The sequence below is a fragment of the Electrona antarctica genome (assembly GCF_951216825.1).
Source record: "Electrona antarctica genome assembly, chromosome: 6".
NCBI classification, from domain to species: domain Eukaryota; kingdom Metazoa; phylum Chordata; class Actinopteri; order Myctophiformes; family Myctophidae; genus Electrona; species Electrona antarctica.
The window spans coordinates 16,749,486-17,037,843 of NC_136811.1; the positions used below are offsets into that span (position 1 = coordinate 16,749,486).

At 43.1% G+C, this 288,358-nt stretch overlaps 18 protein-coding genes across 34 annotated transcripts in view; 11 read left to right on the plus strand and 7 right to left on the minus strand.

Annotated features, from left to right (window-relative positions):
• ccdc12 (coiled-coil domain containing 12) overlaps nt 1-9,263 on the plus strand; it is a 13,102-nt gene extending 3,839 nt beyond the window's left edge. The window contains exons 2-7 of the mRNA XM_079504681.1: nt 997-1,079; nt 6,798-6,877; nt 7,037-7,098; nt 7,397-7,431; nt 7,577-7,653; nt 8,523-9,263. Coding sequence (XP_079360807.1) covers nt 997-1,079; nt 6,798-6,877; nt 7,037-7,098; nt 7,397-7,431; nt 7,577-7,653; nt 8,523-8,602 — 417 coding nt within the window. The 3' untranslated portion in view covers nt 8,603-9,263. The remainder of the gene's footprint in view (nt 1-996; nt 1,080-6,797; nt 6,878-7,036; nt 7,099-7,396; nt 7,432-7,576; nt 7,654-8,522) is intronic.
• A 2,378-nt stretch (nt 9,264-11,641) lies between these two features.
• Nucleotides 11,642-43,874, minus strand: LOC306925405 (kinesin-like protein KIFC3; the record flags this gene model as incomplete). The annotated part of the gene is made up of 19 exons (XM_079504209.1): nt 11,642-12,321; nt 12,560-12,789; nt 13,855-13,984; nt 14,424-14,544; nt 14,748-14,878; nt 16,032-16,136; nt 17,976-18,157; nt 18,931-19,042; nt 19,898-20,028; nt 21,912-22,059; nt 26,514-26,687; nt 27,084-27,281; nt 29,065-29,202; nt 29,288-29,353; nt 30,793-30,965; nt 39,727-39,997; nt 42,380-42,537; nt 43,157-43,256; nt 43,779-43,874. The coding sequence occupies 19 exons, from the start codon at nt 43,872-43,874 to the stop codon at nt 12,196-12,198; spliced, it is 2,790 nt and encodes a 929-aa protein (XP_079360335.1). The 3' UTR covers nt 11,642-12,195.
• A 14,101-nt stretch (nt 43,875-57,975) lies between these two features.
• LOC306924597 (uncharacterized protein) lies at nt 57,976-64,442 on the minus strand. Its single transcript, XM_079503172.1, has 5 exons — nt 64,328-64,442; nt 62,186-62,452; nt 61,561-61,740; nt 61,178-61,298; nt 57,976-58,115 (listed from the first exon to the last, which is right to left on the minus strand). The coding sequence occupies exons 1-4, from the start codon at nt 64,352-64,354 to the stop codon at nt 61,197-61,199; spliced, it is 576 nt and encodes a 191-aa protein (XP_079359298.1). The 5' UTR covers nt 64,355-64,442; the 3' UTR covers nt 57,976-58,115; nt 61,178-61,196.
• Nucleotides 64,443-66,214: 1,772 nt separating this feature from the next.
• LOC306924596 (uncharacterized protein) lies at nt 66,215-72,901 on the plus strand. Its single transcript, XM_079503171.1, has 5 exons — nt 66,215-66,329; nt 68,425-68,691; nt 69,137-69,316; nt 69,579-69,699; nt 72,762-72,901. Exons 1-4 carry the CDS (start codon nt 66,303-66,305, stop codon nt 69,678-69,680), a joined length of 576 nt encoding a protein of 191 aa, XP_079359297.1. The 5' UTR covers nt 66,215-66,302; the 3' UTR covers nt 69,681-69,699; nt 72,762-72,901.
• A 7,093-nt stretch (nt 72,902-79,994) lies between these two features.
• On the minus strand, nt 79,995-82,848 carry LOC306924975 (kelch domain-containing protein 3-like; the record flags this gene model as incomplete). Its single annotated transcript, XM_079503654.1, has 2 exons — nt 79,995-80,003; nt 81,763-82,848. The coding sequence occupies 2 exons, from the start codon at nt 82,846-82,848 to the stop codon at nt 79,995-79,997; spliced, it is 1,095 nt and encodes a 364-aa protein (XP_079359780.1).
• Nucleotides 82,849-85,367: 2,519 nt separating this feature from the next.
• Nucleotides 85,368-86,528, minus strand: LOC306924976 (NADH dehydrogenase [ubiquinone] 1 alpha subcomplex subunit 9, mitochondrial-like; the record flags this gene model as incomplete). Its single annotated transcript, XM_079503655.1, has 1 exon — nt 85,368-86,528. Exon 1 carries the CDS (start codon nt 86,517-86,519, stop codon nt 85,368-85,370), a length of 1,152 nt encoding a protein of 383 aa, XP_079359781.1. The 5' UTR covers nt 86,520-86,528.
• Nucleotides 86,529-97,116: 10,588 nt separating this feature from the next.
• Nucleotides 97,117-110,560, minus strand: LOC306925560 (fasciculation and elongation protein zeta-2-like). Of its 2 annotated transcripts, XM_079504465.1 has the most exons (9): nt 109,916-110,560; nt 108,268-108,379; nt 107,282-107,398; nt 106,413-106,545; nt 105,149-105,411; nt 103,483-103,563; nt 102,506-102,581; nt 100,772-100,837; nt 97,117-99,778 (listed from the first exon to the last, which is right to left on the minus strand). In XM_079504465.1, exons 1-9 carry the CDS (start codon nt 110,326-110,328, stop codon nt 99,762-99,764), a joined length of 1,278 nt encoding a protein of 425 aa, XP_079360591.1. In that variant the 5' UTR covers nt 110,329-110,560; the 3' UTR covers nt 97,117-99,761. The 2 variants fall into 2 exon arrangements, with proteins under 2 accessions (XP_079360591.1, XP_079360592.1); XM_079504466.1 differs by lacking the exon at nt 103,483-103,563.
• Nucleotides 110,561-111,918: 1,358 nt separating this feature from the next.
• ubxn11 (UBX domain protein 11) lies at nt 111,919-120,465 on the plus strand (the record flags this gene model as incomplete). The annotated part of the gene is made up of 14 exons (XM_079503657.1): nt 111,919-112,011; nt 112,126-112,166; nt 112,755-112,862; nt 113,281-113,381; nt 114,430-114,481; nt 114,563-114,642; nt 115,026-115,155; nt 116,381-116,598; nt 117,030-117,107; nt 117,547-117,673; nt 118,198-118,301; nt 118,466-118,533; nt 119,124-119,273; nt 120,234-120,465. Exons 1-14 carry the CDS (start codon nt 111,938-111,940, stop codon nt 120,463-120,465), a joined length of 1,563 nt encoding a protein of 520 aa, XP_079359783.1. The 5' UTR covers nt 111,919-111,937.
• A 624-nt stretch (nt 120,466-121,089) lies between these two features.
• Nucleotides 121,090-137,807, minus strand: cep85 (centrosomal protein 85). Of its 2 annotated transcripts, XM_079503072.1 has the most exons (15): nt 137,655-137,807; nt 136,583-136,641; nt 136,299-136,430; nt 132,318-132,504; nt 131,098-131,710; nt 129,931-130,061; nt 129,212-129,329; nt 128,036-128,221; nt 126,984-127,136; nt 126,567-126,721; nt 126,021-126,138; nt 125,566-125,616; nt 125,369-125,476; nt 124,527-124,779; nt 121,090-123,431 (listed from the first exon to the last, which is right to left on the minus strand). In XM_079503072.1, exons 2-15 carry the CDS (start codon nt 136,620-136,622, stop codon nt 123,268-123,270), a joined length of 2,409 nt encoding a protein of 802 aa, XP_079359198.1. In that variant the 5' UTR covers nt 136,623-136,641; nt 137,655-137,807; the 3' UTR covers nt 121,090-123,267. The 2 variants fall into 2 exon arrangements, with proteins under 2 accessions (XP_079359198.1, XP_079359199.1); XM_079503073.1 differs by lacking the exons at nt 136,299-136,430; nt 136,583-136,641; nt 137,655-137,807 and adding an exon at nt 133,889-134,089.
• Nucleotides 137,808-139,046: 1,239 nt separating this feature from the next.
• On the plus strand, nt 139,047-160,121 carry wdtc1 (WD and tetratricopeptide repeats 1). 2 transcript variants are annotated; one of them, XM_079502808.1, is made up of 16 exons: nt 139,047-139,179; nt 142,427-142,580; nt 143,056-143,139; nt 143,294-143,340; nt 144,971-145,082; nt 146,441-146,628; nt 147,922-148,104; nt 149,016-149,110; nt 149,594-149,709; nt 150,396-150,486; nt 151,370-151,463; nt 151,663-151,833; nt 152,303-152,538; nt 154,563-154,731; nt 156,184-156,376; nt 157,098-160,121. In XM_079502808.1, the coding sequence occupies exons 2-16, from the start codon at nt 142,533-142,535 to the stop codon at nt 157,293-157,295; spliced, it is 2,025 nt and encodes a 674-aa protein (XP_079358934.1). In that variant the 5' UTR covers nt 139,047-139,179; nt 142,427-142,532; the 3' UTR covers nt 157,296-160,121. The 2 variants fall into 2 exon arrangements, with proteins under 2 accessions (XP_079358934.1, XP_079358935.1); XM_079502809.1 differs by having other exon boundaries at nt 154,566-154,731.
• A 1,522-nt stretch (nt 160,122-161,643) lies between these two features.
• tmem222a (transmembrane protein 222a) lies at nt 161,644-169,040 on the plus strand. The gene is made up of 6 exons (XM_079503535.1): nt 161,644-161,820; nt 163,246-163,330; nt 163,686-163,717; nt 163,810-163,906; nt 164,551-164,681; nt 167,649-169,040. Exons 1-6 carry the CDS (start codon nt 161,699-161,701, stop codon nt 167,734-167,736), a joined length of 555 nt encoding a protein of 184 aa, XP_079359661.1. The 5' UTR covers nt 161,644-161,698; the 3' UTR covers nt 167,737-169,040.
• A 438-nt stretch (nt 169,041-169,478) lies between these two features.
• Nucleotides 169,479-172,766, plus strand: LOC306924979 (trophoblast glycoprotein-like; the record flags this gene model as incomplete). Its single annotated transcript, XM_079503658.1, has 3 exons — nt 169,479-169,483; nt 170,679-170,894; nt 171,773-172,766. 3 exons carry the CDS (start codon nt 169,479-169,481, stop codon nt 172,764-172,766), a joined length of 1,215 nt encoding a protein of 404 aa, XP_079359784.1.
• Nucleotides 172,767-176,743: 3,977 nt separating this feature from the next.
• kdf1a (keratinocyte differentiation factor 1a) lies at nt 176,744-187,672 on the plus strand. 2 transcript variants are annotated; one of them, XM_079503980.1, is made up of 4 exons: nt 176,744-176,848; nt 178,073-179,182; nt 183,666-183,740; nt 186,643-187,672. In XM_079503980.1, exons 2-4 carry the CDS (start codon nt 178,162-178,164, stop codon nt 186,717-186,719), a joined length of 1,173 nt encoding a protein of 390 aa, XP_079360106.1. In that variant the 5' UTR covers nt 176,744-176,848; nt 178,073-178,161; the 3' UTR covers nt 186,720-187,672. The 2 variants fall into 2 exon arrangements, with proteins under 2 accessions (XP_079360106.1, XP_079360105.1); XM_079503979.1 differs by having other exon boundaries at nt 176,763-177,248.
• A 2,798-nt stretch (nt 187,673-190,470) lies between these two features.
• Nucleotides 190,471-192,114, minus strand: nr0b2a (nuclear receptor subfamily 0, group B, member 2a). Its single transcript, XM_079502953.1, has 2 exons — nt 191,516-192,114; nt 190,471-191,222 (listed from the first exon to the last, which is right to left on the minus strand). The coding sequence occupies exons 1-2, from the start codon at nt 192,048-192,050 to the stop codon at nt 190,981-190,983; spliced, it is 777 nt and encodes a 258-aa protein (XP_079359079.1). The 5' UTR covers nt 192,051-192,114; the 3' UTR covers nt 190,471-190,980.
• Nucleotides 192,115-208,325: 16,211 nt separating this feature from the next.
• Nucleotides 208,326-214,185, plus strand: gpatch3 (G patch domain containing 3). Of its 2 annotated transcripts, none has more exons than XM_079502942.1 (8): nt 208,326-208,603; nt 209,652-209,804; nt 210,379-210,842; nt 211,671-211,845; nt 212,191-212,250; nt 213,245-213,366; nt 213,640-213,767; nt 213,900-214,185. In XM_079502942.1, exons 1-8 carry the CDS (start codon nt 208,354-208,356, stop codon nt 214,081-214,083), a joined length of 1,536 nt encoding a protein of 511 aa, XP_079359068.1. In that variant the 5' UTR covers nt 208,326-208,353; the 3' UTR covers nt 214,084-214,185. The 2 variants fall into 2 exon arrangements, with proteins under 2 accessions (XP_079359068.1, XP_079359069.1); XM_079502943.1 differs by having other exon boundaries at nt 209,655-209,804.
• A 205-nt stretch (nt 214,186-214,390) lies between these two features.
• Nucleotides 214,391-223,601, plus strand: gpn2 (GPN-loop GTPase 2). 2 transcript variants are annotated; one of them, XM_079502725.1, is made up of 6 exons: nt 214,391-214,474; nt 215,421-215,957; nt 217,019-217,175; nt 217,876-218,036; nt 222,202-222,332; nt 223,225-223,601. In XM_079502725.1, exons 2-6 carry the CDS (start codon nt 215,538-215,540, stop codon nt 223,295-223,297), a joined length of 942 nt encoding a protein of 313 aa, XP_079358851.1. In that variant the 5' UTR covers nt 214,391-214,474; nt 215,421-215,537; the 3' UTR covers nt 223,298-223,601. The 2 variants fall into 2 exon arrangements, with proteins under 2 accessions (XP_079358851.1, XP_079358852.1); XM_079502726.1 differs by having other exon boundaries at nt 214,444-214,546.
• Nucleotides 223,602-227,626: 4,025 nt separating this feature from the next.
• arid1aa (AT-rich interaction domain 1Aa) lies at nt 227,627-266,454 on the plus strand. Of its 11 annotated transcripts, none has more exons than XM_079502748.1 (23): nt 227,627-228,897; nt 231,835-232,065; nt 232,341-233,000; nt 234,684-234,779; nt 236,768-237,008; nt 239,082-239,171; nt 240,935-241,210; nt 242,368-242,686; nt 243,298-243,443; nt 243,887-243,969; nt 246,177-246,386; nt 247,006-247,210; nt 247,626-247,758; nt 249,009-249,181; nt 250,731-250,932; nt 253,151-253,282; nt 255,124-255,223; nt 255,776-256,084; nt 256,716-257,075; nt 257,429-257,654; nt 258,755-258,885; nt 260,861-262,671; nt 263,288-266,454. In XM_079502748.1, exons 1-23 carry the CDS (start codon nt 227,917-227,919, stop codon nt 264,081-264,083), a joined length of 7,911 nt encoding a protein of 2,636 aa, XP_079358874.1. In that variant the 5' UTR covers nt 227,627-227,916; the 3' UTR covers nt 264,084-266,454. The 11 variants fall into 11 exon arrangements, with proteins under 11 accessions (XP_079358874.1, XP_079358873.1, XP_079358877.1 ...); XM_079502747.1 differs by having other exon boundaries at nt 227,628-228,897; nt 236,720-237,008; nt 246,174-246,386; nt 247,608-247,758; nt 263,288-265,912; XM_079502751.1 differs by having other exon boundaries at nt 227,628-228,897; nt 236,720-237,008; nt 246,174-246,386; ... (1 more) ...; nt 249,015-249,181; nt 263,288-265,912.
• Nucleotides 266,455-275,367: 8,913 nt separating this feature from the next.
• pigv (phosphatidylinositol glycan anchor biosynthesis, class V) lies at nt 275,368-287,320 on the plus strand. The gene is made up of 5 exons (XM_079504052.1): nt 275,368-275,804; nt 280,378-280,666; nt 281,192-281,399; nt 282,497-283,169; nt 283,710-287,320. Exons 1-5 carry the CDS (start codon nt 275,736-275,738, stop codon nt 283,965-283,967), a joined length of 1,497 nt encoding a protein of 498 aa, XP_079360178.1. The 5' UTR covers nt 275,368-275,735; the 3' UTR covers nt 283,968-287,320.
• The last annotated feature ends 1,038 nt before the right edge of the window (nt 287,321-288,358 follow it).

The window sequence follows — 288,358 nt, forward strand, 5'->3', positions numbered from 1 at the left end:
GAAAAAAAACATTTTAGCTTTTTTTTTAAGCTTTATTTTTTATTTTTTATAATAATAATGAAAAGGAAATTAAAAATTAAAAACTAAAGGGACCCATAAAAATGTGACTGCGGTTTTGGAACCAGTGAAATAAGCTGCTGTAGATGAGAGAGTGTGTTGGTTTGGGCCTAGCTGTGTTGTGTAGCTGTGTCTGTGTGAATGACGTTGACGTTGCTGTTTTCCTGCTGCACTGTACTTCTTGAAGAATGACTCGGTCAACTGAATTGTTCTTGCAGGTGGACAGGAAGGCTCTTCAGGAAAACGGGGAGTTGGGTGGGGTTCGTTGTCCTTTGTTTTACTTTCTCACTATAGCCCGATATCATTTGTATTTTATTCACATTTGTTTTTACCAGTGCACAGAGTACTGTGTAGCCTGAGGTCTCAGCTCAGGGGCTTTGGCTGCAATGGGAACGTCTTATTTCTTGAAATGAGCATGAGATTTGAATTGTGACAACAGATGGAAACTGAGCATGCGTTTCTGTGATTGAGAAGTCCCCTGACATTCAGATTGTTTTATTTTATTGAATAGGTTTGGGGGTGAGTGCTAAAACATCTTCACCAGCTTGCTGTAGCCAGTACATTTTGGGTAAAACCGCTGAGCATGACCTACTTTGTGGTTACACTGAGACATAATTCCTGCCACACATTTTCCCTGCAGAACCTCAGAACCAATCCTAGTGGGGCCTGGTTTGACCTGATTGGGTCTAATAATCCCTGAAGCTAAAATACTGCTTTGAACAACCCAATGTCAGAAATGTAAAAGTTCAAAAATGCAAATTAATAATTTGCCTCTAATTTGCCTCTCAAATCAGACCATCCATAGAGGTTGTGCTTCTCTGTTTACTTACGGTATGCAAATACTTAACATACCTGGTTCTAATCTATGAGATATACTGCAATGAACACGATGTGTTGTAGCAATGCTAACCCCCCCATGTTGTATTGACTTCCAAACAGGGGAGAGAGTTGGAGGATGGAGAGCCTGACCGGAAGAGAGCCTTAGAAGAAGAGGAGGTTGTGGAGGAAGAACAGAGGCATAGGTAGGTTTGTCAGACATTCTCTCATTATCTAAACGCACGCAGCATGGCTTTTAAGTATGTAAATTACACACCAGGCCATGGGCAGTTTTTGTGTGATTAATTTGACAGACATTATGCTGCTTCTTTCAAACTGTTGTAGAACGAGCACATTACGTGGTGATAAATCAACTTCAAGCTATTTCTAATTTGGATCAAGGTTGATTTTTCTGAGTTTCCGTACTGTGAATAAAGCCATCAATCTGTATGAATCAGCCATCATCTACACACACACTACAGTATACTTTTGATGCAAACTATTTGCATTGGGGTCTCTCTCTCTCTTTCTCTCTCACACACATTACTGTGTTTACTCTGTCCTGGATCACAGCACTGTGTTAATAGCTGCTCAAATATCCTGCAGCCCACTGGGCTTTGTTTCTAAGCCAGCCGCTAGGAAAAAGGGCAGTCGTCTCCCTCATCCTACTACAGGAGCCCTTTTCCATTGTTTATGTTTAATGACTGTGTGCGCCAACTGCCCTCAGAGACACTCCCTCTAGTCTAACGGGATGGGACTGTGTCATTGTGGACAGAGAATCTCTTGCGCGCGGCCTAATTCACTGAGTTTGTGTGTGTGGAGTCTGGACAGAATGGATTGGTAGTGGTCTGGATGTGTACAGGACGGGCGTGTTGTGCGTTGTGTTAGCAATGAGTAATTCAAGGTGGCAGCCTTGCACCGACAGCAAAGTGTGAGTGTAAGATAGACAGGCGGTGTCGTGTGCTGCAGAGTATTAACATTTCATGAGAGCTCTGTGTTCTGGTGGCTGAGCCACATAGTGTTTTCACAAACCATGGACACAGACCTAATCGCAAGGTCATAGGTTCCAGTCCAGGTCAGGTCATCTCTCTTTTTACCACCCGTCTGTCTCTACTGTCTCTACAAAGATGGGTCTACTAACGGCGTGGCTAACATGGATCTCGGGTATCATGTGGCCAGTTGATGTCGGCATGTTCCAATTGACTTGAATGACTTCCAGGATACATTTTAAGTTTTAAATGTTAAATAGTATAAAACATACAGTATAATTAGTATACAGTGAACATAAAGGAATGTATTTCCATGGCCTAATGGCTGCATGCTGATCGGTTTGTGAGATTAGCTCTGGACACGCACGCACGCGCACACACACACACACACACACACACACACACACACACACACACACACACACACTCACACACACTCACAGAGACCCTCTTCTAGACTGCTTGGCTCTGATTTCCATTAATACGGTGAAGTGCTTAACATATTTTGAAAAACGACATGAGAGAACACGGGGAGGGAATCAATGGGCTTTTTATTCATAAAGTATTTCAGGCCCACAGGCTGATGCCACATGAATAATCATGTTTTATGTTTTCAAACCTGTAAAAAAAAAAAAAAAGGCAAAGAAGTTTAGGGATAAGGGCAAAACCCTATGTGTGGTGTTCAGTGAAGCCACACTATAAAGCCTGGCTGGCTGCGTGTGTTCATTTCCTAACGTGGTGACTCTGGTGACGTCTATGTCTCATTTGGCTAAATGGAAATGGTGCTCTTCATAAATGGCCTACTTAATCTGCAAGTACAAAAGTGCTTCACATGTTCATGTACTGTATGTTATAATGAAGAGAATTTCAGATTTTCAACTGTCCCAATATCCACACTCTTCACCAGTTACTAAAGTGTTTTGCGCACACACCGTGCTGCTTCTGTTTCATGACATCATACATGTAGCTGCATGTATGGTCTACTTTATGAGGGGGCAGACACACATGCTGTACATACAGACAAACCCTATTGTAGAGAGGATTAAAGGGATATTCCACCGCGCCTCAAGTCGAAATTGGGTTGATCCGGTGCGTCTTAGGAGTGGTCATACAGTATATAACTGAATAAATAAGGCACTGGACTGCATGATTGGAGCCATCGGAGCCTTTCATTTTAATAACTAAAAATAAAAAAAGACAACGTTCAGATCTTTGTCAGGTCATCCTGACCCTGCTATTAAAATAAGAAATGTGAGCCCTTTTCATCTGAGTCGCTCCAGCGCCGCCTTTATTCGCCTATTCTAGAGAGCCTGGCCTCACCATAAAAATGGACAATAATAATAATGATATAATATCTAGACGGCAGATTTCAACCTTAACCCATTTTGACCTGAGATCAGATTCTAAAAATGTCTTCTACATCCTGACAGTTTTCTGAAAAAGCTATGTTTCTATGTCAGTGGTTCTTCGATCTTTCAAAAATAGCAGACCTACAAGCTCGTAGCGCGCCACTCGGTGGCGCGCTATGAGCTTGTAGATCTGCTATTTTTCAATAGCTAAAGCATAACATAATGCTAACACCAAAAGGGGTTCCCGGCTGGAGGTTAGGAGTGATGGAATACCTAGGCAGGCTGGCAGAGAAAACCTGGGTGGGAGGAAAAAAAACTCCTCCGCTCCCTGGACAACCACAATTAGCATGCCCTTGAGCAAATCCTTCCTGAAGAGATTAGGTTGGCAACATCTGTCATCTCTTTTTAATACTTAGGAAAACACATTGTGTCGATGGATTTTTCATGATATTTATTATATTATTTATTATACATGATATACTGTGTGTCATTTGTTAATTTATCATTCTTGTTTTATTCTTTTAAGTATCATGACATTTTCGATTATCATGTTTATTTTCCTCATTTTATTCCAGATACTGTTTCTAAAATGGGTTCTATTTTCGTGTTCAAATAGGAGCTTAATTAACATCATAATAATAATAATAAAACTTTATTTGTATAGCACCTTTCATGACATGAAATGCAGCTCAAAGTGCTTTACAGAGCAATGGAGAGAAAAAAGAAAAGCAAGGCATAAACAAAGAGCAGTAATGCAATACAGTGAGGACATGAATAACAAATTCATTCAGATACGTTCAGAAAAGCTTTTCTGAACGTATCTGAAGTGGTATAAGAAGAGGTGGTGTTTGTCCCTAGTATCACGTACACTGCTGTCTTTGAGACTTCAGAGGTGCTATGAGATGTGTAGAGTTGAGACATGGCCGCGTTCTGCCAAGAGAGGAACATGACTAGCATTTTTACTCGTACCCATACAAGGCACCACTCTGTCTGTGTGGCCTTTATAGTTGTGTCCAGAGTATTGCCCTCCTCGCTGTAGCCACACTACCATTTAATCACTGCTCAGGGCCAACCTTGGGAGTTAGTGCTGTCCACAACATAGTTGCAATATCCCCTGTTTGAAGGTCATAGCCTCTCTCTCTGTCTCTACCCTCTCCTTCCTGTTTCCCTCCTCTGTAATATAAATATAAAACGGAAATGCACGAAAATATCTTTGACCAAAAACATGACAAAAAAGCCATGACAAAGAAGCCACTGAGTAATACCCCCCCAAAAAATAAATAAAAATAAATCGTAGTTATGAATAGCCTTAAATGCACGCCCTATATACAATTATACAGTGACAGACCACTTACCAACACATTGCAAGTGTCAATGCTTCCCCGAGGCAGAAATCAAAATAAATAAATGCATAAATAATAAACATACTAATAATAAACCCTACACAAATCATATAGAGCATATAACAGTTGCTCTTCACAGAACCGCCACGCTGGATGTTCCCTTGACAAATGTGACCTTGTTGTAACTCTGTCTGTCTCTGCTGGGCTCGAGGAACAATCTACACAGCCATCACCACCCAGACTCGGCAGGAATTCCACCGTGTAAAAAAGAAAAAAAGACGGGCGATGAAAGATTACATAATAGAAGCACAAAGCGAAAGACATTCCTCAGCTGTTTGCCGATCTCGACTCAAACCCCACAGAGCAGGTGGATCGTGTTAATGAGATGTGTTCTAAACACGGATAAAAGGGAGCCTTATTCCCTGGGTCCAAACTAAAGACCTAACAGCCCCCTCCTAGATGCAAGAGGTGCAGCTGTAAAGGGTCCTTCTGTCTCCTGATCTCTGGAGAACGTTTGACTACACTGCCACCTCCTGGTGCTCAGTGTATATATACCGGCCAAAAACCTCTCCATAGTTCAATTTATTTCGTTTCATTTTTTGGGGGTTTTCTTTTTTCAAATCAATGCCCTACTTGCTCATACTAACTACAGTACAGCGTCACACACAAGCATCAAAAGTAGCAGATCCACAAGCTCAAAATGCGGCGCAAATGATTTGAATCCTGGAAAGAAATAATGTTTTCTTTGCATAAATCGGTGCTATTGAACACCATTTACATCTTTGTATTGGTTAAAAAAATATTGAACCAATGAAAAGTATTAAAGCGCTTCGGACAAAACCTTAACCTTTAACTCCATTGGATCCTCAAACTGTCTGCTAAAGCAACTAACTCCAACCACCTCTCCCACTCCCATGCAAGTAATTGACAATATATAAAGTCACAATACCAACTTTGATGAGGCAGTATTGCTTTTTTTTTTTTTTTAAATCACACCCGTGTGAACTGAGTGGTGTAATATAGCCTGTATGACGTAATTAAATCATGTCTGACGTAATGAAATCACACCCGGGTGAACAGTGTGAACATAGCAACCATGCTCATTTCTTCTGCACAGACTAACAAAGCCAGTTGTAGGAGTGGTTTACACCACTCAAAAATATAAGGTTTCTTCATTTCCTGAAAAATGTATACCGGTATTTTTCATTTCCTAAAAATGTTACATTTTGCAGTTAGTAACAGGTACAGCAGAGGTTGTACTTTGTTATCAGCATTGTCCAAAGATGTATTCAATCATGTACGCCTGTGCTTTTGTTCTGATGAGTGAGGACAGGACGGTGAAGAGGGGCACAAAAGTGAGGCCAGACAGGAGGAATGCTTTTCTGAGGTGGAACACTGGGGTGTGCTGAAATATCGATATGGCGATATATATCGATACGTCCTCCCGCGATAAATAATCGATATTGATTATTAAAATATCGATATTAAACACTATTAATTTAGTGTTTGAGTGGTGCAACCACTATAGACAGCTGTGTGTGTCCCTTGTGTCCGAGCACAGTTCCAAGTTCCAAGTATTTTGTAGTTGCAGATATCGTGATATATCGTTGATGACATTTCATACAATATATTGATATATCGCAAATATCGCAATATATTGAATATCGTGATATTATCGTTATCGAGGGCCTAATATCGCGATATATATCGTATCGTGAGGTACCCATATCGTCCCACCCCTATGGAACACCATCCTGGAATGTTGTTAGTTATTTGGTTGAGCCATTAAATTAATTCTCCACAGTCAAAAGTTGTGGATTTAATTTTGTCAAGTTGTGACAGTAACTGTGTCACTAAACACTGAATTGTTTTGATCACGATGCAGTACTCAAATGTTTCTGTCACATTCTTAACATGGATGGAGCTTTGCTGCCTACAATGGCTGTATTTTGTTTTTGTCAAATATGTTTAATTAAGAACAGATTATAAAATGTTTTATACAATTTGTTATACAAAAAAAGGAAGGAACATAAATACTGTTGAGTGAGTGAGTGAGAGACATTAACATAAAATAAAGTTTTAAGATGAAATGCTGCCATGGAAAACAATCTCTGTTGCTCTTAATGTCCTGCCTACAGCGAGTATCGATGGATTTATTGTATGGATGGACTCCTACCGACAAAGACATGGAAATAAGACTGAAGAACAGTGGTGTATTATATAACTGCCTTCTATGTTCTCAGAGAGCTGAAACTACGGAACTACACCCCAGAGGATGAAGAGCTGAAGGAGTGCCAAGTACCCAAAGCCAAGCCTGCATCAGGTGAGAACGTCAGCTTAGTTTATGGTGACAGGATCTCAGAGCCTTATTGTGTGTTTTATTTGTCTTTGGTGGTGAACTTAAAGCGTATGAAGAACCCATGTGTCATCTGATTGACTCTATTCATGTGTTGTGCGTCTATTTGCTCATTCTTGTTTTCAGTTGAAGAAAAAGTTAAGGATCAGCTTGAGGCAGCAAATCCAGAGCCCATCATTGAAGAAGTGGTAAGCAGTCTTTTAGCCTAGTCCGATTGTCCTTCATGTTGGACTATATAACATGTTGACAGTCATTTATTTACTTTAATTTTTGCTGTGCTCTTCATTTGGAGTACAGGACAGGCAACGGGAGGCTAATGTTTAGAATTAGTTTGAATTAAAAAAATCCTCTGTGCTTCACCAGAATACTGTGCAATTTAGGAAGCTGTCTGTCTTTTCTATATATTTCAGCATTATACTGTATATTATGCAGCCCACACTGAGTTTGTTTCCCACTCACAACTGTGTGTCCTCCTTCATCTTGTAGGATTTGGCTAACCTTGCTCCTAGAAAGCCAGATTGGTAAGCTGTTTTCATTTGTTTTTCTTTGCACATGATTGATCAAAATCATACATTTTCCTAATCCCTGCTATTTTATGGCATGGGTCTCCATCGTACAACCAAGTATAAATCAAGCTTTGTGTTGACATTGTGATCATGGACGTAGGGATCTAAAGCGAGACGTGGCGAAAAAACTGGAGAAGCTTGAGAGACGAACGCAGAGAGCCATCGCAGAACTAATACGTGAGTAATGGCCTGCCCCACTGACCATTCTGCTGCTTTGGCATGTTATCAGTGGGTGTGTCTACTCTATGCATGCATTATTTATTAGGTTAATTGCTTGGTGGTTTCCAGACTCAGCGGAGGCTCCAAACCAAGGACTGTCTAAGAAGGACGAGACGCGAAGACCGTACGGGCGACGCCATGTTGCTTATGGTGCTCCATGGAAGGAAAGAAACATGCGCAATGGGCTATATGCAGCCAACACTTCCGCGTTCAGCTTCCTTGGTCTCAACTGCGCATGTTTCTTTCTTTCCATGGAGCACCATAAGCAACATGGCGTCGCCCGTACGGTCTTCGCGTCTCGTCCTTCTTAGACAGTCCTTGCTCCAAACCACCTGATAACATCACTGTTGTATGATCTAAATGGACGTTCTAAAAATAGGCCTCTGACATATGGCAACAAACCAGCCGAACATAAGCAGGTTCAACTGTATGATCAGGTCGTGTTTTTGTTAGATGTCTATGATGGGAGGTGCCTTTTATGAAGACCCATTTAATATACATGTTCCCAATACAATAGCATGATGAATCTGAGCATTGCACTGGATAGGGGCGACTGTGGCTCAGGAGGTAGAGCAGGTCGTCCAATGATCCATGGGTCGGCGGTTCGAATCCCGGCTCCTCCTGTCTACATGTCGAAGTGTCCTTGGGACACTGAACCCCAAATTGCTCCCGATGTGCTGGTTGGTACCTTGCATGGCTTCCGCTGCAATCGGTGTATGAATGGGTGAATGTAATGCACAATCTATGTAAAGCACCTTGGATAAAGGCGCTATATAAATGCACCATTTACCATTTATATTCACCCACTCCTGTGTGTGTGTCTGCAGGGGACCGTCTGCAAGGCTGTGAGTTGGAGCTGGCTGACGCAGTGGGAGCAGTAGGAGCGGTGGATGGCGACTCAGACTAGGTTCACGGTGGTGACCATGGAGGCCACAAAATCCTGCATATGCCAGCCATCCATGGCAAATGATTGGATGCCACCACAACAGAGACTTTGATTTGGTAGAACTTCACTGGGAAGTGATTCAATCAACATTTTTAAAGTCGTCACTTTGTTGTCAACTTTGTATTCATTCTACGAACCTTTAAAGGACCATACCAGTGTTGCAACATGCCATTGCTAATATTGAACACAGTTTACATAAACCTTTACAATTTGTCCCAAAAGTGTTTTACTACTGTGTGTGTTTGTCAATAAGCATTACAGAATGTACCTAGACACTCACTATTGTTAAATAAAAGTTGTCTCAGTGGCTGTAGTAATACAGTAGATCAAATAAACAGCTTAGTTATTTTCAAAAGAGTGAATTTACCTAATAGCTACTGTTTTCGCAGTGTGTATGGCAGTGAATGACGTTTTAAAATGTTAGTTGAGATCTATATTCTGCTAATGGCTGAAAGTCCACATTAGACTGGTGTGGTCCTTTAACAAGAGATGTCAGTGTCACACCACATACCGTTTGACTGCAACAGCACACATACAGTACAAATTGCTTCCCATGAGTTGTAAACTACTACTGTCTTATTGTGTCTTTTTATATTGTCAAGTAAAATTTCGATTTTCTTAAGCCCTTGTTGATCTGTGGTGTCTGTGGTGTTCATCAAGAGAAAGACGAGGCAAAACTCATACATAAGATTTATTCAGAAAAGTCTGACTCATGAAACTGTGTGTGTGTGTGTGTGTGTGTATAGTAATAATTAGGTAATGCAACATGACTTTCTTGCTAGTTGCTACATTATTGAATCAAGTTCTAGCTTTGATCCAATAAGCTGACTGGGTTAATACGTTGATTAGAGAAACAACATGATGGAACAAATCACTCTTTTTTTAAAAATGATATTCATTGCCGAAAGCTACTGTAATACCAAGATAGCTCTAAAAGAAACACGCTACTCTTTCACTATAAAGTGCATCCCCTGTCCTTCTAGACTAGTGTCCAGTCATATGCCAAACACTCGACCAGGTTGACTGGAGTCCAACACTAGTAGTGTCCAGTCATATGCCATGGAGGCCTGAGTGTACACGTTTTCATTCTCCTAGTAGTGTCCAGTCATATGCCATGGAGGTCTGAGTGTACACGTTTTCATTCTATCCAAACACTCGACCAGGTTGACTGGAGTCCAACACGGTTCTAGGCCCCCTCCTGTCTGTCAGTTTTCCACTAAATATCTTAACCGAAAACAGCCGATCTACAAGATCACAATGTGTAGAGATTAAGGATTCTAGGGTACTTCATATGGTTAACAACACTTTCAACGAATGGGTGAAACACTGCATGCACCTGACCTCCATGATACATAACTGGATACACTGACACAGACTAACATGGCCCTACATTAAAGGGCAATATTGCACAGTTTATTATACTGTCATTTAGATAATAACCATACTCTGTTTCACACAGGGTTACCACTTCCTCTCAATAACGTTCCTGTTCTCTTAGTGAGTAATGAAGGCCCATCATAGAGAAAGAGAAAAACTTCACAAAACTACACAGCGCTGTGCGATTATTTTGTTTACATGTAAGCATAATGATGAAGAGCCTGTCCTCTTGCTACTTGACAATCAAATGCCCTACACAAAATATTCCATATTGGATTTGAAGCACACAAATCACACACAGTTATAGCAAATATGATTTGATTAATACTGCGAAAGCACAAAACGTAAAGGTGGTTGCACACTGGACGCGTTTTTCGGAAAACCGACGGAAAGAACGCACCCAGTGTGCAACCACCTTAACTGTTGATTCTGTGGCCCTGGGCTGAACCAACCTGAACATGAAGCAATTATCAGCAATTTGTGAGAAATGGCTTAAGAAAGTAGTTTTAAACTGGATTGGCTTAGAACAAAAAGTTTACCTTCTCCATGAAATCATAACCTGGTAATCTGGAACAGCTAAGCCATGTGTTTATTCCTTGCTCTAATAAACCCAAGTATTTTAAGGTCGGGAAATAAATATGAATGACGGGCGATTGGCGATTTGAGACATTGATGTCATTCCTGTGCGAACCTGGTGTCCGACAATGTGCTCAGCTGAGCTCATTGGCTCATGCTAGTGGCTTGTCTAGTGACTAGATCATGGCAGTGATGCCACAAAAGCGAGGGTGAGGTCATTTTAGTTGAAATTGCGGACAAATTGTCCCATGTTACCAGATTTGACCTGTCTAGTTTGTTCTGTAGTCTGTGGTGATGTATGAATATGTCGTATGTCCCATGACACACTTTTGGCTCATGATGCATGGTTTGAGAAACACTGCCTTAAGAGATGTGATGAGAACTCCTGGCTTTTGTCCATTTGATAGGAAATAGGAAAACAGCACTCGTGACTCTAGGAAGTATCAAACATGTTTGCGGTGGGTGCGGCTGAGGTCATCTTGGCTCTCAAGTGTGAAAGGACATTAATGTCAGTGCATGCAGATCAGCCAATGATAAAGAGTTATTAGCGGGAAGGAGCATGAAAGTCCCATTCTGTGATCCTCTTAAAGGACCACTTCACCACTTTTCAACTTCTCTTCCTATAATTGGTCCTAACTAATGTTCATGATAAAATACCACCATTTTTTTCTGGTGGTTTCTACTCAGTTTGTGTCTCATAGGAAGGCTGTGGGCAGTTCAGAAACCCGTCCACCAGTGACATCATCGATGGTGAATCCAAGCTAATAGAAACGGCAGGCTTTCTTTTCCTGAAAAGTTGCAATGCAAAAGTTGAAGCCATCGTTCTCACGATAATACAAATCTAAATATATTTTAAAACAAACAAATCTTGTTTAAAAAAAAATCTGCCTAATGATGATGTCACTGGTGGACGGGTGTCCGAACTGCCCAAAGCCCTCCTATGAGACACAGACTGAGTAGGAAAAAATGGTGGTGTTTTATCATGAACATTAGTGAGGACCAATTATATGAAGAGATGTTGAAAAGTGGTGAAGTGGTCCTTTAAATACCTAATCCCAAATGTGTCCATTTGGAAATGGAAATCTTGATGTTGTGGAGACCTCCATGGTTGTAGCCCTTGAGCAGCAGTTTATCCGATTCCGCTGATAGCTTTACGAGGTTCCCTCTTAGCGGCAGGGGCACGCATAAGACCGCAGAAAGCTACTAACAGCTGTGTACAAACTGTTTATCATAAAGACCGCTGTCAACAAAATACAATCCAGCTTGTGTGTCCGTCAGATGTTCCCAAAAAGCTACTGTATATTATGAAGTATTCTGGGGCATCTATTGTATCCACGGCAATCTTTGTTATGGCCACAGCACTCAAGGTGTAGGCCAGCGCCGGGTTATGCCTGAATTAAAATACTTTGTTGCACACGCTGGTGTTGAATGTAGTAAAAAGCAGATATACAAGCTCACAACGTGTCACATTCGTGACGCATTGTGAGCTTGTAGTTCTGCTATTTACTGATCAGGACAGCGGCACGCAACTATACTAAAAGTATAAATGAGGCTTTAGAGGAGAAACACTGGTTGGTTGTGTGTGTGAGTCATGGGTGGTTTTAGTCACATTGACCTCTGCCGGCTTCGATCTTCCTGGCTGCAGGACCCAGCTCCACCTTGCACACTCTCTGGGCAAAGTTCAATGAGCATAAGGTTTCTCCCACGTTACTCTCCAAGGCAGATACCTGGGATACAAAAGACCACATAGAAATGAGGGCCAAAAGATGGAATTAACACATGCCTTAACCACATGAAGCCTAGCATCCCTATCCTGGGAACATTCAGCGAAAAACACTGAGATTAATGAGATTGTATCCATTCCACATCTCCTCTTATGCATCTTAGAACAACTTCATTTACCCTCAGGAAATAACAAATCTTATCTCATCCATATTTGATCTGTGCGTGCACAGTTGCACACACCTGCACCACCATGGCTGTCTTGTTGCCTCTGCCCAGAGAGTCTTGCAGCAGGTAGGTGAGCCGGGAGTTCCTGAAGGGGATGTGTGTCTGCCGGCCCCTCAGGGCCTGGATGACGTCTCCCAGGGCCAGCAGGGAGCGGTTGATGTTCTGAGCCTCCTTCAGCCGCTCTCCCTCAGCGCCGGACTTCCAGACCCGCTCGGAGCCAGCCAGGTCCACCAGGTTCAACTTACCTAAAATATGAAAAAATTAAATAAAACAACAAGAAATGACTCAAGTCATTGTATACAGTATATCAGTTTGCATTCCATTCTCTTGCATATTGTACCTTAGTGGGGCTTTCTGTAGTCACGTTTGCAGTGTCTAGTCATGGTGCGGTGGGGGAAACACTCTGAATGGGTTCAATATTAGGCGGTGGAAAAAGGAACTGAACCGGTTCAACCCCGGTGGAAAAGGGGCCTGTCTGAGTACTTAGTGCAGCAGTCACTACCCGTTCATTGTCAGAGTACTTGGGGGATAGTCTATGACGGCAGTCAAATATGACGACGTAACTTAGGAGGAGAGTTCAGACAAAGGGACAATACACACACGGCAGGCGGCAGTGGCTCAGGGGTAGAGTGACCGGATGGTAGCCGCAAGGTTGCCAGTTCGAACCCGGGCTCCCCCAGAGTTAGTGTCGAAGTGTCCTTGAGCAAGACACTGAACCCCAAATTGCTCCTGATGTGCTGGTTGGTGCCTTGCATGGTTTCTGCCGCCATCGGTGTGTGAATGTGTGTGTGAATGGGTGAATGAAATGCACAATCTATGTAAAGCGCCTTGGATAAAGGCGCTATATAAATGCACCATTTACCATTTACACATTTACCACACGCGTATAGACAAAAGGGTGGAGTCGATGCCGAGACACACACAAACACACAGTTCTGGATTTATATACCGGTAGTTAGAAAAGTCTTGAAAACCATTGCAAATGTATCCATTGAGACCTGGAACGCATCCATGTCACGTTAGCGTTTAACCACATTAACCATTAACCCATTTTGGGCGGGAACCCCTTTTGGTGTTTTAAACATTGTTATAATTTAGCTATTGAAAAATAGCAGATCTACAAGCTCATAGCGCGCCACCGAGTGGCGCGCTATGAACTTGTAGGTCTGCTATTTTTGAAAAATCGTTAAAATGTGCCTCAAATCTTTCCGAAAATTGTCATGATTTAGAAAACTTTTTTTTTTTAAATTTTGACGTCAGGCCTGAATGGGTTAAAATATCCAAGTGGCCATGCCCAGAGTGAGACTGACCAGTGGTTTTGACTCCGCTGGCCAGGTCCGTGCCCAGTACACTGATGCAGAGCAGAGCGTGGGAACGGGAGCTGTGCTGGTTCATCTGAGTACCGAAGGTGATGCGGTTCCTGCGCGCTGTTTTTAAGAGCTTGGCAAACACAAAAACACAAGAATGAGTCTTCACTGTTCTTTTACAATAAACAATAACTGAAAACATCAGACTTTTCTATGCCTGCAAAAATGACTTTGCTTTAAATCTTATCCTGATTTAAACTTAGTTGAACGAGTGTCCAGCACAGAAAATAGCCAAGCTACAAGCTCACAACGCGAGCGACACATTGTGAGCTTGTAGACTGGCTATTTGTCCGCCACTGTCGTATGGCGGAGTACAAATTAGGCACCAGTTGCCCTTGAGAAAGGAAATTTCCCCCAAATAACTCAAGCTGAGCTGCTCAGTGGCCACCAGCAAAAACTGGTTGTAATGGGCAACTCCCATAAGTGAATTACAATAATAAACAGTGTTGAGTGACGAGTGTAAAGAAGGGTATTGCTGTGTTAAGAATTAGGCCTACAAACTTCTGTGTTACCTTCTTGATGTGCTGAAAGCTCTTGACCTCCACCACCCTGAGGCCTGGAACATGCAGCTGGCCGGTTCCATCTGGGTTGATCTTTATGTCCAGCTTCTCTCCGTCTTTACTGAGCAGGTCTCTGGAAGCCAACAACCAAAAATATAAAAGATGTACAACAAAATACTTACTGCTATCACTTTATTATTATCTCTTGGTAAATAAATCACTTTATTGGCCAATTGGGTTTGCATTTACACCTTCACAAGTTGTCATATGGCCTGGGTAAATTTAAATATGTTATTTATGCTCTTTATCAGGTAAGACATTGATTGTATACCATACCTGAGCACCTCATTGTAGATCTCCACAGAGCTGACACTGACCGTGTATGACCACATGTCCTTCCTGTCCTCCATCTCATTGAACAGATGTTTGAGGGCCCTCTGGTTGATGCCAGGGTTTTCCACACTGCCCTGGTAACCACAGAGGGAAGAGTTCATCGATTTGACTTGCGGGCTGCGTTACTCGACACCAGTGACGCAGCGTGCCAAAAATAGCCGCTCTACAAGTTCACAAGGCATCGCACTGCGACACTTGTAGTAGCTTGTAGTAGATCTTTTCTCTTCAGCCTTAGAAATGGGCCTTCAGAGAGGTGGGGTGACTGACTATAGGGACTGTACTGCCAGTGGGAGGTCTCTGCTGTCTGTGTCCTTGTGTAAGTTCTCTTGAGTTAAACGTCCAGACAGGGCCTCCTCTCAGCTCAACCATTATAAGTCTGTCTTTTACAAAATACAGGATGTGATGTGACTAGGTCAATTTTTTTCATTATTATTATTCAAAAGATTTTTAAAAAAGTTACAACTTTTCATCAATTAAATATGAAGTGCCGTGATCTTTTTCCACCCTAAAAGATCACCAGGTATTATTATTATTATATAAGGAGGAAGGATTTTTTCAAAAAAGTGTACAGTATTTGTTAAAATGCTGTTTTTATGTGGACATGCCCACCAGTTCATTAAGGGGTTAGGGGAGGGGAGGATATTGTGATGTCACTATATCACTGTTTATTTCATTGAAATGTTTGGCTGTCAAGGTGTCAGCCTCCACGAAGAAACCCTAAATACAAAGGGAAGACATCATTGCACATAACCACACAAAGGGGTCTAAATGAAGTATTGCCACCTCATAAACACATGAAAAACTAAAAAATAAATAAAATAAATCATGGCACAAGTAAAATGAGAACACCCCCCCCCCCCCCCCAAAAAAAATCTAATAATTTCCATAAATAATACAAATTTAAAAAAGATTTTGCACTGCGTTGTGAGCTTGTAGATCTGCTATTTTCACTAGTTTGGATCCTAGGAAAACATCTAATTTCTCTTTTGAGTCTTGGGCTAAAACATTTTGGGAACCACAGGTGTAAATGAGACGGGGGGATTAGGTATTCAATGAAGTTTCATTGAATTTCTATGTTGTTGTATTGGCTCAAACAGTGTTGCACAGCAATGTACTATGACTCTCTGTTATTCTGCAGCTGCTAACAAACTTTTCATTGTCTTACTGTAGGATCATAATGACATGTGCTTGCTGCTATAATATGATATATATATAATAGTAAAGCACCTCCATGGTGTGGGTCTTTCCAGAGCCAGTTTGTCCATAAGCAAATATGCAGACATGGTAGCCGTCAATGCAGGAAGTCACCAAAGGCTCAATCTCCTGAAATACCTGAAATACCAGAAATAAACAATATATTTTTTTTAGACTTGTAGCTCACAGGGATGAGCAGCATTGGGACCGATACAAATCTAAGACGAGACAAAGGAAAATATTAACTATTATATAAATTATGGATTTATTCATTTGTATGGGTTGTATGCCTAACAAAATGCACCTGGGGTGTAAACCTGCATGTACCAACATCTCTTGTATTATATATTTTGATTGTGAGCTTGTACTAATCATTTCCCACCAAGTTTCAAGAAAAAAAAACACCAACCCATTCTCAATTCTGACCTTTCATTTATATGGTGACCTTGTGGCCTGGCATGGCCAGACTAATATCACTGTGTAGATACAGTTGGGTGCCACCGATATTGTCCCTTATCATTTGACCCATTTAGGCCTGACCTCAAAATTTAAAAAAATCCTTCTAAATCCTCCAGTTTTCTGAAATAAATATTTTCACGATTTTTCAAAAATAGCAGACCTACAAAGCTCGTAGCGCGCCACTCGGTGGCGCGCTATGAGCTTGTAGATCTGCTATTTTTCAATAGCTAAATTATAATGTTTAAAACACCAAAAGGGGTTCCCGCCCAAAATGGGTTAACTGTCCTTTTGCGCAGATCACGCAAACCTCAGCAAAAAGAAAAGGACAATATCGATGGCCTCCAACTGTATTAGTCTGGAATCTCTGTGGAACCTGCATTTTCAAGGGGCGGATAAAATAATGCCTCTGGTGATAAACTCGCCCCATATTTGCATACCAGGCCTTGCATGGCTTCCGCCGCAAATCGGTGTATGAATGTGTGTGTGAATGGGTGAATGTAATGCACAATATATATAAAGTGCCTTGGATAAAGGCGCTATATAAATGCACCATTTACCATTTATAATGCATACAAACAAACAAACAAGACTGATTACAATACCCTGGCACCAATTGCTACAGGCAGTCATTAGGAACAATGAAAGTCAAGGGAGACGATAAACAATGGAGGTCATTACAAGAGTTGACAGATTAATAAGTAGAAGCTGCTGCTTTAAAGATGGAGTGCCGTGATTTTTGTACCTTTTCTGTTTTGTATGTGTCTATGGAGTTAACATTACTCTAATAGACCCCCAGGTGAGGTTATACTATTCAATTGTCTTCCCTGTGTATTTTTGGTTTCTTCCTGAAAGCTGAAAGCCTTCGAGTCAAAAGGCCCATTCGAAATACACCACATACAACAACAGCTGTGGGGGTATGGGGGGGTGGTGCTAAAGTGAAAACCAGGTATACTTAATGATAAAACATAAAAACATAATTTTAACACATGTACACTTTTTTGAAAAATAAATCTTCCTCCTAGTATAATCATAGTACCTGATGATCATGTTTTAGGGAGGGCAAAAATCACGGCACTATCTTTAAGGTCGATACACTCGATACAACTCAAATATCAGCACATAAGAACAGATTCCAGCTACTAACAAACAGAATGACATTTGTTATGTATGTACAGTTGGAGGCCATCGATATTGTCCTTTTCTTTTTGCTGAGGTTTGCGTGATCTGCGCAAAAGGACAGTTAACCCATTTTGGGCGGGAACCCCTTTTGGTGTTATAACATTGTTATAATTTAGCTATTGAAAAATAGCAGATCTACAAGCTCATAGCGCGCCACCGAGTGGCGCGCTACGAGCTTGTAGGTCTGCTATTTTTGAAAAATCGTGAAAATATTTATTTCAGAAAACTGGAGGATTTAGAAGGATTTTTTTAAATGTTGAGGTCAGGCCTAAATGGGTCAAATGATAAGGGACAATATCGGTGGCACCCAACTGTATGTAGATTGTATTTCTCCAGTACCTCTTCTTGGGTGGCCTGTGGGTGGAAGACCTTGTCCAGTTCAAACACACGTCCCTTCCCTTTATTCATGACGGTGAGAGCAGACTCGTTGTGGGGGTCCGTGGTCACCACCACCGACTGTCCTTCCTCATGCTGGTCCTCCTTAAGCACAGGCTTCACACGACACAGCACGCGGATGTTGCCTAAATGGTAAATGGCAAAACAGTACATTTCTATAGCGCCTTTCTGCAAAGCACTTTATATTACACCTATTCGCATGCACGCACACACACGATATTACAGCTTTGATCGCTTTATATCAATATGAAACGGTTTACCTAAAAATCTACTTTTAGCTGAGGCCCGGTTGCTAGGGGCGCCCGCCCGTACGAAACCTGCGCGCGCATTGCATACGCTGCTGTTTTAATGGCGATCTCTGAAACTACGGCCCAGTCCATGGTGATGATCAAAGTCAAAGTCATACGATTTGTCACAGACGTTACCGCAGTGAAATTTGTTCTCCGCATTTGACCCATCTCTTGGAGCGGTGAGCTGCAGCCGTGCCGCGCTCGGGAATCATTTGATTAGTAGATTTGACCCCCCAATCCACCCCATTGATGCTGAGTGCCAAGCAGGGAGGCATTGGGTCCCATTTTTACAGTCTTTGGTATGACCCGGCCGGGGATCGAACCCCCGACCTCCCAGTTTCAGGGCGGACACTCTAACCACAAGGCCACTGTCTGGTCTAGAAAGATAGACATTGTATGCTAATGCATTGTGTGATAAAAACGGAAGTGCATAAGTAGTAATCTCCGCATCCAGCTGCAGCCAAGCAATCATTAAGGGCCACACGGTGGCAGTGAAAGACATTTTTCTCACTGATTGTGAATTAATACAAGATCAGATCATTTGGCCAGTGTTGTTGAGAAGCACAGCTCTACAGGACAACATGTTTTCATCTCTTCTTCCTCCGTACCTTTGAGTTCTACCAGCTGCTCGTGGTACTTCCTGCGCAGTGCCACTTCCTTCCTGTACTTCTCCAGTAGATCTTTATTTGCCTCAGACATCTCACTGATGGCTGCCGAAATCTGCAGTCAACAAAACAAAGAAACTGATCTGTCATTGTCATTGTCCCTAACTTTATTAGCAATATAACTTTAATAATAGTCAATAATAATAGTATAACCATAGTCAATTCCAATAATACTATAATACTATATTCACAATACTTCTTATGTAAGTAAGCTTTGAGAACCAACGGTTCACCGTTAACGAGCCATGTGGCCCATAGGTCAGGTATTGCGGTTCCTTAGTGTGAGGGAGCTTGAGGAACATCCCCTGGACATGACGCTAGAATGTCACAGGGACTAACCCCAAATCCAACCCTTGATGTTGAGTGCCATCCATGGGTACAATCTCAGAGCGAACACTCTAACCACAAGGCCATTAAGCAGGTCCTCCCTTGAGTGAATGCTTGTTAATATGAAATTGTACATTACAACAATATATAAGATATTGTTGTATAAGATAATATATTGGAGTTAATTTTCCTGTTCTTGGTCTTGTGCAGCGGATATGTCTCTATTGCTGGCATTCAGTTATTGTGAAAATTTAGAAAATGTTGAAATGTTTAACTTTGTTTTTTTTAATCTTTGCTTTTTTCTGCCTACAATGACAAAAATAATTACCCCCCCCCCCCCCCCCCCCCCTCTCTCTCTCTCTCTCTCTCATTAGCAGGCAACAGTGCAGCACTATCTCTCTCTCTCTGTTTCTGGCACAACAGCGCCACTTTTGCCCCTACTGGTACTCTAAACATAGTAACATAGTAACATAGTCCCATAGTAACATAGTCACATAGTCCCATAGTGACATTGCTGTTCCTTGGAGTGGTTGCACCACTCAAAAATAGGTATGCTAGGTTGATACTGTGCGCAGCAGCGGACCTGTTTCTTGGCATCGGTGATGGCTGCTCCATAGAAGTCGGAGAAGTTTCGGACCTGGCTCCTCAGGCTGGCGTAGTCTGTCTTCATGGAGCGAAGGGTGGGCGGCAGTTCTGTCAGACGCTTCTGCAAGCCTGTCGTCCAACACACAAACACTTACAGTTACAGTACGCCTCGTTTATGTTTTGTCGTGCAACAGTGTCGCGCACCCAACATAGATCTAGGAAGCAGCAAAAATTGACCCTTACGGTATAAGGGCTCAGTAGGCTATATTTTTACACTCAAAGAGTTAAATTAAGACAGAGGATTTGATTTTACTGTGTACTGAAATAATATACCTACCAAACCATGATATACAGTAGTCCAAGTCCAATGGGCTCTATGCACAGTTTCACACATGCTATTTTTGAAAGAACTTGGGCCCCTTCCCTACTACTACCTCCTGTTACCACTGATACTAATGAAGGCTCTGTTCCATTCTGGTCAAACAGAGTCAGAGGGTGCTGCTATTGTGCGTGTTGGCTCACTGGAAACACTCTGCTACACCTGTGGGTCTCAAAGTGTCCTTGAGTGGGTTCCAAATGGCCCCGTACATGTGTGCGGGTCCATTTGCTTCCATTTGAGTTATGGGGGTCCTTAAAATTAAAAAGTTTGAGAACCACCGATCGGGCTGGATCAGAAGTGGTCGTGGTAGTCATGGTGGTCATATTCTATAACTTATAATTGGCTGATGATGGTGACGTAATTAAGATATGTTTCTATGTAGGGTGAGCAAAAGGTAATGTATGTGTGTGTATCTGAGACCTATTTTAATTACGTCATCAACAACAGCCAATTATAAGTTATAGAATATGACCGCCATAACGACTACGACCACCATACATACATACCACTTTTGGTCCAGCCGACCACAGTATACTACTTTCAAGTTACATACATGTATACATACATACATACATACAATAAAATAGCTCAAAGCTCTATATTACTGGTAGATAGGAACTCACCTATGCTTTTTATGGCATAGGCAGCTCCCGGCAGGATCCACCGGGAGAAACTAGGCACAGCTGCTGGACATGAGACTAATTAATTAGAGCGACAGAGAGAGAGAGAGGTGTGTGTGTGTGTGTGTGTGTGTGTGTGTGTGTGTGTGTGTGTGTGTGTGTGTGTGTGTGTGTACGTGTGTGCGTCAATTTAACAAAGGTGCAGACGATCGGAAATCAGCAGAGAGTGAGCGACGTGTGCGCTACTGTATGCTGAAGTGAAGTGGACTAGGTCCACTAGGTCAACCCGGACCAAATATAGGGATTGTCATACTAGACATGTCATATGTCATATAACCCAATAACCTCAGCAACACACTCCCAGGCGGTGGCGTAACCGTCTGGGCACCCGACTGGTAATCCAGTCGCAGTGTGCCGCGGGTTCGACTCCCGAGCCCGACACGGCCTTTACTGCATGTCTTCCCCCAACTCTCTCCCGTTTCCTGTCAGCCTACTGTCTGTCCCTTCAAAAACCAATAAAAGGCGTAAGCCGCAAAAAATATCTTTAAAAAAAAAAAAAAAACGTGCTAGTCGGATATGTCATATAGCCCGACGTCCTAGTCGAATATCCCCATGTATGGAGACTAAATATCCAATGACCAACTCTCCCAGATCTGATATGAATAGAAGTGAGTCTTCGTTACACACATACGTTACCTGTTACCCAACCAATATTGAAACATATCTTAATTACCTCACCATCTGAAACCCGTAACCGTCAGCAGAAGTTGCGCGCTCGCTCTGCTTGCGCACAAGTAGGCCATTTATGGTGTGCATACAGTATAGCCCAGTGTGATAGTGATATCATAATATTAAAGTAAAATGATCTACGGTATTATGCAATAGGACAACAATTGTGCTGTTTGGCTGAAATGTAACTACAGTACAGAGGGCCTTTACTCACAAGAACTGGTCCCGCAGGTCCTGGAAGGGTTCATTTGGCTGAAATGTCACTACAGAGGGCCTTTACTCACAGAAGAACTGCTCCTGCAGGTCCTGGAAGTGTTCGGCAGAGCAGCCGGCCGCCGCCTTCACAGCCTCCTCCTTCCTCTCCTCCAGGTGACTGATTTCCTTCAGCAGCTCCTCTCGCAGTTTACAGATCTCTCGTTCGTACGCTGCAATCTGGAAAAAAAATCACTTTATTGATCACATGAGGAAATGTAACACTGTGAGTTGATAGTGTGCCGTAAAAGAGTGGTTTTCAAAGTGGGGGGCACCAGGGAGGCCCATTGGAAAGCAGAGGAAATAATTCCAATTAAAATCATAAGATCATTGACGACCATATTTTGGGAATGGCATTATCCCTTTTTCAAAAGTAGCTATTTTGGGGGGTTCCTAAAAGCCATAAGGTCCAGCAGCCAAAATTCCCAGAAAATAACTGGACCGTAACTGTGCTGTCCATCGATTGGCTAACAACAGCCATCGGCTTCGTTGATTGGCCAGTGGTTTCAGTTAACTAAAATGTTTTTTTAATTCTAATTTTGTTTTTTTAGTTCGTTTTAGTTAACTATTATAACCTTGGTGTTGACGTTCTGTTGACATCCTACAGACGGAAGTCAGTTGGACTAACCTCATTGGTTGTCCTACGTTATGACATCATCACTCAGTCAGTTGGACTAACCTCATTGGTTATCCTACGTTATGACATCATCACTCAACGACATCACAATGCCGTCGTCACAACCATGTCCTTTAAAATAAAATGTTGACTAAACCAAAACATCATTCAGAAACTTTTAAACGACAAATCATCTACTTGAAGTAACTTGTGAAGATTAGTTGTCCACGCTGCTTAACTGGACTGTCTGCTGTGTAGAACAGAGGTTTCCCAGAAGATACCTGGACTGTGACTGTGCTGTCCATCGATTGGCTAACAACAGCAATCGGCTACGTTGATTGGCCGAATCCAACTCATTAAATTTGGCTTTGTGGATTTGTCAAACTTTGTGAGTCATTTGTGCCACTTAACCAATATAAGCAGTAGAACACACATTAGGACTCTACTTTTACAGAGCAGGACTTAAACTAAGGTGTTAGAAATGTTCTGCTGGACGCTGCATCAGACTGGAGAACGATCACAGATATACGAAGGTGCAGTTGTTACAGTTGGAGACAAGGTGTACTGCTTTGGAAACCTCTATGGTGGTGACGAAATCGACCCGGGTCAGTTTGTTGTGCAAGTTTTCAACACAGTGTCTTTACGCTGGAGGAAGTTGCCCCCGGTGACACCAGAAATGCAAAAAAGCATAGGCCACTCAGCTGTTCTGGTTGAAGATGTCATCTACCTCTTGGGAGGGTTGAGCGACTCAGGTGACATGCACAACATGCTTTGTGCATTTGATGTGGACACCCACAGATGGTTTAAACCCAGGGTTTCTGGGTTCTTTCCAGAGAGGTACTACCACTCGGTCTGTGTCTTGGGGAAGGTCTTGTTTATCCATGGAGGAGAAACTCTGATGGAAGCCTGGACTAATGACACCTACAAGTTGGACACCAGCACAATGGTCTGGTCTGTAATTAACACCAGAGGAACTCCACCCCCTGCTTCACGAGGTCACTCTGCCACCATCATCGGGTCAAATATGTTTGTTTTTGGAGGTGAAGGGCACCAGGATGAGTACTACAACATCATCAGAGTGTTTGACACAGAGACCAATCACTGGCTTAACATACCTTCTGCACAGCTTCTTCCAAAAGGGCGCATTGATCATTCAGCCTTTGCCTACAATGCGGAACTGTACATATTTGGTGGCCGAAACAATCAGGACGAGTACACAACTGATTATGTGTGGTTCGACCCAGAGTTATTAACTGATGTGTGGAAATTCAACCCAGAGACCTTCTCCTGGAAGAGGGTTGAGCCCAAAGGGAAATACCTTTGTCACATACAACGGATGTGCTGTTGTGTGGGAGATCGTGTCACTCTCTTTTTAGGCTGTCACATGAACATCTTGGACTTAAATCCTAGTCTGAAGACGTTGTGCAAACTAGCAGTTATTCAGCATGGTCTGGAGCAGGCGGGACTCACACATGATGTCAGGTGGGAACTGGCAGCCATGACTAGGAAGCAACAGAAAATAAATGGTAAACTATCTAATGGTCTCTGGGTTGTAACGCCAGACACCTTGGTTCGTATGTGTTGAGGTGTTCTTGATCTTGTGTCTTGAGCGTGGTGTCTTGAGTCTTGTCCTATGTGCTGTATCCTATATCCTGGGTCTTGCTTGGGTCTTGGTGTTCTTGGATCTTGTGTCTTGAGTGTGGTGTCTTGAGTCTTGTCCTATGTGCTGTATCCTGTGTCTTTGGTCCTGTAGATTCTGAGGATTTGAGATCAGTGGAGATACGTGTGCGTTTACTGTCTGTCCCTCGATAAAAAATATAAAATAAAGGCGAAAGCCACAAAAATCATTAAAAGAAGATCTGACAAATCCTGAACAAACATGATGAAAACGAGAGAAGCAGCAACTCTCCTGAGTCAAGATGGCGGAGCCCGCTCCGAGGATAATACAGACTTCTAGGCTACAGTCCTCAGAGAGCTAAGGGACTTCAGACGAGATAACAGAAGGCAACTTGAATACATAAAAGAGGAAATAAAGAAAACAAACACAAGAATGGACGAAACAGAGGACCGAATTACAAAGGCAGAAGAAAATCGACTATTCTATTAAAAAAAAGCGTCCCCTTTTGGTCCGCGAGCCATGCTTGCGCCTCGCAACGCCTCCTCCGTTAACGAGGAAGTCAACAAGTGCAGCTACAGTCATGCCGTTCACGCAGAAAAAGAAGTCAAAAGTGACATGGTTCGGTGGTTGCATTTTAAAATATGCAAAGATGACCCAGAAAGAATTGCGACAATACAATGGCGTATGACAAGTCCACGACCACTGTCGTGGGGGAAAAAATAATGTGCCACGTTATCCAAAGTTGGCACCTGTAGCGAAGAGGATTCTATCCATCCCTGCCAGACTGCCACTACAACCCTGTCGGAGCGCATCTTCTCCAAAGCGGGATTTATTGTCAACAAAAATAGAAGTTCCCTGTTGCCAATGAAAGTCGGGTTCTTCAAATCAACAGCAGTGAGTAGAGTCGTCTCTGTTAATATTTTCTGCACTAATATAACTAAGTAACTATAATATTGCACTCGGAGCCGCTTTTTAGGTTGTGCGAACGGTGTGGCCGCACAGGGCCTCGCGGAGTCGCGCCTGCGAGGCCTCGCGCTAGACGGCATTTTTTTATTATTTGAAATGGCAACGGCTTTTAGGGCCTTGCAAACGTGAAGCGAGGAATGCAGGCATTGTTGCCTGGAACAACACAGGTCTCCTCCAGGTCTGTTGAAGAGGGGTGCAACAACGCAAGCGTAAAAATAAAGCTAAACAGAATCCAGGTCTGGCGAGTCGCGGGCCACACGCCCGCGACTCACCAGACCTGTAACGAGCACACGCACAACAAATTCACGGGACCGCACTCACTTCTCCTAACAAAAACGCAGGTCTCATTGAAAATGAACTATAGGCGCGTTTTATCGCACCCCGTTTGCAAGGCCCTTTACGTGTCTGTCTGTGTCTGTCTGTGACTCTCTCTCTCTCTCTGTGTCTCTACCCCCCCCCCCTCTCTCTCTCCCCCCCTTTTAATTGAGATATTAACTATTTAATTACATATTACCATTTTGCACAAATTTGATTATGCGATATCTGTGCAAAGTTGATATTTTGGCCTTGAAGGTTGGAGCTAGAGAAAAAGTCATGGGATCATGCAAAGAGTTAGGGTTCTTCCTCCAGGGAGCATGAATGCATGTGCCTTTTTTCTGATGAGAACTCACCTCTTCAGACTCCATCTTAGCCTGTAGCACTTGCACTAGCCTCAATTACCTTACAGGTGTATGCAAAGGCCCAATTTATGTAATTTAGATAGCATTTAATGTAGACATAGCACTAGTGTATACTCATAGTTTCATTGTGCAAGATATTCTACTGTTAGACGGATGTTAGGTTCTTTTTTTTTTTTTTAATACATTTTATTCAAAGAGTATATCATATTATGCAAGTTTCACAGAAAGAAACTCTTTGTTTTTATATTTTCTCCAACAACTCCTTTCCCAATCCTCCCCACCCACCCACCATCTTTCCCCACGAGGCCAGACATACAAACAACATAAATTATATACAGGTATAAAACCAATAAGTTGAGTACATAACTAAGATACACACAACATATATACAGGTATAAAACCAATAGGTTGAGTACATAACTAAGATACAAAGAAAGGGATCACATGGTTATGTTCACAGAAATAATTAATAAACGAATGTTAGGTTCTTAGCTTGCTTATGATCCTTGATAACTATTTATGTATTTGATGTATTATTGTATGTATTATTAATGTGTTGTTCTTGCTTACTGTAAATCGCTCTGGATTAAGAGCGTATGCTAAATGCCTAAATTGTAAATTGGTATTCCGGTCCTACAAATTGGTGAAAACGTTACCTGAATAATTGTATACTGTTTTATGCTACTTTCATACGACTTATCATTAAGGGACGAATACAAACAACCCAACGCTACATTCTTCAGTCATTCATTACCTTGTGCTGCAGATTACAGCTGTGTTCATCCGACTTCCTGATTTGCTCCTCCAGCTGTTTACATCGCTCATTCTGATTGGTCAGCTTCTCTGACAGGTGCTCGTTCCGCTGCCTGGCCTTGGCCAGCTGCTTCAGAGTGGCAGGTGCATCCACCTCCACCGTCTGAGTCACATACTGCAGTGTTAGAGAACCAAAGTTGTTTTTGACAGCAAATTTTGATTTAGTTTAGTCACAATTTAGTGAGTCACCTGAAATCTTTTACTGTTAAGTCTAGTTTTAGTCGATTAAATACCATACGATTTTAGTCTGCTAAAATGTATTCTGGCGGGCCTTGATGGCGTCGTAATGGCTGATTTTAGACTTGGTTGCATGCTGAAAATAGCTATTTTCAGCATGCAATTCTCTCTCTACACAGCCTTCACCACTTGACCCGGCCTACATTTCTACCTTTCTTTATTAAGGAAGATTAATTAATATGTCAACATGTTCTGGTATCATTCTAGAGTGTGCCACTGATATATATGATCATCTTTATTGACAGATATAAAGTTAGTATAAAGTTATAATAACCTTGACAAGCGGCTCCTTGCCTCTCTCTCTGTCCAGCTCCAGCTGTAGCTCCCTCACGCGTTCCTCGCGTTTCCTCAGCTCCTCGGCTCTCCTCCACTCACTCTGCTGGCTTTGGCGCTCCAGGCGGGAGAGCTCCTCTGCTCTCTGCTGCAGAGACGACTCCAGCTGCTGCACCCGGCAGCGCAGGTTGTCGTTCTCCTGTCCGACGACAAACAAGAGTCTCTAACAACCCATTGAGACCTGGAGCTAAACGCGTCTGTGTCACGTTTAGCGTTTAACCGCCTGAAAACGTGTGCAAATCTTTTAATATATATTCTTTCACGGCAATCGTTTTTAACTCATATCTTTGCTTCTGGAACAACATATTTTCAGATGGGGGTAGGCGGCCAATTACATATAATTGTCCTTGACATGAAATACTCTAATCTGTTTTTCAAAAACAATTGTTATGATTTAGAAGACCTTTGTAGAATCTGCTCTCAGGTCTCAATGGGTTTAAATAAAAAATGTGAGGAGTACTATTTTTGAGTGGTGCAAGTAACCACTCCAAGGAACAGCAATGTCCGTCTTCACCTATGTGACTATGAGTACCAGTTCGTCTTCACCTATGTGACTATGAGTACCAGTAGGGGCAAAAGGGCGCTGTTGTGCCAGAAACAGAGAGAGAGAGATAGTGTTGCACTGTTGCCTGCTAATTACAGAGAGAGAGAGAGAGAGAGAGAGAGAGAGAGGCAGAGGGGAGAGGGGAGTTGCACCACTCAGTTCACACGGGTGTGATTTTTCCACCACTGCTCGGCCTCACATTCATGAGCATAGACCTGGTTTAGTGGTAGGGTATTATGGCCTTACCTTCATGAGCATAGACCTGGTTTAGTGGTAGGGTATTATGGCCTTACCTTCATGAGCATAGACCTGGTTTAGTGGTAGGGTATTATGGCCTTACCTTCATGAGCATAGACCTGGTTTAGTGGTAGGGTATTATGGCCTTACCTTCATGAGCATAGACCTGGTTTAGTGGTAGGGTATTATGGCCTTACCTTCATGAGCATAGACCTGGTTTAGTGGTATGGTATTATGGCCTTACCTTCATGAGCATAGACCTGGTTTAGTGGTAGGGTATTATGGCCTTACCTTCATGAGCATAGACCTGGTTTAGTGGTAGGGTATTATGGCCTTACCTTCATGAGCGTAGACCTGGTTTAGTGGTAGGGTATTATGGCCTTACCTTCATGAGCGTAGACCTGGTTTAGTGGTAGGGTATTATGGCCTTACCTTCATGAGCGTAGACCTGGTTTAGTGGTAGGGTATTATGGCCTTACCTTCATGAGCATAGACCTGGTTTAGTGGTAGGGTATTATGGCCTTACCTTCATGAGCATAGACCTGGTTTAGTGGTAGGGTATTATGGCCTTACCTTCATGAGCGTAGACCTGGTTTAGTGGTAGGGTATTATGGCCTTACCTTCATGAGCATAGACCTGGTTTAGTGGTAGGGTATTATGGCCTTACCTTCATGAGCATAGACCTGGTTTAGTGGTAGGGTATTATGGCCTTACCTTCATGAGCATAGACCTGGTTTAGTGGTATGGTATTATGGCCTTACCTTCATGAGCATAGACCTGGTTTAGTGGTAGGGTATTATGGCCTTACCTTCATGAGCATAGACCTGGTTTAGTGGTAGGGTATTATGGCCTTACCTTCATGAGCGTAGACCTGGTTTAGTGGTAGGGTATTATGGCCTTACCTTCATGAGCGTAGACCTGGTTTAGTGGTAGGGTATTATGGCCTTACCTTCATGAGCATAGACCTGGTTTAGTGGTAGGGTATTATGGCCTTATACCTTCATGATCGTAGACCAGGTTTAGTGGTAGGGTATTATGGCCTTACCTTCATGGGCGTAGACCTGGTTTAGTGGTAGGGTATTATGGCCTTATACCTTCATGAGCATAGACCTGGTTTAGTGGTAGGGTATTATGGCCTTACCTTCATGAGCATAGAGCTGGACTGGGAGGGTATGGCTGACAGCTGCTGGAGCAGGCCCTGCGTCACGCTCAGACTCTGCTTCAGGCTGTCGTTCTCTGCCGACAGACAGGCCGCCCGCTTCTCTGAGTCTGTCGCACCCTGACGACATACAGTACAGCACACACTCAACAATGACATCCTCCCATGAGCACCCTGACGACATACTGTACAGAGACATACTTACAGAGACAGTTCTCAGCCGGGACAGCTCCTCTTCGCGCTCCTCAATACCACTCTTCAGCTCGTCGATCTGCAGAGAAAATGACCAGTGGTGGAAAAAGTAATCCAATTTCTTTTTACGTAACCTATTGAGACCCGAGACAGATTCTACGAATGTCTTCTTAAATCCTAGCCTCGGAAACCGACGTTTTATTACTTAAATCCTATCCTATAGAAAACCTATGTTTCTACATCCGTTTCTAAACGGTGTGCAGACATCCTCCTCCTCTTTAGTTTATCTCTTTTGTTCGAGCACCCGTTGCATTTTCTTGGATGTGCGTGCACCTCCTGCCCTATCAGTGGTGCTCAAACATTGTAATGTCAAGAACCCTATAGTAGCTGGGGGCGAACTCGTAAGAAATCACCACAATTTGGCTCTTGACTAGTTTTTGCCCCTAGTGGGCTGTTTGCACAGACTCAAATATTAGATACGTGTAGCTATGGTTGTAAACCAAAATAATTGATAAAAGAGATGTTTCAATGGATTCTGTTACTATTGGGTGTGCAGTGTGCTAAATAACATACTGAAATCTTAGGAAAAACGAACAACCAGTGGCTAAAATACCTATAAACTGGGATTTAATATGTAAAACATCATAACAATTATGCAATTGGACAATAATTGCACGACTGCTTAGTGTGAATGGCTGTGACCCCAATGTGACACCGGGGTCAATAGGTCCTACTCCAAACAGACATACATAGTGGTATACACATAGCTGTTCATTGGAGATGGTGTGCACTGCTCAAAAATGGCAATAAATTCACATTTAGGCATCAATTGGGTCATTACTGTATCACACTGAGTGCTACTGTGGATTGTTGACAAGACCATTTTGTAGTGATGGGAGATTAATCGACACATCTGTATCGGCTGATATTGGCCTTAAACCGATATATTCGTAATCGGTATTGGTAAAATAGTATATCGGTTTTAGCAGATATTTTATTCTATAATAATAATAAAAAAGCCTGAAAAAGCCTTTTGTTATGATGAAGGCTGCAAATTATATCAGTGTTGTCTGGGGAAGCTTTCAAAAAAGTCAACAAGTTGGAACATTCAAATTCAGTTTATAAGCCTTTTTCAGAATGGCATTACCTGCACTGCTTGCCATGCGTTTCAATTAAAATCCTTCCTAACTTTGCAGCCCTGCTGTTTGTGTGTGTGTGTGTTTGTGTGTGTGTGTTTGTGTGTGTGTGTGTGTGTGTGTGTGTGTGTGTGTGTGTGTGGTCTAGGTCCAGCAGACTACATAAGATTACTACATTACTACATTTTGAACACCTCGTTATGTCAAATGGACATGACATGGGCTATATTTGCACAAGATAGGGTCCATATGTGACTCTTTGAGATTGAGATTGTACCTTGTTCTAAATGCACTAATAATCACAGACATGTATGAACTGAACTGAAACACATTCAAGTGATATTTGACTTAGACAATGAGACCGTTAGAAGAACAGGAATACCTGCTGTTGGAATGCCTGGATGCGAGAGAGTCTGTCCTGGTCCTTCTGGTCCAGTTGGGACCGCAGCAGACGCAGCTCTCCCCTCAGTCGACTGCGCTCTCCCTGGAGTCCGGACAGGGACTCTACCAGCCTGTGGACCCCTGCCAGGCCCCCAGCATCACTGCTACACTCGCCTGCAGGGACACAACGAAAGGTAGTAGCATCAGCAACTGGGAATTTGGCTCCTACGTTTTGATACTGTTCTGTAGTGAGGAATTTAGGCTAAGGCAGAATCACTATCTGCCTTAGTTTATTGTATATAAAAACTGTTTTACAGCCTTGCTTTAATCCTATGATTAACTCACTCCTTCTCATTCAACCATTCACTGATCACTGAGGCTGCACTCACACATGTCTTGTGTCTGTCTGATGTCTTGCATGTTCAATTTATTTCCAATGGAAGTCACATGCTAATGATGATCCATGGGGAGGGATTTGTTTCATTAGCTAATGCTTGTATACTTCATTGAGTGACACCAGACACACGTCGCATAAATTAGTCTTAAAGTACTGAAGTCAGTAATTAAACACACCTCACAATAAGCACCAGTCACACAGCACTCTCTCACTGCATGCCTTCACCACTAACATAAAATATGTCTGTTCCACAATCTTTGACGACTTTATTCCATAGCAAAGGAAGGAGAATGTGTCTGCACTGCAGCTTGCACATACATCACAGAATAACATCCCGCTGTATGCCTGGAAAACATCAATAACCCTTAGGTGAATCTGCAACACATCTTAGGTTTAACACCACCTTGATGAATGACCTATCTGTCTTCATTTGACAGATACGCGTGCACGCACGCACGCACGCACGTTGGCCAAATGAAGTCCAAGCTCTACATTGGAGCCACACCATTACCGTGTGGCTCCCAAGGGCCACATAACATTTCATTTTAAATCCACGGCTCTTCCATTTTAATTTAAACTATTTACTCGCACTTTCTTTTTTATGGCATGGCTCCATCAATGAGTGTGTGTGTGTGTGCATTTGTGTGTGCGCACGTACGTGTTGTTCATTTGATTAAATGTATTTGTTTAATACACACACACACACACACACACACACACACACACACACACACACACACACACACACACCACACACACCACACACACACACACACACACACACACACACACACACACACACACACACACACACACACACACACACACACACACACACACACACACATTCCCATTTGGCCAACCAGAAATAGTGTCAGTCATCTTCGTGCCTTAAGCCTCTCTTGACCCCGTTATCTTTATCTAGGTATTTTTTCCATTCAAGACTGTACGTCACGAAGGTCACGTTTGAATAACTCTGTGTGAGTAAATATTGATGAAGGACTGTCCGTAATGCACTTAAAGCTCTTGCACACACAACGTCGTCACAGTGCACTGCAGTGTAGCTAACACTGTTGTTGGCGACGTGTATCCCATTTGTCCAACTCTCCAGAGCAACTACACAAACATGCTGGAGTGTGGGCTGACTTTGTCTCACGTGTAGGGTTACCACACTCACCTATGGCCTATATCAGCAGGGATGGAGCTCGAAAACGTGATACCCAAAAAAACACGACAACAAGCTTATTGAGTACCCGGTATCAATACGATTTGGGCTTATCAAACCTGAGCATAGCGGCCCATGAGTCATGACGTCAAACAATCAAGAATCAAGAATAACATCCCTCTGTATGCCTGGAAAACATCAATAACCCTTAGGTGAATCTGCATCACATCTTAGGTTTAACACCACCTTGATGAATGAAAGTGACCTATCTGTCTTAATTTGACAGATGCACGCACGCACACACGCACGTGCACGCACGCGCACGCACGCACACACGCACGCACGCACGCACACACGCACGCCGTTGGCCAAATGAAGTCCAAGCTCTACATTGGAGCCACGCCATTACCGTGTGGCTCCCAAGGGCCACATAACATTTCATTTTAAATCCACGGCTCTTCCATTTTTATTTAAACTATTTACTCGCACTTTCTTTTTTATGGCGTGGCTCCATCAATGAATGTGTGTGTGTGCGTTTGTGTGTGCGCACGTACGTGTTGTGCATTCATTATTATTATTAAATGTATTTGTTTTCTTTGTTTTCGATGTCTGATGCCTGCTTGTAAATTAAGCTCATTATCATGCAGCAAGCAGAATCATTTATAGACTTGAGTCCTAGTCTGACTTTGTGCAAGCTAGCAGTTATTCAATAAGGTGTGGAGCAGTCTGGACCAGTCTGGGAACTGGCAGCCATGACAACCAATAGCAACACATGACAAGGACACATGTGTGCGTGTGCATTCAGAGAGGGGTTCCTATCAAGGTTTATTTTAGTTAACTAAAAGTAGTGAAATAAAAAAAAAACGCCTGGTGTATTTGCGTGTGCCTTGAGTGGGCGTGGGGCGAAGTATCTGCGGGCCGGTTGTGGAAAGCCGGTACGGTTAAAAAAAGAATCACACCTGTGTGAAATGAGGGGCGCTCTTGTCATCGTACATCAATTTATGTTAGCAGACATTTGACATTGGTACATCAGGTATATCATTTGTTGCACTAATCTTTTTTAGCCCACGATTTTGTAACCCATTTTTCACCCCTGTGTCAATTATCGAATGTGATCCGGGGCTCTACAAACCCTCCACCAACCTGGGGAGAGCAACGGACTTGAACTCATGCTTCCTTCATGCATGAGTGTCTAAGTTGCTCCTTTACACCTGACAGGGGGGAGTTTCCCTGGTTGGACGTAGCGCGTGGAAGGAACACGTTATTCCAACCAGTTCCTTTCCCCTCCATCAGGCGCCCCGGCTGGCCAGGGGGAGGCAGTTTAGAGACCAGGATTACTGCAAGTTTTTTGTGAGGGTACCTACCCTAGGGGACATGGGGAGAACATGCAAACTCCACACAGAAAGGCCCTTTCGCCAACCCCACCTAGGGTACTGATGACGCGGAGGAGAGAACACGCCGCCAGCACCTCTACAGACTGTGCCACCGTGCCCCCTTGACATGCTAAAGTTCAATAGAAAGCCGAAGGGACATGAGCAACGTGCTTGGCCTGTAGCAAGTTTAATCCGCTTCCTCCCTGTCAATGATTTATCAGCCTCAGGTCATATTCATAATGGATTTTCTTCACCAGGTTGTTCGGTAATTACATCCACTTGTGTCATGCTTAATTCATGCTCCACTGTATGACGGTGTGAGCTTGTAGATCCGCCGTTTTTCGAGTAGTTAACGCCTACAAGTGAATGCAGCACGCACATCCTACGTTTAAAAATGCCACGTACTGGGCAGAAACAAACAAAACAAACAAAATAGAATAGGGTCAGTGAAAAGAAAATCAGACCCGTCTGAAGTGAGTGGTGTACTGTACTGTACTGTACTGTACTGTACTGTACTGTACTGTACGTACTGTACTGTACTGTACTGTACTGTACTGTACTGTACTGTACTGTACTGTACTGTACTGTACTGTACTGTGTGTCTGTATCTGTGTGTTCGGCTGTGCATCAATGACACTTGGTGGTGAACAAACGCTACAACGCTATTTCCGTGCTCAGGGACCCACACACACAGCTGTCTATAGGAGTGGTTGCACCACTCATAAATAAATAATCAGATAAATAATATTATATTATATATATTATAATTATAATTATAATTATATAGAATGTAGTCTGCACACTGGATCCAGCTCCAATGGTATTTTCTTTATTGAGATCAACTGACCCAGTTTAGTAGGCTACTGTAGGCCTATACTAGCCTGGATCCAGCCCAAAGACCCCGCCCACTCTCTTAGTGGACTGCTGATTATCAGACTGTAGCTTCAAGAAAGCTACAGTCTGATAATCAGGCTATGCCTATACAGTATGTAGGTGTGTGTCTTGTCTTCCTTGTCTGAAGAAGAGCTGCACCACCAGCCTCGAAAACCTCCAAATGGTGGCTCGATCCAGTCAAGTGTGCGAACTCTATTCTATTTAGACTCAGTGTAAATGGGGCTTCACTGCAGTGTGGTGTGCTGTGCCAGTAGTATATCGCAGGGGAATGGGAGCACTGGGAGCTACATGGATGGGGGGGGGGGGACCGTGCTGTGTGCACACACCGGAGAGGTTCACACACAAACGTGATTCACAGAAACGTGGGAGCATTGGAAATGAGGCACTCCACACGGGATGTGGGCATTGTGCATTTTAAAACAGGTGTCTTAAAATAGCGTATGGGAATTTGTTGTGTCTGTTGTTGTAGAGATGGACAGCGTGATGTTGGCTAATCAAACATGTAGCCTAATAAATGAGTAACAACAACATGTAACATTTAAGGAATGACATGTAGGCTAAGAATAATCATACTACTAGAAACAAATCAGCGATAAGGCAGGACCAAGCAGGAAGGCAATAAGAACTAGAAAAAGTGCCCTTCTGGGCAGGAGGTCTCCACCAGGAGGATGTTTTGTGTGTGTGTGTGTGTGTGTGTGTGTGTGTGTGTGTGTGTGTGTGTGTGACGCGGCTTGGCCTGTTGTAGCGCCACCATGAGGCTGATTTGAAAACTGTCAAGTGGCATTTCTTCCTCAGCCTAGTGGGAATATGCATGCACAGTTTCACCGCAATCGGACGCTGCGTTGAGTAATTGTGGCAATTTGTACAAAACGGGTACAAAGCAGGCTACTCCTGAAAGGTTTAGAAGCCAATCGTAGGCAATGAAGGTGGATTATGAGAAATCAAACAAACGTGTCTTGATCACATGGCTATGGAGAGCATGTGTACAGATTTGCGTGAAATTTGGATAAAATCTGAAGGAGTAATATTAGAAAATGTGTTTTACATATGTCGGCCTCCTGGTGGCGCTATAAAGAGCAGATGTGAAAAATTCCAGGCAAAGGTTTTTCCTTGGCCTCTAGGGAGTTGGCATACAAAGTTATCCACAGATCCGTGCAGTTAGAGGTAAAACACTTTTCGGCAAGTTATAGCGCCACCATGAGGCTGAGTTGAAAATGTTCACGTGGCATTTCTTTCTCGGCCTAGTGGGAATGTGCGTGCACAATTTCACGGAAATCACACGATGTGTCCATGATTTGCAGCATTTTGTTTGAAACTGAGCACTCCTGCAAACTTTGGAAGCCAATCTTAGCCAATCAGGATGGAGTCTGAGAAATCTGAAAGACACGTTTCGTTGAATGGCTCTAGAGAGACTGTGTACCAATTTGCGTGATGTTTGGACAACATCTGTAGGTGTACTGTCCAAAAACGTGTTTTGCACAAAGCGGCCTCCTGGTGGCGCTATAACAGGCCGTTCTGGAAATTCTGGGGCAGAGGTTCATCGTTGGCATCCAGGTGTGTGTGCAAAATGTGACATCGACCGGGTTAACGGTGCCGGAGATTAGCTGTTCACAGACGGACACACACGGACGGACGGACACACGGACGGACGGACGGAGTGCAAAACATACTCTCTCCCCATGCCTTCGGCCTGGTGGAGACAATAATATGCACAAGAAACATGGAAGACTAAACTTGAGAAAAAGACCATGGAATTGTGACGAATACCGGACATCTCACCCCGGTGAGTTGTCTTCACTTTCTGACATGTCGGGGTGAGTTGTCTGTACTTTCCGCTGGGGCGAGTTGGGCGAGAAAGTACGGACAGCTCACCCCGGAAAGTGAAGACATCTCACCCCGGTGAGTTGTCTTCACTTTCTGACATTGCGGGGTGAGTTGTCTGTACTTTCCGTGGCACCCATTACAGTAGGCATAATTCAATTTCGGATCTAACTATCGGTTCCTACAGACGTGCGCAGTCACGGCTAATTATTTCTTTATTTAACAGTAAAATCCGGTGAAACACTTGTAAGGAGTAGAGCGTCTCTCTCTCTCTCTCTCTCTCTCTCTCTATGCAGCATTGAGGGGGGTGGGGGGTCGTTTGTGGATAATGTTTGCGCTTCAAAGGCAGAGTCTCACGGCTGTACAAAGTTGCTAATTAGACGCACAACGGACGCATGATCAATCAATCACAGTTCTAATAGGCCTATACTGACTGAATTACATCTGAATAGCAAAGCAATATCGATGATGATATGGCTACTGCTAGTTTGATTGATTGATTGATTGAAGAATTTATTAACAGTTTGCAGAATTACAGTACATTTCAAGCACAAACTCAATACAAAGGCTGTTAACTGTGAGTGGACGACCCAATTAAGCATTACACTTGTTTCCAATAGGGTCCACCATGTTCAAATCATCAAAACATTTAGAGACGTACAAATAGACACTTCTATAGACAGAACAGGAATTCATCATAAAGGAGGTAAAAAGGGAAAAGAAACATATACAGTGAGGGGAAAAAAGGGGTGGGCGGTGGGGGGGATTCACGTTCAGCTCCGTTAATTTGTTTGTTTTCCTTGGAGGAGCTGCGTTGGGTCCCCAAGTTGGCTTAGCATGTGAGAAAAGTGACCTTACATTCAGCCATCTGGAGTAACCAAATTAAGAGGGGTTCAGTTCACATTTCTTCAGAAGTTTGCAACACACACACACACACACACACACACTGCACACTGCACACTGCACTACTTTTTTCTTCTATCACTGAAACAGTGTTTTTGTAGATATGACAACTTTTTAGTGTTTTTGTAGCAAACTGATGTTTTTAGATATGACAACTTTTTTCTATATTTTTTTGTACAAACTGATGTTTTTCTAAACTTTTGATGTTTACCTTTTTTCTATATTTTTTGTACAAACTGCTGTTTGAACTTTGTTTACAATGTTTCTATATTTAAATAAACTACATTACATTTGACCGTACATTTGACTCTTGTGTTATATTCTTGTGAAATATTCAGTAAAGTATAGCTCAAAGGCTACATATTCAGTCAGACTTTTGGTGAGTTGTCCTGACAACTCACCCCGAACGTGAAGACAACTCACCCCGAAAGTGGCCAAAAGTGAAGACATCTCACCCCGGAAAGTGAAGACATCTCACCCCTGGTGAGTTGTCTTCACGTTTAGGGGTGAGTTGTCAGGACAACTCACCAAAAGTGGCAAAAGGGGTGAGTTGTCTTGTTACCATTGTGACAGGGTCGGTTTTTTATAGTGGGGGGCAGGTACGGGTTCTTGAAGACTCATACACAGTTGGCGGTGCCCAGATTTGAACCCATGACGTTGTGTTGCAAAGGCAAGAGCTCTACCTACCGAGCTAACAAGCAAAATCATTCAGTGTTTTTGTAGCAAGTTGCGCAAGGATAACTAATGATAAGGTGGGTATAAAGATTTATGAATTGACTGCGTATAAACCAGAAAATATACCAGATTCAATGAGTGAAAACCAATGAAATTAGTCTATTAAAAATCACACCTGTGTGAAGTGAGGGGCGCACTCATCATTATACATCATCACACATCATCTCATGAACAACTGAACTTATGTGATTGGTTGGTCAAATTTACGTCATATTTGGCAGACATTTGACCTAATTTCTCCTTTCATTGTCAATGGCAAATATGAGACGTGTGGGTACAAGATTTACGTCATATTTGGCATACATTTGACCTAATTTCTCCTTTCATTGTCAATGGCAAATATGAGACGTCAGACGTGTGGGGACAAGATTTACGTCATATTTGGCGGACATTTGACCTCATTTCTCCTTTCATTGTCAATGGCAAATAAGGGACGTGTGGGGACAAAAGCTGTTTATAGGAAAGGCTAGCGCCCCTCAAAAATCACACCCGTGTGAAGTGAGGGGCGCTCTTATCATCATACGTCATCATACATCTCATTCTGGCCAATCACAATTTGCGTCCTCACTTTTGTCTTCAATATTTGTGTTTACACAGACCCTCAAAGCTGGACATAGGATTGAAGCGGTTGAGAATGACGGGTGAGGACAGCAGTGCGTTGCCGCTCCAGTCAGACCATCTCTATACATCACAGTAAACAACCAGTAAGTCTTTACCTCATAACAGCAGGAAGAAAGCACAAAGCAGGCCTGGGGCTATTTATAACACAACACGGGAGGCGGGAGACTAGCACGTGGACTGGAGACTAGCATGTGCCAGAGCTTGTAAGTAAGTGCACTTTACTGGGGAAAGACAACGGCTCTCTCAGGGATGTTTTATTCATGCCAAAAAGCAACTGAGTCGCTAACCAAGTGCCATGCACACTCATTGCCGATCCATGTATCTTTATATGCTATACATTATAAGACAGCACATGCTTAAGACCCCCCCCCCCCCCCCCCCCCCCCCCCACACACACACACACACACACACACACACACACACACACACACACACACACACACACACACACAGCATGATGTGTGTAATGTGAAGGCCAGCAGATTCACAGCATGATGTCATCTCCAGTGCCAACTTGATTTATACCACGAACCTTGCAAATCGAATCATTCTGCTCATCTGCCTCTGAGTTTGTTTTTTCCTATACAAACCTCCAAACACAAGTGGACCAAAAGTGAAACGTGGCACACGTCCTCAATAGACTACTATTACTGCCACAAAAGGCTCTGGTCAGGCTCTGCCAGTGGACCTAATGAGCCTAAGTCCGAACACCGTTAGAATTCCCAGTCTCTGGGCAAACCCACAACTGCCATTTCATTACTTAACCAGTCCACTTTTCAGTTTGCACTTTTCAGACACAGGCAGACAGACAGATACAGAGATCTCCATATACAGTATGGGCACAAAAGGGACACAGACAGACGGTTAAAACGGGTGCCATTACAACAACGGTTAATGCATACTAGGTTCCCAACTTGTATCGTACCCAAGTAGAACGGTTGGCCGGCGACGGGCACAGGTCCAGTAATATATAATAAAGGTATCTATCTACATTTGTTTAGTAATCCATGTCCCCCGCATCCTCACCTTGGCTCCCAGGGCTGGGGGTGGTGTTGGGGGAGTGTTCTTGCTGGCTGGTGATGGCCTCCTCCAGGCTGGTGATGACACTGCTCTTGTCTTGTAGCCTCTGGCGGTAGGAGGCCCTCAGGGCCTTCATCTGGCGCCGGTGCTGCACGCGGTGCCTCTTGAGCTGGACGCGGTACTGCTCGGCCCGCTGCTGCAGCTGCTGGAAGTGGGAGTACTGCTCCAGGAAGCTCAGCAGGTGGGACATCACCGCCACCAGGGGAGACTCGGTCAGCTGCCAGGGACAGACGTTTTGTTTTGCAAAGGAGTCAAACATAAACTCCCATTTGCAGTGACAAAGCATTACACACACACACACACACACACACACACACACACACACACACACACACACACACACACACACACACACACACACACACACACACACACACACACACACACACACACACACACACACACACACACACACACACACACACACACACACACACACACACACACACACACACACACAAGTGGGAGTACTGCTCCAGGAAGCTCATGAGGTGGGACATCACCGTCACCAGGGGAGACCAAGGGGCCAGTGAGGCTATTCAACGTTGAAGCTCTGGGCCCTAGTGGTAGGAGGAGGGACTACAGGCGGACCCGTGGATTCATGACCGGGAAACCCCGTGCAGCTGGGCTTTAACATTGAGCGCTCGGTTGCACTTCCGCATTTGACCACCAAAATTTGGTGGTCAAATGCGGAAGTAGACGTTCTGAGACGGTACTTCCGGCAGTCTTCCGGGTGCTTCAAAACGCCACTGAGCAACTTCCACTGACATGAATAGCTGGGGGGGGCGGAGCTTCGCGCCAGTTCAGTCTCTATCCTTTTATATACTCTATGGGGGAGACTCGGTCAGCTGCCAGGGACAGACGTTTTGTTTTGCAAAGGAGTCAAACAGAAACTCCCATTTGCAGTGACAAAGCATTACACACACACACACACACACACACACACACACACACACACACACACACACACACACACACACACACACACACACACACACACACACACACACACACACACACACACACACACACACACACACACACACACACACACACACACACAGAAACTTCTTAAAAAGTACAATGTACGTACCACTACCACCTCACTCTCTACACCTAACCTCTGCTGAAAATATCTGATCTACAAGCTCACTTGTTGCAATGCGACACATTATGAGCTTGGAGATCAGCTATTTTCACATAATTTTCACAGAATGTTTGTGTTGTGAATTTTCTCCATGCTGTTTAAATGGCTACAGCTACAATGTTCTACAGCTTCAACCCAGGCAGCCATGCGTACTTGAACTATGTAGGACTTTGTTCTGTCTTGATTGATTGTATTGTGCTTTGATTCTATATGTTTGCCATAATACCGTACAATTGTTTCAGATGTTCTAGTGTCTAAATGCCCAGTGCTCATTTGGGGGTGCATACTTAGTTTAGACTAGTCATTGGTTAGACATGGGTTAAGGTTAGGTTTAGGTGTGCTGCCCCGTGGGAGGTTAGGTTTAGGGTGAGGGTTTGAGAGGGTTTTGTAGTTGTAGGACTAATGACTGGTCTAACCAATGACTAGTCTAAACCAAGTACTGCACCCCTAATTTGGGGTTGTACCCGTTTAGAGTTGTATATTTGACTTGCTTTGTAATGTAGCCTATCATCATTAATATGGTCTATTGACTATATGTCAGATGTTAATGTTATTACATTTCTCATCTTGTTAAAAGTACTTGTGTCACAAAACGGAGGCGAGGAGGACAGCTGGACGCTGTGGAGACCTTCCAGGGGCTCAGAACAGGAATCACTGTCTGCAGAGCAGTTTCAGCAGGGACAATTGTCAACGGGGCGAGCTGTCACTGTTTAAGCCTCTCTGTCTTCCTATCGGCTGGGCTTTGAGCGGCAGGTACACAGTAAAAATTCTTAGCAATTTTGTTTCTAGTATTTAATATGGTCTTTTGAGCTGGAATAGCTGACTACCCAAGTGTGACATCAAGGTCTTTTGGCATGGATCGGGCCGTTGGGCGGTTTGCAGCCAATGGGTCAATTGAGGCAACACAACGCTACGGGCCCCAACTCCAGCATACAGAGTCTCTGTCTAACATAGTAGAATCACTGAGGGAAGCTGAAATGGAGGACAATGATCAATTGGAATTCATTATGAGCAGAAAGGAATTCAATAAGCAGAATGAAAGAGCTTGATAGGAGAGACAGGAAAAGACAAAAGCGGCAGTGGCTGAGGGGTAGAGTGACCGGATAGGAACCGCAAGGTTCCCAGTTCAAACCGGGCTTCCCCAGAGTTGGTGTCCTTGAGCTGAACCCCTAATTGCTCCCGATGTGCTGGTTGGTGCCTTGCAGGATGTTCCAGGGGGTCCCCAGCAAACTTGGTTAACAGTTTAACCCCACTGTCCCACATTTTATTTAGACTATTCAAAAATAGTCCATTTACAAATGGGAGCCGTTGTAAATCTGCTATTTTTGCAACATTTTGAAAAATCTTGGGGTTTTCAACCTCTAGGGGTCCCTGGCACAAATATTTTCAGATGGGGGTCCACCGCAAAACACACAGCCCTAGACAAGCACTGTGTTAAGAGGTTTTCATTACCTTCCCTGATGTTTCCAGCTGCACCTGAGAAGCTCTCTTCTTCTCGGCCTCCTGCTTGAATGACAGAAATGCAGCTAGAGGAGTGCATGCTGGGATATCTGGCAGGCCGTCCTCGTCGTCATCACTGAGAGACGGGCCGTCACTGTCACTGCTGCTACCTGTCAAACAAACTTGTGCAGTCATTCACTCATTTGCATAAATAATCTACATTGTGACCATATCTATAAGATTCAATTCATTATAGCAGAGCATAAAAGAGTACTGAGTGATGCGAGTGCCATATTCGACTACAAATAACAGCTGACAACTGGTGCATCCCTGGGAGGATGGACACTGTTAAACCCATGCATGTTACATTAGATGACATTAGATACAATAATTAAAATTAAGTTTAACATAGGCCTGTCACAATTATTACACAAACACAATTATTTGAGATAATCGCAATTATTATTTTGCATAATCATCATCATTTCCATGTAGAAAAATGTTCATATATTTTCAAATATTTTCAAAAACAGTGGAAATAGCAGATGTACAAACTCAAAACGTAATAATATTGTGACGCATTTTGAGTTTGTAGATCAGCTATTCCCACTATACATGTAATGTGTGCCTAAAAGCCAAACAGAAATGTAATTTTTATTCACAATGCTCATACGTTCAATGACAGAAAAACAATTAAACCGCAATGATTTGAGCGTCAATTAATGGTCAGGGTAAAATATCCTAATGGTGACACAGCCCTAGTTGAACAGTGTGATTGGTTGAACTCACTGGAGTCGTTGAGCCTTGCACAGGGTTTCTTGCCCGTCCTGGGGGTGTGACCATTCCTACTCTTGCTCCCAGTTTCCATGGTAACTCGTCCTCCTGGCTCCTGATGACAGCGCCAGACAGTGGAGGAGGAGGGATATATTTTACATATCACCATCATTATCCACACAGACATAAACCTGATTCATACTTCGTCATGCAACGAAACGAGACTGCCTGAATGGTTATTCCTCTCCTGTGAAGGGATTAGTGAGTGGTGCACGCAAATCCCATTTTAAGCCCTGAGGCCGATTCTACAAAATGGCTAATAAATCAGTAGTTCTCACACTTTCAAGATTTTTACAAAAAATTCTAAAATGTACAAGCTTGCAGCGCGGCACAAAGTGACACGCTGTGAGCTTGTATATCTGCTAAGCCTATTTTTTAATAGCCAACGCTAAAATCTAAAATGACACAGACGCTTTCCCGGTTTTTAATGAGTTAAAGAGAGGTCAGATAGAGGTGAAGTGCTGTTACGAGAACAGGATCTAAAGCCACAAGGGAGGGGTTTCCATTATCAAATCTATTGATGGTGACAGACCCCCTGCAAAGTGAGGGAGCCCCCACCGACTGAGGCTAGACATACCTCTGAGGAAGCTCCACACGCCCCCTCCTCCTCATCCTCCTCCTTCTTGAAGACCGTGTAGAAAATGTAGACTAAAAGGGAGTAGAAGGCGTACATCTCCTTCACCTTGGAGTCACAGCACCGCCATGAAATAACCAAAAGACTGCTTCACACCTCCTTTCTCGCTGCAGACAATAAAACAATGTAACATTTTCATCCTGTTAATTCGGCAGCACCGTAAACGTTCTGCGAATTTGATGAACGACAGAAGAGAGCCACAAGTGCATTTGACAGATGGATTACACTTCCCCACTGATATATCAAGCCGCCTTCATTTTCCCCTTCATTCATTTAACGCTCAGTGCTCTCCAGCATCCACGTAAGCGTCCCGTCCCCACTGCCTTACCTGTCACGAACCTCCCATCCTCAGGTAATGTCAGTCCAGTGCTCCGTCATGCATTTGTCTTTTCTGCTCCGTTGTCAGTGCCAAAACCCCGGCACCATGCAGCAGCAGACCCTCTCCTCTCGCCTGCAGCATCCCTGCTCTGCCTGCCTGCTCCTGTTAATCTCCCCTCCCCTCCTCTTCCTCTCCACTCTACTTCATCCACAGGCTGCTACTACAGCGGGCATGCTCAGTGCAGCAGCTCCCCTTTGAGAGACTGATTGGTGGTGCGGAGGGAGGGCTTCCACTGGCAGTGGAGGAGATGAGGCAGGTGAGGGTCCACATCTCACATGGAAGGTCAGGCAGCTTGGTCCGATAGGTAGCACAACAACAGGACAGTAGATGTGGACCAGGACAATACAGACTTAACATATTTATGCCTTGTGCGATGCGTGCGTGACATTGACACTACTGACTCAAGTTTTGTGGACATGGTAGCTCTGGTCCATAGCCTCGAGGGCTATCGAGGTCCTGCGTCGCCACCGTCGATTCCGTTACCTGGAGGCTGAGCTGGACGAGACCAAGCCAGCTAAGCTGCTCTGTAAGACACGACAGTGTCAACTTGGCTGCTGCCAGTACTAGTACTGTTCTATCTTTATTCTGTATATAAATACATATATAGGCTGTTGATCTATAGGATGATCTTCTGGGGGTTGGGGGGGGATTCCATGCCTCTGATTGTTTCTACTTCAACTCATGCGTTGCCACCACCATGTCCTCACCATGCTATAGGCCTACCCATGTTTCATGGTGACTGGTGAGTGGCAGTGTGAGCTCTCCTTATGAGTCTCCATAAACTGCTGCAGGAGCAGGACAACAGCTTTTATACTGGGAAATACATGTGGTCGAAAATAAATGCATCTAAATGTCATTGTCAACATTTTTCACAGTAGTTGGAATTATCGGAGTAGAAAGTAGACAAACTGGCAAGCAGTGTGTATTTGATAACACTACAGAAATACGTTGTTGCGCCCCTCTTGAGCGCTCCCCTCTGGCGACTGTCCCAGGCAACAACCGTTCCTCTCCTTCCCGTTTGAAAGGCCCATACTGGGGGGACACTGGGACACGGTCACACGCAATATAAAATAAAATAAAATAATCACAAAACTACTAGTGTCATTGTCTCCACCAGGCCGAAGGCATGGGGAGAGAGTATGTTTTGCACTCCGTCCGTCCGTCCGTCCGTCCGTCCGTCCGTCTGTGACCAGCTAATCTCCGGCACCGTTAACCCGGTCGATTCCAAATTTTGCACACACACTCCCTGGATGCCAACGATGAACCTCTGCCCCAATATTTCCAGAACGGTCTGTTATAGCGCCACCAGGAGGCCGCTTTGTGCAAAACAAGTTTTTGGACAGTACACCTACAGATTTTGTCCAAACATCACGCAAATTGGTACACAGTCTCTCTAGAGCCATTCAACTAAACAGGTCTTTCAGATTTCTCAGACTCCATCCTGATTGGCTAAGGTTGGCTTCCAAAGTTCGCAGGAGTGTTCAGTTTCAAACAAAATGCTGCAAATCATGAACACATTGTGTGATTTCCGTGAAATTGTGCACGCACATTCCCACTAGGCTGAGGAAGAAATGCCACATGAACATTTTGGCTGAAAAGTGTTTTTACCTCTAACTGCACGGATCTGTGGATAACTTTGTATTCCAACTCCCTAGAGGCCAAGGAAAAACCTTTTCCTGGAATTTTTCACATCTGCTCTTTATAGCGCCACCAGGAGGCCGACATATGTAAAACACATTTTCTAATATTACTCCTTCAGATTGTATCCAAATTTCACGCAAATCGGTACACATGCTCTCCATAGTCATGTGATCAAGACGGGTTTGTTTGATTTCTCATAATCCACCCTCATTGGCTACGATTGGCTTCTAAACTTTTCAGGAGTAGCCTGCTTTGTACCCGTTTTGTACAAATCGCCACAACTACTCAACGCAGCGTCCGATTGTGGTGAAACTGTGCATGCGTATTCCCACTAGGCTTTGGAAGAAATACCACTTGACAGTTTTCAAATCAGCCTCATGGTGGCGCTACAACAGGCCAAGCCACGTCACACACACACACACACACACACACACACACACACACACACACACACACACACACACACACACACACACACACACACACACACACACACACACACACACACACACACACACACACACACACGTTTATATTGCTCCTAAACATTTTGCCAAACATCACACTCCTATCCTCCTGGTGGAGACCTGTGCCCAGAAGGGCACTTTTTCTAGTTTGTATTGTTGGCCTATTCCTACCATATAGAGCAACTTTCGTTCAACTTTGACGCACCTGTCACGGAACTATACTTTTTGTGGGAGCTGCTTGCGTAGGGACATTGTTAGTTGTTACGTTGTGTAACTGAGTGATATAGTAGTGGACCACAGCTCAGAGCCTTAGATATTACATGGCTCTGCCACAGCTTACCATACAGCCCACTAGAGTGCACACTGTCCTCCCTGGTGGAAAAGTCTGATGAAACACTTTCACTGACGCGAGGTTACTACGAGTCCGTGGTGGGAAATATTGCTCTGCGTTGCTCTTAAGTCTTAATTAAAGAACACAAAGAAACAAGCAAAACGAACTAAACCTATAACCTTAAATCAATAACAAACAAAACATAGGGTCGTACTCGTATGGAAAAAATCACACCCGTGTGAACTGAGTGGTGTAAGGTCTTATATAGACTGATCAGCTGTGGTCTGACGTAATGTCTGACGTAATGAAATCACACCCGTGTGAACTGGGTGACCATAGCAACCATGCTCATTTTTTTGGTACGGACAGACAGACAGACAGACAGACACGTAAACTAACAAAGCCAGTTGTAGGAGTGGTTTACACCACTCAAAAATCGAGGGGCGGTCGTATCTGATGTCGTATGCGTGACTCAAAGGAAAAGAGATTGCTGTTTTTCCTAGATTGCAATGGCATATATGCATGACATTGTTTATCATTTGTTTGAAATGGGCGTGGGCTTTTAACCTGACTTCGTGTCCTTATTATGTCATGGTCCTTGGTGTTCGAGCCAATTTTAAAGGGCCGTAACAACCAGTGGTTCCCAAACTTTTTCATGTCAAGGACCCCCCAAATTGACACTCATTATCCCCGCGGACCCCCATTTGAAAAGATATGCCAGGGACCCCCATGCGAGACGATTTTTACAGCTCTAGCAGTGATACTCAACCATTTTAATGTCAAAGACCCCCATTTTTACATGCATTAGTCTACGGACCCCCATTTAATGGCATATCCATATCTGGTAAACCCAATTTATATTGTAAAATCAATGTTAATGTAACTCTGAAAGTGTACAAATGGTTCCATTTGTACACTCTCAGAGTTACAGGTTCCAAACTATTATTTAGCTGGGTACCCCCTGGAGCTCCCTCAAGGACCCCTGGGGGTCCCCGGACCCCACTTTGGGAACCACTGATCTAGACTATAAGTGCACAGTCAAGTGATCAAGATGGATCTGTTCGGATATGTCACTGATGTCATACTTAGATGTGACTTCACCAGTACGACACGAGTAATCTATCCAGCAGGATAAAAAGTACTGCAGTTTAAGAGAGTCCAGATGAAATCCATAATCTACAAGACTAGCCTCTTGACAGCAGATATCTTCAAGACTTTTTTCGTCAAACCTCTTTCGACTAGATTCTAGAATCTCAAGCTCAATTGGCTCTTGATTCTTCTACAGAGCAACGAGACACCCAACAGGTTTACTTCAATTCAACATTGTTGTGTTCAATGTTTCATTGGACGGTGAAACTGAAGGGTCCACCAGAGAGACAGCACTGTAATGTAGCAGTGGGATACAAGGGACAAGAGCTGTACTTCTTTGGAGACAACACTGTCGAACTTCAGGATGAGATGGAGATTGCCGTCCATGTTTTCAACACTGTGTCTTTGAGATGGAAGAAATTACCTCCAGTGATATCTGGAAAAGGAGAACGTCACCTTGAGATTCCCACTAGGCACCGCGGCTACACAGCTGTGCTGATAGAATACATCGCCTACATCTGGGGAGGGTATCCTTACTGCACTGTGCTTTATGCATTTGATGTCGACACCCACAGATGGTTCAAACCTCAGGTGTCTGGGACTGTTCCCCCTGGGAGGACCCACCACTCAGCCTGTGTTTTGGGGAAGGCCATGTATATACATGGAGGATACAACGGCTATATATACATGAATGATACATACAGGTTGGACACCACCACAATGATTTGGTATTTAATTAACGCGAGAGGCACTCCACTACGTGTTGGCAGTCACTCTGCCACCATCATCGGGACAAAGATGTTTGTATTTGGGGGCCGTGGAGGCTGTAGAGATCTGTGTTTGACACATAGAGAAGTGTTTGACACAGAAAACAACCTCTGGCTGGACACGCCTTCTACACAGCTTCTACCAAAAAGACGAGCCTGTCATGCAGCTTTTACCTACAATGGAGAGCTGTACATATTTGGTGGCTTCACCTACGACCCCAGAAGCCAGACCCTCGATCTGTGGAACGATCTGTGGAAATTCAGCCCAGACAGCTTCTCCTGGAAGAAGGTTGAGCCCAAGGGGAAGGTCCTGTCTCTGAAGCATAGGAAGTGCTGTTGCATGGTGGGAGATCGTATCTTCTTCTATGGAGGATCACCCAATGGATTATACTCAGATGATCTGTATGTCTTGGACTTAAGTCCTAGTTTGAAGACGTTATGCAAGCTAGCAGTTATTCAGTATGGTCTGAAGTGGTCTAAACTCCCACACAGCATCAGGTGGGAACTGACAACCTTACTAACAGTAGAAGAAGTTGAAGAACTAGAAAAAGTGCCCCTCGGGGCACAGGTCTCCACCAGGATAGGAGGGGCACAGGTCTCCACCAGGATAGGAACGTTTTTGAAAAAATGTCAAATGGCATTTCTTCCTTCAAAGTTTCACTGCAATCGGAAGCTGTGTTAATTATTTGCGGCAGTTTGTACAAAACGTGCCACTCCGGAAAACTTTGGAAGCCAATCTTAGCCAATCAGGATGGAATATGAGAAATCAGACAGACCCGTCTTTGTCACATGACATGGGCAGTGACAGGGAGTCACCGACATACGCAGCTCGGGCAAGTAACAAGTTTCATGGCTTTTGCCAATTTGACGTAAATTGTGATTGGCCAGAATGAGATGACGTATGATGATGACGTATGATGATAAGGGCTCCCCTCAATTCACACGGGTGTGATTTTAGTTTTACAAAAAATTCACATACAAACTAATCGTTAATTTGATGCAATTGGTCATAAAACCATACCACAGGTATGTATGCACCGAGTAGCCAACGCTATGCAGAGTTATGTACTTCACGGCTTTTAAGAGCTCCAAAACGGCAGAATGTTGACATATCGTGGTCTAATGGGGGTCGGACTGATGCGTGCTAGTTAAGCTAGCTTGCATCCGAGTTGTTCCACCGGGCACCGGTAAATATGGATAAAGCTGCTAGACAATGCCAAATTAATGGGTAACGTTGTATGAATGCAACGCCGTAGCATATCGTTAGTTAACATTAGGTAACGTTAGGTAACGTTAACCTTTGCTAGAAACTGCGATATTTTGCAGATGCAGATTGATAATACATTGAAGTAACATTGGTTATTATCATATTTTTCCATAATAAAGGGGAAAAAGGCTTCTTACCGCGTCCGCCTTCCGCCATCTGGGAGGGACATACGGAGGTCCCTCCGTTTTAAGTCGGGTCGTGAAACGCCTTGGTTTGGAGGGGATTCTAGCCCTAACCCTAGCTGCAAAGAGAATTGAGGAACCCCTATCCCCTCACGTGAACGTGCATCAGCTAGGGGGAGGGCTAAGGGCGAGGGAGAAGGGGGGAATTGAGAAGGGGCCTTAAACTGGGATTTAAGATTTTGGTCCATAGATTGTGTGTAGAACTTTTCAAAATCAGGTGTAAGCGGGTGGTGCATACTGGTCAAAGTTACAGATGCGTTTCGCGAAAACCGGCAGAAGGACAAGAACAAAACATAGAAATACAATGAGGGACCTATTGGACGTTTGGGCTTGGCCCCTCAAAAAACATTAGAGATATTAGATTAGATATTAGATCTTTTTTTTAATCTGAATAATGTTTATGCCAGTGATGTTTGAAGACGGTTAGATGTGTATTTAATTGGAGGAGCACTTAACACACAGCGTGCTAACGATTCTGATTAACTGCATGCCCCTCAATGCTACGATGATAGCATTGGACGAGCAACCTTTTCCTAGGCTGGCAGCAAATGTTCTCTTATAGCGAGAAGCACACCGCATACCTCAAAAGAAGCTGAATGTAAATGGATTTTTACATGAAGACTTTGCATCCAGAGGGCCTTAATGAAGATTTGTCTCTCTGTCTCTCTTGCTTTTCATACGGTTCTCCATAGCTGATGTACGTGTGCCGATATTTGTATGTATTCACCATGAACTTTTCTATACTTCTGAATTTTTCTAAAGTTGTAAAGTTGTGTAGATGACTTGTAACTAAGATTCTCTATCCTTTAAGAGTGATTTGACAATAATTCCTTGATGTCTTTCTTTGTGTATGTAGTCTTTCATGGTGTTCATTTCCTGTAGGCCCTCTAGGACAAATAAAGAGGATGGTGCACGGAGGTGCGGCCCACTCTCCTGCGGGAGGTTTGCACATGCTCAGTGTAAACAGGAACTGCGATGATGGAGTGTTCCAGCAGAGGTGCTAGAGGTGCATGACAGTTGCTGACCCTGAACTGAAATAATAAAAAGGATATCACAAAAAGAGAATAGTACAAAGTTGATTTTGTTTTTATTTTAAAAAGTATATCAATTTAACATAACTGTGGAAAAAATGTTGTGTATAACAGACTGAAAGATAAAGGACAAGTACATTTAGCCATGTTCTTTAATTAGTACATGTGTCAAACTTTTATTTTTGTGAAATGACAAACAAACATGGATACTGTTCATTCAAGTGCTGTGGATGATATAAAACATTTGAAAAGGGAAGGGTGACTGCTGTTTAATTCTCAACTGTTCTGGATCTCATTATTTACATGAAAGTTATGAGCTTTCTATCTAGCACCTCTGCTGGAACACTCCATCATCGCAGTTCCTGTTTACACTGAGCATGTGCAAACCTCCCGTAGGAGAGTGGGCCGCACCTCCGTGCACCATCCTCATTATTTGTCCTAGTAGGCCCTTGGTCTCCACACAGTGCTAATGGGCTGATTGCTGACACTCTGTGCCTTCAATCAGCCTCTCTACCATTGGTTACCTCAAATAGGCCTCCTACTTATAGCCAACATGTGCAACCTACATTCAGTGTTGATGGTGAGGACCTAAATTCCTCTCCCTCTGTGTCACTTTATTTTCACCATGTCACTTTTTGTACTATAAGTAAAGACTTTTTTTGTTTTTGCATCCAAAGAGGTTAGGTTCCTCCTTCAGGGTTAGAGCCCCTTCTTTTTGCTTATGGACTTTCATGCTGGCCTCTCGCACCGGTTTACAGCCCTAGAGTAAGCCTAGTTGCAATTTGCAGATTTTTTAATAATTGGATGAATCTAGAGTTGCAATCTGCTTGTATTAAACGACTTTAAACTCACCAACATTGCAGCTCTAGGCCAAGCTTGAATTATCCTCTTTCAATCTGCCAAGCTTGTGTTTCATAAAAATCAACCATAGACATGTTATATGAGCTACTTTCTGTCAAGAAATTATCTGCAGGTGATACTTTTTTGAAGTGTTGGAGTTTGGAAGCACTCGTCGAAGTCACTGAACCACCTGTTTCGCATTTGCACATAATGCAGGAGGCAGAGCAGCGCGACCCATTAATAAAAACGAGTGCTTCCAAACTCCAACACTTAAAAGAATCACCTGCAGAGAATTTCTTGAGAGAAACTAGCTCATAACATGTCTACGGTGGATTTTTATGGAACAAAAGCTCATAATTCAAGCTTGCCCTACAGCTGCAATGTTGGTGAGTTTAACGTTGTTTAATACAAGCAGATCACAAAAGCAAATTGGATGAGTGGGGAGTCAAAAAAAAGTCTATAGTTGCAAATTGCGGCTAGAGTAAGCCTTGAGTTTAGAGTGCACTTCCCTACCTCCTTCACCATGTCTGTGGGGGTCTTTTTTTTACCTTGTCGTCCATCCAGCCCCCACAGTACTTTATGATGTATATGAAGTGACTTTCATCCCATCCCAACAACCCAATAACTCCCTCACTAGCTCTCTTATATCTCATCTAGGATCTGGGCGGTGTTCCTTCAAATCACTATCACGATTATATCACGATTGAGCTTGTAGATCGGCTAGAAGAAGAAAAACAAAACATGCTTCTAGATGATTAACCTACACCAGGGGTGCCCAAAAGGTAGATCGTGATCGTAGATCAGAAAGGCTGTGCAGGTAGATCACGTGACATGCCAGAATATTTGATTTAAATCTATAAAAACAATTTTTGGCATCTGCCACTTGAATTAAGGTGACTTGATTGACATCAAAAGGGCCTCTAAGCTCAAACAAAATAATCAATATTTTGTTTTGAAGAGTTGCTGTGCACAAAAACATCTGTAGCAAATGGAGGAAAAAAAACAACCCTAACCTATTCCATTTCTGCCCCTTATTTCCCATTGCAAGTGCGTTTGTCTTATATGTAACACCAGCTCCGCTATACCAAAGCCCCCTCAGGTACATATTTAAACTATTTTCAGCAATGGTAATACTTTTTTCGATCTTGTTGAGCTGGTCATTTTGAAAGTAGCTCTCAAGTCAAAAAAGTGTGGGCACCCCTGACCTACACAAACAAGATTAACTCAGTTGTTGTACTAAACTAATTTTAATTGATATATTTTTGGTTAATTAGTCCCACTATCATCCTCCATGTTCCTGTTGTGTTTGACCTTTGCAGGCCTTTAGTCCAAATGCTACGCTGCACAAACATGGATTCCACCTACACAGGTGACGCCGTGACGGCCATCTAGCTGCCAAGACCTCTACAGAGGGGTGAGACCCCCCCCCCCCCACACACACACACACACACACACACACACACACACACACACACACACACACACACACACACACACACACACACACACACACCCTCTGACTGGATCAGTATTTAAATAGGCTCTATATGCACAGAATAGCTCATCCTACTTCCGGGCGCGCCTCCTTCCCTATGAGGTGTTACTAATTATTAAGGCTCTGTTCCATTCTGGTCAAACGGGACCTTTTTTTGCACAGCCTGGGAGTCAATGGGCACTGATGGGACGCTTGTTTTCAACAAAGATGGCGAAAGCAAACATTCTTTGTTCTGTACTTATACAGAGTAATGGTACTGCTACTGAGCATGTTGTCTCACTGGAAACGCTGCTACACCAGTGGGTAAGTGTCATTGAGGCCCTGTACAGGTGTGTAACTCTGAGAGGGTACACATGGAACCAAGGGTCCATTTGATTTGGTTTCATTTGTACACTCTCAGGGGTACCACTGTACACTGAATGGAACAGAGCCTTAACCCTAGAACACTAAACATAGTTTTTGTTATTTTTTTGCCCAACGTAAAATATTCCATAAAACATATTTCTCATCAAAATATATTGAAGTACAGCAATACATGGCAACTCGAGCTACTCTTCTTCAATATTTCATCATGACTTTTCACAAAAAAATAGATTTCATGGGGGTCCATGATCTTGGAAGCAATATGGGTAATACTGAAAAGTGTGTTTCTGTTGGGCATGGGCAGTATGCTTTTGTTTAATAATAACAAGATAGGGGCAAAAGAGAATGCCACAGACGAAAAACAGTCTAAGTCCACACTATTTATCCATAATGTATAAATGATAGATAAGGGGTCAGGACAACGAGGCCTTTTCGTGGAGGGGTCAGTCTGAAATTTGGACTTAGACTGTTTTTCGTCTGTGGTACTAATGATAATCTTAATTTACGAATTACCGTTACATGAAGTCTTTGCTGAAAATGTGACTGGATATATGTAATGTGTTGATCAAACCTAAGTTTATTGTCCAGGGTGAGTCCAAGATATGTGAAACTGTCAACCTGTTCTACTGTTTTCCCATTAATGAGGAGTGGATTAAGTCCAGTGTCGGTTGTTTCAATGACCAGTTATTTTGTTTTGTCCGCATTCAACTCTAGATAGTTGTCCGTGCACCACTGTGTAAGATGAGAAATGGTGTTCTGATAGACTGTAATAGTTATTGTCATGGAGCAGTCCGAGAATGGCAGTGTCATCAGAGTATTTAAAGTATGTGATGTTGGTGGGAGAAGAGCTAATACAGTCATTTGTGTACAGTATAGTGTGTAGACTAGAGGAACAGGGTTTCAAGTGTACCGGTATGATGGTGGATGTTTTCCAGAGCGTTGGTACAGATGCTGTCCTGTAGAACTCCCAGAATATGGAGTATTAGAATAAGAATGGGGGAGAGCTCCATGGCGCAGAGCTTGCGCGGTGCCATCCGGCCCTGGCGCCTTGCCAGGCTTCCACCTGGCCAGCAGCTGTTGGACATCCTCCTCTGTGAAGGGGGGATGTGGCGGCTCTTGAAAGGGGCTCCTGAGCAGCTGGCTCACCAGTGGTGGGAAAAGGTGCTCACATTTATTTATCTATTTAAGTAAAAGTCTGGAAAACAAAATTTACTTGAGTAAAAGTACAAAGGTATTGGTATCAAACTGTACTTAAAGTACCAAAAGTAAAAGTACTCATTGTGCAGAATGTCCCGTTTCACAAGTTCAAAATGTATACGGTTTTTGGGGGCTTTTCCCTCTACAGTAGGTAGACAGGAAACGGGGAGAGAGATGGGGAGAGACACAAGAAAGTTCATCTGGATCGGGACTCGAACCCGCGACACACTGACATGCTGGATTACTAGCCAAGGTGCCCGGACTGCTAAGCCCAGGCCAAAATAATATCTTTTGATTGTAGATCTGATTTTCAAATGGCCGAAATGTATATAGGGCTGAAGTGGTTAATGTGTTTTGTAATAATAATCAAAATCTACAAAGTAACTAGTAACTAAAGTTTTCATATAGGCCTAATTGTAGTGGAGTTCCACTGATATGTAGTTAAGTGGAGTAGAAGTAAAAGTATTGGAAATTGGAAATACTCAAGTAAAGTACAAATACATAAAAAATCCTCAAACTACAATTATTGTAGCTACTATAGTTACTTGATTACTAGATTTGAAAATAGCAAAATTGAGTACTTTTTACGTTTGGTACCCTAAGTACATTTTGAGGCTAATACATTTGTACTTTTACTCAAGTGCATTTTGAATTCTGGACTTTTACTTGTAACATAGTATATTCCTACATTGCAATATTGATACTTTGTACATTGTGAGTACTTTTTCCATCACTAGGATGGAAAGAGTCACTGACTCAGGTGGTTGAAGAGTCAGTCTATTCAGCCCAAGTTTTGCTGGTGTATAAAGTGGAGCTTTTGTGCCCTCTACTGACAATAACATGTTATTGCTTCACTTCTGCTGTTGTCCTGACCTGTGTCATTGTCTCCACCAGGCCGAAGACAGGCCTTCGGCCTATGTTACAACTTACAGGCCTGTTACTGGTAGGATCACATATAAACCCCTATAAAACAAATTGCTCAATACCGACAGCCGGTCAGCAAGTGGATTCATGAATGTATGTATATAGACAATATTTTAGGCCAATAAAAACGACTATATACCATATTTCTTATCAGAATGTCAATGCCAGTGATGTTTGAAATGAATACATCATGTTCTGGTTCAATTGGTGTTTTTAACTGAAGGAGCACTATAAAAACTATAATTGAAATGTTTATATACTGTGCCAGTACAGTACAGCCTCGCATAGCCAGATCTCCACAGCTCCCCGAGTGGGCAGAGCTGTGAAAGGTCTTGCTATGCGAGACTAGCACCAACCTGAGACAAATTGCCTGGAAAACAGACAGAGCTAAATGATTACTTCATGCCCGGCTTGGGCCGGCTAAGAGGGAAAACTTTTCACGCATTTTGTGCAAACACACCTGCAATAAAAAACAAATCAGATTCTTTAAATGCTCTATGCAAAAATGTGTAAAATAATAATAAATAGAGCAGGTCTGACCTTTTTGTCTTTGTCAGCTGGTGGTCCCAGACTCCCAGGGCAAGCAAACTAGAGCAGGGCTCCCTGTGGTGGAGCACAGCATCTGTAGTCTCATTGACTGGTGGGGCAGCTCAGTGAAGACGACCATGATCTGTGCTGGAGGAGAGAGCAAGTCTGCTTGCCATGTGAGTACCTAACTATCACTTCACACCAAAAACAAAGGACAGCACTTACTGTACTGTATTCACGTGCTGTACACTGTGAAATCAGTATGACGACAGTATACAAGTCCAAACATGAAAGGGAGTAGGGATAACATTTAAACGATGAAGCCCTGGAGAATGTGATGCCCATGTGTTTCTTCTCTTGAGTCTGAGTCTTGATTGCATAACAAGGTTAAACAGTTTGTCCATCTCATCTTACTATTAAATGAACAAAACTCTTGTCAGTCTGTCCTCATCCATTTTACTCCTCAGGTTGACTTGGCAATTGATATGAAATTGCATTGCATAAATGTTTTTTTTCCTATTAAGCAGTATGAAGCCAAGCAGATCTACAAGCTCATAGTGCAGCACCGCACTATGAGCTTGTAGATCTGCTATTTTTCAATAGCTAAAGTGTAACAGAATGCTTAAAACACAAAGGGGTTCCGCAATCCTGAAAATCTAGTCTGTTAGCTTAGATCTACAAGCTCATAGCGCGCCACCGAGTGGCGCGCTGAGCTTGTAGGTCTGCTATTTTTGAAAAATCGTAAAAATGTGGCGCAAATCTTTGAATATATATTCTTTCAAAGTGAATGTTTTTAACTCGGGTCTAAATGGGTTAAACCGTTTCAGTTTGCAGGATTAACCCATCTTAATTGTACCACTCTTGAAATGTGCAGCAGACTATTCAATAAAGATCCATAACGTGATTGAAACCGATTAGCAAACATAAAAAGTTCTAAAAGCACACTTATCTACATAAACTATTCCTAAATTTGATCAGATACAAGATAATCATATTAATCGGAGGTATAGGCCATTTAAATAACTTCTCATTAAATATATTTAACCACAAACTCAATCATCAAAAACAAATTAACCACAACAGAAACCACATTGAACCAATTTATTCATACACGAACAGTTGAGTATTGAGTACATTAGTATCTTTAGCATAGCATTTTGCTTTGACCAACAGCTGCTAAAAAGAAAAAAAGAAAAAAAAGGAGCCAAACAGAATCCTGTTGCATCCTTTCCAAAATAAACAAATTTGAGTTCTCCCGTCTCCCAGCAAAATGTGTAAAGTACCCTGGCTTTCCACTTGGGGGCGACAGCGAGACGCTGCCACTGGACACGATGCCAACCGACATGAACTTAACTGAACGCAACTTATTACAACTAACTCTTCAAAATGCAACCCTCCTCCCTGACTCTTCACAATGCAACCCCCCCCCCCCCCCCGACTCTTCACAATGTAACATAATATATATATAAGATAACCCCCGCCTCCCCACAACCCACCCCATGTACCCCCATCGTTCGTGTGTGTGTGTGTGTGTGTGTGTGTGTGTGTGTGTGTGTGTGTGTGTGTGTGTGTGTGTGTGTGTGTGTGTGTGTGTGTGTGTGTGTGTGTGTGTGTGTGTGTGTGTGTGTGTGTGTGTGTGTGTGTGTGTGTGTGTGTGTGTGTCTCTCTCTCTCTCTCTGTCGGGTTCAGAAGTTGAAATCGAACTCCCATGGCTTCTCAAAATCTTCCTCGGGAATGAACAGATTAGGCCGACTGGTCTCCTGCCTTGGCCTTGGAGTCCTGTTCAGGAAGATGTAACACAGGTTTTCATGTTATACAAGTGGTTTAATTACCCATTGTAGGGATGCAAATGATCAATTCATTCATTAATTGATCACTGATAACTTTATCAGCTAAAATAAACTTTATCAATGATAAAGCTGAGGAAAACAAAAACAATCCTCGGGAGCTCTGGAAGCTACTCAACAACCAGGCTGCGGTCAGAAACTGAAAACCAGGTTTTCAAACATAAACATCAAATCGAACGACACTCTCATCACTGACCAGCTTGATGTGGCCAACTACTTGAACATTTTCTTTACAAACAGCAACAACGCTGGTTGTTGCTGTTTCTACAGAAACCTAGGTGTTTGTAAAGACTATTTTAAACTAGTTATGGTAACAACTGATGAGGTACTTCAGAAATTGAGTGCCCTCCAACCCCACAAGGCCACTGGCCATTTCAGCTTCATGCTCCACACAGTTCAGATTCACCCGAGGAGATTCCTGATTCGGAATCAGAGGCGGTGGTCGCTGATGACTATGGGACAACAACTTGTCTGCAAGTTTGAGTGCCATAATGTTGTGGTGGTGTAATAATAATCGAAATCTACAAAGTAACTAGTCACTAAAATGTTCATATAATTGTGGAGTTCCACTGAGATGTATTGGAGTAGAAGTAAAAGTATTGGAAATACTCAAGTACAAATACCAAAAAAAAAATCCTCAAACTACAATTATTTGAAACCTTTGGCTACTAGTTACTTTGTAGATTTTTATTATTACAAAATATACATTAACTACTTAATTTCTACAAGCTCACAATGCGTTGCGACATTGTGAGCTTGTAGATCATCTATATTCAAAAGATTTGTATACATTTGAAAGCTTGAAACGGGACATTGTGCGTGAGTACTTTTACTTTTGGTAAATTTTGATACTTTTACTTAAGTAAAAATTACGAGTACTGTTTCCACCACTGATACTGTAGGTGGTTGAAGAGTCAGTTTTGTGTGGTGTGTGAAGTGGAGCTTTTGTGCCCTCTACTGACAAGAACAGTCAATAGTTCCTAACTCATGCTACTTGAGTTAAAGGGACAATTTGCCAAAAAAATGAAAAGATTTCCCTTAATCCTAGACCTGCTTTTACAGGAGGTGAACACATCGGTGCATTTCTTTAATTCGCAGGTCTGGTTTGTGTAGAATATGACTGTATGACACCGTATAATGTACAGTACTTCTTTATGCTCTAAGAATAGCCTTAATATCAAAAACAGTCTAATATCATTGAAAGATTCTCTGCACAGGCAATATTCAATTAACTCAAAGTATTTGGGCAGCAGCAAGTGTTAACTGTTGTGATGCGACTACTTTGGCTATTTTTGTTTATATTAAATTGATGCACTTTTCTTTTTAAGCAAAGAGCTAAATAGTTCTGTGAGAGTCTGTCACATATTTACAGGATGTGACACTGTGAGTGCCTTTGCTGGTCATGGAAATCTGAATGCACTGATCTTCCACAACCTGTGCAATCCAAGACATGTGTAGTATTATAGGACATTTTGGATCGAAAATGACCTTGACATTGACCTTTGACACATGACCCTGAACTTGAATTGCTTCAGTCAGCTGCCCTTTTGAAACTGCCATCACACAATTTAGCACTCCTGGATGTCAGATGAACACAATTATACCATATGTCTTGTCCCTTTTTAGGGCAACGATATCTCACCCAGCCTAAGGACTAAAACTCCAAATTGTCTAAGAAGTTAAGAACCTCTAGAGAGAGGGTTTGTTTGTGCACATGTTGTGCACAAACAGAAAAGCTACAGTTTACAACTTTTGTCTCCAAGAGAGAGTCTGTAGAGTGAAATGTTCAGTTGTCTGTGTTCGTGCACTGAACATGTACGGTATGTTATTATTATTATATTTTTGTATTTGATGAGGTTTGTATTTTCTACAAGAAGAAAGCTACAGTTTACTCTCCAAGTTGTCTCTAAGGCCTGATTTACACTGGCAGCCAAATCTTTTACACTGGCAGCTTTGCGTTGAGTTGTTAAAGTCAGTCTGAATGCACAGATCGGATCTGGTCACTTGCAAACGGTAGTGTGAATGACCGGGCCAAAGGATCGGATTTGAGTCGGATCTGACTTGAAGTGACTGCAGTCTAAAGCAGGCCTAAGACAGTGGTTCCCAAACTTTTTCATGTCAAGGACCCCCAAATTGACACGCCAATTGATCACCCCCCCCCCCCCCCCCCATTTGAAAAGATATGCCAGGGACCCCCATAAGAGAAGATTTGTACGGCTGTAGCAGTGATTCTCAAATGTCTCAACCAGTTTAATTTCAAGGACCCCCAGTTTGACTACGGACCCCCATTTAATGTAATTTATATCTGAGACCCCAATTCATATTTTAAAATCAATGGTAAAAATCAATGTTAACCCTAACGGGTCCATTTGGTTCCAAACTATCCTTTTAGCTGGGGACCCCCTGGAACTCCCTCAAGGACCCCTGGGGGTCCCAGGACCCCACTTTGGGAACCACTGCTCTAATGTAACCTCCAAGTTGTCTCTAAGAGAGTCTAGAGTGAAATATTGCACGTTGCCTCAGCCTGCAATAAACTGTTGTCAATTCATGATACTTCCTCATCTCCTAATTTTTTTACTTACAATGTCAATGATGTGTAAGAAGAGTCATTCATTAAATACAGTAAGTATATATAAATGCTACACAATGGAAAGTTTTCACCAAGATTTCACGACGCTGTGATCGGTATCGGCAATATCGGTATCGGCAGATACTGCTTCCAGTGATCGGCCCCAAAACACCTGATCGGAGCATCTCTAGTAAGAATATATACATTTTTTATCCATATGTTAATCCTGCACTACAAATATCAAGTAATACAAGTAGACTGTTATCAACCACTGTTTTGAGAAATTGGAAATACAAAGCTAAATAGTTTCACAGTTAGATTTAGAGACACACTGAAATGTACAAAGGTGCAATGAGATCTTGCAAAGATTGTCTAGACTTTAGCATTTGTGCCCATACATTCCGTAGAGGTTAAGACACACGTACCCTGAACATGCTTGTGTGCTCACTCATTCTTCTTCACTCCACCATTGTCTCCACCAGGCCTGACGTCTTTGGTATTCAGCCAGCTCTGGTACGCCGACAGCATAGGGCTCTCAGTGTAGTCCTGTTCAAGATGATGAAACACAGATTTTAAATCCTGATTTAAACCCCCCCCCGCCCCCCCCCCCCCCCCCCTTTGGGTGCAGACAAAGCCTACGACAGCTCCCGACCAGACGTGAGTTTTGGTGTGTCGTATGTCAAAGTCCAAAGTCACGCTGGAATGATAAATGCCAAATTGTGGCGACCTCGCCGTACGCCTAAAAAAAATTGATAGAATATAAGATTTTGTCGTTTTCATTAAAAAGTGTATAAAAGCTGTGACTTACCAGCGCCTGTTTAAGTGTTATTACATCCTCATCCTGGACGTCTAGACAATCTTGACCCTCGAAAAGGAGCCTGGTTTCCGGACGTATCCGGTCATCGTACAGAATTGTTGCGTCGAAAGAGATGAGATTGTGCAGCTCATGGACAGGGATGTTATACTCTTTTTGTATGTCTTTCAGTGCCTGGAAGATATGAAAATGTCATGTTATCCTGGCAAAAATGGTGCTAAAACTTGTTAAATAAATATTTATCATAAGACATCACTTTTTTGTGATTATTTTTAGTTTTGCTGACACACACAGAGGAGACAACTGATTGAATTTAAGTCCGTCCAACTGGCATCGCTGCAGTCAACTAACCAACAACACTGTTGTCTAACTCTATACAGTGCCAGCCAGTCCATTCATATTGGCTCATTATATAATATCAGTAAATGTGTGGGACTCACATTATACCATAAGGAATCAATGAATCTGTTTAATATCTGTATATACTGTAATCATTGCTATAGTGTTTGTTCTGTAATAGGGCTCTCCCTATCTCTCCAGCTCAGGCTAGGACACCAATTTATTCTAATCGGGAACAAATGGCAAAATACATACAAAACAAAAATAACAAAAATATCACCTTTTCAACGTCAAGCAGGAACGACAAAGTCGTGGTCTTACGCATGTTGATCATGATGTCAAGACGTTTTCCCTCTCTCAGTTCCAGTAGTGCCGAATCATTTCTGGACATGCCTTCCAAGGGTTGCCCGGGGTCGTCAACTTCAACAACAACTATTATTTTTCTTATCTTATCTTTCTCATCTGTGGCAGAGTCGACCCCAGACTTGACAACAGACTGGAGGTCAGGTTCAGCGGCAGGGGCAGTGTCTTCGTTGCAGCAACAACACTGAAACACAGTTTAGATATTATAAAGATCCATTAAATCCACAAACTCTCTGATCAACAATCTTATAAAACTATCATCTCTAGTCAACAAAGAAACGTCCAACTCCAAAAAACATAAGCCTACATTAACCACTTCAGACATATTTAGCCATAACTTAGCCGATCTACGAGCTCACAACGTGTCAGAATCGTCGGGATGTGACATGCTGTGAGCTTGTAGATCTGCCATTTTTTTCAAATATTTTTGAGGGTCGCTAGCCCCTCCTATATACAGGTTTAATGTTTTTAGTTTAACTAAAAACGCCATTGACAATGAAGGGAACATTTACGTCATATTGTCTCTTTATTGTTAATGGCATTTAATGTTTGTTGGCACCAATTAACAATTTGGGCATTTAGCAGACGCTCTTAATCCAGAGCGATTTACAATAAGCAAAAACAAAAATCACACCCGTGTGAACTGAGTGGTGCAAGGTCTTATATAGCCTGATCAGCTGTGGTCTGACATAATGTCCTACGTCAGTGACCATAGTAACCATGCTCATTTTTTTAGTGACCATAGTAACCATGCTCATTTTTTGAGTGGTGTAAACCACTCCTACAACTGGCTTTGTTAGATTACGTGTCTGTCCGTTTACGTGTCTGTCCGTACCAAAAAAATCACACCCGTGTTTTTGAGTGGTGTAAACCACTCCTACAACTGGCTTTGTTAGATTACGTGTCTGTCCGTTTACGTGTCTGTCCGTACCAAAAAACTGAGTGGTGTAAGGTCTTATATAGACTGATCAGCTGTGGTCTGACGTAATGTCAGTGACGCAATGTCTCATTCCGGCCAATCACAATGCACCATGCTCATTTTTTGAGCACAGACAGACAGACTAACAAAGCCAGTTGTAGGAGTGGTTTACACCACTCAAAAATGAGCATGGTTGCTACGGTCACCCAGTTCACATGGGTGTGATTTCATTACGTCAGACATTACGTCAGACCACAGTTGATCAGTCTATATAAGACCTTACACCACTCAGTTCACACGGGTGTGATTTTTTTGAGTGGTGTAAACCACTCCTACAACTGGCTTTTTAGTGGTGTAAACCACTCCTACAACTGGCTTTTTTAGTGGTGTAAATTGAGTGGTGTAAACCACTCCTACAACTGGCTTTGTTAGTTTACGTGTCTGTCCGTACCAAAAAATTAAGCAAGGTTGCTATGGTCACCCAGTTCACCCGGGTGTGATTTCAGCTTTGTTAGTTTACGTGTCTGTTCGTACCAAAAAATGAGCATGGTTGCTATGGTCACCCAGTTCACACGGGTGTGATTTCATTACGTCAGACATTACGTCAGACCACAGTTGATCAGTCTATATAAGACCTTACACCACTCAGTTCACACGGGTGTGATTTTTTTGGTACGAACACACACGGGTACTGTTCTTATTTTCATCATGAGACCCAATTACTGAATGTCAACACTCCAGGTTGGGTTTTCAAACGTTTTATTTGCAAGGACCCCTTAACTCTGAGAATCTACAAATGGAGTTGTTACAGACCTGTTATGGTCAGGGCTAGCTCTTTACGTGTTTCTGGTAATACTCATTGTGTATGTCTTTGGCAAACTCAATTTTGACAAATGTCCACCACAAGCCAACATGGGATGACCCCTGCTAGTGAGTAATTTTAGTCTATACTCTAGACTAGTGGAGCCTACTTTTCTACTGCTGCAGACTAAATAACTTCATATTGGTCCGAATTATTAATGCTTTTGTTAAACAAATAATAGTCATAAAGAAAAGTTACACGACGCCACATATTCTCTTCACAAACGGTTAGCACCGCCGACACTTATTAAAGACTAGTTGCTAAGACAATATACTCACCAGCAGTGTTTTAATTTGCTGCCACATCTTTCTTTCTTGTTGTAAGGTCTTGTTACCGTTGTAAGCAGGCGACTGACGACTGACTCGCTCAGGACTGACTGAGGCCGGCGAGGTGGTGGGGGATGTGGCGCGTGGGCAGGGCGTGATTTTTTTCAACTGCTTCCATCATACAGTCTGTAGGAACGGAAGTGGCATGGTCTTATCCCGAAAATTCATCCTAATATAAACATACGTCATCTAAGAATAAATAATGTATAGCTTGCTGCTTAGCAGAAATGGAACTACAAAAATAAAATGTAAATATATTTTTAAATATATAATCGTAAACGGAAATAACAGCTCTGCTCACGTGATCCTCTCATGCGGACTCGAGAGTGACACGCGGGAGTTTTAAATACTTGAATGGCATGACCACGTCCACTGGCAAATCTAGAGCTTCCTGTTTGAGAGCTAGCAAATTTAAGACATCCGGTTGCTTTCAGAATAAAAGTGTAGTTAATTAAATAATTATTACATTACATTATTAGTATTATTATTACATTACAGTTATTGTAAATACACACATTATGTTTCTGTGTAAAAATAAGTAATTAAATAACGTAAAAAAGTTATCTAAATGGATAAATGCTATTCACTGGAGTGTATGGACTTTATAAAGTGGACGCTGGACAAAAATCCCTGCTATGATTCGACTAGTGTGACATACGCACGCGTCCGGGGAGACGACCTCTACAACACCACACAGTCCGCTAAGCAGCAGAGGTGTAAAAAAAAATTGGCATGAGGTCAGAGGTAAAGAACATCCCATTTCCAGACTACAGTGGACTCAAGTGGACAATGGACAAAAATCCCTGCTATGTTTCGACTAGTGTGGACTGCTTAGCGGACGGTGTGGTGTTGTAGAGGAGGTCTCTAATAATACTAATAATGTAATGTAATAATTATTTAATTAACTACACTTTTATTCTGAAAGCAACCGGATGTCTTAAATTTGCTAGCTCTCAAACAGGAAGCTCTAGATTTGCCAGTGGACGCATAGACATATATACATAGACGCCTCATTTGCCGCTGCAGTTCATTGGAGGGACGTGTATCCCAATGAAGGCGGAAGTGCAGTGCTGAAGGCTTTTTTTTTTTTTTAACAAATCTTTATAACAGTCATGACAATATACATTACAAAACAAGACAAACAAACAAACAAACACAAACAACAAAGTTATTAACAATACAACATCAGAGCCAGGGGGGATTAGATTACTAACAGAAAACATTAAAGAGTGAACACAAAGCAACAGTTCTCCGCAGCTTTCTTATTTAGAAGTGCTGAAGGCATTTGCTGAAGGCGACTGCGTCGCTGCCCGAGTGACGTCACTCACGTGACTCCTCCATGTCTCTCGCTGTCACTCAAGTGACTACTGGCCAATCACAGCGCGTCTTTTCCGGGACTTATGTTACGCACGCGGAAGCTTGTAAGCTTCCGCTTTGCTTCCGCTAATGCTTTGCAAGGAATGTCGGGAAAATTGTGCCTTCAATGGTGACACACGCCTCAGAGCCGGAAGGGGCGTCTATGTATATATGTCTATGGACGTGGTCATGCCATTCAAGTATTTAAAACTCCCGCGTGTCACTCTCGAGTCCGCATGAGAGGATCACGTGAGCAGAGCTGTTATTTCCGTTTACGATTATATATTTAAAAATATATTTACATTTTATTTTTGTAGTTCCATTTCTGCTAAGCAGCAAGCTATACATTATTTATTCTTAGATGACGTATGTTTATATTAGGATGAATTTTCGGGATAAGACCATGCCACTTCCGTTCCTACAGACTGTATGATGGAAGCAGTTGAAAAAAATCACGCCCTGCCCACGCGCCACATCCCCCACCACCTCGCCGGCCTCAGTCAGTCCTGAGCGAGTCAGTCGTCAGTCGCCTGCTTACAACGGTAACAAGACCTTACAACAAGAAAGAAAGATGTGGCAGCAAATTAAAACACTGCTGGTGAGTATATTGTCTTAGCAACTAGTCTTTAATAAGTGTCAGCGGTGGCCGAACGGATAGCGGCGCGGTCTAGATACCGGAAGGTTCCCAGTTCGAATCAGCCGTCCGACACGTTAAAATTACCACCGCTGAAATGCCCTTGAACAAGGCATCAACCACTACGATGAAATGTGTTCTATGAGCAGGGCCTGGCTGGAAACAAGTTCTTGAGCTTAGCCCAGATACCCTGGGTAAATATAGATTTCATTTCATTTCATTTCGGCGGTGCTAACCGTTTGTGAAGAGAATATGTGGCGTCGTGTAACTTTTCTTTATGACTATTATTTGTTTAACAAAAGCATTAATAATTCGGACCAATATGAAGTTATTTAGTCTGCAGCAGTAGAAAAGTAGGCTCCACTAGTCTAGAGTATAGACTAAAATTACTCACTAGCAGGGGTCATCCCATGTTGGCTTGTGGTGGACATTTGTCAAAATTGAGTTTGCCAAAGACATACACAATGAGTATTACCAGAAACACGTAAAGAGCTAGCCCTGACCATAACAGGTCTGTAACAACTCCATTTGTAGATTCTCAGAGTTAAGGGGTCCTTGCAAATAAAACGTTTGAAAACCCAACCTGGAGTGTTGACATTCAGTAATTGGGTCTCATGATGAAAATAAGAACAGTACCCGTGTGTGTTCGTACCAAAAAAATCACACCCGTGTGAACTGAGTGGTGTAAGGTCTTATATAGACTGATCAACTGTGGTCTGACGTAATGTCTGACGTAATGAAATCACACCCGTGTGAACTGGGTGACCATAGCAACCATGCTCATTTTTTGGTACGAACAGACACGTAAACTAACAAAGCTGAAATCACACCCGGGTGAACTGGGTGACCATAGCAACCTTGCTTAATTTTTTGGTACGGACAGACACGTAAACTAACAAAGCCAGTTGTAGGAGTGGTTTACACCACTCAATTTACACCACTAAAAAAGCCAGTTGTAGGAGTGGTTTACACCACTAAAAAGCCAGTTGTAGGAGTGGTTTACACCACTCAAAAAAATCACACCCGTGTGAACTGAGTGGTGTAAGGTCTTATATAGACTGATCAACTGTGGTCTGACGTAATGTCTGACGTAATGAAATCACACCCATGTGAACTGGGTGACCGTAGCAACCATGCTCATTTTTGAGTGGTGTAAACCACTCCTACAACTGGCTTTGTTAGTCTGTCTGTCTGTGCTCAAAAAATGAGCATGGTGCATTGTGATTGGCCGGAATGAGACATTGCGTCACTGACATTACGTCAGACCACAGCTGATCAGTCTATATAAGACCTTACACCACTCAGTTTTTTGGTACGGACAGACACGTAAACGGACAGACACGTAATCTAACAAAGCCAGTTGTAGGAGTGGTTTACACCACTCAAAAACACGGGTGTGATTTTTTTGGTACGGACAGACACGTAAACGGACAGACACGTAATCTAACAAAGCCAGTTGTAGGAGTGGTTTACACCACTCAAAAAATGAGCATGGTTACTATGGTCACTAAAAAAATGAGCATGGTTACTATGGTCACTGACGTAGGACATTATGTCAGACCACAGCTGATCAGGCTATATAAGACCTTGCACCACTCAGTTCACACGGGTGTGATTTTTGTTTTTGCTTATTGTAAATCGCTCTGGATTAAGAGCGTCTGCTAAATGCCCAAATTGTTAATTGGTGCCAACAAACATTAAATGCCATTAACAATAAAGAGACAATATGACGTAAATGTTCCCTTCATTGTCAATGGCGTTTTTAGTTAAACTAAAAACATTAAACCTGTATATAGGAGGGGCTAGCGACCCTCAAAAATATTTGAAAAAAATGGCAGATCTACAAGCTCACAGCATGTCACATCCCGACGATTCTGACACGTTGTGAGCTCGTAGATCGGCTAAGTTATGGCTAAATATGTCTGAAGTGGTTAATGTAGGCTTATGTTTTTTGGAGTTGGACGTTTCTTTGTTGACTAGAGATGATAGTTTTATAAGATTGTTGATCAGAGAGTTTGTGGATTTAATGGATCTTTATAATATCTAAACTGTGTTTCAGTGTTGTTGCTGCAACGAAGACACTGCCCCTGCCGCTGAACCTGACCTCCAGTCTGTTGTCAAGTCTGGGGTCGACTCTGCCACAGATGAGAAAGATAAGATAAGAAAAATAATAGTTGTTGTTGAAGTTGACGACCCCGGGCAACCCTTGGAAGGCATGTCCAGAAATGATTCGGCACTACTGGAACTGAGAGAGGGAAAACGTCTTGACATCATGATCAACATGCGTAAGACCACGACTTTGTCGTTCCTGCTTGACGTTGAAAAGGTGATATTTTTGTTATTTTTGTTTTGTATGTATTTTGCCATTTGTTCCCGATTAGAATAAATTGGTGTCCTAGCCTGAGCTGGAGAGATAGGGAGAGCCCTATTACAGAACAAACACTATAGCAATGATTACAGTATATACAGATATTAAACAGATTCATTGATTCCTTATGGTATAATGTGAGTCCCACACATTTACTGATATTATATAATGAGCCAATATGAATGGACTGGCTGGCACTGTATAGAGTTAGACAACAGTGTTGTTGGTTAGTTGACTGCAGCGATGCCAGTTGGACGGACTTAAATTCAATCAGTTGTCTCCTCTGTGTGTGTCAGCAAAACTAAAAATAATCACAAAAAAGTGATGTCTTATGATAAATATTTATTTAACAAGTTTTAGCACCATTTTTGCCAGGATAACATGACATTTTCATATCTTCCAGGCACTGAAAGACATACAAAAAGAGTATAACATCCCTGTCCATGAGCTGCACAATCTCATCTCTTTCGACGCAACAATTCTGTACGATGACCGGATACGTCCGGAAACCAGGCTCCTTTTCGAGGGTCAAGATTGTCTAGACGTCCAGGATGAGGATGTAATAACACTTAAACAGGCGCTGGTAAGTCACAGCTTTTATACACTTTTTAATGAAAACGACAAAATCTTATATTCTATCAATTTTTTTTAGGCGTACGGCGAGGTCGCCACAATTTGGCATTTATCATTCCAGCGTGACTTTGGACTTTGACATACGACACACCAAAACTCACGTCTGGTCGGGAGCTGTCGTAGGCTTTGTCTGCACCCAAAGGGGGGGGGGGGGGAGGGGGGGGGGGGGTTTAAATCAGGATTTAAAATCTGTGTTTCATCATCTTGAACAGGACTACACTGAGAGCCCTATGCTGTCGGCGTACCAGAGCTGGCTGAATACCAAAGACGTCAGGCCTGGTGGAGACAATGGTGGAGTGAAGAAGAATGAGTGAGCACACAAGCATGTTCAGGGTACGTGTGTCTTAACCTCTACGGAATGTATGGGCACAAATGCTAAAGTCTAGACAATCTTTGCAAGATCTCATTGCACCTTTGTACATTTCAGTGTGTCTCTAAATCTAACTGTGAAACTATTTAGCTTTGTATTTCCAATTTCTCAAAACAGTGGTTGATAACAGTCTACTTGTATTACTTGATATTTGTAGTGCAGGATTAACATATGGATAAAAAATGTATATATTCTTACTAGAGATGCTCCGATCAGGTGTTTTGGGGCCGATCACTGGAAGCAGTATCTGCCGATACCGATATTGCCGATACCGATCACAGCGTCGTGAAATCTTGGTGAAAACTTTCCATTGTGTAGCATTTATATATACTTACTGTATTTAATGAATGACTCTTCTTACACATCATTGACATTGTAAGTAAAAAAATTAGGAGATGAGGAAGTATCATGAATTGACAACAGTTTATTGCAGGCTGAGGCAACGTGCAATATTTCACTCTAGACTCTCTTAGAGACAACTTGGAGGTTACATTAGAGCAGTGGTTCCCAAAGTGGGGTCCTGGGACCCCCAGGGGTCCTTGAGGGAGTTCCAGGGGGTCCCCAGCTAAAAGGATAGTTTGGAACCAAATGGACCCGTTAGGGTTAACATTGATTTTTACCATTGATTTTAAAATATGAATTGGGGTCTCAGATAGAAATTACATTAAATGGGGGTCCGTAGTCAAACTGGGGGTCCTTGAAATTAAACTGGTTGAGACATTTGAGAATCACTGCTACAGCCGTACAAATCTTCTCTTATGGGGGTCCCTGGCATATCTTTTCAAATGGGGGGGGGGGGGGGGTGATCAATTGGCGTGTCAATTTGGGGGTCCTTGACATGAAAAAGTTTGGGAACCACTGTCTTAGGCCTGCTTTAGACTGCAGTCACTTCAAGTCAGATCCGACTCAAATCCGATCCTTTGGCCCGGTCATTCACACTACCGTTTGCAAGTGACCAGATCCGATCTGTGCATTCAGACTGACTTTAACAACTCAACGCAAAGCTGCCAGTGTAAAAGATTTGGCTGCCAGTGTAAATCAGGCCTTAGAGACAACTTGGAGAGTAAACTGTAGCTTTCTTCTTGTAGAAAATACAAACCTCATCAAATACAAAAATATAATAATAATAACATACCGTACATGTTCAGTGCACGAACACAGACAACTGAACATTTCACTCTACAGACTCTCTCTTGGAGACAAAAGTTGTAAACTGTAGCTTTTCTGTTTGTGCACAACATGTGCACAAACAAACCCTCTCTCTAGAGGTTCTTAACTTCTTAGACAATTTGGAGTTTTAGTCCTTAGGCTGGGTGAGATATCGTTGCCCTAAAAAGGGACAAGACATATGGTATAATTGTGTTCATCTGACATCCAGGAGTGCTAAATTGTGTGATGGCAGTTTCAAAAGGGCAGCTGACTGAAGCAATTCAAGTTCAGGGTCATGTGTCAAAGGTCAATGTCAAGGTCATTTTCGATCCAAAATGTCCTATAATACTACACATGTCTTGGATTGCACAGGTTGTGGAAGATCAGTGCATTCAGATTTCCATGACCAGCAAAGGCACTCACAGTGTCACATCCTGTAAATATGTGACAGACTCTCACAGAACTATTTAGCTCTTTGCTTAAAAAGAAAAGTGCATCAATTTAATATAAACAAAAATAGCCAAAGTAGTCGCATCACAACAGTTAACACTTGCTGCTGCCCAAATACTTTGAGTTAATTGAATATTGCCTGTGCAGAGAATCTTTCAATGATATTAGACTGTTTTTGATATTAAGGCTATTCTTAGAGCATAAAGAAGTACTGTACATTATACGGTGTCATACAGTCATATTCTACACAAACCAGACCTGCGAATTAAAGAAATGCACCGATGTGTTCACCTCCTGTAAAAGCAGGTCTAGGATTAAGGGAAATCTTTTCATTTTTTTGGCAAATTGTCCCTTTAACTCAAGTAGCATGAGTTAGGAACTATTGACTGTTCTTGTCAGTAGAGGGCACAAAAGCTCCACTTCACACACCACACAAAACTGACTCTTCAACCACCTACAGTATCAGTGGTGGAAACAGTACTCGTAATTTTTACTTAAGTAAAAGTATCAAAATTTACCAAAAGTAAAAGTACTCACGCACAATGTCCCGTTTCAAGCTTTCAAATGTATACAAATCTTTTGAATATAGATGATCTACAAGCTCACAATGTCGCACCGCATTGTGAGCTTGTAGAAATTAAGTAGTTAATGTATATTTTGTAATAATAAAAATCTACAAAGTAACTAGTAGCCAAAGGTTTCAAATAATTGTAGTTTGAGGATTTTCTTTTGGTATTTGTACTTGAGTATTTCCAATACTTTTACTTCTACTCCAATACATCTCAGTGGAACTCCACCACAATTATATGAACATTTTAGTGACTAGTTACTTTGTAGATTTCGATTATTATTACACCACCACAACATTATGGCACTCAAACTTGCAGACAAGTTGTTGTCCCATAGTCATCAGCGACCACCGCCTCTGATTCCGAATCAGGAATCTCCTCGGGTGAATCTGAACTGTGTGGAGCATGAAGCTGAAATGGCCAGTGGCCTTGTGGGGTTGGAGGGCACTCAATTTCTGAAGTACCTCATCAGTTGTTACCATAACTAGTTTAAAATAGTCTTTACAAACACCTAGGTTTCTGTAGAAACAGCAACAACCAGCGTTGTTGCTGTTTGTAAAGAAAATGTTCAAGTAGTTGGCCACATCAAGCTGGTCAGTGATGAGAGTGTCGTTCGATTTGATGTTTATGTTTGAAAACCTGGTTTTCAGTTTCTGACCGCAGCCTGGTTGTTGAGTAGCTTCCAGAGCTCCCGAGGATTGTTTTTGTTTTCCTCAGCTTTATCATTGATAAAGTTTATTTTAGCTGATAAAGTTATCAGTGATCAATTAATGAATGAATTGATCATTTGCATCCCTACAATGGGTAATTAAACCACTTGTATAACATGAAAACCTGTGTTACATCTTCCTGAACAGGACTCCAAGGCCAAGGCAGGAGACCAGTCGGCCTAATCTGTTCATTCCCGAGGAAGATTTTGAGAAGCCATGGGAGTTCGATTTCAACTTCTGAACCCGACAGAGAGAGAGAGAGAGACACACACACACACACACACACACACACACACACACACACACACACACACACACACACACACACACACACACACACACACACACACACACACACACACACACACACACACACACACACACACACACACACACACACACACACACACACACACGAACGATGGGGGTACATGGGGTGGGTTGTGGGGAGGCGGGGGTTATCTTATATATATATTATGTTACATTGTGAAGAGTCGGGGGGGGGGGGGGGGTTGCATTGTGAAGAGTCAGGGAGGAGGGTTGCATTTTGAAGAGTTAGTTGTAATAAGTTGCGTTCAGTTAAGTTCATGTCGGTTGGCATCGTGTCCAGTGGCAGCGTCTCGCTGTCGCCCCCAAGTGGAAAGCCAGGGTACTTTACACATTTTGCTGGGAGACGGGAGAACTCAAATTTGTTTATTTTGGAAAGGATGCAACAGGATTCTGTTTGGCTCCTTTTTTTTCTTTTTTTCTTTTTAGCAGCTGTTGGTCAAAGCAAAATGCTATGCTAAAGATACTAATGTACTCAATACTCAACTGTTCGTGTATGAATAAATTGGTTCAATGTGGTTTCTGTTGTGGTTAATTTGTTTTTGATGATTGAGTTTGTGGTTAAATATATTTAATGAGAAGTTATTTAAATGGCCTATACCTCCGATTAATATGATTATCTTGTATCTGATCAAATTTAGGAATAGTTTATGTAGATAAGTGTGCTTTTAGAACTTTTTATGTTTGCTAATCGGTTTCAATCACGTTATGGATCTTTATTGAATAGTCTGCTGCACATTTCAAGAGTGCAAACTGAAACGGTTTAACCCATTTAGACCCGAGTTAAAAACATTCACTTTGAAAGAATATATATTCAAAGATTTGCGCCACATTTTTACGATTTTTCAAAAATAGCAGACCTACAAGCTCAGCGCGCCACTCGGTGGCGCGCTATGAGCTTGTAGATCTAAGCTAACAGACTAGATTTTCAGGATTGCGGAACCCCTTTGTGTTTTAAGCATTCTGTTACACTTTAGCTATTGAAAAATAGCAGATCTACAAGCTCATAGTGCGGTGCTGCACTATGAGCTTGTAGATCTGCTTGGCTTCATACTGCTTAATAGGAAAAAAAACATTTATGCAATGCAATTTCATATCAATTGCCAAGTCAACCTGAGGAGTAAAATGGATGAGGACAGACTGACAAGAGTTTTGTTCATTTAATAGTAAGATGAGATGGACAAACTGTTTAACCTTGTTATGCAATCAAGACTCAGACTCAAGAGAAGAAACACATGGGCATCACATTCTCCAGGGCTTCATCGTTTAAATGTTATCCCTACTCCCTTTCATGTTTGGACTTGTATACTGTCGTCATACTGATTTCACAGTGTACAGCACGTGAATACAGTACAGTAAGTGCTGTCCTTTGTTTTTGGTGTGAAGTGATAGTTAGGTACTCACATGGCAAGCAGACTTGCTCTCTCCTCCAGCACAGATCATGGTCGTCTTCACTGAGCTGCCCCACCAGTCAATGAGACTACAGATGCTGTGCTCCACCACAGGGAGCCCTGCTCTAGTTTGCTTGCCCTGGGAGTCTGGGACCACCAGCTGACAAAGACAAAAAGGTCAGACCTGCTCTATTTATTATTATTTTACACATTTTTGCATAGAGCATTTAAAGAATCTGATTTGTTTTTTATTGCAGGTGTGTTTGCACAAAATGCGTGAAAAGTTTTTCCTCTTAGCCGGCCCAAGCCGGGCATGAAGTAATCATTTAGCTCTGTCTGTTTTCCAGGCAATTTGTCTCAGGTTGGTGCTAGTCTCGCATAGCAAGACCTTTCACAGCTCTGCCCACTCGGGGAGCTGTGGAGATCTGGCTATGCGAGGCTGTACTGTACTGGCACAGTATATAAACATTTCAATTATAGTTTTTATAGTGCTCCTTCAGTTAAAAACACCAATTGAACCAGAACATGATGTATTAATTTCAAACATCACTGGCATTGACATTCTGATAAGAAATATGGTATATAGTCGTTTTTATTGGCCTAAAATATTGTCTATATACATACATTCATGAATCCACTTGCTGACCGGCTGTCGGTATTGAGCAATTTGTTTTATAGGGGTTTATATGTGATCCTACCAGTAACAGGCCTGTAAGTTGTAACATAGGCCGAAGGCCTGTCTTCGGCCTGGTGGAGACAATGACACAGGTCAGGACAACAGCAGAAGTGAAGCAATAACATGTTATTGTCAGTAGAGGGCACAAAAGCTCCACTTTATACACCAGCAAAACTTGGGCTGAATAGACTGACTCTTCAACCACCTGAGTCAGTGACTCTTTACATCCTAGTGATGGAAAAAGTACTCACAATGTACAAAGTATCAATATTGCAATGTAGGAATATACTATGTTACAAGTAAAAGTCCAGAATTCAAAATGCACTTGAGTAAAAGTACAAATGTATTAGCCTCAAAATGTACTTAGGGTACCAAACGTAAAAAGTACTCAATTTTGCTATTTTCAAATCTAGTAATCAAGTAACTATAGTAGCTACAATAATTGTAGTTTGAGGATTTTTTATGTATTTGTACTTTACTTGAGTATTTCCAATTTCCAATACTTTTACTTCTACTCCACTTAACTACATATCAGTGGAACTCCACTACAATTAGGCCTATATGAAAACTTTAGTTACTAGTTACTTTGTAGATTTTGATTATTATTACAAAACACATTAACCACTTCAGCCCTATATACATTTCGGCCATTTGAAAATCAGATCTACAATCAAAAGATATTATTTTGGCCTGGGCTTAGCAGTCCGGGCACCTTGGCTAGTAATCCAGCATGTCAGTGTGTCGCGGGTTCGAGTCCCGATCCAGATGAACTTTCTTGTGTCTCTCCCCATCTCTCTCCCCGTTTCCTGTCTACCTACTGTAGAGGGAAAAGCCCCCAAAAACCGTATACATTTTGAACTTGTGAAACGGGACATTCTGCACAATGAGTACTTTTACTTTTGGTACTTTAAGTACAGTTTGATACCAATACCTTTGTACTTTTACTCAAGTAAATTTTGTTTTCCAGACTTTTACTTAAATAGATAAATAAATGTGAGCACCTTTTCCCACCACTGGTGAGCCAGCTGCTCAGGAGCCCCTTTCAAGAGCCGCCACATCCCCCCTTCACAGAGGAGGATGTCCAACAGCTGCTGGCCAGGTGGAAGCCTGGCAAGGCGCCAGGGCCGGATGGCACCGCGCAAGCTCTGCGCCATGGAGCTCTCCCCCATTCTTATTCTAATACTCCATATTCTGGGAGTTCTACAGGACAGCATCTGTACCAACGCTCTGGAAAACATCCACCATCATACCGGTACACTTGAAACCCTGTTCCTCTAGTCTACACACTATACTGTACACAAATGACTGTATTAGCTCTTCTCCCACCAACATCACATACTTTAAATACTCTGATGACACTGCCATTCTCGGACTGCTCCATGACAATAACTATTACAGTCTATCAGAACACCATTTCTCATCTTACACAGTGGTGCACGGACAACTATCTAGAGTTGAATGCGGACAAAACAAAATAACTGGTCATTGAAACAACCGACACTGGACTTAATCCACTCCTCATTAATGGGAAAACAGTAGAACAGGTTGACAGTTTCACATATCTTGGACTCACCCTGGACAATAAACTTAGGTTTGATCAACACATTACATATATCCAGTCACATTTTCAGCAAAGACTTCATGTAACGGTAATTCGTCAATTAAGATTATCATTAGTACCACAGACGAAAAACAGTCTAAGTCCAAATTTCAGACTGACCCCTCCACGAAAAGGCCTCGTTGTCCTGACCCCTTATCTATCATTTATACATTATGGATAAATAGTGTGGACTTAGACTGTTTTTCGTCTGTGGCATTCTCTTTTGCCCCTATCTTGTTATTATTAAACAAAAGCATACTGCCCATGCCCAACAGAAACACACTTTTCAGTATTACCCATATTGCTTCCAAGATCATGGACCCCCATGAAATCTATTTTTTTGTGAAAAGTCATGATGAAATATTGAAGAAGAGTAGCTCGAGTTGCCATGTATTGCTGTACTTCAATATATTTTGATGAGAAATATGTTTTATGGAATATTTTACGTTGGGCAAAAAATAACAAAAAATATGTTTAGTGTTCTAGGGTTAAGGCTCTGTTCCATTCAGTGTACAGTGGTACCCCTGAGAGTGTACAAATGAAACCAAATCAAATGGACCCTTGGTTCCATGTGTACCCTCTCAGAGTTACACACCTGTACAGGGCCTCAATGACACTTACCCACTGGTGTAGCAGCGTTTCCAGTGAGACAACATGCTCAGTAGCAGTACCATTACTCTGTATAAGTACAGAACAAAGAATGTTTGCTTTCGCCATCTTTGTTGAAAACAAGCGTCCCATCAGTGCCCATTGACTCCCAGGCTGTGCAAAAAAAGGTCCCGTTTGACCAGAATGGAACAGAGCCTTAATAATTAGTAACACCTCATAGGGAAGGAGGCGCGCCCGGAAGTAGGATGAGCTATTCTGTGCATATAGAGCCTATTTAAATACTGATCCAGTCAGAGGGTGTGTGTGTGTGTGTGTGTGTGTGTGTGTGTGTGTGTGTGTGTGTGTGTGTGTGTGTGTGTGTGTGTGTGTGGGGGGGGTCTCACCCCTCTGTAGAGGTCTTGGCAGCTAGATGGCCGTCACGGCGTCACCTGTGTAGGTGGAATCCATGTTTGTGCAGCGTAGCATTTGGACTAAAGGCCTGCAAAGGTCAAACACAACAGGAACATGGAGGATGATAGTGGGACTAATTAACCAAAAATATATCAATTAAAATTAGTTTAGTACAACAACTGAGTTAATCTTGTTTGTGTAGGTCAGGGGTGCCCACACTTTTTTGACTTGAGAGCTACTTTCAAAATGACCAGCTCAACAAGATCGAAAAAAGTATTACCATTGCTGAAAATAGTTTAAATATGTACCTGAGGGGGCTTTGGTATAGCGGAGCTGGTGTTACATATAAGACAAACGCACTTGCAATGGGAAATAAGGGGCAGAAATGGAATAGGTTAGGGTTGTTTTTTTTCCTCCATTTGCTACAGATGTTTTTGTGCACAGCAACTCTTCAAAACAAAATATTGATTATTTTGTTTGAGCTTAGAGGCCCTTTTGATGTCAATCAAGTCACCTTAATTCAAGTGGCAGATGCCAAAAATTGTTTTTATAGATTTAAATCAAATATTCTGGCATGTCACGTGATCTACCTGCACAGCCTTTCTGATCTACGATCACGATCTACCTTTTGGGCACCCCTGGTGTAGGTTAATCATCTAGAAGCATGTTTTATTTTTCTTCTTCTAGCCGATCTACAAGCTCAATCGTGATATAATCGTGATAGTGATTTGAAGGAACACCGCCCAGATCCTAGATGAGATATAAGAGAGCTAGTGAGGGAGTTATTGGGTTGTTGGGATGGGATGAAAGTCACTTCATATACATCATAAAGTACTGTGGGGGCTGGATGGACGACAAGGTAAAAAAAAGACCCCCACAGACATGGTGAAGGAGGTAGGGAAGTGCACTCTAAACTCAAGGCTTACTCTAGCCGCAATTTGCAACTATAGACTTTTTTTTGACTCCCCACTCATCCAATTTGCTTTTGTGATCTGCTTGTATTAAACAACGTTAAACTCACCAACATTGCAGCTGTAGGGCAAGCTTGAATTATGAGCTTTTGTTCCATAAAAATCCACCGTAGACATGTTATGAGCTAGTTTCTCTCAAGAAATTCTCTGCAGGTGATTCTTTTAAGTGTTGGAGTTTGGAAGCACTCGTTTGTATTAATGGGTCGCGCTGCTCTGCCTCCTGCATTATGTGCAAATGCGAAAGAGGTGGTTCAGTGACTTCGACGAGTGCTTCCAAACTCCAACACTTCAAAAAAGTATCACCTGCAGATAATTTCTTGACAGAAAGTAGCTCATATAACATGTCTATGGTTGATTTTTATGAAACACAAGCTTGGCAGATTGAAAGAGGATAATTCAAGCTTGGCCTAGAGCTGCAATGTTGGTGAGTTTAAAGTCGTTTAATACAAGCAGATTGCAACTCTAGATTCATCCAATTATTAAAAAATCTGCAAATTGCAACTAGGCTTACTCTAGGGCTGTAAACCGGTGCGAGAGGCCAGCATGAAAGTCCATAAGCAAAAAGAAGGGGCTCTAACCCTGAAGGAGGAACCTAACCTCTTTGGATGCAAAAACAAAAAAAGTCTTTACTTATAGTACAAAAAGTGACATGGTGAAAATAAAGTGACACAGAGGGAGAGGAATTTAGGTCCTCACCATCAACACTGAATGTAGGTTGCACATGTTGGCTATAAGTAGGAGGCCTATTTGAGGTAACCAATGGTAGAGAGGCTGATTGAAGGCACAGAGTGTCAGCAATCAGCCCATTAGCACTGTGTGGAGACCAAGGGCCTACTAGGACAAATAATGAGGATGGTGCACGGAGGTGCGGCCCACTCTCCTACGGGAGGTTTGCACATGCTCAGTGTAAACAGGAACTGCGATGATGGAGTGTTCCAGCAGAGGTGCTAGATAGAAAGCTCATAACTTTCATGTAAATAATGAGATCCAGAACAGTTGAGAATTAAACAGCAGTCACCCTTCCCTTTTCAAATGTTTTATATCATCCACAGCACTTGAATGAACAGTTTCCATGTTTGTTTGTCATTTCACAAAAATAAAAGTTTGACACATGTACTAATTAAAGAACATGGCTAAATGTACTTGTCCTTTATCTTTCAGTCTGTTATACACAACATTTTTTCCACAGTTATGTTAAATTGATATACTTTTTAAAATAAAAACAAAATCAACTTTGTACTATTCTCTTTTTGTGATATCCTTTTTATTATTTCAGTTCAGGGTCAGCAACTGTCATGCACCTCTAGCACCTCTGCTGGAACACTCCATCATCGCAGTTCCTGTTTACACTGAGCATGTGCAAACCTCCCGCAGGAGAGTGGGCCGCACCTCCGTGCACCATCCTCTTTATTTGTCCTAGAGGGCCTACAGGAAATGAACACCATGAAAGACTACATACACAAAGAAAGACATCAAGGAATTATTGTCAAATCACTCTTAAAGGATAGAGAATCTTAGTTACAAGTCATCTACACAACTTTACAACTTTAGAAAAATTCAGAAGTATAGAAAAGTTCATGGTGAATACATACAAATATCGGCACACGTACATCAGCTATGGAGAACCGTATGAAAAGCAAGAGAGACAGAGAGACAAATCTTCATTAAGGCCCTCTGGATGCAAAGTCTTCATGTAAAAATCCATTTACATTCAGCTTCTTTTGAGGTATGCGGTGTGCTTCTCGCTATAAGAGAACATTTGCTGCCGGCCTAGGAAAAGGTTGCTCGTCCAATGCTATCATCGTAGCATTGAGGGGCATGCAGTTAATCAGAATCGTTAGCACGCTGTGTGTTAAGTGCTCCTCCAATTAAATACACATCTAACCGTCTTCAAACATCACTGGCATAAACATTATTCAGATTAAAAAAAAGATCTAATATTTAATCTAATATCTCTAATGTTTTTTGAGGGGCCAAGCCCAAACGTCCAATAGGTCCCTCATTGTATTTCTATGTTTTGTTCTTGTCCTTCTGACGGTTTTCGCGAAACGCATCTGTAACTTTGACCAGTATGCACCACCCGCTTACACCTGATTTTGAAAAGTTCTACACACAATCTATGGACCAAAATCTTAAATCCCAGTTTAAGGCCCCTTCTCAATTCCCCCCTTCTCCCTCGCCCTTAGCCCTCCCCCTAGCTGATGCACGTTCACGTGAGGGGATAGGGGTTCCTCAATTCTCTTTGCAGCTAGGGTTAGGGCTAGAACCCCCTCCAAACCAAGGCGTTTCACGACCCGACTTAAAACGGAGGGACCTCCGTATGTCCCTCCCAGATGGCGGAAGGCGGACGCGGTAAGAAGCCTTTTTCCCCTTTATTATGGAAAAATATGATAATAACCAATGTTACTTCAATGTATTATCAATCTGCATCTGCAAAATATCGCAGTTTCTAGCAAAGGTTAACGTTACCTAACGTTACCTAATGTTAACTAACGATATGCTACGGCGTTGCATTCATACAACGTTACCCATTAATTTGGCATTGTCTAGCAGCTTTATCCATATTTACCGGTGCCCGGTGGAACAACTCGGATGCAAGCTAGCTTAACTAGCACGCATCAGTCCGACCCCCATTAGACCACGATATGTCAACATTCTGCCGTTTTGGAGCTCTTAAAAGCCGTGAAGTACATAACTCTGCATAGCGTTGGCTACTCGGTGCATACATACCTGTGGTATGGTTTTATGACCAATTGCATCAAATTAACGATTAGTTTGTATGTGAATTTTTTGTAAAACTAAAATCACACCCGTGTGAATTGAGGGGAGCCCTTATCATCATACGTCATCATCATACGTCATCTCATTCTGGCCAATCACAATTTACGTCAAATTGGCAAAAGCCATGAAACTTGTTACTTGCGCGAGCAGAGCGCAAGTACTGTTTTCGGCTGCGTATGTCGGTGACTCCCTGTCACTGCCCATGTCATGTGACAAAGACGGGTCTGTCTGATTTCTCATATTCCATCCTGATTGGCTAAGATTGGCTTCCAAAGTTTTCCGGAGTGGCACGTTTTGTACAAACTGCCGCAAATAATTAACACAGCTTCCGTTTGTGGTGAAACTTTGAAGGAAGAAATGCTATTTGACATTTTTTCAAAAACGCTCCTATCCTGGTGGAGACCTGTGCCCCGAGGGGCACTTTTTCTAGTTCTTCTACTGTTAGTAAGGTTGTCAGTTCCCACCTGATGCTGTGTGGGAGTTTAGACCACTTCAGACCATACTGAATAACTGCTAGCTTGCATAACGTCTTCAAACTAGGACTTAAGTCCAAGACATACAGATCATCTGAGTACAGATCATCTGAGTATAATCCTCCTCCATAGAAGAAGATACGATCTCCCACCATGCAACAGCACTTCCTATGCATCAGAGACAGGACCTTCCCCTTGGGCTCAACCTTCTTCCAGGAGAAGCTGTCTGGGCTGAATTTCCACAGATCGTTCCACAGATCGAGGGTCTGGCTTCTGGGGTCGTAGGCGAAGCCACCAAATATGTACAGCTCTCCATTGTAGGTAAAAGCTGCATGACAGGCTCGTCTTTTTGGTAGAAGCTGTGTAGAAGGCGTGTCCAGCCAGAGGTTGTTTTCTGTGTCAAACACTTCTCTATGTGTCAAACACAGATCTCTACAGCCTCCACGGCCCCCAAATACAAACATCTTTGTCCCGATGATGGTGGCAGAGTGACTGCCAACACGTGGTGGAGTGCCTCTCGCGTTAATTAAATACCAAATCATTGTGGTGGTGTCCAACCTGTATGTATCATTCATGTATATATAGCCGTTGTATCCTCCATGTATATACATGGCCTTCCCCAAAACACAGGCTGAGTGGTGGGTCCTCCCAGGGGGAACAGTCCCAGACACCTGAGGTTTGAACCATCTGTGGGTGTCGACATCAAATGCATAAAGCACATTGCAGTAAGGATACCCTCCCCAGATGTAGGCGATGTATTCTATCAGCACAGCTGTGTAGCCGCGGTGCCTAGTGGGAATCTCAAGGTGACGTTCTCCTTTTCCAGATATCACTGGAGGTAATTTCTTCCATCTCAAAGACACAGTGTTGAAAACATGGACGGCAATCTCCATCTCATCCTGAAGTTCGACAGTGTTGTCTCCAAAGAAGTACAGCTCTTGTCCCTTGTATCCCACTGCTACATTACAGTGCTGTTTCTCTGGTGGACCCTTCAGTTTCACCGTCCAATGAAACATTGAACACAACAATGTTGAATTGAAGTAAACCTGTTGGGTGTCTCGTTGCTCTGTAGAAGAATCAAGAGCCAATTGAGCTTGAGATTCTAGAATCTAGTCGAAAGAGGCTTGACGAAAAAAGTCTTGAAGATATCTGCTGTCAAGAGGCTAGTCTTGTAGATTATGGATTTCATCTGGACTCTCTTAAACTGCAGTACTTTTTATCCTGCTGGATAGATTACTCGTGTCGTACTGGTGAAGTCACATCTAAGTATGACATCAGTGACATATCCGAACAGATCCATCTTGATCACTTGACTGTGCACTTATAGTCTAGATCAGTGGTTCCCAAAGTGGGGTCCGGGGACCCCCAGGGGTCCTTGAGGGAGCTCCAGGGGGTACCCAGCTAAATAATAGTTTGGAACCTGTAACTCTGAGAGTGTACAAATGGAACCATTTGTACACTTTCAGAGTTACATTAACATTGATTTTACAATATAAATTGGGTTTACCAGATATGGATATGCCATTAAATGGGGGTCCGTAGACTAATGCATGTAAAAATGGGGGTCTTTGACATTAAAATGGTTGAGTATCACTGCTAGAGCTGTAAAAATCGTCTCGCATGGGGGTCCCTGGCATATCTTTTCAAATGGGGGTCCGCGGGGATAATGAGTGTCAATTTGGGGGGTCCTTGACATGAAAAAGTTTGGGAACCACTGGTTGTTACGGCCCTTTAAAATTGGCTCGAACACCAAGGACCATGACATAATAAGGACACGAAGTCAGGTTAAAAGCCCACGCCCATTTCAAACAAATGATAAACAATGTCATGCATATATGCCATTGCAATCTAGGAAAAAACAGCAAGCTCTTTTCCTTTGAATTTGACGGAGTCACGCATACGACATCAGATACGACCGCCCCTCGATTTTTGAGTGGTGTAAACCACTCCTACAACTGGCTTTGTTAGTTTACGTGTCTGTCTGTCTGTCTGTCCGTACCAAAAAAAATCACACCCGTGTGAACTGAGTGGTGTAAGGTTTTATATAGCATGATCAGCTGTGGTCTGACGTAATGTCTGACGTTAAAGATCTTTGGCTAGGTAGACTCGTCTTCTGATGTGATGATTTGTGACCATGAAGTTGATTCAGCTGGAGTTTTTGTCCGATGTGAGGTATTATATAAGATAAGGTATTATATAGCCTGATCAGCTCTGATCTGACGTAATGAAATCACACCTGGATGTGATTTCACAACTGGCTTTTTTTGTGCAGAGAAAATGACCATGGTTGCTACGGTCATCCAGTTCACCCGGGTGTGATTTAATTACGTCAGAAATTATTTTGAACATAGCAACCATGCTCATTTTTTTCTGCACACAAAAGCCAGTTGTAGGAGTGGTTTACACCACTCAAAAATGAGCATGGTTGCTATGGTCACCCAGTTCACACGGGTGTGATTTCATTACGTCAGACATTAACGTCAGACCACAGCTGATCAGTCTATATCAGACCTTACACCACTCAGTTCACACGGGTGTGATTTTTTCCATACGAGTACGACCCTATGTTTTGTTTGTTATTGATTTAAGGTTATAGGTTTAGTTCGTTTTGCTTGTTTCTTTGTGTTCTTTAATTAAGACTTAAGAGCAACGCAGAGCAATATTTCCCACCATGGACTCGTAGTAACCTTGCGTCAGTGAAAGTGTTTCATCAGACTTTTCCACCAGGGAGGACAGTGTGCACTCTAGTGGGCTGTATGGTAAGCTGTGGCAGAGCCATGTAATATCTAAGGCTCTGAGCTGTGGTCCACTACTATATCACTCAGTTACACAACGTAACAACTAACAATGTCCCTACGCAAGCAGCTCCCACAAAAAGTATAGTTCCGTGACAGGTGCGTCAAAGTTGAACGAAAGTTGCTCTATATGGTAGAAATAGGCCAACAATACAAATGACACTAGTAGTTTTGTGATTATTTTATTTTATATTGCGTGTGACCGTGTCCCAGTGTCCCCCCAGTATGGGCCTTTCAAACGGGAAGGAGAGGAACGGTTGTTGCCTGGGACAGTCGCCCGAGGGGAGCGCTCAAGAGGGGCGCAACAACGTATTTCTTATTATCAAATACACACTGCTTGCAGGTTTGTCTACTTTCTACTCCGATAATTCCAACTACTGTGAAAAATGTTGACAATGCCATTTAGATGCATTTATTTTCGACCACATTTCCCAGTATAAAAGCTGTTGTCCTGCTCCTGCAGCAGTTTATGGAGACTCATAAGGAGAGCTCACACTGCCACTCACCAGTCACCATGAAACATGGGTAGGCCTATAGCATGGTGAGGACATGGTGGTGGCAACGCATGAGTTGAAGTAGAAACAATCAGAAACAATCAGAGGCATGGAATCCCCCCCCAACCCCCAGAAGATCATCCTATAGATCAACAGCCTATATATGTATTTATATACAGAATAAAGATAGAACAGTACTAGTACTGGCAGCAGCCAAGTTGACACTGTCGTGTCTTACAGAGCAGCTTAATCGGCAACAGTCTTAGCTGGCTTGGTCTCGTCCAGCTCAGCCTCCAGGTAACGGAATCGACGGTGGCGACGCAGGACCTCGATAGCCCTCTGCTCTACAGAGGAAGGAACGATGCCGAGGTCTTCCAGACCGGGCAGTCCCGGGTACTTCATGTCTGTTGTGTGGAACCTGTCTACTTTGTCTGGGGTGGTCCAGGGCTCAAATGGACTCATCGCAAAAACATTTGCAAGAAGGTGGTAAAGTGGCCGTGGTAGTGGGTAGGCCACAAAAGGTCTGTGTGCGACGGCATAAATATACTCCACCAGGTCATGAAGCAGATAACGGTTGGGACCAACGAGGGCATAAGTCTTCCCGTTGGCATCTGGGTCTTTGACGGCACTGACGATGGCCTTGGCTACGTCGACCACATGCACAGGCTGCTTCACTGTCTTCTTCCCCATGGCGATGAGAGGCACAGCTCTGCCGAACCAGCGCATGTTGGCAAAATGATTGAAGAATCTGTCCTCCCTTCCAAACATCTCAGAGGGCTTCAGGATGATAGCGCCAGGGAACTCATCTCTCACAGCAGCCTCTCCCACAGCCTTGTTCCTCAGATATTTGGAAGGGCTGCGCATGTCTGCGTTCAGGTGGGACATGTGGATCAACTTTGTGACGCCAGCCTCCCTGGCTGCCTTGGCGATCCGCTGAGGGATGGACACGAATACGTCCTCAAAGCGACAGTTCCTCGTCTCCCACTCTCGGCCCACCAAGTTGATGACGACGTTAGAGTGTTCCAGAGCCCTCCTGATGGAGTCTTTGTTCCTGGCGTCCCACTCCATGAAGAGGATCTGTCCCAGGTCTCCCATGGGCCTGAGGTACATGATATCATACTGATCACACCGGTAAGGGATTACAATCTGAGAGCCCACACGGCCCAGTCGGTTGACCACATATCGACCCAGGAAGCCTGTGGCCCCGAACACCGTGGCGGCAACTCCACTGGAGGAGGAGCGACCTCCTTTCCCTTTGGGTATAACGGTGTGGTCCCTGTGGTGGATCTTCCTCTGTTGGACTGTTGCTGGGATGGCCGACAGAACCACAGGGGAACAGGAGCTTGTTATCTTAGTAAAGACACTCGCAGGACGGCCGACTAGCACAGCGGTCGCCATCGTTACAACTACAGCAAGTGGGGTGGACCTCGGACAAGACAACTTTAGACGAGACAAATTGTGATTATCTCCAGGGGGACAATTTGTGTATATCAAATTGCTCTATATCACAAGAATATGAAAACAATATAGTGTAGAAAATGTCTCAAAGAAAAGGTAAGTGGTTGACTAGGACCAGGAACGTGCCACAGTGTGTCCAAATAGAATTTGGACACACAATCTCCCTGTGATACAAGGGTTAGGATTTTGAGGGACTGTCAACAAGGGTGTGGAGACAGTAATGTGTCTGAATTCCATACGGTGTTGCAAGGTTATTCTGGAAGACCTGTAGAAGGGGGAAGAGACTTGGATAGTCTGGAGGTTCTGCAGGAGCTCTAATGTATGCAATCAGTAGAAAGTGTACTATACAATAGGTCCATCTGACTTTCTTTTGTTGTCGTGATGCGGTCATGATGAGTCATCCATGCCACCTGATCATGGTTAAGTGTCCCAAATATGGAGTTCTAGATGGGTCCTAGACTCCTAGGTCCTAGACTCCTAGGCCCTAAACAAGACATGTCCAATCTCGTGCCGAGGGCAGATATTATTAATGGTCTGTCCTAAAATGTATTATTTATGGCCTGGTGTTTTGAAATGAACCTGGACAGATCGGCTGTTTCTCAACAGAACGTGTTATGGAATCCTAACTGCTTGTTCCTTGTGTTGTTTCAATATGTGAAAGAAAGGTTACTCTTTTGTCTTTTCACACCTGCATGGTTATATTTAGCTACAATGGCATTTGAATGCAGTGAAACATGTTTTTGCCCATACAGTACAATGGAGATTCCTGATGTCGTCAGTATATGACCATGTCCATATATGGGAATATTGGTTGGATCGGTCAGTAACTTTAAACATAGCCTGATTAATCAAGCCTCTCCACTTGATTCTACCGTATAATGTAGCCATAATCTGCATACACATACACACTTACACAGACTGTGACAGGGCTGGACTGGCCACAGGGCATACCGGGCATTTTCCCGGTGGGCCGCGCCCTAGGGGGCCGCCATGATTAAAAAAAAAGACAGGCAGGCAGGCCAATAGGCGGCAGGCCACCAGGAAAGGTCCGGGCGTGCTGCCATTCTGCCAGTACTATCATGATAATTTCACTGTACCTGTATCAGTGAGTGACAAATAAACCCTCTACAAAGGGTTGTGTAGTTGTCTGTTGGTTTGTATCCAGGGCCGGTTCTAGGCATAAGCGGTATAAGCGGTCGCTTAGGGCCACAACCACTGAGGGGGCCACATCACAGGGAGAAGATATATATATATTTTTTTTAATGTATCCCCTATCCCATACATGGGCTACTGGCGGCCTGAGGGCCACATGTGGCCCCCACCTTCACTTAATGCAGCCCGCAGGTTAATATCAACTGTAGGCTGGGGGCCACATGTGGCCCCCAGTCTACAGTTGAGGGATGTTTATACCATCCCGCTACACTGGGGGCGCTGTTTATACCATCCCTCTACACTGGGGGTGCTGTTTATACCAGTCAGTCTGTCATACTATCCCTGCCCACTGGGGACGCTGTTTATACCAGTCAGTCTGTCATACCATCCCTCCCCACTGGGGACGCTGTTTATACCAGTCTCTCTGTCATACCATCCCTCCCCACTGGGGGCACTGTTTATACCAGTCAGTCTGTCATACCATCCCTCCCCACTGGGGGCACTGTTTATACCAGTCAGTCTGTCATACCATCCCTCCACACTGGGCCCCCACATGTGGCCCCCACCTTCACCTAATGCGACCCGCAGGTTAATATCAACTGGCGGCCTGAGGGCCACATGTGGCCCCCACCTTCACCTAATGCGGCCCGCAGGTTAATATCAACTGGCGGCCTGATCTAACCTCTTAATTTTGATCTCAAAGTGCACCAGATTGAAGCATTTTCATGGCAAATTTACAGAATTTTCTGGACCCGGGGGGGGGGGGGGGGGGGGGAGCGCCCCCCCTGACCCCCCCCCGGCGGTGCAGTGCAGGGGGGGGGCCACATAATATTATGTTGCTTAGGGCCACTAAACGCCTAGAACCGGCACTGTTTGTATCATTTATGTTGTTCTGTAAAAGTGGTGGTATTAGGGCTTGTTTGTGTGTGTGTGCCTCGACGGAGTGGGTGGTAGAGTTTCTGCTATCTGCGCGCTGGTTGTGGTGGGCCGGTCTGGGCCAAATTCACGCGAAAATGCCCGGGCCGAATTTTTGTCCCAGTCCAGCCCTGGACTGTGACACGCATACACTTACGCACAAACACACTCTCACGCACGCACGCACGCACCGAATGCACGCACCGAGCACACACACACACACACACACACACACACACACACACACACACACACACACACACACACACACACACACACACACACACATTACTTTGGTTAACTTACTATTTGTTTATTATTTTAGGTGAGAACAATGTATAAGCCTTTTATGGGTTTCCTTTCTCACCTGCACCTATTTTCTCTTTTAATAAAGTTACATTTTTGTACTGATTTTATCGTGCGAATAAATAAACTAAAAAACTTTATGCCAATGTTATGTCTGAGTCATAGTGTTTGAGTGCCATTTGTCAAATGACCTATTCCTATTATTATACCCACCTGTCTGTGTCACTTTTGTCCCCATATATGGAGCTCTAGACGAGAACTCACTCAAGAATCGCTGACCTACTATATTATACTGTTCAAAAATCACACCTGTGTGAAGTGGGGGGAACTCTTATCATCGTACATCATCATGACGTAATATAGATACTATGACGTAAAATTGTCCATTCATTGTCAATGGGAATTTAATGTATGCATAGGACAAAGTTTGTGCACATACACCAAAAGCTGGACATAGCTGGGTCTAGCGCCCCTCAAAAATAGCCCATATACTGTACAAGGACACAAAGCCGGCAATGTTTGACTGTTGTCAAACATTGTGCTCACATAACTAAACCAGTAAGACGCCCTGAGGGCGAAAAGAGACCTCGCCCTAAAGGGCAAAAACAACAAAGACAACAGAGCTTCTTAAAGACCACATGTTAGGGTGCCCAAATCTGAAGGTCAAATTACCTGAAACTACATATCCAATGATGAGGACCCCAGGCCCAAAGATGTCCCCCTGGCAACTGTTTCAACTTTGGGTCAGCCTACATGTAAAAGTGCCCAAAGTTGAAAGAAGGTTGTCAAATGAACTGGAACTGAAACAATGGTGTAATTATGCCCAAATCTGAAGTTAGGTGGTCAAATGAACTGAAACTGAAGCAATTCAGTAAAGGTCAACACTTCCTCATGGGGTCATTTTAGGGCCTAGGACCTCCAGTAAAGGGTAAAATACTCTTCTTGGTTGTGGGAACAACATATCCAACGATGAGGACCCCAGGCCCAAAGATGTCCCCCTTGCAACTGTTTCAACTTTGGTTCATTCTACATGTAAAAGTGCCCAAAGTTGAAGGGCAGAGCTTCAACTTCAGCTACCCAGTACCCAAGGTTGAAGCCCTTCAACTTTGGGCAGATCTACAAGCTCGTAGTGTGGCACCGAGTGCCACGCTACGAGCTTGTAGATCTGCTATTTTTCAGTGGGGTACATTTAATCACTGGTCCTGGGTCAATCCAAGGGCCTACCACTCCACTCTCTTGATATGTTGTTCCCCAACTCTTGGAGAGTATTTAGGCCTTTTACTGGAGGTCCCAGCCCCTAAAATGACCCCAGGAGGAAGTGTTGGCCTTTACTGAATTGCTTCAGTTTGAGTTCATTTGAGCACCTAAATTCAGATTTGGGCACCGTAGCATGTGGTTTTTAAGTGGTGGGCCTCGGGTCATCCTAGGGGCTAGAACAGGGGTGCCCACACATTTATGACGTGAGATCTACTTTCAAAATGACCAGCTCAACAAGATCTACCCACTGAAAAAATAAGTGTACCATTGCTGAAAATAGTTTAAATATATAATGTACCTGGGGGGGCTTTGGAATAGGGAGAAAATATGAGTTTGCTGTCATATTTGCTCCCCGTATTTAACTTAAACGCCCAATGCATTCTCAATGGCAATAGCACAAACTTTGGCATGCTACTAGTTGCGAACGCCAGTGAGCCTTTACTATGAGACCCAGCAGATCATGTCTGTCTGTCTGTGTGTCACGCTGTAACCCCCGCCACCAGAGGGTGCAGCTGTATCACACACAAAAACACACACACACATGCACGCACACACACATGCACACACACACGCGCGCACGCACGTGCATCGCACGCACGCACGCAAGCAAAAAAAACAATAAACTTTAAAAAAAAAAACTCAAAAAAAAGAGGGGAAAAAAGCTCTGTGTATGTGTGTGTGTGTGTGTGTGTGTGTCAGACTGCCACAACAGCTGTGTTCGCTTCCTGCGTTCACGCGTCTTACTTGTCCTACATACTTACATCTAGAAACCCCATTCAAACCTATTTAGGTTCATCTTACGGTGGACATGTTTGCCTGAAAAGAAATCTTTGAAATGTTTCATAGTTTTAGAAATATAGTGCTTTCAAATTTGAGAAATTTATAATGGGGCTCAATGGCAGCTCTATGGCACGTCAAAAAATTACTTTCACCTAGAAACTCTATTCACACATTTTATAATTCAGCTTTCTGTGGAGACACATGCTGGAACTTTTTACTTTGAAATGATTTGTAGTTTCTGAGTTATTTAACTTAAACGCCCAATGCATTCTCAATGGCAATAGCACAAACTTTGGCATGCTACTAGTCCTACATACTTACACGTATAGAAACCCCATTCAAACCTATTTAGGTTCATCTTACAGTGGACATGTTTGCCTGAAATGGAATCTTTGAAATGTTTCATAGTTTTAGAAATATAGTGCTTTCAAATTTGATACATTTATAATGGGGCTCAATGGCACGTAAAAAATCACTTTCACCTAGAAACTCCATTCACACATTTTATAATTCAGCTTACTGTGAAGACAAATGCTGGAACTTTTTACTTTGAAATGATTTGTAGTTTCTGAGTTATTTAACTTAAATGCATTCTCAATGGCAATAGCACAAACTTTGGCACTAAGGCCTAAATACTCTCCAAGAGTTGGGAAAGAACATATCAAGAGAGGCCTAGGGTTCCCAGATTGTAAAATGTTGTTCCTCCATCTTGGGAGAGTATGTAGGCCTTTCACTGGACCTCCTAGCCACTAAGATGACCACAGGCCCACCACTTAAGACCCGGATACATTTCTACTTGCAAAAAAGAGATTTCAACCTTACTACTACTTTGTACTACTAGGACTTATGTTAAAAAAATATGTTAAAAAAAAAAGTTTAATGAAAATGTTATGCACATTAATAATAATTATTAAAATAATAATAATAAATTAATAATTTACATTCGGTGGATATCTTTCACAATAATACATGATACATGTTCTAGACATTCTAATGATCACACAAATATATGTATTACATGCATTTTAGTTATTTTTATCAGAGTTAAAGATTAAAGGTCATAGGTCAATTTTGATTAGAAATTGTCCAGAGATTTTGAAGTTGTGTAAATCTGTGCCTCTGTGGGGGGTATTTATATGCAAATATCATGACCAATGGCATTGCAAGACTAAACAATGAACATCAATGATGATGTTTAGGTGAAAAAAGAATAGAAAAAAATAAATAATAATTAAGTGATTAATTAAAATAAAAATGTTACCGAGAAGCATCGTTGGGTCTTACCGAGAGGTATACGGCACAGTTGAGAAGCAGGAGTTAAACTATTCATCTGGTGTCACCGTGTCAGTGACGTCAGATGTGGAGTTGCTGGCCAGCTCCACATATGCAGGTCAGTGTCGTGATCTTCATATATGGAGATCCAGGTGATGATAGTCAGCTCCACATATGCAGGTCAGTGTCGTGATCTTCATATATGGAGATCCAGGTGATGATAGCCAGCTCCACATATGCATGTCAGTGTCGTGATCTTCATATATGGAGATCCAGGTGATGATAGTCAGCTCCACATATGCAGGTCAGTGTCGTGATCTTCATATATGGAGATCCAGGTGATGATAGTCAGCTCCACATATGCATGTCAGTGTCGTGATCTTCATATATGGAGATCCAGGTGATGGTAGTCAGCTCCACATATGCATGTCAGTGTCGTGATCTTCATATATGGAGATCCAGGTGATGATAGTCAGCTCCACATATGCATGTCAGTGTCGTGATCTTCATATATGGAGATCCAGGTGATGATAGTCAGCTCCACATATGGAGATCCATGTGTTCTACCAACTTGGTTCATTTGCAAGTGTGACTCGCGTCACAGCAACCACACTGGTTATCATGAGACTGTCACAATACGGATTGTATTAGGGCATCGTCTGAGAATGCCCATATATGGCCCTTTTGTTCTCTTTTTTAATTGACGTTTTCAGGCATGAAACAACAGATCTTCTTAATACGGCACAGTTGAGAAGCACGAGTTAAACTATTAATCTGGTGTCAGTGAGGTCAGATTTGCTTGCCGGCTCCAAATATGCAGATGTAGGTGATGATCCAGTCTTCTCCATGTATGGCTATCCAGGGTTTGATGAGGTCAGTGTCGTGATCTTCATATATGGAGATCCAGGTGATGATAGTCAGCTCCACACATGGAAAGAGATCCATGTGTTGTACCAATTTGGTTCATTTGCAAGTCTGAGTCGCGTCAACATGAGACTGTCACAATATGGTTCTCCATATATGGAGCGTGTCACGAGGCGTGACTCACGACGTTCCCATATATGGGCTTAATATTGATAACATCAGGGATCTCCATATATGGGCATAACAGGGATTGTAGGTGTGACGAGGCGTGATGTCACGAGGGGTAATGGACTGCAACCATATATGGAGCTGGAGTTTTCATAGTAATCTGCGACCTTCAGTCGCAATGATGAACAGCTGAGGCCTTCTACCCGTAACAGAGTATTTGTCATATAGTGGTACTAAGTCTATAAACCACAACGGAGATTATCGTACTGAGAGCAGAAAGCCTCCAGGCGCTGAACCCAGTTGGCCAGCTGCTGGTTCTGGGCCTCCAGCATCGAGATACGACTCTTGAGTGAGTCCTCGTACTTCTTCTTCTTCTGCCGAGACAGTTTGGCAGCCTCCTTGTTCCTCTGCAGACGGAGCTGCCTCTTGCGTGGGTCTTCGGTCGTCGTGGCGGAAGGCCGCGGGGGACTGAGCATCACGGTGGACGTCTCAGGAAGACCTGAGCCGCCGGGGTTGCTCACCCCATAGGCAGACGTGTCAGCTGGATACGCCACCTGGTTGGGTGACATCATGTGCAGCATTTGCATGCCACCACCAGCACTGTTTGCGTCAGGAGTGGCGTAAGCAGGAAGGATGGCGGGGTGGTAAACGGTTGTAGGAACAAAGGGTCCTCCTGATGATGACAGAAGAGTCCATGACTCATAAGGTTGTGCCGTCTTCTCTGCTGCTCTTCTTCTCCTCATCTTCCCTGTAGGAGGAAGAGGTGGCATCATGTCACCATTCAAACAATTCTGCTGCTGCTGCTCCATTCAACGTAAAGTATACGTAGTGAAGCTTGGGTGAAGCCTGGTAGAGCAAAATAAAAGCTTTACAAATTAGTAGAACGCTTTCAACTGTATCAGATCAGGCAGATCAGAGGTCCATGGATGAACACAAACTCTAACTAACATCCTGAACCAGTTATCTTGACCTTTATACTGTAGAGAGCGCTGCTCTGACATCATGCATAAACCATAACCACGTATGCAGTACTCCATAAATGGAGATCTCTCTCCTCCTTGTCCCTTTATTACCATATATGGAGATCTCTGATGTCATCACTATGGCCCTCATTCTATCAATGGAGTGTAAATCTGGTAATTAATGTAATTTAATTTGTATGTGTAAACTTGAAACATTATTGTACTGGAAAAAGCTCTCTTTTCTCTTCATCTTTATCCATTTTAGTATAACTAGAGCAGTGCCCGTGTTTTGATGTCAGAACAGGCCAGATCCATATACAGTATGTTGACATAGGGGTGATCAGGTCCAGATCCCGGGCAGAGGCTTTAGGGCTGGTTTTGGACAACCGGAAATGCATGCCCCAGTTATTATACATGTGTCCCTTTTATGCCCAATTGCCCATATATGGAGTTCTTTGTCAAGCAGGCCAAATTATGCTTTTGTGCTGGTTCTGGACAACCGGAAATGCATAGTACCCGTTCCACCTGTGTCTGTGTCCCTTTTATGCCCATAATATGGAGATTTCTGCATGTATGTGTCTCTCTGTGTCCCTTTATTCCTATGGAGTTCTGTCACAGGCATGCCCAAATATGGAGTGTTGTGATGTCAGAACAGGCCATCTTATGGAGTTCTGTGTCAGAAATGCCCAAATGTCCTTCTGCTCCGCGTGGTTCCATGTCACACAGTCAGTCACACTCACATAACAGGCCGCGTTGTCACGGAAACGGTCAGTGGCGTGACGCCAGGCCACGACGTCATGTCACCCTATAAAGTCTGACGCAGATCCGCCAGAGATGCGAGTTCCTCAGAAGTGTTCCAGAGAGATTAACTCAGAAGCGCCAGATCTAAGAGACTAACTAAGTGTGCCAGTGTCAGGGAAAGACCGACGAAGTGTGCCAGTTCAGTAAGAAGAAGATCTGAATATAGGAAATCGTCTCTACAGGTCGCATTAAAGAAAGATGAGCGGAGCGGCTGTGAAGAAGGATTCTTCGCGACCACCTGGTGTGGTAGGATGGATCACGTCTGCTTGCCAATTCGCAGCAGACAGAAAAGATTTTAGAAGGAACCTACTGGTCAACTTGGGTTTATTTGCAGCTGGTGTTTGGGTTGCAAGAAATCTGTCCGATTTTGATCTGATGACTCCACAGCCTGTGGCATAAAACAACCAAGACAACAGCACAAGCAACCTACTGGTTTGACCAGAACAGAAGTTTTGAGAACTGCCTGGCAATGACCCCATTGATGGTGACGAAAGCTTCAGCGACATGGAAGGCGTGCTGTGGAGAACATACATTTCTGCTGTATTCCTTCAACATTCCAGTAGTTCTGCACAAAGACACTCAGTGCATTGTGGACGGCTGGAACCTTCGACTTAAAGAGAGATTTCAGCAGCAAACTGTCTTTAGTGATCTTAATGTTTGCCAATCTGTTGTCACATTGCCCTCTGTCTGTCTGTGATTCCAACGTTTTCTCTGGAATTGTGGTATACAGAGAGTGTTAAGTGTTTACTGCATCACTCAATTAAACTGACTCAAACACAAAAAAAGAAATGCCCAAATGTGGAGTGTTGTGATGTCAGATCCCGGGCAGAGGCCTTTTTGCCGCGGTTCTGGACAGCCGTGGGTCCGACTCAACACCAGGCACTGCACTCCCTTTGGTGGTGTGCCACGCGTGTCGAATTTGAAGTCGGTTGGGCGAACGGTTCTCGATTTACAGATAGTTTACTATAATTAGATTCATAAACGATAATCAACACAAACACAAATCAAATCATGTTACGGCGAACGTGTTCAATCAATTATTCAATCAAAGCAAACGGCATAAACAATATTAGTTTTCCTCTTCTACAAAAATAAGTTAGGGTTATCTGTGTGTCATCTGTCGTGCGTGCCAAGCTGTCATTCTCTGTCCCTTGTATTATACTGTACTTGTATAAGTTGTATTATTTTCCACCACAGAGTAAGCTCGCTCGCGTTAGTGTCACCAGACTAACCACCATCCACCATAGCAATCCCCCTCGGAGGTCTGGTAATTAGACGGGCAGTGTCGGTAGGCCAGATTTAAAAAAATGCTTCAAACCTCTTAACTCCATTGGACCCTCTACTAACACAGCTAACCACCTCAGCCTCTCCCCCTCTCATACAAGTAATTGACAATAAATAAAGTCACACCACAAACTTTGATGAGGGAGTATTGCTTTGTTTTCAAAATATAAGATTTTTTATTCCCTGAAAAATGAACATTTTGGAGTTAGGTGGTTTCTTCCCGACAGCAGAGATATACAGTATGAGCATATCGGTCGGATTGGTTGTTCTTAATCTGGACAACCGTGGATGCGTCTGACTTCACACCACGCCCTCCTCACTCCTCAGTGATATGTGGATGCGTCTGACTTCACACCACGCCCTCCTCACTCCTCAGTGATATGTGGATGCGTCTGACTTCACACCACGCCCTCCTCACTCCTCAGTGATATGTGGAGGCGTCTGACTTCACACCACACCCTCCTCACTCCTCAGTGATATGTGCGTTGAGTTTGACAGCGACCAGTCAGTTGGTTCTTCAGACGAGTGAAGGGCCGATACACACTCACTGACACACTGAGAATTCATGCATCTATATCCGTGGAGCTCCTAGCAGAAGTTCAGGAGCTAGACCAAACCTCCAATGAAGATACTCCCCCCACCCAAGACGGCGGACCCCCGAGCTTCAATAATAATAATAATAAACATTCTTGCACATTTAACAGCACATATTCTCATTATTATTCTCAAAGTCAAATTAGTAAGTAAACAAAGAAGAGTCGAAATGTATCCGATAGTTGTTGTGAATCTATATATTTGATATACTGTATGTACAAAATAAATAATAAATCAAGAAGCAGAGAAATAGCCTGGTCGTATGACTCGTATCACATTCATTGAAAAAAAATGTCAAAAATGTACAAAAGTTCAGGCAGAGACAAAGGCAGCTTGAAATCTGTATGGAAATACGTACGACAATGTCAGCTCATTGTCCATACAGTATAACCTATAGCAGATCAGGCAGGTCTACGCTAGGACCAGGCAATGTGGATAAAATCAAATATCACAATAGCTATATTTGATTATAGCTATATAAGTTTTCAAAAAACAAAAAGAAATAGCAGATCTGAGCTTGTTGATCGGCTATACTTATAACACTTTATGCCATGTCACGATACTACGATAATCCCAAATCTCCAGATCATATCTCGTCTCATATCACGATATGGATATAATATGGATATATTTGTGTCATTTCAGAATATCGATAGAATATATTGCCCAGTCCCAGTCTACGCTAAAGTTACAGATTAATTTCTTTTTTCAGCGAGAATAACAACAGTGTTCAGGTCATATTTAATCAAGTATCAACTCTAAAATGCATAGTTAATAATCAGTGCTACAGTATGTGGTTTTGGTCACGATCCCATGGCCATAATTAACAGTCTCCACCATCTGATAATAAATGCTAAGACCACCGTTTCTCAAAGGTGGGGTCCGGGGGGACCAAATGAATGGACCCTTATGGGTCTGTTACTCTGAGAGTGTACAAATAGAACCAAATGAGGGTCCATTCGGTTCCCCTTACGGGTATGTAACTCTGAGTACACAGATTGAACGAAATAGACCCATATTTGGTTCCATCTGTGCACACTCAGAGTTACAGACCCGCAAGCGTCCATTTGGACCCCAGGTGGTCCCCTGGTAATTTCCTGTTTGAAATGCAGGGTTTGCCATATGAATACCCTTTTGGGGTATTATTAAAGGTATTAATATCATAATTTTATACCTTTGCTATAACTGGTATCCAGTGAGAAAGGCTCACGGTTTCCAAACATAGTTATGGTCTCCTATATGGTTAGTCTAAATATTTCTTAAAGCATTTCCCTTTTTTTCGTCTTGAAGGATAATGAACACTGCAACAATGGGAACATTTAAAAACACAACAGGTCGGCGACTACACTAAGGTCTGCACAATCGCCGCGTTCGACACAAAACCATATCAAACCAAATGAGGTATAGAACAACAACAACAACAACAAAGGAGTATGTTGAGGTAAAACCACACATCCAAAGAAATACATTAAGTGTGCTTAAGTCTGAAGAGAAGACAATACAGTTAGTCCTTTCAGGGGCGTCATGCCTGGAATCCAGACAAGTTCAAGCTTCCTATGTGAAAGGGGCGGTGTCTCGGAAACCCAGGGGCCAAGGATTCTGATTGGTCTGTGGGTGGGGCGGGACCAGAGCCTTCCATTGAAAATTCAAACCACTTCCACTTACTGTGATTTGTTGAGCACTATCCAATCAACAATGACATTAAAACGGACAGTTCTACAAGCGAAGTGAAAAGAATAAAATCACACCCGTGTGAAATGCTCTTGTTATCGTACAATTTATGTTATTATCATTTAACCATGATACAATGTTTAAAAAAGTATATAAAAATGTATATTTAATATAAAAAATATAGACTGTCATATTTTGCGGAAATATCAGCTCTTATCATCATACACCTCATACTGGCCATTGGCCAATCAGAATGCCTGTTGCCTGTGATTGGTTAGCTGATTTGCTCGTTTACATATGACGTAAATTTTCCCTTCAATGTCGCGTTTAATGTTTTGATGTTTAATTTACATCATATTTAGCGGAATTATGACGTAATTTCTCCGTTCATCGTCAATGGCAAATCTTGAGACGTGTGGGGACAAAAGCTGTTTATAGAAGGGACTGGCGCCCCTTAAAAAAAAACCCTGTGTGAAGTGAGGGGCGCTCTTATCGTCATACATAATCATATATCATCAAACATCACATTCCGTGCTCAGCCAATCAAATCATCACTACACACAAACACACAAAGCTGGGCATGGGGGGGCTAGCGACCCTCAAAGATCACACTAGTGTGAAGTGAGGTGCACCCCACTTCTTTAAACAAGCCATTTAATGTTTGTCTAAAGTGCTCCTTTAAGCAAACATTAAATCATTAAAAGTCCATAGATTTGGCTGCCACATGATGTCACGTGGGGTGCTGTTTTTTAAGGGTCACGACTCTCTAGCCCCTCCTATGTCCAGCTTTGTGCGTCTGTGTGTAGTACCCCATAGTGATGATTTGGCTGAGCACGGAATGTGATGTATGATGTTTAATTTCCGAAAGCCAGACTTTGGAGGGGCTACTGCCCCTCAAAAAGTAAAGTCAGCTGAATGGAGCGAATCAGTCTGGATTCCAGGCTATTGGGTCCCAGAGCAAGTGACACCCCCTATAGAGTTGACATTTAACCTCAAATTCTGTTCATGCAGATTTTCTCCATTTTTGAAGTAGGCCTTAAGTGATCACTATATTTCTCTGAAATGACGCCCTTTCTTCTTGGTTGCTGACCTGGAAGACGGTCTCCTCATTCCTGACGTCGCTCTCATCATGGGGAATCGGCATCATCGCTCGCTTTCACCTGGGACAGACCACTGGCAGCAAACACAACAGGACAGTTAGCAGAGCTGAGAGCTGCGACTGATTAGAGCTACGTACTGTAGGAGAATTATAGACGGAAACATCTATCAAAAATCTATTTTAAATTAAATTATTTTGCGACTGCAATCTAAACTGGCCGAGAGCTGCACACAGACCACTTGGGAAGCAGATTGAGGGGAAAATACTGGACTTTAGAGATCACAGGCATAGGAGTCAATGCTAAACAGTGTTAAGGGAAGACCATGAGGAAAATGTCAATGCATCATCACCACTGTACTGCTGCTGTTACAGGTTAACAAGCAATGAACAGGTTCACATCACAAGAGAAGTTAGTGAAGTCAGATTGTTTTATTACAACAACCAGTCTACTTTAACTGTGATGTGGACAAGTGAGTCATCAGTAGTCTTGTGACACACAGACTACCATGCCCTACACAGGTACTGTGAAGGAACCAAGGAAGGAAGTGAAAAAGGGGACAGGCCAGGATCAGCAGACTCAGTGGCCACTGGCCAGGAGAGGGCGCCAGAATCACACTGCAATGTGTCACAAACCTCTGCATCCATCCGCTGCTCTTACAGCAGAGCTAGAGAGCGCAAAGCAGTGAGACATTGGACAAATTAAAAAAGAGAGAAAAAGAGAGAAAGATGTAACCAAAGTACATGAAATGGGTGGGTGGGATGGTAGACTTCCTGCTTGATGTGAAACCATTAAACACTAGAACCCTAGTGTCCATATGGTCATAATAGGAGGAACATCTGTAACACATGTATGTGTTTGCTAGCATAGTTGCGAGCCATTCACTGCCATTCATTTATTTCATTGTGTGTCTTATTGCTATTGCCGGTTGTCATGTCGTTTGAGGAAACAACCCCCCCCCCCCCACACACACACACACAAAAAGTATGGAGATAAGAGGTTTCTGCAATAACAATATACAATATATATACATTCTACTGATACAGTATGCGCCATAAGCTGGATTCACCTTTGAGAATGTAGTCGGTTAAGAGGCTGGGAACCTTGTCACTGTCCTCCAGCATCGCCTGTAGAACTGAAACACAACAAAGGTGTGCTGAGTACGGGTCTTCTCTGTTAAAGGTAGTAGAAGTCGGTGATTCTCAACCTATTTAGGCCACGACCCCCCCATAATAATCATATTTGAACTGTGGACCCCCCGAGCCATTACATTTAGTTTGACTCGGTTCCATGGATAAATATTGTGAAAATAGCAGATCTACAAGCTCCCAACACTAGCTGCTGGGAGGTTGTAAGTATCAAAACAGTCTGAAAAGTCCATAAATTGTCACTTCATTGTCATCTGGGGACCCCCCCCCCCCCCCCCCCCTCCCCAAATCATGTTGGGGTCCTGACCCACAGGTTGAGAACCACTGGTATTCTACCGATTCGCCTGTTCCTCTGCATTGGGCAGACTTGATCCCCTTTTCATGCTGCTTTGAGATTGGTTACCAGCTCCACCTACAGGACACACCGTTGTATTCTGTACTCCTTAGTAGGGTGGTCCTCCTTAGCATCTCGCAGGCTGCTACACTGGTACACTTTTATCTACAAAGCCATTCTTGGTAAATCCCCTTCCTCAGATCAAACGCCTGGATGCGTCGTACCCATTACCAAATCTGAGGCAGGGAAAAAAAACACACACACACACACACTTTTTTTGGGCCCTGGGCGTGGAACGATCTACAGACCAGATTAAAATTGGCTTCTTTGATCCCCCTAGTGACTTTTAAGAAGATTGCCTTGGGCACACTCTCCAGCCATTACTCCTGCTTTGACAAGTAGCAAATGCTGTGATCTTAGTTTTATATTAGGTTATGATGTATTGTTCTTATTAGTCTTTTTATTAGTCTGTATTTGGTTAGCTACTTAGACTCTCTCTGAGCCTCCCTGGTAGTAGGTTCTTGGTATTATGGATGTCATATGTTTGTCTTTGTCATGTCCTGTATTTGTTGTTACTGGCAGAGCTGTGTAACATTTATGTGCCTCTTCTCTTGGCCAGTGCGCACTCGTAAAAGAGACTATGGTCTCAATGTGATTTTACTGTTAAATAAAGGTTAAATAAAAGGAAAAAAGAATCTGATGTCAACCATTGCTATAGTGTGTTTGTTCAATAACAGCGGTCTCCCCCTCCCTCTCTCCAGCTCTTTAAACAGAAAATACATTTTCAGTTTTGTGTTCCAAAGTTGTCTACTTTTTTTACAGTGATGAAATTGGAAGTTTCATCAAAATTGTATCCTGTATGAGTTCTCTCTTCTGATTGGTCCAAAGAGCTGGAGAGGCAATATGTAGAATTATGATTATTGTTCCAATGCATACAGCAAACCAGTTGAAGAAATTGCAGATTGATGCTTTAACTTTGTGCTTTTATGAAATATCCATTCATTCATTCATTAGGGTTTTATGCAAGATGCTTCTGAATCTGAACATGTATTCTATTGCTAGTTTGCTCATTCTGTTCCGGATGACCGGATCCCAAGTAGTGTATATTTGTACGTCTCTAAATGTTATGATGAATTGAACATGGTGGACCCTATTGTAAACAAGTGTAATGCTTTATGGTGTCGTCCACAGTTAACGGTCTTGTATTGAGTTGTGCTTGAAATGTACTGTAATTCTCCAAAACTGTTAATAAATTCCTCAATCAATCAATCAACCCTAGGACTGAGAACTTTATATCGTTAGAGGAGATACCGGTACTCACTCTGGGTGAGAACCTGGAGGTCTTGTACGGATGAAGGTCCTGCTTTCTTCTCGTATGGGATGACCGTTGTCAGATACTGAGACACAACACAGAAGGACGAGGAGTTAAACACTACATACCTTTTTTACACTGGGGTCCCCCAGGGACTAGTCCTAGCTCCTTTTATCCCTCTAGAGCAGGGTACCCCAATAGGCGGCCCGCGGGCCATTTGCGGCCCGCGGAGCGCCCCCTTTTTTGGGGGGGGGGGGGGGGGGTCCCAGATATAAATGCCATTAAATGGGGGTCAGTAGCCTATGCATGTCAATCTGGGCATCCTTTTCAAATGGGGTCCTGCCCTGAAAATGAATCTTCAGGGCAAGACCTCGACCTCACGCGTGCGGACTCGGCCCCCAGCCTGGTACCCTAGTCAAAATATGGCCCTCGAGGAAAATTAATTGGGGAACCCTGCTCTAGAGTCTACACCAAATAGTTGAAAATAGTGAATCTATAACGTTCACAAGGCCCAGGTTGGAGCGTGTTGTGAGCCTGTAGATCGACTTGTATCTGCCACTGTGTTGCCTAACCTCAACGTGGCATCAGGCACAAAAATATCTTTCAGTTCCATATATGGATATATCCATATGCATATATGATATCCTGATGACATCAGGGATCTTCATCTATGGGCATAAAAGGCACACATGTCACCAAACGGACAGCTACAGAGATTTCCATATATGGGCACAAAAGGGACAGAGGTATACTACGGGTAAGCTCACAAAGCCCCCAAACCTCTAGTTTGAGAAATTTGGAATATTTTTTAAACATTTTAACAACACTATTCTTGTCTGGGTGTCCCTGGAAACACATTATTTACAGATGGGGGTCCGCGGGGGAATATATATCACGTGGGGGTATGTACATGGCATGAAAAAGCAAGAGAACCACACCACTGGGTTAGTTAGTTAGACTGACGAAAAAGAGTAAGGAGAAGTAACCTGTCGTTCATTTGCCCCACTCCCAAAAGTTTGCCGGAAGCCATTTTGAATGGCGGCGGAGAGCCCATCCATGCTGAAACGCTGAAGAGACACAGGAAATAAGGAGGAAAGCAAAGCAAGAATAAGGAATGAGATAAGAGCAAAGTGGAAACGTGCAGGCAGTGGTGGAAAGTAGCTAGCGCTTCACACTGAGTGTACCCCTTCCTGCCACCTTCTACTCGACTGATGCTAGCGAGACATATTTTTCTTGACCACAATGTTACGAATTTAGATAGCATGTTATCTAAACAGATGCTACGTTCATTGTTTACCTAGTATTCTATAGTTTTACGTACATATTATTATTTTGATAGTATATTGTTTAGACTGATGCTAGGTTCTTGGTTTACCTGGTATCCTATAGTTTCAATACACATATTATTTTTGATTGTACATTGTATAGACTGATGCTAGGTTCTTGGTTTACCTGTGATGCTAGTTTACTGAGGCTCTTACGCTTATTCTAAGTCGCTCTGGATAAAAACGTCTGCTAAATGCCTAAATTGTATTTTAAATTGTAAGTAATGTACTTAAGTACAATTTCAATGTGTTTTTACTTGTCTTGTCACTTTATACTTCTACTCCACTACATCTCACAGGTACTTTTTAATCCACTACATTTATATGACGGCTTTAGCTACTAGTTACTTTGAAGATTTGGATTACAAAAAATGTATTATTACATTTCCAAATAGCCCAAGTATTCAAATAAGTGGTTAATCATCAGTTATTATGTAGTGTACAAATGGGTATTCTGCATAATGAGTAGTTTAACTTTTGCAACTTTAAGTAGATATTAATGTACTTATGTACTTTGATTAAAGAACATTTTGAATGCAGGACTTTTCCTTACAACAAAGTATTTTACACGGTGGTATTACAAATCTTACTTAAGATTGAAAGATTAGCACCACTGTGTGCAGAAACAGACAGGAATATAAAGAACAAAAGAAGGAACCGAGACAAGGAGATTTTTGGATCAGTCCAAGTGTAGCAGGAAATGTAAAGAAAATAGTGTGTAAGAAGTACTTGAATGTGAACTAGTGTAGCAACTGCGTGTCCCAGATTGCTGGTAGGGTAGCAAGAGGTGAGTTTGTTACTGGGAGGCCTCAAAGTTGAGCTTTACCTGGAGCCCCTTAATCTTCCCCTGTTCATATCATTGGTCCTCACTAATGCTCATTATAAAATGGGACCATTTCTGTTTACTCACTCTGTGTCTTATTGGTGGACTATAGACGGTTCAGAAAATAGATGATTGTATTCTCCTCAATATATCTTTTCTACATCAAATATCTTCGGCAAAAAATTGCCGAAAAATGTAGATCGGCTATGCTACCCCCAGAAAATGTATGCTGGGACTACAGTAATTATGCACCCACAGAGCCAATAGAGCACCGAAGTCTGACGTAATTTACACATTCCTACCGGGGTCCCTGGAACAATATATTTTCAGATGGGGGTCGGCGGCCAATTACATATAGTTTTTGGGGTCCTTGACATGAAATAGTTCGAGAACCACTGATATACCGGTAGAAACATTAGGTTTTTCAGAAAACTGTCATGATTTAGAAGACATTTGTAGAATCTGTTCTCAGGTCTAAATGTTAAAGCAAAGCGGTACACTGACCGATCCGAGCGTGGGCGTGGCTCTCTCCACGCGCTCCGCCCCACTCTTCGTCTTCTTCTGCTTCCTCTGCAGCTCCCTGTGCTCCTTCTGTCTGTTGTGCACGGCGATGAGGACGGAGATGAACGCCTCCTTCACCTCCTTCTCAAAGTCCAGCTCGTCCCGCAGGGCCAGCTGTACTATCAGCTCCTCGGAGAAGCTCCTGATGGTCGCATCCACGTCTTCCAGGTGCTCGTTGAGCTCTGCCAAGCTCATGGCCCTCAGCTCTGGTTAGACACACACACGCACACGCACACGCACACACGCGCGCGCACACACACACACACACACACACACACACACACACACACACACACACACACAGGGCTGTCACAATCATGACATTTTACGTGGCCACGATTAATTATCAATTATCAAACAGATAATTGAAATTGATGATTGAATTTAGTTTTTGGCATTGAGCATTGGAAAATAGTTAATACATTAAAATTGTAAATAATGTAAACGGCGAGGTTCTCGTGTAAGCATGGAAATAACTAGCATATTATGTATACATATTATCAAATACATCATAAATCAACATAATAAATTAATGTTGTATTTCTGTTTGCCTTTTAGGCTTCGTGAACAAACCTTTCACAGGGCAGATATGACAAATAATGTAAATGTACAAAGACTGACACGCTTTATTTATGTATTTATTTAAATTACAAAAATAGCCGATCTACAACCTTACGACACGTTGTAAGCCTGCCTACTGGTGATGTCACTGGTAGGCAAGATTCTGAACTGTCCACAGCTCTGACTTGTCTGTTTGTTGTTTTCGTCATCAGTTTTAGTGTAGGAGCCAAAATATACATTTTGTTGTTTGTTTCTATTTATTGTTTATTTTTTCCCACCCTTGGTTTTGATGTTCCACTTCTCTTACCTAATTGATGAGCTCCTGCTGTGTGTCTGCTAATCATTTTACTTATGTCAGCTGTGTGTCTGGGCAGTGGCATTCAGTGAGAGAATGGGGGTGAGCTCTAGGCTCAATATTTTCTGTTGACCGTTTATCTGTGTTTAATCGTTTATCTACGTTTACCTACCTTTTCATTTATCAACATTTTCAGTACACCTTGTTATCTTCTTAATAAATCACCTTAACTACAATAAGAAGTTTTCTGGATTTGATTGAAACGCGTCTTCTATGATTCGATGGGAAGAAGTAGTCGCTACAACATTTAGTCTAGGAAATCCTCAACGGCATGTGTTGTTAGATACTCACTGTCCTCATAGCAGTGTGTGTTACTGGAGGTGAGCAGGTCCAGGCTGAACACAGAGAGCTCCGACTGGGACGGGTGCTGATCTGCAGCCTGCTCCACCGAGTCCTGCATCAACTCCTCTATCTCCTCAATGACCTATTGCACGCACACGCGTGCACACACACACACACACACACACACACACACACACACACACACACACACACACACACACACACACACACACACACACACACACACACACACACACACACACACACACACACACACACACACACACACACACACACATTTTTTTTGAATAAAATCCCATTTAGTTTTAGTAACACTAGAGTGGTTAGCGGTACCTGTTTGGGACTGGTACCGCTATGCAGATGTCAGAACATGCCAGCTCCATATATGGAGATATAGGGCAGAGGCATTTGTGCTGGTTCTGGACAACGGTGTATCCGACAAACTCGACACTGCACTCCCTGTGGGGGTGTGGAGTGCATGTGTCGAATTTGAAGTCAGTGGGGCGAACGGTTCTCGAGTTACGTGGATTACAGACGTACGTACAGACTTGGTGCATATAGATATAAGATATTTATTATTTAGTCATATTTTGCTTAGGTCCAGGCTTGCCCTAGTGGTTACTCCAGATGCTAATATAACATAACATAACATGTGTGTGTGTGTGTGTGTGTGTGTGTGTGTGTGTGTGTGTGTGTGTGTGTGTGTGTGTGTGTGTGTGTGTGTGTGTGTGTGTGTGCGCGTGCGTGCGTGTGTGCGTGTGTGTGTGACTGTGTGTGTGTCTGTCTGTCTGTCTGTGTGTGTGTGTGTGTGTGTGTGTGTGTGTGTGTGTGTGTGTGTGTGTGACTGTGTGTGTTACCTGCTCGGCGGTGAAGAGGGGCTCGTCGTTCAGACAGGACACGATGATGGAGTGCATGTCCAGCTGCTCCCTGAGCTCCTCGTCGTCTGACAGATCCACCAGCTCCTCACATACTCTCTGATGGGACAGGAGGGGGGGGGGGGGGGGGGGGGGGTAATCATGTCACTAAATCCTCCTGCTGTCCTGCTGGCACAATGAATGATTGGGATTTATATGAAATGAACAGCACAGATTGAGGTGCAGGAGTCAGGGAAATTAGGACAGAGAGAGGGGGGGGGGGGGCAAAGAGAGAGAGGAGGGCAGAGAGACAAAGAGAGGAGAGAGGGGGGGTGGACATTAACCCATTTAGGCCTGACCTCAAAATTAAAAAAAATAATCTTCTAAATCCTCCAGTTTTCTGAAATAAATATTTTGGCACGCTATGAGCTTGTAGATCTGCTATTTTTCAATAGCTAAATTATAACAATGTATGTAACACCAAAAGGGGTTCCCGCTCAAAATGGGTTAAGAGAGGAGAGAGGGAAAGAGGGGCATGTAGATAGAGAAAGAGACAAAAGAGAGGAGAGAGGGAAAGAGAGAGGAGAGAAGTGTGATGGTTGCTACTGTATTGCCTCATTTAATCTCTGTGGTAGGACGCATGAAACAAATCAGATCTACAAGCTCAAAGCGTGGTGCAGAAGCAACGCGTTGTGAGCTTGCAGATCTGCTATTTTCAACGCACGACACTGGTACGACGGAGCATATCGTTGCTGTCGAGCAGAAATCGCTGATCTCCATATTCTTACTTTTTGTGTTTATTTCATAAATTAACATCCTATACTTGATCACACTACAGCGTCACACACAAGCATCAAAAGTAGCAGATCCGGAAGCTCGAAGCGTGGTGTGAAGCGACACATTTTGAGCTTAATCCTGAAAAAGAACAGTTTTGGACGTATGAGGTTTCCACTTAGCAGAGATGATATACAGTATGAGGCTTAACTGACCGTCTGCTGTGGCTGGCTGAACATGGCGGCGAGGTGGAGGGCACGCGCCCGCGACCGTTTCCAGTCCAGCGGCATCACACGGCCAAAGTTGTCGGTCAGATCTCTCCAGAGTCTGCGGGGGGGTTAACAAAAGCCACTGAGCCAGGCACGCACATTTCTAATCTGTGATTTTAATATTGTGTCGGACCTCATGAACATTGAAATAGGGCTTACCGGTAAGTGGTTAATTCATCGTGTACAGCATTCAAGTAAATGCATTTTGTTACAGATGATGCAATGCGAGTGCGAAATTAAATCAAAGGATTTAAAAGGTTTAAACTAAAGTATATAAATACAAATCACAAAAGCTGCACCTTTACAGTATATCTATAATGTGTAAAAATGTTGTAGTTTTTTGGACATTGTAAAAAGGCTTCAATATCTGATGTGAGGAAAACCCCTTTACTTGTACTTTATTTTTCCTGCCTTGATCTCCTTGCCGCCCTCTTCTCTCTGACACTATGGGAACTATGATTCTGATTCTTTGTGCTGTTAAACACTGCTGATACTGCTGTGTCTGGCGCCACCTGCTGAAGCCAGGCAGTTATTGCTTTTGTTTACATAGTAATGTTCAGTGGTGGAAAGTAACTGCCCATACTGTAAGTACTGTACATAACTCAAGTACATTTTTGAGTACTTGCTTCTGAATAATCAAATATACCTACTGAATCCAGCAACTTAAAATCTGTTTAGTTTAGCTGTGTCGTTCAGAGAGTATGCTCCGCTCTCTCAGATGCCAATTGTCATTGAGAAGCAGCATGTCACTCTGCTGCAACTGAAGCATCTAGCCATGGACACCGACCAGCTACCTGATACGTACACATGATGCCAGCGGCTGATCACGTTACACTAGTGACTACAATTTACAATGTAGCAGACACAACACTGTCCTGGGACAGTACTTTTGACTAGATTATTGACATACATTAACTAGTAATTAAATGCAGCTCCACCTTTACCAGCTGCAACATTAAGCATCACTATGTAACTTTTTGTATGAATAAAATGCAATTCTGTCCAATCTGTATGGTAGTAGTAGGTGGTTCTATTTTGTCTCCCTGCTCTTCTATATAGACATTTAGATTGTGTCAAATGTCATGTTTCAACTATAGACACAGGATCTGACGTGAATTTTGACCTTCTATTTATCCCGACTGAACAAGCAGGCAGGTTCTATTAGCTCAATGGTAAACAATTCAGCACTTGCACAGGATTTTACATTTGGTTGATACAAACTTTCTACATTTACTTATTATTACTTTGTACTTTAGTTAGGTGGTTCTCAAAGTGGGGTCCTGGTGGTACCCCCAGGGGGCTTTGGGGAGGTTCCAGGGAGTCAGAGACCAAATGGACCCTTATGGGAATGTAACTCACAAGAAGAGAGTGCAAAGGGATTGAAAATGTACACACTTACAGCCTCAGTAGCCAACTCAAAAGAGTTTCACATAAAGGCATAGCTCTGGGCGTTAGAATAAGGATAGCTCTGGGCTGGCTATGGACCAGACCAGAGCTAGAAGGAGTTAAGGAGAACTCCTTCTAACGCTATGGACCAGAGAGCTAAAGGGAACAACAAAGTGTCATCATATTATATTATATACAGTACACTCACTGGTCTCGTTTCAACAGCGTTTCCTCTGTGATGAGACTCACAGGAGCGGTGCTGATGATGAGATCATCACCATCATCATCAGTGAAGCACACGGACAGCCTCCCGTCCACGTCGGTCACCACCATCATGAGCTCCTCCGTCGACTTGAAACAATTGTCCATTGTTTTGTTCCTCTCTTCAAAATCCGTATGCTTCAAGTCCAGCACGTCCATTAGGTCCACGACAACTTCTTCTACTCCGTGTTGTTTTTGTTGTTCGGTCAGGCCGACGTCTTGTTCCATAATAATATTATCATCATCATCATCATTATCCCGCCGGCGGCGCTCAGAACAAGAGCCGGCGTGCAGTTTGAATCGGCTCATGTCGTTCCAGTCGTCCTCGAGAAGAGGAGGCGCTGCTAGGGGAGCCGCCATGGTGGCTGCTGCCTGCCTGCCTGGGGTGGGGGCTGAGGCGGTGGACCCACCGTGCCGTGGCCGTGCAGTGAGCCACCCGGAGCGGACTGGACTGGCTGGCGGGACCGGTGGCCTGCCTCCCACCTCCCTCCCTGCCTCCAGACGAGTCCAGAGCCGCTATGAGCCGCTCCTCCTCATCAGTGATGATGATGATGACGATGTGCCTCTGCTCTGTGTCGATGGAATGGAATGTCACCATAGATAGAGTAATAAAATGTCACACGCAACTCTACACATCCATCCCATAGCCCGGGAGGAACGGTCCGCACTGTGATTGGCTAATAATTGGTTGTCATAGGCGATAGCACCCCCCCCCCCCTCCTCATTTCTTTCATATTTTATAAATACATTTAATTGGAGACAGAGTTATTCATATTTAATAATATAAATATTATTACATTTAATATTTTATTTATTTAATAAACAAATAAATCTAAATCATTTTAAGAATAATTTATAAATTACTTAGTCAAATTTTAAATATAGCCTAGGCTATACACTTTACCGTTACCAGGGTGGAGGAAAATAAGTACTAAGTAGCAATAATAGCCTACACAATGTAGAACTAGAACTACAAGTATAGTAGCTACTGTAAAATAAACTGTTAGAATATATTTTTAAATACAGCCTACCTATATTTTCATGCCAACTTGACATGAAAAAATAGCTTACTATATAGTCCTTTGACTTCGGTATACTGTAAATAGGCCATACTTGTCTATACTACAAAAGTCTAAGGATTATTTTGTTTAATAGTTTTTCCCTTTTTTCCCTGCCAAAAGAACGTCTGCTGTGAGCTTGTTGACACCTGTTATTTATCAATAGCAAAGTATGTTTTCGTAAAAACATGATTACTGTAGGCCTAAATTGCTCTGGATTAAGAGCATCTGCTATATGCCTAAATTGTAAATTCTAACAATAAACTAAATCTGCAAAGAAACTATAGTAGCCTAATAAATCGGTAAAATGCTCTGGGTACTTAAATACAGAAAAAGTACTTACTTCCCACCACTGGTCTAAATAAGGATCTGCATATGAATAGGACAGGGAATAATGTTACTGGGTACTCTGTTTGTGGAGGTGAAAAAACAACAATGCTTGTGTTGTTTATATTGCCAAAACAAGTGGCAAATGAAAACATAAACATAAAGAAATGTGTAAACAGAGCTGTCACATTGCAACTTAGAAAAGCTAGCTATACAAAACCACAAAAATGTGCCTTTAAAGAAATCAGTATTGTACACATGTCTTGGTATAAAGGTAGCTGGTATAAAGCGACACCTTGTGGAAAAGACAGGACCTTACCATCAGCATTTCATTTCCAAAGGTTTCACAGGTTACCAACGGCAACAAACTCCAAACAATCATGATGTGGTTGGTGCATGGGTATGGACAGAAAAGAGACATTACAGGACAGGAATATAATCGAGGAATTCATATTGTTTATTTAGCTGCAGACCTTTTCACATGGGCTGAATACAGTAGGAACTTGAAGCTAAATATTTGACAGAGAACCTTCCTGCGTCGGTGCTCCCTCAGTCAGGCGGTCAGGACAAGTCAGGGCATTGAAATGAGTTCACCTCTGTCCATGTTGAAGAAAACCAGGCGTCTTCCACTCCAAGGCTCCCTGGACCAGGAACAAGGGTAGGCTACTTGTGTGTGGGGGGGGGGGGAACTTTACAATTAAAACGTGCAAGAACTAAGGAGATGACATATTTAGATTAAAGTCCACAAGTTTGTCCTTATTTTCCCCCACAGAGAGAGTGGAAGGGTACCGTTCAAGGACAATCTTACCAGAAGTAGGTCTTGCAACTACCTTATTACAAGGCAAATCTTTATACGTACCAGCGCTGCAAGTATTAATTATTTTCTTAGCAATTATTTTTGATACCTTTTTTGATTAATGGAATAGTTAATATAGAAGCACTGCCTGTTTCAATTGTGTGTGTGTGTGTGTGTGTGTGTGTGTGTGTGTGTGTGTGTGTGTGTGTGTGTGTGTGTGTGTGTGTGTGCTATATAGCCCATATGAATCGATCGATGAATGGATTATCCACTTCAGCCTTTTTAATTTGTCACAGTGTCCTGCAAAAATTGTGAAAATAGCAGATCACGCATAACAAATCATGTTGTAAGCTTGTAGATCAGTTCTTAACATTTTTCCTATAATGACATGCCCAAAATGGGGATCGATTATTAATCGATTATTAAATTAAATGATCAATTAACTCAATTACATTGATTAACTATTGAACGCCCATATACCAACCAAAAATGGCTACACTGTATAATGAAGAATTTCCCCCCTGTTTTCTACCATTTGACTTTGATTGCGAAATGTCTTGTTGATGAGCAGTTTAGTGACTGCTAGTGCTGCAATCATATTTCAGAATATGAAGAGATCATTTCTGGCCGACACCCTCCCACTGTGTCCCAGCGGCCTGATGACAATGTCTCCACGTCAACATCAAAATCTTTCTCCAATACACTCAGTAACGGTAAGGTATTTTTTTTATAACTAACGTGTAATCCTCTCTACTAATTAACCCATTTAGACCTGACGTCGAAATTTAAAATAAAAATCTATATCAGTGCATGGTGCTCAATATTTCATGTCAAGGACCCCAAAAATTATATGTCATCAGCCGCCGACCCCCATCTGTAAATATGTTGTTCCAGGGACAACCCAGAAGCAAAGATTTGAGTTAAAAACGTTCGCTCTGAAAGTATATATATTCAAAGATTTGTGCCACATTTTCATGATTTTTCAAAAATCATGAAAATGCTTTAGCTATTTTCCAATAGCTAAAGCATAACATAATGCTTAAAACACCAAAAGGGGTTCCCGCCCAGAATGGATTAAATCATAGAATACCTAGACATTTTTCATGTTGTGTATTTGTGGCGGTCACCCAGGTATTCCACCGAGTGACTATGAGCTGATGTCGTCCATGATTCAGCGACTGGCCTGTCTGGAGAGAACGCTGAAGATCCAGGCTCACCAGATAGAACACAAGGTGAGTCTCCAACACACGTCAGCACGAGGTACAGTCAGACATCAAGGCTAAAGGGATAACACAAAAGAAAAGTTTCCATTGTGTTCCGTATTCAGTTCATCAACATAGCATAAAAACAACACAATAATACGTGTATGTCATCATCTAATACGAATATTATTTACAAAGGAGAAAAAGGAGAAATGTCAGCAGTGAATGACACCTCCTTTCTCTGGGAAATTGCATTGACCTGCCCTTTTGGTTTCCTGATAGATAGTTTTTCAGGTAGTTTTGAAAGAAACCAGTGATTCACATCTTTTAATGGATGTTGTGGTGTCAGGGCATTCCACGTTTGGGTGGCAGAGTAGTAGAATGAGGATTTTCCCAAGTTTGTTCTATATTTGGGTAGTATAGCCTACCCGGTCGTTCAGACTCACAGTCATTCTGCCGTGATCTGTATACTCAGTTCTTCAGACTCAACCTCATGCTCCAGCATAGGGGTCTTCAACGTTTTTCAGGCCAACTAAGGACCACTAAGCTGAGAGAGAGATGGCTAGGGACCCTCACTACATATTGGATTCATGATAAATGTTGGTTTTCAGACATTTAACCACTTAAACCCTCAATACTTTGTAAACATGACCTTCTTTGACTCGGTAGGCCTGCCACCTACCTTGTCTCTTTATTCGTCTCTACACCAAACCTCTGCACTGAAAATAGTCATCTACAAGCTCGTGGTTTAGATTGCATGCTACATAGACAGATACATAGCTCATTGTTTACCAGACATCTTCTAGTTTCAATGTACAGAATGTTATTTAGATAGCTGCAAAGATCCGTGGGACTGGAATACTTGAAAAACAGGTGGCGATCCGAGCACTCAAAAAGGTAAAAATGAGGAGAGGGTGAATAAAATCAAGGTACTTTATTTAGAAAAGTAAAAATTCAGCCAACGTGTTTCGACTCACAGGAGTCTTCATCAGGGCAGGTATGAATGTATGTTAATTGTAATGTTGATGTATTTTAACTGGCAATATATTTTTCTATAATCCTATTTTTACGCCTCAAGGACAAAAGGATTTCTGTTCTGGAAGAAAAACTGAGGCTTCTTAAAAACACAGGTACCTCCCAGCAATTATCTAAGTAAATATATAAACATAATTAATTTCTTTAGTCTAAATGATTCATCTGTGTTCATTTAGAGACAGCTAGTGACCTGCCTGACAAAGACGACCTCGTTAACTCATGTAGCCGTCTGCAGACCCAAGTACATGAAATGGAGGTAAGTTCAACTTCTTGAACCCTAGCGATGGAACCCTAACCTATTAATATCTACAAGCTCACAACAGGTCACAGCACCACACGCTGTGAGCTTGTAGATCTGCAATTACTATAGTGTATATTATTATACAGTTTACAGTATAGCCCTAGCTGGGGGACTCCGGTAGTAAGGTTTTTAGGGATTACGAGAAATAATATATAGATATGATTTGTTTTCTTTCACAACAAAGCATAGAAACTACAAAGAATATAATAATTTTAAAAACACATATCTTGTATTGTTGGCGGCCAAATACATATTAGGGGGTCCTTTAAAGTTTAAGACCCACTACAATGTTGATTCACGTTGTGTTTAATGTGTGGTTCCTGCGTTGTCCGTGGCAGAGTTTTCTGAGTGAATATGGCATGATCTGGGTGGGCGATGGAGACAGCAGTAAGACCAGTGAAGAGGAGGGAGAAGACCATGAATCCTCCCAGAGACAGAGCTCCTCAGACAGAGACACGTGGCAACCAGGTTGGGGCACCAACCTTTCCTTCCTCTATATCAGGAAGCCTCTAATCCAGTATCCAACAAAAAAAATGGTTTCAGGTCACCCCTGTAAATAACTTTTATATCCAAGGCACCCCTGAATTATATACTTTATAGAACCTTACATTAATATGTCATATTACATAAATACGTAATAAGTACTGTAAATCTTTCCCCCTTAGATACAGTATGTGCCAGGCTGAAAACGTTACGAGTCACGACATATTGAAAATAATAACATACTTGACATTTAACCACTTGAACCCCAGCATCCCTATTCTGGGGGGAACATTCACCAAATATAAGTTCACAACGTGTGAGCTTGTAGATCGGCTATATTTTGGCGAGGAGGTTTGGCGGTCCATCATACTAAAGTATAGAGAGTTTATAGTAAGTGGTTAAACTGAAGTGATATTGATAAATTCCAAATATTATCATAGTATTCTGCGGCACCTCTAGACTTGTGTCACATCACCCTAGGGTGCCACGGCACCCAACAACTGCTCTATAGAGCGTCGCAGTCCTGCCCCCTCGAGAGACCCGGAAAATAAATCCCCGTTCATTTTCATCATAGACTTTTCAGAAAGTATTTAGAAATTAGAAAGTAGAAAAAAACGGCAGGTTACAACACTTTTTTTGTTGTTTTTCTTCTTTGTAATTATTTTGTTTGGTCCAAAATATTGTGTTTGTTGTCATGATTTGTCACGACTCGAGTTGGCTTCGTACGACGCTTAAAAGGTCTTTAAATAAATACTTTTTGAAATGTCTATGGGAAAAATGCATTGGGATTCATTTCCTGGGCCTGGCGTCGTCATGAAAGGGGGCGGGACTGCGACGCTCTATAGGCCAGTGGTCCTCAAACGTTTTCTTTTCAAGGACCCCCGGTTTGGTACGCATTAGGCCCACGAACACCCCATAACTCTGAGAGTTACAGACCTGGCTGTAAGGGTCCATGTGGTTTCTGAGCTCACAGCGCGTTGCATCGTGACGAGTCATGAACATGTATATCTGTACAGTACAATAATTGGGTAAATGTTAGCCCTGAAACATGACTGCCATGATAATAAACGGAATGTTTATATACACGTTTGGACTGTAAAGGTAGCGATCGCGTAAAACAGGCTGCAGTTGCGTCATGACTGTCATCATGGCAGTCATGTTTCAGGGCTAGGTAAATGTACTTAGTTACTTTGCACCACTGCTCTTGCAGCCTCCTCCGTGATCAGGAGCTTCCAGATGAACTTTGACCTGGTGGCGCAGAGCATCCAGGAGCTGAACGTCCTGGCTGGGGAGGGGACGTCCTTCGTTCAGGCCACAGCCAGGGGGGCACACCTGGCTCAAAAGACCCCTGTCCCGCTCAGGCTCTACAGCAATGGCATTGTGATGTTTGACGGACCCTTCCGCTCTTACCAGGAACACAGCACCCAGGTCGGTTTGTTCAAATAAGTGTTAAATAGCTCTATATTCCGCTGATACAACTGTTTGTTCAGTAAGAGGGGTCTCACGGTCACTACAGGTCTTTAGTATGAAACAGAAAATACATTTTCAGGTCGGGATACCAATTTCATCCCATCAATTCAGGAGAGAGAGAACTCATACAGGATACAGGATTAGCATGTTACATTTTAAGTAATGAAACAATAGATGAGCAGACAAAATAGGAAAAGGAACACAATGAATCTGATAAATGATCGTTGTAGGGTTCTCTCTCCTGATTGAATGACAAGACATTGGAGTCCCACTTGAAGATGGTTCTTCTGTTTGTTTTAAAGAGCTGGCGAGAGAGAACGCCTCACATTGCAAGCTTGTAGATCTGATCATGAACTTGGCTCACATCCAGCTGTTCTCGCTCTTTGCAGCAGTGCCTGCAAGACCTGATGGACGGATATTTCCCATCGGAGCTCCGGCAGAGATTTCCGGACGGAGTGCCTTTTGAGGTGCGTACTGCAGCTGTGTGTTTGTGTGGACATGACGAGACAGCACGGCACGTGTGCAGACAAGTGTTCTCTGTCTGAACATGAGACATTCCATGGGGCGGGTGGTATGAGGTATGAGGCCCAAAATGTCCCACAAGATGTTCAACTTGCTGCACAAAATCACAACTTGCTTTCATTCACATTTCAACCTGGAATCCCTATCTTGGGCATTCCATTATAGTGTCAAAAATACACACAAATATGTTTTTTCCCCCCAAATGTTCAAAATGTTTTAAGAAATAGCTGGGGGAAATGGGATATTTTTGCTATTCAGCAACAAGAGTGCGTGCGTGCGTGCGTGCGTGCGTGCGACGTGTGTGTGTGTGTGGGGGGTGTCTCAGCTTTTGTCAGATGTAAAAAGGGGGGTCTCCAAAGATAAAGGGTTGATTGCTTTGTGCAGGTACATGACAGACGGGAGGAGACATTTATTTTTAGGAGACCTTGGGCTGAGTTTCCTGGAAAAGGACAGTCTGTTGATGGAGCATCAGGCCAAGAATCATCCAGTACGGTCCCCTCTGAGATACCTGGTCTGTACTCCAGAGTTGCTTTTACACCAAATTGGAAATGTGGTACTTCTATGTATATACTGTAGTCGACAGAGTTCTGTCAAGTACTGCATCATTCTTGTCTTTTTTATTATTAATGTAATTTAACTATTTTGTAACATATATTGTTTCGAAAGGCTCCCTTCCTTCCTTACTTGCATAATAAAATACTTGGTCTACTTGCCCTTGGTCTAGTAGTTAATGTTAATCTATTTAACCCACCTGAGGCCGATTCTAAAAACGCCTTCTAAAAAAACCTTCAAATTATTATTAAAAAAACAAAAACTAAATTGTGTTGCTACATGTAGCAACAACTATTGAGACACAGAGCCTCTGTGTTTGCCTATGCCCCCTGATTGATCAGTTATTGTAGTATTGCCCTAGTAAGGATTAGCAGATATCAGCCCTAGAGTTTGTCGGTTTTATCACTCCTCTCATCCAGGCAAATACAAGCTGGGTATAATTGAAATAAAATGTGATAATGTGATCTACTTGCCTGTACACAGGCAGGAAGACCACTATGGATCAGTTCCTGAACAAGTTGCCCAAAGTGGTGGTGAAGGCTGGCAGAGTCATTGATATCCGGGACTCAGTCCAGGCTGTTCTGCAGGTGAGGCCAGAGAACATGGATGCCAGGGAATCTCAAGGCTGCCCAATACAATACACATTTACACATAATACATTATTTAATTGAATTAATACACATTCCTGCTTGTCATACAGCCTCTGCCTCATCTTTCACAGTCTGATTTCCACTTAATGTTTTCAATACAGGGACAGTCTGACATCCGCAATTCAGTGATTCTGGTAGAAACTCCAGTGCTGCAGGCCATGAAAGAGAGGTACGCAGTAATGTTAAATATCAAGTCCAGAAATTCTACATCATAGAGAAAAGGATGGAACATTTTCTAAAACGAAATCAGAGTGCAATGTACCCTGATTCCTTTTGTTATTTATAGAAAATGTATCATAGATTTTGTACCTACAGATGCAGTTTGGCCTTCATAAATGTCTTCTAAATCCAGTTTTATGAAAAACTTGATGTTGCTATATCAGTGGTGCTCAAACTTTGTCATGTCAAGGTCAAAGCAAAAATATATGTACTTGGCCCCCATCTCAGAAATATTTTGTTCCAGGGACCCCCCAGAATCAAATATGTGAGTTGAAAATGATTATAGATCTGAGGCCGATTCTACATGCCTTCTAAATCAGTAGTTCTCAAAGGACCACCCAAATTGATTTATATCTTGCCCCCATCTGAAAATGTTTGTACCATGTTTGTAGAAGCTCACGAGCTTGTACAGTATATATCTACTATTTTTGAATAGCCAACGCAAAATTTGTTTTTTACACAGATTCTTTAATGTGTGATGTTGCAGTGATGAGGTGACATAATGTAGAAGTGACCCCTGTCACCTTCTCTCTCACACAGACTGGAGATGTGTGACAGTGCGCGGCCTCCGTCAGCTCGTGATGTCACCACACTGAGGGTGAAGTCAGAGGACGGGGAGAACAGTTACATACTGAAAATGCGCTTCTCGGAAACCATAGGTCACCTTCGCCAGTATCTGGACAGACACCGGTGAGACGACTGGCTGGACTGTCCTGCAGGACAGTGCTTCTCAAGCAATTCCGAGGACCCCCAGTTTGATGTGGTTGATGTTGGGCAGAAACCTCTCATTATATTTTAACTTTTTGTTTTATTATCATAAATTAATGCCCTTCTTGATCATACATCAGTGTCACACAAAAGCATCAAAAGTAGCACATCCGCAAGCTCGAAACGCGGCGCGAAGCTTTTTGGACATATGAGGTCACAGGCCCCCATAGCTCTCAGGAGTTACAGACCTGCAAGGGTCCGTTTGGTTCCTAACTATCAGTAATATAGTGTTTGGGTTTTTTTACCCCCTGGAACACCTTCAAGGACCATGCACTGGGGGTCCCCGGACCCCGCTATGAGAACCACTGGTGCAGCACTAAACCGTTTCACCCACTGTAGTGTAAACATGTGATGTGACAATGAAGTTGAAGTTGAGCCATAATGAAAGGAAATACTATACTAATCATAAACACATATCCCACTATCAACCTGGCATTCCTATTTTGGGTATAAAGTCATTATCATAGGTGAGTATTTTTCAAAACTGGCCAAATAGCAAAAATAGCTGATCTACAAGTTCAAAACGTGATTCATCATACAACAGAAGTATACTGTATACCAGTGGTTCCCAAACCTTTTAGATCTAGACCGCTCAAGACCCAAAAGAGATGTTCGCCCAGGACCCAAGCTAGTGAAAATAACAGATCTTTAAGCTCACAACACGCCGCTTTGTGAAGTTGTAGATCGGAGATTTTCACTAATAGACATTTAATTTCATTTTAGCTTTTTTGGGAATGTTTTTTGAAAATGTTTTGAAACGATAATGTAGGAAAATACAAAATAAAGAGACCCATAAAAATGTGTTCGGGAACCAGTGCTGTATAGGAGTTTATGTTCATGGAATTCACCTGTACGCTCTCTCTCGTCTCGCCTGTGCCACAGGGGGACAGGTGTCATGGACTATGACATCATCAGTGTGTTCCCACAGCGCTGCTATGACGACAACCCCCACACACTCCTGTCCTGTGGACTCACACCTAACGCTGCACTGCTGCTACGGACCAAGATCAGCTGTTCACAGACAGACAAACTAAGAGACGGCCATGGGAGAAAACATCATCTCCGGCCTGGCGGAGATAACAAATGGGGGGGCGGGGAAAGAACCTGGACTTAAGGTGGTGTACCAATTTCAGGATACCAATGTCATCCAATCAGGAGAGATAATTCATGTAGGATACAGGATAAACAAGTCAAATTAGAAGTGATGAAAAGTTAACTAAACTATGAAATCTATTTTGATAAAAGGGTTCTCTCTCTGAAACTGGTAACCCGCCGGAAAAGGTATTTTCTAAAGAACAACTGTAGAGATGGGGAGACGGAGAACATGTTTTAGCCAATAAATATACAATTAGACAGAGTTCAGTGTTATGATTTGAATTATGAACAAAATAACACCATTTTTATTTTATATACCTGAATATTGCAGTTAGATTTCAGCAGAGGTGGCTTGTTTAAATAGCTAATGCAAGGGCACATCACTTCAACAGGAATACCTAATCAATGGCACTGTGCCATCTCAAGTAACCTACGTTTCTAGCTCATACCAGCAATTCTTGGCACGGTGTGCCGACTTCTCATATTTGTTGTGCACTGAAAATAGCTGAAAGCACAACATATTGGGAACTTGTATATCTGCTGTTTTGGTGTGTGCACCACTGGTATGCAACTAGTTAGGCCTCATTTCAATTGAAATAGGTGAAACATAGTTTAGGCCTCCTCTACAGAGAAGATAAATAAATGCAATGAAATATATTTAATCGAATGGGCAAGAGTATTCAAAACATGTTTTTATTTCTACAGTCAAAAACAAAAAAAATATATGAAAATATAAACATCTTTTCCATTTTTGCAAGAGAGATCTGAGATGTTGGAGCATGCAGTAGTTGGCTTTCTAAAAAATAAAACTTGGTATTCCTGCTAATCTGCAGGTTATTATGTAATGCTTGTTAAATAAGTGAGATGTTACAGTAATAAATTAGGACCAACAAATGCTTTACATTACACTTGTGAACAAACAAAAACTTAAATCAATACTGCAGCCAGGATAATGTATACATTGTCTATCAAACATCCAGTTTGATAGACACTAATGATTGAACGCTATAGCGTTCAGTCATTAGTGTCTATCAAACTGGACGTTAGCTGCATAATCAAACTTGACATATAAAGTCTGCCATGCTTTTGGAGCAGTGATTCTCAAATGTTTTAATCTCAAAGACTCCGATAACTCAGAGTTACAGACCTTTAAGGGTCTGTTTGGAACCCCCTAGGGTCCCCGGACGCCATTTTGAGAACCACCGTTCTGCCAAATCTACATAAACCTGCCTGCTACAACTAATTTAAGTGGAAATCATTCAGTAACCTGGTTTACAACAGTGTAAAGGCCTTAACTAGCCAAGTCACCAAGCCAAGACAAAGTAGCCATAACAGTCAAAAGGCAAGGAATGTATTGATTGTTTTGTTGCTTGATAGACCAAGTAAGATCACGTCAAAAAGAGAAACGGTGGTGGGTACAGCGCTTTGTGGTGACTTGGTCTAAATGCATTGGTATTGTGGCTGTAACAGCAGCACAGAAAAGGCACATGTTGACTTTCAGTCATTGAAAGAGAGCCTAAAAAAAGAAAAGAAAGAATTGACATTCATAGAGCCGTTTTCGGACGGTCCCTTTGACCGCAGTAGGCCTATTGGTGTCAGTTGCTTTAGTACTCTAGCCCCAATATGTAAAATCCTCTGAGACTGTACATTTGTACACACCGAGTTAAATTAAACAAGGGTTACAAATGGATACATCGACACTGAGGATTTGTAATCTGAACCATCGTTACTCCAACCGACATCACAATCCAACGTTACAGTGTCCACCATTTTAAATAATGGCTCGTCAGTAACATTACCCGGTCTATTAGGGCCGTTCACAACAAGCACTAACAATAACTAGATTGTCTTGGTTATAGTTATGTGAACTCCGCCATCTACTTCGTTTATAGTTCTCGTGCTTGGTGTGCGAAACGGCCCGAAGGTCACTCAAAAAATACAGATCAAAATATTTTCAGTTGATTGTCAACCACATCCTGGTTTATCTTCCCCCTAAGAGGGAAAGTAAGGTTTAAAATAAATTACATAGGTTCATAGTTGCACAAATGCCCGCTCACTAGAACGATGTGGACGAGTGTTTGCCAACAGACACAAAAATGTCATGACAATGAATAAAAAAATGAAAATAACACCCCAGACACACAACCTACATACTGCTACAAATATCAAGTATTAAGAGTTCAGCTTCCACTGATTGCCAAATCTTGCGGAGTTTAGCGTTGTGACAAGGATAATGACCAGTGGATGAAGAGACGTCCCATTTTGAGCCTCTGTTCCGTCCCAAATCAGAATCAAGTCCTCTGTCTGTCATTCATTTACTGGTCACTGGCATTCTTCTAGAAGAGCGATTCTCAAACATGTTCATGTCAAGGAGCCCCAAACGGATCTGTACCTGGCCACAGAACCCCAAGCCCCAAATATTTTGTGACTGGGACAGTCACAAATTACGTTGCGTGTTAAAATGTTTTAAAAATGTTTTTGAAAATAGCCGATGCATATAGTGTTAAAGTTGTTAAAACAGATTTTGACACCATGTTAAACTCTTTTTTGCTGGACCCCACTTTGAGAACCACTTGCTCTAGGAGGAGCTTTGAGTTGATAGGGTTTTTCGTTTCCAGGAGGATGGACTACTGGGTATTGCAGTTCTCTCCCATGTCCTGTGCATAGCGGTCAGACACTATGGAAGGAGGACTACTGGGTAATGCAGTTCTCTCCCATGTCCTGTGCATATAGCGGTCAGACACTATGGAAGGAGGACTTCTGGGTAATGCAGTTCTCTCCCATGTCCTGTGCATAGCGGTCAGACACTATGGCAGGAGGACTACTGGGTAATGCAGTTCTCTCCCATGTCCTGTGCATAGCGGTCAGACACTATGGTACGCAGTTCCTCCACGTCTTGTCGGAGCAGCCGGGCGTCTGCCAGCTTCTTCTGCAACACCTCTGGACTCAGCCAGTCCTCCACACATGCTTCAATGGGAGGGGGTGCTGCGGAGAGAACACAGCATTCACTTCATTGATTACATTTATTGTATTCATCTTATTTCTTTCAGCATTGATTTAGAACATATCAGGGCTGTACCAGACGCATAAATGTCAAGAAGTCAAATCTGATCTGGTAGTTGAATCAATCAACAATGACACAGACCATGGTGATCAAAGCCGGTACGCAACGGTTTTGAGGTATGCCAATGGAATATGTACGATATTCTTGTAGGAAAGCAAGAACCCATGTGACAAGATTACTGTGATTTTACGACGACTTGTTGTGCTTCCTACGCCTCTTACCCGTTTGAAAAATCCACAGTAAACCATGACGTCTAGTGGCTGAATGCTATAATGCAGGGGGTCCTCAGAGAGAGACTACGGGGGGCCACCAAATGTTTTGTGTGATAGGACCTTTTTTTTTAACAATAACCACTTGAACCCTAGAATTCCTTTTTCCGAAGGGAACATTGGCCGGAAATAGCAGATCTATAAGCTTGTAGTTCTTAGTATTGAGGGTTTAAGTGGTCAACTTTCTGAAAACAATCAAACACTGATGATAGTGCTGTCAAACAAATCTATGAAGCCATCTTTGAAATCTACAAAAACGTTTAAAAGTTTTTGTAATTTCAAAAAAAAATTAGGTTTTCTGAGCTCAATTGCACCCAAAAACCCTGAACTTTTAACATTCAGTACATTTTCTGTGGTTTTCTGGCTCAAACAAGTGCTCTGCTTTCCTGCCGTTTGTGATGTAAGAGCCAGCAAATCCCATATATGTCAATGGGATTTGCCAGCAGATGTCACTGTTTTCACAGTTTTGCCTGTTTTCATTGCACCTAAAAAGGCTTCCAAACCCCAGAGAAAACTCCAGACCACAGAACATCCACTGAATGTTCAAAGTTCAGGTTTTTTGGGTGTAATTGAGGTCATAAAACCAGAAAAAGGTATGATTTTTTTTTGTCACAAAACCTTTAATCTGCAACATAATGTTATACAATATGTAGCGCTTCATCTCTCTCTTCGCTAAGGTGTCCTTGGCCAGAAAAATATTGAAGACAGCAAAGAAAAACATTCAATGGAGGAGCTTTAGTCACTTACGGGTGATGCCGAGCAGCAGGGAGAGGTTGGGGTCTCGTCCCTGTGCTCTCTGGGTCAGCACGTTGCACAGGGAGCGCAGGTCACCAAGGCACGACGACATCTCCCCATGCAGCCTCTGGGTGAGGCGAGCACCGCTCGGCTGCATGGTGCTGCCGGAGGCCTGGGTCAGGTTCAGGTTCCTCCACTCTGGATCTCCCATCTGCTCCTGCAGGGTCAGGTTCTGGTCCAGCAGCTCCTGGTTCTGCCCCGACAGCTGAAATGCACACGTCGAGGTCAACACAGTGTCACAGTTCATGTTTGTGTGTGTGTTTGTATGTGTGTTTGCGTGCATACTTGTATTACTATATTTTTGAGGGCCAAGTGCCCCCAGAAGTATAGCAGAACTTATTTTTTTTATCTTTTTGCAATTTAGGCATTTAGCAGACGCTCTTAATCCAGAGCGATTTACAGTAAGCAAGAACAACACATGGTAATACATCAAATACATACAAAGAGTGGAAGTGTAAACTATGCGTATACACTAGAGTTCTATGTCTACATGTCTGAATTGCATAAGTTGAGCCTGTAAGGTTGTCGAGGCTAGGGCAAGTGCTACGGGCTAAAATGGGCTAAGATGAACATTGGGAGGGAATTTTGACCGGTCCTCATAAGAGAAATGGGCATTTAGAGGTTAGGTTTAAGGGTTAGGGTTAGATTTATTGCCTGATTTATACTAGGTGTCATGCACCGAAAATAGCAAAATACTGTATAAATGGCATTCATAAAATTGCCATTCTGAAATGTTTATGTTCTCACAAATAAAGTAATACAAACATGAGTGTGTGTGCGCGTGTCTCTCTCACCTCCTTCATGGCTGTGCGGAGCTGCTGCAGACTCTGTTCTTTGGCATTCACCTCCTCTCTCAGAGCTTGGGAGCTGATCTCCTCCTGGGAAAGCTGCTCCTCCAAGTTCTGCTCAAAACGCACAATCATACCAATTTTTATGATCATACTTCATACCAAATGTAGATGAACTTCACATGGAAGAATACAATACGTACCCTGATCTGAGCCCCAAGCTGTTCCATCATCCTCAGCTGTTTCTCAATGACCTGCAAGGAGAGGAATCAGGATTTTTTTAGACTACATTTCTTTGGAAAAGCATTGTGGTTTCTATAACATAACTATTGCATCACATTTAGGGGGCCGTGTCCAGTGACTGTCCACAGAAGTTTATTTTTATTTTTATGCTGCCAGCACTTTTATGCTCTGCATTTCTATGGTAAAGACGCGCTTCGCAACACAGAGCATCGTGTTTGAGCACTCTCTGCATTCAGAGTTTTAATTTTTTTTTTCAGCATGCACCAAAGTTGTAAAATCAGGCGTTACAACTTACAACACCAAAACACATTTTCATCTGCAAAATCACCTCTAGATTTAGTCGAGTAAATATTATATTTAGTCAACTAAAACTAAAACACTTGTGCCATGTCAGGGTTTTTTCATGTGGTCGGACCTTCTTCAGTCTGTGCTGCTCCTCTCTCAGGACAGCGTTCTCTGCTCTGAACGTCTCCACATCCAGGGAGGGCAGCCGGGCTCCGTCCTCCAGACCCTCCTGCACACGCTCCTGCAAACTGAACAAAACACAACCGTTGCATTTAACCCAGTGGGCCGCAAAAGGTTTTCATTTCAAGGATTTTTGCCAAAGAGATTTGGTGTAGAGGGGAAAAAGGGAGGGCCCCAAGGATAGAACCCTGGAGGACCCCAGTCAAAGAAGTATATAGGTTGATGCACTGTTACTGAACGGTATACTGTATAAATGGATTTTAGTGGATGTGGTGCGTGTGCCTTCTCTGCCATAATTGGTAGCCACTACAGGACACACGGTTACTTATACCTATAGAGTACTGAGTGTGATATGCTTATTGTATCATGATGTACACATCATGATTTTGTGAATGTAACTTTACTGTACCTTAATATTTGTGTCCATGTATGCTCTCCTTTTTGCGGACATGAATAAATTGCTAAAATGTGTGTGTGTGTGTGTGTGTTCTTGTACTTGGTAACGGTGGCCAGCAGCTCTCTCTCCCTGCATCTCTGTTCGTCCAGCAGCGAGTCCTTCTCTCTGGTCAGTGAGCGAGCCTCTTCCAGACACACCTCCAGCTCCCTCACCTTGCCCTGCAGGTGGGCCGCCCGCTGCTCCACGTCCAGCAGCTGAACACAAAAAAACGGTCAGTCTCCATATATCGTTGTCAAGCAGAAGGAACCTCTCATAACTTAACTTTGTGTTTTCCCCCCCCGTAAATTAAAGCCCTACTTGATCCCAGAAGTGCACAACTCTTGCTGTCCCGAGTGCGGCCAGTGAGAACGGCTGCATTCATTACCATTAATAAATGGTGCATTTATATAGCGACAAGAGAACACCAGGATGCGATCCATGACGACGGAGCGACCAGAGAACACCAGAGCCACTGACCTGTTTGTTCTGCCGCTGGTAGTCCTCCATGGTGGGCAGGTCGGCCAGGTATCTCTCCAGAGTCTCAATGCGTTGCTGCCGCTCTCTGTTCTGCTCCGTTTCCTTCTGACACTTCTTCTTCAGGTTGTTGATGTGCTTGTCCCGACTGCGGATCTGCAAACACACAGCCAAACGACGGCATTATGGTCAACGGTCATGTGCTCTCAGCGGCATTAACAACGGTCAATCTGGTGTATAGTAAGCGTCCCATTTTGGCCATGTCATAATAGGTGAACATTTCCAAAAATATTAAGCCGATCTATAAGCATACAATGTGACGCATCTTGTAGATCGGCTATTTTCGCTATTCAAATCAGTCAAATTTTTTCCGGGAATAGAACGTGAAGAATAGAGACGGAAAGAAAATCAATTAAACATTTTCCCATAAATACTTGCATTTAGGGATTAAATGGTGATGAAAACCTAAGCTGATTTTGCTGTCGTTTAAAAACTTGGAAGGCTGCATTAAAGCTGACCATAATGTACTAACTAATAGTACTAAAACTAATACAATGCAGCTAATACAATTAATTAAAGCATGTGTATTTGAATGATCAATCAATCGATTGTGTGCCGGCTTGGGTCAGTGGAACTAATGAAGTACTATTTATCGATATCACAATGCAGACTTTTCCATTTTATCGGTATCACAATAAGAATTTGTCAATTAAGGCCTATTCATACTCTAGTTTTCGGTGATGAGATGACCACCGAAACCGAAAAGGTGGTCACCTCATCACCTAAAACTGGAGTATGAATATGCCTTTAAGGTTTCAAAGAAATACCATGCCTTTTTTCTACTAAAAGCGGGAAAGCATTCATGTAATTTTAGATTTTAGCGTTGGCCATTCAAAAATGGCAGATCTACAAGCTCGCAGCGCGTCACAACCTTCCATTTTTTTTTTAAATCTTCAAAGTGTCAGAACTACTGATTTAGTAGGCATTTGTAGAATCGCGCATCAGGTCTTAATGGGTTTAACGCTATGATATCAGTTGAAATGACGTGTGCCGACCCTCTCTTCCTGCTTCCTCAGCTCCTCTACGTGCCGGTCGGCGCTCTCCTTCAGGCTGTCGGTCAGGCGGCGCGTCTCTGCCTCCACGGAGCCCAGCCGCCGCTCCGCCTCGGCCTTCTCCTGAGCCGCGCAGTCCGTCCGCTCAGCAAACTGAGCCCTCAGGAACGCATTCTCCCGCTGAGCCTCCTGTAACATGACCAGGCATTAGGAGAGGAGAGGTTACCATGAACTTTTCCACCCGGCGCCGTACGTTTTGACGCCTGTGTTTAAGAATACACACACGCTGTAAATCTGTTCTGCACAACGTGTGACTGTACTCTGTGGTGGACAAGCCCTGAGCTAGTGTCAAAGTATATGTAGAATGATACTCCATGTCAAAATATTACTCCACAAATATAACGTTTCTCAACAAAGTACTTGTACTTTGTTGTACTTGAGTTAAAGTACTGGCTCTAACTCTGAAGTATTGAAAAGTACAAAAATATTTCAGTATTCAAAATACAACTTACAAAGTACATTTTTCTTTTTAATATTGCAATGTAGACATTTAACGGAATTTTAGTCTAGAAAATAGCCGATCTACAAGCTCACAATGTGTACATTAAGGGGTTCATAATGTAGTACGTTTTGTAAATGGGGGTCCTGCTGTTCCACATACTGCCAACCAGGTGAAGATATCACAGATTGAGGGTTAAACCTTGGCTTTTATATGAAATATCCGAGACCACTAAGATTTTATGGAAGATGCTTCTGAACATTTTGCTAGTTTGACCACTTCAAATGCTCCGATCTTAAATTAATTACCCAAAATATCCCATCTACAAGCTCTCAATGTGCCGAGAGCCTGTAGCTCGGCTATTTTTGCTGTGCAACATGCATGCATGGAAGATATGCTGGCTTCTATGGAACCCAAATTAATTTAACCCATTTTGGGCGGGAACCCCTTTTGGTGTAAGCATTATGTTGTGCTTTAGCTATTGAAAAATAGCAGATCTACAAGCTCATAGCGTGCCACCGAGTGGCGCGCTACGAGCTTGTAGGTCTGCTATTTTTGAAAAATCGAAGAACGACTGACATAGAAACATGGCTTTTTCAGAAAACTGTCAGGATTTAGAAGACATTTATAGAATCGTTCCCAGGTCAAAATGACTTTAACCCATGTCCACGGCAGCTCACCTGCAGGCGGAGCATGCACATGTCTGCGTAGGATGCGCCGCGCCCCAGGAGGGCTCCGTGGACCTGCAGCTCGCTTTCTCTCAGCCGCTGTTCCAGCTGGGCCATGTGCTGCTTCTGTCTGCAACACAACCAGTGTTGAAAAAAGCACTTTTTTAAAGTAAAAGTCCGCTATTCAAAATGTACTTTAGTAAAAGTATGGGCATCAAAATATATTTAAAAGTACCAAAAGTAAAAGTACTCCTTATGCGGAATTCTCATTTTAAGTTTTCAAAATGTATAAAACACTTTAGAAAATAGACGATCAAAAAGCGCACAACACGTTGCATTTAGATCTTTAAAATGTTGCAGTGGTTAATGTACCGTATGTTTTGTAATAAAAATCCAAATCTACAAAGTAACTAGTAACAAATGTTTTCAAATAATGGTAGTGGAGGAAACAGACAAAGAGCAAAGCCAAACATTTTCGTACAAAGAGAGTAGCACAAAAGTAGCAAGAATAGCCATTTTGGCCAATGATTGAAAGTGGTTACGTTTGTCTGTGGGTTTTGTAAATATTGAATCAATAAAAAAGTAATAAGAGCTTAGTGTGACTATATAACTACAGTGCATTGAATGCAGGTATTTCCTAAAAGGTAACCGTTTTGGACAGCGACAAATGACAATATAATATTTGGAGATCTGTAAATATTGGCTCATTCTCACTAATGTAGTGCGTTTACCTGTCTATGACAAGCTCCTTCTCCTTCAACAAACCCTCGTTGGCTTTGACCAGAGAGTCCCACTTTCCAGGCTCCAAATGTGGGGAGGGGGCGTACACAGAAGAGAACTGGCCCACCCCAGCATTCATTAACTATGAACAAAAAACAACAACATGCATTTTCAGTACATGTGCAGTGAATAGGGATTAAGCAATATAACATGTATTTCTACTTTGACCCATTCTAATACTTTTAATTTAATAAAAAATGACTGAAATCAGTCGTGGCGACTGATAACTTTAGTCCATGAATGTAGAATGTAAAGTAAAAACCCACAGTGAATGGCCTCAAAAGACATTCATTCATTACTACATTTGCATAGTGTATACACTGGTTAATGTATTCACTCCCCCATGCTGTAGTGGAGAGTACGAGAACGTTCATAGTAAAAGGTTAATGTATGACGGAATTTCACCCAGTGACTGGTGCAAGATGATACTGTCATACAAACATACTGATTATTATTAAGCATATTTATACCCACACACACCCCACAGCAAACGTTAAGACTAGTGTACATGTGTTTGAACATATTAGATGTGTAACAAAGTAAATCTGAAACTTCTTCCTCGCAGTCCAAATCAGAATGGAATCTTTTTTATTAGGTCTGAACATTAACCAATAACATTTGAAATGCGTTTAAAATCGGATGTCCAAAGTGTGTGGACACTCAGGCAGTAAAGCCTGAATTCTACTTTGTCCTGTCATGTGACAGTGTTACTCACTAAAAATAGCAGATCTACATTTTCAGATCTAAATCACAATGTGGATAGTCAGTCACTCAACCAGTGGTCCGAGAACCACCCGTGGTACTTGAGGGGGTTCTAGGTTCTACATTACTTAATTTGCAAGAACTGTACACAATTAGAATTGTTATTTTGATCCGCGTTTGCCTTTTATATTTTCTATAGTACCACATGGAATTGTGGACAAAATGTTATTCAACAACAAAATACAGTATTCTACGTTTTGGGTCTTGGAGGCAAAATCTTATCAAATGGTGGTGTGGATCAAATGCCGAATAAATAATGGACCTTTATATGAAAATTGAAAAAAAGTTAAAAACCACTGGTCTAGTAGTCTAAACCTTAATGGCCTGCTCTGCTGTGCTGTGCTGCAACAACACACCTGCATTTGCTCCACTTGCAGACGCAGGCTCTCCAGCTGTTGCTTCTGTTGCTGCTGTTGCTGCTGCTGCTGCCAGCTGGGCAGCTCACCCCCGCATCTGTCCTGCTGCAACAAGGCCTCGTAGCCCTTGGCCCCCGCGTGGTCCCTTAGCAGAGCCTGTGTCTGCAGCCCCAGGGAGCCGGGATAGACTCCGGCCGACGCAGCCATGCCGGGGTGGCCGCCTCTCTGAACGCAGCCAGGGTCAGACGTTCCCGGCCTGGCCTCGGGGAGGACCTTATAGGAATGCTCCATGCCTGCTCCTCTGTACGTGTCCGAGACACACTCCGTCGAGTCGAGCCCGGTCATCTGCAACCTGAGTCGGACGTCGGGGCACAGACTCCCGAGCAGAGCCGACTGGTTCATTGTGGGCTCCATGGCAGGAGTGTCGAACCTCGCCTCGCCAAAATGCGTCTGGTCGCCCATGGGGAACAGAGAGTGGTCCAGGCCGTTGACCAGGCTGCGGTACCGGCTCAGGCAGTCTGGTTTGGGTCCCAGGCGATCCGCTCCCACGCCCGACTGTGCGTCCAGGTTGGGCGAGGACGCCGATTTGGAGAGAGAGGACTTGGAGCTAGGGCTGTCAGTCAGAATCATGAAATTTGTAGTTAATGATTGTCACACAAAGAAATGACTGACGATGGCCGGTACTGATAATCAAAATAAATAATGTACCAAGGCCAAAACAGGCTAAGCATTTAATACCACACACACAGTTATGTTAAAAAATAGCCAATTTACAGGCTATTTTCGCTCTATTTCAACAGTAATTGGTACAGTTAAATACACACATGTAGACACACATTCACATTGCTCAACAAAACTAGAGCAGGTTGCCTATGTATAGTAGCAAGGAAGTCCATTTACTCTATTTTCAGGTAGTTATGTCTTATGTGGACTAGTAGCAACAGCAGAGTGTATGGACTTAGTGTCCCTATTCTGGGGTGAACATTCAGCAAATATTGCAACAAGCTCCAATTTTCAGCACAGATATTTGGTGTAGAGAGGGGGGGGGGGACATTAGGGGGCCTAGACTAGACCCACTGGATAAAGTGGTTAGCAAGTAGCAACAAACCAGACCATGACCTAGAAGTAGACCAATAGTACTAGGAAATCAGTTAGATTAATGAGAAGGATGAAGACGCTAAATAATAAAAACAAGATTTAGTTTTTGGTGAGAGGCTTACTTGGAGCTGGCGCCGCTGGAGGTTCTGGAGCCAGAGGAAGGCCTGTGAGGGTCAGCCTGGGCCTCTTCTGGGATGCGGGGCTTGGATGCCGGTGCTCCGGCCGTGGACGGCATGACATGTGCAGTAGGGATGGGGATCTGACTGCGGATGGGCTGGAAGGAAGGGCTGCTGCGCGTGCTGCAGAAATCTAACAGCCAAAAGTGGGAGTGAAGAGTCAAATCTGGAGTCTTTCTTGCAAACTGTGCAAAAAAACAAATGGAGCACTTCGCCCATTTTCAGCCTTAAGGGCCTTGCAAACGTAAAGTGAGGAACGCAGGCGTTGTTGCCTGGATCAACACAGGTCTCCCCCGGTCTGTTGAAGAGGGGCGCAACAACACAAGCGTAAAAAAAAGCTAAACAGAATCCAGGTCGCGGGGCGTGTGCACGTAACGAGCACGCGCGTAACAAATTCACAGGACGGCGCTCACGTAAATACGCTTGCGTTGACGCACCGCAACTTCTGAGCAAAAACGCAGGTCTCATTGAAAATGAACTATTAGGCGCGTTTTATTGCTCCCCGTTTGCAAGGCCCTTAAACCATCTTCATATAATTGGTCCTCACTAATGCTGATTAGAAAATGGCTCAATTTACATCTGTTCACTTTTCATCTCATTGGAGGGCTGTGGCTGTTGTCACTGGTAGGCAGGTTTCTGAAAAGTTCAAAGCCCTCCTCTAAGACACAGAGTATAGATGACATGATACCATCTTATAATGAGCATTAGGGTGAGGACTGAGGCGTTAGGACCAATTATATGAAGACAGGTTGTAAATGGGTGAAGTGGTCCTTCAAGGGTTTCCATATAACAATTGATTTATCTTAATTGGTACAGTTAAATAATAATTGGTACAGTTAAATACGCACATGTAGACACATTCACATTGCTCAACAAAACTAGAGCAGGTTGCCTATGTATAGTAGCAGGGAAGTCCATTTACTCTATTTTCAGGTGGTTATGTGGACTAGTAGCAAGTAGCAACAGCAGAGTGTATGGACTTAGTGTCCCTATTCTGGGGTGAACATTCAGCAAATATTGCAACAAGCTTGCAATGACCTAGACTAGACCCACTGGATAAAGTGGTTAGCAAGTAGCAACAAACCAGACCATGACCTAGAAGTAGACCAATAGTACTAGGAAATCAAACCATGTAAATAAACTCAGCAGGTAGCCACTTTAAATGCATCAAATGTACAGACCTGTATTACCAGTTTCACCATCTGTGATTTACACAGTACAAGTGATGGTTGGGCTTTTTGCTGCCTGAAGGGTCCTTCATCCTAATAATGCATGACGGGACAACTCCTTGACACCTTACAAGATTAGACAGGCACACACAGTAGACAGCCTGATTCCAAGCGATTTCCATAAAATATGAAGCCTTACAGTCGACTTTCTGTGACTGCACAGTGCACACTCACAGTGCCCTGAAGCAAACAGCAAAGCCAAGCCAAAAACAGCTCAGGTCCACCTGCCACCATGGCACAAACACTCACATTGTTATGTAACGACCACTTAAAAACAGCAGTACAAACCTGACGGACCTGCGCAACACTTCTGACCAGCAGACACTCAGTCCAACACGTTAGCAAACTTAGCCCTGGCATTTTCTTGCATCCGAGGTGGGGAGGTGAGCCGCAGAATGCTTTGAGTCGGCACAGAATTCCTCCCTCTGCATTTCTGGGCGGCACCGAAAGAAATGCAGGGAAGCCCAAAGCTAAAACCTGACTGCCAGACACAGTGGGCAGGCAGGGGCAGTGTGCCCATAGGAGTATTGTCCTAGAGAATGACCAGTCCACCCTGTACCACAGCACTGAGCAACGGCACACACAAACAGGCACACGGAGGAAAGGTTAGCGGTATTTATAGCCCACCACCGCTCAAGTTACAGACAGGATCTGTGGGAGCCGCTTATTTAAGCACCTTGCCCCCTCCCAGTCACACGTCACACACGTGTGTGTGTGTGTGTAATCTGTGTATGTGTGTATGCGTGTGTGTATCTCCAAAAACAACCATGGAGTGAACAGGAGTTTTTGATGGGTTCTTTCAGTCCACGACAGATAGTGCTTAGCAACTACTGGGAGGAATAACAATTAGCAAGCATGAGCAAGACGATTCTGGCAACGACATCGAGTTTCCATGCACAAAAACAAAATGAGGCAAAGACTCAAATGCAAAAGGAGCCCCAAGGCTCAACTGATTTATGGGACTGGCTGCCTGGAACAAGTCTAAACCACTCTGTCAGTGAGGAAACAGCTTGCAATCTGGCACATCTTCCAGTCAACTTATATAAAGTATAGCCTATAAGACTTTTAAACTATTATTTCACCACTTAAACCATCAAGACTCCTTAAAACAGACCCGAGTTGGCTCTGCTTCCTTGTACACCAGAATTAGCCGATCTAAAAGCGTTGAGTTTAAGATTTGCTATTTTGGGCTAATATTCCCAATATGACTGCGCATAACCACATAAACCTAGTCGTACAACAAATATTGAAAGTGAGTTGATGTGAGCTTATAAAACTATTTTCACAACTTATGAAAATGTTACTTTAAAAATAAAGCTCAAAACATGTGAACATTTGATATTTTCCCAAAATATGGACGTCAGGGTTAATGTGTTTACCCCCGCTTACACACAAAAGATAGACTTGGTTAGATGAACCCTTTCAAACTCTGGACTGCACTGTACAACCACACAGCCCATCATTAAAGCTAAAGTAAGACTCAAGACTTGTGTTGCTAAGCGCAGTTATCAATTACAACCCGAGAACCAACAGCAGCATGAGCGTTCTTGACAGTTAGGTAAAACGTAACTACGCCTTGTAAAAAAACAGTTCTCTAAAAGGCATACCGGTACACAAACACCCGTAATAAAAACACTAACGAAAACGACCCACTGATGCAACCTTAATTTGACTCCACATTCAACTCATCCTGTTCCCATTTATAAAAGCCTGGCATTACAGAAACTCTCTGCATGTAACCGGTCACATTATGGGTAAGGGGCAAGTGTTCCCAGTTTCCATTTAGCCATCCAATCCTAGCATCCGCTCTACCCCACACCCTGTCCACCTAATTAGACTATAAACACCAGAGGTATGAACCATAGAGCGATGGGGCCTTTTTGGCTCGGTATATAATCTACCTCTGCAAATCTCCAGAGCATGCCTGGATCATGAGCACATTTCTCACTTTATAAATAGTTAGAGGGACAACAACACAGGCCAGAAGATGATGTTCCCTTTTTCCAATCACAACACAGAAGGGGAGGGGTGTGTGTGTGTGTGTTTTCTCACTGTCTGCATGCAGGGCCAGACAAGACATTCCAAGAATGTTCCCCTCCCTTCCATAGCCTAAGATTTAAATACTGTCCATTTAAAAGTTGATCACACACAACCTGAAGAACTAACAACTACATAGTAATTGCAATTACTGTGTGGGGAAGCCAGCTGTTTTGTCTGACCTTCCTACGTGGCTTCCCAACCTGGGGGTCAGGGCCCCCCTTTGGATCATGTTTCACAAAATGAGCCAGAACTTGATTTCATCCACTTAGTTTCAAACTGGCATCCCAATTTTGTGATGTCAGTCATTGTATATATATGTATATATATATATATATATATATATATATATATATATATATTCAAAGAGTTTTAGAAATAGCAAAATAGCCAATCCACAAGCTTACAGGGTGTGTGTGCTTTGGTTAGTTTAAGAAAGGGGGTCTCCAAGTGGGGGAAAAAGGTTGGGAACCACTGCAGTGTATAATATGACTAGTCCACGGTGAGCCACGGTATACAAGTAAACAGAGAATACGTGTCATCATGGTCTACATGTGACTTTCTTTATTAAGCAGTGCTGAGTGAGGAACAAACAATCCAAGCCAACGATATACACACACAACACGCTGCAGTCAGGCTCAGAGCAAGGATAACATGTCACCTTCTGTGCCGTCAGATGTCGAGGCGCCAAGACCAGTGTCCCCGCTGTCCGCCGTCCCGGGCCGTCTGCCCAGACGGCTTTGGTACTTCTCAGACACCGCTGGCGTCTGCCACTCCAAGTCACAAAACCGCACTAAAAATGTGACACAATGACACAGTTGGTCATTCCAATCACACTATTATATATATAAAAAAAGGCATTTCCAGGAGATGTTGTCTGCAAATCACTCATTGATTGTTAATAATTAACACTACATATTGAAATATATATTTACTTAAATATACCTGTCGGCTTGGTTTCCATGTATCTCTGTGGGGCGGTCATTTCACACGATGTCACCTGACTGCGAAGAGAGGGACAAAAAATGATATAGACTGCATGGCGAGACAGAGACACAAAACAATACTTTTGGATTGTTTGGTTTCGATACTTGAACGGAGAGGGCCACAAACAACCAGGAAAGATCATATTAACTAACTATTATATTACCTTTTACTCCCAGTTTGACATGAACTAGCATTGATGATTTGATAGCTTTAAAAAAAATCTCTGGGACTCCAATCTGCAATTGGTCTATTACATAACACTGACTATTTTAATAATCAGTGTTATGTAATAGACCCATAACGAGTTCATTTGTACCCCTGGTGGTCCCCACACCCGACCTAGAGAAACAGCTAGGGTACCCAGATGTAGTCATCAACCCCAACTTATTTGACCTCACAACATCAGACAGACGTCCTCGATTTAGATGTCTGTGGTGGGCCAACACTCAACAGCAGGCAGCATTAATACCAATAGCACATGTCATTGACTCGTATTACATAATCTGTTGACAAACGTCTTGCGGTCCCATCAGAGAATCAGTACACATTCAATCAGCATGCTAGTGTCTCCTATAATAGATCTAACGGACTACCAAGCACACTGGCAGAGAGGTACACAATGAAAACGTTGATTTAAATGTATCATCGGATGTCTTTGTTAACGCCAGTCAGTCAGAGTCCTGCTGCTGCCAGTGCTAACACTAGAGAGCTACATGGCTAACAAATGCTAGCTGGATAAAAGTTATTGAACGGCTCACATCGTGAGCTTAAAGCTCGTTGTTTACATTTCGGGCTCAGTGGACTTAAAACTTCGATTTAAACTTCGCTGACGAAATAACGCTCTTTTAAAACAGATACGTGTTTATTGTTCCGTTTTAACCCACGTCTTAGCTTTTACAGTTAACGCGATTACTTTAGACCTAAACCAAGGCTAGTACATTTCTACGTTTAATTTGTTTTTGTTTTTAGACCAAGACGCAAACACCCACAACTAGTTGGTAATCGTTATGGAAACGTAATGTCACATTACCTTTCATAAAAACGAGAATGGCGAGAAAGGACAGGAAAATCTCGGGAGCTGAGTGATTGCCAGCTGCTGTTCTGTTCTGTGTGTTCTTCTGTTCTCACCAAGACACCAACTGTAAAAAGCACACACTCTTCTTCAAACAGCCAGTGTGTTTGTTTCATAGTCCAGCGTGTCCCGCACTGCGGTCAACGCTACTCTTGTCCACCCAGTCACGTGATCAGCTGGCAGTTGAGTGATAATAAACAAACGCACCTTGACAACAGACGAACATTTCAAAGTCCCGCCCAGGATTGAAGAGACCTCTGCATAGGGAAACCTTTTACCATTAATTCACAAATCTCAATCTCAATCTCAATCTCAATCTCAATCTCTCTCTCTCTCTCTCTCTCTCTCTCTCTCTCTCTCTCTCTCTCTCTCTCTCTCTCTCTCTCTCTAGGTTTCTTTGACTATGCATGCACATCCTGGTACCACAGCACCTCAAAGGCCCTTAAAACTAGGCTCCAGACTTCCCAAAACAAACTGGTCAGGCTCATACTTGGCCTCACCCCCCGAACCCACCTCACCCCTGCCCACTTTGACAGGCTGGAATGGCTTAGGGTCGACGACAGAGTACAGCATCTTGCAATGGGTCTGGTCCACAAGATTCGATACACCACCAAGATACCCATGTACCTGTCTAGATACTTCCTTAATGTTAACGAAGTCCACACCCACAACACCAGAGGGAGTGCAACGAACCATGTACAACCCAGATTTGGCACACACAAGGGACTAAATTCTTTTCGCTCCTATGCCACCAAAATGTGGAACGCCCTACCAACAGTCATTAAGACATGCGAATCCCTTGACTCCTTCAAAACCGCTCTCAAAGGGCACCTACGGATGGCTGCAATTCGAAACTGGCCCCCATAAAATCTGAATCTGAATCCTTTTTCCCCTCACTGTATATGTTTCTTTTCCATTTTTACCTCCATTATGATGAATTCCTGTTCTGTTCTTTGTCTATATAGAAGTGTCTATTTCTACGTCTCTAAATGTTTTGATGAATTGAACATGGTGGACCCTCTTGTAAACAAGTGTAATGCTTAATTGGGTCGTCCACTCACAGTTAACAGCCTTTGTATTGAGTTTGTGCTTGAAATGTACTGTAATTCTGCAAACTGTTAATAAATATTTCAATCAATCAATCAATCAATCAATCTCTCAATTATTATTATAATAATTATTATATCTTTTTTTAATTATTATTATTATTATACATTTTTTTTCAGATGGGGGTCCGTGTCCAAATACATATCAATTTGGGCCCCAACTTGATGGGTTACAATGATAAAAAACATTTGAGAACGAGGGCAAAAATAAATACCCCATGATGTGTGTCGGGCTGTCAGCCAGCCAGCTTTCTGCTCTTCAGAGACAAGGCATTAGCGACCGAGAGGAGCACCGTGTCAACAAACTGCCCCCTCCTTGTGTCACCTGCATTCAATGGAAATGTTCTGACAGCGCCCTCGCAAGCTCAAGGACCGCGGTGAGTGCTCATATAAGAGTCGGAATCGAACCGACAACCAATAACGAGTGTAAGTGCAGCCCTATGGTTGTGGTTGTGGTAGCCATGGCTATGGTTGTGGTTGATCTGTGCAGCTAGCATGCTAACGCTAATGCGCTAGCATAACAACACTGGACTGGAGGCCTGGCATACAGTGTTGGACTACAGCCAGCTAGCTTAAGTTAGCATGCTAGCATGCCAACAGAGTGCTGCTGAGGGTTTGTTTACATGTTGGGTTCGCCTCCCAAAAACCTGTAAAGCTGGACTCTGCGTCAGTCAGGTCAGTGCAGCTCGAGTCAGTCAGACAGCTCCCTCTGCGTGTCTGTGTTCATCATTTATACGAGCTAACAACATAACTGTCATCTGGGTTTTTGAGTGCCAAAGGCTGCAGTGCTGTGACTCTGAGACTAGGCTAACGTAAATGATTAGGATTAGACAGCTGCTGCTCGGTCGCCTCGATCTATGATCATTCAGGATAGATCAAGAATTCAGCGAATGTGCTCAGTAAATTCATCAGTACTGTTAGTTTCTCAGAGTTACAAATTGATGCCTTTACAGGATTTTACAGTGTATTATTTGGACTCAAAATCCGTGAGTTTATTATCACTATGCTAATTGAAAATACACAGTCGTGGACAAAGTACTCAGCCCCGCCCCCCAGTATACATACTCAACTAAATACTCAATTACAAGTGAAAGGTGTTCTTCTGTCAAATTTGTATTAGTATTTGCTTTTAAAAATACTTAAAGGACCACTTTTCAACCTACCTTCATATAATTGGTCCTCACTAATGTTCATGATGAAATGCCACATTTGTTTGTCCTACTCGGTCTGTGTCTCATGGAGGGATGTGGACAGTTCAGAAACCCATCCATCTATGGGGAATCCAAGCAGAAACTACAGGCTTTCTATTCCTGAAATGTTCCGGGTTTCTGAACTGCCCACAGCCCTAGAAGGAAAAATGTGGTATTTTATCATATTAGTGAGGACCAATTATATGAAGATAGGTTGGAAAGTGGTGAAGTGGTCCTTTAAGAAAAGATCACACAGGAAGAAGTTAGAAAGAAAAGGAGGGCAGAAAATAAGACACTTGAAAACAAACAGAGCAGAGAAAAGATGACACTCAGAAGGGCTAAAAGAACACCTCAACAAAAACAGGTTGAAAATAAAAAGATGGCAGAAAGGAAGACACTCAGAAGGGCTAAAATAACACCTCAACAAAAACAGGTTGAAAATAAAAGGATGGCAGAAAAGATGACACTCGAAAGAGCTAAAAGAACACTTCAACAAAAATAACTTGAAAACAAAAACACTGCAGCACAAATGAAACAAGCCAGGATGCAGAAAGGGCGAACACGACAAGACAGGCTAGAACATTTCAGAAGGTATGTGAAATATGGCCCAGTCTTCCCATGCTCTTGTTGTGAACAAATTATGTTTGAAAATGGAGTTACCATCATTGATGACAATACTATTGAAAGAACATGCAATGACAAAATTGTCAATTTATTTGAAGACATTTTTGAAAATAAATTGAAGAATCCTAAATTCAGTGTCTACATTGATCTCAACGCAAACTGGTATCTCTGTCACACTTGTAAGAAATATCTTCATAAAGGAGAAATGCCACCCATGTCAGCTGCTAATGGTCTGAAAGTTATCATTGTACCGAACCATCTCCAACTGTCAGAATTGTAAAATAATCTTATTTCCAAGAAGATCTTGTTTAAGAGAATATTCAGACTTCCAATTTGAGTGGTGTAAACCACTCCTACAACTGGCTTTGTTAGTTTACGTGTCTGTCCGTATGAGAATGGTTGCTATGGTCACCCAGTTCACACGGGTGTGATTTCATTACGTCAGACATTACGTCAGACCACAGCTGATCGGTCTATATAAGACCTTGTGTGATTTTATTATAACCGTATTGCTATAAAATTATAGTTTATATATATATATATATATATATATATATATATATATATAATATATATCTATATATCTACAAGCTCAAACATAGCCGCCCACAATTTGCAACTCTCGATTTTTTTATAATGGGAAGAATCTAGAGTTGCAATACCCTCCATTGACTCCCCATTCATCCAATTTGCATTTGCAATCTGCTTGAATTAAATGACGCTAAACTCACCAACATTGCAGCTCTAGGCCAAGCTTGAATTATCCTCTTTCAATCTGCCAAGCTTTTGTTTCATAAAAATCCACCGTAGACGTGTTATGAGCTACTTTACTTTCTCTCAAGAAATTCTGTGCAGGTGTTGTCTGCACAGCAGGTTTTTCTAAGTGTTTGGAATCACTCGTTTTTTTTAACGGGTCGCGCTGCTGCCTCCTAAACTCCCAACATTTAGAAAATCACACCCGTGTGAAGTGAGTGGTGCAACTCCATGTGGGGGTCCCCGGGGATCATGGCCAGGGTGCCGGCCCGGTTCCGGCGAGACGCCCCACGTCCGAAACGGTTGAGAAATGACAGAGTTACCGTGTGGGGCTTCCTCTACTGTACCCTCTACTGTACTGTACTTGCACACCCGAAATCATCATATATACAGTTAATATGTGTGTTAGGTTGCGCACAGGTGGTGAAAAACAACCATGCTATTTTCGTGCTCATACCCACCCACCCAGCCAGCTACCCAGCCAGCTACCCAGCCAGCCACACACATAGCTCCGCAAGGGAGTGGTTGCACCACTCAAAAAAACCTGCATAGAATTTCTTGACAGAAAGTAGCTCATAACATGTCTACGGTGGATTTTTATGAAACAAAAGCTAGGCAGATTGAAAGAGGATAATTAAAGCTTGGCCTAGAGTTTAACGTTGTTTAATACAAGCAGATCGCAAACGCAAATTGGATGAATGGGGAGTCAATGGAAGGAATTGCAACTCTAGAGTCATCCCATTATAAAAATATCTAGAGTTGCAAATTGCGGCTAGCTCAAACAGAGCTTGCAGATCTGCTATTTTCACTATATTTGAAATAGAAGTGGTTAATTCATAATTTAGGGTTGTCTTTGAATGAAATGTAGTGGAGCGAACTAGCGAAGTCATACATATCCAAAAATACAAACGCTCAAGTACAGTTACTCAAGTAAATTCACTGTCCACTACTTCTCAATTATAACTAGTTTACAGTTGCATAATAATTATTAACCTTGACTCCTTGTGCTTCTCTCTCTGTGTTGTTTTTCTTTTTCTTTTTTAAACTTGTATTGCAGCTCTTTACCACAGAAGAACAGAGTAAATGTCATCTGATCTCTGACCCACCACCCACCCCACCCGGACCCTCCCTTCCAGCCATACTGTGTGAGCTGCAGCGAGGCCATGTCTTCTGTGAACATCACTAGAGACATCCTGCACAGGCAGATCAGGGTAACTTGGGCTCTTTTCTCAACTACGAAGGCTAAGGGTCACCGGGCTTAAAGGTCTAGGGCAATGGCTTTTTTGTTCATTTTATTTGTAAGTTTCACTCAGAAACGGAAAGTTGTGTGTTTTTTTTAAACCAATCAGAACGTTGTATCCCTTCAGAGTATGGGACTTAACTCCGCTACATGCACGACGCGTGCGTTGAGTTTGTCTGTTTACTTGTCACGGAGAGACGGGCAGCAAAGCTCGTGGCTTATTTCTAACCTATAATGTTTTCAGATACATATTTTAGTGTGAGGATTAAGTTTAAGAGGGGGGGAGCATCTATTGACCTTAACCCAGTACTAAGGCTGGGCAATATGATATTGAAATCAATATCACAATTATTTTCAAACTTTTTCCTCCATTACAATTAACAAACAATTGTTAGCACTGATGGTAGGAGTTGAGCTGATAAGAACCTTTGTTTTCATGTCACCAGGACAAGAGAGCGCTGGGCTTCCAACGGTTCTATCATGTGACTGAGCCCTTCATCAAAAGACTGGGGCTGGAAGCTGAGCTTCAGGTGTGTGTGTGTGTGTGTGTGTGTGTGTGTGTGTGTGTGTGTGTGTGTGTGTGTGTGTGTGTGTGTGTGTGTGTGTGCGTGTGCGTGTGCGCGTGTGCGCGCGCTAAACAAAAAATCCTTTCTCCTAACTTGTTGTATTGACTGTATTTGACAGGGTCATACTGGGTGTGTGAATTGCCTGGAATGGAACGAGAAAGGAGAGTAAGTATACAACAGAAACTACTGAGTCCCATATTCTCAATTGATTGTCTTACGGCTTAAGGACTGGACAGAGTCTGTTTTGTGCCTTGTGTGGGGGAGTCAAACGCTTATTTTAATCCTTATATAGTCCTTCCGTCGCTTGTGTAGGCTTACGTCGGTCTATAATCACTTAATGTGCTAGAATCTACTCGTCCACTAGATGGCAGCTATGACAGATTGGATCATTGTACAAAATACTGATACACGTGCCACCTTTTATTTATTTTTTACAAGTTGAGATGTAGTTAGTTATAACTGTATAGTGAGTTTTACACTATATCGTCATAATTGAAGTAGGCTATATACCATTGCCTGTGCTGGCCAATCTACAAGCTCACACCGCACTTGCAAGCTTGAAACCTGTTTATTCTAATTTAATCGACCCAGTTTTGCGTCTTTTGCTAGTGATGTAATCAATAATCATTGCGTTCACACGGGGCAGATTGCAGTCTAGTCTACCAATCATTGTCAAAGGAAGCCAGCGACATGAAGTTCATTACTAGTGGATTATTATCATCTGCAATGGAAAACACGGTTTGTTGGTCGCGTCTGTAAACGGTCAAATTGTCACCAAATGGAATCATAGGATACGATAATTATACACAACTGTCAGCGCTTGTACACAAGCTGTTCTCCGCTGTAATTCCGCAGAGTTCTTGTCTGAACACCAGGGCTGGACTGGGTAAAAAAATAATCACAGACGAGTTTGCAAAGTAGTGCTTCGAACGATGATGTCATGTTGTCCTGTTTAACTTTCAATGTGATATATCCATGCCGATTGTGTTTACGTTTACAACTCAATGTGCCGGCGGAAGTGTCATCCTCTTTCAAGAGGGGTCGAGCGGAGGAGGAAAGCCTTCTTGCTCTTTGCTGCTCTCTGCTGCCCAGGGGTACTTTTGCTGTCCTTGCGCCGGGTTGAGATCCGATCCCAACCCGACGCAAGCAGACGGATCACGTAACTGACGTGACGCAAGGGGAGAAATTTCTCTCACCCTCCGTTGCGTAGTGCTTCTTGCGTCGATTACGTTCGACTCTGCAAGGCACTTTAGACATTAACATATAATTTTACTCGGAGTTGAGCCAAATGGGAGAGTGTAAGAATTGAACCCTTAAACCCCTTAAACTTAAACCCTACTGTATATTATTTGTTAACTGGAATTCCCCAGGCCCAAGAGTAAAAAAAAAACAAGTTTAAATCCCTATCCGAGTGGATCAGATTTGGATTTTGGTTGTTAAAATATTATTTCATACACTTTAATTCCTTATTAATATTGACATAATGTTTGCTGAGATAATAATATCAACACAGTTCGGATATCAACGTGATCCCAATGTTGTCTTCTAAATCTGATCCTGAACTCGATTAGGGATTTCAAGTTTCGAACTCTTGGACTAGGGATCGATACTTGGTCCTCCCCATTCCACTAAATCTCTTTGCTGAAAATATGAAACCTACAAGCAAACTCATTGCAACTATTTTCAGAATGTTCTCCCCAGAATGGGGACCCTAGGTTGCATGTGATTTCAGGGCCACAGCACAATTTGTCCTGAAATGTACAGTATTTAAGCCATTCTTTCTGCTTGCATTCAGTCTGCTGGCCTCGGGCTCGGATGATCAGCACGCCATCATCTGGGACCCCTTAAAACACAAGAAGCTTACTACTATGCACACTGGCCATGCAGCAAACATCTTCTCTGTCAAGGTAACATGCGCATGCCAAATGAGACATACAATGATGGCGTCTTTCACGATTAGAAGTACCTTCCTAGTTACCAACATATAATTCCACCTATGTACAGTACATACACTACTCTCTCTTATTCATTTTTGGCTAGATTAAATACACATTACAAAGATCTTTTAATTTTGTATGCCTTTATTGATAGACTACAGCGAAGAGAGAGAAAGTTGGGGAATGACATGCAGCAACGGTCCGTTGGGCTCGGGAATCAAACCCGGGACTCGGTGCCAGGCATCAGAGCCTATGTGGTACACGCCTTAATCACTCGACTATCGGCGCCCCACAAAGACACACACTTAAGACAACATACAAAAAAAACTCTGATTAGTTATTCTGTAATGGAAGTCAGATTGCTCTGTGGTTGGTCTAATGGGGTCCATGTCCATGATTGGTCAATTCACATTTGTGTTTGTCTTAGAGCAGTGGTTCTCAACCTTTTCAGGCCATGACCCTAAAAAATAATCATATTTGAACCCTCCCCCCACCCTGACAAGCACTTGGAATTGTAGGAGTCATTACATTCATTACAGTCATTATGACTCAGATGAATATTGTGCAATTAAAATATCTACCAACTCACAACGGCTCTCGTTGTGAGTTGGTAAATCATTATTAGATCAATATTTTTTGACAATTTGGCCAATATTTGACCAGTTTTTTCAAATATAGTTTATTGATTACTTTTGATGCAGTAATGGTCTTTTTCTTTTCATACAGAAAGTATGTGTGTGTGTGTGTGTGTGTGTAGGCATATATATATATATGAGCGTTGCAGTCCCGCCCCCTTTCAGAACGATGAGTGGCCCAGGAAATAATTCCCCATAAATTTTCCCCATAGGCTTTTCAAAAAGTATTTATTTAAAGACGTTTACGCCGCGGACAAAGCCAACTGCCAACTTTGGGCCGATCAAATAATTAGTAAGAAGAAAAACAAAACAAAAAGTGTTGTACCCTGCCCTTATTTTCTTCTTTCTAATTATTTGATCGAGTGTTTATTGTCATGATTTCCTGGGCCACTCGTCATTCTGAAAGGGGGCGGGGCTGCGACGCTCTATATTCTCGGCCTTGGGCCATCGCATCACGGAAAGGGAAACCACGGAGTTGGGTTGAAAACACCTCACCCCAAAAAATCCGACCCACAGGTTGAGAACCACTGAGCACTTAGAGGGTGGTCATTATTACCACAGTATATTAATGTAATATGCGTCCTTGTGAGCATTTTGCCAAGCCAAATTCTTTCCATGCACAACAAACCGGCTTGGCCAATAATGCAACTGTAATTGGATTGGTCTTCCTGGCATCTCTTTGTGCCCGTGCAGTTCCTGCCTCACTCTGGTGACCGTATCTTGGTGACGGGCGCGGCGGACACAAAGGTCCACGTGCACGACCTATCGGTCAAAGAGACCATCCACATGTTCTCTGACCACACCAACAGGGTCAAGCGCATCGCCACCGCGCCCATGTGGCCCAATACCTTCTGGAGCGCCGCGGAGGACGGCATTATCAGGTCAGAACACCGGAAAATAGACCCTTCAGTATACGATGAGGTCAAATTGGCATTGACCTTCATGCTGAATTCTGGGTGTTGTAGTAGCCTGGAGCAGGGTGAATATTGTCGCTGTTGGGCAGAAACCTTGTATCTTCATGTTTCACGTATGTCAAAAGATATTTGACCAAATTAGGAGGACATCAGGTTGGAAGTGGTTAAAGGGATATTTCACTTTCGAAAAAACTTTTGGTCATTTTATCATCTTATCAGCTTTTGTGAACACTCACTTGATTCACTTGATTCAGTATTTAGATATTTGATATTCATTTTTGCTGCCCCACCCCCTTCCTATACAAACCCATTGTAACTTAAAACTACATTTTAACCATGTTAGATTCATCAAACACCCGTCCTTTTTTCTGGTGACTACCTGATACTGATACTACCCTTCTAATACGCGAGGTGCCTGTGTTTTTATTATTTTATTTTCTATTTTTTTTTTTTTAATGGATCCTTGTTCTTCTCAATTTCCAAATCAATTATTACAAATAAATGAAAAAAGTAATCGAAAAACCGCGGCCACCTCACGTATTAGAGTATATCAGTCACCAGAAAAAAGGATGGGTGTTTTCGATGGATATTTCATGGTTATGGAGTTTGAATTTACAATGGGTTTGTATAGGAAGGGGGCGGGGCAGCTACAATTAATATCAAATATCTAAATACTGAATACTGTCTGGGGTGTTCACATAAGCCTGAGTAGACTATAAAATGACAACGTTTTTTTTAAAGTGAAATTTCCCTTTTAAGTAACTTTCTTTGAATGCATACAATGTAATTTTGTCCAATCTGTATGGTAGAGACATTTTGATGGTGTCAATGGTCATGTCTCACCTAGACTTTTAACACAAACTTTGACCTGATGGTCTAGAATTCCAGATTAAACGTATCCCCTGAGCAACAAAGTTACATGTTTTTGAGGGCCGCTGTCCAGCTTTTGGTGTGTGTGCACAAACGTTGTCCTACACAAACATTAAATGCCATTGACAAGGAATGGACCATTTTGAGTGTTTGTGTAAACACAAACATGGCGTAACTTGTGATTGGCCGGAATGAGATGATGTATGATGATAAGAGTGCCCCTCACTTCACGGGTGTAATTGTTTTATAAATACATTTATTTAACCAATGAAAATTATTAACACAAGCTTGTTACTAAATAATAACGACATTGGAGCAAAGGTTATTTTGTCCTCCCCGACAATGACGATAATATACATGAAATAAATGTTGGTGCTGTACCCCACACAGGCAGTATGACCTGAGGGAAAGCAGCAAACGATCAGAGGTGCTGATCGACCTGACGGAGTTCTGTGGTCAGCTAGTGGAGGCCAAGTGTCTGGCTGTCAACCCAATGGACAACAACTACCTAGCAGTGGGAGCCAACGGACCCTTCGTACGCCTCTACGACATACGCATGATCCACAACCACAGGTCAGTTCTCGCTGCCCGCTCCAGAACAGTGTAATCTGGCAAGAACTAGGGGGAAGATGACGTTGCGTTACTTCTTTTTTATTTAATTTTTTGCAATGTTTTTTTTGCCGATTAATGCCCAACTTTGTCGAACACGAGCGACAATAGCTCTTGTAGATCGGCTATTTTCACAATGTTAAAATGTTTTACAAATAAGAATAAAAAAGGAACGATGTTGGACATCAGTTTTATACCCGACATCGACAATATAACATGATCTTGTGCCTTGTTCTCAGTAGCGGCGCAGAAGGCTACAAAACGACCAAGTGTGGTCAGCTATACAGATGCCAAGTCGCTCTTCAAGTGTTGCTCAATGAGCTTGTTGTGCGTAGGAGTGACAAGTGACAATAATACAAAAAAAAATATTAGATATATATAAAGGCTTGGGTTAAAAAGAATGGAGAACTGGCTGACAGCTATAATTATATAATCACATGAATATCCTCATGAGCAACTTCAAAAAGCTGTCTAGCTCACTAACGTACCAGTGTTCATTCTGAGAGTGTTTACTGTTTCAATGCCAGTGGAAAATTCGAACTCACGTACAAGCGCAACTAAAGCCAGAAAAAGTGAACTGAACACGCTGACATTTTTGTACTTCAGTCTGTCTTGATAAGGTCCAAGAATTGGCACACTATGTACAAAGAAAAAGTGTACGTCGTCACCTTTCTATAGGAAAGGTGAGTTTACTCCCCTTTTGGTCTCGTTCCTTAACTTCTCGCTCCCAGAATAGGGACACTTTATGCTCAAAGTGCTTTGGCCAGACAGTCTTGTTCAGAACATTGCCGTGGATATTTGTCAGTATAGTATGTGATCGTATGCTGCTATCAGGCACCGTTGAACAGGGCATGTTTGTCTTCCTTCTCATGCAGGAAGTCCACGAGTCAGGGCACGTCTGCACACGTGCACACGTTCTGTGACAGGCAGAAGCCCATCCCAGATGGAGCTGGCCAGTATTATGTTGCAGGTGTGGAACATTGCTGTGTATGCCTTTTTATAATGTCTCTCTGTCGGGTGGAAAGTTAACCTCATCATGTCCAAAACTGTTAATTTTTAGGATTAAAATTCAACACTGTGTGACGCTGTAGTCTGATCAAGTTGGGCGTTTAATTTACGAAAAAACACAAGTTAGAATATGTAGATAAGAGGTTTCTGCCCGACAGCAACGATGTAATAGTCTGTGTGGTGTAATGGATGGATGACCATTGGGAAGTGACCATGATTTAGTCTATTATATACTTACACACCAGCCAGCCAGTGTTGAGATTTTAGCCGGTTTACAAGCTGACAACGCACTGTGCCACATTGCGAGCTTGTAGATTCTACTATTTTCTTTCATTAAAGTCGATTCATTCATAATCGATTACATTGATTAGTTCAATTAACTGTTGGACTTGTAATTTTGATATCATAGTCCTATCCGCTATGATTTGCGTCCCCTGTGCCGTAGGCCACCTCCCTGTGAAACTCCCAGACTACAACAACCGTCTTAGGGTCCTGGTGGCGACCTACGTGACCTTCAGCCCCGATGGGACGGAGCTGCTTGTAAACATGGGCGGAGAGCAGGTAGAGTTGGCCAATTAGAATCAGAATCCCATTATTGTCAATTTGTCATTGTATGCAGCCATTCAACAAAATTATATTGAGACTGTTTGTGTAATTTCACTGCATAAAACCACAAATAAGACGCAGACACACAAGCCACAATTAAAAAGTTAAAACCTTACAAATATAAAAAGTGATATCCATATCTACTATCATATCACATGAAAGTTCATAAAGTTGTGTCAAGTCCATATTGTTGATGTCGGGCAGAAACCTCTTATCTCCATTTCTTTGGTAAATTAATGCCCTACACAAAAGCATCAAAGTGTCGCTTTGTGGCACATTTCGAGCTTGTAGATCTGCTACTTATGCTATCTTTGAATTTGAATCCTGAAAAATCATACCCTATTTTTCATATAGTCGTTTTAACGCACTGAAAAAAATATTTGAAAAGTAACCGTTTTGGACATTTTGGGCCCTATATTCCTAAACTTATTTGCCTTTTTTATTTTTTACTTTTTTTTTTGAATAGTTCAAATAGCCAATGTACAAGCTCACAACGTGTCGATGTAGATCGACTAAAAAGTTTAGGGATAAGGGGTAAGGCACTGACGAAAATGGGGCCCTTAGAACCTCTCACCCACTAAGTATTATAACATTGTGGTACTGCTACTTAATCTGCATACTTCTTCCACCACGGTGTCTAGGTGTACCTATTTGACTTGACCTTCAAACAGAAGCCCTACACCTTCTTGCTTCCAAAGAAGCAAGAAAGCAAGAAATGCCAATCATCAACAGGTATATTGTGTCCCACCCGGGTCAAAGGCTTTTAAAGATATTTTTGGTCTTTTTATGCCTTTATTTGATAGGACAGTAGACTGACAGGAAATGGGGAGAGAGAGATGGGGAGTAACAAACCACAAAGGTTGTCAGGATCGATATTCGAACCTGCGGTTTACCAGCCTAGGTGCCCCTACGTCTACGCCAGCCATCCGGGCCAAAGGTGTCTCCTTTTGAAGTACTGGACCGGTGCCCGGCTGTAGAGCACCGAGTCGGTAGCGATGGAAGTTGAAGATTCATGCCCCACCCGGCTATGCAATACCCGTTGTACCCGTGTCAGAATACCCGTTCCCTTTTATGCCTATATATGGAGATTTCTGTATCTGTCTCTCTGTGTCCCTTTATTCCTATAGGAGTTATGTGTCAGGCATGCCCAAATATGGAATGTTGTGATCTGATGTCAGAACAGGCCAGCTCCATATATGGAGCTTGGGCAGGGGCCTTGTCCAGAGCCCGTGCAGGGGCCTTTTGTGGCGGTTGTGGACAACCGTGGGTCCAACCGACTGCCTGGACACCGGGCACTGCACTCGCTGTGGGGGTGTGGAACACGTGTGTCGGTGGGGCGAACGGTTCTCGAGTTACGTGGATTACATGTATAGATGGATAAAGTTATGGGTTAAATCTTGTATGACAGTGGTTCTCAAACATTTTCATGTCAAGGATTGCATTAGGTTGCAAATTCCAGAACTCTACAACTGGGTATACTACTATAGGTGGGGAGATAGCAGTCGAGAGAGAGAAACCAATAATGGGAATAGATTTGTTTCTTATTTCTTTCACTCTTGGACTTATTCAAATGGTGATTGATCTACAAGTTTATTTTACTTTGCTATCCCATCAGATGTGCAGAATGGAAAGACAACCAACGGAGTGTCAAATGGAATCCACCTGCCAGCCAGCCATCTGAGACTAGCTGAAAGCAAGCTCTCCTCTGGGTACCAGCTGTGTTTTACCTCCTTCATCTCTGCTTTACAGCCACATAATGACTGATGACTGAACAAAAGCCTATCGTTTCTTTCTCTTCTCTTCTCTTCTCTTCTCTTCTCTTCTCTTCTCTTCTCTTCTCTTCTCTTCTCTTCTCTTCTCTTCTCTTCTCTTCTCTTCTCTTCTCTTCCTCTCCTCTCCTCCCTGTAGTTCTAGTGAGCTCCCTCCTCACCTGGAGAAGATCAAGCAGCAGGCTAATGATGCGTTTGCACGGCAGCAGTGGACTCAGGCCATCCAGCTCTATAGTCTAGGTATTCACCAGGCCAGCCGTAATGCCATGCTGTACGGGAACCGAGCTGCTGCCTACATGAAGCGCAAGTGGTAGGCCTAGATTCATGTATATCTAGTATCTACTGTACCTTAACATAGGCATTTAAATTGAGAACACTTTATTGACGAGCTATGCAGTTTGTTCAGTAACACATCCCCATCTCTCCAGCTCTTTAGTAAACACTAAACAGAAAATATATTTTCAGGTCAGGTTTTACCAATTTTATTCAGGATAAACAAGTGACATTTGAAGTGATGAAAAAAATAAATGAGCAAAATTGGAACTGGAACACTAAATACTAAACTGCAACTACAATTTAACCTTTCTTGCCTGATTGGATGAAACTTGCAACCCACCTTTATTAACGAGCTGGTGAGACGGGGAGACCTCTTGCTTGTTAGCATTGCTAACAGAAATAAATAGTGTCAACTAGCCTGGTCATGTTTTAGTGTATTATGAAAAACTATTAAAAAAAATCTAGTGTATGATGTATGTACGATGTGTGTGCACGCTTCATAGGGATGGCGACCATTACGATGCTCTCAGGGACTGTCTGAAGGCCTTGACACTCAACCCCGGTCACCTGAAGGCCCATTTCAGGCTGGCCCGCTGCTTGTTTGAGCTGAAGTATGTGGCCGAGGCCCTGGAATGTCTGGATGACTTCAAGGGCAAGTTCCCAGAGCAGGCCCATAGCAGTGCCTGTGACTCTCTGGATAAAGACATCAAGGCTGCCCTCTACTCCAAGACGGATTCAGGTGCGACTGTGCACTACACTTATCATCACACTAACATCACGGCCTATTTAGTATTTACATGTTATTTTCTTTTCTTTTCAAAATCTTTTTATTTTGGTTTTATAACAGTATGGATGTCAAGTCACAGGTTCAGATTTTAGTGTCAGTGACTCAGAGGTAATAAACGTATACATCACAGAGATCATGGGCAGACATAATGAAATAAATACATGTTATTTTCACATAATCTACACGGCAAAATGTGGGGGAAGCGGGGGCCTAACCTCGCGTCACCAGACCTTCCACCCCGGAGGAAATCCTGGTCTGCGTTCCAAAATGACCTGTGTGATCCGCTCTAGACAACAGATATGAAAAAAGAAAACAACATGTGGTTCCAGTTGAAGGGTTCTGGTTTTTCGCCGCTTTGTTTTGGTTCCCTCAATCCCCATTTGAATGCTGAATCGAGTATAACTACAAGTAAGACGCGTGAACGCGGGAAGCGAACACAGCTGTTGTGGCAGTCTGACACACATACACACACAGAGCTTTCTTTTCCTCTTATTTGTTTTTTTTAATTTTTTTAAATTTGAATGTTTTTTTTTTGTAACGGTTTTTTTTGCGTGCGTGCGTGCGATGCACATGCGTGCATGTGTGTGTGTGTTTTTGTGTGATACAGCTGCGCCTTCTGGTGGCGGGCGGGTGGTGTTACAGCGTGACACACACACACACACAGACAGACATGATCTGCTGGGTCTCATAGTAAATGCTCACTGCGTTCGCAACTAGTTTAGTCTTGCCAGTCGCTACGATTCGGAATAGAAGATGGATATACCAAACAAACTATTCCTATAAGCGAAATGCAGCATCAAGGATTTTATTGGGTATGCTGGTAGGGCCTAAAATTATTGCTGCAGGGACTTATTTTGGGTAATACTGGTGACTACAACGTGACGTAGGTTCTTACCGCTCCCGACCAGATCAGAAACGCGAAAATGGTATGCCAAAGCCTCATTGGAAACTGCAGTTCATTAGAGCAACCTGTATCACACTGTAAGGCAGAAGTCAAGCGGAAGCAATCCTGGTCTCTAAACTGCCGCCTGATGGAGGGGAAAGGAACTGGTTGGAATGACGTGTTCCTTCCACGCGCTACGTCCAACCAGGGAAACTCCCCCCTGTCAGGTGTAAAGGAGTAACTTGGACACTCAGGCATGAAGGAAGCATGAGTTCAAGTCCGTTGCTCTCCCCATGTCCCCCATATATGGGAACTAGGTTGGCGGAGGGTGTGTAGAGCCCAGGATCACATTAGATAATTGACACAGGGGTGAAAAATGGGTTACAAAATCGTGGGATAAGAATTATTTAAAAAAAGAAAAGAAGTCAAGCGGAAGTGCGGAAGGCACGCTGCGCCACTCAAGTAAATACTGGCCAATCACAGCGTCTTTTACAGGACTCAATTCAATACAAAGGAGCCTTATTGGCATGAGAAAACAAACATTTACATTGCCTCTGATTGGCCTACCGAACGTCCCCTTCTGTGACCCAGAAGCTTGCCTCCTCTCGAGATACAGAGGCCCTAGAAAAATTATTATCAATTATTTGGGGTTTCAACCATACTGACATATCTAATAGTGGTTTCATTGCAAACCGACCACTAGGGGGCGAGCCAAATTAGTTTGCGATGGTTTTTGAAAACCATATGCCCAAAATTTAAAAAATAGTTACCAAGTCCATAATTGTTATGATCTTTTACATATTAAATCCCATTTTATAGGCTTTTAGCTCATTTTAACCACCGTGGACGACATCTTGAAAACTATGCCTTTCTGGTTGTTCGTTTTTTCTCTTATCAATTATTTTGGTTTTCAACCATACCTATATGTATCTAATATTTGAGTCTGTGTAAACAGACCACTAGAGGGCGTGCCCAATGCGTTTGCACAGCTTTTTAAAAACCTTATACCTATACCCAACACCACGCCAAAATTCAAAAACTTCAAATCTTGGTGATTGCTTACAAGTCTGCCCCCTGCTATCTCTGTCCCCAGCAGATGAGAAGAAGTCAGGTTCGGTGCATTTCACCAGCCAGTTCAGCAGGAAGGAGTCGACCCCAGAAGACGAGATTGTGTTGAGGGAGCGCAGCTTCGACTACAAGCACCGTTACTGCGGCCACTGTAACACCACCACAGACATCAAAGAGGCCAACTTCTTCGGGAGGTCAGTGGTCATAGGAACACTGCGACTTTATAGACTTTTTTTTTGTAATGAATCCATAATGAATCCTAACTATAACAATGTGGCAAGTTTTGCACAGATGTAGCCCAGGGCATGCTCGAATTAATTGGCTAGATTGCCCGAGCCGGCGACCTTCAGGGTCGCTACAGGTGCTAAATCCATATGGCCACCATTAACAATCTAGGCAAAAATCTCATTATGCTTTAAGTAGCAAGTGACTAGTCAAACTAGGGGGATTTCATGATTCTGAATCCATTCCAAGCATTAGTTTTGCACAAAAAACACTCATTGGGCTAAAAATGGCCATAGCTGTCATCCCACATAATGCTTGGAATAGATTCAGATTCAGATTCATGACCTGATGAAGATCAAATAGATCGAAACGTTGTCAGAATTTTCAATAAAGAACGTCTTTCTTATACCTATGGTGTGCGGGCTCCATCCAATACCTACTGAAGTTTCTTTAGCCCAGCACCCAGCCTGTTGATGGGCGTATTCTACGCCCGCGCTGGAATAGATTCAGAATCATGAAATCACCCTAGTTTGACACGTCACATGCTACTTAAAGCATAATGATGAATTATGCCTTATATTAATTGTTGTAGTCTGAAAACCCACCTTTTCAGACTCCATCATGGCCCGTAGCACTTGCCCTAGCCCCTTAGATAGCACTTTATGTAGACTTAGATAGCATTTTATACAGACTGTGTTACGTAGACAGCACTAGAATTGCATTTTATGTAGTCATAGCACTTTATAGTACATATGTATAGTATAATATAGTATAGTGTGTGTGTGTATATATATATATATATATATATACTATTCTAAGTCCACTAAAATTTGAACACACGCATCACAACCAAAGGGGAAATAAATATTCACCATAACATTATTAATATCCCATTCGTGTCTCTAGGCGAGACATGTCCAAAGTCCGGCCCGGGAAATTGTGGCACAGGGCAAATTGTAAATGGCCCATAGCTTCCTTCCTAATAAATGTATTAGACATGGGAGAAGACCTCAAGAGACGGACGGCTGTTCATAGCTACACTAGCAACACTGCCATTTGAACAAAAGACAATGTATTGGACTGTAAATATACACAGAGACGAGTGACTTATATTTGGCTGCACTACCAACTGTTGATATTAAAATGCAACTGTTGTAATGCGATGCATTTCTATATGACTTTGTTATGGTCTGACAGGAGATGCAGTCAGCCACAAGGTATTTTCATACTGTGTCAAATATGGCCTCCTTTGAAACATTTTTGGACTTCCTTGCCCTAGGCCAAGCTGACGCATATTTGGAACATAATCTAAATCACGTCCTAGTAATGTAGCCTTTACAATAAAAGTACAGTATATATTAGATCCATGCTGCAAAGCTGTGGCGGGGCATGTTGTGTAATTGGGCTTCTCTCCTCCGCAGCAAAGGCCAGTATATAGTCAGCGGCTCAGACGACGGCTCTTTCTTCATCTGGGAGAAGGAGACCACTAATCTGGTGAGGATCCTCCAAGGGGATGAGTCCATCGTCAACTGTCTGCAGCCCCATCCCAGCTACTGCTTCCTGGCTACCAGTGGCATCGACCCGGTGGTGCGGCTATGGAGCCCCAGACCAGAGGTAGGCGAGCTTGTAGATTGGCCACATGGATTGAAGTTCTCAGTCGCCATGACTGATTTCATTTCTTTTGGATTCCATACAAGCCAGCATGACTTCTTTGAAAGCATGTTGTGCACCGAAAATAGCAGATCTACAAGATTTTCAGCTATTGGTTATTTTAAGATTATACAACAGGTTGTTCGAGAAAGCAATAACGAGTATGATGGAACGCATAATCAAAACATTAAAATCAGCTGCTCTGTTCTCCCAGAGCACAGCTGACTGGGTTGCTAAGCTAGCGAGTTTCTTACGACATTTGTGGTCGTTGTGGCTACATCTGTCATCAAAAAGCGAATATCTTTGAGAATTGAGTTAACGTTTAGGGTAATTGTTCTATAATCACAATATTACACAAAGGTGTGCTTGACCTTTCATTAATGCACTTCTGCGTGCATTAATGGCGGTAAAGCACACCCTCGAGTGTAACTTAATTAAAGAGTATTTGAAATGTAAACTAGCCGTAGAATACATGATTAGAAGCATCTTCAATGAACACGAATGGTCTCAGAAATGTCATTAAAGCAAAGGTTAAAGCTCTGTTATTTGTTTATTATTTAAGTTTGGGTCCCTGGAATACACCAGAATTTGACTTTGGAGTCTCGAGCTGAAAACGATTGGAGACCCCTGGCTTCAGATTGTATGACCATTTTGTCCATTTCCCCGCTGTCTCGTCCCTGTGCAGGCGGAGAGCGAGAACGGACGGGTGGTAGAGGACATGGAGGGCGCCGCACAGGCAAACCAGAGGCGCATGAACGCCGACCCCTTGGAGGTCATGCTGCTCAACATGGGGTACCGTATCACGGGCCTGCGCGGCGTGGGGCCCGAGGGCTCCGACGACGAGGACAGCTCAGAGGGTCAGGTGCAGTGCCGGCCCAGCTAAATGAATAAACTCCGGACTATAGGAATGGAGGTAGGATGCTAAAGCACTCTCCCGGCTCCCCTCCCCCACCCCACCCACGTTAAGTGTGTCGTGACCCGTGTGCATGCGTGCGCATAGAGGGGGACAGTCAAGCACCATAGATTTTTTTTTCAATGTTAAATACCCCCCCCTTCGAAACGAAAGCAACATCGATTGAGTGAATGTCACGTCACATCTCTGCACTATGCACCAACCCCCCCCCCCCCCCCCCCCCCATTCTAAACAAAAGACTTCGGGGAGATCATGTTTGGAGAGGGGGGGGGTAGGGAAGGGGGGTGGGGCTTAGAGGAGACGACCCTTTCGCCCCTCCCACCCCCCCCACCCCCATCCCCTTGGAATACAACCAACAGCAGCATTTCCTTCACCCTGCAAAGGTTGTGATTGGGGCAACAACTCCAGTGACGACGAAGAGCACCCTCCACCACATCATCACTCCTCAAATCCCTCCTCAGGTTTGTGTTGGTGAGAAAACCAACAAGATTTGAAAGCCCCCCCCCTCTCCCCCCTCGCAGCAGGTCGACCATACAGGTCAGAGTGTCGTGGCCTCATCCGCAGTCACGGGGAAATGTCCTCTGCATGCGGGGTGGGGGGATCCATGAGGGCTCGAAGATGGTACTGTGTCTGCAGAGCGACCCCCCCCTCCCCTCCCCCCCCCAAAACAAAGGTGAGTCTGCTTTCACTTCATGGAACGTTGATCAGAGGATGAGTTCACAGGAAAGCCAAGAAAAAAGGATAAGAAAGATCGCTCTCAAAGTCTTGAAACAATAATTGTTTTTGTGTTTTGTGTGTTAAGATCACGGCACTTTCCTTTTCTTTTTTTTCCTTTTTTTCTCCTTCTAATGGCTCTGTCTGACGAAACGTGTGGTTTCTCTTTGTCCAAAAGTGTGAATTTGTTGAGATTTCAAGTGGCCAAGGATTAATGTTGCATTTGTTTTGTCAAAACGTAATTCTGGCATTCTATAATTCGATAATAAAGGGGCTTGGGTTATGTTTACTGTTCAACGGTGGTCAGAGGGAGGTTTGTACTTCCGCATGTCGTAGACTACTTGTCTGCTGCATTTCCCTGCCAACTGTGGAGTCTTCTGGGAAGGAGTCATCTTAATGAAATTCAATGTGATGTGTGTGATGGGGCACATAGAGTAAATGGCTCTTTTTGACCACAAGAAATAAAGTTTACCACGCTGTGAAACACATTTCACCAGTTCCGGAGAATACAAGAACGGTCGGCACCAATACCTACTCGCCCCAAGTCAAATTCCGGCGACCATGGAGGTATAAAGTTTACATTATATTTTGCCGTGCATTCTTACAATAGAGTGGCTACTACAACATGACACCAAATAATATGGCCATACATAGCATTGACTCAATAAACACCCTCCACTGAAGCAAATAACCAACACAAAGTAAACATCTTTCTATATATAAAAATACATTTTCTTCTCAGAACGCTCTGTGGCCAGAAATTCTTGACCGTCCGAGGCCGCCGGAATTTGCCTTTGGGTGAGTAGGTATTGGTCCCGACTGTTCCGGTTACCGTTCTGGATGTATTTCCATAACGCTACGACTCAGTTTCAGTTTCACATAAGGTTCTCACAACCTAATTTTGGGCCCTGCTCGGGAGGTAGTGCTTACTCTGAGTTCTGGGAAGCCATAACTCAGAACTTATACTAACACAAATAAATGTGTTTAAAAAAATTGCGAGAATAGCCGATGTACAACAGCACAATGTAATGTAAGTTTGTAGATTGGCTATTTTTGCATGTTTTCATGAGTTTATTTTCATGATGTACCTCCGTCTTCACGGGTGGTTCTGGTTAAAACGTTAACGGAAAACCATGGCAAAACTTTGCAGGTTCTGGAAGGTTTCAAGTTCTGGGTTATCTTTTTAAACTAGGTTCAGGTTATGGATTAACCTTTCGTAGTGGAAAAGACAAAAGAGCTAAAAGAGAAGCATGAGTCCTGATATGACACGTAGGAGCATTATAGATACTAATTGATAGCAAAGTGGGAACTAGGAACATAAATGCACTTTCAGCTCTCCCATGGAGAAAAATCTAACTATTTTTGGATAGAGACGGGCTGGTAGCTGTCTGTGGCACTAGTATTCTGCTGCAGTAGGATGAGGTCTACTTTCTGGATTAGGGCTGGGCGATTAGACTTCAAAACCAATATCACATTTATTTTAAGCTTTTTGCCTCGGTTACGAATCAAGGATGATTTTTATTTTTACATTAAAATAGCAGATCATGTTCACATTGGCTATTGTTGAATGCCACCATTGTTCTACAAAGTATAATAGGTGGTTAATCAGACTAGACTCGATTTAGCCGATTATTTTTTTTAAAGCTTTGTGCCGTTCCGTTGATTTATAAGAAATTAAAATTTATAATGATGAAATATGACTTGCTTCTCGATTATTCGATTAACCTACAAGATTAAGTAGATTACCGTATTTGGTTCTAAATGTCGGATTGGATATGTTTTTGGTTAATTGCCCGGCCCTATTCTGGAGGTCTCTGGCCATAGTTATGGGTGAATGGGACAGAAGATCTATTCTATCTTTTGCCCATGTAACAGCTCACAGGGTCGTCCTCAGGCTTGAGTCCTCAGTGTAACACTAGGCTTCCATGTGTGTGTGTGGGTGTGTGGGTGTGTGCGTGTGTGCGTGTTTGACTTTTTCTTTTTTGTTAAAAAAAAGATAATTGGAGATATTATGTATTCTTTGAGGATATCTGTTATGACGTTTGCTGCAAATTAATAAAACAAGAAAGATTGTTAAACATTGTATTTTCACTCTTTGTATTTTATTGTAGGGTGGTGTAAGGAGCAAGTCACGTTAAGCAAAGGTGACAGACCAGTCTGCATGTTCACTATTTATTCAGCATGAAATACATCTTGCAACATTAGTTCTACTAAGTTACTAATCTAGCATGAGCGAGAGCAGGCAGTGGAAGCAACAAGCTCCTTTGATGACTTTCAGGCAGTTTATAGAGTAGACCCTCATTCTTTCCCTATCAAAGCAGACAGAATTCATATTCTTACCTATCAATCGCAAGGTGTTTAAATCCCTTGAGCATCATTCATTAAGCTTCAGCATCCATGTTGCTATCCTAATGTCATAAGTCTCATCTTTATTAATTATGTCTAAGTATAAACTCAAATTATAAATGCATACACAATGTAAAATATGAACCTTGCATATCACCGCATAGCAGAGCCCGATTTACCTTGCTGAGGGCCCCCGGGCTGGAGCAAATTTGAGGGCCCCCCTTGGGGCACGCGGCGGAGCTGTGCGTCCTGCGAATACTAAGAAAAAAATATTTTTTTGGGGGCCCACCCTAGCCCAAGGGTAAGTCCGGCTCTGCCGCATAGTATAGAAATTACCTAACAGGAGTAGACTATAGCTTGATTCAGGTTAGAATGTCCCTGCCTTGCGCTGTTTCCTCCTTCATTTATAAATGTCCTCTTCGTTTTTGCTGACCATTTGGTTTTAAATGTGTGTATGCTGTACATCAGCGTGCACTTCACAGGGCAATGTGACAAGGATGTCATCTCATGGCCCACATAGTATACTAATGAGGTGACCCAGCTATAGTCGCACACTTAATACAACTCCATAGTACGACGGTGTCACGAGCCCAAAAGAACAGATCTACAAGACAACAGCTTCTGCTGGTCTCTTTCTTTAGGGACAGCAAGAGACCCTTGTGTGATGGAGTGCAGATTAAAGGTAGGGTAAGTGATTAGGCCTATTATTTTTGAGGGCCTATGTCCAACTTTAAGGGTTTGTGTAAACAAACAGTGAATGTGTCATGTGTTGTACGATGATAAGCGCCTCACTTCACACAGGTGTGATTTTTATTATTAAATGTGTTAAATCGCTCTTTGTTCTGAAAGTAGATTAATAGTGATTCCACATCCATTTAATCTAGAGCGGTGCATGATTCTCAAAGTGGGGTCCGTGGACCCCCATGGGTCTTGGGGAGACCGGGAGCCGGGAGGGCATTCCAGAGGGTCCACAGAAAAAATAGTTTAATTTAGCATCACAATAACGGTCTTGTAGATCTGCTATTTAATAAAAAGAAATATATAAATTAATTAAATAAATAAACAATCTCCTGGACAGAGGTCCCACTGTCTCCCAGTGTCCCATTCCCTGGCACATTTGTTTTTTTCAGAGGGGGCGTCCAAATATAGTGACTAGACCAGAGCCAAATTAAAATATACTTTAATTCACACCCCCTATGCTTCACACACACCATGAACATAGTATCTACAGACCTGCGATAGATTCTAGTGACGTAGCTCTCTGTGTCGTCGTCACGTCAGGTCACGTGACGTCACGCTGTCAACATCCAGTGATGGCGGCGGAGGCAGAAGACGTCGACATCATGATGAATTATCAGGCTTCTTTCGATAAATTTGACAAGAAAAACTGTCGCTATCCATATTGTATCGTCTGGACACCCATTCCCATTTTATCGTAAGTAGACATGTTCATGATGTTTGCCGATATGTTTTTACTTCTGTGGCTGTATGTGTATTAAGCTAGATAGCTAGGATGTATTACTAGCTTGACGCTTATGACAGTCTTGGCTATTTTATTTTGGGGCTATTTTATACCCCCAAAATATAAAAAATAAAGAATTTGTAGAAAAGTCTTAACTATTGTAAAGTATGCATGATGTGATGTGAACAACTGAACATGTATGTGTACATGTGAACATGTGCTGCATGTAATGCATGTATATCATTACCTAAATCAATGTGCCCCTTCAACTTCTTGTTTAATATCAGGTTGTGTAGCAGCAATGACCAGCACCACCACCACCCCTTTTACCCCTCACTGTATATGTTTCTTTTCCCTTTTTACCTCCTTTATGATGAATTCTGTTCTTTGGCTATATAGAAGTGTCTATTTGTACGACCGTCTCTAAATGTTTTGATGAATTGAACAAGGTGGACCCTCTTGTAAACAAGTGTAATGCTTTATTGGGTCGTCCACTCACAGTTAACAGTCTTTGTATTGAGTTGTGCTTGAAATGTACTGTAATTCTGCAAAACTATTTTGATCAATAAATAAATAAAAAGTTGCAGCACTGGGGGGGTGGGGTCCTTTAAAAGTTTAAAAATATGTTTTATAACCTGCTTTACAACCACAGCAGACATGCTGTGAGATTATAATGAAAACCTTGCTTGTAATTTGTATTGATTATACATCACTGTTCGTCAACATCGGGTACAGGGACCACCAGGGGTCCAAATGGACTCTTTACAGGTCTGTAACTCTTGACGGGTGTACATATTTGTACGCTGTAAACAGAGGTTCCCCTGCAATTAATGCTGAAGATTTTAAAGCATTGCACATTGGGGTCCCAGAGATAGCAAAAAAGAACAGTGCAATTGGAACCAAATGGACGCATAAGGGTGTTCCATTTGTACGCTCAGAGTTACAGATCCGTAAGTGGAACCAATAGGGGTCACATGGGTGGGCAGCATTGTTTTCCAGGGGGTCATACATCATACTGACTTTGATAAAGTGAGTGAACAGTGAGGACTGAAACTTGAAACGCATAGTGCTGAATTTTGTTAAAACTGTGTGAATTTGATAGACAAGACCCTTTACAAATAGATTCAACTATGTTTTATTTTTCTTTACAGCTGTACTGTATCACTCACATTATCAAACATATTGCATTATGTTGTAATTATGGATCCATGGCAGTGTGGATTAGATTGTTCACTGCTGTGTGTGTGTGTGTGTGTGTGTGTGTGTGTGTGTGTGTGTGTGTGTGTGTGTGTGTGTGTGTGTGTGTGTGTGTGTGTGTGTGTGTGTGTGTGTGTGTGTGTGTGTGTGTGTGTGTGTGTGTGTGTGTGTGTGTGTGTGTGTGTGTGTGTGTCATTGCAGGTGGCTGCTGCCTTTCATTGGTCACATGGGTATATGTACCTCCTCGGGCGTCATTCGGGATTTTGCAGGCTCATACTTTGTCTCTGTGAGTATCTTATTTCAACACATAATCCCTCTTTAGATGCATGTAGAGCACTGGCTCCCAAACTGTTCAGCCTGTGACCCAAAAGAGAGATTAGATGGTTGCCTGGGACCCAAACTAGTGAAAATAGCAGGTCTACAAGCGCACAACGTGTCACTTTGCGCCAGGAATTAATTTACTTTCATTGTCAAGTTTTTTGTGCAATTTAGAAATAGATAGATTGTACACGCAATTGATTTTGCACCCTTCGATATGCAGTCAACAGTGTGGCACTTCACTTTGTGAGCTTGAACATAATTGTGCTATTTTCAGTGCAATGAGTCCAAATGTTTTCTTTTCCTTTCTTTTTTTCCCCCAGGAAGATAGCATGGGCTTCGGTAAACCAACAAAGTGAGTTAATCATTTTTAGAATATCGGTGGAGTTACAACATGGTATAATTAGTTTTTTGAACATGGTGTATAAATAATCATTCATACCGTAGGTATTGGAAACTTGACGTGGACAAGGTGTGTGGCAACGGGCCTGCAACGTGGGACAAAGCTGTGCACGATGCTTCTGAGGAGTACAAATGCAGAGCGGTATGATGATGATAATAATTAATAATAATGATGACCATATCCCATGAACCAGAAACGTTGTCTATACCAATACACACATTAATGTCCAGGGGGTCGCCCAGCTAAATAGTTAGAAACTTGGGAACTAAATGGACCCTTACAGGTCAGTAACTCAGAGAGTTACGGGGGTTGGTGGCCTAATGCAGTAGTTCTCAGCGTTTTCAGGCCACGACCCCCCAAAATAATCATATTTGAACTGGGGACCCGCACCCTGACAAGAAAAGTTGAGGCATTACATTTAGTTTGACTTACTGTGAAAATAGCAGATCTGCTATTTTTGAGCGGTGCACACAGCGGGACACACACACACAGCCTGCACCACTCAGTTCACACAGGTGTTTTTTTTTTTCATCTGCAATTTTTATATTTATGTTTCCCCAGTTTTTCTCTTTATTTTTTATTTTTTGTCACCTCGCTGTCATCTGGGAACCCCCCAAAATCATGTGAGGTGTGTGTTTGGGGGGGGGGGGGGGGGAGAGAAACAGAGAGTTTGAGAATCACTGATACGATACGAATACCACATGTTCATTAAGATGTTCAATGACTTCCGGACATCTTTCTTCAGAAAATGCTGAATCCCTTGTATTTCTGACTCTGTGTTTTAGCACAACCTGTGCTGTGATAACTGCCACTCCCATGTGGCCATGGCCCTCAACCTGATGTGTTACGACAACAGCACCTCCTGGAACATGGTCAACCTGGCTGCGCTGGCTCTCATCCATGGACAACACGTCAGGTACAGAGCCATCTAATAGAAGAGTTGCGATATTGAGGGGGCAGAAAACAGCACGGTCACATGGTTCATGTACTCGCACGAGCCCATAGACTCCAATGCATTCCGTAAAGGCGTAATCTTCCGGTTAACCAAACCAATAGAAGTCTATGTAGAAGAGTCGCCATTGGACTGGCCCCATGAAGTGAACGGAGTTTGCGTAACTCTGTCTATACTCTATCTATGGCTCTGGTCAGGTAGAAAATCTTCATCCAACTCATCCATTAAATCCATTTTTAACATTCCCTGCCAATGACGACATCGGATGATTTCTTTTCATAAGCCCACAGCCCCAACACCGCCAAAGACTACTTTTGATGATTTCTTTTGTGTTTGTAGATTTTAGTTTTTACACTAGACACTCTTAGCTAACCTATGATTCATATGAAGTCCTAATGAAAGCAAAAACACAACTCTCATCCACTCCCATGTTAGAGCATTTTCTAGGAGGCCTCTGTCTCCCTTCCTGTATCGTTCCACTTCAGCGGGAACCATCATAGCATTTTCAATGGAGCATAACAAATGAACGCATCATGGGCCCTTTTTTCAAACTTTCTTTTGAATTATTTTATTTTTTTGCGAACACACAGCAAATGGCTCTGTGATTAATATCAACGGTCAGTACATCCAAACAGAAGTGTCGCTTAATTGTGTGGGTCAAGTGGGATGGGACAGGGTTAGAAACGTATTACTTAAAGGGGCATTCCACTCATTTTCAACATTTTACTATGTCATTAATGTACCTTAGAGCTGTTGTGTGGAAATAATACAAAACGTTCCCCTATTCTGTGTTTCCTAGAACTAGAGGTCTGAAAAAAAGCATTAACATGGTGAAACACATCTTGATGACATCATCAAGATGTGTTTCACCATGTTAATGATTTTTTTCATGATTACAGTTCTAGGAAACACAAAATGGGGGGACTTTTTATTATTTCCACACAACAGCTCTAAGGTATATTAATGACATAATAAAATGTTGAAAATGGGTGGTTTTCCCCTTTAAGTTGCTATTAAATGCCTTGGTGTCATATTCTACCATAGGCCTAATATTGCCTATCATTTTGCTATTATAAATCCCTTTGGAGTCTCACATCTTGTTTTCAAATAATACGTTTGGTCATGGGTGGTATGGCCGACTTGGTACTGTAGCCTAGGCCCAGGGTTATTTTAACAGGCTTAAAAACACATCTTGCATGAAAAGAGACAATGAGAGAGCTTTACAACAGAAAGCCAACTATTAGGGGACTAACTATTAGGGCGTTTGGACACTGATGCCTGCCAGTCACAATGTGGGACAGGGCTCAATTTGTGGGAGACCTGAAAAGTCTTGGAAATGAGGGACTGTCCCACGCAAAGGGGATCATCTGGTCACCCTAGCGGTCAGGGATGCGATCGTAGTGGAGATTCATATTCTGTGACTAGTACTAATTCAAATGAATTAATTAATGTCATTATAGACTGAACATTTTACGTTTTGTTTTTTTTACACACTCAGACATTTTTTTCCAAAAATAGTTCAAATAGCCAATCCAAAAGTCTCAGCACGTAGTCGCTTTGTGAGCTTGTAGATCAGCTATTTACGCTGGATGTTGGATCCATTTGGAATCTCCTCAGGGAACCCTGAGGGTCCCTGGACCCCACTTTGAGATTGAGAACAGCGGTCTGGACCGACCAGTTGCAGACCTGCCATGGAGGAGAAGAGTTGCATTGTTGTGGAGTGGACTGACCTTTTTAAAAGCCATTAAACATTTTCCAGTGCGTATGGTGGTATTCGTAAGACGATTGCTCCCATCACAGTACAGTTTACAGTTGTGCCACAGAGCTCCACCAGTCCTACCCAGTAGCTCCCCAGCTGGATGTGTGTAGTGGGCATCTGGCACAGAGAAACCCCCTCATTAGTCTTTGTTGACCCACATAGAGAACACTGTTGTCACACTTTGTGCTGCCTCTGCATTCTAGGTCCAGGGCACCCAGTATTTAAACAGGGGGTGGGGAGGTTGGGGGGGTAATTCATCACTGACACAAGTGCTCCCCTCCAAGTGTCACTGCTGGAGGTCACCTCTCCACCAGGGCTCCCTCTGCTGGGCAAAGACCAACAGGACGGGCTGGGGAGGACGGTAGGACATCCGGGGGTTGGGGGGGCCTCTGGGAGAGAGAGGAGAGACACACTGGACCATGGGAGAACTAAACAGACTCCCTGTGACCTTGCCTGTCCTAAGTACATGATAAATGTGCTGGGAATCGAAGGGGAGAATGTTTTTAGCCCTTCATCTTCTCCCCCTCCACCCAACACCATCTCACACAAACACAAACTGTATATGATTTATTTCTGCCCTCGAGGATTCCATTATGGAACAATCTACCTTTAAGCACAACAGAGCCAATCGAAGGACTTTCTTTTTGATGGAGGCTTTCTGGGCATAAAGTACCTTTTTTCTCCTTTTCTGTCTTTCTTTTTTTTTCTGCGCTTAGCTAGCAGAGTACTTGAAGTAATAAGTGTAATACATGTGATTAAACATGTAGACATTTACATGTATGCTTGTTTTATTGTTTTAGTTATATTTAATGAAGGTTTGATCTATGCACAAAAATGAATTTCACCCACTTTTTTACTTAAAAAATAAAGCTGGTTTTGTGTTATTAGATGTTTATTAACTCTTTTATAGGTTTATTGTAGCTACTTATTTATTTGTTTTGCAATGAGGACCCATTTTGGAAATACATGTCAATGCAATAGCCAGGCACTTTTCGTTTTGTTTCACTTCATTATTCAGAACATTTCTTTTTGTAATGGGCGTGGCTAGCGATTCAGGGCTTCAGCCATGCTACCAAAGCAATGCTTTTAAGTGCTTTCCTCTTTTTCTCATGTTGCTATGATTGAATCCTAATCTGGTCGGTCAGCCAATCACACTCTCTCTTGTCCTCCAGCTGCACTGCGTTCCTCAAGACCTGGCTCCCCTTCTTCATGCTCGCTGGAGTCCTCACCACCTTCTTACTGACGTTCAACCTCCAGTAATCCTCCTCGTCAGGGACACAGAGAGGTCGGGGGGGTGTCCAGAGGATCAGGACCACTCATGAGACCTTTCCTCTATTCGTGGTCTCCTCATGGACAGTTCTGCTGAACCCAAAGGTCTGCCGTTCTGCTGCTGTAAGACTTGGGGATGGGATCCGGAACATTCCGGATTCAACTCTGTTCCATCACATTTGGAACAGTTTCCGTAACTGTTTCTTTTTTTATTTTTATTTTTTAATCACACTGTCAGAGCTGGTATGTGGACCTCATGTCTGCTATACAGGTGCTTCTCAAAGTTTTTAATTTCAAGAACCGTAGTAGAAATAAAGTCCTTTTGCACACCTACAGGGACAGGTGCGTCGGAGCAGGCAGCCAGTGCGAATAATGAGAGAAAAGGAGATCCCGCACATATGGCAGCAAGCTGAGTTACAACGTTTCGGTCTCACGACTTTGTCTGAGATACCTGATGAAGGTCGTGAGACTGAAGCGTTGTAACTCAGCTTAATGAACTGCTGCCATATAAGTGAAGATAGTGTGCGTGAACTTCTTCTCTCTCATAACACCGCCATAACTCTTGAGAGTGTACAAACTACAAATGGAACCAAAAGGGTCCATTTGGAACCCCCTATAGGAATCGTTAAAGGGAACCGTTAAGAAATCGGGCGGTTAATTATTTTCTTGCCAGATACGTTTATAGGAACCGTAACCGATCCCAACCCTATGTAAGACGCCACTTCTTGGCGTAAAGTAAACCAAATGTAGGACTGTACTTCATCGTCATCTCCAGTGATCGGTCGGGTGTGTGATGTCACGTAGTGCGAGGATGGACCAGTACGTTGCGGTTTGTTATGGACTAACTTAAGAAAGCAGGGATACAGTCTGAGTGACCTTTTTTGGGGTAAACTCTGTTCCATCATGGCTTTGTGAAGTATGTGTTCATTAATGAACCCAAAGAACACTTTTATAGCTTATAGAGAAATGAGACGGACGGACAGTTTGACACACTGATGTGTTAATAGTCTGGTATAATTTAGGCATTTAGCAGACGCTCTTATCCAGCGACGTAAACGTGTTTATTTAACTGAAGTCAATAAACAAGGTAAATAATCACATATCGTGCAGAGAGAGCCTTGTAGGCACTCAAACAGGTACCAACCAGGTAATCAGTGAACCTAGCACCATCTATCTGGTGAAGCTAAATAATTAAGTAAAACGCCTCCAATAAGGTTATTGTTACATCTTATGTTCTAGTACATAAGCATAAAAGTCTTGTTTTCTTCAGCTCCTCTGACATTGTAGCAGCATTAAGCATTAAAATAAAAACTTACAAAAATGCAATGCCTACATACAATATGGACATTTGTATATAAATGTACAAAAACGTGTACGTATGTGTAAGATGCAATAGCAGCCAGCTGTACACCAATGCTTCCGTATAACAAGCCAACCTACCTGTAGAGGGGTGCATAGTTGAGCCACACTGACACATTAATGTACTGTGTTTCTTCCCAAGTTTGTTTCGTGCTTTTAATGCCCTCTGGACACATTTGTAGATATACAGTGACAGAGTTTTTTTTTTACTTACACAAACAAGACAACCTCTGTACAATAGTTTTGCAATGGTTTGGCTCCATTATTTCTTCTCAACTTTGGAAGCAGATGAATGTGATTCTCTTGTCAATGAGTATGTAATCCTAACCGTAGTTGTAACTATGCTATTTTTGCCTTGATGGTTGCTGGGGTACATGAGGTATGTGGTCAAATATATGAGCCCATATTCAAGACGAGAGTAATGCAAGAATCACATGAAAATCTTGTTTTATACAAGTGTGTCCCTTCCCCTTGGCCTGCCCTTAACCCATTTTGGGCGGGAACCCCTTTTGGTGTTTTAAACATTGTTATAATTTAGCTATTGAAAAATAGCAGATCTACAAGCTCGTAGCGCGCCACCGAGTGGCGTGCTACGAGCTTGTAGGTCTGCTATTTTTTTTAAATCGTGAAAATATTTATTTCAGAAAACTGGAGGATTTAGAATATTTCTTTTAAATTTCGAGGTCAGGCCTAAATGGGTTAAATGGTATATCTGTATAGTATAATGTATATCATTTATATATGGCACAAATGCCATTTAGTCTGAATGCTGAGGGATCAAGCAATATGCGTACATTGCAAGTTTTATTTCATTATCAATATTTATTGTGTGTGATATCTACCCCCCAAGAAATGTTTATTTAAGTATTTATTAGACTGTCGTTTCATTTGATGTGTATTCATGAGATGTCTTCTCTCTAAAGGCCTTTCTTTCCTTTGAGAGACTCTGTTACAGGCAACTGTCTAAATAAAGGAAACGCCTCCCTCAGTAAATGAGAGTCCCGTGTGAAAATTCTGTCGTGATGCAGTTTTCAAACTTCTTGTGCCAGAGGCGGGTTTTGGACATAGGAGGTTTCCACCCGACAGCAACGATATATTGCAGCAATAATGAATAGTTATCACAAATTCCCAAAGCACACCATTCAGGACAACCACATAGCTGTACAGTGGTGTTCTGTAGCTTTAAGAGGCGCACACACACTGACACACACACACACACACACACACCTATTCCTTCAGGAGATTGTGCGTGATGAACTACCATCAGTTTAATGTAACCTTTATTCTCACAGTAGGGCAGATGGGAGGACTGGTGCTCAGGAGCTCTGTTCACCCTATCAGTGGGTCCGTTCAGAATTAGAGAGGAGAAGAGAAAAAAAGCTGTTTTTGCATCTTTAGCAAAAATACAATCTTAAAATACATTTGATAGTTGCACGGAACCTTGACTTTCTCTGTGTTGTATTCTCTCTGGTGTTTTTTTTCCCCTCCAAGATGTTTTTACCGTTGCTGTCAAAAGGTTTAGAATGCATAGTGGGTCTTTTGTCAGTTAGCATCATTTTGGGGGTGTTGTTTAGTGTGCCGTGCCAGTGCTTGGAGTGCCCTCTGGGCTGCGAGTGTTTTGCCTCCACGCGCACGGTGAAATGTCTTTCCAGGGACCTCGACGCCATCCCGCACGGTGTTCCAGGACACGCCAGGAATGTGATCATCACAGGGAACAACATACACAGGCTCGGACCAGAGTCCTTTGCAGACCTGGAGAACGTCACCAACATCATTCTGAGCAATAACGGGTGAGAGAACCATGTATACACGTGTTCATCACACAATGTTATGATTCTGAACATTGAGATAATATCAGCTTCCCTGATACATATCTGAATAAACTAATCATATTTACAGTGTGTTTCTGTGGACCTGGAGTACTAAAACACATTCATTATTAACACTATTAACTGTTGTGTTAATAATTATAAGATAAGAATAAGATAGCATACTTATTTTATTGCTTATTTCTTCTATACTTTTATCTATGATCCAAACAGAGTAATATCAACCACTTTCAATGTGACAGGCCCAAATTATTATTTTTTTAACAAATGCTTTGTGATACGTTGTGAACTTGTAAATCTGCTACTTTAGGTATTTGTCATTCAACCAACTACAGGTATATAGAGGATAAGTGGTAGATTTTGGCTTTGGCTATAAAATAAATAGCAATATAGCATATACAAGCTCACACCTTGTACATCTGCTGTTTTTGAAACTTGAAAGCGTTCTCTTCTGGGGGTCACTGGCACAAAACATTTTCAGATGGGGTAGTCTGCAGGCCAAATACAAATCATTTTGGGGGTCCTTGGCACTTTTGAGAACTACTGATTTAGAAGGCATTTGTAGAATTAGCCTCAGGTCTTAACCCATTTTGGGCGGGAACCCCTTTTGGTGTTAGCATTATGTTATGCTTTAGCTATTGAAAAATAGCAGATCTACAAGCTCCGAGCTACGTAGCTACGAGCTTGTTGGTCTGCTATTTTTGAAAAATCGAAGAACGACTGACATAGAAACATAGCTTTTTCAGAAAACTGTCAGGATATAGAAGACATTGTAGAATGGTCTCAGGTCTTAATAGTGTTGTAAGGATAGACCTCACAACCATCTCCTCCCTATGCAGGATCACAGAGGTGATGTCCCAGACCTTCTCCAGTCTGACCAACCTGCGCCTCCTGGACCTGAGCGCCAACCGGCTGGCGTTGATCCACCCGGCGGCGCTCAGCATCCCCGGCGCTCCCCTCCAGGAGCTCAACCTGAGCCGCTCGCTGTACAACGCCACGTCGCTGACGGACCTGACCACCGCCCTGCGCTGGGGTGGCCTCCACTCTCTCCTACGCCTGGACCTGTCCGGGAACGGCCTGGTGTTCCTCCCGCCCGGCATGTTCTCCCACCTGCCCAGCCTGCGGCAACTCATCCTGGCCGACAACGCCCTGGCGGGCGTCTACGACGGCACCTTCTCCGGTGTGGGCCGCCTGGAGGCGCTGGACCTGACGGGCAACGCCTTCAGGACATTCGACGGCGACGCGCTGCAGGAGCTGGGGAGGCTGGGGGGCTCCCCCCGCGTCCTACTGGCCCGCAACAACTACACCTGCTTCTGCGATATCCGCGACTTTGTCGCCTGGCTCAACGGCTCCCAGGCGCGGGTGGTTGACGTGCAGGACGTGAGGTGCGGCTCGCCCAAGGCGCTGGAGGGCGCGCAGATGCGAGGGCTCGGGATGCAGGCCATCGGATGTGACGTTCCGTACCACCAGGGGGAGATGGACGAGCTCTCCTTGCAGACCTCCTACGTCTTCTTGGGGCTGGTGCTGGGGTTCGTGGGCATGGTGTTCATCTTTGTGCTCTACCTGAATCGCAACGGCATGAAGAAGTGGATTGAGGAGATGAGAGACGCGGGCCATGACGTGCTGGAGGGCTATTACTACCGCTACGAACTGGACACCGACCCTCGACGGGGGCAACCGGCGGGAGGAGACAGGCCGAAGGGCAGTGGCACCGGCGATTTTGGAAAATCTCTGTCGGGACAGATACAGGTGCCTGCCGACCCATGCGTGGTTCAGATGCCCACAGACACACAGCTCAAACAGGTGACTACCTCCCACCCTGGGAACCTATGATGACCTGACCTGAAGCTGGAACTGGTACAACATGAACAAACGGGAATGTGGAATGTTCTACATAGTGTAAGGGTTGGTAATATAGTTCTAAGACCTCATTGTATGTGTATACAGTTTCATAGATTACAAAGCTTCATAGACTTGTTTGACATCACTATCATTATATGTTGGATTCACGTTCATGTGTATTTTCAGACAATTAACCACTTAAACCATGTCAACACTTAAACCATTTTGGCTAATGTTCTCCTCAGGAAAGAGATGCTATAGGGTTCAAGTGGTTCATGTAAAAAATACCGGCCCGATTCTGGTGAGAAATGACAGTTACCGTGTGGGGGTCCCCGGGGGGTCTCCGGAACATCCAGATCGTGCCCAGGGGGCCGGCCCCGTTCCGGCGAGACACACCGCGTCCGAAATGGTTGAGAAATGACAGTTACCGTGTGGGGGTCCTCAGGGGGTCCCTGTACTTTACAGTTAATATTTGTGTCACACACCAAACACTAATTTCGTGCTCGGACAGACCCAGCCAGGGACCCAGGAACACACATAGCTGTCTATAGGAGTGGTTGCACCACTCAAAAAAAAGATATATATTTGGCAATGGCACCCCCTGTAGTAACCCTGAGGGTCCCTAGGGGTCCCGGGGTCCCTGTTGAAGAGCTCTGCTCTGGCCTATAGAGAAAAGTGTGTTTTTGTTTCGTTTTGTTTATTAGTCACTTACTTCAATCGTAACTGGGGTTTATAGCATCTGTTGACTGTTTGGAACATTTCCATTAGAGAAGCAAAGGCTAAAATGATCTACTTAACAGATGATCGTTTAGTGAAAACATTCTCCAACACAGTTGCATTACAATTCATGCTTACCCTGTCAACTGCACAACTTTGTGCATTCAAAATAAATGGAAAATCAAGTTAAACTCTTAAGTGTACAACACCCAAGGAACCAACTGATACAGACACAGACTGCCGTTATTGCATATGTCTACTTGCATTATTGCATCAGCCAGTACCTTTAACTTTATCTAAAGGACATGCTGTAGAGCAGACACATCCCTCCACATCCCTCCCATGAGACAGAGTAGGAAAAAATGGTGGCATTTGACCCATTGTTACAGTACAGTTGACCTAATCCTAGTTTTTCAGCTTTGTTTAAGTTGGCATTGTGGAAGATTAGCAGCAGGATATTTCACATCTATGAATAATGTATGAATGTAATGTATGAATAATGCATGTTAGGCTTAAAGTACCATTAATAATCAATCCATAAAGATACTCTCATGTAAATCAATTGGAAATAGACCCAGACATGTTTAGTATAGCTCTTTTAGAGAGTATATATGTTCCACTTATATAGAAATTAAATAGAGAGAAATGTAGGCTATACGATACAATACTGAGCAGTGCATGCACTATTGTCATAATATTGGTGAAGAAGCTAATATTGATGGAGACTTGACAACCTACTCATATTTAGATAATGTAGATTGTCAATATCCAATAAAATATGGCAATATTAAATGTTCTGTTGGATTTGTTTTTTGTATTCTAATAAAGAGAGGCCACACAGACATAGGCTGTATTTCTCACCTGATGAGCCTGCTATCCTCATTCTGCAGCAGGAAGGTGATTAAGTGCATGATTCTATACAGGAAAAATTAGGACAGGATGAAAGATATTCGTTGAAAATGCACCTGCTGGCTCTGCAGATGTTCTCTCGCTCTCTCTCTCTCTCTCTCTCTCTCTCTCTCTCTCTCTCTCTCTCTCTCTCTCTCTCTCTCTCTCTCTCTCTATCTATCTCTCTCTCTCTCTCTCTCTCTCTCTCTCTCTCTCTCTCTCTCTCTCTCTCTCTCTCTCTCTCTCTCTCTCTCTCTCTCTCTCTCTCTCTCTCTCTCTCTCTCTCTCTCTCGCGCAGCGCGCGCGCGCGCACGCACACACACAGCGGTGGCCTAAAGGTTATAGGACCTGAAACGTTCCTGGTTCGATCACCTGCTCTAGCAGGAAACATCTGTGTATGTAAGTAAATGGTAAATGGTGCATTAACAGTATTATACAGTAGGCCTACTGTACATAGCACCTTTATCCAAAGTGCTTTACAATGTGCATACACATTCACACACTCCTGGTGAATCGTGGCCATAAAATATTTGATTCGTATTTAATTATTGAGGGGTGCTAGCCCCTCCTATATACAGGTTTAATGTTTGTTTTTAGTTAAACAAACATTACAAACGGCATTGACAATGGACAGAGTTTAATGTTTGTTTAGTCGCTAACACACATTAAATGCCATTAACAATAAAGAGAGTTTAATGTTTGTTTTGTCCGTGTTTGTTTTACATCACCATTACATCACCTAATGAGTTAGACTGAGTTAGTCTGCACTGTTGTGACGAAAAGAGAGTTGAGCCAGAAGGCAAAGCTCTCTACTCTGTCTACCGAGCAATCTTCATTCCTACTCTCACCTATGGTCATGAAGTGTGGGTCATGACCGAAACAATAAGGTCCCGAATACAAGCGGCCGAAATGAGTTTTCTCCGACTGGTGGCTGGCATCTCCCTTAGAGATAGGGTGAGAAAGGAGCCAGCTTAGGTGGTTCGGGCATCTGGTTAGGATGCCTCTCGGGCGTCTCCCTAGGGAGGTCCTCGATGCACGTCCCACTGGGAGGAGACCCCAGGGCAGACCAAGGACTATGGAGGGATTACATCGACTCACTTCACACGGGTGTGATTTTATTATACTATAATAAATAGATTTTCTTTGCAGTTTTCAACTATTTCTTGACACAGAATCAAATGTTTTATAGTGGCTTGGTTCCATGCTTAAAATAATTTATATAAATACTTTTGGAAATCTCTATGGGAAACATGAATGGGTTTTATATCTGTGGCACCACCAAATGGCTGCCACTAGTGCCTTGCTCAAGGACACTTCCTCTGCACTAACCCAGAGAGGGAGCTAGGGATCGAACCGGAAACATTCCGATTCCCAAGCGGCTATACACGCTATGCCTCTGGGGCCTGTCAGTGAATAATCATCACTCACTGTTGAAGTGTCCTTGAGTACCAAACTACCAACTCCAACCAGTTTTGCCATGTCTGCTTATTATAAGCGACTTTGGGCTTGTTTTTCTACGGGTTATGTTTTTTGGGACCTTGTTTCTAAAGTGTAGATTTGGGATTGTTTCTTCATGTTGTTTAAAGGAGCATTCAGTGATTTGGGTGATTTGGAAAACCACCCGGTCCGCCCCGGTAACAAAATGTGCACATGCACGCACTACAGTGGGGGGAAGTGCAACAGGCCAACAGCACGTGCACCAAGGCCCACCCCCACTCGATCATGATTGGAGGAAGGCCCCTCTCATCCTGATTGGATGAAGGCTTTGCCACCCGCCACCAAAACTGAAACTAGGGTTTTTTGACCCCAGGGGCTCACTGGGGACAGGGAGGAACTCCTTATATGGTCAGCACACTCTATAGTAGGGAGGATTATCCAAAAAAAAAGATGTGATATTTAAATGAAGTGAAATCACTGAATATACCTTTAAACCAGTGGTTCTCAAACATTTTCATATCAAGGATCCCCAATTTAAGATGTATTTGTCCAATACTTACTTGAGCACATTTTTGAATACAGGACTTTTATTTGTAATGGTAACAGGAAATTGTGTGCACCAAAACATTCTGGGCACTAGGGAAAACTGGGCAGCTTGGAAGAGTGGGCACCAGGAAGGCTGGGCACTCCACAGATATATAAGAAAGCTAGATGGCTCACCTGGGAACCCATCGGCAAATTCAAGGAAAACGACTCTGAATCTGTTGTTCTGGTTGCGCGCAATTGGTGCGCGTCATTGCGCGCACCGAAAACAGCGGATATGCAAACTCACAGCGCGTCGCCACAGCGACGCGCTGTGAGCTTGCAGATCTGCTGTTTTCGGTGCGCGCAACCTTTTTACACTCCCCCACGACAAGCCTCTGCATGCAGTGCGTGCATCCGCCCACTAGCCAGCAGCGTCATGCCGTCATCATCATCATGCCTTACCTGTGTGGGTGGGTGCAGGATTTTGGAATAACCTGTAGCCGCAGGTAATAACCAAACACTTCTGGTAGGAAGGTTACACACACTGCAACAACAACACTATACATGACAATCCACCATAAGGAGACGGAACACAACGCCGATCGGGACGAGATGAGTGCGTAAAACACGCACTAAAACAAGAAAACTACAACTCAACCATTCTGGGGACAGTTCAAGACGTCGAAAGCCGTCCCCGTCTTTCTTTCTTTCCAGCGCGACTACTACTAAGAAGAACTAGACAATAAGTGTTTTCCTCTCGGACACTTCCGTGGTTTTCTTTCTTTTCTTTTCTGTCGTTGGTCAAAAGTTTTGAAAACGGGTTTTGAAAAGTTTTTGAAAAAACAATCAAACCAAAAAAGGAGCAAATAAAAACAACAGCCGCCCAAAAAAGTTTCTTCGTATGCGGTAAGTTTCCGATCCAGTCAACAACACTTGTTTTGAAACGCGTTGCGTTGAATGGTGGTTTGTTTTTTCTTTTTGTTGTTGCTTATAATACCTATAAGTCTCTACATTGTGTCCTCCAGATGTTTAGCTAGCAGACAAACAATTAAGCTCTCTTTATGGGTGCGACAGTTCGGGCCAAAAAAGATTATCACATTCACACTCAGCGTTTACATCCTACTTACGGGAAAGATGAAAATCACACACTAGGAATGCTTTTCTGTGACTCTGTCCGAGTTGTTTACACTCCATTCCTGCATGATGACTTACAAAATGTCATCATGTCATGGGAGGTTAGTTGCATGGCTGAGGGCTGCAGCCCCCATATCCCCCTCGTGTGTGTGTGTGTGTGTGTGTGTAGTCTGGTGAAAAGAAAAAATAAACGACATGTATGGGCCCTTACAGGTTGGTTTGTTTGATTGCATAGTTTATTAGACAGAATGTTTAAACAGCAACAGAGTACAGTCAAACACTCAAAGGGATAGCACAAAAAAGTCCTTGCTGTCTTGTTTCCATTTCATAGGCCCTAGGCCTAGGTCTAGACTCTAGCCCCATTTAGGTCTGTAACTCAGAGTGTAAAAAAAGGAGCCAAATGGACCAGTACAGGCTTTTTCAGTGTATATCGGTCCCTCCCTGGTCCCTAATATTTGCTGTGTATATGTACATATAGTTTGGCCTGTTTCCTTCTTATGACCCACTTCTTTACACCTGTAAAAAGCTGTGATGTGACGATAATAAAGTTGATTCAGATTCTGTTCAACTTGTCTGTCATGCTCCCACACCACCAGGTCTCGGGTTCTCTGATCCCTCCCTGGGCCTCAATACAGGGCCCCCATCCCCACCCACCCCCTGGACACCCCCACCCTCAGCCGCCAGAATGCACTCCAGCTCCAGGGCGGGTGCGTACCGCCAGGGTCGAACTGTGTCCAGGGACAGCGGCACCAGCCAGGACTCCTGCAAGGACCACCACGGTGAGCAGCGGACGCGGGACCACCACCACGGCGGGAACCACCACCCCCGCCACTGCTCCGAGTCCAAGCACGGCCACAGGGGGGGCCACCCGCGGAACACCAACGGCCGGGGGTCCGAGACCATCGGCTTCATCCCCGGCTCGGCGGACACGGCGGCCGGCAGCAGACACGCCTGTGGCTCGTGCGCCTCCATGGGGTGGAGCGGCTGCAGGGCTCTCATCTGCTGTGTGTTGACCTGCGGCTTCTATGGCAGCCGGGAGCCCTGCCTGCCCGTCAACGAGAGCTCCACGGACCACCCATCCAAGGCGGGCTGCGAGGCTCACCCTGTCAACGGCATGGCGGTGTCCAACCCCACCTGTGGCGTCCCCCTCGAGCCGTCTGGTAAGCCGACCAAGACCTCCAAGCTCGCCGGCGACAGCTTCCGGTACCCGGACGTGCGCATCGGGGGCCAGACCGTGGTCTATCCGAGACACTACCCGCCGGAGTCGGCACGCCGCGCGGCCGGCGGGAAAAAGGGCGAGAGCCAGCAGCAGCGGCCGATCAGCAACACCAGCCTGTACTCGCGGGAGGACCTGGACCTGGACGACCTGAGCGACGCGGGCACTGACATTGACTCGCTGATCACCAAGAAGCTGCTGGAGCTGTACAAGCTGCACCAGATCGACCAGCTGGCCAAGTGCACCTCGGACTCCTCGTTCCAGACCAAGACCAACGAGATCAGCGAGCTGATCTACAGCATCGCCCAGGACTACAACCTGGAGGAGCAGGAGGCCGAGTGCAAGCTGGTGCACGGCGTCATCCGCATCAGCACCCGCAAGGGCAAGAGGAACAAGAGCACGGTGCAGAGGCACAACAACAACGGCAGGAGCGATGGGACCCTTCCTGACAGCGGCAACGAAACCATGACCATCACATATAGCAGCGACAGTAAGTCACACACACTCACTCCACCACACACTCTGCATGATGGGACCATTAAGATTACGTCATTATGTCACGATTGTTGTGGTAAAAAATATTGTGGTTAACGATTTTAATCAAATATACTTAAAACTTAAAATGGCACGTTTGTTAAACCACTTGAACCCCCCAGCATCCATTCTGGGGAGAACATTCGCCCAAAATAGACGATCTACAGGTCGGTTTTATTCAATTATAGAGGGTTTAAGTGGTGCTGAATTTGCAGCTCAACAAAAGCTAATTCCTGGTGTGTGACACATTGTGAGGACAATTTCACGATACATTTAAATCTCCACGATATCATTGAGTGTTCTGTTATCACGATACTAACGATTATCGGCCCATCCTTACCTTGCTGCCTGCCACTGCCACCATGAATGAATGAATGTATTTAAAGCATAATAACACACTGCACTGCACTGCATTCATCATTACATATAGCAGCTGTCGGGCAGAAACCTTATCTTCACATCTTATCTTTAGTAAATGAATGCCCTACTTCATCATACTGCAGCGTCACACAAAAGCATCAAAAGTAGCAGATCCACAAGTTCAAAACGTGGTGCGAAACGGCACGTTTTAGTAGAACAATTAACACCACAAGATTAACAAAATGACAGCAAAATGAAGACGATAGAATGAACACAAACAACAGCAGGTGGTGAGGATCAATTTAAACATGATGAAAAGCATACTTTTATTTATCCTTTTCAGATTCGTATAGTCCTGCTGCACAAATTGTTTTGCCCATTAGGCTACTGATAAATGCAAAAGCGCTACCTCTTGTAAAGCAGCTAGGAAAAAATTCACTACTACAGCTCATAGGCTATGAGCATAGTAGTGATTTTCTTTTTTGTGAGCAGACCATATTAATATAGATGGCTCCTTTTCCCAGCGTAAAAATATTAGTTATTAGTTATTGATTGATTGATTGGAAATTGTATTAACAGTTTGTAGAATTTTCCGGAAGTGCGTTATTTATTTTATTTGTTATTTGGGACAACTACCGGCGATAGTAATAGTGGGCGGAGGAACGTCGCCCGAAAAAATGAAAATGTTTTATCTTTGGACGACATCGTCCGGCGATAGCCAATCAATTGCTTTGTTTACCCTCCATACCACCAATACGAGGACATAGGTAATGACAGCAGGAATGCCCACTAAGAGATTTCTATCGCCGAGTCAATGTATGAATGAATGAACCAATTTAAAGCGCTTTGAGCACTTGGAAAAGCGCCATAAAATCCAATTCGTTATTATTATTTTTACTGTTCTCCCACTGTTAAAATGCACTGTAAGACTTGTTTACATAACGGTCCTCCATTTTGGTAAAGGAGCACTTCATCCACTTTCAACCGTATCTTCATATAATTAGTCTGCACTAATGCTCAACCTGCCTACCTGCAAGATAATAGAATCTATTGTGTAGCCTTTCTCTTCCTGGAAGCCTATCATGCTCCACTAGAAGCCATTGTTCATCCATTAAAAGAAAAGAAAGAAATTACGAAACCTGCCCACTGATGATGTGATTGTTAGGCAGGTTTCTGACCTGTCCACAGACAACCTCTGACTGAGACACAGACAGAGTAGACAGAAAATGATCTTATAATGAGCAAAGGGCTAGTTTCAATTAATCGATATGACAACAATCGTATTATATTCCTTGATAATCCTGATAATCGTTTTGATAGAGTGAGTCTACAATATCTATACGCCAGGAAATGCTGTGTGTGACGCAGCTTTACAAATAAATAAATAAATATCAGCATCAGTTTCTGCCTGACAGTTATGATGTATATGATTAAATATTTTGCATTTATCCATCAAAACATTATTTATTTCAATTATTGTTGAAATTGATTTGGATTGGAAATGTTTTATTTTCTAACAGTATATTTGTCAAAACATCGGTAATCTGTGGTGCCGCAAAAGTAAACTTTGTATGACATATTGACATGCGGTCATTAGTCAAAATCGACGCGTATCGCGATACATATCGTATGGTGGGATATCAATCGTGAGGTTGTAGGCAATACCCAGCCCTAGTGACGACCATTTCATTACCAAATGAAAATGGGTGAAATGGTCCTTTTTAAAGCTTTTTTTTAACCCATTAAAACCGGGAAACCATCTGTCACTATATTTTTGTGTTGGCTATTCAAAAATAGCAGATGTACAAGTGACGTGCCGCGAGCTTGTACATCTGCTATTTTTGAATATTTTGGAAAAATCTTGAAAGCTAGAGAACTACTGGTTTAGAAGGTATTTGTAGAATCGGCCTCAGGTCTTAATGGGTTCAGAATGTAGAAATAAGTGGATACTGAACCTTCCTATGGTGTCAGTAAAGGGAGTGCAATGGTGACCACCCCCATACCCTTACTCTAACCTTAACCATACTACCAGTAAGACACCTTAAAGACCAGAAAGCGACCGCAGGGCTGAGACGCTTTTTTTTTATCAAAGGCTACTATCCAACAGATAAACAAGTGCAGCAATGCCTATATGAAGTGTCTGCAATGTCTATATGAATACTTAAATGTGCTTTACATGGGGGGCATGAGAAAACAAATAAAACTTTATTAGGGGGGAAAACACTTAAGACAAAGGAATAAAATCAAAAACTGGAATGTACTAGCTGGGGAGTGAATTTCACATGGGGTTGGGGCAGACCATTGTCTGACCACGGACTTCCACGCTTGCTGCTTCGCATCGAGGACAGCTTGACAGCTTCGTGCTGTGGTGAAATCACCGCGAGCCCCATAACTAAATTGATTGATTGAATAATGTATTGGTCAGAAATGCAAACGGTAAGACACTGAAGCTAAAAGTAACACACAAAAAAATCCTGAGGACTTGTTTCCATTGTAGTCATCCTGTGTATTCAATCCATCAACATGGCATACAAAATTAACACAATAATAAATGTCATCAACAAATACAAACACTATACAGTATATACACAAAAAAGATGGGAACATTACATTTACCTCCCCTTCTGGTCTCCTGATGGGTGCTTTTTCACACCAATTTTGAAAGAAACCAGTGTTACCAAATGTAATCAATTAAACCACCGCAAACCCGCGGCATTAGTATGTACTTGAAATGAAAGAATGCCACCTCGAAAATACAGAATGGGACTTGTGACACTCGAGTAGGGATGGGCATTTGAGTTACTTTGCTATACGATATCCTACCTACCGTGTCATAACAAAGCCTAGTTACAGTACAACTATTTAATACCTTTTAGTCTTACTCTCCACCCTGTCTAACATACCAGATATGCCAATCATGTCACCTGTCTTCACATAATGACTAATGTTGCATGTGTTCTGTTCTTCTTGTGGAACGCGGCTGAAGCTGTTTTGTCTGCTGCACACACTTTTTAAGCTGCAAATCCCTGCCGATTTCACGGAGGAGGAAGAAAAAGAGTATAATTATTGTTCAATTGGAGTTAGTCAAAATGGGTTGTGCATAGGCTATGGTAAAGAAAACGGAGGGGGAAAACAAGAAGTAAGTGTATTATGACAGCCCAAGTCACACATCTACCACACTCAATCTAAAACGGCTCGGCTCGACATGCCCACATCTTCTTGTTCCCCCAGTGTCCCCCATACTTTACTTTATTTGTTTATTTGGACGGGACGGTGCACATGTCATTAACCCATTAAGACCTGAGGTCAATTCTACAAGTGCCATGTAAATCAGTTGTTGTTTCAAGAGTTTTCAGAAATGTGGAAAAATAGCAGATGTGCAAACTCGCAGCGTGGCATGAAGTAACGCGCTTCGAGCTTGTATGTCTGCTTTTTTTTTTAAATGGAAAACTATTAATAGAAAGCGGAAAACAATGAACACGTGTTCTCATTGCACCTTTTGTGTGTCTTTTCTATTTTCTAGTATATCATGCACAATATTCATCTGCTGCTATGCTCACGCACCTTTTATATCATATATATATAGCTTATCTCAGGTACTATAATGTGTAAATATGTAGATGTTTCTCTTTCTGATTTTCTTGTCTGATCTCCATTCCCACTTGAAACCTCCCCCTTTCGTCTTCTAGAGTTGTCCCGATACCATTTTCTTCAGACCGAGTACAAGTACTTAATTTTTACTTTTTAGTACTCGCTGATACCGAGTACCGATATGAGTATTTTTTATTTTTTTTGAGTAACCCCTTATTTTACTCCCTTTTTCTTATAGAGGCAGATCGAGCTTGTCAGTTGTCATTTATGCTTGTAGATCGGCTGTTTTTGGCGATTTGCTGCAGTGTTGGCCGTTGGGTCAGACTTGCTCCCGTTGAATTAATTAATTTGGTACTCGCGGTACTCACGGTGACGGGTCAGAGTGTCTGAGTACTTAAGGGTGGTATCGGGGAATTTCATCCAATTTGTTTTACCTTGTTACACCTGTGACGTGACAATAAAGCTGATTCTGGTCTTCCCCGTCACAGTGCCTGATGTCAAGGTGTCAGCGGAGACGTCGTCGGATGAACTAGCCAGGAAGATGAGACACTACAGTGAGAGAAGTAAGTCACTGAGGACGGAGGGAGGGAGGCCCCTTCATTCCACAACGTGTGCTCGCAGTAGTCAAACACATTCTTCTTTATTGGGGTCGTCGGGTCATTAGTGTTCATTGTACACAGAGGAATGACAAAAAATGTGTACGTACATGCAGCACACATACATACATAATTGTTGTACAGTAGCTAGTTGGCTTGTAGCAGGCAATTCTGCCGAAGTGTCCACTGAACTCCTAATTGCTCCAGATGAGCAGGTTGCTGCCCTGCATGGTTTCTGTGTGGGTGAATGTAACGCACATTGTACAGTGCTTTGGATAAAAGGCTCTATATATGGTTGATGCATTTACCATCTACAGTTAATTAGAATTGATATGTGATGTGTTCGTATTGAATTCATGCCCCTTAAAGGAGTAGTTCAACCAAAAAAAAGACTTATTTTTTGTTTTGTTACCAAGCCAAAACTTTGACTGGAAGAGTCTCCATTGAGTGCCGGTCATAAAATGATTGGCTTAGGAATGTGACAAAAACAAAAAAGAAATCTCCATGAATTCAAGGCTTCATGAGGTGTGTATTGATAGAGAAGTAGTATGTTTTAAGTTGAGTGGCAGCAGCTAGTGAATCAGTGAGTGTCATTTTCAATAACCATAACGGCACAAAGAATTTAAATTCTCTAAAGAAATATACACTATTTCCCTTTAATGTAAAGTGGAAGATTACTAAAAAAGAGTCACTCCAAAGTCTTTGATGAATATACAGTATGTGTCAAATGCAGATGTCAGGTTCATCTCTCAAGACGGCAGCAGCTGGCAACTGATAGGAAATCTTTATTTATAAATAAATACAAAATATTTGCAGATTCTGCCCTGTCAAAATGTTGGGTTGACGCCCCCGTTCTTAACTGTAGCTACAGTAGGTCGCAGCAGCCTTGTTGTTAGTGTTGGCCCTGAGACTGGGAGGTCAGAGTTCAATCCCTGGCTGGGTCATACCAAAGACTCTGAAAAGGCATTGGGTCCCACCCTCCCTGCTTGGCACTTAGCATCAAGGGCTGGATTGGGGCTAAATCCCTGTGACATACTCTACAGCAGGGGTGCCCAAAAGGTAGATAGCGATCTACCAGTAGATCACAAAGGCTGTGCAGTTAGATCACATGACATGCCCCTAAAGAGTATTTAATTTAAATATATTGAAGAAGAGAAACGATTAAAAAAAAAAAAAAAAACATTTCTCCCCCTCTATTTCCCATTCCAAGTGCATTTGTCTTATACTGTACAGAATGTAACACGAACTCTACTATTCCGAAGCCCCCTCAGGTACATATTTAAACTATTTTCAGCAATGGTATAATAATTGATCTGGTGGGTAGATCTTGCCGAGCTGGTCATTTTGAAAGTAGCTCTCAAGTCAAAAAGTGTGGGCACCCCTTCTCTACAGTACTAGCATAATGTCCAGGACGTGTACATCAAGCTGCCTCACGCTAAATAAACAGGAGGCTCCTGCCCCATGGCTCGACAAGGCTTACTTACAGCAGGTAAACCTGTTGGCACAGAAGTCCCAATGTAGAACAGAGGCATATTAGTCTGGAAGACCGGGAGAGCATACTTGACGATACAATGAATCAACAAGCTCAATAGCTTTACCATCATGGTCCTATTAGATCTACTATTTAAGAAAGACCCAGAGCGCAAAGCACCAACGAGCTGGCCAGATGTATGGGGAACCGGCATGACTGGAAGCAACGATGGAGGGCTCGTCTGAGGACGACCTAGAGAGATTTACGGCATGCAAAGTAGCATAAATCATGTTTAACCTCTCCGACTGAACAGTCCTGAGAGACCCAACATCTCTGTACTCCTCATGCTCTATCTATTGTACCGGCTGCCTGCAGCTGCAGGCGTTTTCTCAACTCTTCTCTGCTTTCCAGTGGCATACCTGGCTTTGATGTGACTGCTGGAAGAGTAAAGTCCCCACATTCCTCACTCTCTCTTTTTTTCTTTTCTCCCAAGTATTGCAAACCCTCTCCCATTAGCTAGTCCCCTCTGCCACCCAACACCTTACACCCATCACCCAAACCACCGTTTCCCCTCTGGGGGGAGTAGGAGGAGGAGATGAGGGGGACTTCATCCCTCACTAGACCAGTGGATCAGGTCACATTAAATACTTGCCACATAATAATGTCCTTGTGGTTTATTAAGTAATTTAGCGAACAACTCGGGTTACGAGACGAGCTAACCGTGCAAACGGGAAGCCTTTTTCTCGTTTGTTCAGTGGCAACCCTGTTAAAAAAAAGGGTAGGCGTATCCGGTTACGTTGTCTTTTGAATGAGGGTACACCACGTTTATCTTCTCACAATCTTTGGCCTGGGAATGTGCCAGGTGTTCTCGGGTTAAAACTCTGCAACTGTCGTCATAATGCTCTTACACGCACCACTGAGCAACACTTCTGAATGATGCATTGTTTTGAATTGTGAGATATGGTTGTTTTGGGTTTTTTTTAAGTGTCACATCACAGGGTTACAGGTGTAAAGAAGTGTGTGAAATTCCTTCATTTTCCCCTGTTTTCATGAGAGAGAATGAGAGTAAGAGCAGGAGTAGAAAGAACAATACAGGGTAGAAATGGGTCAAATCGTCAAAAGAGGAAAACATAATTATTATCTAATACCACATGTTCTTTAGAATGGGTGCAGTGTTCTATGTTCTTAAAGTGCTTTCAACCTAGTGTCCCTATTTTGGGTATGTCATAATATGTAGGAATGTCATATGCAACATTTTCCAAAAGTGGCATAACGGAAAGAAGCACAAGCTCGCAACGTGCCGCGTGCTATTAGATCGTCTGTTCTCGCTATTCGTCGTGCAAGAAGGTATATTGGGCTTAAAGTGTGTTAATAGTTGTTTAATGTCCTCCCTTGCAGACTATTCCTCCAATACGACCTATCACCATGAGACTGAGACGGACTCCTCTGGCGCTCCCCTGCTCTATGTACTGTGAACAGCTGGAGGGGGGGGGGGGGGGGGGGGGGGGGACCATCATTGAGGCAGGCTGTAACCAGCTGGACAAACCATGTGACGGTAAACAGCTGGACGATGGAACCGGCTCGTTCCTCTGCTGTCATCTGAACTGGCCCGCCATTAAAAGGAGTAATGTTGTTACCGACCGGAGCACCTTCTACTACCGCATGTACTGTTGTTTCTTTTTAATGTGAGCTCTCCCTCCCGCCTCGTTCTGTGGTTCCTCCTGTCATGACAATATCTGCTAGCGAACTGTCCTTGAAATTCACAGACCTCTGCGTGAGTCACACTCACTCACACCTACAGTGTAGTGTCACAAGAGGTGGCTCCGTGACTTGCATGACCCCAACCGGCAGCCCCCTATCTCTCCTACAAAATAGTCCACTCCTGCACAGACATATGGACGACAAAGGGATTGTTTTTCCTTCAGTTTTTTTTTTTTTAGATAAGAGAGTTGATCTTTTTTTCTGCATCTATTTGCATGCTATTTTGCAAGTGGTTTTAAATTGTTATACTAGCGGTGTCCTGTCACTCTGTGCTGTAAAAAGCAATGGGTGAACACTCCATGCAACTGTAGCTTAGGCCATGAGATAGAGAGACTGATATGAAAACATTTTACCGTCCGTGTTTGTTCTGAGTTGTTTATGAGTGAGTGAGTTGAGTTTGTTTATATGCAAGTGAATGTGTGTGTGTTTTTGCATGGGATGAATGATATCTTCCATTTGGACTCCTTAAACCGGCAGGGTTAATCCTGTCGTTTTGTCTGAGGATGTTTTTCAGAAGCCATATTATTATGTACATATATATTTTTTAAAGTCATTGTTACTGGGCTGTTTAGACCATTTTACGCACGGCATCGGGTCACCTTTAAAAAGTATTCACTTTAAAGTCTTACTTTTTATGAAAATAAATAAAAGGAAGAAAATATTTGCACATCTGTTTTCGGTCACGCCAAGCACGAAACTTATATAGTTTACAGCAGTGAACTATTAGTTGTGTCGTGAAGTCTGCCATCCACTTATGTTAGAAATATATATATATTTTTTAAAGTATATCTTTATAGTGATTGGTATGAAAGGCCCTTTCACGCTTGATAAGGTTTCAACTTTGTCTATTCCCATATGATGCAGCTTAGTTGTGTACACTCACTGGAGTCACAGTCGTAACAGTCGTTTGTCTCTTTTAGCTATTACAAATATTTTTATGAAGTCTACAGAATTGTGGACTGGACAGACGACATACTGACTGAGGACAAGCTGTCCTCATGAGCCCTAGCTAATGTGTTGTCTAAAGAGCTCTGTATGTTGATGTTGTTGCAACACCTGTGATTTCCTGTCCTCTTGCTCCAGACACCATTGAAGCCCTGATTCATACTTGATCAGGCGCCAGTGAAGCGCGCAGAAAATAGCCGATCTACAAGCTCAGGATGGCTCGCAACACGACATGGGCTGAACTTGTGGATCGGCTATTTTCCGGTGCGCAGGGCAAGTCTGTCAGTCAGTTCTGCCATTTTTCTGAAAAACCTATGTTTCTATGTCAGTGTTGCTCAACCTTTTTCATGTCAAGGACCCCCAGAATTATCTGTATTTGGCCACGGATCCCCATCTGAAAATATGTAGTTCCAGATTAAGATTTGAGTTAAAAGCGTTCGCTCTGAAAGAATATATATTCAAAGATTTGAAATAGCAGATCGACAAGCTCACAATGTGTCACATCATCTGCTATTTTCAAAATAATGTATACATTTGAAGTAAAGTTGTGTAACGGGACATTCTGCAAAACGAGTACTTTCTACTTTTGTAGAACATTTGATACCAATAGATTTTGTGCTTTTACTCGAGTACATTTAGAATTTCCGGGTTTTTATTTGCAACAGTACAATTGCAGTATGGATACTTTTACCTACGTACAAATTGGGAGTACTTTTTCCACCACTGCGTATGACTAAGTATAACCGGTACGAGGCCTAAGATTTCTGCTGGCTGTCAGTCAGGCTGTTCTGTTCTTCCCCGGAGGTCACCCTGTTGCAGGAGGCAGGCTTTCTCCGCCATCAGCAAAAGAGAGGAACTCGTTTGGCTGGTTCCAACAAAAGAAAAGGAAATAAAATCCTGGGGTTTGTTCTTTGTCATCTATTACACACACCGGGGCAAAAAGGAATATGCTGGAGAAAGTTCCAAACTATGATTTCGGGGGAGCTTCTCTTTTCAGTGTCTTAAAGTCCTGATACACACTACACAGTCCTTCATTTGCTGTCTTGTGTGTGTGCGGCAGTACCCCCCCCCCCCCCCCCCCCCCCCACGCTCCTGGCTCCCTGCCCCTTCTACCACATTCCTGTTTTACCTGTATGTGATATCATGTAAAGCACTGTCTCTTTCACAACTAAAAGCCCCGGTAAGGACAAAACGTAATGACCTGTTTAAATATATAATTCTTTTTTTTTATTTTTTTACTACACTACAGTATCTAAAGAAGCCAGTTAGTCAGGCAGTTTTCCTTTTAAACATTTCATTAGGCATGGAAATGTTTCTCCCTGCATATAAAAGCCTTGCATTTACAGCGCACTGTTCACTATGTTTAATCTGGTTGTATTTGAAAACTAGGTTAAACAGAACTAAAGTGAACCTCTTTCTTTCCTCTCTCCCAGGTTTGCTTGCCACTGTTCGTTGCTGGTAGACTGAGCAAACACAGGTGAATAACCACCTCAAGAGGGAGACAAAGCATCACTGAAAAGCAGACAAAAACGAACATACCTCTTTCTATTCACAATAATGACACATTTGCCCTAAAGTGGAGACGGATAAAGCCACCGCTGGCCAATATTCCCAAGGAATGCCCTCACAATCAACTTTAATGCGAAATCGTGTTTTAGCCGATATTCCTGAGCGTGTTTTTTTTTTTCCTCCAGCCATGCTTCTGTATCAGTCTGATACAAGGACAGTTAATAGGCCAATAGCGGAGTTCATGACACTGAGCTCACAGCCGGCAGGGTGTCTTGTGTGGAGTCATTCACCTCTGTGTCATTGACTCCGTGTGTGACACACTGGCACATGTGCTGAGTGAGGGACTACCTCACTGCAGCAGATTACATGCCAGTGTGAGCTAAACTAGAGGTTCTCATGAATGCGAGTGAGCTGTAGATTGGCTTTTCCAAATAGCCAATGTACATACGATTAAAGTGGTTGAACTCAATATAATGTATAGAGTTTACAAAAGAAGCAAACAAAGAAACATGTCCTCCTGACTTTGCTATAGTTCTGGATCCGAACCATATTGTCTTTTAATTGTTCCATAAATAACTAGCCAGTCAGTTAAGGCTTTTTATCAGTTTTAATTATCTCCAAACATCACTACTGTACCTTTTGCATAAAGCATTGAGCACTTTTCTTTCCATTAGAGTCTAATCTCTAATATATAATTAGCCATTTTGACTTTTATTAGTTCACACACCATGTACAGTAGTGGGTCTTAAATGAGGGTTAGTAATATATATCATGTGGATGCGCTCAAAGATAAATATTCTGTTATATTCTGTGCTATCTCGTTATTCTTTTTAATGATGGCTCACTGTGATGCGTTTTCAAACATTGAGAAAGACAGTTATTGTAACAAAAATATATTTATTTGAAAAAAGGGGGGGTGCATTCCGTAGATGCTTAAAAAACATTAACAACATTCAAGCACACCTAATGTACGTTCAGTATAACACCATTACCTTATCCACAGTGTTAGGATACAGTCTGTTTGTACTGAGCAGAACATTTTGGAACATGTGTGCCACAGCAAATGGAAATATGTACCAACAGGAACAATGACCTTAATTCTAATCCTAATTCATCTTTCTGTTTCCGCAACAGAAAACAATTTGTTAATGTGTATTGAGTTCACATTATTTATTTTGTCTCTCCAACACCATCAGTGCTTATTTGTGCAGTCCACACTTGACCCAAGTTTCTTCTTTTCATGCGGAGCTACTGTCCGAACAAGCTCTCAACTTCTTCTCAGCCCATACTAAAGTCTGTTCTTGAAACTGTCCCGGGAGACATTTTAACCACTTAAACCCCATGTGGTTGAGCTGAGTCCCTCAGGCCTCTATGCTAGTGTATTGTCTGTTTTATGTTATTGTGGGGAAAGCGTTCGCTGAAAATAGTCGGCAAATCTTTTTTTTTTTTTAAGCGAACGCTTTACCCACAATAACGGATGCTGGGGACCAGCACATGATGGACATCGTTAAATGCTCTTCATCATCTGTAGAACAGCATGTCAACCAGCAGCTCCAGCAGGTTGGTCTGTCCGATGACGGGCCTGAAGAAGAGCTCCGTGACCAGGCCGTGCGTGATGCTCTGCAGCGACGAGGCGGTGAGGAGGATACGGGCGAAGCGGCCCTCGTCCCAGGGATGGAGGGGCTGGACCACCTCTTTCAGGGCGTTGTGGGCCTCCTGCTGCAAGCACTCGACGAACACGGACGCCTTCAAGTCTGGTACGTCTGGAAGAAGACAGCAAAATACGTTAAGTGACAAAACATTTGATAGGGTGCAAAGATAATATATCCCCTCCATTGTGGTCGTAAAGGAAGCAATTGGGCCTTTTTTGTGTTTTATCCTTTTGACATACTGTATGTACAAATATAATTATGTTCTTAGGCATTTTGTCTATAAAACGGTCAATGAATCAATCCCAATACTGCACATGGAGGAAAATGAAAGAATCTTGAGTGATTGTCGAGGGATTAAATCAAGACAAGATGCCATTCGTTCACGCCAGCAGATGAACACTAACCTGGGTTGAATATGATGGTCCCTTTGAGGTAAGCATATTCCTTGGGACTCAGATCCAAACTCCAGAACTTCTTGAGGCAGGACTTGAGCTTGCTGACACCGGCCATGGTGGGCTGCTCTCTGTCCGTCTCAGAGTTCTCTTTGCAGTTGAGCAGGATCTTCTTCAGCATGCTGTCGGCGGGGCTGTCGATCACCTCAAAGTCCACACCTTCCTGGGCCAGACCCAGGATGAAGAGCGGAGCCCAGCAGCTCTTAAGGAGCGAAAACTGGTCGTTTGGTGGGAGCTGGTTGAATGCAGGCAAGCTCTTCATGAAATTAATGGTTTTAACCAGAACCGCAGAGGCTTCCTGGCAAATGTCAGACGGCCTTTTCAAACAAACTGTCCGCCGCGTCTCACAATTGCACCCGTGTGGTTTTGAGTTGTAGTTATTGTTGTTTTGATTGCAGGTGCTGCTATCCTTTCGGCTCAGGATGTTGTAGAGGATGGCGTTTGAGTGTTGATCGCTGTGATCTGAGCAGTGACACCCCTTCTCCATGTCGAGGCCTGTAGAGATCGGTGCAGTTGCTGGGTTTAAAACTCTGAATTCAGCTCAAATGCTACTGTCCTCTCACTATGTCGAGGTCTCCGTCTGCAGGCTACTGGTGCCTCTGTCTGCTGTGATGCCTCTATTTATAAGACCAACCCTCCCCAGCCTTGGTGGACCTTGACTTGTCAATACTCCTCCGTGAAAAACAACTCACTGTATTGCAGAGCAACTGACTATGAGCAATCCCTGGGAAGTAAGATAAGCTTTTCTCAATGAAAGAGGAACTGCTGGAGAAATGCCCTGGATATCAGGTGCGGTGGGCCTTATCTCTGAGCATGTGTCATTAACCCAGGCAGTACCATGCTACCAAGGACTGCAGAGGTAATCAGCCAACTCACACTGCCAGCTCACACCGACAGAGGTGGAACGAGGCCAAAGCCAAGAAGGGGGCAATGACCTACAAGTTAAGTCCTTGAGGCAGCCGCATACTGTATAGCCAACCCTTCTTTTTTAATATTAAATATATGTTCAGTGATACCCAATCTGTTGGTTTGCCAACTTGCCAGTGGTTTGCCTTGGCAAAACACTTAAGAATTTATTGACAGTCTATTCCAAATCTACAATTATGATTCGCCACAATAAACATGACTTATGTCTCATGGAAAACTGTAAGACACTATGATCATACATACACACGGTATGTCTACTTACAGAATGGCATGCTGGGCAGGACAGCTGAAGTAGAACCTATATAACTATGCATAGCACCTATAGGCTCCAGTGTAGCCTGACAGCGCGTTGTGGGTTTGAGTCCCGATCCCTTTGCTGCATGTCTCTCCCCATCTCTCCCTGTTTCCTATCAATGCATCGGGGCATAAAAGCCCCAAAACATATCTTTAAAGGACCACTTCACCACTTTTCAACCTATCTTCATATTATTGGTCCTCACTAATGGACCAAAAATAGCACCATGTTTTTCGACTCGGTCTGTCTCATAGGAGGGCTGTGGGCAGTTCAGATACCCGTCCACCAGTGACATCATCGATGGGGAATCCAAGCTAATAGAAACAGCAGGCTTTCTATTCCTGAAAATTTGCAATGCGAAAATGGAAGCCATCGTTCTCACGATAATACAAATGTAAATATTCTTAAAGAATCACACCCGTGTGAAGTGAGTGGTGCAACTCCGTGTGGGGGTTCCCGGGGGGGTCCCCGTAATTTCCAGACCCACAGGAACACGCCCAGGGTGCCGGCCCGGTTCCGGCGAGCCGCCCCGTGTCCGAAACGGTTGAGGAATGACAGAGTTTCCGTGTGGGGGACCCCAGGGGGTCCCTGTACTGTACTGTATTGTCACTGTACTGTCACACCCCGTGTGTGTGTGTGTGTGTGTGTGTGTGTGTGTGTGTGTGTGTGTGTGTGTGTGTGTGTGTGTGTGTGTGTGTGTGTGTGTGTGTGTGTGTGTGTGTGTGTGTGTGTGTGTGTGTGTGTGTGTGTGTGTGTGTGTGTGTGTGTGTGTGTGTGTGTGTGTGTGTGTGTGTGTGTGTGTGTGTGTGTGTGTGTGTGTGTGTGTGTGTGTGTGAGTGTGTGAGTGTGTGAGTGTGTGAGTGTGTGAGTGTGTGAGTGTGTGAGTGTGTGAGTGTGTGAGTGTGTGAGTGTGTGAGTGTGTGAGTGTGTGAGTGTGTGAGTGTGTGAGTGTGTGAGTGTGTGAGTGTGTGAGTGTGTGAGTGAGTGAGTGAGTGAGTGAGTGAGTGAGTGAGTGAGTGAGTGAGTGAGTGAGTGAGTGAGTGAGTGAGTGAGTGAGTGAGTGAGTGAGTGAGTGAGTGAGTCAGTCAGTCAGTCAGTCAGTCAGTCAGTCAGTCAGTCAGTCAGTCAGTCAGTCAGTCAGTCAGTCAGTCAGTCAGTCAGTCAGTCAGTCAGTCAGTCAGTCAGTCAGTCAGTCAGTCAGTCAGTCAGTCAGTCAGTCAGTCAGTCAGTCAGTCAGTCAGTCAGTCAGTCAGTCAGTCAGTCAGTCAGTCAGTCAGTCAGTCAGTCAGTCAGTCAGTCAGTCAGTCAGTCAGTCAGTCAGTCAGTCAGTCAGTCAGTCAGTCAGTCAGTCAGTCAGTCAGTCAGTCAGTCAGTCAGTCAGTCAGTCAGTCAGTCAGTCAGTCAGTCAGTCAGTCAGTCAGTCAGTCAGTCAGTCAGTCAGTCAGACAGACAGACAGACAGACAGACAGACAGACAGACAGACAGACAGACAGACAGACAGACAGACAGACAGACAGACAGACAGACAGACAGACAGACAGACAGACAGACAGACACTTGGTTGTGAAAATCAGCCAAACGCAATTTTTGTGCTCGGACAGACCCAGCCAGGGACGGACACAGCCAGCCACCCACGGACATACATAGCTCCGTAAGGGAGTGGTTGCACCACTCAAAAGAAAATGGGTTTCTTAACTGCCCCCGGCCCTCCTATGAGACAGACCGAGTTGATTTTTTTTTGGGTATTTTATCATGAACATTAGTGAGGACCAATTATATGTCCTTTAAAGGAAGAACATGGCATGCCATGGAATCTCATCGTTCACTCATTTGGAGGATAAAGTCTGTACATGGCTGTCTGCACATGTGCCTGGCACACGTTCTTTTTAAATTATCTCTGAGATTAAGTCCTCCTCGATAAAGCGAGGCACGTTTATTTGTAGCCTATAGCACATTTAAATAACGATGCAATTCAAAGTGCATTACATACAGTAAGACTCTGAACCCCTAATTGCTCCCGATGTGCAGGTTGGTGCCTTGCATGGTTTCCTACGGCATCGGTGTGAGAATGTGTGTGTTAATGGGTGAATGTAATGCACAATCTCTGTAAATCGCCTTGGATAAAGGCACTATTATAAAATATAAAATCCATTTATTTACATAAATGATTATAGGCCTCAAGGAACACTCACTGAGGGTCACTGGACCACACTTTGAGAATCACTGACTGTACCTAGATTATTTTTGAGCTGTGCCAACCGCCTCCATTAAGTGACTTTGTGTGTATATCTGTATGTATGAGCACCACCCATTGACATTAAGTGAGCCAGTGTGTAGGTCTGTATGTATCTATGAGCATGACCCATTCACCCCGGCAGCTGACGCTGATTGGAGACTATGACCTATTGACTCTGCTGTTTCTCTCTCACACACACACACTGACCACTGCAGCACTGCCAGCACGCACGCGCGCACACACACACACACACACACAGTAACGCCTGAGGGCGAGGTCGCGTGCACGCATCCACCTAGGTGATAGCAGACTGCTGGGCGAGCAGGGAGTCCTTTAAAGTTTTATGTCTTAATATATAATCTTTTATGTAAAACAAATGTTCTATATGAATAAACGTGCCTCGCCTTATCGGGGAGGACTCAATCTCAGAGATATCATTCAACTGTAGGCCCTGGCCTGTACGCACATGGTCATTAGGCCCTGGCCTGTACGCACATGGTCATTTAAAAACGTGCACCAGGCACATGTAACATAATCAACCAAATAATAGCCATGACTATTTGAAAATAGCCGATCTACAAGCTCACGATGCATCGCAAAGCCACACGTTTTGAGCTTATAGTAGTTCTGTTATTGGGGATTTTTATGCATTTGGAAACGTGTGAAATGTTATATTGTGCACAATGACTACTTTAACTTTTAAGGGATATTTCACTTTCAAACGTTCAGACTGTCTTGTTTGCAACTTCAAACTCCATTTTAACCATGATAGATTATATTCACTTAAAACACCGTCCTTGGTTGGTTCTAGTGACTGATATTGCAGTGTTAATTTTGACAGTGAATTCTGATTTAGTCTTTTGAATAACACCTCAGTCATCTGAAATTGTCTAGTCACTCTAGTGTTAGTCAACTAAAAATCAAAATCTTAGTCTTATAGTCTTTTGACAGTAAATTCTGTTTTAGTCATCTGAAATCGTTTAGTCTTTAAAGGGGCATTCCACTCATTTTCAACATTTTACTATGTCATTAATATACCTTAGAGCTGTTTCACCGTGTTAATTTCACCGTGTTAACGCATGTTTCACCATGTTAATGATTTTTTTCAGATCTCCAGTTCAGAATGCGGGGACGTTTTTTATTATTTTCACACAACGGCTCTAAGGTATATTAATGACATGTTGAAAATGAGTGGAATGCCCCTTTAATTGTCTAGTCTTAGTCGACTTAGTGTTATACAACAACATTAACACTGGTGAGGGGCCTTTTTTCATTTCCTTTTTAAATATATCTCTTTGATGTTTATTTTATTTGAAAGTGAAATATCCCTTTAATGGTTTGGCGCCAATACTTTTGTACTTTTGTTGTACATTTTTAATACATGGACCTTTTACATGTAACAAAGTATTTCTACATGATGGTATTGATACTTTAAGTAAAAAAAACGTGAGTACTTCTTCCACCACTGAGTCAATGAAGGTTTATCTATCATCACATTCCGGCCGATCGTTGTTGGGTTGTCAGCATACGGCATGCGCGATGATGACATTGGAACTGTGCGAGGAGCTCATGTGCATTTATACATCACAGTACATTATGTGCTAAAAGAACTATTGTTTTGTGACTCGATCAGTGAGTCCATACATTATCAGTGGACACAGGAAAACGGAAGTTAAAATGAACATAATTGCATAACTCAGCGATTTAACTGTGGGTTGTTGCCACTGGTATAACTTGTTTGAATAGTAACTCTATTGTACACATGGCAAAATGTAGCCACAGATGTCAGCTAAGATTAGAATTCACCTGAGGCAGCATAGGAGAGGAACAGGAGGGAAAGCAACTATTCATTAAACCTATATAATGCCATGAAGGGACTTGTGTGGGCTGAGAAACTGAAGAAACAGTTCTTAGACATTACATCGTCAATGGGAATTTAGTTCTATCATGACAGCCACCAAGTCCTTGACCTTGTTGTTTTCTCTGCTAAATGTACTGTCCTTTGACTCTATGTTTTCTCTGCTAAATGTACTGTCCTTTGACTCTATGTTAAACCTGTTATGTTTAGCCTACTAAAAAAAAGAGAAACATTAACGTCACCAGTATATTCATAATTGTATGCAAAAACAAAATACATCTTAAAAGTTAACATGGTGTCTTACAATATTGCAACAAATCATTGTACTATCCTAGAGATGGTAACGCCTTGGTAGGTAACTAGGTACTGATTCAAGGGATATTTCATTTACAAAACAAATGTGGGTCATTTTAACTGATGGTGACTAATACTGCCCTCCTAATATGGGTCATGTTCAATTACTTTTTAAATTTAATTGAATAATTGAAAAGGAAAAAGGGCAGCATGAGTCACCAAAACTCTCTGGGGTGAGCCTGAGTAGATGATAAAATGACCCAACATGTTTTTGAAAGTGAAATATCCCTTTAAATATTCACTGAATGGGTGTACCAATGGAGATCTAGATTATTCCGTTTTAGATATTTGTATTTATACTGGTCCATATCGGTGCACTCATCAAACTGCATGCAGACTTAGTTAGAACCCAAAGACTGCACACCCCCAATCCCATTTATCAATCAGATGGTCAGGTGCCAATGATCAAAGCCCATGTACAACGTCAGATCGACTGGTCAAGCCTCTGAGGAGATCAATGAATGTGAATGGAAAAGGAGTCCATTTAGACCTGACCTCGAAATCTTTAAAAAATCTTCTAAATCCTCCAGTTTTCTGAAATAAATATTTTCACAGTTTTTCAAAAATAGCAGACCTACAAGCTCGTAGCACGCCATGAGCTTGTAGATCTGCTATTTTTCAATAGCTAAATTATAACAATGTTTAAAACACCAAAAGGGGTTCCCACCCAAAATGGGTTAATTGAGTGAAAGATCACTGGAAATGCTAATAAATCCCTGCATTATGCCATTAGTTCAATTTCAGATCGATTGGTCAACCCACTGAGGAGAGAAATAGATGAGAATTTTTTTTCTTCATTTTACGGGATTAAAGCTCTCTCCTCTGCCTCCTGTAGTCCACGATCAGCGATTTGGTCTTCAGAAAACTGAACATAACTTTAAACTTCAATTTATTTCCATAAATGTATAGATGTCATCGAAGATTTGATATGACGAGGAACAGAAGGGAAGGCTTTGCAAGTGTTTAATCCTGTATGGTAGGCAGGGACATACTGGATGCGGTGCTGAAAAATAGAGGTCTTAAGCATTACATCATCAACGGGAAATTTTTTCAAGGGGGTTTTCTGCCTTGAGGTTGTTATTTTACCATAAGTCCCCCTTCTTAAGCACTGTTGATGATCTGCCCGGTTATCTTTTCTGTGCCTAGCACCAAGGTTTTATACTGATAAGCTAATTACTTTATTATTGTGCTAAATAAACAAATGGAGAATCCTCACCGAGTCCCTCTGGTCATGATATTTTAGTGTTATATGGATGTCAGGGGATGCAATACTACAATTACAAAGCTATGGATACATACAGGTACGCCACAAGAAGCTCAATGTTACAACCCTATTACCTTTGCTAAAGTGATTAAAGTTCTGTAATATTGAAAACATAGCGCTGTGGAGTCAAGGTCACACCCGGGTGAATGACCGCAATAAAGAGATTATATGTGAGACACAACTGGCAGCACCAGTCACCAAAACGATTGTGTCTGCCTTTTTTGTTGTTGCTCTATTGCAGTGGCTCTCAAAGTGGGGTCCAGGGGCCCTCCGCAAAGTCCGCATTCTTTGGGGGGTTCTAAATTGACCCGGCTTACAAGTCTCTTTCTGTTTTGGGGGTTGTTGAAATAAATAAAATATAAAGTCTGAGAAATGAGAAACACTGCTCTAGCATTATTTGAACACTCCCAGAGTTGAATAATCTTGTTCTGGTGTACAGGGTGTGTTTCTGCACTAGAATAATCTAGACAGTAAGAAGAGGGAGCACAGCTCCCATAAATTGGCCTCTCTTCGCTGGCTTCCTGTCAACTACGGAATCCAGTTGACGGTTTTATTATGGGTTTTTAGAGAACTACCTGTTAGGTAGGCCGCCCCCTCTTAGATCCTCTGACCAACTACGCCTGTTTTCCCCTCTGTCCCAGTCAGACCCAGTTAAATGCTACTCTAATGTTGTCCCAAGGCTGTGGAATAGTACTTTTTATTAGGTCTTTCCCCTCATTTGTTGTGAGCTTGTATATCTGCTATTTTTTTTTAAATAGCCAATGCTATAGTGTTGTCTTTTGTATTTAATACCTTCCATACGTTTTATATATTTATTTTGATGCATTCATTTCAAATTCTTTGTCTTTGCTACGGCATGGCAAGGCAACTTTATTTATACAGCACATTTCATTTCATACACCAAAGGCTTTACAGAATAAAAATGTAAAGTACTATGCTAAATGTGTTTCATCATATAGCTACACCTGGTTCACATTGGTCAACTTTTGTTGATTACAAATAAACCATACTTTGCCTTGACCTTCATACATTATGTGTGAAGGTCATGATTCTGGTGGTTTGACATGATAGCCGAATGATTGGGTGCAAAACGTCATCGTCTGCAGTGTCCCTATGTTTTACAAACCACCCTGGACCGCTTGCTCTACTACTACAGTATGTGTCTTTCCCCAGCTCTCAAAGTGGGGGTCCAGATGTATGAGATTTGTACACTCTCAGAGGCCTGTGGTCCTTGCAATTAACAATATAATGTTGAGGACCCAATGCACTAAATCATTGGTGGTATCCAGTGGTGGATAGTAATGAAGTACGTTTAAAACTACTGTTCTTTTTCTTTTTTACTTTACTGGAGTATTTCCCATATTCAATACCTTTCTACTCCACAGCATCTCATAGGCAAATATTGCACTTGTTACTCCACTACAGTTATTTGAAAACCTTATAGTTACTAGTTGTAGATTTATTACAAAACATACATACACTTTTACACTTTCAGCCCTACTGTATTTTGGCTATTTGTAAATAGCCAGCCAATATACTAGCTCACAACACTGGTTGTGAGTACTTTTTCCACCATGGTATCGTGTGTGTGTGTGTGTGTGTGTGTGTGTGTGTGTGTGTGTGTGTGTGTGTGTGTGTGTGTGTGTGTGTGTGTGTGTGTGTGTGTGTGTGTGTGTGTGTGTGTGTGTGTGTGTGTGTGTGTGTGTGTGTGTGTGTGTGTGTGTGTGTGTGTGTGTGTGTGTGTGTGTGTGTGTGTGTGTGTGTGTGTGTGTGTGTGTGCGTGCGTGTATTCAAAACACATACATACAGATTTTTATGTAGCCTATACTTGTGCATACAATTATCAACAACAAAGTAAAACAAAGTGTGATGCACAAAGAAAATTGAACGGGGGTCTGTGTACTAATGCATATCAAACTGGGGGGGGGGGGTCCTTGAAACTGAACAGAATTGGAATGATTGTTGCTGCATAGGGAGACGTGATCATTGTGACAGTTACACACTCTACTAGTAAGTGGTAACCTCCCCTGGGCCCGGGGAGGCGTCCTGACAGTTGTAAAGGCCCACGATAAGGAAAGATAATTATAGCAGTTGGGAGCAGGCAGAGACGGGCACGGAGGACAGACGCTTATCTCTACCCAGATAGTAAACATAAAAAAGGTCCTTTAGTTCCGTGAATGCAATAAGGGCTGTTTGCTATATGCATGCAGCACTGCAGTGGAAGTAGAAGATTTGTGATGGTGTAATATGATGTCATTTCTGTCACCTGAGGAATGTCCTGTTTTTTGCACGTCTTTCTGAAATTCAAATTTCAAATTACTTTTCTTTTATGCATTATGAATACCTTTGCAGAAGTAAGTAAGTGAATGAATGAATGAATGAATGAATGAATGAATGAATGAATGAATGAAAAATGTGTAGGGTGCACAGACCAGGCACTAGTAGGGGTACACTACTGGGTGAGGGTTTGAATTGAATCCAACTCCTGTTTTGTCTTGCATTGTCTCTTCTCACTTTCTGCCCTTGCTTTCCTGTCTCTCTACTACAACACATGTTCATGTCAAGGACCCCCAAATGTATTATGTATTTGGCCATGGACCCCTGAAAAGATTTTGTGCTAGAGTCCCCCATAAAAGACTATTTGTCTTCTTCTTCTTCTTGTAGCTGTATCTACAAGACCATAACGCGTCGCTTTGTGATTGTGACACACTGTGAGCTTGTAGATCGGCTATTTTTGAATATCCGAAAAAATGTAAGATTCCCGGGACTTGGAACCCACTTTGAGAACCAGTGATGTAGAACACTGACCTGACTGAGTAGAATATAGCATAGCAATGCCAAAAATAGATGTGAAAAACAGAAAATGAAAATTGCTACAGCTCTTGAGGACAAACAAGTGATCATTGTTCAAAGCATATAAACAGAGTTGGAGTGAAATAACAAGTTTTATATGTCCCCATAATGAGGCGAGGATATGTGAACTCGAGTTTCCAGCCTCTGGGAGTCATTGAACTCTTGCTGGTGTAATAGGCAGGCCAACAGCCCTGCTTTGTGTTTGCATGATGTCCAGGACATGACACTTGACAGGCCTTGACCTATTGTTAAGATTCAGCTTGCCTGGTCCCCTCTCCCACAAGGTCATCAACCTAGGGGTAATGGCGCCCCCTTATGGTAGGATATGTTTTTGTGTGGACCCTTCAGTTCAGCTGGTCTGCTGCCACTCAGCACTCAGGCCTTCTGCCACAGTTAGACCAGTGGTTTTCAAACATTTTCATGTCAAGGACCCCCAAATTGATGTGTAATTGGCTGCAGAGTGCAGATCCCCATTTGAAAAGGCAATATTTTTTTAGAATTTAGTTAAGCCCTAACCACACCAAAGGGTTGAGACGGTTTTAGCGTTGTCCCAGCGGTGTGATATGTCCTGTTGCACGTTGACCCACGTTGTCCCAAGTGATTCAACGCATGGAATTCAATGGCCCAAACCACACCAAAGGGTCACCATGTGTAACGCATAGGATTCAAACTCGGGCCTCCCACATGAAAGTCCAACATCTAGACCAAAGGGATATCCCTCTGGACTGGGGGAGATATTAGACTTTTGAGGCCATCAGGTAGAGGCTCTGAGCCACTCTGCTACACATGCAACTCCTTGCAACCGTTTGGACCCAAGGAGTTGCATGGTGACCCTTTGGTGTGGTTAGGGCTTTAGGTGCTAAATTAGGGTACGGTACGGTATTCAAACAGAAAATTAATGAATTAACCAATCAATTAATTAAATAAATAAACCCTTACTGACATTTAAAATTGCAAAGTTGATGATCCACGTACCAGACCAGCCTTGATCCTTCAGATATTTTACAGCCTACATCTTTTTAGACATGAACTACGTTTCATGTTCTGCCTGTGACATAATGACTTTAACAGAAGAGATGTTACACTTAGGAGCTCAATTAGGCAGTAGGCGTACTATGGGCTACTTGTCAACCACTAAGTGTCCTACCTGACACCAATGAAAGAGTGTAGAGAGACCACCTCCAAGGCTCCAACCACTGCATTTGTACTAGTTATATTGTATTATTAATACAGATGGGTTTAAAATAATGTTTTATTCATTAAATGTGCAGCTTATTGCATTTCACCTCCTGTATCCTTTAGTGATTCATATAGTATGACTGCATGTATTCTGTGAACTTGGAACCCCTCAAAAATGTGTTTGACAGGCACACACTTTGTTTTCTTACATATTTCTTTAATTAACTGTAGGCAGTTGTACACTCATCTAGATTTTACACTCTAAATAGTAGGCTACGTATCACATGTACTTACTACTCTCATGTATGTGAGTTTGTAAAGCACACATGTAGCAAATTTCAACTTTTTTTGTAGGCAGCTATATAAGCACTCTTAAGGTTGGTTCACACAAATACTTTTTCTGCTATATACTTTATTTTAAAGGAAGATAAATATAGGGGCACCAGGGTTACTGTGGTTAAAGCATTCACAGTCACAAGTCAGGCTAAAGTGATGTCACGATCCAGAAGTGAAGTGTAGTTTTATGATCCAATAAACCCATGCAGGTGAATCTAGGTATCTAGGTATGAACTCTAATAGCACCAGCACTACTTGGCCCAGTCTGACATGTAAACACACAAACTATAACTCAAATCCTCACCTCAGTAGCCTAGGCCTAGTGGTGGAAACTGGAAAGTAGCCTACATTTAAGCCTACTCAAGTACTGTACTTAAAGGGATCATATTTCACTTTAAAAAATCTTTTGGTAATTGACTAATTGTCTCCACCAGGCCGAAGGCATGGGGAGAGAGTATGTTTTGCACTCCATCCGTGTGTGTGACCATCCGTGTGTTTGTCCGTCCGTCCGTTACCAGCTAATCTCCGGCACCGCTAACCCAGTTGATGCCAAACTTGCACACACACTCCCTAGATGCCAACAACCTCTGCTCCCAATTTTCCAGAACAGCCTGTTATAGCGCCACCAGGAGGCCGACTTTTGTAAAACATTTTTTTTAATATTACTCCTCCAGATTTTGTCCACAAGTATCTCTATAGTAATGTGCTCAAGACGGATCTGTCCGATATTTCATATTCCATCTTAATTGGCTAACATTGGCTTTCAAAGTTTGCATGATTGGCCCGTTTTGAACAAAAAGCCTCAAATCATGAACGCAGCGTGCAATTTACGTGAAATCTTCCACGCACTTTCCTACCTTTTCACATTGGCCTGTTATAGCGCCACCAACACATTTTTGGAACAAAATGCCTCAAATCATCCAATTGTCATCAAAGGCACAAGAACAAATGGCACCCTTTTCACATTGGCCTAATATAGCGCCACCAGGAGGCCACAACCTGACCTGGCCTGGTGGAGACCTGTGCCCCGAGGGGCACTTTTTCTAGTTTTATCATCTACTCAGGCTTAGTAGTACACCCCAGACAGTTTTTGAGCGGTGCCTCCACTCCATTACGCAGCTATGTATGTAATTATGTACAGTATGTCTACGCATCCCAGCACGGATGAGCACGGAAAGTTGCAACACGATAACTCTGTCATTTCTCGACCGTTTCGGACGTGGGAAGGCTTGCCGGAACCACCTGGCCATGTTCCTGGGGGTCCGGATGTTCCCGGGGTCCCCTGTCCCTATGTATGTCTACGCGTCCTAGCACGGATGAGCACGGAATGCAACACGATAAATGTCATTTAGTAATTCGATATTTTTATTTATTTTAGCTGCCCGCCCCCTTCCTATACAATTACAAACCCATTATAACTTCAAACTCCATTTTAACCATGATAGATTCATCGAAAACACCCAACCTTTTTTCTGGTCCTAATAATGTGAGGGGCCGTGTTTTTTCATTTACTGTTTTCATTTATTTTTAATAATTATTTTGGAAAATAACTTCCTCTAGGAAAGACAAAAACATTAAAAAGAACTAGAAACAAATCGCTGCAAGCAACGATAATGCAGGACCAAGCAGGGAGGCAATAAGAATAATATGCACAAGAAACATGGAAGACTAAACTTGAGAAAGACCATGGAATTGTGACAGGGTCGTTCTTTTTATAGTGGGGGGCAGGTACGGGTTCTTGAAGACACAGAGTTGGCGGTGCCCAGATTTGAACCCATGACCTTGTGTTGCAAAGGCAAGAGCTCTATACCACAGAGCTAACAAGCAAAATCATTCAGTGTTTTTGTAGCAAGTTGCGCAAGGATAACTAATGATAAGGTGGGTATAAAGATTTATTAATTGACCGCATATAAACCAGAAAATATACTAGATTCGGATGAGGAGCTCAATGAGTGCAAAACCAATAAAATGAGTCTGAAACAGGGATTAAAGGTTAACTGAAAAAGTATTATTAAACTTCAGAGAAAATAAACAGCTTTGAACATTCATGAAAAACAAATAATGGGGCCCACTTTAAGTTGTTGACTTGAAAAGTCTCAATTCAGTTCCTATTCAGTTCAGGGAAAGCAGTCTCTTTCTCCAATTTGGAGAACCAGATTACCACATTTGTGGGTGAAGGGGGGGTTCAGAGTTCCGGGTCGGCTCGCCAGGTCTGGGTACCAGAACCATCCATGCAAGGGAATCCTTTCAGGACACAAAAAACCTGAACTGAAAGGCCAGGTGTCCAAATCAGTCTTTGTTTCAAAATCACTGTTGTACAACATCAAATAATCTATCAATTCATGAGTAAAGAACCTGATTTGATCAGGATCAAGTTCATGTTTCCCACTAAACAAATCAGTTTCTAGCATTGTTACGGCCCTTTAAACGTGGCTCAACCAAGGGCTAACATAAAAGGACACAAAGTCAGATCAAAAGTTTACAAAGATATTACACATTTATTTAAAATCCTGCATTGCAAAACAGGGACTGATGGACACCCAAAATAATACTTACGACCAGCCCATCTGAAACTTAACTAATAACAGCAACAAAAAGGGAACACAACTGTTCAGTTTGGGTGTTTGGGAGACAATGAGCTTCTGGTCACAGCTCCTCTTATAGAGCCAACAACTAATCAAGAACAGCTGACACAGGGTGTGGCAGCCAGAACTCTCAGGTGATTGACAGGTGAGGCACTTTAGACCAGCAGAGGTCAGCAAAGACACAGGCACTACAACAGAACAAAGTAAAGACAACATTTCACAAAACGGAAATTTTCATTGGCTCATAAAACCTTCTACTATACTTTCCCATGTCCGTATAGGTCCAAAGTTCATGTGTAGACGTTTTCGTGCATTTTGATCAAAGATCCTGGGAGGAGATGCATTTTAATTGATTTTCATATAATTCAAAATGGCGGGTGATCTAGAGGTCAGAGGTTAAAAGTAAGTGCACGATACTTGTTCGGCATGAGGAGACGCATATGTGTGTCGAGGTTTCATTGCTGACGGTCAAACGGTTCCTGAGTTATGCGTGGTCAAAGTTTGCATTTTCAATATAGCGCCACCCTTTGGCCAATGGTTGTGGGCTTCGCACACTCACCGTGGCATGGCCCTCTACCATATCTCCAAATTCCGCGAAAACCGACTGCACGGTTCAGCCAGAACTGCTATTTTTGGCGGAAGAAAGAAAACTACAAAAACAATAAAGGACCAAGTCCTTTCAGGACTGCTTGGTCCTTTAATTATTAAAAATAAATGAGAACAGTAAATGAAAAAGCATGGCCCCCTCACGTATTAAATGGTAAAAATGGTAAATGGTGCATTTATATAGCGCCTTTATCCAAGGCGCTTTACATAGATTGTGCATTACATTCACCCATTCACACACACATTCATACACCGATTGCAGCGGAAGCCATGCAAGGTACCAACCAGCACATCGGGAGCAATTTAGGGTTCAGTGTCTTGCCCAAGGACACTTCGACATGTAGACAGGAGGAGCCGGGATTCGAACCGCCGACCCATGGATCATTGGACGACCTGCTCTACCTCCTGAGCCACAGCTGCCCACATTAGAAGGAACAATTAGAAGGAACAATCACTGTTTTGTGATTAGTTTAGTTTTAAAGAACTTCTACTCAATCAAGCATTAGGGCTATGGATTGATTGATTGATTGATTGAAGAATTTATTAACAGTTTGCAGAATTACAGTACATTTCAAGCACAAACTCAATACAAAGGCTGTTAACTGTGAGTGGACGACCCAATTAAGCATTACACTTGTTTCCAACAGGGTCCACCATGTTCAAATCATCAAAACATTTAGAGACGTACAAATAGACACTTCTATAGACAGAACAGGAATTCATCAAAAAGGAGGTAAAAAGGGAAAAGAAATATATACAGTGAGGGGAAAGAAGGGGGGGGCGGGGGGGGGATTCAGATTTTACGGGGGCCAGTTTCGAATTGCAGCCATCCGTAGGTGCCCTTTGAGAGCGGTTTTGAAGGAGTCAAGGGATTCGCATGTCTTAATGACAGTTGGTAGGGCGTTCCACATTTTGGTGGCATAGGAGCGAAAAGAATTTAGTCCCTTGTTTGTGCCGAATCTGGGTTGTACATGGTTCGTTGCACTCCCTCTGGTGTTGTGGGTGTGGACTTCGTTAACATTAAGGAAGTATCTAGACAGGTACATGGGTATCTTGGTGGTGTATCGAATCTTGTGGACCAGACCCATTGCAAGATGCTGTACTCTGTCGTCGACCCTAAGCCATTCCAGCCTGTCGAAGTGGGCAGGGGTGAGGTGGGTTCGGGGGGCTAGATCAAGTAGGAGCCTGACCAGTTTGTTTTGGGAAGTCTGGAGCCTGGTTTTAAGGGCCTTTGAGGTGCTGTGGTACCAGGAGGTGCATGCATAGTCAAAGAAACCCTGTACAAGGGCTCCTGTTAAGGTCTTCAAGGTGTTTTTGTTGACCAGTGAGGAGATCCTGTAGAGGAATCTTGTTCTATGGTTGACTTTTTTGATTACGTTGGTGGCCATTTTATCACCGGAAAGATTAGCCTCCAGGATGGAACCTAGGTAGGTAATTTCATCTTTACGTGTGATAACATTGTCACCCACTTTAACCAAGAAGCCATTTGCCTTGCTGAGATTACTAATAGAGCCAAAGAGAATGGATTCAGTTTTTCCCAGGTGTAAAGATAGTTTGTTATCAGCGAGCCAGGTGCAGATTCTACCGAGTTCAGAGCTGAGGGCATTTTCAACCTGCAGTTTGTCCTTGTCCGAGACCAGCAGTGCTGAGTCATCTGCGAACAGGAACAAGTTGCAGTCACAGGCTGAAGTCATGTCGTTTACATATATTAGGAACAGTAGAGGCCCTAGTATGCTTCCTTGTGGAACGCCACAGCTCACTGGGAGGGGGGGGGGACAGTGTTCCGTTCACTTCCACCATCTGTTCTCTCCCCTCCAGGTAGGATTGCATCCAGCTCACTGATGTGCTATCGAAACCAATTGCTTTTAGCTTGTTAACCAGTATGGAGTGGTTCACGGTGTCAAAAGCCTTTTGGAGGTCCAGCATGACCATGCCGCAGTATTTGCCAGCGTCCACCTCTTGTTTGATGTGGTCGCTCAAATAGAGAAGACATGTGTCAGTGGAGTGGGATGTTCTGAAGCCAGATTGGAACTCGTACAATAATTTATTAGTGGCAAGACCAGAGCTAGTTGGAGAGTCGACTCGAGAAATATGTTGAACTTGAAACCTGTCCAGAAGAGTTTTGCACATAGGGTTTTGCGCGCGCGCTGGTGCACACACGCACACACACACACACACACACACACACACACACACGCGCGCACGCACACACGCACGCAAACGGATCTGACGTCACACGAGAACGTCGTCGTCGCCCCATTGATGACGTATGTAGCCGCTGCTGTAAACAAACAATCATGGCGGACAGTGAACCAGTTGTGTATTACTTTGCCATCAGTAACATTCCTGCCAGCTTTCGCTCAGCCACCCTGAGGAACTATTTCAGCCAGTTCATAGAAAGCGGAGGATTCCACTGTTTCCACTACCGACACCGACCCGAGGTCCTGAGAGAGCCCGGCGTAGACGACCCTAAAGAGAGCCCGCTGGAAGGAGAGAGCTCGGGGGGCTCCATGTCGTCTGAAACAAAGTCAACATCAGCAGTGGAAGGTATGAGTAAAACTATTAGTGGTAGAAAAATATATGAGTAATGTACTTAGTTTACTTTACACAACGGACTATTGACTCATTAGTACATGTATTTATTCTAGCTGTGGTTAATATAGCGTTGATCATGGCGGCCATAGTTTTCTTTTATCGTGTGATACAACAATAGAGCTCCGAAGTCTGACGTCACTTTCAGTAGAGGGCGTCAATCTCCAGGTTCATGTATTTGTTTATTTGCATTGAGATCCCCAAACGGCGATTTTAGGTCGCTTCATATAAGAACTGTGTTTGAAAAATAAACCGACCACCTCGGCGTTTCTGTCAGGGGAGTGGCTGTGCGTCGTTAATGATGTCCATTCATATTTGATACAGCCAGTTTCTAGAGAAAATGGAATTAATGTGACCGCAAAAGCCTTGAAACTACATATGAATGCAATGTCGCTGAGCATATACGTCACGCCCAACTGTCAACATATTGCGTTCCTGAGATTCCTCGTTGACGTAAGCTCAGCTGGTGGTGACTCGACTCGTACTAACCACGATACATTATATATCAATAAAATAAAAATAAACGTAATTAACGTTCAGTTTCTGTTGTGCGACGGGCTGCGGGCAGAAGCAGCCTACCCGGAAATGTAGTCTCTGGGTTGTTTGGCTCGTTTCTAACGCTTATTTTGTTACTCTTTGGGTATATTTGTACATTTCCACCTTCAGTCGATGCTTCATATCCATATGAGTGAAAAGGCCGGGGTGATCGGTTTATTTTTCAAACACAGTTCTTATATGAGGCGATCTAAAATCCCCCTATGGAGAGTACAATGGACAAACAGGTTTTTTGTTTTCTGCCCCCTCAATGTTGTAACTCTGTCTTACTCTGGCTCTAGTCACAAGTTACTTGGTAGATTTAGTTTATTATCACAGAACATACAATAACCAATCATGCAATTTTTTATAAGTTGTCTATTTGAAAATGGCAGATCTACAAAAGCTCAAAAGACTTGGACACATTTTGAAAGTAAATAATGTGTGTACTTCTCCCCCAATTGTTCAGCAGTGAAGACGTGTTGCTGCATCGTGGCAGTCCACAGTCAACATGCCGACCGGCTGCTCAAACTGTACGCTGGTAACCAGTGGATTGACCCCAAGGGGAACTGGCTGTCCAGGCGATGTGTCATCAAGCGGATCAAAGTGTCACAGCAAACAGGTTAATAGTTCAGTGATACTCAACCTTCTTCATTTCAAACACCTCCAGTTTGAGATCATTGCTGTGTGTTAATTTAGTAAATTAACGCCCTACTTGATCCTACTATATTCAGTATATTGTCACACACGTAAAAACAAACTAATTCGAAACAGTTCAAATAGTCTATCTACAAGCTCACAATGTGTTGCATGCACCGCAGTGTGAGATAGTAGACAAAAAGGTTAAAGGAGTTACTACGTCATGAGAAGGGCCCACATTAGGTTATGGATAGCCTTGCCTTTTAACAAATACGTCAATATGATTATTGTGGGGATGACTACTGGTACTCACAGAATATATATGTGATTTTTGATAATCATCAGTAATGCCTATAATTAACAAGTGTGTAAAGGCACATGAAATGACAAGTATGTCATATTACAATATTAAGATATTCAAATTAGCAGACAATTTAGTATCACATTACATATTTTCCAGCAAGTGTGATGCTCTGTCAATCATTTGTTAGGCTCTAGTTTTTTATTTTGTGCTTCACAAAGGAACTAATTGCAACACATTTTTATTGCTGTTTCAGATGAGCATTTATTCGCCTACAAAACGAAACTGCAGCAGAGGCGGCGTGTGTCGCTGACGGAGCGTTTCACAGAGGCAGACCTCAGAGCTTTACCCGAGCTCAACCCCCCGTCTCTGATGGAGAGCGGCAATGTGGGCACGACGATCAAAGTCTTCCTCCAGCTCATCCAGTCGTGCCGTCTGCCTCCACGTCTCATCCGCAAGCTGGGCCTCACGTTCCCCAAGACCAGCTGCAACCGCCGCTACGGAAATGTCCCTTTCCAGTACCGTGACACCTTCACAATGCCACAGACGGAAGAGAATGTCTTCACTGCTGCGGGGCATGAAATTGCAGGCCCTGGCGGAGTGACCCCTAAACCCTCAGGACCTCGGCAACCACGTGACGTTGGCAAAGAAACGACTGAGATTGAGGAGGAAGAAGAGGAGCAGTTGGATGAGGAAGATAGGCAGTCTAATGCAGATGATGTGGGTTTACATCCATTTAAGTTAGATGTGGATAGTCTAATGTCTCTATATCTTTGGCATTGTCATGTATCAATATATTCAAAGTTTCACTTTATTAAAAACACTTCTGGGTAATTTTCACATCTACAAGGACTTGCAAGGACTGCTTCCCAGTTTTTAAGTTGCTTGCAATATTCAGGTATTTGATATTAATTTGATAATAAGAAAAGCGCTATATAAATCCCAGATATTATTATTGAGTACTCAAAGAGTACTTACATGTGTAGGGGCCAGGGAAGAGAACATCTAAAAGGACAACTTTATTAGGAAAAAAATCAAGTAAAAGCAATAAAACGGTAACAATAAAACAGATAACTCCTGTCTGCTATGTAAGCCGATTCAACTTCATAATTTCATAATAGACGCATGTCCCTGCTTCTGGTAACTGACTGATATTGTCCTTCTAATGAATGGGGTGACCTTGATTTTTCATTAGTTATTTAATGCAAGGATTTTATGGATTTTATGCAAGGACTTGCATTGCATTACAGAAAAACATAATGAAATGAACCATTGACTAAAAGTACAATATCAGTTACCAGAACCAGGGTGACTAAATATTGAATAAAGCAACATCAAACTAGGGTATACACAAAAGGTCAAGCAGCCCCAGAAGTGTTTTAAATAAGGCGGTACTTAATATGTGTCTGATTCAGTTTCACATTTATACTGTGAATATGTTGCAATAATGTGCAATTGAGCAGAAGAAGTGGCATCTTCGTTCTTGCACTTACGTACATTACATTTGCTTTCACTTCTTCATTTGGGTTTCCTCTTGTTCTTGCGTAGGACGACGACCGCTGTGAGGAGTGGGAGCGCCACGAGGCCCTGTACGAGGACGTAACCAGCCAGGGGAGGTGCAAGGAGAGGCTGTTTGAGGAGAAGATTGAGCTGAAGTGGGAGAAGGGAGGCTCGGGCCTGGTGTTCTACACTGATGCCCAGTACTGGCACGAAGAAGAAGGAGGTGACCAACACAAACCCTCAAGCCTGCTTGTTTTATACCATGTTTTAAGAGTAATAACATTTGCGTCTGGAAAATTATAACCGGTTAGAATTCAGCCTTTCAACAAAATAGTGAACATATAATGCACATGCAGAAAACAAATGTGGCCATACCTTTATTTCAAAATGCTAAATGATTTTCTCTTTGCTGTTCAAGTATAAGAAAAGTCTTATGTGAAACGTTTATTCTAGAAATTAAAGTGTGTGTGTGTGTGTGTGTGTGTGTGTGGTTATAATAATAATAGTACATGAGGTGTATTTGCTAAGTCATACATTGATTTTATGTCTTTGTTATTCTTTCCCGTAGATTTTGATGAGCAAACCGCAGATGACTGGGACGTTGACATGAGTGTTTACTATGACAAAGGTAACTCGCAAGTCACGTTTGCATGTTTTCATATCTTTTACTTCAAATATTGATTTCAAATGAAATTATGACTTTTATAAAGTGTAGCCAGATTGCTCTTTAAGTATATCATCTATGTTGGGTGGAAACCTCATATACTGTTACTTTTCATGATTCAAAGTAGAAGATCTTCAAGCTCAAAACATCTCGCTTCGCGCCGCATTTCGAGCTTGTGTATCTGCTACTTTTGATGCTTTTGTGAGAGATAAATATGGAGATAAGAGTTTTCTGCCCGACAGCAACGATACCTATTGTCTGACAAATGCTGGCCTGTGTATAGCCTTAGATCCTCAGATAGGGCCGTCCTGCTTGTTCCTATAAAACTCATTACCAGGTGAGATCAGGGTTCTATGGTCTGAGCATCTAGGCTTTTGGAACGCCTTACCCGAGGAGCTAAGGCAGGGGTCCTCAACCGAAAAATTTGATTAATGAATGAATCACTCGGCAGACACTCGGCAGACACTGGGGAGACACTGGGGGGGCACTGGGGAGGCACTGGGGGGACACTGGGGAGGCACTGGGGGGACACTGGGGAGGCACTCAGGGGGGCACTGGGGAGCCACTCGGGGGCACTGGGAAGGTACCGGGGAGGCACTGGGCAGACACTGGGCAGGCACTTGGTGGATACTGGGGATGCACTGGTGAGGCACTGGACATTTCATATCACACACCAGGGTCCACAGAGAGGTGGTCCGCGGTCCGGTCGTGGACCACGGTCCGCCAGTTGACCCCTGAGCTAAGGCTAGGAGCAACACCTGTGCCTTCTTTTAAATCACTTCTGAAAACATACCTTTTCCTCAATTGTGTTTGCCTGATATATTTACATTTGTTTTCTGTTTTTATTGTTGTATTCAGATTTTGCTTTGCAAAGTTTGATGCTTTTTATAATTTTGTTTCAAAAAGCGCTATTCAAATAAATAAAGAATCCTTTATGCTTATTGTCCCCTCCCCACAGATGGTGGTGACATGGACTCCCGCGACTATGTGCGCATGCGATATGAAAAGAGGCTGAGGGATGGGCTTGAAGATAGGTCGGGCCGTGGCCATCCGATTGGCAACTTTGAGAAATTTACTAAGGTAGTGATTTCTGACCACCACCGTTTATTTGACTAAATTCTTATAGTTTGATCCTGGAGCTTGAACTAGATCAGTAGTTCCCTGAAGAGGTTCCAAATGGACACTTACAGGTCCGTATCTCTGAGTGTGTATAAATAAAAATGTAACCAAATTGACCCTTACAGGTTTGCAACTCATGAAACCATGCAACATGAAACTTCCCCAGTTGATTCCTTACACGAAGACAATGATTTATTCATTTTATTGTATTACAAATGATTATTTTTGGGTCAGGGTATCGGTCGTAGAGTGATGGAGAAGCAGGGATGGAAGGATGGAGAAGGTCTGGGGAACAGCCAGGTTGGGATCCCTGCAGCCCTGGACAATGAAGGACAGCATCCCAAATGCAAAAGAGGTTTTGGGTGAGTACTCTTAAAAAAATGTAAGACGCAATAATAGAAGATGGTGTTTTGCATTGAGTCGGTGTACATTCTGTACAATCTTGTAATCATTACATTTAATGACGTGTGCATGAAATTCTTCTGTTTATACAGGTATCATGGAGAGAAGTTAAACTCGTATCCAGTGAAAAGGGCCAGAAAAGACTTTCATATTTCTACAGTGTATGATGCACCTAAAGACGTCGATCAAGGTGACAGCGTATTGAGACGGCAAGAAAACACCAACATGAAGTTCAGAGGCTGGCAGCCAGGGGGCTGTATCGGACCACGAAGATGACATTATTTCTACACATTTTTGTGTTGTCTTTTTGCAGACTTTATTTCTTTGTTTAATTGTACGGTATATTATTTATTGTATAATAAAATATTTTAAACATAACGTATTTCTTCCAGTTTTATTTTACATTTGATTAAATTATCTGCTTTAAATAGCTAGAAAGATTTGATCATTTATTATTTCATAATGTTCCATTTAATATCCATTCCCAAGTGTAAAGCATCTCGCACAATATTAATAGTCATGTAGAATTATTCATAACTCCAAAACATTTCTAAGCATTCCAACTGTTGGAAGTTGCTTTTATTTTGAAAACAAATTAAAATAACCCGGAAGTTCTTCAAAGTAGTGCGACAACAGCACAAACGTAGTGGCGGCAGGCGGCTATCAGGTATCTATTTACACACCGTTAACTAATGAGATAATAAACATACTGTACGATGATGATAATATGAAGCATGAAGTAAGTTACTTACTGTAGCATTTGTTCTAATCCCCCTGGCTCTTCAAAAGCTAATTGTGTCAAACTTACCACAAGCCAGGGTTCGAATTATTATTTATACATATTTGTATTAACTATTAGCTTGTGACTAATATAAAACGTAAATTTCTGATCTTAAAACTGACACTGACAGACGTGCCAGTTCAATTCACTTCAAAGGAGCTTTATTAGCCTAAGATTTAGACTCGTAGATGTATCGATTCTGACATCAATCTACGAGACTTCAGTACCCATGGCAGTGAGAGCCTCCGGAGAGCTCTGAACATGTACAAATGCAAAATCTAAGGTGCTTATCCTGCTGCCCCACCTGTCCGATTGTTCTCTGGCAAGCATTTGAAACCCGGAGGTCCGTAGTTTTCAATAAAAAGGGTGAACATCCTGGTTTAAGTTAGGATCGGACACCACTGCAGCGGGTCCTAGCCTAGACAACCAGCACTAGTTCGAGCTATTTTATAACATGATTCTACGAGAGTCTAAATCTTAGGCTAGAGCTTTATTGGCAATTGGCTAGCCCTGAAACATGACTGCCATGATAATCATCATGATGTCATGATGATTATCATGGCAGTCATGTTTCAGGGCTAGCAATTGGCATGAGAAAATATACGTTTGCATTGCCAAAGCAAGTGTCAAAAACAATACAAACTGAGACATGTATACACATTTAAGGAATGAAGAAATGTCTAAACACAGGTATATGTCCCATTGCAACTTGGGAAAATCTAAAACCATAACAATGTTAGAAATATAGACAATGGCAGCTTGGTAAAAGCTTTTTGATACAAATACAAACAATGTCAGGATTTTGCAGTCACTTATAAAACCGTTTTCCCAGGTAACAACGTGGACACTCGCATCTAGCAACCTCAATTCGTCCATCCATTCAGATGTGGACAAGTGACCTGATATTGGCCCCTTATCACCAGCCACACAGTGACCTGGTATTGGAAACATGTCCAACCAGCCCTCAGCAGACCATATGTTACGCTTCGGCCAGGTGGTTATCGGCCCCCCGGGGTCGGGCAAGACCACCTACTGCAAGGGGATGCAGGAGTTTTTAGGCCACCTGGGACGCAAGGTGGTCGTGGTGAACATGGACCCTGCCAACGAGAGGCTTCCGTATCCCTGCGGAGTGGACATCTCGGAGCTGGTCACCCTGGACGACGTGATGGATGGCTTGAAGCTGGGGCCCAATGGCGGGCTGCTCTACTGTATGGAGTATCTGGAAGCTAACCTGGACTGGCTGGAGAGCAAGCTGAAGCAGCACGGTGACTGTTACTTCCTGTTTGACTGCCCCGGCCAGGTGGAGCTCTACACCCACCAGAACTCTGTGAAGAACATCTGCTCACAGCTGGCCAAGTGGAACTTCAGGGTGAGAGGTTCTCCCGATGAAAAAGGTGTCAGGGAACTTTGACTGACTCCTATTTGTTTTTTCAGCTGATATTTAGTATTAGTGCTGAAAATGTCGATCTGCAAGCTCACAACACGTCCCATATTTCAACGCGTTGTGAGCTTGTAGATGTACCAGTCTTCCTCACCAGAAAAGGGACGCTAGGGTTCAAGTGGTTAAACATTTTTTACAGTATACTGTCAGAATTTGGCAACCTTTTTGACATGAAGGGACATGTTTACATTTTCTTGATGTGTGCCATGTCAACATTAAGTTATTACACCACATGATTGTCCTTAGACTACATAATAACCTTTATTTCTTCTTCTTCTTCCTCTTCTTTAGAAATACTCTCTTTCACATCAGGCTGCAATGGTCATTAGACTCAGAGCAATAACCCACCTATCTCCCAGACTCCCTCCCCAGTCAGAGTTATCCGTTTGAATGAATAGAATTATGTGCAGGATATAATTTGTATATAGATGTTAGTGGACTTAATTTAACTGACTAAACTAAGAACAAAAGCTCTCTCTCACACTTGAGGCCAGTGATCACTCTCCCCTGTGCCAATGTTGGCAGTTGGCACCTGTGCCTAAGATTGCCTACCCCTGTCTGTATATGCAGAGTGTGCATGATACTTTGTTTTTATTTGAAGACAGAGTAGTTTGACTAATTAGAGGATCCCCCCCCCCCCCCCTCTTATTCCTCTAAGTCTAATATATGGTTGAGACACATTATTCCTATTCTTCTCCTTGCAACGAGGCAGCAGTAGCTCAGGTGATAGAGCGGTTGCTTGGGATTGAAAAGGTTCCCTGTTCGATCCCGGCTCCCCCTGGGTGTCTTGAGCAAGACACTGAACTCCTAAATGCTCCCAATGAGCAGTTTGGTGCCTTTACATGGATTCCTCTGCCATTAGTGTGTGAAGGTGTGTGCATGGTTGAATGTATGCCCATTATAACACACTTTTGATAAAGGCGCTATATAAATGCACCATTTCTTTTTTTTTTTTTTTACCATTTACGTTGTCCTGACCTGTATTTCAGCTGGCTGCGGTTCACCTGGTGGACTCTCACTACTGTGCCGACCCGGCCAAGTTCATCTCTGTGCTGTGCACCTCTCTGTCCACCATGCTGCACGTGGAGCTGCCACATGTCAACGTCCTCTCCAAGATGGACCTGCTCGAGCAGTATGGAAAACTGGGTAGGACTTCAACTATCCATTATGTTGTTGGTGATTATTCTATCCATTACATAAGGGATAATTGTCGCCACGCTGGTAGTTGTTGAGAAATAACACTTGACAGGATGAACAAACACAGGCGAAAGGGGTTTATTTCCACCATAACTCCTGACATGGTGACACTTCTCCTGCTTATTACACGGCTTCTTAATAAATACATTGATAAATTGACCCAAAAGTAACAACAAAACCAAGTATTTCCTTGCTTACGGTAAAAAAGTATTCCATACGTGTTGCACTGGTTTTCAGAAACATTCTCGAGAGCAATGTTGTTTGTAAATGACATTTACATGGCATTGTCATTTTGGATACATACAGCCTAAAATTCAATCAGCGCAGCCAGGTGCTCTGAGCCTTTGATTAGACAGCGGTCTGTTATTGAGCTGAATCGAAACAAATACAAAAATGAATGATCATATTTTTTTTCATAATCAAATCGAATATCCCCTAAAACTGGGTGAGATCATATTGGCTGGTGTGTGTGTGCGTGCGTGTGAGACACACACGCTGATTTCCATTCCATTCGAATTAGAATTCTTTGACATATCCAGGCATATGCCTGAGCAGCCTGACTAGTAATATCACTGCGTCTGTCCATTTTGGAAATGTAACGTTCTGCGTCAATGTATTTGTTCGTTTTGTTTCTTCTACCGTGGTGCAGCCTTTAACCTGGATTTCTACACGGAGGTCATGGACCTGAACTATCTTGTGGACCACTTGGCTACAGACCCCTTCTTCAAGAAGTTCCGCCATCTAAACGAGAAATTGGTGGAGGTCATACAAGACTACAGTCTGGTCTCCTTTGTCACTCTCAATGTGCAGGTACAGACAGAAAAGGCAGCACAGCAATTAAGATACAGTCAGTTACTGTACATTACACCAGTAATGAACATTGAACAATTAATAATGAAATATACAACAATATATATTTTATATACACCCTCAACAATGCTTGCATTATGCAGGACAAAATAAATATGAATGGACTCATGGTCCATTAATTCCGTTGCATTTGTATACTCTCAAATTACCCCATGGGCCCAGGCCAGAAGTTTCACTAATCAGGGAAACTCAAGGGGGCAAATTATAGTTCTTTTTTGGAAAAGGTCTATATCCCTAGATAATATTTCAACATGATAACCCTTCCCAAGTGGTAGCTTAGTTGCAGTTATTAGCCTTCAATGACACCAACCATAGATTCACAGAATGGCCTAACTGTTTTTTTAATAGATCATACAGTGGGAAAAAAATGAAGAATTCTCTCTTTTTCACTCACTTTAATCAATGAACATCATCATCATCATCATTACTGTCAGATCCATATAAATTCTTCAGTATCATCATCATCATCATCATAATCACTTACCGGTATTTAACCACATGAACCCTAGCATGCCTATTCTGGGGCAAACATTCAGCAAATGGCATATCTACAAGCTCACAACAACTCACGTTGTGAAACAATGTGAACTTGTAGATCAACTGTTTTCAGTGAAGTGATTTGGTGTAGAGTAAAAAAGGACTCAACGAAGGAAGTGGTTAATCAATGAACATCATCATAAACTCCATATTATACTATCAGTTTCCCTTCAACTTCTACACCCTCCTCCCTCTGATTGATAAAGGTTTCCCCGTACCAACTACCTGCACTACTGTTTGCAGTGGGATTATGTATTTCTTGTTTCCCATGCCAGATTGCATAGCTGATGGTATAGTTTCACACATCAGTGTCAGTGGACTCAAGCTAGAGTTTTGTACCACTTCCGACAGCATCCAGGCTGTACAGTAATTTCCACGTCAGTCTCCTGCAAGCTGTTGAGATATAATTTCAGTGGATATCTTACCTTTCTGTTACTATGAAAACCTGGGGTTTGCTGATAAACATTCAGCTCATCTTTGGTACTTGACAGGAACTTATTTTTCCTGACACTGTCCCATTGGTGTCCTGTCTTCCACATGATAAGTAGTTGAGGGCTTGCCTTGCCTTTTACCCTAGGCAGGGTAAAACATTCAGTGGTAGCATTCTGGTTGCTGATCAACATAACCAAAGTCATCACCAGTCCTCTTCTGGTTGGACAGCTTTTTGAGTATGGTCATGACCTTGCTCTCTCCTCCGAATAATGTCCACATGGCCTCCAATGACCTTCATGATGTGAATTGTATTATCCACCCAATGGCACAGAAAGGCATCTGATTCTTATTGGAACATGTAATGTCCATTCATCCATTGATGAATTCTTGGCTTTTAGAGGGGAATACATATTTGCTTGTCATGAGCAAAGAAGTATACTTGCATAGCACATTGAGAATCAAATGCAAAGCACGAAGACCACTGTCAAGGGCTTCTCAGATGCCAGGATTGAGTTATATGCTGACCAGATAGGGATATTGTGATAACCTTAGTTTTTATAGGTGTGGTGGAGGTAGGACTGCTGTTTCAATCAATGTTACGTGACTTAATTATGACAACTTAAGATATTATTTTATGGACATCTAAACAGACTGTAAGATCCTTCTCAATAAATTAAAAGCAAAACATATATATTAATAGCTATTTATGTGTTTCAACCTAATACGTTATGCAAATATGCTTAATGACAAAAGGTTGCATCATTTAGTCATGGCAAGATACAAAGTCTAAGAGAGACTAAGATAATCCTTGACTAAATGTAAAACATGCTTCCTGATTTTGACCTAATTTCTTTCATGACCTATGCAAATTATGCAAATTAAAAGGACTAAATGGATAAATAATAAATATTTTTTTTTTTTAAATAAATGAACACTCATTTTTCACACAGTTTACTTTGTTACACCAGTGTTGTACAGTCATTTACCATGGAGGTCTGGGTGTCTGAAGTCTTTAATTCCAAACCAGCATCAGGTTTACTTTTGTAGCACATTGCGTGCTGATGACTGAAGTCCCTTGGTGTTGTGTTTGATTGAAATTAAAACCTACACAAACTCTGTCACCCATTGTTGGACACGCACTACTGTTTTATTTACTTATAGCTCAATAAATAAATTAATAGACACAATCAGAGAATCACCCTTAAGTCTCTAGACTAGAGTATAGACTGGAGTCTATCGTTCACTTTTGGTACAGTTGTTTGAAAACATTAATTTCATTCCATGCATTAAAGTTCTCAGTCGCCACGACTGATTTGAGTCATTTGGATTCCATAGAAGCCAGCATGTCTTCTATAGAAGGGGGGAGTTCCTTTTTCTACTGTTTAATAAGGCTTCACGGGCTGAAGCTCTTTCAGCCAGGTACTAGTGCTGTCAAGTGTCACCCACTGGACTAAAAAAACCTAAATGTGAAAGCAAATGAAGGTAGCAGAGTGTTCTGATTACCTGTACAGGCAACCATCTGGAGTGTACCATATAAAACCAGTTCTAGACTATTTTGTTAGCTTACTTGACAAGACTGCTGTTCTAGAATGGTTTGTAGCTCAGTGAGGACCGTCAACCTGAACAAATCTTGTGGAGGCAGCTATTGCGTGCATGAGCAGGATGATTGGATTAACATTATGCAAATATGTAGTCAAATAACAGCCGTTTAGCAAATATAATCAGTTTTAGCTCATAAGAGATGGATTAAAAACTATGCTTTACTGAAAACAATCAAAAGATCAAAAACATGAATCTAAACTACGGTATTTATAGAATATTTGCAGTGCATTGATTTCAATCTATTACCAATACAATCTTGTTTTTGTCACTTATTTGGGTGCCCACTGGTAATTGCTGCTTTAGCCCTTCATCAGAACTGATGGTTGAAGCCATCAAAGAACAGTGAACACAAACCAATTTAAACTTTTCTGTCATAATTGTTTTTAAAGGAGAGATTGGCAATATAGTATTTGCCACTACAATGAAAAAATACACTATTTGGGGTTTTTGGCAGCCCGTAGTGACTCGGGTTGCCATGGCATTTAACAAGTGCAAGTTAAAAGGCGTATTGCGACAAGAAAGAAGGAACCTCTCACCTCTTTGAGTGCTGGAGGTCAGCTAATGAGGGAAGCTTTTAGACATGAAGGTCAGGTTATCCTTACACAACAATCATTCATGAAAGAGCCAAGCAGGCTTGGAAGCTGAGGCGCTATAAATAACTCGTTTAGCATTTTAACAATATGAGCCTGTGGAAACAAAATGCTGAAATAGCCCAACGGGATAAGATTGCCTTCCGTTGTCATTATTTTATTGACCAAAAGAGTTTTCTTATAGAAACTTTTTTTTTTACATTAACATTTAATCAGCTATTGTGCTTAAATATAATTTTGAGGTACTTTTACTTTACTGGAGTATTTCCATTAAAAAAGAAAATACTGGCGCCCGTTGGCCTAATGGTCCAGGCACATGCCACATATAGGCTCTGGCCTGACAGCGCATTGCGTGTTCGAGTCCCGTTCATGACGACCTTTGCTGCATGTCTCTCCCCTTCTCTCTCTCCCTCTTTCCTGTCTGTCTTCACTGTAACTATCAATAAAGGCACAAAAGCCAAAGAAATCTAATAAAAATACGTTATACTACTCCACTACATGTCAGAGGCAAATATTGTACTTTTCACTCCACTACAATTACTTGACAATTTGAGTTACTTTCTAGGTTTAGATTATTATTACAAAATTAACCACTTAAGCCCTAATTTATAACTGGGCTATTTGAAAACAGCAGATCTACATGGTCACAAACAATGCGTGAGTTTGTAGATTTTTAAAAAAAAAACTTTATTTAACAGTTTTTCATATATGACACATACAAAAATACCATACAAAACTCATTTTATTTATAATTGAGTAATTTTACTTTGGTACTGTATTATTTTGATGCCAATACTTAATGCATGTTCACTCAAGTACAATTTTGAATACAGGCCTTTCACTCATAACAGTATTTGTTTTCATATTGTTGCTGGTATTGCTACTTTTTAGTAAACAAAATCTAAAGTACTTGTTCCTCCACCACCACTGTGCTCCATCTCCAGGATAAAGAAAGCATGACTCAGGTCTTGCGGACGGTGGACAAAGCCAACGGGTGCTGCTTCGGGGACATGGAAGAGAGGAATCTGCAGGCCATGATGTCAGCCGCCGTGGGGGCAGACTTCCAGTTCGGCTCGTATCCTTTCCCAACTGCTGTGATGACTCAGCCATGATTCACTACTGGAGCCCGTTCTCATTAGGAAACGTACAATGGATACTAATGGCTTTCTACTTTTTACATATAGTACGTTATGTCTCGCCATACGTAACATGGTTGTTAGTTGCATAGTACATATGTTCAGAGCAAGTTATGCTCGGGAACCTCATTTCCCAATTGGTCTGATGACTTGACCATGATTCATCGCCACTTTAACCCATTCAAATAAGACCTGAGGCTGATTCTACAAAGGCCTTCTAAATCAGTAGTATCACATTTTCATGCCAAAGACCCCCAAAATGCATGTATTTGGCCGTGGACACCCCCATCTGAAAATGTGTTGTGCCAGGGACCCCCAGAGGAGAAGATTTGTGTTAAAAAAAAATCAACACTTTCAAGGTTTAAAAGAAATAGCAGATCAGCAAGCTGAGCTTCTATCTGCTATTTTTGAATAGTCAACGCTAAATTTCTAAAATGACACATATGCTTTCCTGCTTTAAGAGGTTAATTAAAACCTGAAGCTTCACAGTATTTTAGCAATACTGTACTGCCAGAATGGAGACATCATTCAAATGATAGCCTAAACATGAATTCTTAAGATCATTACACACAGGGCTGTTTTTTGTGTGTGTGTGTGTGTTTAATTTGTCCGAAAATATCTTTGTTTTTAACAGTTTGTCTCATGAACATATACACACAACAAAATATGACTCTGCAATTAAGCAACGTAATTTTTCTTCCAAACAGGGTACATTTTTTTTTGTTTTGTTTCCACAACAGCGATTACTACGCTTTTTCGTATCGTTTATTTGTGTAAAGACCTTTTACTTGTTGAATTAGGCTCTACTTTCTTTAACTATGTAACCTCCAGAACGCTTGGAGTGCAGGAGAGATATGTGGAAACGAATGAAAAGACAGTCGAGGAGGAAATTATGGACCTGTGAGTTGCTGGACACAAATGAAGGGACAACGGTAACTCCAGCACTGCTTTACCCAGAGAGATGAAAAACGATGTTGCCAGTCCTTCAAGGATACAGAACAACTAGCAACAAACAACCACTCATAACCTTAACCCTGGCCTCCACATAATAGTCAGTCACTCCAAGGATAAACGGAAGCTCAGCAAATGCTGTCCTTGCTGCCAGAACTGCATAACAAGATTATGGCATGGATATTAATGAATAATTCTCACTTGTGGTCTTAGGAGCACGGAGCGGTAATCAATAAACCCAAATACTTTATACTAAAGGAGCTTTCTTATGGTTGTTTTTAATCCATTGCGTTAAACGGGATCCATATTTATCAAGACGACAGTCTGTGGAAGTATAGCTCCAGCTCCACGGACAACAGACGGACAATCTATGGCCTCAGACATGTATCTCAGATATGGTGTGTGTGTGTCGGGATTGTCAGACACTGTCGATAACCTCAATATGAGGTTAGGGCCCTTTAAACAGTATTTGCTGTTTAATTGCTCATTAGACAGGCAAAGCAACACTCAAGGTGTGATGTGTACAATCATCTGAATATCAATTTACAACTATTTTCAGGAAATAACAAGCGTGAACAACTTAAGTAGTTGGAGTTATTTGGGGAAATATATTCCAAATCAAAATCCTCCCAGGATATTAAAAAGATGCCACTCTCTGTCTTTGAAAATACTACATCTACAGTGATCTAAATACAGAGCACTAGGCTGCATTTTTTTTCCCCCACACACTATACTATGGGGAGGGTTTGTTTGTACCAGGCAGGCCCGTTCAAGATTTTTGGTGCATGAGTGAATGTTTTTTCTCCGCTTAGGCAGCTAGCAAAATGTGTTTAACCCACACATGTAAGCATTTAAGTTCCATTTGTGTGAATATTTTATTGGGGAAATTGACTGAATCACAAATAAAAGGCCAAAGTGTTGTACAGTCACACCAAAGAAACATAAGTGTGGCAGTAGAAGAAATTAATTTGATGAAAACGCGTACTCTGTTCGAGGCCTATCTTCTATCCAGCAGGTGGCACATGTGCACCCAAATCCTGGTCCCAGGGCCATAGAATTCCACTCCAGCTCTTCCCAGCGACCAGAGCAGAAAAATTAAGTCAGGCGGGGAGAGGAAGCCACATTAAATCTGTGTTTCTGCACAACTGGCCCTGTGTCTGGTCTCTCTCTGGGATGGAAGACCCTCTGTCTTTAGAAGACACTCAAAACTCTTTTTAGAGAACACATTATTGTCTTCATTGTTACCCATAGTTTATTTATTTTGACTGTTCTACCTTGTGAAACCAAGGCCCTTAAAAATCCATATTTAGATGCTGCATAATCGTGTTATAAAAGGCGAGGTCCAGACATACCTAACACGAAATAAAATATGTTTGTGTACTATGTAGATGTACTCTTGTTGTATTTTGATCACATTTAATATGGAGAGAGAGAGAGAGAGATAAATATAAAATGTTATGTAAATGATAGTGGCTCTTATGTTGGGTAAAATGGTGCAGGTTTAAGACTCGGTGGGACTGTGTGCACACAGTATTCTGGCTGCAATCTGCTGCTCAGTACATTAGGGGGTGTGTCACGAGAATGTTAAATTGTGTTCCGATGTTTGTACATGTGATCAAGTATGCCTCCTCACTGCAACTTCCTGCCTTTTTTTCCTTTTAAGCCCCCTAGAGGTAGGTGTGTGTGTGTGTGTGTGTGTGTGTGTGTGAGAGAGGGGGAGAGAGAGGAGGGAGTGGTGTGTGAGGGAGAGAGAGAGGGAGTGTGAGACAGAGGAAGAGAAGTGTGTGTGTGTGTGTGTGTGTGTGTGTGTGTGTGTGTGTACTGTGTAGCGCGCGCCTATGAGAGATAGAAGAGGTGGGTGTCTGAGCAAAAGAGGAGTGTGTGTGTGTGTGGTGGTGGGGGCAGGCAGAGAGAGAAGAGTGTGTGTGTGTGTGTGTGAGAGAGCGCGAGAGAGAGAAGGGTGGGGGGCAGGAGAAGAAGAGTGGGAGTGAGAGTGAGTGGTGTGTGTGTGGGGGGGACTGTGTGTGTGTGTGTGTGTGTGTGTGTGTGTGTGTGTGTGTGTGTGAGAGAGAGAGAGAGACACTGTGTGTGTGTGCGTGTGTGTGAGAGAGGGAGCTGACAGCTTCTTGCCCCACTTCAATCGAAAAATATGAATCACAAAGATAGACAGATCATTAAAGTTGGGATTTAAAAACAAAGTGTAAACATGGAGTTGCCTTTCTAGCTCTTAAAGCTCACAACCCCCCTGTAATCACCACAGCCATGCTATGCTCATTCAATGTTGCATACGCCCTCTTTGTCTTTTGTTGGAAGAATGCAGCAACCGTGTGCGTTATTTGACCAAAAACCCCTGCATTCCCTCGACTGGGACACTACTTCCACAACTATTGAGACATGTACTGTGAATGAGAACGGGTCAGGTTTGCACGGCACGGCGTAGTTCAATGTTAGCGGGGGGAGAAAGCAGTGTGTCTGTGGCTGCCCATCCCCCCACACTCACAAGAGGAGAGCGTTTCTCTGCTACCAGAGTGAGAGACAGACAGAGGGTAGAGTCTAGACCCCATCGCCCGGAGGAACGGTCGGGTGCGGTCGCGATTGGCTAGTTGGTTGTCGGGGCAACAAACCGCTGACAACCAACGTAGTAGAGTAGACCCATTAGACCAGTTTCATAAACATTTTCATGTGGGACCTAGATTTGATGTGTATTTGGCCGGCGTTGACCCCCCCCCCATCAGAAATTATTTTTGTGAAAGGTGGGTACCCCCAGTTAGACAACATTGATTGTTGAAACTTATTATTGTCATAATTTATCTTAAAGAAACCCCAAAACAAACATCAATGTTTTGAAAAATAGCACATCTGCGAGCTCAATGCGACGCGTTGTTGGCTTTAAAGTGGTTACACTGTCGCTCATTTCTGAGGACCCCCTGGGACCCCCTCAAGGCAAGGGCCCCTGTTGGTCCCCGGACCCCACTTTGAGAACCACTGTCTGTCACCGACACCGTGTCACGGATGTCAGAGAAATTTCATGACAGATTATACGGTGGTAGGCCTACATACAGATAAACCCCATAGTATTTCTTAAATGACAAATAAGAAATGTGTGGGTTATAGACGTAGGCCTATTAATTACATGGTATTTTCTTCAAAAAACATAGCAATTAACAAATTCACTCGCTGCCAATCTAGCTCCAGGCCAGCACTAAAATGTGTGTGTATTAAAACATCTAGTTTTTAGCTCAAATATATGTAAACGAGAAAAAAAAACAATGCGTGAACTCGTGGGATACTAGCTCAAAGCAACGGTTGCCTGACAACCAACTAGCCAATCCCCGTGCGAGCCGTTCTTCCGGGCCATGGGATGTAGACTGTGGCCAGACAGAGAGGGGGTGGGTAGGCAGAGAGAGGAGAGGGCGGGGGGAATTAGTGAGAATGTACATTGGTAGTCGCTCTCTCTCGTTTGCTGCAAGGCTCCCTTCTGTTCTGAAAAATCTATGCTGCCTTGCTTTGCCTGCACTTACAATCTGAGTACAATAATCATTGGAGGTGGATTGTTTTTGGTTTTCTTTTTTACACTATAATCATTATTTCATGTGTAAATATATACACATGTTAAAATATATTGTATTTCCTATTATTCTTTCTCTTAGGGGAGAACAATGGTGTGTACAGTAACAAAAACTAAAACAACTCAACACACAAACCAAGTCAGATTAAGGTACACAAAAGTGTTTCAGTTCATTCTCCTTGGTTCTATTCCCACACCCTGCAGTGTGTGTGTGTGTGTGTGTGTGTGTGTGTGTGTGTGTGTGTGTGTGTGTCTGTGTGTGTGTCTGTGTGTGTGTGTGTGTGCTGCTCAGAGGACTACGTGTACATCCATGTCATAAACGCAAGCACAGAAACGAATCTTCTAATCTGAACGTTTCCATCACATTTTATATAAATATCAATAACACACTGTCTAATTGTGTGACCCTCAACACACTTGCCAGTCTGTATGTAACACTGATACATTTTAACAAATTATGAATGTGTGGCCCTAATGAGAGTGTGCTCTTCATTTTTAGGACAGTATAAATGAGTTATGGGAACAACACTTGATGTGTGGGGCAGGGAAAATATATATAGGCTATATTCCATATATATATTTTTAAAAGGGACATGTGTGAAGAAGTCCTATCATACATTGTGATGCGAGGAAGGGATCCACTCCGCGCTTCCAGCGCTAGTCCGCTCCGTGTCTTGCGCGCCCCCGTGCGGCTCAGTAAAATGGCTGTATGTCGCCTAGCCTCGTGTTGGTTGGGTTCTCTCCCTGCCTCTACCCGGGCTCAGTAACACAACTCCCACAACAATTTGTGTCGGGTTTTACGCATTGTATGGATACCGAGCCTTCTCTCTAAAGCGTTTACGGGATCGGGAACGGGAATGGCGGCCGGATTCGATCCGGTATAAGGCGCGGGAATGAATCGGCACCGGGATAAATGGTTATAAACAATTATTTATATTCCAAATGCCTAGCTTTTGATTGTGAGTGACTCGCCGAGAGGAGAGGGAGAGAGGAGGGGGGTTATCATGGCCGCTCAGGTCGCCAGCGCCGCCACTCTCAACACTAGCCCGCCTTCCGAACTCAAAAAGCCGGACCGAGACCCGAAGGAGGATTCGGTACCGGGAGAGAAGCAGCAGGATAAAAAGCAACCGGGATTAGAAAGCGGATCGCCGGGCCGGGGTGAACTGCAGGACGGGGCCGAAGGTGGAAATGCAGGGGGAGGAGGGGAACCTGAGATGAAGAACGGGAATGGGAACCCGCCCAGGGCTAATAATAATCAGAATGATTCAATCGGACCGGAGGGAAATAACCACCCGGGGATGGTACATCACCACGGGTCCGCTTTTCCTCCACCTTCGTACGGATACAGCCAGCACTACGGTCGGGCCCCTTTTCATCAACATGGCGGACAACAAAGCCCTGGCATGGCAGCTGCTGCGGGTCCAGTCGTGCAGTCGTCGAGCAACATGATGGATCCGTATCAGCCCAACTCGCACGACTTCTCCAACCACCAGTTCAACAACTACAGTCCATTCCCCAACAGAACTCCCTACCCCGGCCAAGGGTACGGCATGAGCTCCCCGCGCGGCGGCCAGCAGCAGCAGGCGCCGGCGGCCGGGGTACAGCAAGGCAAGCAGCAGCAGCAGCAACAGCAGCAGCAGGCAGCGGGAGGAGGAGGAGGAGCAGGCGGTCCCGCAGCGATGGCTGCTGCCGCCGCCGCCGCAGCCGCCGGCGGACCCTACAACAACCAGCGATACAACATGGGGAACCCTCAGCCCACTTCCACCCCGACGCTCAACAAGCTCCTCACCTCCCCGAGCTCCACGCGGGGCTACCCCAACTACCCGTCTAGCGAGTATAGCAACCAAGAGGGGGCTAGCAAGGGACCAACAGACATGGGCACTAGCGGCCAGTATGGAGGCAGCAACCCGGGCTGGCAACAAAGAACCCACCACCCGCCGCCTATGAGCCCGGGAAGTGCCGGGCAGCCGCTAGGTAGAAGCCAGGTAACAAAAAAACCCCAACGTTATTAAAAACAGTGGACCAACGGGTTCCCACAGCCCTTAATGCTGTGTTCTCTTCTAACCTCCATAGCTGCTTCACAACGTAGCAGGCCAGCCATTGTCTATTGGTTGGTTCAGCAAAGACTCTAAAATGGCTGCCTCTCTTGTTTTTTCGGTTCAAGCACACACACCGTTAAATAACTGCTGTTTTGTGTAGTTTGCGAGGAAATGCGGCGTTGGGAGAGTGCCGCTCGGAGTGTGTATTATGTGTAAAATCGAACTAAAGGACATTGAGGGAGTCAGGAAGGCCCGACTTTGAAAGGGGGTGAATACAGTGTAGGGCAATGGCTTGTTTTTTTCCGCGACCCGCTTGCCTACAGTATGCAACAACACACACTTTTAACATTTAACGCATAATACCCTATACATGTGACCGTAACCAATAATCGGACGCGAGGGGAAGATGTATACTCAAATGTATCGATTAAAAGCAGGCTACATATTTCGCTGTTGGATTGCTTTCTTGCCTTTTTTATCTCGGCATTTTAATTGTATTAGTCGGAGGTCGGAATGCATTGCATGGCAAATCAGACCCCTGCACAGCAAAGACTTGAGTTGAGATCCTTAAATCTCAGAATACTTTAATGTCTGTGGTATTCTAATCCAAAAAAGAAAATGTTTAGATGATCATAGAAGCGATCGAGAGAGAGAGAGTAGTTTAATTCGGTGCGTGTGTCGCCTTTTCAGGCGCTCGTCTGTCACATGGCTGTAAACAGTGTCGTGGTGATGTGAGTGTGACTGAACTGCAGTGTGCAGATTGCTTTGCTCTGGGATTTGAATTGTGGAGGTAAAATGCTTCTGTCAAAGCCAGGAGACAGTTGGTCTTGGGTTGACATGCGAGCTGAAATCTGATTGGCTCCCCAACCGGGTGCTCATGGCCATTTATAATTACATGTGATGTAACGCAACAGTTGCCTGATAAGAACACACCAGCAGCATACTGCATAAAGTCATCATCACCCAGTGTAAACTACAACATGCATTTACTATTCCACCTCTACTCTGAAGGCACCAAGCAGCTCCCCCATCCCATACCCTGTCCAAACGCATTGCATTAAGGTAGTTTATGGGTCTAATGAGTGGATTTTATCTAAAAAAACAAAAACATCTATTTTATTTTTCAAATCATTTCTGTCTTTGAAATAAGACCAATTGCCAGCTCCCCAAATTCTTACACAAGCATGTCTGTGTGTGTGTGTGTGTGTGTGTGTGTGTGTGTTTGTGTGTGCGTGCGCATATTATTTGTCAAAAAATAATAATATGAAATGACACTAACAATTATGTCGGCAGAGAAGAAACATGTTAGAACATTGGGCTTTATACTTGAACTGGAGTACGGTAGCCTATTCCTATTACTGTTGGATTGCCATTGGCTCAATTTTGCTGTATAGGATAAGATTGTACATCAGTTGGATTGCCATTGGCTCAATTTTGCTGTATAGGATAAGATTGTACATCAGTTATGTTGCTTAAAAAAACCTAAAAACTACAACATAATCAATCACATTTTTATAGCAATCATTCGTATCAATCATTCATTATACTACAATAATTACTTTTGTAACACAGTGGGAGGCTATATAATGTCTAAAATATTGACAAGTTGTCATACTGTGTGTGTGTGTGTGTGTGTGTGTGTGTGTGTGTGTGTGAGAGAGAGACACGTGTGTGTGTGTGTGTGTGTGTGTTGCTGTGTCTTGAGTATTGAGTGCCAGTGCCACACAAGTTTCACAATGTGACTGAAGAACCCACCAACCTTCCTCCCCCCAAGCCAATCAGAAGACAGTCCACATCTCGCCAAGGGAGTTTCCTCTCTGTCTTATGCAGATTAGCCATGTGCTGTTTCTTATTTATTTCATTTCATTATCTCAGATCTGGGGAAATGCCACGTTGGGCATTTTGCACACTGTTTGTAAAAGGCCACGGCTGAGCTAAGACATCTAATTTCTCAGGGCATCAGATCAGGTGCACATAGGGTGGGTAACCGTCTTGTTGAGAGATTTCAGAATAGTACACCAAATAGGTTTTTCAAATGACATGTTTTGTTTGTAGGTGATAACAATCTGAGGGTTCTAAATGAAATGAACAGCCTGGGGCTCAAGGTTGGTTCATTCATGCTATTGGCGAAACAATTCCCCATAAGTTAACCACTTAACCCTAGCATCCCTATTCTGGGGGGAAACATTTGCCAAAAATGGAAGAGCTTTGTTGCGATGTGTTGTGATCTTGTAGATCTGCTATTTTTGGCAAAGAGGTTTGGTGAAGGGGAAAAGAGCGCACCAAGTATAGAGATGCAACTCATGTTCAGTCTAAAGGGTTTAAGTTGTTAAACATTTGCCTATTGCTAGCATGGCGAGTTCTTGGATTGGAGCTTTAATACCTCTTGCTTTCTGTCAGACTGTGGCATGGAGTTACTCCCTTCATTTCTAGTGTCATTCATTCAGAGCCAAAACTGCCTTCTCTGGGAAAAAAAAAAGGAAAGCAAGCTTGGACCCGACTCAAAACAGAAGCACAGCTGGGATGTGTTTAAGATTGGGCAGACTGCCCTCCATTCGAAAGTAGATATATATAGCTCTGTTGACTTCCGAAACTATGGCAAAGTAAGGTAGAAAAGAAAATCAGGTTAATGACCGTGGGAAATGTGAAAAAATAAAACAAATAAAAAAACGTAATTCCTTGGACTTTGCTCATGATCTTTTCCTTCAGTTAACATGCACCGCTCTGAGTCTGGAGAATTTGAGGAAGGCAGTAGTAAATTATATGGGCCAAGTTGTGAGGTTTTGAATATCAAAGTCGTATTACTTGTCAGTGTCCATTTCTCTTGACATCTCGTAGTTTTGTTGATTTGATTTTCCTGTCTTTGTTCTTGCCTTCTTCTAGCCTCCAGGTCCAGGTCCCATGGATCCAATGGCCAAGATGAGGGGTCAGCCGTACGGAGCAGGGAGTCCATACTCTCAGCAGCCTCAGCAGGGACCCCCCACAGGTCCTCAGCAGGGACCTGGGTACCCCGGCCAGGGCTATGGCCCCCCGGGCCCTCAAAGGTACCCTGTGCCTGTGGGTTTGCAGGGACGGACTACCGGGGGCATGGGAGGCATGCCTTACGGGCCACAGGTTGGTGTAGCCGGGTTTATAGTTTATACTTAGTTTAGTTGGCACGCCAGTGTCACACACTATAACTGGCTGATCACAAAGTGTTGTGAATTTGTAGATCTGCTATCGTTGGTGCGTGACACGGTGACACCAACGATTTGTACAAAGAAGTATATCAAACCCTTAAATGTAATATAAAGTAACCCACTATCTTGACTGCTATTAAATCTATTTGATCTGCCTCTGTTGCTCAATCTGTCATCTTGGGATATCAATGTGTCTTATATTCTGTTCAGATGGGAGCCTATGGCCAGCAGGGACCAGGAGCGTATGGGCCTCAGGGTCAGGGGCCGTACTACAGCCAGCCTGGCCAAGCTCCTCACCCAAGCCAGCAGCAAACCCCCTACAGCCAGCCCCCACCTGGACAACAGGGTGGGCAGTCACCTTACCCAGGGCAGCCCCACCCTTCCCCATCATCAGCTCCACACGGTCAGGGTGGGCAGCCCTATCAGCAGCCCCACATGCCTCCACAGTCCCAGGGGCCACAGCCAGGCCCGTCCCAAGGGCCCTCCCAGTCGCAACAGCCACCTTACTCCCAGGCTTCAGCACCTCAATCTGGCCAGTCTGCTTACCCGCAGCAGCAGGGGCCTCCTAGCCAGTCCCCTCAGCAGCAGCAGCAGCAGCAGCAGCAGCAGCAGCAGCAGCAGCAACAGCAGCCGGGCTCCCAGCCTCCAGCCGGGTCCCAGGCCCAGCCTGGCTACCCGGGATCTGCCCAGGGGCCACAGCAGCCCCCCTCGCAGCAGCAGCAGACGTCTGCTCAGCCTACACAGCAGCCAGCTGGACACAGCCAACACTCACAGGGCCAACCTGCTTCATACCCCCAGAACGCACCACAGCAGCAGCAACAATCACAGCAGTCACCTTACAGTCAACGCTTCCCCCCTCCACCACAGCAGGTACCCAACTAACTACCTAGTACCTACCTACACCTAGTTACCGACCTACCTACATGGGTACCTAGTAGGTAGGTCGACGATACAATTTAATAATTTAAAATCGATACAGTAACTATTTAGCAAAGAAATTAAATCATAAAAAACATGTGGATAGTGCATGTTTTTTAAGGGAAAATATAATAATAATGGATATTTACAATTTAGGCATTTAGCAGACGCTCTTAACCCAGAGCAACTTACTGTAAGCGAGAACAAAACATGGGATTACATAAATAGTCATCAAGAATCATACGTAAACTAAGAACTTAACAGTGGAATATCTATATAATGAAACTATGCGTATACACTATAGAGTGCTACAGTATGTCTACAAAAATGCTATCTAAGTTACATAAGTTGAGCCTTTGCATACGCCTGTAAGGTCGTCAAGACTTACAAACTAAGATGGAGTCTGAAGAGGTGGGTTTTCAGACTATGGCGTAAGATTGGAAGTGAATCTGAAGTTCTGATAGCAATGGCAAGTAAATTTGATTGTTTTGGAGACAGAATGGAGAAGAGTTTGGGATGTGTGGAGTGTTGTCCCAGCGTTTTAGTGAATCCACTTACAGCTTCAGGTTTGCCATACTTTGGAAGCTTTGAAGGCCAGCATCAGAGTTTTGAGCCAATGGAGGGAGCGGAGAAAGGGGGAGACGTGAGAAATTTTGCTGGTTGAAGATAAATATATAAACGGAGTGATTATCTGGCAAATACATTGCCAGAGACATTATATTTGAACACAAACCTGAATCTTAACATGAACACAGATAATACACACATTTTATTGAATGGAAAAAGTAATTAAACCCCTCTCCCCCCCCCCCTTTTTTTTTTCCTTCTTAAAATTGATAAATACAATGCTGATAAATACTTAGTATTGATGCAATCAATTATTTGCATTGCAAACCGATTTCATAGCGATCATTTGAATAGCAAAACAATACAATACGATATGTTGTTGTTTACATATTGATATACTTTGTTTCTTAATTTATTATATTTTTCGATGCAGTTACTATATCGTTACACCCCTAGTACCTACCTACCTACCGACTTACCTACTGAACTACATACCTACCTACCGACTTACCTACCCACGACCTACTTACTGACCGACCTACCAACATACATAGCGACCTCAGTCACCTCACCCAGGGTGTAGGCTTGGGCATTATGAACTAAATCAAATATCTCTTCATGTGACCACCGCGCAAAATATTTATTGCATTTTTGAACAGGGACAGACCCACTACCGTCATTTCTAAATCAAATATCGCCATACTTTGGACCAAATACCTCAGTATTGATATTGTGACGACAATATACATTTTCTTTTAGAATTTCTACGATCTACAAGCAAGCACACATCTACAAGCTACATGTTGCAATGTGACATGTTGTAGCATGCAATTTTCTTTAAAAGAAAAGAAGTGCTTAGAACTAGGAAACCACAACTTAAGTCATAATATCACTCATTATTTACACATCATTACAATTTCCAAAAGTCCAGACATCGATATCAGCCTACCAGGGAGCTGATCCTGTACTTTTTATTTTTTATGTGATATGTGGTGTGTGTGCACATGTTTTGGTTTGTTCCCATGTACACAAATGCACTTCAAATACGTGTATGGTGTGTTCTTTCAGGAGGTATCGCAGGACTCGTTCCAATCCAGCGCCCCATCCTCTGCCCAGCCCAAAGCGGGCTCAGAAGACAGTCAAGGCCGCCCCTCCAGCCTTCCGGTCAGTTCAACCCCATATCTCAATTTACGGGTGCAAGTATCGATTAGCTTCTTAGCGATTGGATGATGAGAATGTTTTTGCTTTCTTAACTGGACTGAGGCAAAACTTCAAATTTGTATTAACATTTTTCTGTTTTATTGCTATAATACTGTACATAGCAACAAGAACCCCAAAATGGGTCCCCGTTCTGAAGGGGTAAAACACCAAATAGGGTTCGAATTTTGCAACACATCTACTTTCATTAATATATATTGTAGATGTCCTTTTCTACTTTGCATAACCCTTGTAAGAGTGAGGATAGTGGAGCTAGGGCAGAGCAGAATGAGACGTAGCCTTTGAAGTTGAGTTCAAACGTGTTTGTGTATGCATGTGTGTAGAGTTATCCTGATACCAGTATCGGAAAAGCTAAAGATGTCTAAAATGGTGATATCGGCGAGTATGTTGGTTATGCTATGGCTATGCCATTCCCATACCACGTCATTTATCACATGATATTTCACACTAGTAATATATTGTGATTGCTTCAGTTGATGTAGCACTACTGTATTATACTCCAAAGATCCCTGCACACTGCTGCGTTTTTGGGATTTTTAGCAGCGTTTTTCCTACGTTTCCGTAAAGGACCTTTACTGTACTATTTACATTTATTTTACCATCTTGTACTTTTAACTATTATTTATGGAATTTGTATTTATTCCTAGATCAGTGGTTCTTGACGTTTTAATTTCAAGGACCCCTATAACTAAGAGTTAAAGACCTGTAAGGGTCCATTTGGCCCCTTAAGGAACCCTGAGGTTCCCTGGACCTCACTTTGAGAACCACTGTCCTAGATTTGTTTAAATGACACTAGTATCGGATTGGTACTCTGTACCGATACATAAGTTATGTGTATCTGTAGCGGGAAGGAAACACTGGTATCGGTACATCTCTACATGTGTGTTTGTGTATGTAGGAGTCACATGGCAGGGCTGCTACATGCTGACTCAGTACCCATCCTACAAACCTTGGTAACCATGGCAACGCCCATCGCTAATGTGTACTCTGTGTGTGTGTGTGTGTGTGTGTGTGTGTACTGTGTGTGTGTGTGTGTGTTTCCCTTCAAAGATAAATAAGGGCAAAAGCCTCTGTGCCATGGGTTTGAAATTCCATTATGCTAACTATGCAAAAGAAGAAAAAAAAACATTGGACTATTGCTAACGCTTATCTAGACAGGGATTAAAACTGTTTGGAAACAGGAAAAATGTTGCATTGATATTTGGGCTCAACAATAAACATAGGAGTATTAAGTACAAATGACAAAGTAAAATGTATTTTTTAATATCAATGCATTTCTGTATTACATTTGTAATTTTCCAGAAAACAAATTAAGACGTCATAAATATATAAAATTGTGAAAATAGCAGATTTTCAGTCTTCAAGTGTTTAATTCATAATGTATGTTTTGTCCCTTCACATACAACATATTTTAGTTAAGTATCGTCTCCGTCGCCACAACTGATTTCAGTTATTTGGATTCTACAGAAGTCCTTTATGGAATCATGTCGTGGACCGAAAATAGCCGATCTACGAGCTCACAATACATCTGCAACGCATAGTGAGCTTGTAGATGTAGATCTGCTATTTTCAGTTATTAGTTATTTTAAGATGAAACTGAAAGAATAATAGAAGTGTTCAAACTGGCAATAGAATAGATTATATTAAAGCGTCAATCTGTGATTTGATTTCTTCAACTGGAATGTAGAACAAAATATGTAGAAAAAGTATTGTGCTAATTGTTTAGGAAACACTCTGTTTCACAGATTGGGACTAGGCCTTGCAAATGTTTTTAGTCATGGAATTCTCTTTTGCTTTTAACCATGCAGTAATCATAAAAATGTACTTTGCTTACTGTATACCACTGCTGCAGCATTCCACCAACCCGTTTGTTGTTTGTTTCTCAGCCACCGGCGCTGACTGGGCCTCTCTCTTCTCCCGTTCTGGGTTTTCAGGATCTCTCGGGCTCCATCGACGACCTCCCAACGGGCACTGAGGGTGCCCTGAGCCCCGGTGTGAGTGTGAGCGTGTCGAGCAGTCAGGGCGAGCAGAGCAACCCTGCTCAGTCGCCATTCTCTCCCCACACCTCGCCCCACTTGCCGGGCATACGTGGGGGGCCCTCGCCCTCCCCGGCCGGGTCTCCAGCCAGCTCCAGCACTCCCCGCACAGGGCCCTTATCGCCTGCAAACATGCCAGGTGGGGGCCAGTCTGCCAGCCTTGCGGCCAATAGTATAATTATGGGATATTATGTTTTATTTTCACATGAGAATATAATTATGAAGGATTTAATCCATCCTTGTCATTTCCTTTTGTTTACCTGTACTCCTTGGCCTTTTGTTAGCCATGGGGGGGTGGCATCATATTAAGGCAGAAAATACTATAAATACTGTAGAAATTCAGGGTGTGGAACACCGAATGCTTTACTATAAACAGAGACATGTTGGAAAAAGTGAGACTTAATATTCAATATTCTGTAGTAAACAGTGTCTTAACTTGGTTACAGTTACTAGATCCGCCCTCAGCCTTGCTGTAATTTCCCCATTTTATGAAATAGAAATAAAATAAATAACTTTATTTCGTACTACTTCCGTACTCCAGAACGCCAATCCAGTTGGAAGTGAGTTGAGCTTCCTGAGGCAGATTTGGCAAATACATGAAAAAAAGAAAGAAAAAAGATTGTGTTCAAACCCAGTAAGTCAAATTCCTGTGTGGAAGCATACTCTATTAAGTCTTATCAGCTCTGAGCTCAGTACTGATGCTCCACTTATACACTCCACTACCAGGCCACTAGCTTCTGCTAAAAGTGCACTGCGAACGTCTGTTGAGACTGAGGCATTAGAGGAACTGGGTGTGATCGGTGCTTTATTATGCAACAATTTCTGTTTCTTTGATACATATTTGCTGGTCTGGTATCATATATTTTCTCTTATTTTTTTACTTATTTTTGTATCTAATGTAATACACCACTGTTCTCAATGTCCGGTACAAATGGACCCTTAATGTGTGTTGGGGTTGATCCACTCACTAATGGAAGTGAACATCCATTTTACAGTGTAGATTGAGGTCCCAGAGAGAGATGGAAAAAAGAAGAAGAAATTAGTATCAAATTGGGGGTCTGTGTGGCCTCGATGAAATCCTTGAAATTAAAATGTTGATAAACCACACTGGGACCCCAAGCTACATTGTGTTAATTCAACTCTTGAGAGAGTGTACAAATGAAATCAAAATGGACCAGCAAGCCGCTTCCATTTGTTAAAGGAGCATTCAGTGATTTGGGTAATTTGGAAAACCCCCCGGTCCGCCCCGGTAACAAGTTGTGCACATGCAAGCACTACAGTGGGGTGACACGCGACAGGCCAACAGCACACACACCAAGGCCCGCCCCCGCTCGATCATGATTGACGGAAGGCCCCTCTCTATCCTGATTGGATGATGGCTTTGCCACCTAGCCAAAAACGAAACCTACGGTTTTTTGACCCCTAGGGGTTAACTGGGGACAGGGAGGAACTCCTTATATGGTCACCACACTCTATAGTAGGGCGGATTAGTAGTAGTTACAGACCTCTAAGTGCCCATTATTTATACCCTCTTGAACCAGTGTACAAAACCGACTTCAATAAAAATAAAGAACACAACGTGCACCTTGCAAACACCTCCTCAGAAGCACTCTGTAGGACGCTGTGTCAGTGGAAGAAATATTTGAGCCTGCCATGGCCAGACTAATTCGCCTGGAACTTTGGTGTGGAGGATTTATTTCCAAGGGGCGGTTACAAACTGATTCCAACATCCATCTTTGAATATTGGGCTCTCATTGGTCACCCACAACTCTGGGGTGAGCGCAATGTAGTTCATAACATCTATTCTAACGTGATAGGCTTTCTATTCCAGTGGTTCTCAAACGTTTTTTTTTGTGTCAAAGACCCCCCCCCCCCCCCCCTAATTGCGCACAGACTCCCATCTGAAAATACATTTGTGCCAAAGACCACCCACACAAGATGTGTGTTGTAAAATGTTTCACTCTTATTGCAAATTATCTTAAAAGATATTTTGAAAATTATCACTACTACACACAACTACAAGCTCACAACGCGTAGATCGGCTATTTTACAAACCGTTGATGTGCAATATGCAGAAGTTAAAGAGTTTTAACTGATTTTGATGCCATATTAGCTAGCTAGCTGGGAACCCCCTCAAGGACCCCACTTTGAAAACCACTGTTCTGTACTCGGCAGCACTAACGCATTCAAGTGATTTCCTCTGTGCTTTTAGGGACCCAGATACCCCCCAGGCCGTCGAGCGTGCAGTCAGATGGGTCTCTCCACCCATCAATGAGCCAGTCCCCCATGCCACAGGACAGAGGTACAGTATGCTGACAGTATTGTCAGTCAGTCAGTCAGCATCTGAGGGAACTGAATATTAATATAATGATATAATAATTAATATAGATCTACAAGCTCATGAGCTTGTAGATCTGCTATTTTTCAATAGCTAAAGTATAACAGAATGCTTGAAACACCAAAAGGGGTTCCCGCCCAAAATGGGTTAAAGCTCTCCACTAATGGCCAGGGATCAAATGTGAAAGAACTACAAGAAGATGTATGCAGTGCATTGTGCACTCTGCTTTTAAAAAATGTAGTTTGATGTTTGTATCGCAACATTCACATGGATTAAAGTTCCAAGTCGCCACGACTGATATCAGTCATTTGGATTCCATAGCAGCTGTCTTCTGTGACAGCTTGTTGCGCACTGAGAAATAGACTATGTCTACAAGCTCACGTGTCATGAGCTTGTAGATCTGCTATTTTCGGTTATTAGTTATTTTAAGATGATAAGAGTATTTGAAGTGATCAAACTAGCAAGAGAATACATGTTTAGAAGCATCTTCCATGAACAGACATTTTCATAAAAGCAAAAGGTTAAAGCCTCGATTTGTGCTTTATTCAACTGGTTGGCTGTATGTAGAACAGCAGAAACATGGGTTTAGACTCATAATACCGCGTTGCCAGACTGTGGAGCCTCCTCCCCACTTCCGCTTCGTCTTTACAGTCACGCAAATGTATCCTAATATAAATAGAAATCATCTAAGCATATATAGCTTGTTGCTTAGCAGAAAAGGAAATAAAAAAATAAAATGTATATATTTTCGTGAACAGAAATAGCAGCTTCCTTACTTGGATTTCGGGAGGTGTAGTTTATAGCATTTGGAGATTGTGGAATAGTTGTCTGGCTACGCGAGACTACCTAAACATCATTAAACTTTCAGTCAAGAGATTTTCTTTTTCTTTATTCCATGTGTAAGAGAGTGAACCATATCCTTCTGGTTATGTGTTGTAATGTGAGAGACGGATACGTTCTGTATTAGTCCTGGCGGGAAGCCGCCGCGGCCCGCCAAGACACAGGTAACGCACACATTGACGATACAACAATACATTTAGACGATACACGTCCCTAACAGAAATAATTGGGCTGTTCAGAACTTTTTTTCCAAAGTCATAGTTTGCGCTGGCACATTTTCTCTGAGCTTGAGCTTGCATTGAGTCCTGTGTACTGTTGTCCTGGTGGCATGAGATGGTATTGACGCAGCGTTCCATCACTATCCCCTTTCTAGGTTACCTGGGTCTCATACTTTGATGTCATACGTTTTAATAACTCACAGATTGCTATTGTTCTAGTTTGTATTGTAATGTTGGAGGTAGAGATTGAACCCTATCCTTGTGGCATGTGTCATCATTTTAACCCATTAAAGCCAGGAAAGCATCTGTCATTTTAGATTTTTGCGTCGGCTATTCACAAAATAGCAGATGTACAAGCTCAGTGTGGCAAGAAGTGACGCTCTGCTTGTATATGTGCTATTTTTTTGAAGAACTACTGATTTAGAAAGTATTTGTAGAATGGGCTCAGGTCTTAACCCATTTTGGGCGGGAACCCCTTTTAGTGTTAGCATTACGTTATGCTTTGATGAGCTTGTAGGTCTGCTATTTTTTAAAAATCGAAGAACGACTGACATAGAAACATAGCTTTTTTTAGAAAACCGTCGGGATGTAGAAGACATTTTTAGAATCTGAGCTCAGATGGGTCAAAATGGGTTAATGGGTCAGTATTGATGTTCTTGTGTGCTTCAGGGTTCATGCAGCGGAACCCCCAGATTCCGTACGGTTCTCCCCAGTCGGCCTCCGCTCTGTCGCCACGCCAGTCCTCAGGTGGACAGATGCACCCCGGGATGGTCCGGGATGGGCCCGGGATGGTCCGGGATGGGCCCGGGATGGTCCGGGATGGGCCCGGGATGGGCCGGGAAGGGCCCGGGATGGGTCGGGAAGGGCCCGGGATGGGCCCCTTCCAGCAAAACAACTCCATGGGGGGCTACGGGCCTCAGGGTCCAGGACAGTACGTCCCCCAAGGTGAGTCAGTGGGCACAAAAACAGCCTGGGTGCCCCTGCCTGCTTTAATAACACCACTTCAACTCCAGCATTCACATTCTAAAATGGCAGATCGGCTACAATCTAAATCGAAAAAGCTTGGAGACGGACATAAAGCGGTCCAAGTACAGAGCCAAATGAGGTCCAGTTGACTCGGTGTGGAATTTTAAATGACCCTGACGTGTGTGTGTGTGTGTGTGTGTGTGTGTGTGTGTGTGTGTGTGTGTGTGTGTGTGTGTGTGTGTGTGTGTGTGTGTGTGTGTGTGTGTGTGTGTGTGTGTGTGTGTGTGTGTGTGTGTGTGTGTGTGTGTGTGTGTGTGTGTGTGTGTGTGTGTGTGTGTGTGTGTGTGTGTGTGTGTGTGTGTGTGTGTGTGTGTGTGTGTGTGTGTGTGCGTGCGTGCGTGTGTGCGTGTGTGCGTGTGTGCGCGTGCGTGTGCGCGTGCGTGCGTGCGTGTGCGTGCGTGCGCGCATTTGCTCAATTCATAAATACTTCCCTTGCATATAAACATCAACAGTCTGTTGGACTGCAAAGTTGCCCCCTGCTCACTTCCTGTAGCCTATGGTATGCGTTTCTTTGCCTCGCAGGAATTCCATGCTATCGCCCCGTCCCTCCCTCTGACTCCAGTGTGTCTATTTATAGCGGTGAAGCAGAGAGTCAGCTGACGTAGCAGAGCCTCCTGTCAGTAGAGCTGCCGCTGTGACGGAGGCTCTGTGTGCTCAGGGTGCACAGCTCGCACCGCTAGTTCCCACTGGAGGGAAAAAAGTCAGCCTCCCACAGCTCCTTAACAATGGAAAACTCAGCGGATAGACCAGTGCTTCTCAAGCGGTTTAATTCCAAGGACCTCCCCATAACTGAGAGTTGTACACATGGAACCACTTGTTCTCACAACTCTCACAGTTAAGGACCTGTAGGATACATTAGGCTCCTAACTTATCAATAATGTTGCTGGGGACCTCCTCCTGGAACCGCCTCAAGGACCCCTTCAGGTCCCTGGACCCCGCTTTGAGAACCACTGATATAGACAGACCCACTGTTACAATTGACGAGGGGATGCAATTCAAGTCGCGATCATGACGGGAATTACAACAAACGTTTAGAATGACTGTTATTTTTTTGTTGCCATCCTTGTCCTCCTCAGGTTACCCCGTCCCGCGGCAGCCTGGCTATGGCAACATGCCCAATGCCAACTACGCCGGGCCTGGCATGGGCCCGATGAACCCCATGGCTGGCCAGGGTGGGGGGCCACCGTACGCAGGCATGCCTCCCGGACGGATGCCACCGGGCCAGATGGGGACGCGTCCCTACGGGCCCAACATGGGCCCTAACATGGGCCCCAACATGGGCAACATGCCACCTCAGGTTGGCTCAGGGATGTGCCCTCCTCCAGGCATGAACAGGAAGGCCCAGGACGCTGCAGCGGTCATGCAGCACGCCGCAACCAACTCCATGCACAACAGGTATGTTTCTTAGGTTACGTCACCTCATGTCAAACAAACCTTTAACATGGTTCCTCTTGGGCTTAGAGTGACCCCACAGGCAGGAGAACACTAAACAAATGATTGATGAGCATGTAGACATAGTCTGACAACAGAGGTCTCTGAATTTAAGAGCTATCTACAAAGAAAAGAAAATGGAACAAAATATTTGGTATAAAAGAACCGGAGAGATTGTCTCCACTGTTCACATTTTGTCAAGAGGCAGAAGCCTCAACTATGTACTGTAATTTAATTTTGCCTCACTGGGAACAACATAAACAAAATGCCTTAATCAACATCGAAGTACATTGTTGAGTGCTGGATTCTTCCTCATTGGACTCTTCCAACTTGTTTCTGCAACTTAAGCCTCTTTACAATCGGAGTGTTCATTCGTGCACTATGGTTGCTATACCATCAGTCCATCATGTGTTCCACATCCAAGTCCAATAGAAAAAACATGTCATTTTCACGTCTTCGCAGCTAATGGCATCCTTTTTTCCAGTGCTCTCCATCTCAAGTTGATGGATAAATAACTGCTGTTATTTAAGTAAGGTTTGACTCCTCATCTATCTATTCTACGTCTGTCCACACAGGATGCCTGGGTACCCCAACATGTCTCCAGGCATGATGGGCTCCGGCCCACCGTACGGCCCACCCATGAACAACATCCCCGGCATGATGAACGCACAGGGTGGGCCTCCGTTCACCATGGGGCCAAACATGTCCAACAACTCCTCTGGTGAGTTGGAGCAGTGGTTTTCAACCCTTTTCCATAACAAGGCGCATTATTTATTCGGCATTTGAGCCACTGACCACCATTTGATGAGATTTAGCCTCTCAGACCGAAAACAGTTGGTACCATTAGGAGAGACAACAGGCAAACGTTGATCACAATGACAATTCTTCTATATTCTCTAATTCTGTAGACGTCTTGTAAATATGATGTAGATGTTTAACAATAATTTAACTCTTGAGAGCGTCAAATGAAATGGGTCCATTTGGTTTCATTTTACGCTCAAGAGTTAAAGACCAACTCTCCATCATTTAGCTGGAATCCCCTCAAGGACCACGGGTGGTCCCTGGACCACTGGTTGAAAATTCTGCTGGCTGGTGTGAATGTCTATTGCGACAGTCAATGCAATTAATAATAGTGGTACAACAATCTTTCCTCTTTTGTTTTAGGCATGGCCCCCAGTCCAGAGATGAACAACAAGATGAACAACAAAGTGGACGGGACTGTAACACCCAAACCGGAGGTCAAAAAGGTTTGATTGAGTTGTTGAAAACATAGTAGTTGATAGTTGAAAACATTTGCATTGTCCACGGCAGTGTTAATTTTGACAGCAGATTTTGATTAATATTTAATTTTAGTTTTAGTAATGTTGTAGTCGTCTGAAAGGTTTTAGTCTAAAGTCTAAATATCCTAAGATTTTAGCCGACTAAATGTATAGTTGATTTGACAAAAATGTTTTTGGCGGGCCTTGATGGTGTCGTATTGGCTGATTTGATACTTTGTTGCATGCTGAAAATGTGTTGCGTGCGTTGAGCTTGTAGATCTGCTGTTTTCAGAGCGTTGAGCTTGTAGATCTGCTGTTTTCAGAGCGTTGAGCTTGTAGATCTGCTGTTTTCAGAGCGTTGAGCTTGTAGATCTGCTGTTTTCAGAGCGCAACATCCGAGCACAACCAAACATAAAAGTATATTTTAGAACATGGAGAATCTTATGTCTCTTCTCCACTACTCACTAACATTTAAGTCTAGATTGTGTTTGCTGACGAAATTGTAACTATATTTATTCTTAGTTTTGGCCATCATAGCTTATTTTTATTTCGTTTTTATTCAGTCAGTGAAGTTTTCATCAAAATGTTCTTTTCTGATGTGACGAATGCTATCCCAGTAATTGAAAGACATGTGCACTGCTTTAATCCATAAGAGTCATACACATGACATTGAATGACCGCTATTAAACTACACCTCACATCACAGGGCTTGACATTCACTTTTTGAGGCACTTGTCATTTCACTTGTCCGGGCACAAAAGTCGCTTGTCCGGAGCACGAGCACACAAATAGGCCTACATTTTAAATCAACTAACTGTAAGTTGGTTTTATTTGGTGAATACATGTTTGAATATTAGATGAATATTCTAAGTTTGCAAGTTAATAGCCCTAGATGAGAATGTCTATGATCTTACATATATTTCATGTATTCCAAATTCACAGCCATAGATCTGTCCTATCCACGCACGGTTAGCAGACTGACCTCGTCGGCATTTCAACTTGTAGCACTGCATGCGCACTCTCCCAATAATTCATTCCTACGACTTGGAGTCGTTTTGGGGAATAGTTTCATATTCATTTGAAAGTTCTGGCAGTAAATGTGTATTTAGTAAAATATCTCCACTTTTCCACAAGCTGCACACGGACGACATTCTCTCCGGCCTGGAATGAGTGCAGGAATGAACATATCAAAACTTCCCTTTAGGAAGCACAAATGTATGGGGCACACAAAATAGGTGGTGTGATCAATTACACCAACACCAATCGCAGCACACCTGTCAATTGTCAACATATGGCGCATGTTTGTGCTTCCCAAACATCGACTGTTGCCAAAGGAATTTTATATTTTCATTCTGGCTTTTCCTCATTACATGTAAAAGTGGAGATATTTTACATAACATGTAAAGCCCTGCATCAAATGACCGCTGAAAAAGTTGCACTAAGAAATTGTGACCTTGTGTCTAGAGTTGATTGATCGATGTGGTGAATTAGACGGTTGACTGTGAAACCATATGTACCACTTCTAGCAGAGTGCAAAACCACCCCACAGTCAAATCGTAGATAATAGCTGGTCTGTGACTCTCCAGAATTGAGATCAGCATCAGACTGAAAAGTCTGGCATTGGCTAATGTATAATGTATGTATAGTTTCTCAACAATGAGAATTATTTCCCCCTCTCCTTTTTATTGTACACATATTAAATGAAAACTATACTGGTTGTTGAAAAAGTCCAACGTGATGTTGTTTTTAACTCAAGTGTACCTCAAGTGTACCAATTGAGTCGTTAAGATGAAACGATTTGATTTGATAGAATGAGAATGTCTTTGAAGTATGCCATGCACAAAAAAAAAAGAAAAAAGAAAGTATTCTACTATTATTTATATATATATATATGGAGTTGGGATTTGTGAGATTTTATTTAGCTTTAACCCATTTTGGGCGGGAACCCCTTTTGGTGTTGGCATTATGTTATGCTTTAGTTATTGAAAAATACATACATCTACAAGCTCATAGCGCACCACTCGGTGGCACGCTATGAGCTTGTAGATCTGCTATTTTTGAAAAATCGACTGACATAGAAACATAGCTTTTTCAGAAAACTGTCAGGATGTAGAAGACATTTTTAGAATCTGATCTCGGGTCAAAATGGGGTTTAACCCATGTGGGCATCTTGCCCATTTCCTTTTCCTAAGAAGAAGTCCAACTCGTCCACGACGACCAACGAGAAGATCGTCCGCCTGTACGAGCTGGGGCCGGAGCCCGAGAGGAAGATGTGGGTGGACCGCTACCTGGGCTTCATCGAGGAGAAGGCCATGGGCATGACCAACCTGCCCGCCGTGGGCCGCAAGCCCCTCGACCTCTTCAGACTCTACATGTCGGTCAAAGACATCGGAGGCATGACCCAGGTACTGTAGGCCCCGATAATCCACCTGACGGTTATTCAAGATGATCGCAATTACTTTGTACAATCGTCGTGAATCTATTATGAAGTTGACAACGACAAACGTCAGAAATAGTGGAAATGGCCGATAGAGCTGCTATTTTCACTGTTTGTGTGAACATTTTTGAAAGAATTAAAATGATTAACTGTTTTGGTTAGTTTATTTTGATCATTGGTACTTTGCTCATTGTCAGTCATTTATTTGTATATATTTAAAAGGATCCCTGGCTAATAAGACAAATATGTCTTAAAACATTATACTTGCCCTCTATAACTAAAATTACAAAATAATACCATAAATATTTTAATTCTTTCATAAATGGAGAATCTTTCACTCAATAGGGACTACTCCCGTCGCAAGTTGATGATGTCATATGCCCATGTGTGGTCTAGCCCTGTGGAATTATGGAATGCATATGCTAATAAAAAACAATTGACAACATTGACCAAAAATAGCTGATCTACAAGGTCACAAATTACAATGCATCACGTTGTGTGACGGTTGTGAGCTTTTGGAGAAGCCCTGCCCTAGGCGTGCCTTCTTCTGTGCTAAACAAGTTGTCTTGTTCGTCTTCCTCCTCCAGGTGAACAAGAACAAGAAGTGGCGCGAGTTGGCGACGTCCCTGAACGTGGGCACGTCCAGCAGCGCCGCCAGCTCCCTGAAGAAGCAGTACATCCAGTGTCTGTACGCCTTCGAGTGCAAGATCGAGCGCGGCGAGGACCCGCCCCCCGAGATCTTCACCGACAACAAGAAGAACCCGACACCAAAGGTCCAGCCGCCCTCTCCAGGTTGGAGCCTTGCTCTTTCAACATGCTCTTTCAACGAGCAGCCCTAATGCTTATTCCAATGCAATTGAGAGTCAAACTTTGACACCCACTTTAATCTTAGGTTTAGGTTTATTATTTGCACACAGTGAAAGTATATAGATTGAATGGTAATATGCAAGGTGTAAATTAAGAAGGAAGAGATATTCAGGAAAGAACAATAATAAATGGAAAACCAATGGTTAAGACAGAAAATGACAAGATAATTGCAAGAAGCAAAATAATTGGTCTTATTATAAATTCTAGTATCTAATCCTTTCTCTATTTAATATTCAACCTGCCGTGTTGCAATGTCATTAAAGCCCTGCCACTTTTATCTTAATGCTTTCTCTCGCTTTCCCTCTTTCTCGTCAAACTGAAGCGTCCCTCTGCTCCACAGCGGGGTCAGGCTCCTTGCAGGGCCCCCAGACGCCCCAGTCCACCAGCAGCTCCATGGCCGAGGGGGGAGACCTGAAGCCCCCCACCCCGGCCTCCACTCCTCACAGCCAGATGCCTCCGATGCCACCTGCCAGGTGAGGCCCCTTCCACGGCACCCTCCGAGGGTGACACAACCATCGACACTGATTGCCGGTCCATGGGAGAGCGGTCTTTTTCATGTCAGACAGATCTAACGTTCTACGCATCCGCTTTAAGCATTTAGCTTCAACTTGGATAATAAAAGCCTTATAATAAATCAGGAGGATAGTGGTTATAGTACCCAAGACAATACTCCCGTGAACGATCACACAAGACGGTGCCAGACGGCCAGTACAAGAATAACAGCATGCACAGTAACTAGAACAATAACTATAAATTAAGAATTGTTCTATCTGAAGTGGATAACACCATAACTAACGACAACAATGGTCGTAAACAATGTCGTTTGGATCGCTTCCGGAACGATTTTATGAATGTTTGACAGCTGTTCAAAATCCAACAGGAGGACATCTGGGGTGCAATTGGTCTCACTCACCCTGGGATAAGTTTTGTTATGAACAGAGATGAGGTGACGATTAATACGGATAGCTAACACTAGCTGGTAGGCTAGCTGGCATAACCTCTCTAGTACAACTATCTCGCCTCCTTATAATTCATAATTGGAGTCATATTATCTATATATCCTTTTGCATGCGTCTTTCAGCACCACTGAGATGGAGATCTCTCGCCCTCCATGTGGGCTCTGACGTAGGCTCATAGAGCTCGTCTGTGCAGTGTGTGTTTGGTGCCACAGTTTACAGAAACCATTCTTGCCAAGTGTAGATGCTCACATATTGTTATAGTTATTGTTTGTTGTGAACTGCCTTTAACAACCCCCCCCCCCCCCCAAAAAAAGAAGGTAAAAACAATAGAGAACAAATTACTTTCTTTTGAGGCTTTAACCCATTTAGGCCTGACGTTGAAAGAAGCAAAGATTTGAGTTAAAATGTTCACTCTGTAATAATATATGTTCAAAGATTTGAGGCACATTTTCACGATTTTTCAAAAATAGCAGACCTACAAGCTCATAGCGCGCCACTCGGTGGCGCGCTATGAGCTTGTAGATCTGCTATTTTTCAATAGCTAAATTATAACATAATAATGTTTAAAACACCAAAAGGGGTTCCCGCCCGGTTAATTCATCATCTGTTCTCTTTGTGACACTAGAATGACATGTCAGAGTAGGACAGCTTGCATCTAAAGGCATAGCAGGAGACTAATGTCTTTCTCTCATTTGACAACACCCTCCACGTCATCCTCTCTCTCTCGTCATCCGGCCCCCCACCTGCCACTCCTTCTCCCCTAGGAGCAGTGTTAGCCTGCAGGACCCCTTCTCTGACGGGAGTGACCCTGCCTTCCCCAGGAGGAACATGACCCCCAACTCGGGCTACCAGTCTGGCATGAGCACCCCAGAGATGCAGGGCCGCGTCATGGGCCCCTACGAACCCAACAAGGACCCTTTCGGCGCCATGCGAAAAGGTGGGCACACTGTTTTTTTCGGGCAGATATATTTAGATAAGAAACCTTATCTCCAATTCTCCATGTTCTAACTGTTCCTGTTAATTAACGCCCATACTTGATCATACTACAGCGTCACACAAATGCATCGAAGGTAATCCATCTTTTGCATTTAAATCCTGAAAAGTATCTGTTTTTGGATATATGAGGTTTGCACCCGACAGATTATATGAACATGTTTGTTTGTTTTGTCACATCTGTCAATTTGTGTAAGGGGTCCACAGTGGATGTCAATGACTTTACTGTGTTTTATTATCCTTGATTGTCAGTTTAACCTTATTTGTATGATGGCTGAAAGCAATTATATAAATAAAATATATACATAATAGTGTGGAGTACAATTCTGAGGTGAGAGAGAAAACGTGAACCATTTGAACCCTAGTGTCGAACATTCAGTGAAATTAGCAGATCTATAAACATGTAGATTGGTTATTTTCGGCAAAGAAATTGGAGGTCCAGAGGGAAATACTAGAGTATTCTAATATAGATCCCTGTGGGACCCTGGCCAGCTAAGTATATAGAGTTCAAGTGGTTAAAGGGCATTAAAATACATTTAAAAAGAAGATACGCTGTGCACAGCAGTTCTATTCTCCAAGTGCCAACCGGTACAGTATAAACAAGAATAAGCGGAAAGTGGTTGTCCAGTTGACACTATTTATTTCTTAAAGGAATGAACGCAAGTAATGAATAAATGGTGTCTGTCTACATATCCTGGTGTGCATTTGGGCCATTCTCGTCTCTTTATCCTGACAATAAAACATTGTTTTTATTTTTTTTCCTCCATGTGGAGATACTTTATACTTCTACTCCACTACATCTCAAAGGCAAATATTGTACTTTGTTTTACTGGATTATTTGACAGTTGAGTTGTAGTTGATAGTTATTTTGTAGATTTTATATATATATATATATATATATATATATTAAAGGGGAATTTTCACAATGTCCTTACCTTAATTTGGTGTTATTAAATCCAAGTGGTACAGGTGAAAAATTACATGACATCCATAGCGCACCGCAGCTCAGAGCATGCACGCTGGGTCATAGGCTCGTTCGCCTTTTCATGGAAGCCCATTTGGGACAAAACACTGCTGAGTATTTTGTCATTATGAAAGACAGATGTGTAGGCAATTTATTTTCCCGCGTGATCAAAATGAGCGATTTAGCACATGACCAATGCGCTCTGGATGGAGATATGTAATTTTTCATCGTTATTGGATATAATGACATCATTATTTGATATAATAATGACATAAGGAAATAGTTCATCCGGAATTCTCCTTTAATTGTGATTGGCCGGAATGAGATGATGTATGATGATAAGAGCGCCCCTCACTTCACACGGGTGTGATTCTTTTTATATATTGCTACTTTTGCTTAAGTTTAAAAAAAAATGGAATTGGTATTTATTGTCTTACTGTAGTGTGTACCACGTGCTGTTTACATTTCTGACGAATAAGGTATTCATCAATCAATCAATCAATCAATCAATCAAAATGTGCCCCAGCAGTAGGGGAACAGTTCCTGCCTCCCAGCCAGGGTCCCAACAGCGGTGTGGGGGACCAGCAGCAGCCTCCACAGCAGCAACAACCTCCACAACAACAGCCACAGCCTCCATTCAACAGAGGGCCCCCAGGGGCCATGGGCAGCATGGGCCCCATGGGGCCCGGCCCCCGGCAGCAGTACCCCTATGGACCAGGCTACGAAAGGAGGTAAGGCGACATTTCACCCACAGACTGCAGCGTTTCTCAAACGTTTTGATCACCTCCCCCCCGTGGATTACAGTTTTCAGACACTTGGATTTCATAGAAGTCACCATACGTATGTCTATGCCATACTCTATGGAACCATAGACTCTATGGAACCAGGTTGTGCGCCAAAAATAGCCAATCTACGGGGTATATTCGATTATTCGTTATTTAGTATTTGAAGTGGTCATGCTGGCAATAGAATACATGTTCAGAAGAATCTTCCATAAGCCCTGATGGTCTCGGATCTTTCTTAAAATCGAAGGTTAACGGCCTCTATGCAATGTCTTCAACTGGTTGGCTGCATGTAGAACAGCAAGAACATGGTTTCTGAACGAGGACACCTGGCACCAGTCTGGAGGACTCCTTTCATGCTGTTCACAAATCACAGTTCATGACTTGGACTGACAAAATGTTTCAGTCAAGATATTTTATTTCGCTTCATGATAACTCTTGACCCCCACTTTAGAGAACCACTGTGACGGTGGGATGGGTTGTTCTACTGTAGGTCCTACAGTAGCAGGTAGAACACTGAGGTTTGGAACGACTGGCAACAGATGTGAAATAATGTATATGTATTTAAGCCACCTAATTCCTAAACAGTTCATTGTCATGATAGCTGATCTACAAGCTCACATTGTGAGCCTGCTCAGTCACTTTTTTTCCCCTTTCTTTTTTAGATCTTTTTTTTCTTTTTCTTTTTTACATTTTCTCCTATCATGGCATGATAATTATGCCACACTGTTAACCACATGTGTACTCGCCCTCGCCACTTTAGGAACAGTCTACTCTATTGTATTATTTTGGAAAGAACCAATTATATTTAGCTGATATTGTAAAAGGCGGGAACTTCCCTTGTATAAACTACTAATTCAACCAAATCAGACATGAATCATGTGCTCTGTTTGGAACTACAACCACTATGAATGTCTATCACTTCAGCCCAGAGGAATTTGACCAGTATATTGGGTGAATTGGATATAATTTAATAAGCTATGATGCAAAAGGATCACATAACAAAAGACGTCTTCAGAATCCTAATGCATGTTATGATTCCTTCAGTGTCCATTTGAATTCTCAAACACTGAACTGGTTGCAAGTATCATTTGGATTTTTCTCTGAAAAAGGCAAATTTCACTTGGTAGTGAACTAGCATTTTTTTTATCCTGAGACAGCCATTTTGTTTCAAGCTTTTTGAGAATATAACTCTGTTCTCCGCTGGTTTTTTGCCCCTTATGGAATATGGAGTGTAGATTGCATTTACCAGCAATACTGGAAATTGACAAATATGTCTGATTTTGGCTTGTGGCTGGTGTTAACTTTCCATCCTGTTACTAAATGAAGTAGTCAGCACTTGTAAATAAGAATGGAACAGCTCCTGGCTTTCTTAAGTGCCCGGGGCACAAAACGTGCTCGTTTCTCCTACTGCTGTCCATTCATGTATTTGCAAGTGCTGAAGTGGGGAAATACATTCTGACCATGAGATCCCAAATGTGCTGTATTACCGGTATATAAATCGATCGTTCCCAAAGTGGGGTCCAGGGACCCCCAGTGGTCCTTGAGGGGGTTCCAGGTGTTCCCCGGATTAATTGGTGATGGTTGAAAACCAAATGGACCTTTCCAGGTCTATAACTCTATCAGAGTTATTGGCATCCTAACGCAGTGTTTCTCCAATGGGGTTACTTGCACCCCTAGGGGTACTTGGAGGTACTACCGGGGGTTTGTGAGAGAGTGACACATTTTACAATTTTATTTTACCGTTATGTCTAATGATAAAACATGGACAACTGATTGTTGTTCCTCCCGTTTCTTATTTGTAATTTATATTCTTCAAGTCTCTACTTTATCCTTCATTCATGGCATCCTATACTAGCTATGGCTTTCTCTTGCAGTTTTCTAAGCAACATATGTTTAGTCAGGCATTTGGTTTTATTATTACTTTTATTATTAATTAAGTGTTAGTAGTCTGTCGTTTCATTGGATTTTATGTTACTTGTATGTCCTGCTCTTAGAAACCTGTGGATTTGTAATCCAAATTGCCTTTCATTTTGTACTCATGATTCTCCAATAAACACTATTTGACCAAAATAAATTATAAATAAAGAACCATGCAATGAAAACGTTTTAAGAACCACTGATGAAAATGATGTGTAATGTGTGTATATTTTTTGTGTTTTTCCAGAGCGGAGCCGGGTATGGGTCCAGAGGGCAGTATGGTCTCAGGGGCTCCACAGCCAAATCCCATGATGGCTGCCAACGCTGACACCACTGGGATGTATTCACCCAACCGCTTCCCACCACAACAGCCGCCACGGTCAGTACGCCTGAACAACCTCTCCAGCCTTTTAGATAGGTTTGATGCCACCAGCAACTGAATAGCCCTTCTTATCAAACGGACATATTATCTCTGTGTTCTTATAGGATTAGAATTGGTATTTTACTGATTTGTGACCTATTGTCAAACATTTAGCCTATATTGACATGCCCAAAATGGGGACGTTGGGTTGAAAGCCACACAACCACCCTAACAGCCTGGGGCGAACATTTACATTTTCAAATGTTCATTGTGTTAGGTGTTTAATTTTTGGTTTCTTCCTGAAAGCTGAAAGCCTTTGAGTCAAAAGGCCCAATCGATATCAATATCATCCCCTCCCCTAATCTCTCCCCTTTTATCGTACAACTATCATGAACCATCTTTTAAGTTATCGCTTTGTGCCCCACGACTTCCAACCACACCAATCATGGCCTCTTCATTACCACCAGGGGTGACCTGATGGGTCAGTGGTTAGGACTCATTCAACCAGGGCTGCCCCCCTAGTATTATTATTTTTTGGCCATGCCTTCTTCAGCGATCCTAGACATGTTTCGCGCGTACGCGTCACTTCCTTGTTTACGGCCCGACTAAACTGTCTCTTTACTCTAAATCTCTCCATGGTTTTGATCAAAATGGCAATGTTCTGTCTTCATTTCTGAACGCTTCTAGAGAGACTTTAGAAGTAAATATTTTGGACCAAACAAATAATTACAAAGAAGAAAAACAACAGAAAAACCTGCCGTTTTTTTTCTTCTTTCTAATTATTTGTTCTGCCCCAAAAATTGTGTTTGTTGTCATGATTTGTCACAACTCGAGTTGGCTTTGTACGAGGCTTAAACGGTCTTTAAATAAATACTTTTTGAAATGTCTATGATGAAAATGAATGGGGAATTATATCCTGGGTCCTCGTAGGGGGTGGGACTGTGACACACTATAGCGCCATTATTTTTGAATAATGGCGGTGCATTCAAGATGTTAAGCACTATAAAAGAAATGGCAACATCTACAAGCTTGCGAAGTGTTGTGAGCATGTAGATTGGCAATTTGTTGCAATTTTTGAAGATGATTCTAGAATATATAAATGTACTTTTTAACATTTTCACCTATAATGTCAATAATGAGGATGCCAGTTTGATAGTGGTCCCAGTAATTCCCTAGCATGGTGAGCAGCTCATATAGTGGTCCTAGTAAGTCCCTAGCATGGTGAGCAGCTCATATAGTGGTCCTAGTAAGTCCCTAGCATGGTGAGCAGCTCATATAGTGGTCCTAGTAAGTCCCTAGCACGGTGAGCAGCTCATATAGTGGTCCTAGTAAGTCCCTAGCACGGTGAGCAGCTCATATAGTGGTCCTAGTAAGTCCCTAGCACGGTGAGCAGCTCATATAGTGGTCCTAGTAAGTCCCTAGCATGGTGAGCAGCTCATATAGTGGTCCTAGTAAGTCCCTAGCATGGTGAGCAGCTCATATAGTGGTCCTAGTAAGTCCCTAGCACGGTGAGCAGCTCATATAGTGGTCCTAGTAAGTCCCTAGCACGGTGAGCAGCTCATATAGTGGTCCTAGTAAGTCCCTAGCACGGTGAGCAGCTCATATAGTGGTCCTAGTAAGTCCCTAGCACGGTGAGCAGCTCATATAGTGGTCCTAGTAAGTCCCTAGCATGGTGAGCAGCTCATATAGTGGTCCTAGTAAGTCCCTAGCATGGTGAGCAGCTCATATAGTGGTCCTAGTAAGTCCCTAGCACGGTGAGCAGCTCATATAGTGGTCCTAGTAAGTCCCTAGCACGGTGAGCAGTGAGTAAGCAGAGCAACACTTAATATTTGAAAGCTGACGGGATCCTCTGTTTGCAGGCATGATTCCTATGGTAATCAGTACCCTGGCCAGGGCACGCCCCCTAGTGGCTCATACCCCAATCAGCAGCCTGGAATGTACCCACAGCAACAACAACAGGTAAGCGATCCGTCTCACATACACACACACACACCACACTCCCGTCTCGCACCAACGCCGGGAACAAATGATGTCACACTGAAGCTATTCAGTTTTCAGAGTATAGGTTTCGTCCTTTGGTGTTGGCACTATTGTTGTTTCCTTTTCAAATGGCCTTTTGATGCTATCTGGTTAACTGGATGCTGGGTTACCCATGTGCTGCTTATGGAGTTTTAATCTGGGTCAACTGATGCTATTGTCCAGAGGGGGTTTCCCCCCAAACTGTTTAGTTTGAGACCCAAAAGAGCAATTGATCGCTTAAGCACTATTTATTTTTTTGACGATGCATTTCATTATTAAATCTTTTTTTATTGTATGGACTTGATTCTTTAGAAATCGTTTTGAATTGTTGACATTTCTGGATTTTTTTTTGTGAAAATCTTTTTTTAATAAACATAAAAAGGGGGTATTTAGTCGCGACAAAAAAAATTAAAACCTAGCCCCAACCCATTGTTTTAGGAACCTCTGCTATTGCCCTGACTGTGGACCATTATTGTTGTTTTCCAAATGCAGAACTACAAGCGTCCCGTGGAAGGTCAAGGTGGTTACCCGCCAGCCAAGCGCCACGAGGGCGACTACCCCGGGCCTTTCCCCGGCGGACAGCAGCCACCGCAGCAGCAACAGCAGCAGCAGCCGCCGCAGCAAGGAGGCTCCACTGCGCCCCCCTCAGGCCAGCCGGAGTCGTACAACCAGTACAGTGGCAGCGGCGGGCCCTACCCCGGCCCCGACCGGCGCCCGCCGGGACCCGGCGGCCAGGGCCAGTTCCCCTTCCCCTTCGGCAGGGAGCGGATGCAGGGCGCCCAGGGTCCACCCAACGCCCAGGTAGGGCTTCAAATAATCCATTATTTTCCATTAGCGGTGATTGTTCTATTCATTACCTTTTTTGTTTTTGTTTATTTCATTGACTTTTTATTGAATTTTAATCAAACATTCATGAAAAAGAATAGACAATACACACAAACAAACAATATACCGGTACATACAAATACGCACAAGGGGAGATATCTGCCTCTACTCTATTGATGATCACTATACATACGTACCTCTAACGGGTGCATCCACTTCAACAGGTGAACAAAGTCCATTAATGTATCAGATTTAACCGAATTTAAACAAAATCAGGTCTTATGGTAGAGATATGAGAAATCCATCTAAACCAGTTGTCCGTGAAGACTTCAATTTGACCTCTAAAGCTGAATGTAATTCTCTCCATAATAAATATACTATATGTGCAGAAATAGTGACAATACTAGATATAAGAGCTCACAACACGATGCTTTGTGAGGTTTTAGATTGTAGCTATTTTCACAATTATTTTTTAATTACATGCCCAAAATATGGATTGATTATTAATTGAATGGAATTTAATATTTGAGATTTTCAATAGATTTCCATAATGGATTAAATCAATTAGTTCCCATTAACCGTTGCACCCTCCCTACGGGTCACCCAGGGGCCCAACATGCCTCCGCAGATGATGCAGCAGGGCCCCGACGGCCCCCAAGGGCCAGGCATGTGGCAGGGGGGACCCCGGGACATGAACTTCCAGAACTACCCCAACCGGCAGGGCGGCCCACCAGGGGCCTCCGGGGGACCCCCGGGCCCCGGTGGCTACACCGGCATGAACCGCCCCGAGGAGATGATGCCGACAGAACAGCGCATGAACCACGAGGGCCAGTGGGGAGGACCTCAGATGGGCCCCCGGCCAGGGCCAGGGCCCCCCTACGGCCCTGGAGGCCAGCCCATGTCGCGTGCCAATGTGCAGCCCGGCAGCTACCCGTCCCCGCAGGGCGTGCAGAACCACATTCCACAGGTAGGGGGGGTGCTGTCGCCATCATGGACTTTGATTCAGACCTAAGACCAATTCTACAAATGCTTTCTAAATCAGTCGTTCTTACACTTTCAATATTTTAGCCAATGCAAAACTCTAAAATGCCACGGATGCGTTCCCATGGCCAAAATAGGCCGTATAAATACATCACTTTATACTATGGGAAATAGCTGATCTACAAGCTTTAGTAGAGAGCCTTTAGATCTGATATTTGAAAATGTATTACAACATGTCAACAGATGAATATATACAGATGAATGGAAAGGATGCAAAGATATTTGCGATCAGGTGATTATTCCCCTATGTAATAGCAGCGATCTGTCCTGTCCACACAGGTGTCCAGTCCGACCTCCATGCCCCGGCCCCTGGAGAGTAGGACGTCGCCCAGTAAGTCGCCCTTCAGGATGCAGAAGGCCGGACCCCCGGTGCCCGCGTCTCACATAGCGCCCCCCGCGGTGCAGTCGCCCCTCATACGACGGGACATGCCTTTCCCTCCCGGATCCGTGGAGGCCACCCATCCCATCTTGAAACCACGACGGCGACTCACCGTCAAAGAGATAGGTATGTTGGCTACAACACAACTAATATTGATTTATATTAGATTTTCTTTCCTGAAAAACCTGAATAACCTAAATATTATAATACATTTGTACGGAAAGGGCACGGACAGCCTGACGTTGTGTCGTTGGTTAAAATCCCGGTCTGGACGACCTTTGCTGTGTGTCACTCCCCATCTCTATCTCTCTCTCTCTCTCTCTCCCAAAAAAATCTTAAATAAATTGTACGGAAAGGTTAATAAATACACTGCCTATCTATTATCATGTCATTCTCGCCCTGATGAAGACCAGTTATGGTCGAAACATGTTGGCTGTTGCCTTTTAATGTAAAGGCCTTTCCTCCTTTTTAACTTTTGAGTGCCCGGATCGTCCCTCTTTTTTACTATACCTATTATGTTTATCCTTTTGTCCGTGGCCTTGTGTTGACTTTTATGCTCATGCAATATTGTAAATCCAAAACCGCTATTATTACAAAACATACATTAACACTTCGACTGCGGCCTGGTGGCCACAAGTGGTAAATAGCTTGCGTGGTGCTGGGGCCGATAGATTACTACTCAAGTACCAAGTAAGTAAGAAAAGGCTTATGTTGGCATTAGCTCACGCTAGCTATCTTTCTTGAGAAACGTTTATATTTCGATCGCGATGTGATGAAAAATCTGAAGAGCTATACCATAGAAGATCCTACATAATGGGACCCTATGGGGGGGCGCGCGCACGTATCCTGGTGCTGGGGCTTTGCAAGGCGTTGCCTAGCAACCGGCTCAGGACAAAAAGTTGTTTTTAGCAGTGCCGTTTCACTATATGCAGTACTAAACCGCATATGTCAATCGCAGACAACAAATAGCTATTATATATACGTCAATAGCAGACAATCAGCCATATATGCATTTCAGCCATTTGAAAATAGCCGATCTTATGAGCTCACAATACGTCGCGATTGAAGATCTACTATTTTCAAATGATTTTTATACATTTGGAAACTTTGAATTCCGGACTTTTACTTGTGTTTCTACGTTACAGTGTTGTAAAATATATGAGTACTTTTTCCACCACTGCGCATATTGAATACGTTTTGTATTTTCTTTTGTTTCCATCTCGCAGGAACCCCAGAGGCCTGGCGAGTCATGATGTCGTTAAAGTCTGGTCTGCTGGCTGAGAGCACGTGGGCTTTGGACACCATCAACATCCTGTTGTACGACGACAACAGCATCCAGACCTTCAGCCTCAACACGGTGAGCACACCATCACACCCATGTTTTATTACAGCAACGTTTAGCCTCAACACGGTGGGCACACCATCACACCCATGTTTTATTACAGCAACGTTTAGCCTCAACAGGGTGGGCACACCATCACACCCATGTTTTATTACAGCAACGAACCACAAGAGCTCGCAGTTGTCTGTCACCATTACAAATTTAATTTGAAGATTCATTGTCACACACAACGATTGAATTCTGTTTGCGTCATTGAACATTGGAGCATTATGAATACAAAATATATATTTCTGTTTTGCTTTTAGGCTTCGTAAACAAAAGGTGCACAGGCAGATATGACGGATCATAACTTTATACTTTATAAAAAACATTAATAGTTGAAATAGCCGATCCACAAGCTTGTAGATCTGCTATTTACACTATTTTGGAAAATATGAAATTCTTTCACGGATGCGACCGTTGTGAGCTAGAGCGGTCTTCTCCATTCTCGGCCATTCTCTGCATGCACAACACACGACATAGCATAAATTAGGCTTGAGGGGCTCCAGCTGCTCAAGCAACTTGAAGCAAGTACCGTGCTCTGATACCGTGATCATAGAGTGCTCCCTCTGGTCTTATGACGGCGACATGTGTGGTTTTGACTGCATTGAATTGCTATTCTTGTTTACACACAAACAGAAACCAAGGATTATATATTTCAAGGGCAAGAGATGACAATACAAATCCTAAGCATTCTTCCTCCACACTGCGAGAAAACCAGTATTTTACTTCTCCAAAGTGCTTAATTCATTACAATGTACACTGATTGGTGGAGGAATGCATGCAAGGCACCAACCTTCTCATCGGGAGCAGTTATAATAATTCATTCTATGTTCACCATCTTTGTTCTAGTTGTGCTGTGAACTCTCAATTAGCCCTTCGCTAAGCCCCTCCCACTCCACTCGGCAATGGCAAGGCGCTGTCCTTCTCACCCATTGAGATGCATGTTAAATGACAGGATTTCTCCATATAAATAATCTGTGGCAAGAGCTTCAAAATGTCTTCTAAATCTAGTCAACCAGACCTAGGCTATGACTGGAAAAAATGTGCATGACATTATTTCAATTTACAGAAATGAGAGGAAATGTTAGAGGGAGAAACGGTATCCAACTCAATCAACTTTAACGACTGTCCGAAAGGTGTTTTCATGTAATGCACGGTAAGACTACGGTGATTAGTATTATTGCAATCACCTTGGTCAGTCGTGTAACTTTCCCAACGTTAAGCTGTGTATGTGTTCAACAACACAGCCATGCAAAATATCTTGCCATCCGTATTGGCAACAGTTGCTAAACTATTTGGATTGGCATTGGACAATAGCTTTTGGCGTGGGGCTAATTGACTTGACTCTCAAACTGATTTTGATTATTATAATTTTTATTTTGAATAAAGCCATTTTAAAATATATATAACAAATTAAAGGTATATTCAGTGATTTCACTTCATTCAAATACCACTTATTTTTTCTTTTTTTTGGGATAATCCTCCCTACTATAGAGTGTGCTGACCATATAAGGAGTTCCTCCCTGTCCCCAATGAGCCCCTGGGGTCAAAAAACCCTAGTTTCAGTTTTGGTGGCGGGTGGCAAAGCCTTCGTCCAATCAGGATGAGAGGGGCCTTCCTCCAATCATGATCGAGCCTTGGTGCACATGCTGTTGGCCTGTTGCACTTCCCCCCACTGTAGAGCGTGCATGTGCACATTTTGTTACCGGGGCGGACTGGGTGGTTTTCCAAATCACCCAAATCACTGAATGCTCCTTTAAATGCATAATGCAAATAACGGTTAAGGAAATGCATAATCTTTAAGGTTTGAGAAGAAGCATAACTTAAAAGAAGCATAACAATTAGCCAAGAGAGACATGCTGGCCTCTAATAAGGAATCCAAGTGACTGAGAGCTTTAAGCCATGTGTATATTAACAATACTTACTGTCATTTCCTTCACCTCCACAGTTGCCTGGCTTCCTAGAGCTGGTGGTGGAGTATTTCCGACGCTGCCTAATCGAGATCTTCGGCATCTTGCGGGAGTACGAGGTGGGAGACCCTGGCCAGAGGACGCTGTTAGACCCCGACGCTCTGAACTGGGACAGCGCAGACGAGGAGGATCTGCTCATGGAGGAGGACGAAGAGGAGTATGATGAGGAGGAGGAGGAGGAGAAGGAAAAGGGAGCAGCCGAAGGGCAGCCTCGTGTGAAGGCAGAGGAGGAGCAGCAGCCGTGCTCGGGCTCTCGGACAGAGAAGGAGAAGGCAGAGGACGAGGAGAGGAAAGGGTCTTCGTCCGAACAGTCGCACTCCTTGCCGTCGACGCATGAGAGACCCAAACAGGCCAGCAAGTTCGACAAGCTCCCTCTCAAGGTGGTACGAAAGAAGGACCCGTTTGCGGCCAACCGCGCCAGCAACCACGGCAAGGTGCAGGCGTTCAACAGCGGGCTGCTCCACTGGAGTGCTGGGGGAGGAGACTCCACGGAGCACATCCAAACCCACTTCGAACCTCGAGAGGACTTCCTGGAGTCCCGGGAACGAATGCCGGTCCCCATGAAATTGCTGAAGAGGAAATTACCTGAAAAAGAAGCAGCAGTAGCGGAGGCGGGGGAAACCGGCAACCAGGAGGCCAAGGAGCGACGTCTGGACGAGGATGAACGGCCAAAGCGGCCAGCTTCCCCAGAGAATGCTTCGACGTCAGAGACACCCTCGACACCCTCTATGTCGGAGATGGCCTCAACGTCTGAGAAGACTTCGACATCCGAGAAGACTTTGACGTCCGAGAAGACTTCGACGTCCGAGAAGATTTCGGTGTCCGAGAAGCCCTCGACGTCCGAGAAGCCCTCAACGTCCGAGAAGCCCTCAACGTCCGAGAAGCCCTCGACGTCCGAGAAGCCCTTGACGTCCGAGAAGCCCTCGATGTCCGAGAAGACTTCGACGTCCGAGAAGACTTCGACGTCCGAGAAGCCCTCGACGTCCGAGAAGCCCTCGACGTCCGAGAAGCCCTCGACGTCCGAGAAGACCTCGACGTCCGAGAAGCCCTTGACATCTGAGAAAGGCTCATTGTCCGAAAAAGCCTCATTGTCCGAGAAAGCCTCATTGTCCGAGAAAGCCTCAACTTCTGAGAAGGTCTCTGCGTCCGACAAGGCCTCGGCGTCGGAGAAGGCCTCGACATCAGAAAAGGCCTCGACATCAGAGAAGGCCTTGACATCAGAGAAGGCCTTGACATCAGAGAAGGCCTCGACATCAGAGAAGGCCTCGACATCAGAGAAGGCCTCGACATCAGAGAAGGCCTCGACATCAGAGAAGGCCTCGACATCAGAGAAGGCCTCGACATCAGAGAAGGCCTCGACATCAGAGAAGGCCTCGACATCAGAGAAGGCCTCGACATCAGATAAGGCCTCAACATCAGAGAAGGCCAGCACATTAGCCAACAACAGTGAGGAAAAGAAACCGGACGCCGAGGCAAAGCAGTCTGAGAAAGAGAGCTCCAAAAGCCAACAGGAGAACAACAGCACCAGCGCCATTGCCGCGCTCTGCGGCAGCGCCCTGGCCCTGCCCTCGTCGCGCCGTCTCGGAACCATCCTGGAGGACGAGCCGCACAGCAAAGACGAGGGCCCGCTCATCACGCTCGCCCACTGGCAGGACTCTCTCGCCCGCCGCTGCATCTGCGTGTCCAACATCGTCCGCAGCCTCTCGTTCGTCCCAGGCAACGACCACGATATGTCCAGGCACCCGGGGCTGCTGCTGCTGCTCAGCCGCCTCATCCTGCTCCACCACAGGTAGGCCCCCACTCGCGCACAATTATTATATCATTAAAGGGGAAAACCACCCATTTTCAACATTTTACTATGTCATTAATATACCTTAGAGCTGTTGTGTGGAAATAATAAAAAAAAGTCCCCCCATTCTTTGTTTCCTAGAACTGTAATTATGAAAAAAAATCATTAACATGGTGAAACACATCTTGATGACATCATCAAGATGTGTTTCACCATGTTAATGATTTTTTTCAGACCTCTAGTTCTAGGAAACACAGAATGGGGGGACTTTTTTATTATTTCCACACAACAGCTCTAAGGTATATTAATGACAAGGTAAAATGTTGAAAATGAGTGGAATGCCCCTTTAACCATTAATCGCAATTATTCTTTCATAATCGTCAGAATCATTTCCATTCATCTGTATAAATGTTGATAATTGTTTTCAATAATAGCGGAAATAGCTCAGCTCAAATAGCTCATATTTAATAATTTAGATATATGGCATATTTTGCCCATGGTACATAATATATTTTGGTGCACTGGTATATTGGTCATTGTCAGTCATTTATCTGCCCTGTGCAATAATTTCGTTTTACAAAGCCTATGTCACAATGTCAATAACTAACCCCCATAGGCACCCCGAGCGGAAACAGGCCCCGCTCACGTACGAGAAGGACGAGGAGTCGGACGAAGGCGTGAGCCAGCGGGACGAGTGGTGGTGGGACTGCCTGGAGCTGCTGCGGGAAAACACCCTGGTCACCCTGGCCAACATCTCCGGCCAGCTGGACCTCTCCATCTACTCGGAGAGCATCTGTCTGCCGCTGCTGGACGGCCTCCTCCACTGGGCCGTGTGCCCCTCGGCCGAGGCCCAGGACCCCTTCCCCACGCTGGGCCCGCACAGCGCCCTGTCGCCCCAGAGACTGGTCCTGGAGACCCTCAGCAAGCTGAGCATCCAAGATAACAATGTGGACCTCATACTGGCCACGCCGCCCTTCACCCGGCTGGAGAAGCTGTACGGCATCCTGGTGCGGCTGATCGGGGACAGGAAGGTGGCGGTGTGCCGGGAGATGGCGGTGGTGCTGCTGGCCAACCTGGCCCAGGGCGATGGCATGGCGGCGCGCGCCATCGCCGTCCAGAAGGGCAGCGTGGGCAACCTGCTGGGCTTCCTGGAGGACAGCCTGGCGGCCACGCAGCTCCAGCAGAGCCAGAGCTCTCTGCTGCACCTCCAGGGGATGCACTTCGAGCCCACCAGCCCGGACATGATGCGGCGAGCCGCCCGGGCTCTGCACGCCTTAGCCAAGGTGGAGGAGAACCACTCCGAGTTCACGCTATACGAGTCCCGGCTCCTCGACCTCTCCGTGTCCCCACTAATGAACTCACTGGTGTCCCACGTCATCTGTGATGTACTGTTTCTGATCGGCCAGTCATGACAGCTGTAGGGAGCTGAGGCTCCACCTTTAGGGGTTTTTAAAATCCCTGCCCCCCCCATCCCATGTCTCTCTCTTCCCCCCCCGGTGACCTGGCTTGTATGTGTAAAAAGGGGCAGGGAAAGCTCAAGTGACTCTTTTTAATTTATGCAAAACCCTTCAGATTCCATTCTGAGCCCTCCCCAGGCCTGTCCTCGTTTGAGGCGGGCCAGACACAGAGCTGCAGTGGATTACCAACCAGAGAGACTCCCACAACTACAGCCGCAACACGACAACAACAACATCAACTTGGATCGCGAATGCCGACCAGACAATGTCGGAGCAGAACGGCAAAGGTTTAGGAGACCGTGCCGCACTTGTGTGGGGGGGAGGAGGAGGTCGGGGGGGGAAGGGGGTAAAAGTACTTTTTAATAAAAAAGATAAATAAATGAATAAAATAAATAGCTGAAAAACAAAAAAAAACAAGAGAAAACTGTTAACCAAAGTTGCTGTCTCGTTTACAGTGAGTTTTGGGAGGCTTAACGTTGTGCCCCAGCTCTCCCCTTGAAGGGGCACAGTGAGTCTGTAAACTGGTTTTCTGTTTTTGAGGCGAAAGCAGAACTGATGAGTGGCCAACTGGTTCTGGTTGCTGTTCAACTGGGATCCCCACCAGTCAGCCTCTACGATAGACAGCCTGCTGCTCAAAGCAGACAACCTTCACCGGGGAGGCCTGTGCAGTGTGCAGTAGATTGTAGGACATTTTCTGTACCGTACTGCTCTTTTGAGTGTAAGCATTCTGTAACACGAGTTCTCTCTCTTTCTTTCTCACACACAGACACATACACAAACGCGCGCAGAGAAGGGGTAACGACGGCGCAGATTTCCCTAGACGTTTCGAGGTCGTTTTTTGTTCTTTTTTTAGTTTGGTGTTCAAGAGAGAAAAAACTAAACAAAAAAGCTAAACAAAAAAAGGTCTTTCAACCCCCCCCCCCCCCCCCCCAAAATACCTACGGCTGCCGCCGCTGACAACAATCCTTACCTCCTCTCTTTATCCCTTGATTGTATGAGATACCCTTGACGGAAAAAGAAGTCCCCCCCCACCCCCCCCTCTACACCCCCCGAGGACTGGTTTTCAACTTGGGATAACAGCTTTGCTGTGGTGTATATATGATGTTGTACATTACACTTCTTTCTGTGTCCGTCCTCTTCTCTGTCTGTGTCACTATTTCCTCTATACAAACACGCTACTGGCGGGGGATGTGCATCCATCGAGGACCCACATAAAAAAGGGGCCCGATTTCCGTACTACGTTGGACAGCAGTGGCAGGGGCGCACGCCGAAAAACGGCCCGGCCTATACGAGCGGACGCGACGGGATGTGAGCTTGCAATAGGTCAGGCCGTTTTCCAGCGTGCAACACTCCGTCACGCGACGAAGCATATATTGAGGGCGTAAATAAAGCCTTTTGGTTCCTGAACTCTGGTTCCTGGTCCCACTACAATCCCCACAACCACCTTCTGCGCAGATGGACCCTTTCCTCCGGTCCATCTCTCTCTCTCTCTTTTCTCACAGCTCCTTAGTACGGCAGACACGGCTCGAACCCTGTTAATCTCCTGGTACAAAAATGAAAAATAAACCCTAGATGAAGTTACGTTTGACAATTTTTCTCCGGTTAATATGGATTCTCTGCATATTTGTATTTCAAGACTTATGTAGCTAAAGACATCATGTAAATTCCTCCCTTTCCCCCTTTTTTGGCTCAATGAATATCATTTATTCAGTATGAAAATCTTTATACTATATGTTCCACGTGGTAAGAATTAAATGTACATTAAATCTTCCTAAGATGTTTAACGGCGTCATTCCTCTGGTCGTGTTTCTGGGGCATGAAGGTGTACTTTATTTCATCCAGCTACAAGAATAATATAAAATCTTCAAGGTTTTATCTGGGAATGACACAATGGATAACTTCATGTGCATGCATTATTGTGGGTCTCCATATGTACAGTTACAAGGAACACATTTTTTGATGCCCCATATAATGTTGAATTATGTTCCAATAAAATAATTCTAGGACCTACTGGATCCAAAGATCAACCAGTATGGGCCAGCAGTGACAAGACACTGTCACTGCTACAATACCACCTAACTCCAACTTTGGAGTTGGCTGTTTTTTTTCCATCATTGTTTTATGTCAGACGGAGAAAAAGCCTATATCTCCATGTTAATGGCCAAAAACCTAACTCCAGTAGTAAGTACTCCACTTGTATATTGCACTGGATTTGGGTAAAAGTGATGATAATATAAGGACACATTCAAGTATCTGACGATGTACAGTCACCATACCAACTTTGATTATTGTGGTCTTCTAAAAACATGTTTTGTTTTTGCTTGTTTTTTTTGTTTTTTTCTTTCTGAAAAGTTAATATATTGGACAACGTTGGTTTCTGCCTGACAGCAGAGATGTGATTAAGTGTCAAGGCCATACTGCAAAACAAGCACATGGGTAATGGACACAAAATAACAAGAAGGGAATGTGACAAGTCCCCCCAACAGTCATGTTCTGAAATATGCAAATATACTCTGTTATTTAACATGGTTATTCCGCACATACTGAAAACAACTGAAAAGTGGTCCCTTGTTGAGTAATTCTGATTTCTATGAATATTCAATGAGTGCTGAATATTCATAATATTCTAATATGAAAAACATCACAGGCCCACCCACTACTGCTGTTCAAAGTGGTTTGGGGTTTCAGCAAGCGTCTAATTTGCATATTGGACCTGGTGGTTCTGGTGTAGCTGAGTGGTTGTAGAGGAGGATTTCTGGGAATTAGCAGTTGTGGAAAAGTATCTACTAAAATCTACTTGAGTAAAAGTAAAAAAGCATTGGCATCAAAATGTACCGGACGTAGAAAGTAGCCAGTCTGCAGAATGTTCCATTTCACAAGTTTTGTATAAAAATAATCTTTAGAAAATAGATCTACAAGCTTACAATTCGTCTCATCGCGACTCATTGTGAGCTTGTAGATCGGCTATTTTCAAATGGCCGAAATGTATAAAGTGTTGTGGTTAATGTATGTTTTGTAATAATCAGAATCTACAAAGTAACTATTAACTGAAGTTTTCAAGTTATAGTGGAGTAAAAGTAAAATCTTTGCCTCTGGGATGTAGTGGAGTAGAAGTAAAAGTACAAAAAACTGTAAATAGTAGTAAAAATACCTCAAAATTGTACTTATGTTTAAGTAAATGTACTTGCATTGCAAATGCATTGATGTCAGCCATTGCTCCTATACAGACGGTGAATTTTACATTATACCTTAGCACTGGTTCTCAAAGCGGGGTCTGGGGACCCCCAAGGTTCTTTAAGGAGTTACAGCTCTGTAACTCAGTGTACAATAATGGGTCCATTTGGTTTGAACTTTGGAGTCAAAAAACGTTAGAAAATTGTCACAATGTGCTCAGATCGGCAATTTTCAAATAGCTGAAGTAGGCATATAAGGCTGAAATGGTTACTGTATATTTTGTATTCATAATCAAAATCTACAAAGTTCTACAAATAGGGTTGGGTTGGTCAGAAGAAATGCAGCAGAGCGTCCCCTAGTGGATGGATGTGGAAAAGGACACCGGTGTCAGGTTCTGTATTCATGTCATGACATTTGTCAAAGTTAGTGGTTTTCAACCATTTTCATTTCAAGGACCCCCAGTTTTGCCATGCATTATTAGGCCATGGATCCTAGTATGATATCTCTGGGACCATCATCTATTCGACACTGAATGAAACTCAAAGTTATTCATCTATCCTTGTTGATGCAGCCTAGAAATGGGCCAGTAAGGGTCCTCTCGTAGAATCAGAATCACTCACCAGAACCATTAAGACCTGAGACCTATTCTAGAAATGCCTTCTAAATCAGTAGTTCTCAAACTGTTTAATGTCAAGGACCACCAAAATGATTTGTATTTAAATGGTGCATTAATAGTGTTTTTGTTTTTTTTAATCCAAAGCGCTTTACATCGATTGTGCATTACATTCATTCACCCACAAACTCATACACCATCGGCGGAGGAAACCATGCAGCGCTACAAAATGCTCATCGGGAGCAATTATAGGGTTTCAGAGACTTGCTCAAGGACACTTGGTCACTCACTCTGGGGGATCCCGGTATCCAACATGGCAACTTCGCGGTTCGCAGACCCCCAATCTGAAAATATTTTGTGGCAGGGACCCCCAGAAGAGAAGATTTGTGGGGGTTTTCCATTTATACAGGTCTAGTCCAGGGAACATCAACCGTGGGACCTAAACGTTAAATTGGCAGTTTTTGTCTGAAATGTAAAACACAGGATAAATGTATGCGTTGGATAATGGTTCGGGTTGTAAATAATGTAAACATTTCATGTCACATCAGACCTAAATTTACCCTTTTTTTGTAAATGTTTTTTTTTGTGTGGCTTTCGCCTTTATTTTATATTTTTTATGGAGGGACAGGCAGTAGGCTGACAGGAAATGGGGAGAGAGATGGGGTGGGTGACATGCAGTAAAGGCCGTCGGGATCGGGAGTCGAACCCACGGCACACTGCCAGACTAGATTACCAGCCAAGGTGCCTGGACCATTAAGCCATGGCCCAGGCCACCTAAATTTACCCTTCAACTGTTGAAGGGTAAAGGGTCCAAAATGACTCACTATCAAAGGTTTTGTAGCATTTGTAGAAATATTGGGCCTTGAATGAAATTTAATATATAAATATTATAGCCTATGTATGTATTTGGCCCCTATATTTGTGAAAACAATGTAGATATACAATCACATGTAACAAGTATTTAAAATAAATGGTGCCCAGTGTACCGGTTACCTTCAAGAGGAACCGTGACGTCTGCAAAAACACATACCGTAAATAGGGTTGTCATTGTGGTCAAAAGCTCACATTTGAAGACCATGGTGCTCGTGAATACGTTGTTATACCTTTCATTCTGGGCCACCTCTGTGTCTCGTATAGCAGCATTTTTTTTTTAATAAGAATTTGAAGGTTTTCAGAAAACCTTAGCTTAGGTTTTAGAAGGCTTTTTTTTTTTAATCGGCCTCGGGTCTAAATGGTTTTATGTTTGTAAGGAAAAACAGAAGCACAATTCCTCATGTGAGAAGAACATGACAGTCCAATGTCGACAAGAAAACTCCAACAGCTACAGAAATCAATGTTCTAGTAGTTCTGCAGTGCATAAAGCCCTCATTTACAGACTAATGCACATATGAGAGTTCACTGTTGCAAAAAACCCACGGGCACTGCCGCGTCTGTAGAGAAGCTGATATGGTCGGATGAGGATGAGTCATCCTTCACCACATTCTCCAAAAGTAGGCAACAAGTGCACACCAAGAGAACAAGCACTGCAGGCCTGAATGCTTGACCCGACTTGACTGTGATTGTGAATTAAGTAGTCCTCTGTTGTGATCCTAAGGGCTATCATTTAATCAGGTGGTGGTTGGTGATTCAGGTGGATTTCCCATCTCTGCAAGCAAGCAAGCACAAGCCTGGAAAACAAGATGACACAAGGTAATATCACACAATCTTCTGAAGTTTATATTTTTGGTGTATTTAGTGTGGTTGACCTAACAGGGCAACCACACTAAATACACTCGAGATGCCAACTTGTGCCTTGCACACAATTAGGCCATGTATGGCCTACTTGTGCGCAAGCAAAGCGCGCCATGAGGTGCGCTCACCACTGGCATCACCACTTCTTCTCCATAGGCACCATGTCTGTCTCAGATGTCTGTCTGGGTACGTCTGAGTCCTAGAGCTATCTGCTGTCTGGGTACGACTGCTTCTCTGAGTTCCCATAGAGTCCCTATATAAGCTACTTTGATGTACAGTGTCCGGTATTGTCTGTTATTGATTTTACACCATACCAACCTTGAAACGTACCTTAGTTACGTCACGGATCATAGGTAAACCAAGAAACTATCATCAATCTAAACTCTAAACGGTATAATAAAGAACTAAAGTAAATCTGTACACTGAAACTACACAGACTATAGGATGTCAGGTGTACAAATGAACCCAGCATTTGTCTACACCAGTAAGTCGCCCTTTTGGGGCGAGGTTGCGTGCACAATCCGCATGGGACACGACAGACTGTTGGGCGAGCACTGGCGCTTTGGCATGTCTTGAGTGTACAGGTTTTATGAGGTCAGATCAACATGGAATGTTAGAACAGGTCAGCTCCATTTATGGAGATCTAAGGGTGACAGCGGGGGCATTGTCTTGAGTGTACTGTACGGGGATGATGAGGTCAGATCAACATATGGAATGTCAGAGCAGGTAAGCTCCATATATGGAGTTCTAAGGGTGGCTGACAGGTTTTGAAGGTTTTCATACAATTTACAATTTAGCAGACGCTCTTAATCCAGAGCGATTTACAGTAAGCAGGAACAAAAGACATGGTAATACATCAAATACATAAAAATAGTCATCATGAATCATACGTATGCTAATAGGAACCTAACAGTAGAATATCTATGTAATGAACTATGCTGTCTACATAAAATGCTATCTAAGTTACATAAGTTGAGCCTTTGCGTACGGTCGCAATAAGATGCTATCTAAATTGCATTTTAAACTTTGCACAAGCTTGCACGGTCATCAAGGCTAGGGAAAGTGCTATGGGCTAAAGTGAAGTCTGAAGAAGTGAGTCCTCAGATTGTGGTAGAAGTTTGGGAGCCAGAAGGGAGAAGAGTCTGGGATGTGTGGAGCGTTGTCCCAGATGTTTTAGGGAAGGTTCTGACAGATTCCCTGTGTTAGCTGATCCGAGTGTAACATGCAGCACCTTTATGGTCATGACTTTAAACTAGATTTTATATTGTGGCAATGTACTCATTATAGCTGAGCTGAACTTAATGACACCCTGTCTGTTTGGGCCTGCAGTATCTTTGATAAAGATTGATAAAAAATAATGTTTAGAAGCTACTGGACTTAATCATTATTGTAGTTTGTACATATATATACTATGGGGTGCAGGTCAAGCCTCCAACATATTACAACATCAACAGCAAGGGGGTTCTGTTGGACCTGCTATGCTGTGGGGGACATGTTCCTGCCATTGGTTTGGGTCCTTGTGGAAAAGGGTCATTGCAAATCTTATCCTATGATCAAAGTACTTCTATCCTGATGGGAGTGGTTCCTTCCAGGATGAAGATTTCCTCCTGGAAATCCCCCCTGTGCACATGCAGGGCATGACGGGTCACTGAATCTATTGTGCTTACAGCCCTTGTCACCAGATCTCAACGCAGACAAATACATATTCATTTGGGGGACCTTGACATGAAAACATTTGGTAACCAGCTGACTTACAGCGCCTTTGCATTAACACAGGATTTGGAGTCCAGGGGATCCCGTGCCTTTCTTGGAGGAAGGGTATGTCGGACTGCAATAATATAACAAGACATGGTCTAATAATGGTATGGCTTCATGGAGGACAGTCTCGGTTCCAGTGAAACATACGTATGCGGGCCAGCCGAACCTCCTTTGGTGCCACCATAGAGCAATATAACAACTAGAGGACGGACAGGAGTGTCGGTTCGGGCCTAAATTGTCGTTTTTCCTTGGTGTCGTTTATAATGGAGTCTATAGTGCCCCTCTGTGAAGTCACTCACCAAGCTGCTCTAGTGCCACACGGTGATAATAATACTAATAATCCTATGTAAAACCTTGTGGGTGGGACGGTGGGCTTCACAAAAGTAATATTCCCATATATAGAGACCACTTAAACTAGATTGAAGGCTGCATAGTAGCCTGCAAATCTGGTAAACAAAACCCTAGGTCTGGATTGAAGGGGGGAGGGCAACAATAAAAAAGCAATAAAAAAGTGTAAGGTGTTCTAACGTGTTGTAGTTTTCTTAGAGACTTTCTAGACTGCATGAAATGGAAGGTGGTGAAATAATAAAATAGAAAATAAATGTAAAATGCCTATAGAGGGTGCCACAGGGGTTACTTTCCTGTCCATCATCGCAGAGAACTATGGATTCTGATCCCCCGGCTTGGCTGGGCGTCCATACAATTGTGTTCGTGAGAGGGAAGCCAGGCGGGAAGGGTGATCTCTGTTGCTGCACTAGTGGCTCCTAAAGGTTGGTCAGGGTGCCTTGCTGGCAGGTGAGCCAGTGGGGAATGGATTAACAGCAGTATCAAAAACAAAAGTGTGTGGGGAATTAAATTCGTATAACAACTAAATCGAGAGGAAGAAAGGGTAAATAAATGATTGGCTACTCTGAAAAAAGGAGTCCTGGTTGCTTCTCATCCATCTTCCTCCCACAATATCGTAAAATGGCCTAATCTACTTTAAAACCTCTAACTGGTACTTGTTTTAGGGTCTTTTTCCATGGCCAGTTGGTTGTCTCCATTTGTGTGGTGACCTCCGTATACCCTCTGGGGAACTTCAGTGTCTGGTCTCCGTTCAAGTTCAGTTTACTTTTCAGTTCACTGACCTTTGGAATACTTTTTGGGACCGGTTTCTTGCCAGGTTTGAGTCTCTTGTTCCATTGCGGGTGGGTAACTGAAGGCTGGATCAAACAAAGATTTTCCTTTGTGTCATGTGCCTTGACACGACCAACATGATCCAACTCATTACCTCCAACTCCAACTGCTTGGTAACTAGGTCTAAATCCACCCCAAAGGTCTCCATGGCCTTCTCCAATTCCTTCCTTGGCTGCTACAAGTAGTGGACGGAGGTTCTGCTTGTCGTCTATTGCCGTACTGATCACAAGGTCTGCATATTGTTGGAATTCGTTCTCCTCTGCAAGAGCACGTTCTATACATTTGTCCTGATAATCACGTTCGTCTTGCCTCAGTTTTTGGGCCATAGCACGTTTTTCTTGCACTTGCTGATGACAAACGTAGTCACAATATCTTCTTTCATCAATACGTTGTTGTTCTGCCGCATTTTGCTGCTGAAGATGAAGCTCCTTAGATAATTTGAGTTCCGCCTCTGCCTCTTTCTTCCCCTCCACTAGGAGTCTCTTCTGTATTTTTTTCTTCGTTTTAATCTGTATTTCCCTCTCCTTCAGAACCTGAGTATGCAAGAGTGCCCTGTGTAATTTCTGGACACGTTCACTATTAGAAAATATCTTAGACTTGGCAATCGTCAGAATCTCCTTATCCTCCTGATCCGCCGGATCTTTGTATCTGGCCTGCTCCAAATCGACCAATTTCCTTTGGTCTTCCTCATTGGCCTCCTGGATCCTTTTCAGTTGCGCCTTGGCTTTTGCAATGGCCTCCACCTGTGCTTGATATTTGTCCTCCTCCACGTTGACTAATTGTCTTTGTTCTTCCTCAATGGCCTCTTTAATGTCCAGGAGTTGAGCCTTGACCTTTGCGACCTGCACTTGATATTTCTCCTCATCTATATCCAATAATAGTTTTCTTTGGTCTTCATCCCCTGCTTCCTGGATCTTCTTGAGTTGGGACCTGATTTTCGAGATAGCCTCCATCTTTGCTTTGTATTTCATGACGTCCATGTCGTCTAACTGTTTCTGTTCGTCCTCTTTCTTCCTCGCCTGAAGAACGTTAGTAACTCCATTGCTCGGCATTGTCCCTCCTTGTGTACTAATTACAGCACAATAGAAATGTTGCTCTAAATTAAAAGCAGTGAACTGTAAATCGCTTTATATACTGCCTCCTTAGGAGATTGTTGCTGACGTCATAGAGTCTTGCCCATACGGAATTTCATTACGGCCAATCACAATTTGGGACTAAAAGAAATTATGATATGATATGAAAATTGATCTTCCCAATGGACAGGTGGTGCAATCAAGAACTTCACACCTTTTGTGAGGGGCTATGCACAGCTTTGTGTGTATGTCCGTGAGCATGGAATGTGTTTATAAACGTGAACGTGATTTCATTGGCTGAGCACCGAATGTGATGATGATGATGATGATGTATGATGATAAGAGCACCCACTTCACACAAGTGTGATTTTTTAAATACAATTGTAGGCCTATTTAACACTGTGCAATACACTGAGTGCACACTCTGCTCTCTCTCTGCACACAATGTTTGGCGGAACTTAGAGGATATATGATGGTTGTTTTTATTATTAGCCTGTGTCAAGCCTGAAGGGGTAAAGACCCCTTATTGTTTTTGTACGGGTTCTGCCATTTTTCAGTTTTTGCAGTTCTGCGCTGTCGTTTTCCACAAAATTCGACAATATGGTAATAGAGGGTTGTGAGAATCGCTCAAGAACTGAAGCTCAGTCATTCGTTAGACGACCTCTGACCTTTAGATATCCCAATGATATATGATTTTCTCGATCCACTTTTGACAACGTCAAGAAAGTAGCCTGCTCAACCACTCCCCCTTGAAATCGCATTTCCATTCATTTGAGAACCGCTGCTCCTTCGCCTGGAAAGGAGCCAGCTTAGGTGGTTCGGGCATCCATGGTTAGGATGCCTCTCGGGCGTCTCCCTAGGGAGGTCCTCGACGCACGTCCCACTGGGAGGAGTCCCCGGGGCAGACCAAGGCGCAGTTGGAGGAAACACATCGACTCACTGGCCTTGGAACGCCTCGGAATCCCCCAGGAGGAAGTCACTAATGTTGCTCTGGAGAGGGAAGTCTGGAGCACTCTGGTGGAGCTGTTGCCCCCACGAGCCGACTACGGATAAGCGGTTGAAGATGGATGGATGGATGGATTCATTTGTGTGGAGTGAGTCTGGACCCTGCAGTGCTATTGCATGGTTGGCTGAGGGAGTATAGCGTGTATGGACAACCAATCAGCGTAACAAAACAGTTAAGTGACCTCCAGTGTCCAACCAGCTATTTTAAGCGAGCATTTGTTAATTCTCTCAAGTGTATCTATGGCACATTGTGCATAGCTTTTTTCTTAAGGCTATTGCTTTATTGCTTTCATGGCTTGACCCCGTCTTATCGCTGCTTGCAGCTATAAGTATTATTAAATATTATTATTAGGCTATTATTTGTATTTATTTTATTTTGGAGTGATGTGATTTGAATGTGCATGCTTGTTTCTGTGTTTACAGCTGAGTAGGCTAATGTTTTTAATTTACCAAAAAAATACAGGTAGGTATCACATTTTGGAAAAGAAATACAAAACAGAATGTTTTGTATTTCTGTCTAGACAGTCCCAAAAATATGGACGCCAAATTGAAGGCTGATGAAAATTAAGAGAATAATAGAAGTGGAAGAGAAACTCTTGATTAAAGTGCCCGCATTGAGGAGCTTTTGTTTTGAAACTTACCCCCGAAATGACACCGGAAGTAAAACGTCCACCAATCAAATCAAGTGTGTGTGCCGCTGCAGCAAAAACAGAAGGTGATGACCGAAACCAACCACACAATCAATAAGAGAGATTCGCCATAAATAATAATGGATTTAATGTTTACACTCCCGTGTAATTCTGTACAATTAATTTAGATGAATTCAAACACCGCCTTCCTTTGATTAAAAGTAGTTTGGACCTCTGGTGTTAGATAATAATAATAATAACAACAACAACAATGATGATGATGGGACAATAATAACATGGAGCATATGTCCTAGCTCAGTGGTTATTGTTAGCCCGCAACGACAATGTTCTCCTGTGGCACCGGCGTACTTCTCCCGATGTTCTCCTGCTGTTCTCCTGATGTTCGCCTGATGTTCTCCTGCTCCTGCCGCCCGGCGTCACCTCCTCAATGACAATGGATGTCAGAACAGTTGTGCAGTTCGCCACTGTCACCAGGGGCCTGTCCCTGCTGTTGCAGGTCAGATAGATTGATTGTTGTATTTTATTTATAGATATACAACTATTTAAGCGATCATTTCCCTCTATCAGCCATGCCGTGTTTGTACGCACTACAGACCAGAAATCTTACATAGTATAAGTTTCCCCTGAAACCTGAAAATATGGATCACATCTTTCAACCAGTTTGTACTTAATTAATATGTTATGCTGCCAAATCCGTAACTTATTTTAATGAGTACCCCCAAACAAAAGTTAGATAATATAACCTATATACACACAGTACACACACATTGTGTAGTAGTATTCTATTCTTGTACAGATCCTACATACGAGTTTATGGTTGTGTACAGATCATTGTAGCCTACACACACACACAGTTCAAAGTATGATTGTTCAATGGCATCTCAATCTCTCTCCAGATCTTTATTCAGAACTCAGGATACAGATTAAATAAGTCAAATTGGAAGTGATGATAAAAATAAATTAGCTGATTGGAAAAGGAGCACTATAAAAATGAAGCTGATACATGTCTGTACTCTCTCCTGATTGGCTGACATTTTGTCACCCACCTGGAGAGAGGGGAGACTCCTGGTACTGAACAAACACTAGCAATGATTACAATGATTACTGACACACACGTTCCACACCCCCGCAGGGAGTGCAGTGCCCGGTATCGGTCGGATTTAGGCCTAATCAGCCTAAATTCCCTCACCTGTGCAATTTCCAGCCTCTGCCTCAGCCAATTGATTGCCATGGCAACCCCGGCCCACACCTGCCAATTGATTACTTAACCAGTCCACTTTTCACAGTCACTCTTCAGAGACAGGCAAGACAGACAGACAGACAGACAGACAGACAGACAGACAGATACAGAGATCTCCATGTGGGACACAGACGGATAGTTAAAACGGGTGCAATGACAGGTATTATTAGGTTCCCAAGTTGCATCGTTCTCAAGTAGGCCGGCCCGACGGGCACGTACAGGTCTATCTAACTAAATGCGCCACATCTCTGTCTGTCTGTGTGCTTGTGCGGTTGTAATGCACGTAACTCGAGAACCGTTTGCCCCATAGATATATTAACGTAGACGCCCTTTTCGGCTCTGGAGCGTATGTGCTGAAGGGAGGGCAAAACATTCACAACACTTCCGCCCCCTCTTGCACACATGGCTCCAACGAACTGCAACGCCCAATGAGGCATCTATTTTTGAGTGGTGTAAACCTTGAGTGGTGTAAACCACTCGTACAACTGGCTTTGTTAGTTTGTCTGTCTGTCTGTTCGTACCAAAAAATGAGCACGGTTGCTATGGTCACCCAGTTCACACGGGTGTGATTTCATTATGTCAGACATTACGTCAGACCACAGCTGATCAGTCTATATAAGACCTTACACCACTCAGTTCACACGGGTGTGATTTTTTTAATATCTATGGTTTTCCCCACCGACTTCAAATTTGAGTGCAGTGCCCGGCCTTGAGTCTGTTGCATACACCGTTGTCCAGAAACACCACAAAAGGCTCTGGTCAGGCTCTGCCAGTGGACCTAATGAGCCGAAGTCCCCTCACCTGTGCAATTTCCAGCCTCTGCCTCAACCAATTGATTGCCATGGGCAACCCCACACCTGCCAAATGATTACTTAACCAGTCCACTTTTCACAGTCAGTTTGCACTCTTCAGGCACAGGCAGACAGACAGATACAGAAATCTCCATATACAGTATGGGCACAAAAGGGACACAGACAGATAGTTAAAACGGGTGCTATGACAAGTTATTATTAGGTTCCCAAATTGCATTGTTTTCAAGTAGGTTAAATAAATGCCATTGACAATTAATGGACAATTTTGAGAGGACACATTGAGGAGGACGCAAATTCTGATTGGCCGGAATGAGATGATGATGTTGATGTACGATGATAAGAGCGCCCTTCACTTCACACGGTGTGTGTGTGATTCTTTTTAACTGTAAACTATGTCATAATAATAATAAAATAAATAATAATAAACTTTATTTATGTAGCACCTTTCAAAAGCAAGTTTACAAAGTGCAAAAAACACATGAGTATAAGAAAACAAACAGACAGATCACAACCAATTACCATTTAAAACAAAAGCAATCAAATGAGCACAAGCATTAGCCAAAGGCTCCAACAAAAAGCCATTCTATAAAAATTAGTCTTTAGGAGAGTTTTAAAAGTGCCCAGTGAGGTACAGTAGCCTGTCTAACTTCCAATGGAAGTTGATTCCACAGGTGAGGGGCCCTTATAACAAAAGCTCTATCACCTGTTCTGAGTAGCCGTGGTGGTCACCTTGAGGAGCAGCTGATCTGCCCATCTGAGGTTGCATTTAGGCGCATAGGGGGGCACGAGGTCAGAAGTATAAGCAGGTGCAAGGCCATTCCGTGCTTTAAAAACAAATAATAATATTTTAAAATCTGATCTAAGGGCCACAGTTAGCCAATGGAGTGAGGCCAGGACCGGGGTAATATGGTCATATTTTCTGGTTCTCGTAAGAACCCTAGCTGCAGTATGTTGGACCAGTAAGAACCCTAGCTGCAGTATGTTGGACCAGTAAGAACCCTAGCTGCAGTATGTTGGACCAGTAAGAACCCTAGCTGCAGTATGTTGGACCAGTTGGATGAACCCTAGCTGCAGTATGTTGGACCAGTAAGAACCCTAGTTGCAGTATGTTGGACCAGTAAGAACCCTAGCTGCAGTATGTTGGACCAGTTGGATAAGAACCCTAGCTGCAGTATGTTGGACCAGTTGGATAAGAACCCTAGCTGCAGTGTGTTGGACCAGTTGGATAAGAACCCTAGCTGCAGTGTGTTGGACCAGTTGAATAAGAACCCTAGCTGCAGTATGTTGGACCAGTTGGATAAGAACCCTAGCTGCAGTATGTTGGACCAGTAAGAACCCTAGCTGCAGTATGTTGGACCAGTTGGATAAGAACCCTAGCTGCAGTATGTTGGACCAGTTGGATAAGAACCCTAGCTGCAGTATGTTGGACCAGTAAGAACCCTAGCTGCAGTATGTTGGATCAGTTGGATAAGAACCCTAGCTGCAGTATGTTGGACCAGTTGGATAAGAACCCTAGCTGCAGTATGTTGGACCAGTAAGAACCCTAGCTGCAGTATGTTGGACCAGTAAGAACCCTAGCTGCAGTATGTTGGACCAGTAAGAACCCTAGCTGCAGTATGTTGGACCAGTTGGATAAGAACCCTAGCTGCAGTATGTTGGACCAGTAAGAACCCTAGCTGCAGTATGTTGGATCAGTTGGATAAGAACCCTAGCTGCAGTATGTTGGACCAGTTGGATAAGAACCCTAGCTGCAGTATGTTGGACCAGTAAGAACCCTAGCTGCAGTATGTTGGACCAGTAAGAACCCTAGCTGCAGTATGTTGGACCAGTAAGAACCCTAGCTGCAGTATGTTGGACCAGTTGGATAAGAACCCTAGCTGCAGTATGTTGGACCAGTTGGATAAGAACCCTAGCTGCAGTATGTTGGACCAGTTGGATAAGAACCCTAGCTGCAGTATGTTGGACCAGTTGGATGTAAGAACCCTAGCTGCAGTATGTTGGACCAGTAAGAACCCTAGCTGCAGTATGTTGGACCAGTAAGAACCCTAGCTGCAGTATGTTGGACCAGTTGGATAAGAACCCTAGCTGCAGTATGTTGGACCAGTTGGATAAGAACCCTAGCTGCAGTATGTTGGACCAGTTGGATAAGAACCCTAGCTGCAGTATGTTGGACCAGTTGGATGTAAGAACCCTAGCTGCAGTATGTTGGACCAGTAAGAACCCTAGCTGCAGTATGTTGGACCAGTAAGAACCCTAGCTGCAGTATGTTGGACCAGTTGGAGTAAGAACCCTAGCTGCAGTATGTTGGACCAGTAAGAACCCTAGCTGCAGTATGTTGGACCAGTTGGATAAGAACCCTAGCTGCAGTATGTTGGACCAGTTGGATGAGAACCCTAGCTGCAGTATGTTGGACCAGTTGGATGCCATTTATTGCGGATTGAGGAAGGCCTGAAAATAGGGAATTGCAGTAGTCCAGGTGGTTAGTAACAAAGGCGTGGATAACGCAGTAACATATCTACTGCTGTGAGATTGTAGATTTTCACTACTTTTGCATGAGACGTGTGTGTGTGTGTGTGTGTGTGTGTGTGTGTGTGTGTGTGTGTGTGTGTGTGTGTGTGTGTGTGTGTGTGTGTGTGTGTGTGTGTGTGTGTGTGTGTGTGTGTGTGTGTGTGTGTGTGTGTGTGTGTGTGTGTGTGTGTGTGTCAAAATGTATAAAAAATAGCACATCTACATGCTCGAAGGTTTTGAGATTGTCAATCTGCTATTTTTGCCATATTTAAATTGAATCCTGAAAAGTAACTGATGATTTGATTGGCTGATCACCCCATAGCGATGATTTGATTGGCTGAGCAAAGTACATATTGAGGATAAAAAGTGAGGGCAGAAAAGTGAAGACGCCAAACATGATTGGCTGGAATGACATTTGTGTTGATGATTTGATTGGCTGAGCATGGAATGTGATGTATGATGATAAGAAAGAGCGCCCCTCACTTCACACAAGTGTGATTTATGTTCAGGCCGTCTTCAACGCTGCCATCCCCGACCACGAGGCAGACGCGTTCAGCCCTCCGCGCACAGAGGAGCCGCGTTACCTGGACTCCACGGTGGACGGGCTGCTGGGCGGCCTGGCCCACTGGGACGCCGAGCACTTCCTCTTCATCGCGGAGAGGGGCTACCTGTACGAGCACAACTTCGCCTTCTTCCCGCTCCTCCCCGTCATCCTGCGGGGCCTGGCAGACACCCTGCTGTGGCCCCTGAGCTCCTGGCTGACGGTGCGGGGCCGCCTGCTGCTGGCCGTGGCCTTGGGTACGTGACGTCATTGGTCAATGTTTATTTTTTGGTCCAGGGTTTCTCAAAGTGGGCGACCATGATGCCAGTCCAGGGGTGCGGCTCCGAATATCTATAATTGGAATTATCGGTCGGTTTAACCACTTAGACCAGGGGTCTTCAAAAATTTTCAGACCAAGGACCCCTTGGCTGAGAGAGAGATGAAGCAGACACCCCCACTATGTATTGGATTCATGTTAAATGTGTGTGTTTCAGACATTTGTAAATTTGACCCTTTGCTCTGATCTACAAGCTCACAACACGTCTGTGACACAGGCGTGTTGTGAGCATGTAGATCGGTGACTTTCGGTTCACCTCAGTATAGCGATGCTAGGTTTCAAGTAGTTAATAATGTAAAATAAAAAAACATTCTATCACACAAAGATTTGGCAGACCCCTGGCCTGTAGAAACTCTGAGGACCCCCTGGCCCGCCGCCCTAGGGGTCCCGGACCCCTTGTTGAAGACCCCCTGATTGGACTTTAATCACAATTCCTCCTCCTCAGGTAACAGCGCCCTCTTCCTGCTGAGCGTGGTAGCGCTGTACGCCCTGAGCAGGGCAGTTCTACAGGACAGACGGCTGGCTCTGCTCTCCAGCCTGCTCTACTGCCTCACACCCGCCAACGTCTTCATGTTGGCCGGCTACTCCGAGAGCCTGTTCGCCGCGCTCACCTTCGGCGGCCTGTTCCTCCTGGAGAAAGGCTTCACCTTCAGGTATAGGGCTGCAGCTAGCTCGGGTCCATAGCACTGCAAGATTGCTGTCGTTGCATTAAGGCTCTGCCACTCTTTGCTTCTAGCCCTCGCATGAAATGCAGACCAGCCTCTCCTCTGTAGCGTCTGTAAATGTTTTTTGAGTGGTGTAAACCACTCCTACAACTGGCTTTTGTGTGCAGAAAAAAATGACCATGGTTGCTATGTTCAAAATAATTTCTGACGTAATTAAATCACACCCGGGTGAACTGGATGACCGTAGCAACCGTGGTCATTTTCTCTGCACAAAAAAGGCCAGTTGTGAAATCACATCCAGGTGTGATTTCATTACGTCAGATCAGAGCTGATCAGGCTACATAATACCTTACCTTATTTCATTACGTCAGACATTACGTCAGACCACAGCTGATCATGCTATATAAAACCTTACACCACTCAGTTCACACGGGTGTGATTTTTATATTTACACTACAGATGAGAGGCTGGTCTGCATTTATGCGAGCGTGGGAAAAGAACAGTTCCATAGCTCTAATGAAGGCATTAGAGCTATGGACCAGAGCTAGGCTGCAGCTGTGCTATCCCCACATTTCTTATATCGTCTCTGTCGGGTAGAAACCTCATATTTCCAAAAACATGGCAGATCTACAAGCTTGAAACCTTGTAGAGCTTAACCTTGTAGAGCTTGCAGATCTGCTACTTTGGATGCTTTTGTGTGAAGCTGTAGTATGGCATTAATTTACGACAACACACAAAAAGTTAAAATATGGAGATACAAGGTTTCTGCCCAAGAGCAAAGTTATATAGCAAAAAAATCAATCAACCATTTAAGTGTTATTTTATACTTCATCGCTCACAACAAAAAAGTAATGAAAAGCAATCTACTAGCTCACAACCCGTCACGATGTGACACGTTTATGAGTTTGTAGATTTTGGAAATTGTTTGACTTTTTGTTGTTGTTGTTTGTTTTTACATTTAAGACTCATGATATGGCTAAAATATGTATTGATAATTAATTTGATTAAATTATCCATAACCTTTTTTTTTTTAAATAATCTATTAAATCAATGAGTTGGATTAACTCTTGCACCCTAACTTTCAGAGCCTGCCTAGCCCTTGGCATCGCCACCGCGGCACGATCCAATGGTCTGGTGAACATCGGCTTCCTGTTGTACCTGCCTTCGCTGCACGCCATGTCGCGGATCAGCGCTTGCCGCGCGTCCGGGAAAGGCTACGGCGGCAAGATCTTCTATTACGTCTGGACCGTCGTTCGCCTCCTGTTCACCTCTCTCCTGGGAACGGTGGTCATCGCCCTGCCCTTCTGCGCGTTCCAGTACTACGGCTACAAGACGTTCTGCATGCCGTCTCTCTCCCTGGAGAGTGTTCCGCCCGCTCTTCTGTCGCTGGCCGGAAGGAAAGGCTACCGCCTCCCCGATCAGAACGGACCCCCGCCCCTGTGGTGCATGAGACCCCTCCCGCTGCTCTACTCCCACATCCAGGACGTCTACTGGGACGTGGGCTTCCTGCGCTACTTCCAGCTGAGGCAGATACCCAACTTCCTGCTGGCTCTGCCCATGGCCACCCTGGGCATCGCGGCGGCCTACGGGTACTACCAGGCCAACCCGGACATGTGCCTGAGACTGGGCCTTTGGGAAACGGGCGCCAAAAGGCGGCTGGACAAGCCCACGCCGGGATTCTTCAACCCACGAGTGTTTGTGTATGTCGTGCATTCCACGGCACTCCTGGGGTTTGGAACGTTGTGTATGCATGTGCAGGTAGGAAACAGGGTTTGCAACTATCAATTATTTACTTGCCGATTATTCTATAGATTACTGTTTCTTTTGATTAACCCATTAAGCACTTCAGTATTGTTTTATACTTTGCAACATACTGTGCAAACATTGTTCAAATATAATGGATAAATGACATGATGAATAGGTACTCTCGTGATTGGCTAAAATTGGCAACCACCTGAAAATGTATTTTATGCTTATTGAAGATATTTGAGAGACGAGGAGACCCCTGTTATGGAACAGACTCTCTAAATATTGTCTCTGTCGGGTGGAAACCAAAACTCCAAAACTGTTACTTTTCAGGATTCAAATAAAAAAATCACACCCGTGAAGTGAGGGGCGCTCTTATCATTGTACATCATACTGTGATTAGCCGATTTGCTCAGACATTTCATTGTCAATGGCATTTAATGTTTGTTGTCTTTTGATGCTTTCGTGTGACGCTGTAGTATGATCAAGTTAAGTAACTTAAGTAGGTTTTACCCGATAAATATCACTTATACTACCTTTTTGAACCTCTAGGTTCTAACCAGATTCATGGCGTCCTCGTCTCCGGTCCCCTTCTGGATCAGTGCCCACCTGCTGCTGCTCAATGAGCCGCTCCTCCACAGGCGGACTCCCAGAAACGGATGGAAGCACACGGCCTTCATCAACCCCATCACTGAACTGCTACCACACTGGAGACAATGCTCCCTGACCACGCAGTGCATCCTGGGATACTTCATCTCCTACTGGCTGCTGGGTCTGGCGCTGCACTGCAATTTCTTGCCTTGGACTTAAAACACTTCGCCGGTTTCAACCTTATCTTCATGGGTCCTCCCTCGTCTATTGCTCATTATTATAAGATCACATAATGATCTGTGTAGTCACTCTGCATCTCATTGGTGGGCTGTGGTTAGTTCCGAAACCTGCCTATGAAGATGGGTTGAAAATTGGTGAAATGGACCTATAACTTGATATGATCCCTCTGTGCACTGGATGCAATACGTTTCATGTAGGACTGGGCGGTACATCATGTAAGGCTTTTGTTCTCAACCAGGTTCATACTTTATACTAGGAATGAGTTAGACTTTTAAACATTTTCATGGCAGTCCAAACATCGATTGTTTGGAACATTGGACCTCTTGCGAACCATTATTTGGTCCAGATTAGCTGGTTGAGAAACTCACTCATTTGAGGCGCACTGGTACAGATTAACCTCACGGAAAATCAGACCCAAAAAAAACTGGTAAGGTGGTTCCGTTTTTTCCGGTGTCGATTTGTTTTGGTCCTCCCTGTTTGCTTTTAGTCTCGCTAGTCGCTACGAGTTATAGAGAATACGAGAATAAAATATGGATATACAAAACAAACTATTCCAAGAAACTTGGCCCTAAAATGATGATGGCCTTGATCGCAGGGAATTATTTGGGCCAATTCTGATTCCGGTTTGGTGGTTCCGGTCTGATGACTACAAACCAGTGACTACTACAGTACATGACGTAAGTTATCCACTCCCGAAAAACGAAAATGGTATGCGTTCCAGGCTAGTACGGATCTAGTGTCTTGAGAGACAGACTGTTGAACTTGACTCGCACAGTTCTCAAGTGCTTCAGCCTAACAGTCTGTACATGGGAAGCACTGAAAATCAGCAGGAAATAAAAGGATGTATTGCCTCCTCGCACAAATAAGTCTACTGTAAATCAAATTAGTCTAAGCCTGTCTCGCTTGCTGATTAGCTGAAATGAAAATTCAATGGGTGCTCTTTAGTGAAAGGTATATTATACTATATAGAAATCGTGCTTGATTTTGTATCCCCCCCCCCCCCCCCCCCCCCAGTGGTGCAGACAAAAACAGGAAAAACATCTAAAGGCCAATACATACATGCTCCTACTGGAGAGTCAGGAAATCTGAGGATGCACAAGTTCTGAGAAAAGGAGCATGTACTGGCCTTAAGGCACTCTGGGCCGTATCTTATGCGCCGCCTTACCCCTTATTACCCTTCTGCAAAACTTTTTAGGATTATTATTATTTTCCTATATTTTGAAAAACATTTTAAAATAGTTCAAATAGCCGATCTACAAGCTCAGTGTGTTATATAGATCAGCTATTTTAACTATTTTAAAGTGTTTTTAAAAATAGCAAATAATGTCCAGAAAGTTCAGGCATACGAGGCAAGGTGGTGCACAAGATAGGGCCCACTAGTCTTCAGGTAAATATATTACATGTGTATTTCTTTAACCAAGGCAAACGTGTCGACTCTCAGGTCTTTGTCAGGTAAGACTTTTTTCTTTTTTTTCTGGATTGTGTGCACTGCTGGGAATTTCAAATTAAGCAAGACTTTTGGGATTTTGTCTTGTCGCACCTTTTTGCGAGGCGCAGTTACAGGCTCTCTGTAGCATTCAAGTTGTTCTGACTGGAGATAGGTACGGTAGTATGGATCACTGTGTTTTCAACCCAGTAAGACCTGAGGCCGAGTCTACAAATGCTTTTCTAAATAATAATAATAATAATGGATTTTATTTATAATGCACTTTACATTCCTCAGAATCTCAAAGTGCTACAGTAGGCAAAATATATGAAACAATAGGTAAAAACAACAGTTAATGAACACGAGGTCAGAGAATAAAATCAGTGGGTTTGGGGGAAGGCCTTATTAAAAAGGTAGGTCTTTAGTCCTCTCTTGAAGCAGTCGATTGACTGTGGCACTCTCAAGTGTGGGGGGAGAGCATTCCACAGTTCAGGGGCAGCTGTGCAGAAGGCCCTGTCACCCATGGTGCGCAGGTTGGCCGTGACGGGGTTGAGGCAGTATGTATTTGATGAGCGGAGGGTGCGGGTCGAGGGTTTCAGGGAGACTAATTCTTTGAGGTAGAGGGGGGCGTTTCCGTGGACGCATTGGTGGGTGAGCAGGGATATTTTGTATTGTGTTCGGAACGCGACGGGGAGCCAGTGAAGTGAGCGGAGGATGGGTGTGATGTGTTCTCGTTTGCGCACTCTCATCAGGATCCTAGCAGCGCTGTTTTGAATGTATTGGAGCCTTTGAAGGCTCTTGCTAGGTATCCTGATGAGAAGTGCATTACAGTAGTCCAGCCTGGAGGAGACGAAGGCGTGGACGAGTCTCTCTGAGTCAGCTAGCGTGAGTGTTGGTCGGAGTTTTGAGATGTTTCTGAGGTGGAAAAAAGAAGTTTTGCAGATATGTCTGATGTGGGGCTCGAAGTTGAGGTGAGGGTCCATTTTTACTCCCAGGTTGGTGACAACCGTTGAGAGGGGGAGGTCCTGTCCAGAGAAGGTGATGGTGGTTATGGGGGAGTTTTGGATCTGGTGTGGTGTGCCTATTTGGATGACTTCAGTTTTGGAGCTGTTTAACTGCAGAAAGTTGCGACTCATCCACGCCTTGATCTCCTCCAGGCAGGTGGTGAGGGTGGATAGGGGTGGTGGTGGTGATGGTGAGGATTGTGATGGGGCGGTGGTGTTGGTTTTGAGATATAGTTGTGTGTCATCAGCATAACAGTGGAATGATATTCCATGTCTGCTGATGATATGGCCGAGGGGTAGTAGGTAGAGTGTGAAAAGGGTGGGGCCGAGGACAGAACCCTGGGGGACACCGCAAGTGACGGGCTGGGTGTGGGATTTGGAGCCTCCCAGGGAGACATATTCAGTTCGGTCGGAAAGGTAGGATATGAACCTGTTTAGTGCTGTGTTGTTGAGGCCGATGGTGGAGTGGAGGCGATTGATTAAAATGTTGTGGTCGATGGTGTCAAATGCAGCCGTGAGGTCCAGAAGGATGAGTAGGGAGGGGGAGCCAGCGTCAGCCGCCATCAGGAGGTCGTTTGTGACCCTAACCAGGGCGGTTTCCGTGCTGAGTTATTCTCAAACAAAGTCATCCCCCCCCCCCACACACACACACACACACACACACACTTTTTACTCAAATCTTTGCTTCTGGGGGTCCCTGTAACAAAATATTTTGAAATATTTTGAGATATTTTGAGATGGGGGGGGGGGGGGGGGTCGTTGGCCAAATACATAATTTTGGGATCCTTGACATGAAAAAGAGATAGCATATAGCAATGTACTGTCAGTTTTTCAGAAAACTGTTGGGATATAGAAGACATTTTTAGAGTCGGCTTCAGGTCTTAATGGGTAAAAAAATATAAGACTGAAAAGAATGTTTATGGTGAAATGTGCAATGTCAAAACTGAATACGGTCAAATTGTTTTATAGAATCTGAAACAGGAAAAAGATCATCTATCACCCAGTCCTACTTTCATTATACAAAGACAGTAATGTAAATGCTACTCTGACATTAAGTTTTATTGCATTTTATATACAAATGAAGATGTATTGAATGCAGTAGTAAAAAATAATATATATATAGTCAATTTGCATATTTTAGCCAAACTGAGTAAAGAGTGTATGTGAGTGCTGGGAAGAAGAACTATGTTTGCAATAACGACTTTTTAAGAACACTTGAATTCTTGCAATATTCTGATGAATCCTTTGTATTCAAGATGCCACTGCATGGTTAATACAAAATAAAAAAACAGGCTATGGGAATGCTGTTGCTATATCACAGGTCTTAACAACTACATTCTCCTTTTAAATGTTCAATAAGTGATATTGTGTACGTTAAATTAAGTGTTAAATAAAATAGCTGTATATACTGATAGCAATCGTTGCTGTATAGAGCATGGGATTTTCAGATGAATACGAACCAGGGACCACCATCCTGAGAATTAACCTGGGGATCACTGTTGTGTTGGGAGGGTGGATATGGCCATGGTGTGGGGGGTAACATGAAATTAAATTATGGATGTAAAGGGCTTCATGAGATAATGGTAATGGTCCAGACTACAAAGCTCAAAAACAAGCATTCTGATACATACATATAGGCAGGATGGATCAGCAGTGGCTCAGGGGTAGAGTGGCCATATTGGAAACTGGAAGGTTCCCAGTTCGATCCCGGGCTGCCCCAGAGTGTCGAAGTGTCCTTGTCTGAGAATGAAGACACTGCACCCCTTTGCTGCCGATGAGCAGGTTGGTGCCTTGCATTTTTTCCGCCGCCATTGGTGTGTGAAAGGGTGAATGTAATGCATCTATGTAAAGTGTCTTCCATTTAGAAGAGCAGAAATAAATAAAGGTAGATTATCTGCCGCAGATTAGATGGACATGACTAAGGCAAAATTATTTTTTTC

Bases quoted from the DNA above. Each gene is read 5' to 3' on its own strand.
- LOC306924597 (XM_079503172.1), bottom strand. From the start codon at position 64,354: ATGTGGCAGCAAATTAAAACACTGCTG. The intron at 61,741-62,185 runs GTGATATTTTTG...CATATCTTCCAG, and splicing joins TCCTGCTTGACGTTGAAAAG to GCACTGAAAGACATACAAAA. The intron at 61,299-61,560 runs GTAAGTCACAGC...CATCTTGAACAG, and splicing joins TAACACTTAAACAGGCGCTG to GACTACACTGAGAGCCCTAT.
- LOC306924596 (XM_079503171.1), top strand. From the start codon at position 66,303: ATGTGGCAGCAAATTAAAACACTGCTG. The intron at 68,692-69,136 runs GTGATATTTTTG...CATATCTTCCAG, and splicing joins TCCTGCTTGACGTTGAAAAG to GCACTGAAAGACATACAAAA. The intron at 69,317-69,578 runs GTAAGTCACAGC...CATCTTGAACAG, and splicing joins TAACACTTAAACAGGCGCTG to GACTACACTGAGAGCCCTAT.
- LOC306925560 (XM_079504465.1), bottom strand. From the start codon at position 110,328: ATGGCGGCTCCCCTAGCAGCGCCTCCTCTTCTCGAGGACGACTGGAAC. The intron at 106,546-107,281 runs GTAACACACACA...TGCGTGCAATAG, and splicing joins CCCTCTTCACCGCCGAGCAG to GTCATTGAGGAGATAGAGGA. The intron at 103,564-105,148 runs GTCAGTGTACCG...GTGTCTCTTCAG, and splicing joins CCACGCCCACGCTCGGATCG to CGTTTCAGCATGGATGGGCT.
- cep85 (XM_079503072.1), bottom strand. From the start codon at position 136,622: ATGACCGCCCCACAGAGATACATGGAAACCAAGCCGACAG. The intron at 131,711-132,317 runs GTAAGCCTCTCA...TCTGACTGACAG, and splicing joins TCCAGCGGCGCCAGCTCCAA to CCCTAGCTCCAAGTCCTCTC. The intron at 126,722-126,983 runs GTCAGTGGCTCT...TTTTGTGTTCAG, and splicing joins ACCAGCGGCAGAACAAACAG to CTGCTGGACGTGGAGCAGCG.
- wdtc1 (XM_079502808.1), top strand. From the start codon at position 142,533: ATGTCTTCTGTGAACATCACTAGAGACATCCTGCACAGGCAGATCAGG. The intron at 154,732-156,183 runs GTCAGTGGTCAT...TCTCCTCCGCAG, and splicing joins GAGGCCAACTTCTTCGGGAG to CAAAGGCCAGTATATAGTCA. The intron at 156,377-157,097 runs GTAGGCGAGCTT...GTCCCTGTGCAG, and splicing joins TATGGAGCCCCAGACCAGAG to GCGGAGAGCGAGAACGGACG.
- tmem222a (XM_079503535.1), top strand. From the start codon at position 161,699: ATGGCGGCGGAGGCAGAAGACGTCGACATCATGATGAATTATCAGGCT. The intron at 163,718-163,809 runs GTGAGTTAATCA...TTCATACCGTAG, and splicing joins GGCTTCGGTAAACCAACAAA to GTATTGGAAACTTGACGTGG. The intron at 163,907-164,550 runs GTATGATGATGA...TCTGTGTTTTAG, and splicing joins AGGAGTACAAATGCAGAGCG to CACAACCTGTGCTGTGATAA.
- kdf1a (XM_079503980.1), top strand. From the start codon at position 178,162: ATGCACTCCAGCTCCAGGGCGGGTGCGTACCGCCAGGGTCGAACTGTG. The intron at 179,183-183,665 runs GTAAGTCACACA...TCCCCGTCACAG, and splicing joins CATCACATATAGCAGCGACA to TGCCTGATGTCAAGGTGTCA. The intron at 183,741-186,642 runs GTAAGTCACTGA...CCTCCCTTGCAG, and splicing joins GAGACACTACAGTGAGAGAA to ACTATTCCTCCAATACGACC.
- nr0b2a (XM_079502953.1), bottom strand. From the start codon at position 192,050: ATGGAGAAGGGGTGTCACTGCTCAGATCACAGCGATCAACACTCAAAC. The intron at 191,223-191,515 runs GTTAGTGTTCAT...GTCTTCTTCCAG, and splicing joins GACCATCATATTCAACCCAG to ACGTACCAGACTTGAAGGCG.
- gpatch3 (XM_079502942.1), top strand. From the start codon at position 208,354: ATGGCGGACAGTGAACCAGTTGTGTATTACTTTGCCATCAGTAACATT. The intron at 211,846-212,190 runs GTGACCAACACA...TCTTTCCCGTAG, and splicing joins CTGGCACGAAGAAGAAGGAG to ATTTTGATGAGCAAACCGCA. The intron at 213,367-213,639 runs GTAGTGATTTCT...TTTTTGGGTCAG, and splicing joins ACTTTGAGAAATTTACTAAG to GGTATCGGTCGTAGAGTGAT.
- gpn2 (XM_079502725.1), top strand. From the start codon at position 215,538: ATGTCCAACCAGCCCTCAGCAGACCATATGTTACGCTTCGGCCAGGTG. The intron at 217,176-217,875 runs GTAGGACTTCAA...ACCGTGGTGCAG, and splicing joins CGAGCAGTATGGAAAACTGG to CCTTTAACCTGGATTTCTAC. The intron at 218,037-222,201 runs GTACAGACAGAA...CTCCATCTCCAG, and splicing joins TTGTCACTCTCAATGTGCAG to GATAAAGAAAGCATGACTCA.
- arid1aa (XM_079502747.1), top strand. From the start codon at position 227,917: ATGGCCGCTCAGGTCGCCAGCGCCGCCACTCTCAACACTAGCCCGCCT. The intron at 241,211-242,367 runs GTGAGTCAGTGG...TGTCCTCCTCAG, and splicing joins AGGACAGTACGTCCCCCAAG to GTTACCCCGTCCCGCGGCAG. The intron at 243,444-243,886 runs GTGAGTTGGAGC...CTTTTGTTTTAG, and splicing joins CATGTCCAACAACTCCTCTG to GCATGGCCCCCAGTCCAGAG.
- pigv (XM_079504052.1), top strand. From the start codon at position 275,736: ATGACAATGGATGTCAGAACAGTTGTGCAGTTCGCCACTGTCACCAGG. The intron at 275,805-280,377 runs GTCAGATAGATT...ATTTATGTTCAG, and splicing joins GCCTGTCCCTGCTGTTGCAG to GCCGTCTTCAACGCTGCCAT. The intron at 281,400-282,496 runs GTATAGGGCTGC...CCTAACTTTCAG, and splicing joins GAGAAAGGCTTCACCTTCAG to AGCCTGCCTAGCCCTTGGCA.